This window comes from Myxocyprinus asiaticus, chromosome 27, assembly GCF_019703515.2.
Source record: "Myxocyprinus asiaticus isolate MX2 ecotype Aquarium Trade chromosome 27, UBuf_Myxa_2, whole genome shotgun sequence".
Classification (NCBI taxonomy): domain Eukaryota; kingdom Metazoa; phylum Chordata; class Actinopteri; order Cypriniformes; family Catostomidae; genus Myxocyprinus; species Myxocyprinus asiaticus.
Genome location: NC_059370.1, coordinates 3,235,749 through 3,524,106, shown reverse-complemented (window position 1 = coordinate 3,524,106; position 288,358 = coordinate 3,235,749). Strand labels below are relative to the sequence as shown.

Sequence of the window (288,358 nt, the reverse complement as noted above, 5' to 3'; positions counted from 1 at the left end):
TTCGGCTAGAAACTAGTTTAATGCACCTGTTGGGCGTCTGTTAGAAAGTGTTGCAAAACTCGAGAGCTTCTAGATTTTTATTTGAGAATGTGTACAATATTTGTACAAGCAAGTCATACATACAGTATATATATGTAAAGATGCCCCCTTCTCGGTTTGCTTAATATTATTTTCAGTTGCATTACGCTTACATGTCGTCAAAAGTCTGGCATGTAAAAACAAAAATGTGCCGATTCTTTCTTTAACCTGTCCATAGAGGGTATAATTAACTGTAATTTTATGTGGTTTTGTGCAAGATGTATACAAAGGGAGAATAATTAGTAGTATTTAGTGTTTTTTATGTTGAGATTTTGAAGAGTTTCTGTAATGTTGTCATTTTGGGGGATACCACTGTGGTGAGCATAGGTTTAATATTATTTTGTTCAGTGAGCTATTTTTATGCCACTCACAGCAGAGTGGTAAGAATCTACTTTGAGATTTGCGCCAATACATTTACCATGCCAATGCGAACTGTTGCTAGCCTATTGTTAATTAAAATAATAAATTGAAGTTATGCAAGTCCAACGCTTATCAAATTTTGTTATCAAAATAATAATAATAATACACAACACTAACAAATCCAAATGGTTTGCATTTACTCAAAAAGCTTTTGTCCAGTTTACTTGAATTTATTTAGTTCATACAACCAAAGTCTTTTTAACAATTCAGTTCACTGGCGGCCATCTTTGGAACGTTCCCGGGCTGAAATTTTCTATGTAAACAAGCGGCATACAAGTGCAGCTCCTATCTAATTACTTGAAAGGGGAAAGACCGAAATCTCCAAAAGGTTGGTCAAGATTACAATCAAAGAACATATTTCAAATCAGCAGTAAAATCTGACAACACTGGTATCATAAATTGTGCTTTTTTTGCCTCAGATCACGCTATAAAATGCAATTTTCCAGGCTTGTATAGGTAATGCATATGCGTGTTATCGAGTTGATTAACGTGATGTCTGTATGTAAATGGTGATTGGTTCTTTTACCTGTAAGGTGGGACTTAGAAGTGGCCCGTCTCTCCTAAATAGTCTCTGATACAACTGAACTATGACTTGTTGGAACTACTCAACACTGTTGCTTGGAACCACTTGACACTGCTTTTTAAGTTAAACCAACAGTTCATTTCTTTAGAGTAGTGCTGCATTTTTAATTTGGAAAACAATTGGAAAAACAACGTGTTCGATGTGAACGTCCCCTACCCTTGCAACGTCTATGAAAAATTCAGTTTGGTATCTATCCTGGCTAAGGTCTGTTTGTTAAGTTTGTGTTCTCTCTCTCTCTCTTTTGTATTGTCAGGCTGCAGAGATAGATCCAGTGATGTGCAAGGAGCTGCAAATGGACATTGTATATGACAGGATTTAAACAAAAACAGCAATCACACAATTTCTCTCATCAGTAAAGTTTATGATGGATACAGTCAGTGTTAAACTGAACTCACTAACAGGACGCAATGAGACTTTCAGTTAGGGTGATGTGTAATTACAATCGCTGTCCTGACTTTGATGCTAATGAATAAAAAGTTTATTTCATTTCATTGTAAATGTAATACATGGGTATGTGTTTGTCATCATTATATGAAATTTGAACATGTCAACTTCACTTCCCCTTGTGAGAATATCACAAACAAACTATAATGATGTGTCCAGGTCCTATCTCATCCCAAATTCAGAAGGAAAAAATAGAAATTACATTATGCATAAAGAAAATTAGCATTATAAAATAGCATTACCATAATGTGAAAAGATAGAGTAGCCCCAAAAGTATTTAGATACTTTAGCCACACTTAAAAATGTATTACATCATAGAGCAAATATAAAATGTAGTGAAAAATAAAAGCAAAGTAAAGCTTTAGCATTTTGTTTGCAGATGCCAGTTGTTTTTATATTTTATGTAATGCAATGCCATTCTATATAAATTGTAAATTATATTTGTAAAGTACAATTATAAATATATACTGTACAAGAATACTTATATTACACCATATTCACATGCATATTTTATTACAGTAATGAGTGAGATTTTTTTCATGAGAATTGTGTAATGTGATTGTCATGAAAATGTCACGAAACAAAACGATCTTAATGTTCCTAAAATAGGCTTTATTTTCTATATAATTAAAAATGTGTTTTCAAATCTTCACTCTGAAGGTAAAGACCATATTTTGTGGAAAAAGTGTTATTGGGATCATTTCCCAATTATTAGCACTCAAATCTTCACTGGTGTAACTACTCTCAGTGGAGTTTAAATACTCGTAATGTCAGTATATTGAAGACATGACACATGGCAAGTCGTCTTTTGCAATTTATTGCTTATAAATGCTCTAGTCTATTTTTGTTAAAAATAACAATAATATCACAAACAAAACCTTCACAATAACTGTACATGACATATTGCACGATTAAAAGCCTTCATAATGATCACAATAGGGAGATATTTTTTTACAGATATATAACACTCATTCCACTGTTCTTCACATTATAGAGCACACCAAGCAAAACAACCCTCAGAAGAAAGAAAATGAGAGAAAAAGAATCAGAGCATGGCAGCTGGCAGTGAGCTAGCCTGTTCTTCCCACGAGAGAAAAACACAAGAACAGATTAAAACACAAACATACTCATGTTGTTTCTAAAGCCATGGTGCTTCCTAGATCCAGCTCTACAAAGTGTTTCAGAAATAAAACAATGGGGGGAAAAAACCTCAAAAGCATCCGTCCAGCACGTTAAGAGAGACACGAGCCATCTTCTGCTGCGTGTGTGATGTTGTTCAGGCTTGTGTGGCCTCTACGCTCAGCTCAGGGTACAGTTCTTTAAGAAGCATCTCCAACAAAATCTGAAAAAAGAAATAAAACCGAAAGAGAGGTGAATTAACCCACATTTCATTTACAAGGATCAAATTATTTATTAGCTCCATCTTCTCCATTCCACCATAAGAGGGAGCAACAGTACAACCATTTCATGGAATAAGGATGTGCTCTTCAAAACAATTAACTGTGTACACAAAGGACAAATGTTAAAAGCAGCTAGAGTTGCATTTCCTAAAGGAAAAGATGTATATAAGTTTAGGTTGTAGGCTTTGATTCACTATCATCATGACACTCGGCACGTGTCTGGTGTATGAGAATCAAAATATAGTCAAAGTGTAGCTTAAAGACGGCTATAAATAGTTCAATGCATGCAAGGAAGACCAATCACGAATCATTATTATTTAAATAGATGCAAGAAGACTCAATTCCACAAAGTCCACAAATATTATCAGAGATGATGTTGTTAGCCCTGTTTGCACATGCAACCAGGTAAATTGCAGGAAAATCGTTGGGTTGCCTTTACTGGTAAATGTACCACAGGTGTTGTTCACACATCCCATCAGTATGGAAATGTATAGGTAATGATACAACTTCACATTAAGACCAATTGCCAGAGCAAAATTTACCAGTATTTTCAGGTCGTGTTCACGGTAAGATTTTTAATGGTAAACAAGCTTTCAATGTAAGCCAAGAGAGATTTTCAAAAAATGAAAATATCACGTCTGAGGCTGAAATGATCTACAAATAAAGTCTGAATGCAATCTATACGTTCAGCGCATTGCAGGAGTTTATTAGTTAGCGTTAGAGGTCTAGAACAAACCCTGACCAGAATGGGTTCGAATAAGGAACATCAATACAGTGCTGCCTTACATAATCACTAATAATATGATATTTTAATTGATTTCAGTTTTAAATATGAATTTATCAAGTATAAATGCAGCTTTAAAGTAAATCTAAAAAGGTCTTTGCAATGCATTTTACTTCCATAATGCGACACATTTCCGAGTAATACAGGACTAAAAGAAATTGTTGGGCGGGACTTGATTTTATCCATGGGAATTGATTAGATTGTGAAAAGAGTCAGACCTGAATATGAGTTCACTAAAACATTGTCTAAACAGATATATTGCTATAGGATAACGTTAACATTACACAACAGGCTGTGTGGCAGAAGAAAAAGTGATTCCATTTTAATGAAAGATAGAACAGACAAACATTTATTTATTTATGTGCACAATAAGACCAGGGACATTTATTAAGACAGTAAATAGGATCAATCTCGTATTCATATGAACTTGAGTAACAACCTGCCATTCACAGCTTCTGAACAGTAAAGTACCATCTCCTGTTTTCCAATTATCACTTTCCATTCAGGCATGACTGAGTGTGTGTTTACCTCGGAAAGCAGAAATGAGAACATCAGCTGACAGACAGTGAAAATAAACTCTGCTTTAACAGTCGCTCATGTCAGAGGAAAGAAAAAAACGCTACATATTCAAAACCACACACTGCCTTATTCATTTGTGATTCTGTCATCATTTTCTTACACGGGTGTTGTTCTGAACCCGTATGACTTTCTTCCATGGACATATGAGAGGAGAAATTTAGCTAAATGTTCCTTGTTCTCTGTCAAGCTCCCGAAAGGACAAAAGCACCACAGAAACAGAATTGAAGTACGAAATAACTCGAGCCCTCAATAACAAGTCTTCAGTAGGCATGTGACACATTTAAGACGTTCATTTTCAGAACAAATTTAAGGTGTTATTTTCAGAAATTCTTTGCCTCCATCATAGCTCTCAAAATCACCTTCGTACATGCACATTTCCAAGCGTCACTTGTAAAGACACGTTGCACTATTATTGGTTCTTGTGATTCTTGAAAATGAATGAGACGTGCCAAATTTAATACTGGCGAAAGAGATATGAGAGCTGCAGCACAGGGAAAGATTTTCAGTGAGTAATGACGTAATTTTGGGTCTGTTCCTCACGCAAGGCTATCTTATGGCTTCAGAAGTCTTGGAATACAGCGCAAAAGTAGTATGGACTACTTTTATGAGTTTTCTGGTCATTTTTAGACCCTTACAGCACATGTTTACTGAATAGGAATGGGATAGTACATTGAATTTCAATATATCATGAATTAAAAAAAAATTATGAACCATTGAGGCACAACTCGATATTTCAAAATTTGCAACACTGTTTTCTGTCCATGTGATCATAAATAAATTGAGCCGTCAGACATCATAATCTCTCTATTGCTTGAATTTACACCTACTATGCTTTTTTTCTACACTGTTTACAGGGTTCACACAAGGTCGTTAAAGTGCTTGAATTTAGCTCTTAGAAATGTAAGTACTGGAATACCTGGAAAATCGCCTTGTTTTGATGAAAAGTGCTTGAGATCAAATCTGACCATTTCTTCCACGTAATGTGTCTTCAAAGATCACATCCACGCACTCCACTTTCACTGAATAATGTGTCTTAATATCCTTCTGTTCTTTACCGTCAGATGAAAAAGTAAAAAGAAATATCAATTCTAATCTCAAATAGCACGAATGCGCTAAAAAAACATCTCTCTCCTTAATAAATGAACAGAAACATCTGTGCGAGTCTGTGAGATGCTCGTTGCTCTCTTAAAGTGACAGTACTGTTATAGCGCTTGTTATACAAATGAATGTAAACTTAATGTTATTACTTGTAAATTGAGCACACTATTTCAAACAGTGACAGCTCAAATCATTATTATATTCAGTATACAATTTCATGTTCTAAGATTATTTAAAGTCTTAAATTCAGATAGTGAATTGGTGGGTTTTTGTTAAATGTGAGCCAAAATCATCACAATTAAAAGAACCAAAGACTTAAACTACTTCAGTCTGTGTGCATTGAATTTATTTAATACACGAGTTTCACAATTTGAGTTGAATTACTGAAATAAATGAACTTTTCCACGACATTCTAATTTATTGAGATGCACCTGTATATGTATATATATATATATATGCAATTAGGGATAATTAGACATTCGCTTATGAAAATGAACCATGGTTTTACTACAGTAACCATATACAGATCACTTATTAGGAACACTATGGTCCTAATAAAGTGCCCGACGTGGTCTTCTGCTGTTGTAGCCCATCCGCCTCAAAGTTCAACATGTTGTGCATTCTGAGCTGCTATTCTGCTCATTACAATTGTACAGAGTGGTTGTCTGAGTTACCGTAGACTTTCTGTCAGCTCAAACCAGTCTGGCTAATCTCCGTCGACCTCTCTCATCAACAAGGTGATATAGTCCACAGAACTCCTGCTCGCTGGATGTTTTTTGTTTTTCGCACCATCTTTACACTCTAAAGCAGGGGTCACTGATTAGTGGACCATGGTCTGAGTCCGAACCCCGGCTTGGTTCCATCATACACTGTACACACCACAAACACTCGGGGGCGATCAGCGCTATATCATCTTTTTCTCAAGTGCCGAACACGCTTCATTTCCTGATCCGTGCATGTTGCCTCTCTCCCTCCCAATATACACAAGGTGTCACATAAAACCTGATTAGGCTAAGCAGAGTTCCAGTTGTGGTTATTTTAACAACAGCAGCGGTGACTTGGTGAGCAGCAATGTAGATGGAGACTGGCATCTTTCGCTAAAACACACTGCAGAAAATTAGAATAAAGCAAAGTGCAACTATCTTCATCTGTCTGATAAATGACTCGGACAGTTCAGCTAAAGCAGGTTTCTGACAGGACAAGTTCACGTGTCACCTTTTTAGACTAACGTCTTTTCCTGTCTAAATGTAGCTTTATTAATCAGCATGTTACCTGCCTTTCATGACAAACATTTTTTTTGTTTTCATTTTGTGAACACTAATCAGAGATGTCATCATCCCTGATTATTAGTTATAATTAATAGAAACTATAGTAGTTCTCTGCTTCTGATGAGAAAGTTCCCATTATTTCATAGTCAGCCCATTTATACTTAAATTTAAGCAAACAGTATATTTAAGATGTAAATTGTTAGTTTATTGTTATTAGATTCTCACTTTAGGAAAATATAAAAATGGCCCATTCAGACTTTTACATTTTCAAAATTTTCTCTCAGATGTTACCCCTGAACCCTCATGCAGTAACCTATATTTTCTCAGTCAAAAGTACTCCTATGTTCCATACACAGGTATCTGAATGTAAAAATAATTACAAATAAAATTTCAGAATGTAAAAATATTCGAACACAAAAACTGGGCTGCTGTCACCCAGCTTGAAAACAAATGTTGATATTGTAATATTAATATCCAAGTGCCCTCGACTAATGAAGTCTATGAAACATATTGGCCAAATCTTTTGGTAGAAAAGATCCCTCACTCGCCACTGCTTTGGCTTTGTCTCTGGGCTAGTGTCCTCATCTCTGCTTTGAAGAGACTATTTTGACTGTTTATTTATTATTTTTTTCCTTTTACAAAGTACAATTGCTGCCAACGTGGAAAATTATAATAACTATTCTTAAAAAATTTTTTTTTTAAAAAGTAGAGACCGGACCTCTTGAAACTTTAATTGAATACCCCTGCTCTAGAGACTGTTTTATGTAAAAATCCCAGGAGATCAGCAGTTACAGAAATACTCAAACCAGCCCATCTGGCACCAACAATCATGCCACGCTCCAAATTACTGAGATCACATTTTTTCCCATTCTGATGGTTGATGTGAACATTAACTGAAGCTCCTGACCCATATCTGCATGATTTTATGCACTGCTGCCACACGATTGATTAGATACTTGCATGATTATGTAGGTGTACAGGTGTACCTAATAAAGTGCTCGGTAACTGTAGTTCAACCATGGTATTTGTAATAAAACTACAGTAACCATAAAATAATCCAGTTACTCAAGTTGTGGTTACTGCAATATTACAATAGTAAAACCATGGTTACTATCTGGATACCACAATATTGATTATTATTTATTTATTTAAATTCATTGTATCAAAACCATCATTTCCACCAAAAAATACATGGTTACTAAAGTCACGGTTTCTACAATCATGGCTACTACAGTATTACTATAATAAAACCATGGTTGATTTTTGTAAGTGTTACACAAATAGTGTGACAACATTACACTTGATATACACTAATAAAACTAGAAAACATCCTATTTTATGTAACTGAATTGAAATACAGTGATTTGTGCTACAGTGCTACTTGTTGGAAAATGTAGCTTGTTTCTGGAAAAGCTACACTAGTGTGAAAATGGCAGAATGTAGTTAAATTTGTAGTGTCGCTACTTTCAGTTTACTACTCCACAACACTGCAAACAGTGTTTGTAATGAAACAAATTGTGACATACGTAGAGGAGATGTCTGTTGGCACTGGCCTCCTGAAGTGCATTGAAGATCTTGATGATCCCGTATCTCGCGTTCTGCTGCCCCACCAGATTCTGAAGTGCATCTGAATAACACAAACATCACGGCAATGAAGAGGACTGTGACCGAAACACTTTACACTGAAAAGTCCAGCATCAATTCGTATGTACCAACTCTCAAGAGTATAAAATCTGGCTAGTGACAGAACAAAAAAATAAATAATAATAATAATAAACATACAGCCACAGGGAAATAACATTAACTAACAGCATCAAAAAGTACAACAGTATTAACAAGTTTTTTAAACATGTACCATGGGTAAAGCACAAATAAGACTGAGATCATCAATTAAATGAGACAAGGCATCACAAAGCAGCTTTCACTGTGTTAAATGGAGCGTTGTGCTGTTGTAGTGTGTGCTTCTGAGAGCCCTGGACTTGAACTGTATTATCCAGCACTCTGTGAGCTCAGACAGGTATAACTGCTCTCTAAATACAATCACTGCAGTGTGTGTGTGTTTGTGTGTGTCCAGCTCTAATTAAAAAGCATCATGCAGGCAGCCATGAATCCTTTAACATGAACAGCTTTACAGTTCAGTGCACATCTACAATAATCTTTAACATTCACACAAGTTCTCAGGGTGACTGAATCAGCACAGTCCTTTATCATCTTCATTTAAGATAGAGCAAATTTGATTAAAAAAAATTGATATTTACAAAAGGTTCACTAGGTCCTACTGTAGATTTTTACACCAGAAGAAAATGTCAGTGGTGCTTTCCTGTCCAAAACTCACTGTCACAATGCCAGGGTGCTGTGGGTGGTTGCCAGGTGGTTGCTAAGGTGTTCTATGCGATTCTATTTGGATTGGATTGAAAACTGGATTGCTTGGAAAAGAAATATCACACCTAGCGCTGATTAATCAAAATAACATCAAAATCGCAATACAACCCAGTGTGATTATCAAACACGAGGGCATGATTTGATTAAACAAACACAGTCTGAACACACTGCCCGTTGAGCTGCACTTATGTGCACAGCTGTTTTGTCTGTAGCTCGATACACACACATTTTCTCCCTCTCGTTCCCTGAGACAATGATGTGCTCTATGTTCGGATCGGTGTGTTAACTTGCACAAATCACATTTTATTTAAAGCGCTCCAGATTCACTTTAATTGCAAATTTGTGTAATTTCACATTTTGGACACTACATTTTTCTATACAAATCTAAAATAACCCCATGACAGCGGGTTTTCTGTGGACAGAAATGGAAAGCATCTCACTGCATTAAAAGACTGTTGTCAACTCAACTACAAAAAAACTGTTATTATTGAATAATAATAATTATTATTATTGAATAATAATAATTATTATTATTATACACTAATAATGTTTAATAATAATTTCTTAACATTACTATTATTATTATGTTACAATAATACAATATTCAATTTAACTGGGTTTCAAAAGATCAAAAGTGAGCTGACCCTTTCACAAATTTGACCCCCCCCCCCCAAAAAAAAAACAAACAAAAAAAACTGTTGAAATCTGTTCACTTTAATCAAAATTAACCCCTGGGACATGAATATATATATACACAGTTGTGCTCAAAAGTTTGCAAACCCTGGCAGAAATTGTAAAATTTTGGCATTGATTTTGAAAATGACTGATCATGTCTTTTATTTAAGGATAGTGATCATATGAAGCCATTTATTATCACATAGTTGTTTGGCTCCTTTTTAAATCATAATGGTAACACAAATCACCCAAATGGCCCTGATCAAAAGTTTACATACCCTTGAATGTTTGGCCTTGTTACAGACACACAAGGTGACACACACAGGTTTAAATGGCAATTAAAGGTTAATTTCCCACACCTGTGGCTTTTTAAATTGCAATTAGTGTCTGTGTATAAATAGTCAATGACTTTGTTAGCTCTCACGAGGATGCACTGAGCAGGCTAGATACTGAGCCATGGGGAGCAGAAAAGAACTGTCAAAAGACCTGCATAACAAGGTAATGGAACTTTATAAAGATGGAAAAGTATATAAAAAGATATCCAAAGCCTTGAAAATGCCAGTCAGTACTGTACAATCACTTATTAAGAAGTGGAAAATTCGGGGATCTCTTGATACCAAGCCAAGGTCAGGTAGACCAAGAAAGATTTCAGCCACAACTGCCAGAAAAATTGTTCAGGATACAAAGAAAATCCCACAGGTAACCTCAGGAGAAATACAGGCTGCTCTGGAAAAAGACGGTGTGGCTGTTTCAAGGAGCACGATATGACGATACTTGAACAAAAATGAGCTGCATGGTCGAGTTGCCAGAAAGAAGCCTTTACTGTGCCAATGCCACAAAAAAGCCCGGTTACAATATGCCTGACAACACCTTGACACGCCTTTGGTGTGACGAGACCAAAATAGAGCTTTATGGTCACAACCATAAGCGCTATGTTTGGAAAGAGGTCAACAAGGCCTATAGTGAAAAGAATACCATCCCCACTGTGAAGCATGGTGGTGGCTCACTGATGTTTTGGGGGTGTGTGAGCTCTAAAGGCACGGAGAATCTTGTGAAAATTGATGGCAAGATGAATGCAGCATGTTATCAGAAAATACTGGCAGACAATTTGCATTCTTCTGCACGAAAGCTGAGCATGGGACGCTCTTGGACTTTCCAGCATGACAATGACCCTAAGCACAAGGACAAGTTGACCATCCAGTGGTTACAGCAGAAAAAGGTGAAGGTTCTGGAGTGGCCATCACAATCTCCTGAACTTAATATCATCGAGCCACTCTGGGGAGATCTCAAACGTGCGACTCATGCAAGACGACAAAAGACTTTGCATGACCTGGAGGCATTTTGCCAGACGAATGGGCAGCTATACCACCTGCAAGAATTTGGGCCTCATAGACAACTATTACAAAAGACTGCACGCTGTCATTGATGCTAAAGGGGGCAATACACAGTATTAAGAACTAAGGGTATGCAGACTTTTGAACAGGGGTCATTTCATTTTTTTCTTTGTTGCCATGTTTTGTTTTATGATTGTGCCATTCTGTTATAACCTACAGTTGAATATGAATCCCATAAGAAATAAAAGAAATGTGTTTTGCCTGCTCACTCATGTTTTCTTTAAAAATGGTACATATATTACCAATTATCCAAGGGTATGCAAACTTTTGAGCACAACTGTATATATACACTACCTGTCAAAAGTTTTGAAACACTTATTCTTTCTTTCTTTCTTTATTTATTTATTTTATTTGTTTTCACATTTTAGAATAATAGTAAAGTCATCAAAACTATGGAATAACATAAATGGAACTATGGGAATTATGTTGTGACTAAAAAAAAAATCCAAAATAAATCAAAACTGTGTTATATTTTAGCATCTTCAAAGTAGTCACCCTTTGCCTAGAATTTGTAGACATGTACTCTTGACATTTTCTCAACCAACTTCTTGAGGTATCACCCTGGGATACTTTTTAAACAGTATTGAAGGAGTTCCCATCTATGTTGGGCACTTATTGGCTGCTTTTCTTTATTATTTGATCCAAGTCATCAATGTGTTTTTAGGGTACATAAAATGTTAGCTACGAAATTAGCCTTAGCCTGTGACAGTTTGACCCAAGACAAAGGATTTGCAAAATCATTCAATCATTTGCAAAAAAAAAAAAAAAAAACCCCATCTACATACATTGTTGGACACTTTTAGTAGACAAATTAAACTAGGGAGAGTGTGAAAAGAAGTCCACAGTGCAAAAGTGCTTGAAGTTGCAGAAACATCCAGTTATGCAAAAAAAGTGTAATACTCGGAGATCTCGGTTTGTTCAAATCCATAACCCTCATCATGAGCAATAGTAATAGTGATGCTTGCCTTACCAATCAGTCCAAAAGCAGATCCTCTGATTACACCACATTTGAGGGTAGAATTGTTCATACTGTAGGTTTGCACATTAAACAATGTTATGTTGAGCATTCCCAATAAAATCTCATCCGTAAGGGAGTTTCCATAATGTCAAACCCCTGTAAAAGCTGTGTAATGTAGCTCGCTCACCTGGAATGTTATCTAGAAGCTTCTGTTGTGCCCTCTCCTTTGTTTCCTTGCGTTCAGTCTCTGAGCGGGTTTTGTTATGAGGTGCCAGTTTCCCGTTGGGCCAAAACGTGTCCCGGAATATATTAATGTAGTTAACCAACATCTGCTCACTGAAAATCCAGTTTACAGTGTCTCTGATTTGCCTGCAAAGAAAAAGAACAGAGACAGAGTTACCATGTACACTCACAGGCCACTCTATTGGGTCTGCACACCTGTACATCTACTTATTCATGCGATTATGTGATATCAGTGATTTCGACTGTGGCATGATTGTTGGTGCATGACGGGCTGGTTTGAGTATTTTCTTTTTCTCCCCAATTTTGGAACGCCCAATTCCCAATGCGCTCTAAGTCCTCGTGGTGGCGTAGTGACTCGCCTCAATCCGGGTGGCGGAGGACGAATCTCAGTTGCCTCCGCGTCTGAGACCGTCAATCCGTGCATCTTATCACGTGGCTTGTTGAGCGCGTTACCGCGGAGACTTAGTGCATGTGGAGGCCCACGCTATTCTCCGCAGCATCCACGCACAACTCACCACGCGCTCCACCGAGAGTGAGAACCACACATTATAGCGACCACGAGGAGGTCACTCCATGTGTCTCTACCCTCCCTAGCAACCGGGCCAATTTGGTTGCTTAGGAGACCTGGCTGGAGTCACTGAACACGCCCTGGATTCAAACTCGTGGCTCCGGGGTGACAGTCAGTGTCAATACTCGCTAAGCTACCCAGGCCCCCGGTTTGAGTATTTCTGTAACTGCTGATCTCCTGGGATTTTAACGCAAAACAGTCTCTAGAGTGTAAAGAGAATGGTGCGAAAAACAAAAAAACATCCAGCGAGTGGCAGTTCTGTGGGCGAAAATGGTTTGTTAATGACAGAGGTCAACGGAGAATGGCCAGACTGGTCCAAGATGACAGGAAGGTGACAGTAACCCAAATAACCACGTTACAACAGTGCTCTGCAGAAAAGCATTTCTGAACATACAACATGTCTAACATTGAGTAAACTCTAGAGACTGTTGTGCGTAAAAATCCCAGGAGATCAGCAGTTACAGAAATACTCACACCAGCTCATCTGGCACCAACAATCATGCCACGCTCCAAATCACTGAGATAACATTTTTTTCCCCATTATGATGGTTGATGTGAACATTAACTGAAGCTCCTGACCCATATCTGCATGATTTTATACATTACAATGCTGCCACATGATTGGCTGATTAGATAATCGCAAAAATAAGCAGATGTACAGGTGTACCTAATAAAGTGGTCGGTGAGAGTATATACACAGTATATGTTATGGCCAACACTGTTACTATCTTTGTTCCATATCAAAATACTGTACACTATTGCTTTAAAGAAATCTGTAAAAACGGCATAAACAATTGGTGCAATAGCTCACAGCGACGGCCACGGCATTATTTTAATAAATTGTTCCCACACCAGCCGTTTATTATGTTATATCTCCTGCCCTTAAACAGCACAAATCGATTGCAATTGGTCGTTTTACATGTCATTTACATGTCAAGGCTCATCCTGTCTAAGTGGGCGGTTCTTGGCCAGTTTGAGGTACAACAGTCTAGACGCATGCCATTTTAGTCAATGGTCTAACTACACAAGACTATACAGGACTTGATTTTATCCATCAGGAATTTAATGGATTGTGAAAGTGGGTGTTCTAAACTAGAACAGAGTCAGATCTGAATGTGAATTTGCAGTGAATAGTGTAGGACTACTCCCCTTCTTAAAGTATTTTACTATTGGTTAACATTATCCAATAGGACAATAACAATAATACAGAGAAACATTTTTTTTTCTTTTGCAATTACGTGCACTGAAGAACTGTGCGCAGTGTGACCAGTAAAATGTATAAAGCAAGTAAATTGTGTCAATTCTGATTTCATATTGACTTAGAGACTGTCTCTCTTTACCATGTGAAACAGGTTTGAAGTGTCCATGAGAAGCAGATAATTCATCTAAACTGAACTATGACACAAGCACATGATGGCCTTCTTCTATTACAGAACCAAACCCTGAAGACTGCAGTGACTGTCTGTATGTGCGTGTCCTCTAGACCCGTCACAATCTCACAATAAAAAATGAGCCATCTCTTCCACCAACCACTCTGTGTCTTGGCCTATTTCACCCAAGGAAACCTTCCCTCGACAATCTGACTGCAATAAATCATACATGTCTGTGTGAATTACAGCATGAAAATGAATCCAGTTCCAGACAGTGAAACTATGTCCTGCTTGAATTTCTGGTGTCTTGCCCAAAGTCAAGACCTTGTCAAAATCCTCCACTCCTCGGACAAATAAGCACTTCCGTTGATTGAAAGAACTTGTTTTGCTTACTCTTTTCAGAACTCGATTAGAAATCCAACAATATCACTAGTTGCTGTATGTGGTCTTCAAGTTAACAGTCAATCAAAACTGAACCCATTTACAGTACTACAATCATGTTCCTGATCTTATTGTGCATGATGTATCAGTGCAAAATTATTTTCACAATCATTCATCAAAATGTAATAACTTGCTCAATCTCTGCTCAAATGACTTTCCCTTATGGCATACGTCACCAAGCCATTGTGTCATATAGAATCCACTTTTCAATTACCATCCAATCAATTACCAATGGATAAAATCAAGTCCCATCTTACATCTTCACATTAAATATCAGGTTTTTCTTGGAAATATCTGGCACATTACAGAAGTAAAATGGTTGTGAGTGCCATTTCATAATGACGTCAACCATCAAAATACTATTTAAATGTCTTTTAAATTATATATCATATTTCAGATTATATTCCTGATGCTACATATGGTCTTACCTTTTTCTTACTGTGCGTTTTGAGTTAGCATGGCTAAACCCATAGTGATTAGCCTTCTAAGTTAGACATCACATAATCAGATCAAACCTAAAATTTAATTTCTATTTGTCAGATATCATAATACCTTTGAATCCTATGTGAAAGAGTAAACATTTTTATTATTATAAACAAAATTATAAGAGGAATAGGACAGTAAGGTCAATGTAACATCCACACAAACTGTGAAATATATCAGTTTTTCCTTGTGTGCCTGTTTATATATATACACAGTATATATAACACATTTTCCATAAAAAAATAACATACTTTAATAATAAAAAAATATATAATAATAATTTCTAGGCCTGTCAATCAATTACAATATATTTTTTATCAAATTAATGACATGACATGGCAATTAATCAAATTATTTGCAATTAATCTCATACATCATTATTTGCCGAGAAAGGCCCCCAAATAAATAGTTAATATAAATAATGCATAATATTTCAAATATTTATAAATATAATATGTAGGGACTGTAATAAATATATAATACAGATTGAAATTCAGATTGAAATAAATTGCATTATTGCGGCAGATGTATAAAGCATTGATTATAAGACATTAAAAAGTGTCTTAAGAAGTCAATATATTGTTTGTTTTATTCTCATATCATTGAACAAGCCTACAGTTGACAGCGATCAATTTTGCGCTGAGTTCGTCAATGTGTCCAGTTCCCTTACGACTCCGTACATTTGACATTGCATTACTAAGCTGATGCTATGGGGAGTGTCCTTCTATATGACCTAGTTGAAACCTTTCTACAATAACGGCAATCCTAAAATTGGCTATGGTATTTAAGCCCCGGCCTTTTAGGCGCAAAGCTGTCCGGTATAAAAGCGGGCGCACAAACACCATTCCTCAGAAATTTCGTCCTCCAAGACATCGATTCATCTCTCATCTAGTGGCTTTCTACTTCGCTGTCGACATACATGAGTCAGTGGGCAGGATCTTCATGGCAATGAGAAGACTCTCCGCCCCCTGCAGTGTTCCGGTGAACATTTACTCCACCTCGGCGCTTGACGCTTTGCTGGTAAACGGGCCACTTGAGCATCCTGATTCCCCGCAGTGCTTCGGCAGGAGTTTTGTGTCCTTATAAGCTATTGTGATATTCTGTGTGTGTGTGTGTGTGTGTGTGTGTGTGTGTGTATGTATGTATGTATATATATATATATAACTAAAAGAGCCACTTACATGTTCGCGTCTTTTTAAAGATGTCGTTCCGTAAGTGTTCATTTTGCGAGGGACACATTCCGCCATCAGATCAGTATGAGAGCTGCATTCACTGTCTGGGCCGCGCCCACGCAGAGACAGCTCTCGTAGAGACAGACTGCCCTCACTGTGAGGGCACGAGTCTCAAGACGCTTCACTCATGAATCGCCCTCGTTCTGAGGGACGATTCAGCCTCCCGTGCCCTCCCAGCCGCCTCTTCTGTGTCTCCCGAGGGATCACACGAGGAGGCACGGTGGGGTCGCAAGGCCAAGCAGGATGAATTTGAGGTGGATCATCAGCCCTCTGCAGGAGTGCACGACATTGTCACGTTCAGTGGTTCTGATGCTATGTCTCTCGCTGTATCTGGTGAGTGGTCAATGAATGATGTTGCTGCCCCTTCCCCCAGCGAGGGCGAGGAGCGTGCACGCGCCACTGACAAGGAGATGCTTCCTGTCCGTTCAAGAAGGGTTGAAGAGCTCGGTCTCGAGTGGTCTCCTCCAGAGGAACCTGAAAAATCTTGCCTTGATGAATAGTTCTTGCAGTCCGGACGCCGTCAAGCGACCGCGTTCTGCAGATCTGCCCTGTTCTTCCCTGAAATTCTTAAACTGACAAAATCCTGTCTTGCGCCCTATTGGACTCAAGATGGCGCCGAGTATGGCTGCTGCATTGCGAGCTCCGACACAACATAGTAGTGTTTTGTTTGTTTTGTTCACAATTCTTATGTTTTTTGTCTTGGATGTTGTCTGCCTTATTGTCTACGACAGACAAACACTTTTGGACATTGGTTCAGCAATCTCACACCGTAAACCGGACTTCACATTCCTCAATGCCGACCCGCTGTTTACAAACACACAAGCGGAGCCCTTTGTTTGGGCAGCACGGCCACAGAAACGCAGGAGGAAAAGGGGAAACAGAGCCGGCGTTCTCATCAGAGTAAGACGCCGCGCAAATCGACCCCCGCTACCCACTATTCTACTGACAAATGTTCAGTCTCTGGATAACAAGCTCTGCGAGCTGAAAGCACGGATCTCTTTCCAAGGGACTGCTGCATTATCTGCCTTACGGAAACTTGGATGTCTGCGGAGATTCCAGACTCAGCCATTGAACCCGTGGGGTTCTCCGTGCACCGAGCGGACAGAGCGAAAGACCTCTCAGGTAAAAGCAGAGGAGGTGGTGTATGTTTTATGATCAACAAATCCTGGTGTGATCAGAGGAACGTACATTCTGTCAAGTCTTTCTGCTCTCCTGATCTGGAATTTCTCATGCTTCCGTGTCGACCATTCTGGTTACCGAGGGAATTCACAGCGGTCATTATCACTGCTGTGTACATCCCCCCACAAGCCGACACAGACCGGGCACTCAAGGAACTGTATGGGATTATAAGTGAGCAGTAAACCGCGCACCCTGAGGCCGCGTTTGCTTACCGCAACAACCACTGATGATGCCATTGCATCTACAATACACACTGCTCTCTCCCACCTGGAAAAAAAAAACACTTATGTGAGAATGCTGTTTGTAGACTACAGCTCAGCATTCAACACCACAGTGCCCTCCAAGCTAGATGAGAAACTCCGGGCTCTGGGCTTAAACAGCTCGCTGTGCAGCTGGATCCTGGACTTCCTGTCAAGCAGATGCCAGGTGGTTAGAATAGGCAGCAACATCTCCTCATCACTGACCCTCAACACTGGAGCCCCACAGGGCTGTGTTCTCAGCCCACTCCTGTATTCCCTGTACACACATGACTGTGTGGCAACACATTTCTCCAATGCCATCATTAAGTTTGCTGATGACACGACGGTGGTAGGTCTGATCACTGACAATGATGAAACAGCCTACAGAGAGGAGGTGCACACTCTGACACACTGGTGTCAGGAGCACAACCTCTCCCTCAACATCAGTAAGACAAAGGAGCTTGTGGTGGACTTCAGAAGAAAAGACACAGTCCCATCACCATCAATGGAGCACCAGTGGAGAGAGTCAGCAGCTTCAAGTTCCTGGGTGTCCACATCACTGAGGAACTCACATGGTCCATCCACACTGAAGTCGTTGTGAAGAAGGCTCATCAGCGCCTCTTCTTCCTGAGACGGCTGAGGAAGTTTGGAATGAACCGCCACATCCTCACACAGTTCTACAACTGCACTGTAGAGAGCATCCTGACTGGCTGCATCTCCGCCTGGTACGGCAATAGCACAGCCCACGACCGCAAAGCACTGCAAAGGGTGGTGCGAACTGCCAGACACATCATCAGAGGTGAGCTTCCCTCCCTCCAGGAAATATATACAAGGCGGTGCGTGAAAAAAGCTCGGAGGATCATCAGAGACTCCAGCCACCCGAGCCATGGGCTGTTCTCACTGCTACCATCAGGTAGGCGGTATCGCAGCATCAGGACCCGCACCAGCCGACTCCATGATAGCTTCTTCCCCCAAGCAATCAGACTTTTGAACTCTTGATCTCCCACGATCAAATACATCAGCACCGCACTTTATTACCCTTACTCTTATATCTCACACCGGACTGTCATAAATTATATTATTATTATATTATATTCTCTCTTAACAACTGACTATCAACCGACAGCCTGAATGTCAATACAGTACAATACTGTACATTCTATATATATATATATATATATATATATATATATATATATATATATATACACACACACACACACACACATATATATATATATATATATATATATATATACACACACACATACATACATACTTTTTTTTTATATATTTTTATTTTTATTGACTAATGTGTATCTATATAGTGCGTATTGTATACTGTACAGTGCATGTTATTATTTGTATACTGTTGAGTGTAATTATGTGTATAACAGATGTTTAATTGCACTGTGTTAATTTGATGTTATTGTAAATTGGTATGTCTCATCACTGTCACGACTGCTATGTTGATCGGAACTGCACCCAAGAATTTCACACACCATTGCACTTGTGTACATGGCTGTGTGACAATAAAGTGATTTGATTTGTTTTGATTTGATTTGATTCAGCTCGCTAGCACAGTGATTCCACTCTCCTCACTAAACTGGACCATGGGGAAGACAAAGGTTATGCCCAACTACCCCCTGTGGAAGAGGTGGTAGTGGAGCATCTCTGCCCGGCGAGTAACAGGGCATGGAAATCACACCCCGTTCATCCTTCCAAGCCATGTCGACTGATGTCCGCACTGGCTGGGAAAGCATACTCAGTGGCAGGCCAAGCAGGTTCAGCACTCCACGTGATGGTTTTCAAAGCTAAGCTCCTCAAGCAAATGGACGAGCAAGGCTATGATCCAGAAATGTTCAAAGAGCTCCGCACCGTAACGGACTTAGCGTTGCGAGCCGCGAAAGTCACTGCACAGGCTATTGGCAAGTCAATGAGCAACCTTGTGGTTTTGGATTGTCACATTTGGCTGACCCTCACGGAAATGCATGACACAGAAAAAGCAGCTCTATTTGATGCTCCGACGTCTCCAGCCGGCCTTTTCGGCAGCTCTGTGGATAGATTTGCTGAGCACTACGTCACGACTCAGCAACACTACAAGCTATGAGACATTTTATGCCAAAACGGAGCAGTACTTCATTACAACCAGCTCGCTCCGGCTCTGTCTCGGGCCAGCAACCGGCTAAAAACCCCACGCCTGCTGCCTCAGCGCCGCCAAATGTCGCTGCCGAGCCACCGGTAAAGCCACATAAGCCATGCCCCAAACAAAGGCAGCCACCTCAGCGCAAGCCCCGCAAAAGCACAATGCTGTTCCCCTCTTCCCACTGCTGTTTGTCGGGAAAGGAATATTGTTGTTCAAAATGTTGTTCATTATGTGGTTTCTGTGTCTCATATTCAATCACATGCAATAAAGAATGCAAAAAAAAAGTTCAGTGCTAGTTGCACATGCTCACACTTTTTCAATAAAGAGCTTTCCCACTTCAAAGCCCACACATTATGCACAACCGCTTCCCAATGGTGAGTGGCACATTATATCATACAATGAACAAACCAAATTGCCCTCTGTCCAGTTATGCAGACACGTGGTGAGCCCTTACGGGCATTTCCAACTGGGTGCTAAAAATGACCGGACATGGTTATACGATCCAATTTGCATGTCGGCCGCCCCGTTTCAACGGTGTTCTGTCTTCCACGGTTCTGTCCGAAGACGCGCCGGTATTACGAGCCGAAATACACAATCTTTTCACAAAGAACGTGATAGAGGTTATTTCAGATTAATTAATAAGCCTGCTGTCCCGCTGCGCGAATGCGTGGCAAGTCTCACGGGCATGTCAGACTGGGTGTTTAAAACAATTGAGCGAGGTCATACGATTCAGTTTGTACACCGGCCACCTTGCTTCACCGGCGCTTTGCAATCTGTGGTCCAACTACAGGATGCGGCGGTGTTGCGCGCAGAGATTCACAGTCTCCTCGCAAAAAACGCAATAGAGACTGCCCCAGACTGTGACACACACAGCGGGATTTACAGCCGTTATTTCCTTGTTCTGGAGAAGGACAGCGTGCTTCGGCCCATTCTAGTTCTGAGACGCTTGAATCGTGTGCTCACGACGCACCCATTCAAAATGTTAATTCAGAAACAGATCTTATCACACATCCATCCTCAGGACTGGTTTGTATCAATAGATCTGAAGGACGGTTATGAACACCATTTTACAAGCTAGAGCACAGTCTATGAGACGCCTTTACACACTGAAATGGAATGTGTTCACTAATTGGTGCTTTTCACACAGCAAAGACCCAGGAACTGCCCCATACCTGAAATTTGTACATTTCTTTAAGAGCGATTGGACGCAGGGCTCACTCCTTTAATGCTCAAAGTTTGTGGCAACAATATCTGCATAACACGCACCTGAAGCCGGCACCTCTATAGGCAAACATGACTTAATCATAATTCCTCAAGGGAGCAGGACGGCTAAATCCCCCTCGCCCGGCTACAGTCCCGATTTGGGACCTAAGTTTGGTCCTAAAAGTGCTCGTGGGGCCTCCCTTCAAGCCCCTGGACTACGCTGAATTGTGAGTGCTTTCTCTTAAGCCCGCATTACTGCTGGCTTTGACCTCAGTAAAATGGGTTGGTGATTTGCAAGCACTGTCAGTTGACAATTCATGTCTGGAGTTTGGTCCGGGTCTTTTAAAAACCAATGTCAAACCCAGAAAAGGCTATGTGCCAAAGGTTCTAACCACACACTTCAGCCTTCAAGCCGTTTTCCCTCCTCAGTTTAATTTGGATGTGGAACAGTCCTTGCATTTGTTATGCCCTTTGTGAGCACTACACACATACGTTGAGTGCACCTGCCAATTCAGACTGTCTGACCAGCTCTTTGTGTGCTACGGAGGACGCACAAAAGGAATGTCTGTCTGCAAGCAAAGACTTTCTCACTGGATTGTTGATGCGATCGCCTTGGCTTAAGAGTCACTGGGTGCGAATTGCCCAGTTGGTGTTAAAGCACTCAACTAGAGGCGTAGCCTCTTCATGGGCGTGTCCTTACAAGACATGTTTTGGAGTAGGATGGTCTTATCAAAACACATTTGCAAGGTTTTACAACCAAGACGTAATGTCTATCTCATAGCAAGTCATTTGATTCTAGAGCGCTTGCTATTTAATTGGCCAAACATATACTTATGCCCCTATTTTTAAGTACGGGCTCCCTGACATTTTTCAACCGCCTGCATTCAGACCATTGTATTTCACAAAAGTCGCAGGCAATTTTATTACAAATAAACTTCCTTTCCAAAACTTCCTGGGTTTGTGAAGGGGTTAATTCATACTAGTTCATATATCCATTCTGTGTGTTCCCCTTCTGGCCCACCATGAGGGTCATTCACTTGTGGCATACTCATGTTGGTTACAGTCCCGCAGGACTGCAGCATCATGTTTCCTTTCTGGAAGGTTATGTCGTGTAGTGCAGCGTGTTGAGACTCTGTTTCCCATAGCGTCAGCTTAGTGATGCAATGTCAAATGTACTGAGTAGTAAAGGAACGTCTCGGTTACATATGTACACATGTACGTAGAGTGACAATTAAAAATAGCGCAGACAGAATGCAAGAACGCGTCCTGTGAGAACGTCTCTGTTACGTACTGTATGTAACCTCGGTTCCCTGAGACGAGGGGAACGAGACATTGCGTAAGCTGGCCGCACTACAGACTCAGAGTTCTTTGAGGTGCAAGTGATTTGCTCTTGTCCCTCAGTCAGAAAATTCTGAGGAATGGTGTTTGCATGCCCGCTTCTATACTGAACTGCTTCGCGCCTAAAAGGGCAGGGCTTAGACTCCACAGCCAATTTTAGAATTGCCATTATTGTAGAAAGGTTTCAACTAGGTCGTATAGAAGGACACTCCCCATAGTGTCAGCTTAGTGACGCAATGTCTCGTTCCCCTCATCTCAGGGAACCGAGGTTACATACAGTACGTAACAGAGACATTCTCACAGGTATTCAGCATCATGAACGGTGTACTTTTAGGATGCATGTCATGATAAAAGTAGCAGAAACTTGAAAAATCTTGTCTAAAGATTCTTGTATTCTGTTGAGCTTTCTCCTGAGTGAGCGGTTCTCATTCTGTGGCTGAGCTGCTTGAGAGGTTTGTTGAGGCATGCTGCCAGCTATTGACGCGGCTCATAAAAACAGATGTACTTCTAGCTTGAATTGCTCATACGGTAGGAAAATATGCACTTTTATTACGGAAATTACATATGTATGTACATATGTGTCGGGGGCAAGATTAGTTAGTTGCATTAATGCATTATTTTTTAATCGCACTAAATTAACACATTGAGTCGACAGCTCTACTAACTATATTACATATTGGTATCATATTTTAATGTTGAATGTTTTTATTTTGAGTCAGACATGACGGAAAGAAAAGACTTGTGTTTCAGTATCAAGTCGGATGTTAATTCAGTCCGCTCTGACTAAGATAGCACCCGCATATCTCCAAGATGTCTATATAAGAGTGTTTCATCTGGAAAGCATTGCATTCAGTTTACATCTGCTAAACATCTTAAAAAGATCAGATTAACAAGTATTCTAAATCATGAACTCTTTAAAGATTTCTGCTGAATGTCTTAATGACATCCGAGAGGAAACGTCTTATATATAGTACGTTTTGGAGATGAGCGAACAACCTAAAAACTACATCTTCCAGATGTAAACACACACATCAAATAGACGTCTGGGTGATGTACATGTGCTATCAAGGTACTGATTGAGTGAGTTCATTCAGTATGGCTGGTTATTGATACAGCTTTCCTGATTCAATTCGATTCACAAGCTCTCAATTCGATTGTGTTTTGATATTGATTCATATGGTTATATTTCAGTTATAATGTTCCTTTTGCTTACATATTACATACAACACGCAGTGAAAGGATCTTGCTGCTGAATACTCCACCACTATACTACTCAATCACTGGAGAGTGAAATCTGAACATTTATCAGGCAGTTGCCAAACTAGTCGTATAGCATGAAATTTGGTTGCAAAAATGAGTAATTTCCTCGCATTGTAGTGGAGGGTTGTGCATGGAGTAAAAGACTGATCTTGGGATTTAAGAATCGATATTAAGATCGTTCAAATTAAGATTGCGATGCATCGGAAAATCTATATTTTTTTCCCACCGCTATCATTCAGTGATTCAAACTGATAACAAATGAGTTGGTGAGTTGTTTTGATTGATTAAAAGAGCCAATTTGTAAGAGTCATTTGTTCACAAATCTGACAACACTAGTAGCACTTAGGTTTGTTTTGGAGTGCACCCAGCAAACACAATGCAAAAGAATAACATGTTGTTTTGCTGTTTATTCATGTTATACACCCTTTTTTTAATTTGTTACTTTCAAGTCAGATGGCAAGCTCTCAAAAGAAAAAATTATTTCTTTTGCTGTAGCCCTGGAGATAAAGTTGCGATGGAGCGCCACTGCTGAACACCTAAACAGAACGCACTGAAATATCCATATTATGCTATATTACCAGCTTTAAAGTACTGTTTAACTATGACTGTATTAACGTGAGCAGCTACAACAGGATAATGCAACAGACATTATCATGATTAGGACTTTGGGGTCCTAGGAGGTATTTTGTATACATTTTATTCATCCACTGATGCTTACTTGTTTATAGTCCGTCCAAATGTGACTTGAACTAGTGCAATTAGTGTCTTCCGCACCCATTTAAACACTGCAGAGATAAAAAGACAACAAAATCAGAAACATCACACACCGTTCACAGGACTGATGCATTTGAGAGTGTCCTGTGACTTGCAGTGCAATGAAACGCTTACATGCCAATTATGCATAGATGATGCTGTTTAAAGACACAATGAAATGGCTTGATGAGTGCAGTTTTCTTTCCTGTGTTGCCGTATTTCCTATTGAAACAGGAAGTTGGGATGGAACTTATCAAAGGCTCATCTCTTCCCTTCCTTTTAAATAGCCAATACTCTATCGTTTCCAACACAGCTGTGAACTATGATTTGCTACAGTATGTACATGCTAGCCAGTTTGAGGGACATTCTCATTGTAGAGAGCATTTGATATGTTTGGTCCATTTTTCTGGAAGAGAAAGAATGTACATTTTAAATGTGTTCATCTGCTTAAAGTTTCTTTTGTCAACCTGTAGGAGCACACTGGTTTGTAAATGGCCAATAAACATGGACTAAAGCCACAAAAGTCCCCATTTTGATTTCATGGTGTTTTTAAATGCACAGCATCTGGAGCACATCTGGTGTAAATTTCCACATCTCTCTAAGGTTTGAATTTGAAATGTACAAAAATGCATTAGAGAGTGTTAAAGAGTAGGTTTAACACAGCATGTGAGGTTTCCCCTTACGAGAAACAGTCACTGTGTGTTACATCAGTCACACTGTTACAAGGTTTTCACACCCACAGGCACAATCTCACTACACACATTCATCATTATGGGTTACAGTGTGACAGTTATGAGGACAGAATAAGAGCAATTTTATCACACACACACACACACACAGTGTTGTACTCACTGCCCCTGAGTTCAAATATCTCTCCGATCAGCATGAAGCAGGGCTCTGCCAGCGCGTCTTTTCTTCCGTCCGTCTCATCACCATAGTCTGAGAGATCACTGTCATCCTCAGCTTCATCCTGACACACACATTACACTGGTCATGTACAAAACTGACATTTGAAGTGCTCCTCGCTATTGAATAGCTCCTAAGTAAGCAAAATCATGTTTTGCTTCAAATAAATCATGTCAACAGAGTTCTGAGAGGGTTAGTTTTAAGGTTAGGGTATAATAAATATCATTAATCGTAGAATGAAAAACATGGTCAATGAGAGGACCCCACAATGATAGTAAAAACAGACATTAGCTACAATGCAGGTCCCCATGAGGAAAATGGCTAAATCATGTCTTAGTAAAAATCTAAAAATGCCAAAATGTATCTGTAAGGGTTAGGTTGAGAGGTGGGATATAGTAGAGCACATATAATGAGCTTAAAGGGATAGTTCACCCAAAAATGAAAATTATCTCATCATTTACTCACCCTCATGCCATCCCAGATGTGTGACTTTCTTTCTTCCACAGAACACAAATGAAGATATTTAGAAGAATATTTCAGCTCTGTAGGTCCATACAATGCAGGTGAAAGGTGACCAGAACTTTGAAGCTCCAAAAAGCACAAAGTCAGCATAAAAGTAATCCATATGACTCCAGTGGTTTAATCCATGTCTTCAGGAGCGATATGATAGGTGTGGGTGATAAACAGATCAATACTGAAGTCCTTTTTTACTATATATAAAAAATAAAAAAAATAAAAAAAAAGATTGTCCCTGCCTAGTAAGTGGGGATATGCACGAAAACTGTGAATCACGAAAACAAAGAAAAAGAATACTTTGGAGAGAAGAGTGTGTTGAACATGTAGATTGATAATAAAAAAGTCTTAAATACTGATCTGTTTCTCACCCACACCTATCATATCACCTCTGAAGATATGGATTAAACCACTGAAGTCATATGGATTACTATTATGATGCCCTTATGTGATATTTGGACCTTCAAAGTTCTGGTCACCATTCACTTGCATGTGAGGATCTACAGATCTGAAATATTCTTGTAAAAATCTTCATTTGTGTTCTGCAGAAGAAAGAAATTCATACATATCTGGGATGGCATGAGGGTGAGTAAATGGGTCAATGGAAAAGTCCCCATTATGATAAAAACTGTATGAGTGTGTGTGTGTGTGTGTGTACCTCCTGGTGTGAGAAGAAGTCTCCTGGCAGTCTCTCCAGGAAGGATGCGAGAGAAAATGAGGATTTCTTCTGGATGTCGATGACTTTCAGATGTTCTGGTGAAGAACTGAGAAACGCATACAGAGCCTCGCTCTGACACATGCGCTCGTCTGTCAGCACTTTCTATGGACAAAACACACGCAGATACAATAAAACTTCAAGAATGTTCTCAAAAACACAGTCCAGCATCAAATAAGACATTGATGGCAACACTTAGATACTAACAGAAATTGGTCTGTGATGTTTGTTAGGAAGGACTTCAGACCGATTTATACTTCTATGTTACTATGCAACGCATCTACACAGACCGCTTCAATTGGTATCGGTCTGTTTTGTATCCAGAGACCCTCCCCAAGATGATTAGAAAGAGATTTAACATAAAACAGAACACTTGTAATTTGTCTGCCAAAAAAAAAAAAAACACCTGTTAAAGAGTTGTTTACATATGCATTGAAAGAAGTCCAGCTTCTAAGCTTTAAAACAACACTCATTTTGTGTTGGTCAAGTGAGTAGTTATTAATTTGATGATTTTTATTTTTTTTGGTTTAGCATGGGCCGTCAAAGTATGGCAAAATATTTGTTTATAATTATTTAAGTGACTCAAGAGCAGGCATATAGTATTGGCCTGATTTATTTTCATGCACAGCAGGCAGCATGTATAATAACAATATGTACCTAAATCTCAAACATAATTGTATTAAATTGATTTTAGTGCAACAATAATTTAGTAAATACTTTTGAACCCAACAAAAGTCCTTGAATCTGCATGAAGGACTTTTGTTTTGAAGCACTTTGTGGTAGCAAGTAACTAGATATCCACAAGTAGTATACTCTGCTTTGTTTTCTAAATTACGTAGTAATATACACATACTGCTTTGGATGGACAAAAATTCTGATAGAAAAGTGATGACACAATTCAATTAATTTCTTAGTTTTTTTTCTGCACATCCGATCAGAAACTGACACAACTATGCTAGGTAGTGTAGCATTACATGTCACTTGGTACATGTATGTAACTAGATTACAAAAAAAAAAATCAAGCACTTGTACTTATAAAACATTCAAATTAGATTTTTTTTTATTTTTATTTTTTATTTTTTTATGGATTACATAATCAGGCAACGACTGTAAATTGTTCATAATTTCTTGATCCCCCTAATTCTTTTTTTAAATCTTGGGAAATCAAACACGTTAATTTCGGCGATTAATATTTTTGGTTTAACGCCTTTAAAAAATTACCGCAATTTATGCAGAATCTGTTAGTAGAATGTGCGTTAGTAGAAAGGTGTCCCGAGTTGTTCCTGCCATGAACAAACTCAGGCACCTTTGTACAATGTAGAGTTGAAGTCAGAAGTTTACATCCACCTTAGCCAAATACATTTAAACTCAGTTTTTCACAATTCCTGACATTTAATCATAGAAAACATTCCCTGTCTTATGTCAGTTAGGATCACTACTTTATTTTAAAATGTGAAATGTCAGAATAATAGTAGAGGGAATGATTTATTTCAGCTTTTATTTCTTTCATCACATTCCCAGTGGGTCAGAAGTTTACATACACTTTGTTAGTATTTGGTAGCATTGCCTTTAAATTGTTTAACTTGGGTCAAATGTTTTGGGTTGCCTTCCACAAGCTTCTCACAATAAGTTGCTGGAATTTTGGCCCATTCCTCCAGACAGAACTGGTGTAACCGAGTCAGGTTTGTAGGCCTCCTTGCTCGCACACGTTTTTTTTTTTTTTAGTTCTGCCCACACTTTTTCTATCAGATGGAGGTCAGGGCTTTTTTATGGCCAGTCCAATACCTTGACTTTGTTGTCCTTAAGCCATTTTGCCACAACTTTGGAGGTATGCTCGGGGTCATTGTCCATTTGAAAGACCCATTTGCGACTGAGCTTTAACTTTCTGGCCGGTGTCTTGAGATGTTGCTTCAATATATCCACATAATTTTCCTTCCTCATGATGCCATCTATTTTGTGAAGTGCACCAGTCCCTCCTGCAGCAAAGCATCCCCACAACATGATGCTGCTTGATGGCTGGGGTGGTGTTCTTCGGCTTGCAAGCCTCACCCTTTTTCCTCCATACATAACGATGGTCATTGTGGCCAAACAGTTCAATTTTTGTTTCATCAGACCAGAGGACATTTCTCCAAAAAGTAAGATCTTTGTCCCCACGTGCACTTGCAAACTGTAGTCTGGCTTTTTTATGGCAGTTTTGGAGCAGTGGCTTCTTCCTTGCGGAGCAGCCTTTCAGGTTATGTTGATATAGGACTCATTTTTACTGTGGATATAGATACTTGTCTACCTGTTTCTTCCAGCATCTTCACAAGGTCCTTTGCTGTTATTCTGGGATTGATTTGCACTTTTAGCACCAAACTACGTTCATCTCTAGGAGACAGAATGCGTCTCCTTCCTGAGCGGTATGATGGCTGCATGGTCCCATGGTGTTTATACTTGCGTACAATTGTTTGTACAGATGAACGTTGTACCTTCAGGCGCTTGGAAATTGCTCCCAAGGATGAATCAGACTTGTGGAGGTCCACACTTTTTTTTTATGAGGTCTTGGCTGATTTCTTTTGATTTTCCCATGATGTCAAGAAAAGAGGCTCTGAGTTTGAAGGTAGGCCTTAAAATACATCCACAGGTACACCTCCAATTCAGTACACCTCCTATCAGAAGCTAATTGGCTAATTGTCTAAAGGCTTCACATCATTTTCTGGAATTTTCCAAGCTGCTTAAAAGGCAGTTAACTTAGTGTATGTAAACTTCTGACCCACTGGAATTGTGATATAGTCAATTAAAAGTGAAACGTTCTGTCTGTAAACAGTTGTTGGAAAAAATTACTCATGTCATGCACAAAGTAGATGTCCTAAACAACTTGCTAAAAGTTTGCTAATATTAAATCTGTGGAGTAGTTAAAAAATGAGATTTAATGACTTCAACCAAAGTGTATTTATACTTCTGACTTCAGCTGTATATTTGTGCACATCATTCATTAAGCGCAAAGAATGTCCCGGGCATAATAAACACAGGAGTGGATTTAGCTGATTGTGTATACATTTACTTGCATCAAAGATTAATACCTGTAAAAATGTGTCTAATTAACTCTATCCACAAATAAAAGCTGAACACTTTAATGTACATATTTATATAAAGTAAATGATGACTAACCAATTTCTTGCAAGTTCTTTGAGACAAAGTAAATATATTTATGATGATTTTTAATGTTTGTTGTAATGTATCATGTACCATAATTTAATCGCGATTAATCACAGATAACTGATTCAGATTACATAGTTAATTTATTTTAAATGTTATTTTACAATTTTTCATTCTAAATCAGCCTAATGCTGATTTACATTTGGTAAGTCTTACCTATTTTCTTCCTCTTTGTATTTATTTATTTTCAAAGACTATTCTACTCAAAGTCATGTGACATCAAATAATTCAAAGGTAATCTGATTATATTACCTAAAACATGTAATCCAAGAAATTCCATTTATGATTAAAATTTTGGGCATGTAATTATAATCAGTACCAGATTACATTTCACAAGTAATCTACCCAGCACTGCTAAATCTGCAGTGCAATCGATTGAATTATTATTATTTTTTTCCATGCCCGCCTATTGACTGTTTCAGATAAACCTGCCCCGAAAGGGCACGTAAAAATTAAACAAACTGTGGTCGGTCGCTTTATATGTTGACCAGACAGACCTTTACTGTCTAAGTGAGCGGTTCTTGACAAGAACAAGCTGCACACAGACCAGAGTTTATAGTCTGTCTACATGAGATTAGGAAGGACTCACCTGTAAAAATGTGTTGAGTTGATTTTTGGATTTGTCAAGAAATTTTTGGTCAATAGATTTGAATGGCAGTTTACTCAGAGAGGGAAGCTGGACTTTCTTTAGTGATGGGAAGCACTGCAAAGAGGAAAGATGGAAAAAAGGGGGAGGAAATGAGACCAGATTCCCACACCTTTTGACAAATGAATTTCTATGACTTTTTCTGTTGGTCAAGATTGTTGGATGAAAAATATTTTAAATCAATAATTTTAAAGAAAAGAAACTCACAAAGAGCAATTTCTAGCTGTTAAAATTCTATAAAGCTTAGAAACATTTCCTATCACTGTATACATTTCCAAGACATTAAAATCCATTGTTATCCAATCCTGGAAATCATAACTTAAAAACCTGATATTTCCAGGTTTTCATGATGAGCGCGTAAAACCAGCGGTCATGCATAGTCTGGATCAGAACTAATAAATGTCCAGTGATGTGATGGGTCACTGCGTCACCACAGCAACACAGTGATGGCCGTGTCAGAGGGCGGCCGTCACATCTCACTGGTGTTTTAGACGGCGGAGGCGTAAATATCAGCCGTACCTCCAACAACTTCCTGTGCAGGGCCTGAAACTCGCTGAGTTTCCTGGTGACACTCCAACGGTTGTTCTTGCAATCGTCTGCTTCTGAAAGACTCACGGATACAGAGTAACATGCCATCTGCTCGCCGTTCTCCTCAGAGGCCTAGAGACACACACAAATGAAGAGGAACTCCAAACAACAGGTTTTGAAAATACTTGAATGTTTATCTGAAAATAAAATGGAAAGTTTCAACTGTGATTGGATGAGTTGGATTTAAAGACACTATAAAATTCACAAACACACACACACACACACACACACACACACACACACACACACACACACACACACACACACACACACACACCTGTTCGCATGCACAATCTATTTTAATGCTGTCATTGCTGTAGGTTGTGTTCGGCAAGTTAATGAACTACATTACATAGTGAAAGAATTGTTTACTTTGATTATAAAAGCTTAAAGCATTATAAGCTGATCTTTCTACACTGGAGTATTCAAGATGTTGCAAAGGATTTATTTCAAACCCTAAATATTTTGAAACTGTTACGCATATCCAAGCAGAATTTGGGGGTGTTAAATTAAATTTGCCACATGTATTCAACAGAACGTAATGGACTGATAGTTTTGCACAGAAGTTGCTTATAATATGACAATGAAAGCAATGACAATGCTCAAAAGGGTGATTCTCAGAAAGCCCGCCAAAAAATGTGCTGGTCCTATTTTACTCCAAAATCAAAAGAAACAAATAAGAAGTTCTATTTTGCATTTAGAAAATTAAGCCTATTTTAGGGCCATTAAGATATATTTTACATTGTGACATTATTTGCATGATAAATGATATAGTTTATTCATTAAAGCGGTCATGACAGGCGTTTTTTATTATTTTAATATGTTCCTTGAGGTTCATTTATAATATCAGTGAAGCTTTTTGCACAATAAACAGTCATGTATTTGTAAAACATGATCATTTTCCACCCTCATTCTGACCCTCTGTCAGAAACGCTCGGTTTTGGTGCTTATCCTTTAAGATTTGACAGTAAATGCCCACTGTTCTGATTGGCTCTCACTGCTCACAACTACTGGGGAGGGTTAATAAGGTTAAGTGGGCGTTGATGTGTTGTTGTGGAGGCGGTCCGTTGCAAATGTCTACCACTGTGTGGCATCACAATGTGAGTCGTTTTGGCAGCTTGGTTTCAACAAATGCTCTTTTTGCAGTGAGGACAATGACTTCTTATATGTGAAAAGATAAAAAAAAAATGTGATTCCTTATTTCATGTATTTCATTTCAGTATTTATACACTGTAGTAGTACCCCTTGGTACTCCCTTTCATTTTCTTTGATTTTAATTTTAAAAAGTCATTGTACAATAGCATATTTCTTACCGTAATATAGTAAAAAATGACTAATGATAACAATTGGAAATTTCATTACTGAAAACAATGGAGACAGTAAAACATTTAGACATGTCACGGTAATGAGAATTGGGGGGTAAAATGTGCTGTGTTACAATGCAAAAAATTTTTACGGTCCTATATGTAGGCTTCATTTTCTTTTCACTATATATATATATATATATATATATATATATATATATATATATATATATATATTATTGATTTGGGGTAAAATAAGACCAGGACACTTTCTTTGCAGGTTTCGTGAGAATCATCCACAAAGCAACCGATTTAAAAACCTATGTGTGTCTTTTTACAGCCAATTAACAGACAACTGGTTAATGAACGAATGACTCACTGCTCTGCATAAATATGCAAATACTATATTAATCCTCAGAGCTCCAGGAAAAGAAGATGTTAAACCCATTGATGAGGCTCTTCACAACCATCTGTTTACTTGCACAGAGCGGCGATGGATAATTAAAAAGATTTCAAAAGAATAACGAGTGATAAGCTTCTTTTAAAAGGCCACTGGTGCTTCACTGGCACTCACGTTTTATTTTTGTGAAGCTAGTGTATGCAGATGATCAGAACAATAGATTGAGATGAAAAAAGGGGAAAAGATACTGACATCTGTCTGTGTGGATGCAGCACTACATAAAGGCAAAAGTTTTCAGTTACAGTTTTTTTTATTTATTTTTTTTTAACTAAGGTATGAATCAAAATAATTTTTGTGGTATTGGACATTATGCCACAAATGCTGTTGATAGAGCATTCAGGACTGACCTCTGCATTGTTGATGACAGCTCTCCATGTGCCCAGATTCTCACACCAGCAGTCTGTTCGTGATATATGCAGCTGCAGGTCACTGTGCTCCTTCTCCATTGCTCCGATTTCCTCCTTCAGCAATGACACGATCTACAATAGACACTGCTATGAGCTCCAGACTCTCTGAATAAGTCTGTGAGTCTGACTAGAGCTTCATTTGACAGGAAACAGCAACAGCTGCTCTTGAGGAGACTGGAAACACATCCTGAGCTTTCGACACAGATAATCAACCACTCCCAATCTCCTCAAGGGCACGCCAGAGAAAAATCAGCTCTTGTCTCATCGAATGGATTAAATCAAGCCACACACACAATACAGAGCATTTAAATTGGTTGTCCAAAGAGGAAAAATTAGAAATCTAATAAAAAATCTAGTTTAAAACCCAGGTATCAAGTCCGTAGAAATGTAATCTTTGTGTCCAATTTGGTTTCATAATTTTTCTATTTTTTTTTTTTATAGCATTTTCTACAAAAAATAAATAAATTAAAATACAAAAAATAAATACAAATGATTTGACTTTAAAACAAAGTAAAAGCTATTGAAGAACTTTCCATGCACCTTGAACACAGGAGAGTGTATACAACTTTAAAGGGTTAGTTCACCCAAAAATGAAAATTCTCTCATCATTTACTCACTTTTTTTCTTCTGCAGAACACAAATGAAGATTTTTAGAAGAATATCTCAGCTCTGTAGGTCCATAAAATGCAAGTGAATGGGTGCCAAAATCTTGAAGCTCAAAAAGAACATATAGCCATCATAACAGTAATTATTCATAAAAGCCATTATAGTGGTTTAACTCATGTCTTCTGAAGTGATGTGATAGGTGTGGGTGAGAAACAAATCAATATTTAAGTCCTTTTTTACTATCAATCCACACTTTCACTTTCATATTGAGCCACCTAAAGGTTGGGGCTGGTCAAAGGTGGAGATTGATAGTTTTTGGACCTTCAAAGTTCTGGTCACCATTCACTTGCATTGAATGGACCTGCAGAGCTGAAATATTCTTCTAAAAATCTTAATTTGTGTTCTGCAGAAGAAAGAAAGTCATACACATCTGGGATGGCATGAGGGTGAGTAAATGATGAGAGAATTTTCATTTTTGGGTGAACTATCCTTTAATAATAAAATAAAAAATAATAAAGAAAAAATTAAAACACAAGGATTTCAGCTTTTAATGAGATTTAGATTATTATTATTATTATTTAGCTGTCTCCAGACAGTAACACCACATGACATATTTTACTTTAAACCCCAGAAAAAAAATATCAAAATGACTTTGCACCCAATAATAATAATACAAAAAAAATACATAAATAAAAAATAATAGTAGTGTTGTATTCAAGGTATTGTTTTGATTGAATTGCATTGTTAATGGTGCAATGACAAGAGCTTGATCGTGCATGTTTAGACTGTGGTTGGCTTGACTGCATTGGCAGCAATTAAGTATCCAATTGAGTTGGTACTATTGTTACTATAGTAAGACTAATATCATTATATGTTTTTATTTGAGTATTGACTTGAATATATTTTTGATATCCCTACTACAAAGAACATTATAGGCATCAGCTACTAGTTGGAAATGTTTGTTAACACTTTACAATAAGGCTCCATTTGTTAACATTAGTTAATGCATTAGGTATCATGAACAAACAATTAATATTTTTTTCTTCACAGAATGTATTAATCTTTGTTAATGTAAGTTAATAAAAATACAATTGCTCATTGTTAGTTCATAGTGCATTAACTGATGTTAACTAATACAACTTTAGATTTTAAAAATATATGTTGAAATTAACATTGTCTAAGATTAACAAATGCTGTAGAAGTATTGCTCTTTGTTAGTTCATGTTAACTTGTTGTTGGCTAATATTAACAAATGAAACCTTATGTAAAGTGTAGGCACATTTAGACTATAATCCTGGTCATCAAACCAAACACACACACACTCATACAGAGTACCTTTTTATCAGGTCGGGGTGCGTTCTGAATGGAGCCCAGGGCTTGCCGTTTGTACTCCAGTCTCTCGTAGAGTTGGTGTAGTTTAGTGGTGGCGTAACTGGCCTGTTCATTGATGCCCCTGCTACCTTCATCGAGAGCAACCTCACCTCCCTCCATCACCTGACCCTAGACACACAGATACACAGGGAAGATTCAGAACTGAAAGTCACAGAATCTTATGATCTGAACTACTGAAGAACCTGGGCTCTGAAGTTTGTTTGGAATGACATCCTAAAATTATTTTAATTTATTTTTTAATTTTACTCTGCATGAGGTGCAGACTTTCTGCATGCATGGAATACCTACTACATCAGCCAAAATACTGTACATCAGCAGGATACAACAGGACGTGAAGTAGGTGTGGGCGATATGACCAAAATCTTATGCCATGATATGAATAATTTTATATCGAGATAACAATGGTGCGTATGGTTTATTGATAATCACAGTAACAGGTTTAAATCCTGTAAATGCACAAGAGAAAAGACAGACAGAGGGAGTATGTTGATGTCCTGTTAAACTCACAGCATCATCTTTCTCCTCACTGCTGGACTGTGAGCTGCTCCTCTGCTCCTCTCGCTTCATGAGCCGCTCGTACAGGTCACTCACCAGGAACGAAGGGTAATATCGCTCCTTCATGGTCTCATAAACATCTCCCTGAATCCTGTGGAACACGTCTGTGCCCTTGTTCCCCACCAGAGTCTGCTGGATCTCTTTATAAAGAGCTTTCTCCACCGAGATCTCCCTACTCTCCACAAAGAAGTTCTGGTAGATCTCTCCCACCAGCTGTGGCACCTCATTCTGCAGGGAAACAATTAATATCTACATCTGACCGGTTTTGACCAGTTTTGCTTGGCTGGAAAATAACTCCACTGGCTTTGATTCTTAGTATCTGTGCCATATCATACCACACTTTCATAGCATATTATTATTTCCCTGAAGTCCACTTATAATGTCAGTCAAGGTTTTATAATTTTGCTTTCACTATCATTTTCCACCCTCTCTCTCTCTCTCTCTCTGAAACTTGGAATTAAACGGGCTGCTTTTGCCATTGTACCTTTAAAACTATTATATGTAAATGATCACTGATTTAATTGGCTAGTTCTCATGGCGTAGTTCATACTGTTGTTCATAAGGGCGGGCCAAGTAGTTAAATAATTAATAGGCATTGAACTACACTCACCGACCACTTTATTAGGTACACCTGTACATCTACTTATTCATACGATTATCTAACCCGCCAATCATGTGGCAGCAGTGCAATGTATAAAAACATGCAGATATGGGTCAGGACCTTCAGTTAATGTTCACATCAACCATCAGATTGGGGAGAAAATGTGATCTCAGTGATTTGGAGCGTGGCATGATTGTTGGTGCCAGATGGGCTGGTTTGAGTATTTCTGTAACTGCTGATCTCCTGGGATGTTCATGCACAACATTCTCTAGAGTGAATAGAGAATGGTTAAAGATTATGCTGCAGTGGGCACAGGCTCACTAAAACTGGATGGTAGATGATTGGAAAAACGTCGCCTGGTCTGACAAATCTTGATTTCTGCTGCGACATGCAGATGGTAGGGTCAGAATTTGGCATGAACAATATGAATCCATGGATCCATTCTGCCTTGTGCCAATGGTTCAAGCTGGAGGTGGTGGTGTAATGGTGTGGGGAATGTTATCTTGGCACACATTAGGCACCTTAATACTAGGGGTGTGACGATACACTTAGCTCACGAGACGAGACGATACACGATACTGGCTTCATGAGAAGGAGATGAGACGATATTTTAACACTATAAACACTACCAGTCAAAAGTTTTGAAACACTTACTCATTCTTTATTATAATTTTTTTTTTTTTTTTTTTTTTACCTTTTAGAATAATAGTAATGTCATCAAAACTATGGAATAACATAAATGGAACAATGGGAATTATGTTGTGACTAAACAAAATCCAAAATAAATCAAAACTGTGTTATATTTTAGCATCTTCAAAGTAGTCACCCTTTGTCTAGAATTTGTAGACATGTACTCTTGACATTTTCTCAACCAACTTCTTGAGGTATCACCCTGGGATGCTTTTTAAACAGTATTGAAGGAGTTCCCATCTATGTTGGGCACTTATTGGCTGCTTTTCTTTATTATTTGGTCCAAGTCATCAATTTCAAAAACTTTTTTTTTTTATTACATTTTAGTTTTATAATGAAATAAATTAATATGGTGGCACAATTATATTTTTGTCTACAAAACTAATTTCAAACATTTAAGCATACGCCTTCAAATCAAAAGATTTTTAAGATCATGAGAAACATTTCAGGCAAGTGTTTCAAAACTTTTGACCGGTAGTGTTTATGACTGGAAAAAGTATTTTATTCGACTGAAAGTCACAAAATGCAAAACAATGCAGGTGCATTTTGAAATGTTTTAACTAATCATCTTGTAATGAATGTCACTTCAGTTCTACTTTCTGAATATGAATTATCATATGCAGTAAAAGACAGAACAATTTGCAAGCACTGTAAAAGGTTTTGCCACAAACTCAACTGACTGGCTTCTCTCCTGTATGATTTCACATGAGTCTCTTCAGACCTGGTTGATTTTAGTTGAGAGCTGCGGTGATTCTGTAGGTGTCTTTGCATAGTGCTTGTGTTAGCCGCGGTGTACGGCACTATTTTCTTACAGTGCTTACATATTGGCTGTGTCTCGTTTGGAAGGCTGCGTCCTCTGGAGGTCGCATTTGTCGGCCGCATACGTCATCGAGGCTGTCTCATTTCATTTTTTTTATTTATTTTTTATTGGGAATGCAAAAAAGGTTAACAATTTTATAAATGTAAGTGCATATACATAAAAGGCATTGACAATAGATAAAAAATAATAAAAAAAAAAAAACAAAACAATAAAAAACAAATGAAAAGACAGCCTCGATGAAGTATGCGGCCCATAAATGCGACCTCCAGAGGACACAGCCTTCCAAACGAGACACAGCCTTTGTTCGTGTCTTGTCTGTCACTCTGTTGCCGTTTATTGTTTCCACCGGGTACCTAAAATGCTGCCACAGAAACGATTTAAAAGTGGCGGGGGCATCTTCTATGCTAATTTCACCCTCACACTCCGTCATGCTGATATCATGAGACAGCTTTTCACCTCAACGAGAAATATCATCACATTTTAATATCACGAGAAAGTGGTCACTGAGTGTATACACGTGTGAAGCCATATGTTAATTAGCTCATGGTTGTGACATAAACTCTCAAACACGGCACATAGTGAACCAACTGAAATTAAAATGTACAGTATATATATATATATATATATATATATATATATATATATATATATTTTTTTTTTTTTTTTTTTTTTTTTAAGCAATATCACACGAGCAAGAGTGCGATATGGCCCTATATCAGCACTGCTGTGATTCGGTCGCTGGCCGAGTGCCATAGGTAATCACAGCAGTGCTGATTTAGGGCCATATAGCACAATTGCGAGTGTGATATCGCTTATATACAACAGTTCAATGAGCAAGTAAATAAAAAAAAATTAGGAAAAACTGAGTACGGTCACAAAACAACGCATTCATGCATGGAACTACTTTCTCAAGCGACGGATCAGAATCTGCCATTGCTGGTTCAAACCAAATGATGCGTCCAAGCCTCTCAAAAATAGAACTACTAGAACTACTAGTATCACACCTTGGGCTGTTTCTAAAATGCTATTGGAGAAACAAGGATGTGTGTGTGTGTGTGTGAGTGTGTGTGTGTGTGAGAGAGAGAGAGAGAGAGAGAGAGATATGGAACATGTGCGATCACCTGTTGATGATGCTGTAGTCTGTTAGTCAGCTTTCTGAAGATAATGTCATTTTGGTAAAATGCATCCTATTTTCTCAGTGGAAAAATAGCAGTCCAAGCGGACTGTATTCCTCCCTATATAGCAGTAGCTGGTGCGCACGAGTCTTTCACTACAGAAAGCACAATCTCCTCCGCCATTTTCTCATCTCCAATGTGGAAAGTCCGGTAAGAGGTAAGCACCTTGAGTTTGTGTAATTAATCAGTCTGTTGTCTTTCAGCTGTGATAAGCCTTAATGCTGATGTTGTTAGTTTAAAGCCGTTTAAAGATATTTCATAGCTTTAGTAGTGTAGTAGTAATACGAGCGATCACGTAGTGCTGATGAATGAAAACACTGAGTGATGCTGACTCACTTCAGGTCACCAACTGGCTCATATTACACACAAAAATGGTCTTTTGCCTCCACCTACTGGCTAAAATATGTAATGTCACAAAATTAAATATAAAGAGACATATCTCTAAACACATCTGCACTGCTCTTACACTTTTGTTTAGAACGGCACGAACACAAGAGTTCACAAGAGTGATACACACAGTGAAGCATCCGAGTGGTGATATGATGTTAATTTCAATTGGTTGGCAATGTGCCGTGTTTGAATATTTATATATAATTTGCATGAAAGAAAACGGCCTTTTTTTAGTATGATGTGTATGACTTTCTTTCTTCTGCAGAACACAAATGAAGATTTTTAGAAGAATATGTTAGCTCTGTTGGTCCATACAATAAGTGAACTGTGACCAAAACTTTGAATCTCCAAAAAGCACACAAAGGCAGCATAAAAGTAATCCATACAACTCCAGTGTTTCAAGCCATGTCTTCATAAGTGATATGATAGGTGCAGGTAAAAAAAAAACAAGTCAATATTCAAGTCCTTTTTTTATTATAAATCTCCAATTTTACTTTCACTTCCACATTCTTCTTCTTTTGTTTTTTGCCAATTTGCATTCTTCGTGCATATTGCCACCTACTGGTCCTGATGGTCAAAGTTTAGATTTATAGTAAAAAAAAAAAAAAAAAAAAAAAAAAGAAAGGAACTTTTTCTCACCCACACCTATCATATCGTTTCTGAAAATATGGATTTCACCACTGAAGTTGTATGGATTACTTTTATGCTGCCTTTATGTGCTTTTGTGAACTATCCCTTTATTGGTCTGAAGATCAACACTATCTGTCACTCTAATGTTCTTCTAGCAGCAATGCTACACTGTGCCTGCAATGATTTAATGGTCTTGAAAAGGTCTTCAATGCTCAGCATTTGAAAAGGATTTTAGACAGTTTCATGTTTAGAACTGACTAGCAACATATGGATAATCTTAACCACTGGTTTGATTTTACACTGAACAGAGGCAAACCATTAATAAGGGGCAAAAACAACATTAAAACAGACAAGTTGCACATAAATGAACAAAACGTACCTCCTCGGATATTTAGAAGCCAATTACATTTTGGAGTACTAGTTTCTCCATGAATAGTCATGTTTTTACTCTACAACATTCCAGACTCAGAAAAAAAAAAAACAGTCATCTATGTTTACGCCATCTAAAATCCTCCAGAACCACAGAAAAAAATGATTAAATCAGTTCCGACACACTGATCTGTCTGCTACACAGCACTACTGATAATTGTTCATTTAATTTAATTTAATTTAATTTAATTGTATTTATTTATCACATGTTATACATTTGCACATATACAGTGAAATTCTGGGGTCAGAGTGCAGGGTCAGCCATGTTACAGCACCCCTGGAGCAGATAGGGTCAAGGGCCTTGCTCAAGGGCCCAACAGTGGCATCTTGGCGGTGCTGGGGCTTGAACCCCCGACCTTCTGATCAGTAACCCAGAGCCTTAACCGCTGAGCCACCAAAATTTACAATTTTGTAAAGCCGTACATAATGGGCCAGTCTGTTCTTCACATAAAGCTATAGTATGTCTTCAGAAGTCTTGAAATACAGCACATGTGTCATATGGACTACTTATTTGGGCTTTTTGGATCTTGACTGTAATAATCATCATCCTCTCCTCCATCTCATTTTGCGTTCTATGGATGAAAAAATTTCACACTGGTTTGGAGCAACATGAGTACTAATATGAAAATGTATGCAAAATAAAATGAATGAAAATGTTGTCATTGTTTACTCTGCAATAATGACAGAGGGCTCTATTTTCGTGAGCGCGCAAAGCCCATGTGCAACGTCTTATCCAATTTTTGTGTCAGCGTAAAGTGCAAGTGGGCGTGGGTTGGAGCGTTTGTGCTATTGTAAGTGTATGCATGCAAACTGAAGGTGTACTGTATGTTAATGAATTGGCACAAAGCGCAATTTGCTATTTTCTTAAGAAATAGGTCATTGCGCAAAGACGTCTGAAAACCACGTCTTAACTCAGCGCAAAGTTTAAACTCAGTTCCTACATTTGATTCCACCAACAGGTGGTAATAAAGTTAATGTCCAAACTTTGAAAATATAGTGCAACATGAAATTATGACCCTGACAATCAGCATTGTAGCCACCTTATATGAAACAATAAATTACGAGATTTGTGCTAAACCACTGTATCTATAGGTCATGGTTTATTTTTCAGTTATTATTATTATGCTTAAATTTACAATTGTATTCATAATATAAAAGAAGCGTGTCACTGTCGTAGACTATATGCCCGACAATCATCAAGGACGCAGTTAATGCACAAAAGAAAGTAACTTTCAATTTGTCTAATTCATTGCATACACTACCAACTTCTTATGAATGTGCTGTCTTTGTTTATATTGCTGGTGCTTGACAGGGAATGGACTATATAATAGGACAAAGTGCAATAACCGGAGAAGAACCTCAGAATTCAATTGCACTTGATCCAGCCAATTTGCGCGTTGTGCGGGCGATTTTGCCAAACCTATATGCACCTAGACTAGCTCATGCTTGCACAAAAATACCAAAACTTCATGGCCATGCCCACTGACTTTGCGCTTATGACTTATGGCACAGCGCTGCACTTAACGCTCATGCTCTTAAAATAGGGCCCACTATTTTCATTTTTGGGTGAACTATTCCTTTATTATTGCTTTTGCAAAGCATTTTTTATTTTTACGTATTTTAAAAGCCATTTTCTATAATTAAAATGGTTTATGTATTTTGGCAACACAATGCAGACCTACTGACAAAAAGTGAATTCAGTTTAATCTTTTCAAAGAAGGGTGTAACCTTTCAAAACAGTGAAAACAGTAAAAGAACCTAGTCTTTTTTCAATAAACATTTATGCTATTTAACAAAAGTTGAACAAAAATGTTTTTCATAGCAGTTTTTCCTAAAAGAAATTGAAATTAAATAAAAAAAATATAAAAACATTGGACAACTTTGTTTAGGTCCTTTATGTTACATTGCTTGTACATTTCCTAATGTGTAAAGTAGAGAAAAGTTTGTTTGTTTTCTTTCATTATTCTTTAAAATGCCAAAAAACCTTTGCCAACAATACTGATAGACAATCAGATAATAGAAGTACAGCTAAATCTCTGTTCAGACTTGACAGTGATAGCAGCTCTCAAATGATGTAAAGCTGGTGTGTTGAAGTGTGTGTTTGACCTTGTTGGCGCTCTTGAGCACCTCCACCAGCTCCCAGAAGCTGATCAGAGCTCTCTTATCCACACGCTCCATGTAGACACGGAAATGCTCCCGGTACACTGAGTTCGTCATGATCTCCTCAAACTGAAGGATCTGTGAGACACAAATGAAGCACACCATATTATTATAACAAACATTTTAGATTGCAAAAAACACTACACTGCAGAGAAGTTCATCTTGAAAAAGCTGTGTCATTAACCAGCACCACTGCTGTCAGATGAGTTTGTTCCTCATCTTTTGAAGTAAACAGGTTTCTGCACTTTTGCAGCATTTCAGGTCACTGATAATAACCGAGAGATCGTGCTGTTGAACTCTAAACACAGAGGGTTCTGTGCTGTAAGAATGCCTGCAGAGCAGGAGATATGGCCTGTTAGTGCTCACTGAGCTTCATGTCAGGGCACTGCTCTTCACCAGCCCCATTACAGTTCAGCCTGTGAAAACATTCAGAGACAAGCCTGACTGTGTGGAGCAGAACAGCCTAGAGCTACTGTGACAACAACAGCCTGTCATACGACCGACTGCAGGGTGAGTAGGACCCTCCCTATCAATACACATTTCTCCATTGAACAGAGAGAGAGAGAGAGAGAGAGACTCAATTTGGAGCTTTTAAACAATGCTAAATACACACACACATGTAATGGCATGAGTGATGGTCTTTAATGGCAGCTTAAATATCATCATGGCAGACCAGTAAAAGTCCAAAGTCCATGCCCTATGTGGACAAATATGAGCAGGCCGAAATGATAATGTTTTATTTGACCACTTCAGCTCCGCTGCATATTTTGGCTGCCACCTGCATTTTTCACAGCCAAATTGAAAAGCTCGTCTTACACACATACAGTGGACTAATTGCAAAATATTTGTCTCATTTTACAGAAAAGCCTTCAACTAATAATAATAAAAAAAGATTCCATTATTAATAATTAATATTGTATAGGTTTACAATCTTATTATAAAAAAATGTTATCCTGTGATTCAGGCTCTGTTTGCTCTATGTCCATGCTAAAAGAGTTCAATCCACTAGATAACATTTTCCCTCTACTTTTCCTCAGATCTGAAATGCAGGTGGTGCTCTGATGCAGCTGATCCCTCACCATAAACTCGTCCATAGACGTTCAGTATATTTTGTGATCACACATACCTTACCCACTGTTTTATTTTTTATTTTATTATTTTATTTATTTTTCCCCTTTTCTCCCCAATTTGGAATGCCCAATTCCCAATGTGCTCCAAGTCCTCGTGGTGGCATAGTGACTCTCCTGAATCCGGGTGAGGGAGGACGAATCTCAGAGACCGTCAATCCGCGCATTTTATCACGTGGCTTGTTGTGTACGTTACCGCGGAGATATAGCGCGTATGGAGGCTTCATGCTATTCTCCGCGGCATCCATGCACAACTCACCATGCACCCCACTGAGAGTGAGAACCACATTATAGTGACTACGAGGAGGTTACCCCATGTGACTCTACCCTCCCTAGCAACCGGGCCAATTTGGTTGCTTAGGAGACCTGGCTGGAGTCACACAGAACGCCCTGGGATTCGAACTCGCGACTCCAGGGGTGGTAGTCAGCATCTTTACTCGCTGAGCTACCCAGTCCCCCTTACCCACTGTTTTATTGAATATCTCGTCCTCTGAGTGGACTAGAAGTTTAATCTAGGTGTTGTTGGAAAGCTGAGATTCTCAGCTCTATTTTATCATCAGTAGTGGACTACATATTTTGCTGATGATTTGTTTATCATGCTTTTTCTGCTGGACCGCATATCTTGTTCTATACATCTGATACATAACATTGGATTATTTACCCAAGATATCTTACAGAAAAGTAGAAAATGGCTCATTTTGAAGAACACTCAAAGAGAGATATAGAGTTTGTGGCTACTTGGGGCTTACAGAAGCAGTGATCAGAACACACACATTTGTCTTTAGCTCTATTCGGACAGGATTAGTTTTATATGGGGACGTAGGGTAATATAATAAATACCAGAGCTTCTTAGTCATTTTAACCCAGTGTGAATTGTTCATGTCTGTAATTTTTTCTGGACTTTTGACGTTGTGCACGCTCCAGCTAAAGATCACAGAATGTTTTACCTACTAGAAAACACCCTGTAAAAATAATGTGAATTGAGATCCGATTGTAAATCTGCACTTTCCAGCCCTTGAGCCCTTTAAATATCACTGTTTTAATATGAGTGTCCGAAGTGGATGTTGGTCAAGAGAAGACGCCAGAAAATGTAAGACACACTTCACAATTTCAGATAATGCTGGCTGTTGAGTTTGAAGTGATGAAGGTTTTTCCTCAAGCATTTTAGGTTGTCGAGTGTTTATTTTTTCCATGTAAAAGAGAAAGAAACAAGCATGCTTTCTTTTGGTTAGGATAATAGATAGAGTCCCACGTTTCGGAAAATATATTCCGGAGGGACACATAAAATAATGTGAACGGATTGTCTATATTTTTAATTCAAGAGTGTAATGTAGGATTAGGCTTGTTAATGTTACCAGTTCTGTAGAATTAAGCCAGATATTCCAATCAATTTCTTCTTATAATCAATCCCATATACAGTAAACCCTTTTTTATCATGTTTAATATTTTCTTCATAATTAATCGGCACAGTATACATTTCAGTTACATGTGACAGCAGTGTGTAAATGCAGTAGACAAACCCATCTCGGTGATATTTCAGACAACGCTTATCCCGTGTAAATCGGCAGTAAACATTACAGATGTCCGCAGTAAATACTTTACAGACATACAGTATGTCCAGAAAACTAATCCTGTCCGAATAGGGTTTTAGTTGTCTTACATATTTTCATATGTAACAATTTCTTAATTGCAATATCTCTCATCTGTGATCAGATTTTTTTAAAGATATGGCCAGACGTGCAGTCAACCAATAACGTAGACAGCAGGGGTAACGCCCACCAGAGATTTCACAGTACAGATAGCGACTTCAAGCGATAAAGTCACTGCATGTGAGAACGGGGCTTTAGAGGAGAGAACAGAAGTTTTTCTTGGGTACAGTAAATCTAGTCTTTCTCTGTGGTTGTACATGGATTAAGAGTTGGATTGGTACTCTCTACATGTAAGAATCTGCACTTTACTTTCAGGGCTTTCAAATATTAATGTGAATGTAATTTCTTCTTGTACCCGTTGGCTCTGAGGACCGTCCACCTCATCCGGGGCTCCGTCCTCTTGCTGCTCATAGTTCGGTCCCCCCAGGAGCCGGATCCGTTTCTCACACCGTTTCTTTGCCACCGTGAGCTGGTTAATGTAACGCTTCATGTTTCTGGCACGTAACAGATCGGCCTTCAGTGCGGCAGCCTCTTTCCCTTTACTGTCTGCAGAGATAGAGAGAGATAAAGTCCACCCTGTGATTATACAGTATATACTAATATATATATATATATATATATATATATATATATATATATATATATATATATATATATATATATATATATATATAATCTTGCACAATAAAACCAGGAACACGTATTAAGAAAGTTAACAGGGTCAATTTTGATTTCATGAATTCCTGAATTCTATTCAAACCTCAATCCTGAATTCCCGATTTGAGAAGTTAACAAGCCGATTCATTGCATTCTGCTGCCCGCTGGACCAAACATCAACAAGAAATGAAATTTGAATTTGTGATCATAAATCAGCTTGTACAGGAATACGTTTTTTTTGTTTTTTTTTTCCAGCTGTTGACTTTTCATGTGATGTTTGAACGGACAGAGCCTTCTGTGGCATTCAGCTTGAATTCCCAACACACTGTGAGTCTGAAAATATGAGCAATCAACACAAACCGGCAGTTGTCTGCCAGTGGGAACACAGGAAACACATTCACAGCTGCTCTCCCTGCACTCCTGCCTGTGACAGCCGTGTCTTTGTGATGAAGCAGCGGCAGATTTATAGATTTACCTATTACTGGCCGACAGGAGACAGAAACATGACAAATAAACAGCCCCTTCCTGACCAACTGCTTCCCACCTTGTGCATTAAAGGGATAGTTCACTCGAAAATGAAAATTCTCTCATCATTTACTCACCCTCATGCCATCCCAGATGTGTATGACTTTCTTTCTTCTGCAGAACACAAATGAAGATTTTTAGAAGAATATTTCAGATCTGTAGGTCCACCAGAATGTGGAAGTGATAGTGAACGTGTAGATTTTCAGTAAAAAAAGGACTTAAGTATTGATCTGTTTCTCACCCACACCTATCAATCACTTCTAAAGACATAGATTAGACCACTGGAGTCGTATGGATTACTTTTATGCTGCCTTTATGTCCTGTTTTGGGACCTTCAAAGTTCTGGTCACCATTGACTTGCATTGTATGGACCTACAGAGATGAAATATTCTTCTAAAAATCTTCATTTGTGTTCTGCTGAAGAAAGAAAGTCATACACATCTGGGATGGCATGAGGGTGAGTAAATGATGAGATCATTTTCATCTTTGGGTGAACTATCCCTTTAAAAGCTTTAATTAATTCAACACCGAAACGAAGGCGTGATTAATTAGCTTTATCAATCTCCAATCAAAGATGTCTTGCTTTTGAAGAAACCACCTCATTTATATCCAGATACGGTTCATTAGCTGGCCATTGTAACATGTATTTGCCATATTTGTGAAGCTGACAAATTACAGCGACAGATTTGGTAACAGGTTTAACACTGACCACGTTTACAAGCACTTAAGAAAGCGGTTTATTTAAATGTTTTTGAAGAAAGCGGCATTCCGAAACATGTAAACGAGAACGGCGTTTTCCCTACACCACTGAATGGATTAAGAGAAAGCTGTTTAACACACCCAGGTTTCCCTTGGAGAACACATAAGCGATGTTCTTACAGGTTTTTGAAGAATGCGCATGTGCGTGGAACAGACCAGATAACTAACATCATAGGATGGAGCCATACATCATATCAACAAGTCAACACTGCAGAAAGAATGAAACATTTCTGGGAGTAGAGTGGGAAAAGTGAAAAGCACATATATTAAACACACAATTTAAAATATCGACGGTCTCTCATGTTCACGTATAAGCGCTCAAGTACATTCAGGGAATCCTGGAGTTTGACATAAGAGGGAAACCCCACTATTGCAGCGCAGTTCCGCTGCAGGTTGCGATGGTAAGTTAAGGAAATAAACAGCAATAATTCTGGAATATCTGGAAATAAAGCCAAGCAATGGAGAGGAAAAAAATAGCAAAGTCTTCCTCGGATCCCATGTTTGTTATTTACACAAGCGACGCTGGAAAATTACGTTGCTGTAGAAAGCTGCTTACTGACTGAGCCGCATGTATATGGGAATAAAAAGAAAGCCGATAACGCAGTGCATGTAAACGGGAATACCGCCTTCCAGTCTTAAGCAGCTTTCTCGCAATAAATGGCTTTCTGGTTGCTCACTGATTGGCTCTTAATAGTACCTTTCTGAATAAGAATTCTGGTGGTTTAAAAGGTACTATCCACAAATAGGCAACACATTTGTGTCCAATTACTCTCTTAAAGAAATGAATGCACAAATCCCATGTTTTTGTATTAAGATATAAAAGAATGAATACAAGTATTATCATGCAGCCCTACAGTTTGTAAGCCAAAAGATAGTCCCACTCCAAGCTCACCCTATTGTTTGTGTCAATATTGCTTTGTTTTGCTGGTCTGGACACTAGAACAATCAGAGCAATGTTTTGATAGTGCCACAGAGTTACACATTTCAGTGTGGAAGTTGACTACATATTAAGCTGAAATAAAAGAAAGCATTGTAACTTTGAAAAATTCTCAACCACATCAGCTTTATATAGTGTTTGGCGAGGATCATTTCTGTAGTTATTAGGTGCAGGCATGGATTAAGAACACACAGGGCACTGGGGCTACAGCAACCTCAAGGGCCTCCCTCATGGCCTATCTTGGTAGCCTATCTCACAATATAATATTTGCTACAGAGTTGTTTTTTTGTTTTGTTTTTTTACACAAAACTGCATTTCACACAAGCAGTGCTTGTCAAGCACACAACAGAGCAGCATTTACTGCTAACTACCTATTCCAGACACAGTAAGTACAACACAATTACAATAACCCCAGAAATTAAATAATTGCAAACAGGGTTCTAAAAACAACTCTTGCACACATGCTGCTTTAAAGAAATGTTCCAGGTTCAATACAAGTTAAGCTCAATCGACAGCATTTGTGGCATAATGTTGATAACCACAAAAATTCATTTTGACTCTCCCTTATCTTCTTTAAAACAAAAAAAGCAAAATCTGGGTTCCAGTGAGGCAGTTACAATGGAAGTGAACGGGGACCAGTTTCTGAACTTTAAAATACTCACTGATTCAAAAGCCACAAGACATAAAGGATATGAGTGTAAACATGGTTTTAGTGTGATAAAATCACTTATAAAAATTTTCTGTGTAAAGTTATAGCCCATTTTACAACTTCGTTACCATGACGATGTAATGTCAACAAACCTTAAAACCCTAAAATGACTGTAAAAATTATGATTTGAACAACTTTACAGCTCAAATAATATTTATGAACAGAATTAATGTAAGTGCTTTTATTAAATTATAAGCTTCACATTTCTGCTTTTAAACCTTCAAAAATTGGCCACATTCACTTCCTTTATAAGTGCCTCACTGGAACCTTGATTTTTGATCGAGGGATGAGTCAAATAAATGTTTGTGGTAATCATTATTATGCCACAAATGCTGTCGATTGAGCTGAACTTGTATTGAACCTGGAACATTCCTTTAAGAAGTGCAGAGGGGATCTTACCGTTACATAGTCTTTTCCCAAGTTTTAGAAGAGGAGAAATTGATTATATCATTAAAACCTATGGTTCAACAATGTCACATTCCAGGGACATCCGTGTCAGGTGGTTCAGTCTCTCCTGTACCATTGTTGACCACAATACATTTTTAATAACAGATAATTTTGAGAAGGAGCGGTCTCCTGAAGGGGCATGCTCCCCCGGTGAGATTGTTTTTTGCAAAAACAACACAAACCGTTAAATTCTGGTGACTTTGAAGCATTTTTTCTCGGGTATGTGTAGCATTCATGGAACTATTGGCTAAAGCATTTCTTAAAGACAGCAAATGATCAGAAGTGTTCTCGCGCTAAAAAACAACACGCAGCGCAACGAATAGAGCAGAATGCGGGTGTCTTGAGACGCATTTTTTTAAAAGTTGAAGTTCTTTTTTTTAACCTGACATGGCATCTAGAAATGACATGCTAAACACAGTGAAACGTGACGCAGTTGTCAAATGACATCCATCTAGCGAATGTTTACATGGAAAACGATTGAAAAACAGCGCGAGTGGACGCAAAAACAAATTCGGTGTGAACAACTCCTTGTTCACATGGTATAGCACTTGCTGAAGTTTTCAAAGTTACCTCTCAAAAATTCTGCTTTTTCTTTCAGTTGATTGTAGGTAAATATCCACTTTATCCAGCGCTATTTGTTCCCTGTATTCGTAAATATCCCGATATTGTAATAATGAGTGAGAAACCGCTCCAAAAGATCCCTTGAGAAAGCAGTCCGAACAAACTGGACTGAATCACTAATCAATTCAGACCGTTTTGCAAGCTCATTTGGCCAATTTACTGAAAAGAACAGACTCGAATGATTCATTCACGAATCGGGCTTAGCTAGTTATTTTAAACAGCCAACATAAAGACGGGACACATGTCATTATTGCTTAACTTTTCTGAGGGGCCGTTTACACGACAACGTTTTCAACTAAAAACGGAAAACTTTTTATGCGTTTTGGCTGTTCGTTTACACGACAATGCCGTTTTAGGGCCTGAAAACGCAAACGATGCCGTTATCGTCTTCGTGTAAACATACAAAAACGCGAACTTGTGAAAACGATGACGTCGTGCGCACGCGTATTACTTGTTATATAAAAATAATGGATTGATAGGCATCAATTTGAGATGTATAATTATCAATATGAATACTGGTGTCTGTGCAAATAACAATAATCAACAATTTATTCATTTGGAGTGTTTTGTATGGAGTGTGAACATTGTACAGTAGGCGGAACCTGCAGTTTGAAAATCTTGAAATTAATGTGTGGATTCAGATGGGAAAAATGTATTTGTATTTTAAATGTTATTTATTTATTTTCTTAATTTTATTTGATGTACCTTTACCCTGCAATTCATTCACCCACCACTTATGTATATAGCCTATAGACAGAGATGTGATGCAATGTACAGTATTCAATGATATGCTTAGAATATGAAAACATGAGGCAGTGAAAATGCATGTTAGATCCAGTGTACACAAGACCTCTCTCTCCATCAGAAGATATCCATATATCAGAGTTCTGTCTGATAGCCAAAACCAGTCAACATCAACAGCTTATGTTAACTTGCTCTCCTACCAGCCCAAGAGTCAGCAGGGGGAATACAGAAGAAGGCAGGAGACCAAGTGATGGTAAAAATGAGCAGAGTTTATTGAATAATCTTGAGAGTTCAGTCTACAGGCATGTGCGCGAGCACTTCAAAACAACGTGCGAGACATTCAAAACTACAATGGCGGACTACAGGACTGTGTTTGTGCTGCTCAAGATTTTTTGTTTATTGACGCTTCCCCAGCAAAGTAATTGTAGTAATAAAGCAAACTCATCATCCGTCCAGACAAAATTGCTTGATGCTTTCGCCATCTTCATTGTTTGTATACACCGCTCTGTGGAAGAATGCTTATGTACACAGGAGCATAGTGTTTCTTTACAAAGTGACATCTACAACTACTGGCCTGGCATGCATAATACAGCCTTTTTAGTCGTTTTCATGGATCCGTGTGAACAGGGATCGTTTTGACAATGTTGTTGTCTGTATGCGAAACTTTTCAAAAAGGCAAAGGAAAAACTTTTCCGTTTTTAGTACATCGTTGTCGTGTAAACGTACCCTGAGAGTAAATGTTTCTCAGGTCAGTCGCAGCGCTCATGGTATGCACGGACGTTCGGACGTTCGGAAATTTGAAAATTTTTGAACTCTGCTATTTCCACACATTCTAGCCTCATTTCCGACATACCAATGGATTAAAGAAAGAGACGATCCCCGACATAATTATGCAAACTGAAAAGTGATTTTCATTGGATAATGAATGAAAATGCCAAGGCAACTGTTCCAATCATCTCTTTTTATTTTTAACATTAAACACAGACAAACCACTTATGATTTTTCAGTCAAGAATGCAACCAACAGTAATGAGGGACGGACTCCTGCCCTCCACTATCGGGCCCTGGGGCTTCAGCCCCACCTAGCCCTTATGTTAATCTGGCCCTGATTAGGTGATCTGTTTTACGAGCTGCACAGTAAATGTCAACGCTGGCTACTGCCGCCCACAGTCTGAAACAAGAGCTCCTCTGCCATGCACACCCCACGCCCCCTTCACAGTAATTACCCAGCTGCCAATCACAGTGCGGGTACATGGCTACATTGAACTACTGACGCTCTTTTCAGAAAGAACAACTCCATAATAGAGCAGGAAAGATCAGAGCAAACAAGGTAATATATTTGTATGTGTGTTGTTGTGTTGCTATAAGAGCCTCAATTTAGCGTAATGCCCTTTCTTAGACAGTCCATCATGAAGATGTATTGACGGGATACGATATGTGGACTCCATTAGACTCCATTAAAAGGAAATTGGAAAACATGAGGGCAAATAAAAATGGAGCAGACAAATGGAGTTCAGAATTAGTCAAAAAGAAACTGTCTAGAACCTGAGAGAAGATATAGGAGCTTCCTTAAAAGCTCGTCATTACAGTCAACTGAAGAAACAGGGTAAAAAAGTGGTAACCCAGAGTTTGCAGCCCAAATAAAAGAGTGATGTGATTGGCAGGGCATCTTACCTTTCTGTCTCTTCAGCTGTGGAATACTGCTGATAGTGGTCGCCTGAATGATCTCCACAACTATCTGATACCTGCAGAGAGAAATAAAGAGCAATTACTTACTTGTGAATACTCACCGCAAAAACATACCTAAGATTTGGCCTGTGGGACAAACAGCCGTTTGTAAGGAATAGTGCAAGAAACAATGTCCATTTATCCATTCCAAGTCTGATTTCTTATTCCGTATTGTTTTTGTTGATTATTTTTTAATCAGACAACAAAGCAAACTCATTAACTAATTATTATGCCCTTAATGTGTCTGCACAAAACAGAGATCTACAGTATTATACTGTAAATCTGATCTACTATTCCTGTGCTATATGCAAATATAATAATCATGCTGGGCAGCAAAATTCTGTTGTACTTGATGTGGCTTATAAAAGCTGTGATAATATAGATGCAAAAAGCAATTATCAAGGTACAAAGTTTGTGGTCCCCGATCAAAATGAAAGAAAATAACCAAAATTGCCAAATTGGAAGGAACAGATCTGTCAGAGGCAATGTAATTTCATTACTAGGTACTCTAGTAACTTTGTAGCTATACTGTCCACCATTCTAAGTTTTCCGAAAAACCTAAGTTGCATCCCAAATCATGCACTATACTCTATGAACTTACAATATACACTAAACACTCAGCCATGTAGTGTATGCATTTTCAAAGTGTAGTATCATCCCAAATGGAACACTTAACGACTTTTTACTTCACATAAGCATTCAGCGTTTAACAGATGATGGAACTGACGTTTCAAACACATGCAATGTGTTGCCGCTAGCTTTAGCGCATTAGCCAAACCTCAGTTCAACAATTTTATCTCAAATAAAGTACAAATTCACACAGCGTGGTGTGATGGTAAAGCACTCAACTTACATTTGTAAGTTGTTGTCTTTACTGAAGTTTCGCTAGTTGCGTTATTTACAACCGTTTTGTCAGACCAGCAACGCAGCCAGGTAACTCCGGCCCTTCCGCTACGTACGGCAAGTGTGCATGAAGTGTCCAACATTCCACACTCCGTTTTGAAGGTTGAAGGAGTGCATCATCGGGTACTCATAGTACACTTCTTTTTGGAACACACTTCTGCTTTTCCAAGTCAGCTGGTTCGATTCGTGCAAAATACTGCATGTATCATCTAGAGACACTCATGACAAAAAGTTCTGAAAATAATTGTTTAACATGCTACATTTTGTGGGAATCAGACTAACGGTCAAGGAGTTGTTTGAAAAAGTAGGTTTTTCGGAAAACTAAAAATGGCAGATTTTTTTCTGATAGAAATAAAATCAGTGAAATATGTTTTGTTTCACTTAACTCCGGGAATCAGAGGAAAAAAAGGTTTCCCATAAGGTTGTGAAGATACTAGCGAAAGCGTAAAAGTGTATATTAAAGCACCACCTAGGTTCGGATGGGTGTGTGTGCACCTGAGTAGTGGGGGGGATTTGGGGCAATCCTGCCAAATTTGGTGTCTCTAGGAGGCTTTTTTTAAGACCCCTAAAAACTGGTAGGGTCCCATTTTCGTACCCGAGTTAGGCATAGGGTCATGCTCTATGACTGTGTGCTACATCTTATCCAAGCTTCTTTTGAAAATTAAGAGCGCTTAAGGCTAGAGTATGCTTTGTTTTCTATGTGCCGTTCCATCTCACGCACGGTCGTGCACTCAGCCTTTTAAAGTATACTCTTTTGACCACGAGCCTATATGGACGCGATTGACGCATATGCACTATGACTGATTTGTGATATTCTTCTAGTAAAGTCAACAACAAGTGCATGCACAAATGGCGTGCACAGTCATGGTCCACACGTCTAGAAAAAAATGGGTTGCACACAGACAGTATGTGCATACAGTGTGCGAGATGTAGTGGTACACGGAAAACCAATCGAACGCTAATTTTGCCAACCCATTTAAGCCTAAACTTAGCGCATAACATAGCACGAAAAAACCAACCTCCTTGGCCATCCCCACTGACTTTGCATGTATGGCGTATCACTTAGGGCCGTGCTTAAATAGGGCCCTTAATTTAAAAATCTAAAACTAATGTAAAAGTCGTCTCGTGTAAATAAATACCTCCTTAATGTTCAGATCACATTCAGAACCCTGTGTGAAAAAATAGACCCTCAATAAAGCTGTCAACCTATAGGGAGGAAAATCTCTTTTAATTTCATACTGTCTACACTTTAATATTGCTTCTACTAAAACATCTCATTCTAATGAAGAATGACACAATAAAGATTTCAAGGTTACTAATGTTTCATCGAGGAACTCCTAGGGGGAACAATATTCACTCGAATTTAATGAAATGGATCCTCTGATATTATGAAATGCTTAATTTTTTATTAAATATGTTCTATTCCCACAGGCCTTGACAAGGATAGCTGGTGAATGAAACTGCTTCATGAAAGTCAAACAGAGGTCATTTGAGAATATTATGTATCAACTAGTGTGGAATAAGCTCTAGTACTTCACGACAATATGAAGGGAAATCTTTGGAAATTACATGATGAGAAATGATGCATCTTTGTTTCAAAAAGTCTTACAGATGAGAAAATGTCATGCTGCCTTCAAGTCATGTAGGAATTATTGTTTTTATGAAATGAGCGCTCATGAAAAAAAAAAAATAATAAATTAATATATATATATTTATTAACTTCTACAGACACTTTTTGTATTGTCTAATCAATACTCATCTGCTATAATATTTTGATGTCTTTGAATTATCTTTATTTTGGTGCTTGATTAGCATCCTTTGCTTTTCATTTTGGTTGTACTCGCTAAAAAGCTCATCGGGAAAAGAAAAATATAAAATTGCTCAACAAGTCCATTTTATTCAAATTCAAAATCACACAAAGCAGATCATATCTTAATTACGATTTCTGAACTTTTAATCAGGACCTTCTCAGGAGGACTTGAAAGCAGCGTAAAGGGCCTCCTATTGACTGTCCGCATATTTTATGCCAATTCAATTTGCATAAAACTTCTTCTGAAACCTAATCTTTCTCTAGGCTTTCTTCCTTCCACTCTTCATGAAAAAACTCAAGCTGTTTTTTCATCTCTTTACAATCACTGCCATGGTCAAAAAGCTGTTTGTTTACCTGTGTCACCTAGTAACAGTCTCATTACCTGACCCCAGGTTTCCTACCGCTGTGAAATGAGATGTTGAATTATGGATGCTGAGTTCTCGGCACAATTAACAACCTTTTCCTTCTCTTGCTCCTTCAAAATTCAAACAAAGACAGTTTAACCCTTTCCGTTCATCTAATTGAGGCCCTTTTCCCAGAAACACCCTCTTTAGCTGATGAGATTCAATTTTAGACTTTAAGCGTCACCAAAGACTATTTAGCAGAGATGGGCCAATTCTATTCAATGAATGGGAGAAATTGGAATGCTCAACCAAGAAACTCTAATGCCCAACAGTCAATGGATGTAGAAAGGAAGTCCCGCCTTACAGGTAAAAGAGCCAATCACATTTCAGATACAGACATCACCTGTCAATCAAATCTAGAACACGCATTCACATTAGCTATACAAGATGGAAAAATTGCATGTTTTAGTGTAATATGAGGTAAAGAAGCACAATTTATGATTCCAATATTATCAAATTTTATTGCTGAATTTTATTGCTGAATTAAAATATGTTCTTTAATCGTAATCTTGACCAACCGTTTTTGAGATTTCGGTGTTACCCCATTCAAGTAGTTGGGAGCTGCACTGGCATAACTTGAAATAGTCTCCCGGGAGCATTCCAACGACAGTTGGACTGACTTGTCACTTATTGTTGGCTTATTGTTGTCATGGAAACAAAGGACTCACAGTTTGTGGCGGTTATGAAAAGTGAGAGAGCAGACATCATCACAATATCATATATCTCATCCAAGAGTCATTAAGCAATATTACAGATTAACAGTTAAGATGTTTAGGGTCATTCTACAAAACAGGTGCCTTTTATGTCCCACAATAAGATTACTTTAATAATGAATGGTTCACGCCAACTGTGTGTTATAAGTCTCCTTCGTGTGTTGAAATATGCACGTTTTTATTCAACAAATTTACACGTTGTGATTTTCGCGCAATCTGCGAGCTCCCAACCAGAATTGTTGGTGCTTGTGTGGTCACGGCTCGCATCATGTGAGGGGAATTACGAGCAGAGTCGAGCAGCTCATGAGCAGTGGCCATTGTCGGCTTGAATTCGTGAGGTGTGTGCGGTTGAACAAGCCGATTTGCCAATCAACCTGAAGCTGACCAATCAGAAGGCGTTCCAACTCACACGATCTATGAAAACTGAGTGTTCATGAAGCTTTTACACATTTGGAGAAAATGGGCATTACAACTGTACTTTTCCCATATTATTTACGACCACATCACTGAGGAGCACTAGACAGAAAGGCCATGCTGTTTTCTGCTCTTCAAACAAATCCTTTGCCATACCTAGAGGTTGCAGTATAGAAAAAAAAACAAAAAAAACATGTTCATCACTGATGGACTAAGTTGTAAAATTTCCATCACCTATTTTTATCCATCATACTTGTATTTATTTACGTTCTAGAGCTACATTCAGGGGTATGCAGCATTTGTTATAACTAGGGATGTCCCAATACAATTCTTTTGAGAACAAGTACGAGTCAGTACTCGCCGATACAATACCTGTTTTTATTTATTTATTTTTATGAATTACATATCAACAGTTTATTTCAATTTTATCATCAAAATGGTGTCTAAATAAATGAACCATTAAATCTTCAACCAAATGAAAACAGAACAATACATTTCAACATAATACTGTGGCTATTTTTGTCAAATAAAGTGCTGCATAACAGAGCATCACATACAATTACAATTGTTTTATTATTATTATTATTATTATTATTATGAGTAGTAGTAGTATTACAGTAAATATTACATAACTATATAGTATTGATATATTTCTGTCCATTTTCCATTACAAATGAGCTTTTATTAGGGGGCCTGGGTAGCTCAGTGGTAAAAGACGCTGGCTATCACCCCTGGAGTTCACTAGTTCAAATCCCAGGGTGTGCTGAGTGACTCCAGCCAGGTCTCCTAAGCAACCAAATTGGCCCGGTTGCTAGGGAGGGTAGAGTCACATGGTGGATCGAGTAACCTCCTCGTGGTCGCTATAATGTGGTTCGTTCTCAGTGGGGCACGTGGTGAGTTGAGCGCGCATGCTGCGGTGGATGGCGTGAAGCCTCCACACGCTATGTCTGTGGCAACGCGCTCAACAAGCCATGTGATAAGATGCGCAGGTTGATGGTCTCAGACGCGGAGGCAGCTGGGATTCATCCTCCACTACCCGGACTGAGGCGAATCACTACGCCACCACGAGGACTTAAAAGCGCACTGGGAATTGGGCATTCCAAATTGGGTGAAAAAAAAAAAAGAGCTTTTATTTTGTCGGAAGGTTTTATTTAGAAGCACTTTCCGTTGCTGTTTGTTTTTGATGGAAGTTTCTCACCTCTGGAAAAGCAAGTCGCTATGTGACCCAATGTAACTATTAAACTGCAAAAGACTGCTATTTAATTAAATAAATATGTAATCGGTATGTGTCCCACGCTACAAAGTGAATTAGTGCTCTGTTCGCTGTCATCTGCTACAAACAGAGTGCGATGCTCATGATGATATTTCCCATGTATGAGTCAAAGAGATGTAAAGGGATGAGCAGCCGGAGTAGTGTCGAATTTTGACTTCCTAGTATCCTTATATTTAGGGGTAGGTGTAGGGATGGGACCAATGAGGTTAGGGTTAGAGGTGGGTGTATGGGTGGGCTTTAGGGATAAAGGCCAATCAGGTAGAGGAGAGTCAGAATCTGGCGAGCAGTCAGATTTCGGAACAACACCGGTGCTCACATTTGAAGCATCCAGCACATACAAACAATATATTTTATATATATATATATATATATATATATATATATATATATATATATATATATATATATATATACATATATATATAGGGGCCGGATACACGAAATGTTCTTAAGAAGAAAATTATTCTTAAATAATTTTCTTGTTAATTTCCAACTTAAGAAAAAACATAAGAATTCAAATTCTCAAAAGAAATGTTCTAAAAAAAAAATCATAAATTACATCTTAAAGTTAGGATAACCTCACAGTTGTCTAAGATGTATTTACTGGGTTGTTTCAAATGTGACGCGATCTATCATGTTGAGTCGGAAGTCGCAATAGGCTTCTTTATGTAAAATGAGATTTTAGACCAAAACATGTTTTTGACTGTTTTGTGTTTTATGGTATTTTTATTTTCAGCTTTCAAACCATGTAAATGTTATTATGAAATTCAAACAAATGTTGTTTTGAAGCTTCTTAATGTGGTGACAATAATGTCAGTCAATTCAAACGGATGTGCTGCATAGTGCTTTCTCTCCGCGATATTTAGAGTCCATAGAAACATAATATTTATATCATTAGAAAGCTGAAACTGTCCTTTTTACCCTAGTGCATAAAACTATGCCGGTTAATGTCGTTAAACTAACACATCTCATGCACTTTACATTTAAATAAATGATCGCAAAGTTCTTGCTACTTAAATATCAATAGATACAATAATTGTTACGAATTACCAGTGTTGAAGTATTGCTCAACCTCATGAGCAGGCTGTGTCAATTGAGAACTTCTTAGGAATTATTCAAGAATTGCACTTAGGAACATTCTTATGAACTTCTTATAATTTATCCTAAGAACTTTCCAATTTTTTTTCTTAGGAACATCTTCGTGAATCCAGCCCCAGGTCGTAAAGTCATCTTGTGTACCACTGCATCTCTACGATTATCAGATAAACTGACTCGCAACAGGTGTTGGGGCTCACGGCCTCCTGAGTGTCAGAACTCGCACTGTGTATGCCCGGCCTAAGAGGGCCAATGTGAAGTTGACAGTTCAGGCACCATTTTCATTTACTAATTAAACTGCTATAAAGTAATTCATAAAAAGTTCTTAGTTTGTTTTGGATGTGTAGCCTACATAAAAAATATGGCATGCAGTTGATCTACTTAAAATGAGTATTTTAATGTAAACTGTATTAATCGAAATTAATCATAGATACAATATCAAGGATATTAACGACAATTGTTTTTTTGTCATAATTGTGCAGTCCTATTTGTAAGCAAGAATTAATTTGAGACAGACAGATCAATAAAGTGTCTGGAGTGACGGCACAAAGTATCAAAAATGGAAACGGTGTGTTCGTCAACAGAAGGCGCAGGGTGACGTAACATGCCGCAATGGATGCTTCCAGTATAAACAGCTCTATTGATGATAATGGCACTGATCTGTTTTTTCAGTGACACACGATTCTAAAAATTCTAAATCGTCGGCCTGTGGGGACATTAAAAAGCACTTAAGTTCTCATGTGTAGGAAGCCTCGCAGGATCTATATGGTAGAGGTCCAGTCAATAGTGAAGTAGGTCGGGATATCTCGAGCATCTATGCAGTGCTGAGAAAAATCTCAACCGACATGGAGGGCCTCGCAGAAATATGTTGAACGATCATATCTATGGAGGTCAAACTTTCCACCCTGATCACAAGAATGGACAATGTTGAAAAACAGTTGCTGGAGTCATCCGAAAGAGGGCTTCAGGATAACCCGCCTGCTACCAAGGCTGATGTGGAACAGGTGTGGGAAAAACTAGAGGATATGGAAAATCGGAGCAGGAATAATAATGTTCGTTTCATTGGAATCCCCGAGGGAAAGGAAGGTCAGGATATGGTGAAGTTTTTGGACAGGTTTATTCTGAATTTGATCGACACAGCGGGCCGCTGGCTCGAGATAGAGCACACGCACAGAGCTCTCGTGATAGACCCCTATCCATCCTGGCAAGATTCTTGTGGTCGGCTGACAGAGACTTTGTTCTATGAGCGGCAAGGAATAAAGGCAAGTTATGCTGGGAGGACAATATCATGGTTTTTACAGACTTTGCAAAAGCGACTCAAGCTAAGCGGGATGGATTCGAAGAGTGTAAAAACTGCTGCACCAACAGAAGGTAAGCTTCACACTGCTTTATCCGGCTAAGCTAAGAATTGACGGCAAGGATGGGCACAAGACTTTTACGACAAGTTATGGCCTTCATTACATCAATGGTATGAGTGGGTATTTTGCCTGCACTCGGTCAACAATACAGACTGCACATAGTGCATTTTACTGATGCAGCCTGAGAGAGTTAGTTATTCTGTTGGCTGCCCACTGACCCTTGACCTACTCTTTTTTTTTTTCTATTTTCTCTTTCTCCCTTTATTGACTTATTGTTGAGTTCATTTGTTCATTTTGCAGGTTCGATGTGATTATTTACTTAGGCTTATTTTATGGAATAAATTTATGTGCAATTTCATGGCAAGGTTTACATAAAAAAACACAAGGGGAAAAAAGGAAGGGGAAAAAAAAAACACTGGACTTGAGCAATCTGGTAGCAATAGTGTTGCGGAAAGTCTCATGAGTGTGCATGGACCGTCGGATTTCCGGGGGATGGATGCCAGTTGGGACTGTTGTGCGCGGGTTTGAAGCGCATTTTCTTCTGTTCTGTGGGTTGTTCAGGATTTGATGGTTACACCAATGTTGGAAAGTGGTCTATAATTTTACCCTGGGTACACAATTTATCTTTACATGTCAATATGTCACACTTTAATATAGGTAAAATGTTTCTCTCCACATGGATTGTTAATGGGCTGGGGCACCCAATAAAAAGAAGGAAGGTTGTATCTTTCCTTAAGATAAGTAAACATTTACAGTTTAAATGTCGAAACCAGATCAAAGATAACTTAGGAAGAGTCGTTATTATTTTGTCTAAAATACAGGGGCAAAATCTTATTTTGGCTAATATTTATGCACCCAACACTGATGATTAGAGCTATTTTATAGATCTTGAGGGAAAGCTACAAGTAGCTGGGATCCTTCATGATATGGTTTTGGGTGGGGACTTCAATCTTTTATTGGATCCAGTCCTTGATCATAGTGATGCAAAGGTGTGTAGAACCTTTAGAGCAACGTTGACGCTACAGAGGATGTGTAAAAATCTTGGTCTTACAGACATTTGGAGACTTCTGAATCCATCTGGGAGGGACTACAACTTTTTTTTCATCAGTTCATAAGATTTACTCTAGAATAGATTTTATTTATATTTAAGACACTTAAATTGCTCAATTGGGAACATTTTAGTTTTGAGATCATGCTTTGGTGTGTTTAGAGATGTTGCCGCATATAGAGAAAAGAAAATCATTTAGATGGTGCATTAATACATCCCTTCTACAAGACCCTGAATTTCAACAAATGTTAAATACAGAAGTCAATGTTTATGTAGAAACTAATTGGTCCTCAGTGTCCTCTGTGGGCGTGGCATGGGAGGCACTTAAGGTGGTCCATAGGGGGCGGATCATACAATATGCCTCACTCATTAAGAAGATCAAAGCACAGGAATTCATGGAATTGGAAAAGAGTACTAAAAGTGCTGAAACATAGCTGAAGCACCAGATGTCATCCAATGGTCTTAGAGAGCTGACTCAGCTAAAATATAGGTACATCACTATACTGTCACAGAAGGTAGGGTTTTGGTTATTCAGGGCAAGACAGACATACTTTGAGGTGGGGGGACAAGGCAGGGAAACCGCTTGCCAGATATCAAAACAGAGAGAGTTTTCTTCCACCATTCCTTCAGTGAAGTCTTCTGGGGGCAAGATATTTACTTCTGCCACAGATTTAAGGCCTTTATCAAATCAAAATCAAATCAAATCCCTTTATTGTCACTCAACCATATACACAAGTGCAACAGTGGGTGAAAATCTTGGGTGCAGTTCCGAGCAACATAGCAGTCATGACAGTGATGAGAAATATACCAATTTACAATAAACATCGGATTTACACAACACAATTTACATATCTAATATACACATTACACACAACACAATATACAAATAATAATATACAATGTACGGTATACAATACACACAATATAAAACACACATACACAATAAAAATAGAATAGCATATATACAATAAAAATAGTACATATAAAATATACAGTATGTTGTATTGTGCTGTATTGACATTCAGGCTGTCGGTTGATAATCAGTCGCCAGTGTGTTATTAACAGAAGTATAAAATGTGAGTCCAGCCTGAGGCTAATAAAGTGCGGTGCTGATATATGTATCGTGAGCGATCAAGACTTCAAAAGTCTGATTGATTGGGGGATGAAGCTGGTGCGGGTCCTGATGCTACGATACCGCCTGCCTGATGGTAGCAGTGAGAGCAGCCCATGGCTCGGGTGGCTGGAGTTTCTGATGATCCTTCAAGCTTTTTTCACACACCGCCTGGTATAGATGTCCTGGAGGGAGGGAAGCTCACCTCCGATGATGTGTCTGGCAGTTCGCACTACCCTTTGCAGGGTTTTGTGGTTGAGGGCGGTGCTGTTGCTGTACCAGGCAGTGATGCAGCCAGTCAGGATGCTCTCTACAGTGCTGGTGTTGAACCGTGTGAGGATGTGGTGGTTCATTCCAAACTTCCTCAGCCGTCTCAGGAAGAAGAATCACTGGTAAGCCTTCTTCACAATGGCCTCAGTGTGGACGGACCATGTGAGTTCCTCAGTGATGTGGACACCAAGGAACTTGATGCTGCTGACTCTCTCCACCGGTGATCCATTGATGGTGATGGGGCTGTGTTCTCTGTCTTTTCTCCTGAAGCCCACCACAAGCTCCTTGGTCTTACTGACACTGAGGGAGAGGTTGTGCTCCTGACACCAGCATGTCAGAGTGTGCACCTCCTCTCTGTAGGCGGTTTCATCACAGATTTCTATTTCAATAAAAATTTAAATAGATTTCTATTTCAATCTTTATAGTTCCACGTCCTCATCTACTGATAAGGATATTAGCAATTTCTTAGAGCCATTAGAACTTCTTAAATTGACGAATGATTAAAAAGACTTTCTTGACTCAGATATTACTTTGGAGGAGCTTGTTGAGGTAATTAAAGCCTTGCCAACAGGTAAGGCACTGGGGCCTGATGGTTTTGCCACAGAATTTTTGAGATCTTATACTACAGTACTGGCTCCACTTATGTTAGAAGTTTACACAGAGTCACTTAAGAAAGGTGAACTACCGGCAACCATGACGCAAACCATGATCAGTCTCATTCTTAAAAACGATAAAGACCCAAATTAATTTAAAAGTTATCATCCAATTTCGCTGATCCAGTTAGATTTTAAAATATTGTCTAAAATTTTAGCTAATCGTTTAAACAGAGTAATTACATCTCATACATATAGATCAAGTGGGGTTTATTCGTGTTCGTAGTTCTGATAATATTAGATGTTTTATAAATATTATGTGGTCAGTAGTGAATGATTAGACCCTGATCACTGCCATCTCACTTGTCGCCGAGAAGGCGTTTGATAGGGTGGAATGGGACTATCTTATTAAGATTTTGGAAATTTACAGGTTTGGGAAAACATTTATTGGATGGATTGTTACTTTATAAACAACTGTTAGTGGCAGTGCAAACAAATGGATTAATTCCAGATTATTTTTCTCTTGGTAGGCGAACCCGGAAAGGCTGTCCTCTCTCCCTTTCATTGTTCTGTCTTGCCCTGGAACCATTAGCAGCCGCAATAAGAAAAGATGATGATTTTCCTGGTGTTATTGCAGGAGGTGTTGTGCATAAACTTCTACTCTACGCATATATTATTATTTGTCTCCGACCCTGGAAGATCTATGCCTACCCTCCAAATTTTCAGGATACATGGTAAACTGGTCAAAATCGGAAGCTCTTGCTCTGACAGTATACCTCCCTGCCATAGCTTTCCAACCTGGCACCTTTCAGTGATCCAAGCAAGGCATTAGGTATTTAGGTGTTTTATTTCCAGCAAATTTGAGAGATTTAGTTGATTTTGACCCATTAATGAAAATGTTCTTGTGTGATGTGGATAGGTGGGCTTCCCTACATTTGTCTATAGCAGGGAAGGTCAATGTTGAACTGAAATAAAAAATGAACTATATTCCCAAATTCAATTATCTACTACAGTCTCTCCTTTTAGAAGTTCCTCTATCTTATTTTAAACAATTTGAAAAAATATCCAAGTCTTTTATTTGGAATGGTAAACGACCCCAGTTGCATTTCAGTAAGTTACATAGACCAATTGACAAAGGAAGTTTAGGCCTCCCCAAAATTTGTTTTATTACTATGCTTTTAATCTTAGACACCTGGCCCATTGGTCTCTTCCACCTGAGAGAGCCCCTCCCTGGTACAACATTGGGGCAAGAACCGCTTGTTCAATCTCACCACTGCAAAGTCATTCTATTAAATTGCCTAGAGAAGCAAAAATGCATCCTATTATTTCACATTTACATTCAGTATGGACAAAGGTTTCTTGCATGTTCAATTCTGATACTTACATAAATGTTTCCTCAAGTATATGGCTGAACCCCAAATTATGTATCAAGTCCCACTTTTGCTGGAAAGAATGGATCAAGTGGGGTGTTGCTACACTTGGTGACTTTTATGAAAATGGAGCTTTGAGATCATTTGAAAATATAACATTGCAGTTTGGGATTTCTAGGTCTCAATTTTTCAGGTATTTACAGCTGCACCATTTACTTTGTACTACTTTTGGTGGTAGTACACAGCCCCTTAAGGCTGCTGACACTCTTTGTATGGTGCTCACAGCCTTTGGAAAGGGTCATGAAGCATCAGTGTATTACTCCTCGTTGATTCAGAATCTGGGTGATGAAGCCTTAACAGCTCTTAGGAGGTTATGGGAAAGAGATCTGAACTTGGTATTGGAGGATGGAGAGTGGGAAAGAATTAAAATAAAAATGTTAGAACTATGTCTAGGATGCAAGGGTATGCTTTATTCAGTTTAAGCTTTTGCATTGTTTCTACTGGACTCCCTGTAGATTGTTTAGGCTTGGTTTAAAAGACACACCTACCTGCTGGCGATGTCAGTTGGAGGATGGAGACATAGCCCATGCTCTGTGGTTCTGCACTAAGATTCAAGAATTCTGGGTAAGAGTACAGAATTTTATCTGTGAGGCACTAGATATTCAAATTTCATTACACTACAGTATGTATATTGGGTGATGGGGCGGTTCTAATAGTAGGTGACAAATATATAAAATCTGGATTCAAACTAGTGTAATGATTGGCAGACAGATTACTCTTAGAGGATGGAAGTCAGATTACTCTTAGAGGATGGAAGTCGTTTCAAGGATGGTTCACCGAATTGGGCAGGGTGGCGGCATTTGAAAAGATATTGGGGGTTAAAAGGGGATAATTGTTTGATTCTGTTCATGTTTATTGTAATTTATTTTATGCAATATATTAAGAATCAAAACCTGTTGGAGGCCTGGGTAGCTCAACAAGTAAAGATGCTGACTACCACCCCTGGAGTCGCGAGTTCGAATCCAAGGCATGCTGTGTGACTCCAGCCAGGTCTCCTAAGCAACCAAATTGGCCTGGTTGCTAGGGAGGGTAGAGTCACATGAGGTAACCTCCTTGTAGTCGCTATAATGTGGTTAGCTCTCGGTGGGGTGCATGGTGAGTCGTTGCATGCCGCGGAGAATAGCGTGAAGCCTCCACACGCGCTATGTCTCCGCAGTAACGTTCTCAACAAGCCACGTGATAAGATGCACGGATTGACAGTCTCAGACACGGAGACAACTGAGATTTGTCCTCCGCCACCCGGATTGAGGCGAGTCACTATGCCACCACAAGGACCTAGAGCGCATTGGGAATTGGGCATTCCAAATTGGGGAGAAAGAAAAAAAATATATAAACTGTTGGGCCTGGGTAGCTCAGCGAGTAGTGACACTGACTACCAGCCCTGGAGTCGCGAGTTCGAATCCAGGGTGTGCTGAGTGACTCCAGCCAGGTCTCCTAAGCAACCAAATTGGCCCGGTTGCTAGGGAGGGTAAAGTCACATGGGGTTACCTCCTCATGGTCGTGATTAGTGGTTCTCACTCTCAATGGGGTGCGTGGTAAGTTGTGCGTGGATCGCGGAGAGTAGCATGAGCCTCCACATGCTGGGAGTCTCCACGATGTCATGCAAAACGAGCCACATGATAAGATGTGCGGATTGACTGTCTCAGAAGTGGAGGCGAGTACTGAGGTGAGTAACCGCGCCACTACGAGGACCTACTAAGTAATGGGAATTGGGCATTCCAAATTGGGGAGAAAAGGGGATAAATATATTTTATTTATTTATTTATTTATTTTTTAAAGAAAAAAAACCCTGAAATATCACATTGACATAAGGATTCATACCCTTTGCTATGACACTTGAAATTTAGCTCAGGTGCATCCCATTTCTCTGGATCATCTTTGAGTCCACCTGAGGCAAATTCAATTGATTGGAAATGATTTGGAAAGGCACACACCTGTCTATATAAGGTCTCACAGCTGAAAATGCATATCAGAGCAAAAACCAAGCCATGAGGTCAAAGGAACTGCCTGCAGAGCTCAGAGTCAGGATTGTGTCAAGGTACAGATCTGGGGAAGGCTATAAAACAAATGTGGCTGCATTGAAGGTTCCAAAAAGCACAGTGGCCTCCACAATTCTTAAATGGAAGAAGTTTGGAACAATCAGGACTCTTCCTAGAGTTGACTGCCTGGCCAAACTGAGCAATCGGGGGAGAAGGGCCTTGGTAAGACAGGTGACAGAGCTTGAGAGGATCTGCAGGGAAAAGAATGGCAGAAAATCCCCAAATCTAGGTGTGCAAAGCTTGTCGTATCATACCCAAAAAGACTTGAGGCTGTAATCGCTGCCAAAGGCGCTTCAACTAAGTACTGAGTTAAGTTTTGATGTTACGTTTTATTTTGATGAGTCTGCATATAGAAGGGAAGTTAAACAGCTGGCCGTCTGGTGCAGTTAAAACAACCTGGAGCTGAACATGCTCAAAACGGTGAAGATGATTGTGGACTTCAGGAGGAACACCCCAACATTGACCCCCCTCACCATTCTAAACAGCACTGTGGCAGCAGTGGAGTCATTCAGGTTCCTGGGCACTACCATCTCACAGGACCTGAAGTGGGAGACCCACATTGACTCCATTGTGAAAAAGGCCCAGCAGAGGTTGTACTTCCTTCGCCAGTTGAGGAAATTCAACCTGCCACAGGCACTGCTGATACAGTTCTACTCAGCAGTCATCTAGTCTGTCCTCTGCACTTCAGTAACTATCTGGTTTGGTGCAGCTATGAAATCGGATATCAGAAGACTACAAAAGGACAGTTTGGACTGCTGAGAGGATTATTGGTTGCCCCCTGCCCTCCCTTCAAGAACTGTACACTTCCAGAGTGAGGAAAAAGGCTGGAAAAAAAAATCACTCTGGACCCCACTCACCCTGCCCACTACCTTTTTGAACTGTTGCCTTCTGGCTGACATTACAGAGCTCTGAGCATCAGAACCGTCATGCACAGGAACAGTTTTTCCCTCAGGCTATCCATCTCATGAACAGTTAAAACTGCCCCATTGAGCAATAATTGTGTGCAATACAGTGTAGTCTTTTTATATTTATCCAACACATCCTACCTCTTCTGCCATTACATTATATATATATATATATATATATATATATATATATATATATATATATATATATATATATATATATATTTGCTCAAAATTATTGTCTTGTCAAAATTGCCATCTATGCCAAAAGCTTTTGAAAACCGATGGTCTTCAGACACGACTCTCATTAAAAAGCACTACAGAGGCCACTTGACAAACTACAACACTTGGCATCTAGCACAATATGATCACAATGCTTTTAATTCAGAACACTGAAGTCATTCCTGCCTGTCACCTCCAAATCCATCTCAATCCTTTACGCCTGCAGATCAGCTTTCTCCGAGCCTTCAAATGTCACAGTCGCATGATGATTCACACATAACACACTGAACTGCAGAATGAACTTCAAATGACAAATGTGCCCTGATCCGAGTGGATACCGCACACTGAATGCCAACAACAAAGTGTAGACTTCCAGTTCACCTATTTAAAGAGTGATTTGTCTGAAAGCAACAGAAATGGCTTTCAACAGAACTATTTTTATCGGGAGATAAATTGGTTTGGAAGTGGCGAGATGGCCAAGGTCCAGACAACAGTGAGTCATCCACTGACTCAAACATAAAAAAAAAAATAAAATAAAAACAATATGATAAATCAATAACCTATTTAAATCACTGGGCAACTGATGAAGTTCGTAGAGCAGTGGACAAAAGCTGACAGTAGTTTCAGACCAAAATTACAAGCCTGTGGAGGGGTGGGTATGTTTGGCCTGGAATACTATCTACTGTTTTTGAAAGAAATGTACAATTGCATTTTTTTTATGATTAGAATACCTGGATGATGTGCTACATTTGCCAAAATGTGTAGCATGCAATCAGAGCACTCTGCATAATATATACTTTAAAAATACCAGTCTTATTTTGAATGATAATTTTTAAACCTTTAAAGACAGACCTATTGTGAGCTCTGAGGTTATTAATCAATATTATTTTGCTTCTGTTTAAGCCATCAGTCAGTGTTATTTTAACGTCATTTAAAAAAAAAAAAAAAAAAAAAACCAACAACTTCTTTAATAGGTGCACCAAGTAACTTTTTCCTCATTTAAAAAGTTTTACTCCTAAAGAAATAAATTGTCATTTTGAAACATGTATAAAATCATAATCGCTCAAATGAGATGAAGACTCCAGTCATATCAGTAACCTTAAAAAAAAAAAAAAAAAAAGCTGTTTGAATCTACATGGAGAGGGTCTCTCCACATGGGGGCTGCCATGTTATGATCATATGACCCGCCGAATACTACTCGCTTAATCTCAGTAACCGCTCTGTTATTGAACACTTTCACTCAGGTTTTAAATTAATCCTGGCTGACTGTGAATAGTAGTATTTCTACAGTGGCACTGGTAGCTAGAAACTATTGCTGAGTGCACTTTAATAGCAGAATTTATATTTAAGAACTACACTTCCCATGATCTTTAGGAGAAAGATCCACCAATCAGAGAATCACGGCCAACAAAGTGCATCAAAAGAGTTCTGCAGAGATCGCCCACTCCCATTGTAAATGACGCAAACAAGTCGCACTCCCTACACTCTCAAACTACTTATATATTTGTATATATCTGCATATTTAGCAATAAACTTAAAATATATTGATTCTATACCTATAATCAACAACTTTAAATCAATAGTTCATCATTTTTAATTTGATTACGTCATTCGCAATGCTTAATGGGATTGAAAATTATTCCCTCATGAAAAATTTTGAGTACATAGTCTTGTACCTAGGGCTGGGTGATAAAACAACATCAATATATATTGGAAAATAAATCGATATCGATGATAAACTTGAGTAATTTTCGACATTTAGCCGATGTTCTACATCTAGATGATCAGATCAGGTACGTGTCGCTAAAAATGCAAGCAGTTTGGCAAAGTTATACACACAACTAGCTAACTGAATTAAAGTCATGAAATCAGACTGTTAGATAATATTAGCAGGCTAGCAGCTACCTTGCCCTCCTGTCATGGAAACCAGCAATGAGGCTTGGTGGCCGCTAGCTAGCTATTCGGCTAATATGATATCATTGTGTACCAAAAAAGACAGCACTGACAATGCAATACAGCTCTCGACTGAACACAACAACAACTCCGACATCAACACCATTGCTGTTTATTTATGTACTATTTAGTCAAATGTTTTTTTCATGATCCATAGCTCTGTCATAGGCAAGAAAGTGTTTCTTCTTGTGATGTTTATTGGCGGTTGGCAATCCAGTTTATGGTGCATTACCGCCACCTACTGAACTGGAGTGGAGCAACACAAGACAGTCATTTAGTGGAGTCAAACGTACACTGAACTGGCAAAATTTCATTGAAAATAGGTCACACACCTTATGTGGGATTAAATCCTAAACTGAGTATACTTTTAAATGAACTTACCCTCTGGAGTTTACTTGTAAACAAACAAGATATGTTTAAATCATTCTTTTTTTTTTCTCCCCTTTTCTCCCCAATTTGGAATGCCCAATTCCCAATACGCTCTAAGTCCTCATGGTGGCATTGTGACTCCAATTAATGGGGAATTTTTTTTTTCTGAAACCAAGACAACTGGACGAGTATGGCGCCGAGTATGGCTGCTGCACTGCGAGCTCCGACCCAATATTGCAGTTTTTTGTTTTTCTACAATTCTTGTGTTTTTCGTCTTGGATGTCGTCTGCCTTATTGTCTATGATAGACAAACACTTTTGGACACTGGTTCATCAATAGCACACCGAAAACCGGACTTTAAATACCTCAATGCAGACCTGCTGTTTTCAAACACGACAGCGGAGCCCTTTGTCTGGGCAGCCCGGCCACCGAAACGTAGCCAGAAAGGGGAAGGAGAGCCGGCATTCTCATCAGACTAAGATGTTGCGCAAATCAACCCCCGCTACCCAGCATTCTACTGCAAATGTTCAGTCTCTGGACAACAAGCTCTGCGAGCTGAGAGCGTGGATCTCTTTCTAACGAGAGACGAGGGACTGCTGCATTATCTGCCTTACAGAAACTTGGATGTCTGCGGAGGTTCCAGACTCAGCCATCGAACCCGTGGGGTTCTCAGTGCACCGAGCGGACAGAGTGAAAGACCGGGGGTGGGCCATTAAGGGGACCGGGTTTTGGACCATTGCTACTCTCCCTTCCGGGATGGCTACAAATCCCTCCCCCACCCACCATTTGGCAAATCGGACCACCCGCTTACAGGCAGAAACTGAAATAGGAAGCACCCGCCCTCAGAACGATCCAGTGCTGGTCGGACCAATCCGATTCTATGCTACAGGACTGTTTTGATCACGTGGACTGGGAGACGTTCCGGTTCGCCTATGATGACGACATTGAGGTCTACGCTGATACCGTAACATGTTTCATCAGGAAGTGCATAGATGTAGTGCCAACCAAAACAATATGGATCTACCCTAACCAGAAACTGTGGATTAATAGAGATGTTCTTGCAGCACTTAATGCACAGACCTCCGCTTTTAATTCCGGGAACGCGGAGGAGCATAAACAAGCCAGCAAAACTATCAGAGCAGCCAAACGCCAGTACAGTACTGCGGCCGAAGCTACAGTGGTTAGTTCACTCTCCATCTCTGTAGCGGACGTAACCCAATCCTTACGATGGGTGAATATCCGTAAAGCTGTGGGTCCAGATGGCATTCGGGACCGCATCATCAGAGCATGCGTGAACCAACTGGCTGGTGTTTTTACAGACATTTTCAACCTTTCCCTCTCCTTGACTGTGGTCCCCACATGCTTTAAAACGTCCAAGCAAATGCTTTGAGAGGCTAATCAGAGATTACATCTGCTAAGTGCTGCCTGCCTCACTGGACTCACTGCAGTTTGCTTACCCCAACAACCGCTCCACTGATGACTACACACTACACACTGCTCTCTTCCACCTGGAAAAAAGGAACACATATGTGAGAATGCTGTTTGTAGACTACAGCTCAGCATTCAGCATCATAGTGCCCTCCAAGCTTGATGTGAAACTTCAGGCTCTGAGCTTAAACAGCTCGCTCTGCAGCTGGATCCTGGACTTCCTGTTAAGCAGACGCCAGGTGGCCAGAATGGGCAACAACATCTCATCACTGACCCTCAACACTGGAGCCCCACAGGGCTGTGTTCTCAGCCCACTCCTGTATTCCCTGTACACACATGACTGTGTGGCAACACATAGCTCCAATGCCATCATTAAGTTTGCTGATGATACGACGGTGGTAGGTCTGATCGCTGACAATGATGAAACAGCCTACAGAGAGGAGATGCACACTCTGACATGCTGGTGTCAGGAGCACAACCTCTCCCTCAACGTCAGTAAGACCAAGGAGCTTGTGGTGGACTTCAGGAGAAAAGACAGAGAACACAGCCCCATCACCATCAATGGATCACCGGTGGAGAGAGCCAGCAGCATCAAGTTCCTTGGTGTCCACATCACTGAGGAACTCACATGGTCCGTCCACACTGAGGCCAATGTGAAGAAGGCTCACCAGTGCCTCTTCTTCCTGAGACGGCTGAGGAAGTTTGGAATGAACCACCACATCCTCACACTGTTCTACACCAGCAATGTAAAGAGCATCCTGACTGGCTGAATCACTGCCTGGTACGGAACCTCAACCGCAAAGCTCTGCAAAGGGTGGTGCGAACTGCCAGACACATCATTGGAGGTGAGCTTCCCTCCCTCCAGGACATCTATACCAGGCAGTGTGTGAAAAAAGCTCGGAGGATCATCAGAGACTCCAGCCACCCGTGCCATGGGCTGCTCTCACTGCTACCATCAGGCAGGTGGTATCGTAGCATCAGGACCTGCACCAGCCGACTTCATGACAGCTTCTTCCCCCAAGCAATCAGACTTTTGAACTCTTGATCGCTCACGATACATATCAGCACCACACTTTATTAGCCTCAGACTGGACTCACATTTTATACTTCTCTTAATAACACACTGGCAACTGACTCTCAACCGACAGCTGAATGTCAACACAACACTTCATATTTATTTCCACTGATTACATGGGATGGGGGGGGGGTTACAGTGTATTTTTATTGTATACAGTCTTCTTATTTTGTGTATACTGTATATTGTATATTATTAGGTGTATATTGTATATTGTGTTGTGTAACAACATGGGTAAACTTGTATGTGTAAATCAGATGTTTATTGTAATTGTCATACTGCTATGTTGCTTGGAACTGCACCCAAGACTTTCACCCACTGTTGCGCTTGTGTATATGGCGATAAAACCCTTTTTTTTTTTATAATAAAGGGATTTGATTTGAAAAAGTGAGGGGGTACTGTTGCGCTATACTGCTTCAGGTTCACTGCATCACACTGAAAATGTATGGAGGCAATATAAACCGCAATAGTAGCTCCTTCTCGACTTGTTTGATCAGACTGCCAAAAGAAAAGGTATTTTCACACAAAATAGGATTAAAAATGCAAAAATGAGCATATTTATTTAGGAGATGATAACTGGATGCCAATCGCTAAATTACACATGCAATGGAGTGAGTAGTATTCTTTTAGGCCACGTCCAAACTAATATGTTTTCGTTTGAAAACGCATTCATTTCGCTACATTTACGCCTCTCATCCACACTACGATGGCGTTTACCTCGCCTGAAATTGTTTAGAAAATGCTCTTTATTACGGTGTTTTATACTGAGTTTTGGAATAAAAACGGATTAGTGTGGACGTGGCCTTAGAATCCATTTCTACTGTCATATTCCATATCAAATGAAAGGAGACTAATCTTTCTTTAACACCTAATGGAACAATGTAGACAATGGGTCCAAATCAAATCTCAAAGCCACTTGACTTATCATCTCAAGTGTAAAACAGCTTACCAGAACTGCACAACAGTTTCAAAATAAACCAGTTGGACTGATGTGAACAAGTATTTCTCAACTGGTTGCTTACTGGACCAAGTCAGAAGAGCCCACCACAGTGGTCTCTATATATGGACTACTTCACTCATTTTAGCCTCTGAAAGGCAAAAAAAAAAAAAGTCTGCTCAACAAGCCGCATGATCATTCAAGTGTGTTACACAACTGGCATGGGACGAATAACACAACCAAGTTAAATACTCTAGGTAAGAGGTTTGTTCAAATCCATGAAGTATGAGCAATAGTGATGTTTGTCTAAGCAAGCAGAGGGTTTTGGTACCTGAGCTGTTTGAGGAACTGTATGTCTGAGCTGCTGCTGATGAGTTTGATGAACTCCTCGTAGGACGGTGCATATGTGTATGCTTTCTTATGATGCTCGTTCAACTGCTCTCTGTGTTCCAACTGAGCCAGCAGCATCCGGTTAATGTAGTCTGGATCACTCAACACATCCACCAGCGGCTTCAGCACTGCAGAGAGACAGAGATAAGGGCACAAAAAGTTCAGTTAATATAAACACTAAACGGCCCAACAGATCACTTCAAACTGCAAATTAAAAGGACAGTTCACCTAAAAATGAGATGATTCAGCTGATGAGGTCATGTGTTCAAATGCAGCAGCATGAGGTCGATCCCCATTACTGCCAGAGTTGGAAGCATTACAAATGTGTGTAAAGATGTACTCTAAATTTTCTGTTCCATTCAAATTGTTCTTAAAGTACAAGCTCCGCCCCTAATAGTGGGATGGATTAACAAGGGAGGAAGGGTAGTGTCATTTTTATCTTACAGATGTTACAGATGGACTATGTTATATAAATTTCAAGAAAGTGGAATTAAATTGCTAGATCATAATTATGTATTTGTTGCATTTATTGTGTTAAAATAATACAAGTAATTCTACAAGCACCTTGATGGATTGCTTAGTGGGCAGTTGTTTTGTTTTTCAGAGAGGACCATTGTCATGAATAGTCAGTCAGCACATTTTTTTCCTTCTTCCAAAATTTGAATTGTATAAGATGTCAGATTTCAGGAGATTCACAGCTATCAAATCTCACACGTGTGGATCACTCTTAGAAGAAAATACATTAATTCTGGGTAAAAATGTTAATCTAGCAACTGTATTGGGAATCAACAGAGTAGAAACAGACATACAAAAGACAATACAAGAATGAATCTTCCAACTGCACACATATTTTGTGGCCATGGCTAGTTAGGACATAGAGAGTTCATAATGTAAATATTTGGGACAAATATGGGGTTTCTTCAACTTTCATGCCAATTTCATGTCCAATGGTACAATATAGATTTGACTGTTTTAGCCTTGTCCCAGAACCTAACTTTCAATAATAAACTATGAAAATCCACTATAAAAACACATTTTTAACACAATGGTAATCTAAACAAGGAGTTAACTAAACAAACCATTTAGATATTTATTGTGTGAAAATTATCTATATAGTTTTTTCACAAATTACGAATATCCCACAGTTGCACCGCCATTTCCACCACACCGAACAATTTTGCCCCAAATTATAATTATTTTTTTCAAAAGTTGTTGTACTTGTTAACCAAGTCGACAAAAGTGTAGGTAAAGAGCATGCTTAAGATGAAAAATCAATGTAAATAACAATATTTTTATTGGGCATCATTACCAGTCAAGTGTGAAAATATTATTTAATTGTACGCATTGACACATAAAATGCTAGCAATGAAATTAACCTTAGCACAACAAAGAGTTGACCAGTTCATTAAAAAATGTAATTTCCATCAGCATTATTTACACCACAGAATTCCATTAAACACAATGTGTGGAAATTTTCACCACGCTGTGGTGGGAATTTTCAGAAGAAAAATAATTGACAAAAATGACAAATCTCAATGGGATGCATGTCCATAAACTGTTGGACAATGTTAGCAGACATGATGTTTTAAAGAGACATTACTTTCTAGAAGTTCACAGGGCTAAATGTGCCTGAAATTGTGGAAACACCCATATATAGTGTTGTACCTGTAGCACCCAACATTTCATTTTTGGGTAAAAAATGACATAAAAGCTAAAGTGTGTAATTTCTGCACCGCTAGCATTACCAAACAGAATTGCAGAACTAATATCTTGCTCAGAGAAACAAAGCAATATATACAGTTGAAGTCAGAAGTTTAAATACACATTAGCCAAATACTTTTAAATGCAGTTTTTCACAATTCCTGACATTTAATCATAGAAAACATTCCCTATCTTAGGTCAGTTAGGATCACTACTTTATTTTAAAATGTGAAATGTCAGAATAATAGTAGAGAGAATGATTTATTTCAGCTTTTATTTCTTTCATCACATTCCCAGTGGGTCAGAAGTTTACATACACTTTGTTAGTATTTGGTAGCATTGTCTTTAAATTGTTTAACTTGGGTCAAATGTTTTGGGTTGCCTTCCACAAGCTTCTCAAAATAAGTTGCTGGAATTTTGGCCCATTCCTCCAGACAGAACTGGTGTAACTGAGTCAGGTTTGTAGGCCTCCTTGCTCACACACGTTTTTTTTTTTTCAGTTCTGCCCACAGATTTTCTAATCGGATTGATGATTGATAGATGGCTTTATGATGGCCACTCCAATACCTTGACTTTGTTGTCCTTAAGCCTTTTTGCCACAACTTTGGAGGTATGCTTGGTGTCATTGTCCATTCGGAAGACCCATTTGTGACCGAGCTTTAACTTCATGGCTGATGTCTTGAGATGTTGCTTCAATATATCCACATAATTTTCCTTCCTCATGATGCCATCTATTTTGTGAAGTGCATCAGTCCCTCCTGCAGCAAAGCATCCCCACAACACGATGCTGCCACCCCCATGATTCAAGGTTGGGATGGTGTTCATCAGCTTGCAAGCCTCACCCTTTTTCCTCCAAACATAACGATGGTTATTGTGGCCAAACAGTTCAATTTTTGTTTCATCTGGCCAGAGGACATTTCTCCAAAAAGTAAGAACTTTGTCCCCATGTGCACCTGCAAACTGTAGTCTGGATTTTTTATGGCAGTTTTGGAGCAGTGGCTTCTTCCTTGCTAAGCAGCCTTCAGGTTATGTCGATATAGGACTTGTTTTACTGTAGATACAGATAATTGTCTACCTGCTTCCTCCAGCATCTTCACAAGGTGATTTGCACTTTTTGCACCAAACTACGTTCATCTCTAGGAGACAGAATGCGTCTCCTTCCTGAGCGGTATGATGGCTACGTGGTCCCATGGTGTTTATACTTGTGTACTATTGTTTGTACAGATGAACATGGTACCTTTAGGTGTTTGGAAATTGCTCCCAAGGATGAACTAGACTTGGAGGTCCACTTGGCTGATTTCTTTTGATCTTCCCATGATGTCAAGCAAAGAGGCACTGAGTTTGAAGGTAGGCCTTAAAATACATTCACAGGTACACCTTCATTTGACTCCAATTAGCCAACCAGAAGTTAATTGGCTAATTGCCTAAAGGCTTGACATCATTTTCTGGAATTTTCCAAGCTGCTTAAAGGCACAGTTAACTTAGTGTATGTAAACTTCTGACCCACTGGAATTGTGATATATAGTCAATTAAAAGTGAAACAATCTGTCTGTAAACAATTGTTGGAAAAATTACTCGTGTCATGCACAAAGTAGACTTGCCAAAACTATAGTCTGCTACTATGTAATCTGTGAAGTTGTTAAAAAATGAGTTTTAATGACTTTAACCTAAGTATATTTAAACTTCTGACTTCAACTAATATATATATATATATATATATATTTATACACACACACACACACACACACATATATACATACATACATACATACAGTGGTGTGAAAAAGTGTTTGCCCCCTTCCTGATTTCTTATTTTTTTGCATGTTTGTCACACTTAAATGTTTCAGATCATCAAACAAGTTTAAATATTAGTCAAAGATAACACAAGTAAACACAAAATGCAGTTTTTAAATGAAGGTTGTTATTATTAAGGGAAAACAAAATCCAAACCTACATGGCCCTGTGTGAAAAAGTGATTGCCCCCTAAACCTAATAACTGGTTGGGCCACCCTTAGCATACTTGTGTTATCTTTGACTAATATTTAAACTTGTTTGATGATCTGAAACATTTAAGTGTGACAAACATGCAAAAAAATAAGAAATCAGGAAGGGGGCAAACACTTTTTCACACCACTGTATATACACACACACACACAGTGTTTTGAACGTGATGTCTCTTTAGCTCCCGTGGCATTATGGCAGACTCAAGGGTCGAGGTAGTTCTAGGGTTCATGGGTAGGTAGTTCTAGCTTACTGTTTTATCAATACTGAGGATTCAGACACCCTACTCCATTGATATACATTTTGTATGTAGTAGGGAAGTATGCATATTCACACACAGTTGGAGTTGAGGAAATCAATCTGTGAATAGCTTACTTATAGTTGACTCTGCATATTTAACTGGAATAGAAGAATGTATATTAACATTGGGAAAATGAAAGAAGGTTCATTTCCTGTGGTAATCCATTTCTACCAGACATGAAAATGTCACAAACTGCAATCATCATGGCCACAATACAGCAGCCTGTCTAAATATCCAATGATAGATGTTATTAGTAATTTCACAGCAATTTTCAGACAATTACATTCACACATCTGGTGCTCATCAAAATAGATCCTGGAAACAAAAGAGAAGAGCATCATATGACAGTTGTTAAATGTTTTCACATTTTCAAATGGTCGAAAACCAAATATGTGACATGTTATGAAGCCAGTTTTTCTTGTCCAACAAAGCAAACATCTGAAATGAACCTTTATTTATTTACATAAAAACAATAATGTCAAAATCCTCATTTTCGAGATTGGCAATACCATGGTATTAAGATATATTGTTACATAGTTCTCCAAGGTATTTCAAAGAATACCATGAGACGGTCATGGTACTATTGTCTAAGAAAACATGGTCCCATGGTACTTCCGGTAATTTTTCCACATCACTAGACACACACACCACAAAAGTAAACATAAACCTGCAATTTATTTGGCTTTTTTAGACTTGCAGTTTGTCTAAGTATATTCATTTAGCAGACAGTTTTCCCCAGTACAATAACTACAGGCTCAGTCCTCCTGCAGTCATCTGAGTGTCTTCATCAAGGACACAAGAGTAAATGGCTTTCTGTGATCAGAACAATATGAGCTGATATGAATCCAGACAGACACAATATCAAATGAAAAAGTGAACTCTGTCTGGTCTGTCAAAAATCAAATCAAAATCAAATAACTTTTATTGTCACTCAACCATATACTCAAGTGCAATAGTGTGTGTAATTCTTGGGTGCATTTCCAAGCAACATAGTAGTAGTGACAGTGATGAGACATATACCAATTTACAATAAACATCAGTGAATGTGAATCAGTGGCTGTCATCAACGAAGCCGGTCTACCATCTATTTCCAGAAACGATTAATCTGTCCACAGCTAACGACAGTGTGAACTGAAGAGAACATTAAATGACAGAGCAGGAGATGTCTGGGGACAGAGTTCATTCAACACACCATTGGTGAGATTGAGTCTCTGTGAGTCTCTATGATATTCTGGTTAAAGGTCTGCAACCCGACCAGGGCCCGACAGGACCCGAGAAACCATTGGGTTCCGGGCCGGGTTTGGGTCCATTTTTCTAGTATGACATTAGGATTTGGTTTGTAATTAATGAAAAAATAAACAGGCCTACCTAACTTGTTTCGTGCACGTGCTATCACAAACACATGCAAAAGGATGAACGTCTGTTTTTCCATTGTTTTCCTTTGTATACACGTGCTGGATGGACATCTTTGACTGTTGCATCAAGTGATGCTGTTTCTTCAGCATCTTGTGCAAGAGCGGCACATTCTTTAGACACCGTGTTAAGTTCGAAGGAACTTTAAGTTTAAAAAACACATGCCAAGACACCTGTGCTCTGTTTCATTCGTTGTGCTGCATCTAGCTTGTTTTTAGTGCAGGTGTTACAAAGATTTAACATCCTGAACAAGTGCAGGCATAAAGTTTACAGCTCAAATAATACATGAGTTTAAACAGAAGAATTAATGCAAGTGATTTTATAATATTATAAGCTTCACATTTTTGTGTTAAAACCCTCCAAAAATTGACCCCGTTGACTTCCATTGTAAGTGCCTCACTGTAACCTCCATTTTTGTTTAAAGAAAAGGAAGGATGAGTTGAAATACATTTTTGTGGTAATCAACATTATGCCACAAATGGTGTCAACTGAACTTAACTTGTATTGAACCCAGAATATTCCTTTATGTAAAAAATAAATACTTAAAGGAAATTGTAAAGGATTGTGACGTTTTACCTTTAAAAACCCTTAAGTAACATTTAAGGGTTATTTTCTGCAACACCCTTAAGTGTAAGGAAACTTTAGGGTGATCATTAGTCTTTAGGGTGGTCTCTAGATATGGCTCATGTCCCATCTTCAATTCACAGCCCATTTTTCGATTGTTGCTTGACAGATTGTACAGTACTGTGCAATAAGATGTTTCACAGAAGCATTTGTCTTAAGATGGTTATTTATATCTTCAGCTTTAGTGTGTCAATAGGAAATATAAATGTTAGACTCGCAAACATTACCTTTTGCAAATAGAAAAGATTAGAATAGAAGAACAGGGAGCCCTGCAACAGATGTCATGGCCCCCACAGAGCCCCCCACTGAACATTGAGTCAATCTGGGATTACATGAAGAGACAGAAGCAATTGAGACAGACGAAATAGATAGAAGAACTTTGGGGAATTCTCCAAGAAGCTTGGAACATCCTATCTGCCAACAACCAAGAAAAACTGTGTCCAGGTGTACCTAGGAGAATTGGAGCTGTTTTAAATGCAAAGGTGGTCACACCAAATATTGATTTAGCTTTTTTATGTTTACTGGACTTGACATTACATAATGTATGACATTAATTGATAAATGAAAACTATTTATGGCATTATTTTTGAAGACATTCACTATGCAACATTTTTCACAAGTGCCTAAAACTTTTGCACAGTACTGTATGTGGGACGTTAATAGTCTTTTACATATAAATTACTGTATGATATCTTAGGACTTCAAACAAACAGAGCATTATTTTGAAAGTGTCACATGGCTGCAGTATTTACACTTTTGAGGGAATTAAGCGTACCATTGGCTTACTAATCATTTTCTCTGCATATTAAGGTGGAATAGGAGAAAGTATTTTAACACTGAAAGAATTATACACTTCATCTTAAAGGAAAGTATTAAGAACTTCCAGGTCACCTTTAGTAGCGATGACCTCCACCAGTAAGAGTCGCAGGCTGCGTGAGCGTGCATCCTTCACAGGCAGCAGACGCAGCAAGAGCAGACGAGCACAACAGCGCAGGAAACGCAGCTCCTCATCAGGACTGCGCAGACACGGATGCAACGGAAATGGACGTGGGACTTCCTCCAGCCTTGAGAGACAGAGAGCAATTAATATCTTTTAATGTCCCTGGGGAGTGAATGTTAGAGTATGTCTCCATAGTACAAGCAAATCTAATTTCAAAAGAGCAAGGAAAATCCTGTTTTCTACTATACGGTGCCTTAAAGTTTCCCCCTACACTGGTTTGGTCAATGAGAGCTGTACACTAAACAGTTTGGACCCCACGAATCTGAGATGACACCAAACATCTCAGTTTGACCCTGTGAAAGTGTTATACATTTCTCTCTCATGTTTTTAAAAGACATCTCTCCAAAATCTAGATCTGCCTCAGTATCATCTTCAGGGTATCGGCAGTGATTAAAGTTGATACACAGTGACTCTATACATGTCGCCTCTGGTCTCTGATTTCAGGAAGACAGACATAAACGAGGCCATGACACAGCGATTACATCGGACATATTTAAGGGCTCTCTACTGTCCAGTGCATTACGCAGGTTTCACATATCCTTCGTGAGCAAGCCCGTGAGCAAGCCCATGAGCAGGGCGTGTGCTGCACGGTTGGGCTTTCATATTGCCCGCGTCTCATCTGCGAGACACAGCTGCGGCTCTGCGCAGCAAATACAGTTATCTCTGGGTTCCCACACCAAACATTTTCTTTAATTAGGCCATAATGTAATTTTTTAGAGAGGGGGTAATTGATAAATATAACAAATTTGGTCTTCATGAAATCGTTTGTACATGAGGAGGAGGACAACAATTTACACCACAATGATAAATAATTTACAGATAGAACTCGGCCCACACAGTGTTGGGTCCTTAATCGTCTGCATTTAGTCAGAGAACAAAAATGGTGTTCCTGCATTGAGAGTTTGCATCCAGCCCAACAGCCCATAAATTATTAAATATGTAAAAATATTCAAATAACTGAATTTTTTTTTTCTGTTAAAACACCTGACAAAACCGTGCTAGGTAGACTGTATTGTACGACATGAAGGACATTACAGTAGCCTAAATTAAAACAATATTTTACCATCTGCACAACTCTGCTGAAGCTTGCATCCCCCACCTTTTCCTTTGCTAATAAATCCTTGTATAATAAATGCTGAGGGTTGTACAGCACTTTGTAATTCTTAACCTCCACAATCTGTTGAGTCTTGTCCATTGTTGTGGCCATATAAATCCAAATGAGATAAATTGTTGCTTCAACGAAACCGGCGGGCAGTTACGTGCATTTGTTTGTGTTTATCATGTATTACATACAACATGCAGTTTCCAAAAGATTATTTTAGATTTGAGCTTCTTCTTTAAACCCTAATGTTTTCATTACTGGAAAAATGAAGTTGTCTTAACTAAACATTATTTGCAATGTCAAGTTTTGTACACTCCATACCCCATAATGTCAAAGCAAAAACCAGGTTTTTGATAACTTGGCAAATTTATTTAAAAGAAAAAACTGAAATATGACATTGACATAAGTATTCAGACCCTTTGCTATGACACTTGAAATTTAGCTCAGGTGCATCCCACTTCTCTGTCCACCTGTGGCAAATTCAATAGATTGGACATGATTTGGAAAGGCACACACCTGTCTATATAATGTCTCACAGCTGAAAATGCATATCAGAGTAAAAACCCAAGCCATGAGGTCAAAGGAACTGCCTGCACAGGTCAGAGACAGGATTGTGTGGAGGCACAGATCTGGGGAAGGCCACAACAAAATTGCGGCTGCATTGAAGGTTCCAAGAGCACAGTGGCCTAAATAATTCTTAAATGGAAGAAGTTTGGAACAACCACAACTCTTCCTAGAGCTGGCCGCCCAGCCAAAGAGCAATCGGGGGATAAGGGCCTTGATAAGAGAGGTGACCAAGAACCCGATGGCAGAGATCATGTGTGGAGATGGAAGAAACTTGCAGAAGGACAACCATCACTGCAATATTCCACTGATCTGGGCTTTATGGTACAGTGGCCAGACGGAAGCCTCTCCTCAGTGCAAGACACATGAAAGCTCGCTTGGAATTTGCAAAAAAGCACCAAAAAGGACTCTCAGATGATGTCTGATATAACAAAGTTTGAATTGTTTGGCAAACCAGGCACCGCTCATCACCTGCGCAATATCATCCCAACGGTGAAGCATGGTGGTGGTAGCATCATGCTGTGGGGGTGTTTTTCAGCAGCAGGGACTGGAGGACTGGTCAGGGTTGAAGGAAAGCTGAACAAAATACGGAGATATCCTTAATGAAAACCTGGTCAAGAGCGCTCAGGACCTCAGACTGGGCTGAAGCTTCACCTTCCAACAAGACAATGAACCTAAGCACACAGCCAAGACAACGCAAGAGTGGCTTAGGTGACAACTCAGTGAATGTCCTTGAGTGGCCCAGACAGACCCCAGACTTGAACCCAATCGAACATCTCTGGAGAGACGTGAAAATGGCTGTCCACCAACGGTCCCCATCAAACATGACAGAGCTTGTGTTACGTCCCGAGGGACGTATATTATTATATCATTGTGATGGTGATATTTAAATGTGGTTTGATGTGTGTGTTGTGTCTCCCTGTGCTTTCGCTGTCCATTAAGCAGGATAATGAGAGCCACCTGCTGATCATTACCTATGATTGGCTCAGCCAAGGAATGAGTACAAGAGGCCCACAACTCTCTTCACCTTGGAGAGAGAGACACAGAGAATATTTTCTCCTGCAGGGTTACTCTATCTCTTGGTCCCAGCATTTGTGCAGATTGTGCTAGTTGTTGTGCTAAAGTGAGTAGTGTCACAATAATCATGTCATATTGCGGTTGTGTTTTGCTATACTTGTGTTGAAATACTTAACAGTTGTATGTGTATTTTCTACACTAGTTTTATTATACCAGCTTTACTTTGTGTAACGCATTTAAGTTGTTTATGTTGTGGGATTCTTTAGTAGGGAGGTGGACGCTATTTACTTTGAAAGATTCTGTTTTCTCCTGTTTATTTATAGAGAGGGAATTAGGGAAGTGATTGTGTTTTCTTGTCTTTTATTTTCGATAGGTAAGCTATTTTCTAAACCCTCTAGGAAGAATGTCTTTTGTTATTTTGGCCGGTTCCACTCCTGAAGTCTATGTTTGTTATCCCACTGTTTCTTTAATAAATTGTTATATTTTTGCCATATCACGTGTTGACGTAATTTGTGGTTGCTCTGGGACTTGGAGACAGGATCACTCTTGCACTCTCTCCAAACATTTGTTACCCACCTTCCCATACCCCCAGACCAAGGAAGTTGTGCTCGTAACAATTGACAGGATCTGCAGAGAAGAATGGCAGAAAATCCCCAAATCCAGGTGTACAAAGCTTGTCGCATCATACCCAAACTGACTTGAGGCTGTAATCACTGCCAAAGGTGCTTCAACTAAGTACTGAGTTAAGGGTCTGAATACTTATGTCAATGTGATATTTCAGTTTTTCTTTTTTAATACATTTGAAAAGTTATCAAAAATCTGTTTTTTGCTTGGACATTATGGGGTATGGAGTGTAGATTGATGTGAAAAAATAAGCATTTTAGCATAGGGCTGCAACATAAAATGTCCAAACAAAATGAAGGGGTGTGAATAGTTTATGAATGCACTGTGTTTATCTTAAAAATCCATAGACTTAAACGATTGAGTACAAAATGGACGATGTGGGGAATACCCATAAATACCTTTTACATAAATACCCCTTGCACTTGAATTATTTAATTATTTATTTTCCTTCAAAGGGAACATATGGGGGCATTTAAATAGTTGTTATAAATAATTAACAGATGTTTTAGTAGTAGTATTAAAACCTCTTTATCTTTTGTTGTATTATTTATGTTGTTTTGTTGCAAATAGTTTTTTTTGTGTGATGTCCCCATTAGGGTGATCTGTGACCCATTTGGTCAAGTTGGACCCTGTTAACACTATTTCAGTTCACCTTATGCATGTGCAACTGTAGTAAAGGTGTGTGTGTATATATATATATATATACAGGTGCATCTCAATAAATTAGAATGTCGTGGAAAAGTTCATTTATTTCAGTAATTCAACTCAAATTGTGAAACTCGTGTATTAAATAAATTCAATGCACACAGACTGAAGTAGTTTAAGTCTTTGGTTCTTTTAATTGTGATGATTTTGGCTCACATTTAACAAAAACCCACCAATTCACTATCTCAAAAAATTAGAATATGGTGACATGCCAATCAGCTAATCAACTCAAAACACCTGCAAAGGTTTCCTGAGCCTTCAAAATGGTCTCTCAGTTTGGTTCACTAGGCTACACAATCATGGGGAAGACTGCTGATCTGACAGTTGTCCAGAAGACAATCATTGACACCCTTCACAAGGAGGGTAAGCCACAAACATTCATTGCCAAAGAAGCTGGCTGTTCACAGAGTGCTGTATCCAAGCATGTTAACAGAAAGTTGAGTGGAAGGGAAAAGTGTGGAAGAAAAAGATGCACAACCAACCGAGAGAACCGCAGCCTTATGAGGATTGTCAAGCAAAATCGATTCAAGAATTTGGGTGAACTTCACAAGGAATGGACTGAGGCTGGGGTTAAGGCATCAACCACACACAGACGTGTCAAGGAATTTGGCTACAGTTGTCGTATTCCTCTTGTTAAGCCACTCCTGAACCACAGACAACATCAGAGGCATCTTACCTGGGCTAAGGAGAAGAAGAACTGGACTGCTGCCCAGTGGTCCAAAGTCCTCTTTTCAGATGAGAGCAAGTTTTGTATTTCATTTGGAAACCAAGGTCCTAGAGTCTGGAGGAAGGGTGGAGAAGCTCATAGCCCAAGTTGCTTGAAGTCCAGTGTTAAGTTTCCACAGTCTGTGATGATTTGGGGTGCAATGTCATCTGCTGGTGTTGGTCCATTGTGTCTTTTGAAAACCAAAGTCACTGCACCCGTTTACCAAGAAAGTTTGGAGCACTTCATGCTTCCTTCTGCTGACCAGCTTTTTAAAGATGCTGATTTCATTTTCCAGCAGGATCTGGCACCTGCCCACACTGACAAAAGCACCAAAAGTTGGTTAAATGACCATGGTGTTGGTGTGCTTGACTGGCCAGCAAACTCACCAGACCTGAACCCCATAGAGAATCTATGGGGTATTGTCAAGAGGAAAATGAGAAACAAGAGACCAAAAAATTCAGATGAGCTGAAGGCCACTGTCAAAGAAACCTGGGCTTCCATACCACCTCAGCAGTGCCACAAACTGATCACCTCCATGCCATGCCGAATTGAGGCAGTAATTAAAGCAAAAGGAGCCCCTACCAAGTATTGAGTACATATACAGTAAATGAACATACTTTCCAGAAGGCCAACAATTCACTAAAAATGTTTTTTTTATTGGTCTTATGATGTATTCTAATTTTTTGAGATAGTGAATTGGTGGGTTTTTGTTAAATGTGAGCTAAAATCATCACAATTAAAAGAACCAAAAGACTTAAACTACTTCAGTCTGTGTGCATTGAATTTATTTAATACACGAGTTTCACAATTTGAGTTGAATTACTGAAATAAATGAACTTTTCCACGACATTCTAATTTATTGAGATGCACCTGTATATATATATATATATATATATATATATACACACACACACACACACAGTATATGCATTTCAGTGGAGAATTTTATATAATGACTGACTTAGAATGGGTTATTACCTTCTTTGATTGAGCTGTTATTGCATGATCTAAATTTGAGTCAATCCAACTAAAATTATTTAGATGAAATGACAATATTTAAATAGCAGATCTAAGTCTACTTGCATCTAGCTACCTTAACTTAAATAGTTAAATTCATTCTAAATGAACATCAAGTTAAGTAAAATTAACTACACAATTTTGGAGACACCATTATTCAATTAAATTGAGGGAACGAGTTTACTTAACTAAAGTCAACTTATTAGGGTTTTCAGTGTAGATTTTCATTCGGATCGAACAAACTCCGATCGCAAACAGCTGTTTTAAATTTTCAAATTGCAATCGTTGTGACATATGAGGCCAAATATTATCCAACCATGATCTTATATGAGAAAACCTAGGGCTGCACGTTTATAACAAAAATCATAACTGTAAATTATTGCCCTTGATATTGTATTCCTGACTATTATGTCGACTGATAGTTACACTTGGGCTTATTTGTTCGGCTTCATGCTATATCCTCTATGTAATCTGAATGACTTTATTGTTGTTTTATACATCAGTAAATCAACTTTTCATTGGCCTACTAAGTGGTGGGCCGATGACAAAAATAAACTGTTTTTCAATTTTTGAAAACTTTGTAAACAAAAATTAAGAAACTCAACAATATTTGAACTTTCCATTAGAATCACTGAAGCTGTCGGTGAAAGAGATTGCAAGAGTTTTGTCTTACAAGTGATCGTTGCAAATTATCTCAGGAGGTGCTCCGAGTTTAGTTTGCTTTACGTCCACAGAGCAGTTCACGTTTTACATGCATTGTGCGGTTGTGCAGTACATTGCATGACAATTCCAAATCAACAACTTTTTGCTTTTGTTCTAAAGCTTCTTTATGAGTGTCAAGTGTTGTTTCTTCAGCACTCATTTTCATGCCACCGCAAACAGACGTTAAACATAAACCAAGTGTCTGTGCATCAGACTGCTGACAACTCCCTCATTAGGACTGGTTGTGATAAGCCCATACAGTATACTAATTTAAACGTGAAACGCTGCCTTACTCAGGATTAAAAGCAGGGTTTAAAAAGACTATAACTCAGGATTAAGCACAGTCTGAAAAGCCCTAGTCAGTCCATGTAGTTCATTAGTAGCCTATTACTCAGCACTTACGTATTTGAATACACAGCAGAATAAATGTTGTAAAATAAAGTAGGCTACAGCCTAAATTTAATTAATAACATTAAAACTAGGGCTGTCGATTTAACGCGTTAATTTAGTTCGATTTATGATATAAAAAACTAAAATGCATAAAAAAATCAATTAAAGGAATAGCTCTGTAAACAGTTACAGAGCTGAGATATTCTTCTAAAAATCTTCATTTGTGTTTTGCTGAAGAATGAATGTCATACCAGCAATGGCACGAGGGTGAGAAAACAAACCTAAACCAAGCGTCTGTGCATCAGAATACTTACAACTCCCCATTATGACTGGTCGTGATAAGCCAATACAGTATACTAATTTAAAAGTCTCTGATTCGCCATTGCTGTTGCAAAGCTAAATGGATACTCCTGCGATTGGTAAAAACTCAAAAAACATGTTCATGATTAATTGTAGTAGCCGTTATAATAATCTCGATAGTGTTTCAGATTAATTGTGCAGCCCTACTGCTCTCAGCCATTACAAATGTGAAGTGTTATGTGTAGTCTCACCTTGTGTTAGCAGCTTTGAGGTCACAGAAGTGTGTGTGGAGGGTCTTCACAGTGTCATTACAGACCAGGTTGACCACATCCACATCAGTCAAACGCATTCGCAGCTGTTTGGTCATCTCCCAGAAATCTTCTGATAGCATCTGATACAGCTGACCTTCATCTCGACTCAAGGGGACATACCATGACAGAATATAGTCCCTATAGCTGTAATCAAACACTGCACAGAGAGAGAGAGAGACACACACACACACACACACACAGAGAGAAATAATTTCAATTTAGTATCGATGAGTTATTGAGGAGTCTGACAGGATGAGTCTCAGTTTTACAATTGTGGTGTTTCTCAGAAATCCCACAACTGTTTCCTTCCTCACACTTAAAGGTACTGTTTTCAAAACAGCATGTTGCGAGTAGAGGTCAACCGATATATCGGTTTTGCTGATAAATCGGTGCCACTAGCTACTTTTGAAACAGAAATTTACACTGAAAAGTTAAAGTTTTAGGAATGTTAATGAATAATAGATTATTTATTCGTCGTCAATAATTTGATCGATTAAGCTTTCGATCGTCCATTAATACATTTCAGCCCAAATGCGATCAGTAATCATGCCAAAAGATAGAGAAAAGTCTATACAGTCATCCACCACTAGAGCGCTCACTGCCGACTGTACGCTGCATGTCACTTCTTGTTCAAAACAGAGAATAAAAAACACAGCCTAAAAGATGAATCAGACTCAATTTAATCATAGAGCATTTCTCTATGGACAAACATTACGTTTACTGCATAAACCTTGACAGTGTGTTAAAGTACAACAAGACAATAATCATTGTTCATCTGCCAGTCTCCCTGTATCCTCCACACCGTCAATCACGTCAGTTCTCACCGGGAGAGCATTCAGGTACAAAAAAAAAAGAAAAATTCACTGAAAATACTGAAATATATTAACTGAAAATATTTTAAAAGGAAATTACCAATACCAGATATTATTTAGCAGAGATGGGCCACTTCTATTCAAATGAATGGGAGAAATTAGAACGCTCAACCAAGGAGCTCTAGAGCCCAATGGATGTAGAAAGAATGTCCCGCCTTACAGTTAAAAGAGCCAATCACCTTTTAGATACAGACATTACCTGTCAATCAACTTAAGAACGTGCATGCGCATTACCTATACAAGCTGGGAAAATTGCATTTTTTAGCGTAATATGAGGTAAAAAATCACAACTGATTCCAGTATTGTCAGATTTTATTGCTGATTTGAAATATGTTCTTTGATCATAATCTTGACCAACCGTTTTTGAGATTTTGGTCTTTCTCCATTCAAGTAGATAGGAGCTGCACTGGCATGACTGGAAATAGCCTCCCGAGAGCGTTCCAAAGATGGCCGACAGTGGACTGACTTGCTAGAAAGACTTTGCCAATACTCACATTTGTAATTATTTGAATAATATTTCAACAGTAGGCTACATGCTCATGGACCTTCGCTTCACACAAACACCAACACCTCCTGCAACCCCCCTCCTCCCCCCTCCTGCTACTCAACCTGCACTTAAGATCTGTGTAGATGATGTGAGCTGCATCTTTCGGAAACAACAGACGAGGAAGGCTTCAGGACCAGATGGGGTCTCACCAGCGTATCTTCGATCCTGTGCTAACCAGCTGGCCCCCATCTTCACACAGATCTTCAATAGATCACTGGAGCAGTGTGAATCCCATGCTGCTTCAAACGCTCAATAATTATTCCTGTCCCAAAGAAACCAAAAATCACAGGACTTAATGACTACAGACCTGTCGCCCTGATGTCTGTGGTCATGAAATCATTTGAGAGACTGGTGTTGGCCCACCTGAAGAACATCACTGGACCCTTTCTAGATCCCCTTCAATTTGCTTATCGAGCAAACAGGTCTGTGGATGATGCAGTCAACATGGGATTGCATCATATCCTGCAACATCTGGACAGACCAGGGACATATGCAAGGATCCTTTTTGTGGACTTCAGTTCAGCTTTCAACACCATCATCCCAGCTATACTCCAGAAAAAATTAACTCTCTCACCAACTCTCTGTTCCCATGTCGGACAGGCAGCAACTTGTGAGACAGGGGAAACTCACTTCTAGCACCTGTACAATCAGCACTGGTGACCCCCGAGATGTGTGCTCTCCCCACTACTCTTCTCTCTCTACACCAATGACTGCATCGCCAAGGACCCCTCTGTCAAGCTCTTGAAGTTTGCAGACGACACCACTGTCATCGGCCTCATCGGAGATGACGATGATTCTGCATACAGAAGGGAGGTTGAACAGCTGGCTGTCTGGTGTAGTCAAAACAACCTTGAGCTGAACATGCTCAAAACGGTGGAGATCATTGTGGACTTTAGGAGAAACACCCCAACAATACACAGTTTAGTCTTTTTTTATATTTATCCAACACATCCAACCTCTTCTGCCATTTCATTCTCTGAAAAAAAAAAAAAAAAAAAAACACATTTGCACTGTACATAACAGATTTGTATTTGCACTACCCATGTGTATGCGTGTATGTATGCATGTATGTATGTGTGTGTCTGTACATATGTGTATAATTAGTTTTATTTTTTATCATTATCTATGTCTTGCTGCTGTTTTTGTATTGTTTTTGTATTGTTGTACTCTGGAAGCTCCTGTCACCAAGACAAATTCCTTGTAAACTAATCCTGTGAGAACTGGACACATTGACTAACTCAATTCAAAACAGTTCCCATATGTTTCAGTAACCACCAACATTGCGTCATGCTGGTACATAAGGGAAATTCCTTTTCCGACGACCTAGTCTTCTAACCCTTCTACAATAATGCCAATTCTAAGATTGGCTATGGTGTTTAATCCCTGCCCTTTTAGGTACCCATGCAGAGAGAGCTCTCATGGAGACAGATTGCCTTCACTGTTAGGGCATGTGTCTCAGGGCGCTTCGCTCGTGAATCGCCTCGTTCTGAGGGACGATTCAGCCTCCCATGCCCTCCCACCCATTTCTTCTGTGACTCCAGAGGGATCGCATGAAGGCAAGGTTGGGCCGCGAGGTCGAGCAGGATGAATGTGAGGATGGACCTCGTGCTGGCACACACCCTGAGAGCCCCTCAATCTCCATGCACTGTGTCTGTGCCGGTACAGTATATGCGTGACGAGCTTCGGCCCTGTGCACAAGCGCACGACCTCGTTACGTTTGGCGGTTCTGACATTGGGGATGATGTTATGTCTCTCACTGCATCTGACACTGGTGGGTGGTCAATGGAGGATGTTGCTGCCCCTTCCCACAGCAAGGGCGAGGAGCGTGCACGTGCCACAGACAAGGAGATGCTTCGAATCCTTTCAAGGGCGGTTGAAGAGCTCAGTCTCGAGTGGTCTCATCCAGTGGAATGGGAAAAATCTCACCTTGATGAGTGGTTCCTGTAGTCCGGACGTCGCCAAGCGACCGCGTTCCACAGATCTGCCCCATTCTTCCCGGAGGTTCATAAAAAACTGACAAAAACCTGCCGTGCGCCCTATTAAGCTCGCTCGCACAGCGATTTCACTCTCCTCACTAAAGTGGACCACAGGGAAGACAAAGGTTATGCCCAACTACCTCCTTTGGAAGAGGAGGTAGCAGCACATCTTTGCCCAGCGAGTAGCAGGGTGTGGAAATCACGCCCCACTCATCCTTCCAAGCTGTGTCAACTAACATCCGCACTGGCTGGAAAAGCATACTCAGCAGCGGGCCAAGCTGGTTCAGCGCTCCACGCAATGGTGGTGCTCCGAGTTTTCCAAGATAAGACCCTCAAACAAATAGACGAGCAAGACTACGATCCAGAAACGTTCAGAGAGCTCTGCACCACTATGGACTTAGCGCTGCGGGCCACTAAAGTCACTGCACAGGCCATTGGCAAATCAATGGGCAACCTGGTGGTCCTGGATCGTCACATTTTGCTGACCCTCAAAGAAATGTGTGACGCAGAAAAAGCCGCCCTCTTTGATGCTCCGGTGTCCATCTCTGTGGATGGGTTTGCTAGAGTGCTACATCATGGCTTCGCAACACTCGAAGGCTATGAGACATTTTATGCCGAACGGAGTAGTACATCAGCCCAACCGGCTCGCTCCCGCTTTGTCTCGGGCTAGCACCTGGCTAAAAACCCCACGCCTGCTGTCTCAGTGACGGCAAAAGTCGCCGTTGAAGCCGCACAAGTAGTGGCCCAAACGAAGGCAGCCGCCTCAGCACGAGTCCCGCTCCGAGGGGAAAAAAACCCCATGCAGCAAAAGCACAGCTCTATGAAACGGAATGCAGAGCTCGCCGTTTCTTCTGGACCTGTCCCGAAGAAGGCTCGATCATCTCGTGATCTCATGAGCGAGCACGTTCAGGCCATTTTCCAGTGTCTGTCTCAGTTCAAACTGGGGAGAACACTTCCAATGAAGCTGCTTCAAAAAGCTTTGGGGCTTATGGCGGCGGCATTCTCCATCATTCATTAGGTCTTTTACACATGAGACCTCTTCAGTACTAGCTCAAGCACCATGTGCCACGGCATGCCTGGCGCTAAGGACGCATGCACATCGCTATATCTCGCCGCTGTCTAGCTACTATAGAACCTTGGACAGCTCCTGCTTTCTACCAGCAAAGTGTCATGCTGGGGCAGGTTTTCAGCCGGAAAGCGGTGACCACGGATGCTTGCATCCTCAACCCAAGCTGTGGAACCTGCATGTGTGGCCCCTGAATGGAGCATGCTAAACGTGCCAGAACTGACTCAGTCGGTTATGAACACCATTTTACAGGCTAGAGTGCCATCTACGAGACGCCATTATGCACTGAAATGGAATGTGTTCACTACTTGGTTGATTTCCCGTTGCAAAAACACAGTGAACTGCCCCATACCTGAAATTCTTATATTTCTTCAAGAGCGACTGGACGCAGGGCTCACTCAGTCAACGCTCAAAGTTTATGTAGCGACTATCTCTGCATATCACATACCTGAAGCCGGCACCTCTATATGCAAACATGACTTGATCATAAAGTTCCTTAGGGAAGCGAGGTGGCTAAATCCCCCTCGCCCAGCTACAGTCCCAAATTGGGTCCTAATTTTGGTCCTAAAAGCACTTGCGGGGCCCCCCCTTCGAGCCTCTGGACTCTGCTGAATTACATGTGCTTTCTCTTAAGACTGCATTACTGCTGGCTCTGGCCTCAGTAAATGGGTCAGTGATTTGCAAGCGCTATCAGTCAACAATTCATGTCTGGAGTTTGGTCCGGGTCTTTCAAAAGCCACCGTCAAACCCAGAAAAGGCTATATTACAATCTAGATATAACGTCTCTCTCATCGCAAGACCTCTCGGTCTAGAGCGCTTGCTGTTTCGTTGGCCAAACATAAACTTGTGCCCTTTTTTAAGTACGGGCTCCCCTGTCATTTTACACAACTGCTTGCATTCAAACCGTTGTATTTCCCATTAAGTCACGAGCTCTTTCATTGTAAATAAAACTTCCTTCACGACTGGGTTCGTGGAGGGGTTAATAAATACTATATGACTATAGTTCATATATCCATTCTAAGTGCTCCCCTCCTGGCTCACCACGAGGGTTATTCACTTGCAGCATACTCATGACAGTCGCCATCCCACAGGACTGTGGAATCATGTTCTTTAGAGTATTATGCTTTGGTCTCCCTCTCTGGGAGGGTTATGTCAAGTAGTGTGGCATGATGGGACTTTGTTTTCCATATGTGTCAGCATGACGCAATGTCGAGTGAACTGAATCGTCAGGGAACGTCTCGGTTACATATGTAACCTCGGTTCCCTGAGATGAAGGGAACGAGACATGCGTAAGCTGGCCGCACTACAGACTCAGAAATTCTATGCATCAGCATGTTGTAATGTCTCTTTCCCTTCATCTCAGGGAACTGAGGTTACATACGTAACCGAGACGATTGCTGTCAACTGTAGGCTTGTTACAATGATACGAGAATAAAACAAACAAATATATTAAGTTATTAAACCACTTTTTTAGGTCTAAAAATCAATGCTTTATTCATCTGCCACAATAATGCTATTTATTTCAAACTGAATTTCAATCCATATTACATAATTTTTACAGGACCTATATTTTATATTTTGTAACGGGGTTCTTAAGATGGGCAAGGAGGAGCCGGGAACCGGCAGAATAGTCAACATAACTTTAATGACATAAATCAACTGAAACATAACATAAAACACACAGACATGCACACACACAGTGGCCATGTGTGTCTCTCTCTCTCGAACTGACACCTCCGGCTCGTCTTTATCCCCCTCCCAACTGATTAGGACAATTCATTGCCAGGCGTGCGTCCTCACAGCCCGGCCATGCCCTCCTCCTCATCACATATTCATAAATATTTGAATTATTATGCATCATTTATATGAATAATCTATATTTGGGGGCCTTTCTCAGCAAACAATGATGTATGAGATTAATTCAATAAAAAAAATTTAAACATCAACAAATAGTATTACCTTAACTTCTGCATTATAGATGTACCCCAATTATATAAAAAAAAGGTAAATAAATATATAAAACAGCAATACTTTCACAGGCACTGGTTGAAAACCCTTCTTATGATGACTCTTTTATATAGATGATAAAACGCACAGCTTCCCTGCTGAATGTGCTGCAATGACACCTTTTGTGCTATAATTCTTGAAATCTTGTTCTTGGGCACAGGCATTTTTCCCTCTGCTGAGGCGGCACTATTTATAGCCTCAGCCACCTCAAAAAATGTGCTGACTTTCCCCAGCGTAGCAACAGGAAGTCCAGCTGACATCGTTCCTATGTCATTTCCTCCAGACATCTTCCTTTTTTCAAGAGACACAACAGTAAATATGCTTGTCTGACCTCTCCTTCTCACATGTTTAAAGGGATAGTTCACCCAAAAATGAATTTACTCACCCTCATGCCATCCCATATGTGTATGACTTTCTTTCTTCAGCAGAACAAAAATGAAGAGTTTTTTAAGAATATTTGAGCTCTGTAGGTACAAACAAACAATGCAAGTGAATGGTGACCAGAACTTTGAAGCTCCAAAAAAAGCACAGAAAGGCAGCATAATAGTAATCCATATGACTCCAGTGGTTTATTCTATGTCTTTAGAAGCTATATGATAGGTGTGGGTAAAAAACAAAACAATTTTAAAGTCTTTTTTTACTATGAATTCTCCTCCCCTACCAGTAGGGGGCGATATGTACGAAGAATGCGAATCGCCAAAAACACAAGAAGAATGTAAAAGTGAAACTATAGATTGAAATTTTGTGCTATGCGACTACAAAATGTATTTTATTAGCCAAGATTGAGTTGTGTAGTGGTGAAGAACTTGAGTGCTGCGATCCTTTTACTGAATAAGAATCTAGCGATTAAGAAGCTGGATTCAGTCTGTCTGTTACTGCATGTTGTGTCTCATGAGCATGCGCCCTGAAGGAAATTGACCTTATTTGGCTGCAGAGGGTCCGGATCTGTTGTGAAAGTGCTGTCACCATCACTTTAGTTCAGCCGTGAAATGGCATTAACATTGCATTTAAGACATCAACTCTGACTTTGGTCAAACTTTTCCATGGACTGTTCACAACATTCTCCATTTTAAAGCATGGCTACAGACCAGTGACCTCAGTTAGAAAGTAAAAGTGTTGCAAAATTCGAGAGCTTGAAGATTTGAATTTGAGAACTTGTACAAATATTTATTGTACAAGCTAGTGAATACACATTATACAAGTAAAAGTTTCCTTTTGCTTCGTTCCATGTATTTTGTATCCAAAGATGAGACCAAGACACCCCATTTTCATTTCATTTCTTTTTAATATCCTTTCTGTTATTTACCGTCAGTTGGTGATCAAAAAGATTAAAATAAACATTATTTCTAATAATACATTGCACGGATGAGAGAAAAACAACCTCGCAACTTCTCTCTCATTAATGTGCACTGCGCTCATTCAACCATAAACACTTGCTCGCGGAGCAGCCATTCTCTTAAAGAGACAGTGCCAATTTAGCACTTGTTATTCATATCAATGTAACTAAGTAAATCGCACAAGTGCATATAAACAAACATGTTACAAAATTTAGTAATATAGTAGGTGTAATAAATGTGTAAATACATAAATATTTAAAAGGCACAATCATACAGTTTTGATATAGTAGCACAATTAATGTTGTTATAATATAATTATTAATTCTACTTTCATTAGGTTCCAACTCTGTGAATATTTTCACTGATATAAACTGACATTCACATCATATAAATTGATAGAATGTGAAATTTGTACATTTGTACACAAGCTAAAATGTTATTAAAATGATCAAAATCGAAATATGAAAATAAAATGTACAATTTTGCATACTATATTGCGTGATATATATATATATATATATATATATGATGCCCACTTCTTGGTTTTCTTAATATCTTTAGTTTTCAGTTGTATTATGCTTACACGTTGTCAAAAGTCTGGCGAGTAAAAACTAAAATTCACTAGCCAATCTTGATTTCTTTCTCCAATGTGTACATAGAGGGTTGTAATAATAATAATACTGAATATTACTTTTATTATTAACAGCCATATATTTCAGTCAGGCTTTTATTTTGTAGGAACACTCCAGGAAGACCTTTGAGTTTCTGTGTGAAGTTTGCAGTAGTTTTAATTTGAAATCTGATGAAATGCTCTTCCAGTGCTGTTCTCAACGCATGTTATAAGTGAACCAAACAATCGAGCATCTACATCTGAGATAAAGTTGTACTTGCATATTGAACGCCACTCTGAGAGCTAAGAAAGAGCAACGCATCATGAACCCCGCACGTGCTGTGTTTGTGAAGCAATAGAGCAGCGCTCGTTCACTATGAAACATGCAGTGCATTCAATATATTTATTTATTAAATGCAGGCTTTTGCAATTTAACAGAGTTGTATTATGTCTTCAAGAGACTTTGAATATAATGCTCTGTGGAGGATCATCAGTGAATGACTGAAATTTTGTTCTCTTCTGCACACAAAGTTATCATATGGCTTCAGAAGACTTGAAATGCAGCACAAGAGAGTCGCGTGGCGCCATGCGAGGGTTGGACGTGTGAACGGCGAACTCTGTGCACTTTGCTAGTTTTTAATACTTTTTGTGTCATAAACCGGTGAGATTCGAGACACCCTGTTCCATAACTGTTCTATGAAAACAATATGTAAAAGAATTCAAAATCCTCAGGCTCTGGAGACATTAAAAGACACTTACGTGCTCAAGCTGAAGCCCCTGAGCAGCAGGCCGCAAGCCCGGGACTCAATTTGGACGGTGCGATGGGAGCGATTCAGCGTCAACTGTCGGGCATGTCGGCAATGCTAGTGAAGGTCGTTGCTGACTTGGAGGATTTGCTGTAATATGTCGATCGATCACTGCCATGGAGACGAAGTTCTCTGAGTTGGTTACAAGAGTGGGGGACGTCAAGAAATGGATTGATTTTCTGGAGTCATTGGACAGGGAATTAGCTGCTAACCCACTATCGACCAAGACAGACTTGGAATGTGTTTGGGAAAAGCTGGAAGACCTTGAGAATCGTAACCGGCGAAACAACGTCCGAATTGTTGGAATTCCTGAGAATGAAGAAGGCCGAGATATGGTGAAATTCCTAGACAAGCTCTTCCCGAGTCTGCTTGACATAACAGCCCATAAGTTGGAAATCGAGCGAGCTCACAGAGTTCTGTCTCGGAGATCCGCTGAGAGAGACAGGCGGCAATCAATTCTGGCCAAATTTCTGAGATCATCCGATAAAGATCTTGTGTTACGTGAGGAGTAAATGAAGGCTTTCTTGGAAGAACCACAACATTTTCTTGTTCCCAGACTTTGCGGATTTGACAAGAGAGAAACGTGATCAATTCAAGGAATGCAAGAAACTCTCACATCAGCGGAAGGTCGCTTTTGTATTGATGTTCCCAGACAAATTGAGAATAGATGCTAAATGCCCAACAAGCTCCATTTACATACCCACAGCAAGCGATGTCCTTCATAAAGTCAATGAAATGAGTAGGTCATTGTGTGATGCTCTTGATGCAGCCAAGTGGACCTGAATCACTGAACATTCACTTGACCGTCTGAGGAAACTGTGTGCCTTTTTTGTTTCTTTTTGTGTTGGTTCCGCCTATCGGCTGGAGTTTGTTTTGTGAAATAACACTCCTTCGGGACAGTTTGTGGATGTACCTGCATGTTCTTTGTGCTTATACATCCTATTGGATGGAGTTTGTTTTGTGGAATATTTCTTGCAAATCATTAGGGCATGTGTTACTCTCATGTAACAGCCAGCTCACTGAACATTCATTTGACTGCCTGAGGAAACTGAACAGCCTTTTTTTTTTTTTTTTTTTTGCTGGTTTCGCTAATGGCTGGAGCTTGTTTTGTGGAGGAACACACCTTCAGGACAGTTATGTGGATGAATCTACACATTTTATGTGCTTATGCCTCATATTGGCTGGAGTTTGTTTTATAGATTATTTTCTGTTGTGTAACTCTGTCTCACAAAATTTGTATAGAAGCACCGGACTTGAGCAATCCGACGGCAAAAAAGTTGTGGGGGCTCTCGTAGGCATTCATGGACTGTTTGAGTTTAGAGCGATGGACGCCAGCTGGCGGTGTCGTGCGCGGGGTTAATGAGCACGAGTTCGGGGTTGGTTTGTTGCTCTAATTTTGGAATGTGGTCTTTATAAAAAAAAAAAAATAGATTGTCAAATTTTTTTATAATATGTCAAGATGTCAGATGTTAATATGAGTGGATTGTCTCTCTCCACGTGGAATGTGAATGGGTTGGGGCACCCCATAAAAAGAAGGAAGGTAATTTATTTTATTAAACGTAAGAAATATGATATAGTGTTTCTTCAAGAAACGCATCTTTCCCCGCAGGAAGCTGAAAAATTTGGGAAGATATGGGATGGACATGTTTTCTTTAATGCTGGCTCAAGTAAGAGCAGGGGAGTCATTACATTGATAAGTAAACATCTACAATTAAAATGTCTCAAATAGATTAAAAGATAAATTAGGAAGAGTCATTATTGTTTTAACAGAAATTCAGGGGCAAAGGTTGATTCTGGCTAATATTTACGCACCTAACGCTGATGATCAGGGCTTTTTTATAGATCTTGAAGGGATGTTGCAAGCCGCTGGCACCCCTCATGATATAATATTGGGAGGAGACTTTAATCTTTTGATGGACTCAGTCCTTGATCGTAGTGAAGCAAAAGTGTGTAAGCCCCCTAGAGCAACAGTGATGCTTTACAGGATGTATAAAAATATTGGTCTTGAAGATATTTGGAGACTTTTGAACCCATCTGGTAGGGACTATAAATGTTTTTTCCATCAGTCCATAAGATTTATTCTAGTTTTTTATTAGTTATATAGTTTTTTTATTTAAATTTTTTATGTAAGTCCCTCATTTCATCTGTTGTTGATTGTTCAATTGGAAAAAAAATTGTCTCAGATCTGCCCTGGTGAGTTTAGAGGTGTTGCCATATATGGAGAAAAATAAATCATATGGTTGGCACTTTAATGTATCCCTTTTGCAAAATCCTGAATTCCAACAAATGCTAAAGGCTGAAATCAATGTCAATATGGAGACCAACTGGACCTCAGTATCTTCTGTGGGTGTGGCTTGGGAGGCACTTAAGGTGGTTCTTAGGGGTCGGATCATACAGTATGCCTCATTCATCAAAAAACCCAAAGCACGGGAACTCGTGGAGTTGAAAGGGAATATTAAAAGTGCCGAGGCAGAGCTGAAGCAGCGAATGTCGTCTGATGGCCTCAGAGAATTGACCCGATTGAAAGTCACGGAAGGTTTAGTTTTGGCTATTCAGGGCAAGAGTCATACTTTGAGTCGGGGGACAAAGCAGGGAAGATTTTGGCTAGATGTATAAAGCAGGGAGAGTCTTTTTCTACCATTCCCTCAGTGAAATCTGCTGGTGGTGAAATATTTACCTTGACCACTGATATTAATAATGCTTTTAAAGAATTATATCTTGATCTCTACAGTTCCACATCATCGTCTACTGATGAAAACATCAGAACCATTAGAACTCGCTAAATTGACGAATGAGCAAAAAAAATATCTTGATTCTGTGATAACCTTGGAGGAGTTTGGCGAGGTAATTAAGGCCTTGCCTACAGGCATGGCTCCAGGGCCAGATGGTTTTACCGCTGAATTTTTTAGATCTTATGCTACAGAACTGGCTCCACTTTTGTTAGAAGTTTATACAGAATCATTAAAGAATGGAAAGCTTCCTCCAACCATGACACAAGCCCGGATCAGTCTGATTCTTAAAAAGGACAAAGATCCAAGCAAGTGTAAGAGTTACCGTCCGTCCAATTTCCCTGATCCAGCTAGATGTAAAAATATTGTCAAAAATTCTGGCTAACCGATTAAGTAAAGTTATGACATCTCTTATTCACATAGATCAGGTGGGGTTTATTCGGGGCCGCAACTCTTCTGATAACATTAGGCGTTTCATCAATATTATGTGGTCAGTGGCGAACGATCAGACTCCTGTCGCGGCCATCTCTCTTGATGCCAAAAAGGCATTTGATATGGTAGAATGGGATTGTCTTTTTAAGATTTTGGAAATATATGGGTTCGGGAACACTTTTATTGGATGGATTAAGTTACTTTATAGACACACTGTAGCGGCGGTACAAACAAATTGATTAATTTCAAATTACTTTACTCTGGATAGGGGCACTCAGCATGGTTGTCCTCTTTCCCCATTATTGTTCTGTCTTGCCCTGGAACCATTAGCAGCCACGATAAGAAGGGAAGATGATTTTCCAGGGGTGGTGGTGGGAGGTGTGGCGCATAAGCTTTTGCTTTATGCAGATTATATTTTATTATTTGTCTCCGACCCCATTAGATCTATGCCTTGCCTCCATAAAATTATTAATTCCTTTACCAAGTTCTCGGGATACAGAGTCAATTGGTCTAAATCCAAAGCTTTGGCTCTGACAGCGTACTGCCCAGTAACGGCTTTCCAGCCGGGTGCCTTCCAGTGGCCAAACAGGGCATTCAGTATTAGGGCATTTTATTCCCAGCAAATTTGTGTGATCTAGTTAGAGTTAATTGACCCCTTAATAAAAAGGCTTTCGAGCGAAGTGGGCAGGTGTGCTTCATTACATTGATTTATCTATGATTGAGAAGGTTAATGTTATTAAAATGAATTGTATTCGAAAATGTAACTACTTGTTACAATCTCTCCCTGTAGATGTCCCCCTCTCTTATTTCAAGCAATTTGATAGCATAGCAGTCCTTCATTTGGAATGGTAAGCGTCCTAGATTACATTTTAATAAGTTACATAGGCCGATTGACAAAAGGTGGGCTAGGCCTACCCAAAATTTTGTTTTATTATTATGAATTCGGTCTCAGACATTTGGCTCATTTGTCGCTTGCACCTGAGAGAGCCCCTCCCTGGTTTTGTATTGAACAGGAAGTTCTTGCCCCTATTTCACCATTGAAAAGCCTATCAAACTAATCAGAGAAGTTAAGTTACACCCCGTTATCTCGCATTTGCACTCCGTATGGACAAAAGTGTCCAGTGTGTTTAATTTGGATATTTATTTAAATGTTGCCTCAAGCATATGGCTGAACCCTAAATTATGTATTAATAAATCCTCTTTCTACTGGTCAGAGTGGATTGTGAGGGGGGTTACTACACTTGGTGACCTATGTGAGAGTGGAGTGTTGAGATCTTTTGAAAATTTGGTTCAACATTTTGGGATTCCCAGATCTCAGTTCTATAGGTATTTACAGCTGCGCCACCTGCTCTGTATTGTTTTTGGGAGTAGCATACACCCCCCTAAAGCGGCAGATACTCTGGGAGAGGTGATTACTGCTTTTGAAAAAGGTCATGAGGCATCAGTGTATTACTCCCTGCTAATTCAGAGTCTGGGGGACAGAGCTTCAACTTCTCTCAAGAGATTATGGGAGAAAGAATTAAATTTGGTATTGGTGGAGGGAGTGTGGGCTAGGATTCTTAAAAATGTCAAGTCTGCATCTAGAGATGCAAGGGTTTGCCTTATGCAATTTAAGATTTTACATAGATTCTATTGGACCCCCTCTAGATTGTATAGGCTTGGTCTTAAAGACACACCCACCTGCTGGCAATGCCAATCAGAAGATGGAGACAAAACCCATGTTTTTTGGGGGATGTTAAGATCCAGGAAATCTCGTTGAAGGTTCAGAGCTTTTTGTGTGACATTTTGGGCACTCTAATTTCACTCTGCCCCAGACTCTGTATTTTGGGTGATGGGGAGGTCATACATTTTGGGGTTAAACAAAAAATTGGGTTCTGACCATCATTATGGTTGGCAGGCAAATTATTTTAAGGGGATGGAAATGGGATAGAGTGCCCTCATTTCCAGAGTGGTGTGCGGAGATGGGTAGGGTGGCTGCTTTTCAGGACATGTCAAGCAGAAGGCTGGGGGTTCAGAATTTGTTTGACAGGAAGTGGGGCAATTACTTGGTGTTTTTGGGGGACTCTCAGGGAGGGGGTGTGAAGAGAGATGTTTAGTTTTAATTATATATGATTATTATGGGGGGGGGGGGGGTTCTGTTTTTTTGTGTGTATTTGTGCCCACAGGGGTGTTCGTTGGGGGGTTAGGGTGGGGTTGGTGATTGGGGAGGGGTATTGGGGGGTTAAATGTTAAATGTTGATTCAATATACACTATATTGCCAAAAGTATTCGCTCACCCATCCAAATAATTTAATTCAGGTGTTCCAATCACTTCCATGGCCACAGGTGTATAAAATGAAGCACCTAGGCATGCAGACTGCTTCTACAAACATTTGTGAAAGAATGGGCCGCTCTCAGGGGCTCAGTGAATTCCAGCGTGGTACTGTGATAGGATGCCACCTGTGCAACAAGTCCAGTCGTGAAATTTCCTCGCTACTAAATATTCCACAGTCAACTGACAGTGGTATTATAACAAAGTGGAAGCGATTGGGAATGACAGCAACTCAGCCACGAAGTGGTAGACCACGTAAAATGACAGAGCGGGGTCAGCGGATGCTGATGCGCATAGTGCGCAGAGGTCGCCAACTTTCTGCAGAGTCAATCGCTACAGACCTCCAAAGTTCATGTGGCCTTCAGATTAGCTCAAGAACAGTGCGTAGACAGCTTCATGGAGTGGGTTTCCATGGCCGAGCAGCTGCATCCAAGCCATACATCACCAAGTGCAATGCAAAGCGTCGGATGCAGTGGTGTAAAGCACGCCGCCACTGGATTCTAGAGCAGTGGAGACGCATTCTCTGGAGTGACGAATCACGCTTCTCCATCTGGCAATCTAATGGACGAGTCTGGGTTTGGCGGTTGCCAGGAGAACGGTACTTGTCTGACTGCATTGTGCCAACTGTGAAGTTTGGAGGAGGAGGAATTATGGTGTGGGGTTGTTTTTCAGGAGCTGGGCTTGGCCCCTTAGTTCCAGTTAAAGGAATTCTAAATGCTTCAGCATACCAAGAGATTTTGGACAATTCCATGCTCCCAACTTTGTGGGAACAGTTTGGGGATGGCCCCTTCCTGTTCCAACATGACTGCACACCAGTGCACAAAGCAAGGTCCATAAAGACATGGATGAGCGAGTTTGGTGTGGAAGAACTTGACTGGCCTTCACAGAGTCCTGACCTCAACCCGATAGAGCACCTTTGGGATGAATTTGAGCGAAGACTGTGAGCCAGGCCTTCTCGTCCAACATCAGTGTCTGACCTCACAAATGCGCTTCTGGAAGAATGGTCAAAAATTCCCATAAACACACTCCTAAACCTTGTGGAAAGCCTTCCCAGAATAGGTGAAGCTGTTATAGCTGCAAAGGGTGGGCCGACGTCATATTAAACCCTATGGATTACGAATGGGATGTCACTTAAGTTCATATGCGTCTAAAGGCAGGTGAGCGAATACTTTTGGCAATATAGTGTATATATGTTGCGTTTTTTTTATTTTGTTATATGTTTATGAATCAATAAAAATGTTAATAAAAAATTAAAAATAAAATACAGCACAAGAGTCATATGGGTTAATTTTGTGGGATTTATTTATTTTTTTGTCATTTTGGAGCTCGACAGATCCACTCCCCATTCACGCTCATTACATGTTAAAGAGCGACAAGAACATTCTTCAAAAATTCACCTATTCGAAGAACTGGAATAAAGTCAGACAGCTTTGAAACAACATGTGTGTGTGTGGGGGGGGGGGGTGGTCCAGAATACAGTTATACCTATAAAACATCTCCCCGCTTTCTCTTTTCAATATTTATTTCGGTCAGTCAATCAGATTCTAACAGCACACAAGTCAAACTGGGTGACAAACAACTGCACTCTCCAATAATTCATGGCGTATGATGTTTGTGCTAATGGGTTTTAGTCATTAGTCCATTTGAAAACACCCAGCATGGGGTGCAATAACAACCGCTGCCATTTACGCTGCAGACGTTATCTATCGTAGACGTAAGCCATCTGATTGCATCATAACCAAAACACACTTTGAAGTCTACATAATCATTGAGTAAAATGTATAACTGAGAGATGGGCTATGTTTGGACTAGCGTAGTAACATACTGCTATTACTACTTTTGTATTGTACAGTATGTACACTGCGCATAGTGTGCACATTTTCTGTTATTCTGGAATAACTGGATGTTTGGCAAAATGTGCAATATACAACTGTGCTGCATCTACAATGAAATACGCTTGACTTGATCTTCCATTTCATGTGTGACAGATGAACCAGACATAATATTCCTGTGATGTTCAACATCTTTTTAGACTCATTTATTTGAACGGGCTACAAAAAGTTCAAACACTGATTACTGCACATTATACACTGTATACTGCCCATAATTAATAAAAACAGTTGACATTCTTCCACATTTTAAACAGTAGTATGCTACACTGTTGTCACAACATGTTGCATTTGAGTGCCGTCCAGTTATCACCTTGCAATATTTTGTATTTTTAATTCAGTATTCATAATGCATTTTAGTTTTGGCATAAAATAAGTTTACAAAATCTAATCAAATAATTAGTCAAAAAAGATGTTATGGATGTTAAAATGATAGATGTTCAAAAATATCACAGCTGTAATTATTTCCAGTTCTTTGCATTAAGGGATACTGTATTACACACAGTGTGACATTTGGTCATCGGGGTATTCCATGCATGCCTGCATACACAAAGTTTGGCTGACGATGAATTGTCAAACAAATAATTGCAATTATGACGATTGTCTGTTTTAGGGCTTTCACGATTAATTGTCATATAAATTGTCATATTTCTTTAGGTGTATGTGTGCTTCGTACACCTTAAGAAGTCATTTTTACATATTTAACTTCAAATCTATAAATCAGATAATAAAATAGGGAAATTTGATTTAATTTTAAGGCTTTAAAAGCCTATGAATGACATGGAAAAATATTTCTATATCCTTAAAAAATGTCTCTCTTTTTGGTCAACTTTAGTTTTGGTCAATTTTACATTTACACTGTTGTATGTGTGAATGAACCTACAATGACCAAGAACATTTGCCATTACAGGATCGTTAAATTAAAGTGAAGTCAAAGCGTTTGCATTCACTATCAAAGTTATATTTGTTCACTTATATTTCGAATTTGGCGCGAGCCTCTGCTGATGCCGCTCACATCAGAGCACTTGCTCTGGTTGACGTCTGCTGTACAGCTCAGTGATGCTCAGAGTTCAACTGAATGACATACAAGCGTGACGTTGATGTCATTTATATATTCGCTTTAAAATTCCCTTGTTTGGGCATTAAAATGTGATTGGAATTTGAAGTGTAAAATAATTGCAGTTCTCTCAAATAACCGCAATTAGACGACTATTAAATAACTGCGACAGACCTATACACAAAATTAACATACAGTGTACAGTATACATACTTTATACTTTAATAGTAAGAGAAAACGGTTACATTTGCATAATGAGTTGTTTTTGTTAAATAGTAGGTGGTTTACAGTATACTGTGCAGTACACTAGTATTCCATTTTGAACACAGACCATTATACTGTCCCTGCCCATCACCTGCTTGATAGAAAATTTCACTAAGGGATTAGTCATTCAAGTTTCTATTCTCTATAATGGAGTAGGTTTGGCCCATCAGGCTAACCTACAGGAAGTATGCATCATTTAAATTATATTTTCGCAATCTCTGACACCTGATCCTCAGTCAATAATGTGGTTAAGCAGCTAATGGTTCAGGTACAGTGCTTGAGTGGAACAGATTTTGAAACATCTAACCGATAGTGGAGTTTGCCAAGGCAAGCATTACTATTTCTATTGCCCATACATGAGGTTAGGAAACTGAACAAACCCCTTAACCTAAGGGAACCTACACACTAGTCAAGCAGAAAATTACAGTCTGTGTATGTGTGTATTGGTGATCTATGTCGGCCTCCAGTCTGAATAAACACCCCTCTGTTACTGCGAGTGCTCAGCAGCACTCTGTGTTGGTAAGAAAGTCTCCTGTGTACCAGACTCACAAGGGATCAGAGCGTGTCAGCAAACTCATTATTACAATCATACATCTCATTCCCTCCTGTCTCGTTCATTAGTGAGCTTGAATTCCTCATTCACATTAATGCTATTAGCTGTCATGCAGTTAGTAGCAGCTGTTTCAGGTCATGTGGTCAGATGCAGCTGCAAGAAACGAGTTAAGAGAGAGTGAGAAACATGTGACATCACACAGCGTGTCAACTGGTTAGATTAATTTTCAGTATGGACTCAAGTGGAGGTCGACCAATAGTGGATTTTGCCAATACGATAACTATACGATAAGGTCGGCAGATAACAGATTAATCGGCCGATAGATTTTAAAAATCAATCTATAGAAGAATAAAAAAAAAATCGTATTCGTTCCTTACTATGAAGGGCAAAGACATTGAGGTTGAAAAGCAGTTTATTGTGCAACCAAAGACCCAATAATAACCAGAGAAATTAAGATTTGGTGCATAACGCTGGACTTTTCACTTGAAACAAGCCCAAAATACACCAGTTACAATGCTCTATATGTATGTATTTACCAAATGAAGCTTTTCATTGCCAATAGATTCACCAGATGAAGAGTTTTATATGAATATATTTCACCAGATTAGGTTTATTGATTAGGAATAAAAATAAATAAAAAATGAGGGGGAAAAAATTAATCAGATGATCAGCAGGAGAGCGAGATAAAGGGGGCCGGAGACACCAGTTCTCTCTCACGCGGCCACGCTGCATGTGTGTGTGTGTGTTTGTTTATGTTTGTTTTATGTTGAGTTTTATATTAAACTTTACGTTTACTGTTCAGTCAGTTCCTGCCTCCTCCTTGCCAATCCTTGAACTGTTACAGTGGCGCTGAAATGGGAGGGAGGAGGGATGCGGTGTCGCAAGTCTATGGGCAAATTATTTGTAATATTAAATTGATCATAATAATAACAACAACAATAATAATAATAATAATAATAATAATAATAATAATTTAATAGGAAATGAGCCAAATATCATCGATCACTCTGACCATCGTCGATCCCCGAGATCATCGTCTGTCGGCGCAACCCTAATGTGCATTTCTGTCTATAAATGAACAATATGTTCACACAGTCTCCTTGCTGGTTTTGCCGGTGTCGCTGCGGCTCGCTTTGTGCGTGCGCTTGTGAAATGTATATTTTAAAGGCTCATTATTACGGTTTACTATTTCACAGTAATGTAGAACAGTGTTAGCAATATTACTTATAACATTCTTTCTCAGCCCTGGAACTCAAAACATTTTCTGATGCCCCCCAATATATATATATATATATAATTAATTAAATGAATATCATAAACGTGCGACTAGTTGACTAATGGCTTAAATGAACGCCTACTAGTCGACTAGGAAAATCTTTGGTCGGGGGCAGACCTAGAACTCACCTCTCCACCTATGACATCATATTCTGTAAAAGCAAGACTGCAACAGTGCCTGTCCACTTTTTCAGCCACCTTGGTCCTGGAGGTATTTTTCCTATTCATTCTTTCCATATTTCATAAAGAGTTCTAAGCCAAGAACAAAACCAACCAGCTCCGATGTCACTTGCATAATTACAAACTTTGATTTGAAGCAAAAAAAACTTTGAAAATCAGACAAAGGTACAAGACTGTGTACTTTATGTCTTTCATGAGGAAATTAACTACAATCCCATGAAGCATTGCGAATGACGGAATCAAATTATAAATGAAGGAACAATATAAAAGTATTGATATAAAATTGATTTTAAGTATAGAAAGAATACAGTATATTTGGAGTTTATTGCAAATAATCATTTATATAAGCAGTTTAAAGGTGCAGGGAGAGCGACTTGATTGTGTCATGTGGATTTTCCCCTCAGGATCATGGGTAGTGTAGTTCTTCATCTGAAATTCCACAATAAATCAAGACTTTTTTTAGTGGAAATAATGTGGACTGATGGCTTCATCAGAAGCATACAGTATACCATCTGTTAACAACCTCGCAGCTCACGATAGGTCTGTCTTTACAGGTTTATAAGTTATCATTAAAAATCAATTTGTGAAAATGAATGGGACTTTTACTTCCGCAACCAGACTGTGATGCTCTATTCTGAGAAAAGAGAAACTAGTTTATTCAGCAGTTATATTCAGTCGAAGAGTTGTACAACAAAGCAGTTTGTGTAAAACAATGATTAAGAAAGCAAATGAAAAGACAATATGATGTGAAGCTACAGTGACAGGAAGCTTTGCAGCACTTTTTACAGCACTTCTGGAATCAAATTCACTAGTTGAAGGATGCATTCTGAAAGTCTGCAGAGCACAGACAAAAAGCTTTGTGAGGTGCAAAAAGAAAAAATATACAGAAGAATCAATAGTGTGTGTGCGTCCTGAAGTGAAAGAGACATTTAATGTATGCAGACAGTGGTTTGTGCTATAATGTGATTCCACCCACACAGCTCCAAACGAGACAGAAAGAGGCAGACGGAGAGAGAGAGAATAGAGAGACAGGGGAAAAAACAGCTTTGTCAGAGTCAGCAACTGTTTTCTCAAGCACTTCCAAAAATACAACAGCAACACAGTCCTCAAGAGACAGAATGAAGATAGAGAGAGACGAGAGTTTATAACCCTTCAGGCCCAATACTGTCTACAGCGACCTGAAACTGTGTTCTAAAAATACCCGTGTCACAGAGCTGTTCCTGAAACAGTTTTTATTTCCAGCATATACAGTTGCCCCAAAAGGTATTTGGACACCTAAGTCACATAAAATAGGTTCTCAAAATTCAAATTGCAGTGACAACACAATACGTTTCATAAATTCATTTTTTTAAAGGAACTTAAATTTGGTGACTGAGTGACACTGGCAGAGTAGATCCTCATTTTCACCTCACAATAATGCTAAAATATAATTCTTCTTATGACTGTTGGCACACCTAAATTACTAACATTAAATCATCTTTTAACTTAGAACTAAACCATCGCTGAGGTTAATTAATATTCAAGTTCAATGTTAGCTCTGACTCAATTCAAACACTGCATAAAAGAACCAAAAAAGCACAAAGTAGTCCATATAACTCATACATATTATTTAAAGTCTCTTGAAGACATACCATAGCTTAGTGAACCAGAAAAGGCTTTGTTTAATAAATATATAGTCTTCTTGAGCAGCATCTTCAGTAAATGAGCAGTGCTCTGTTGTCACACACACAGACACCATGCGCGGGCTGATGACGCGCTACTGTTTTCTGCTCTCAAAGCGGAGCGCAATACAGTATGTGAGCACGACACACGAAGAACATCTCGGATATAGATACACGATAGTTCAGTTCGCTTATAACATGCATTGAGATCGGAACCGGAGAAGCTATTTACCAGATTTTTAATAAAAAGCATGTTAAACTACTGTGAACTAGCCCACAAACAGACTCACCGTCTTCCTGGAATATTCCGTCAAAATAAAAGCCTGAGGGGTTTAAAGTAAAGCAATGACAACTGAAATACATTACTATTGCATAATTAAATTCTAATATTTTTTAATATTTTTACTATTATTATTAATGCTATTGCTGTTGTTATTATTAATAACAATAAATAATATATATTTTTTATTTTACTGTTATTATTTTTATGTTAAATTACAATAAAACTTAACTTGACTGGGTTCCAAAAAATAACTCCAGCATTTGACTGAAAAGTGGACTGATTTCATATTATAAATGAAGTGAAAAAAGAAAAAGATACAGTGCATCCAAAAAGTATTCACAGCGCTTCACTTTTTCCACATTTTGTTATGTTACAGCCTTATTCCAAAATGGATTAAATTCATTATTTTCCTCAAAATTCTACAAACAATACCCCATAATGACAACGTGAAAGAAGTTTCTGTGAAGCGCTGTGAATACTTTCCGGATGCACTGTATATAAATCCATTCAAGTCCAGATACTGGACGTGTTAAAAACATGGGTTTAGAGAACTGACTTCTTTTCTACTGAAGACTTTCACTGGATTTACTGTTATTTTTACTACTGCAAAAGACCATTTAAAAATCAAGCTTTTCATAATAGGCTACACATGTTTTTTATTTTTTCTTCTCTATTTTATAAAGAAATAATGTGTAGTTAGAGATTTGTGTTTCTTTCTATATAAAAGAGTACCCCCAATCAGTTTCACACAGTGAGGTATAGATATTCTAAACTGATTAAATAAAAAACAACATTGGTATCGGATTGGGATCGCTATCGGCCGATACTGAGATTTCAGGTATCAGAAGAGAAATGTTTTTTTTTTGTGAATCCCTAATTCATATCAAAATATGAAACCAAGTGCATTTATTTTAAAGAAAGATAGCACAAGTACACTTTTCATGCAAAATATTTCACAAAAAGTTTAATTGATAAAACAATTAGGAATGTCACAAAATATTTCTAATTGCCACGTTATTTTCTTGATATGTTTTTGAGGCAACTATATGTTAGCATTAGCTGACATTTAAATTAGAAGCCTAATTTGTGTGCTTTCCAATTCACTGTCAGTTGTTCTTCTGTTTAATGTAGTCTGGTTTAATAGTTTGAGATACCACAAGGGGGTGATATAACATTTACTAAATACTAAAGAACGCGTCGATGCGGTGCAGGTGGCAGTACAAAATTGTGAATCTAGTCACCAAACATAAAAATTATGAAGGTTTTTGTACTTCAAGCATGAACAAACTGACGTTGTTGAGTTTGCAGGTTTGTGGGATGGGCATTTTGTCTACTCGAGTACTCGATGGGCAATGACATGTACATAACTGAATATTTAATAACATGTCTGACAAACGTCTTTGGCTGCTGCATTGTGTCTTGTTGTTCTATTGTATCATCTATTCATTTTTATAGGCTGTTATAAAATAATCTGTTACAAAATGTACAAAAGATTGCGTAATCAAACTATAATGCATCAGATTTTGTCATTATGTGAAGATTCGCTGCCCAACTCAATGAAAGAATGTGCACAACGCGCATCTGTCTGTTCCTCCTTCAGGTTACTGTAGTAATCTTAGTAAGCATGCACCAGTATTTTTTTGTGACATCTGAAATGTCCATTTTCAAATCACAGTTGGCTTAACAGGAGATGCCATAACATAGCATTTTTAATATGCGTGTTAAATTGAAGTTCAGTTTTGAAGATGCTGCATTCTGTTTCATTTAGCTGTCTCTCTGTCTAGCTGTTTGAAACACTCGACTGCTGTATATGCGCTGCTTCAGCGCAGTGGATCCACTGCCACATGCCTGGTGTATGTGTGTGTGTGCCCCCAAGTGTTCTCTACTGTGGGGAAAGCCACGATGCTCCATATTGTTGTTGCTGTGATGATTCATGAAGCGTTCCATTCAACTCGGAGAGTCCACCTTTCAACTGGGGAAAGTGCAATGGAATGACACTTTATGTTGGACTTCTAACTTTGAAACTCGTGCGGAAATCTTCAACTCCTATTTCGTCGAGATGCAGGCGTGTGTTACATCATGCAAACACGTCGGCACCCAGTGCAGGGAGGTTTACGGTCAGTGACAAACATTCACTTTTATTAAATAATGTCCATTAACGAGTCAAGTTCTTTCAAGTTATAAATGATAATAAAACGTGTTGTAGAGACAGGTGTTTAAAATGGTTAATTACACTCTCTTTTGATTATCGTAATGATAGCATTGCAGCATCATATATCAGTTTGGTTGCTATGAGACATCTCTGACAATCAATGTACCCCTCAAAATCACAACGTAATCAAACTCAAAATTAGAAATAAGCTCCCTTTTTGACACGTAAGTTAGTTCATTCTAAGCATAATTTCTTTGCAGATCACTTGCTTTGACATTTTGTTTTCTAATGCAATGACATTCAGACATTTGTAAGTGTGCAAATGTAAGGGACTCTTCCCGAGATGCTTTTTGAAACTGTTCGGTGATCTGCTCTGGACCCTAAAGCTCTGAGATATTCCAGAAAAATCCAATCAGTCTGAGTCTGAGCTCAGGGACAGAGCACCGATCTTGTGACTGACAGAGGTCAAAGGTGAAAATACCTCAAGGGTTGCTGTGTGCTGGGAAAAAGGATTTCCTATTTTGTTCAACATTCACATCTGAGCATGAATTGTTTCAAAGGAACTCTGTTAACTTTAGAGACTCTTCGGCCATGTTCACACAGCAGCAGAATACGGTTGTCAGTCCTGTATTGGCACAGCAAACCCGTGCTGTGTGAATGGAACCGCACTGGACAACTAGTTGTCGCTCACGTTATACAATGCGAGAGGCATGTGTGTTGTGTTTTATCATGTTGGGGTTTTGGTAACACACAGACACGGAGATATGAGCCATGTGTCATATCCAAAATCCAGATGCTGTCTTAGTTTTATTGCGCAGGCGTGACTCAAATGTTGCGATCTGCACTTACAAATCATTCAAAGCCACTGTCTGTTAAATAAGATTTAAACTTGAGCCTCAATTAGACTTGTTTTACTTAACGCGCCATCAGCTGTGATAAGACTAGCCCGTTTTATGGGGGCCGCCATCTTTTCAATAATTAAAGATAAAGTATTTCTACTCATCCCTCATTTTTTTTTAAATAGTAAAAATCATGGTTACAGTCGTGCACTTGCAATTGAAGTAAATAGGGCAACGTTCTAAACATTAAGATACAGCATTTTGAAATAACAGATTGAAACATTATGCGTGTAACCATGAAACTAGTGTGTCAACAACATTTACTGACTTTGTCTATGTAAAGTTTTAACTTATTTCAACTTCAGTGACCGTGACCATGTAAGGCTGGTAAATCTGGTTAACTCTTGGCATGATACATGAAAGTATTCCCGTTTACATGGACAAACTCCACTCACAGGAATGATACATTTCAGTCCATCCACCTAAAAATGTAGTCCCACTTCAAAACTTCACTGCTCAAACACCACACAAATTTTACTGACTATTTTTTTCAGTAAATCCCACCAGCCTTTTAACCCATCAGAACATTGGCCAGACTCTCAATCCAAGTAATTACTGTAACTGCAAATCTTGCTTAAAAACTTACTTGGAATAGTTGAAATTAAATAATAATTCAATTAAACTGGGGAGGAATAATTTGAGATTGAAATACATTTTTGTGGTAAATGACATTATGCCACAAATGCTGGCAATTACATTATGAGACAATGGCATTTCCCTTATTCTGTTTGTTTCATGAGGCAATAAACGAAAGGCGACAAACATGTGTTACATGGGGGCTATCATTTTCGCTCATTACTTTATGAAATATAAACAGAATGTGGGAAATAGCACATCGTTACTTATATCGCAGCACTGTGATTAAAACAAGTCCAAACACAACCTAAAATGGCACATTTAATAAATTATACACAGTGCTGTGTAATAACGCATTACATGTAATATGGATTACATAATCAGATTACTAAACCAAGTGCTTGTAATTGGATTAGATTACATTTTAAAATACTCATAATCAGACTACAGTTACTTTTTATAGATTATATGATTACATATTAACAAGGCAACAGCAGTAAATTGTTAATTTATTAATCATTACATTTTTTCAGTCTTTTACATTTTTCATTCTAAATCAGCACATGGCTGATATACGTTTGGTAAGTTTTCGAGTGTTTTCTGAAGAGAGGGGGAGGTCAAGGGTTGTGTGTATTGCACTTAGAACTGATACTTGCTACTAGCCAGTCAGGTAAGGATGAAGCAGCCTATCTCAGCATTTAACCACTGGATCTATAGAGATCATTTCATTTTTAAGGAGTCACGGGGCAAAAACATTACTGTGCAGTGTAAACTCTGCCTTCCAAAAGTGAATATCCTGTTCAGGGACTAAAAAACTGTTCAAGGAATGAAAACAAAAACCGAAAACAAACTAAATTTTTAGCAGATCGTAACTGAAAACCAGAACAAAGTGATTTTCAATTGTTCCGGAGTGAAAATGTTATTTTTAAATGATGGTAACCAGTTATTACCGGTTAATTTCATTCTGATAATTCTTTAATGAAACCAAAGGCCAAAGGGTTTATTACAGTACATTTTTGTAATTACACCACTTCATGTTGCCCGACAAAATGAAACGTGCTTTGATCCTGATGGAAACTGCTGCATCACACATTTCTTTGCCTAATTGCCTGTTGTGGATGTCACATTCTGTGAAAGAAGAACTTTTTAACAACTATGTATAATTACTACTTATACATGCACAAGTAATCCAGATACAAGGAAAATATTATTAATTGTAAAAAAAAGTACATTTCTCAGTTGTTTCCAAGTCTTCACTGAATTATTGTTAGATATGATGCATTAATACAGACTTGATGCTGCCGGGTTTTGACTGAGAAACAGATCTGTAAATACAATTATACTTAACTGTTCATTAACTTCTTGTTATTATTTCTATGCCAATAAATACACCACACAGGGAAAAAACTCATTGTTTATTTTCGTTTATTTTGAAGAGGCAAGTAACTTATTTTGGGCTTGTTTGTCCAGATTGCTTGTTTCTCTTGCGAGATCTGGCAACACTGCAATTGGTATTTCACCCAGCCCTTAGCACAGAGTACTGTCATTTTAAAAAGAACGTTATTAACCATTCTTTTATTTTGTTCTAACCGTTACCATTTGGAAAGGAGACTGTGGAACTTCTGAACCGGAACGAGAAAATACAGTTTTTGCTCAGAACGAACCGAAATGAAAAACATTTTGTTTTTAGTCCCTGATCCTGTTAACTGTGAAGGACTCTACTGCAAATCTAAAGAAGCATTTGGATGTGTGTTTGCTAGGGCTGAAACGATTAGTCGACTTCATCAACAATGTTGAAAATACAACAAAGTGAATCATAATACATATGTGTTGCGGTGTGTATCTTATCGTGAAGAAAAATCGGTGATATGCAGCTCTATTAAGAAGAGATAGTTTGTTTTTTGAGAGTTAAAGATGGATCGAAGCGAACACAAAGGTGAGAGAGGGTAGTCTTGGCCCATTAAATACACTGCAACAAAATACTTTTTTGATTTGTTTTTGTTTTGGCTTCTTTTCCAATATAAATGTCTAAAACTCCATTAAAATAAAGTACATTTACTTCAGCAGCTATACTGCAGAAGAAAAATTAGATGTCTGAGAATGTTGAATACATTAAATATTTAAATATTTTTAAATATCTAAAAATCCTTAAAACAAGATTAATTTACCTGAAGCAACATATAAGATATTTAGACTTGCTTTTAGAGAATAGATCTCATATTAATTTATATTCAAGATACATTCTCTGAAAGCAAGTCTAAATATATGTATATGTTTTTTTTGTTTTTTTTTTCCTCAGGTAAATGTATCTTGTTTTAAGAATTTGTAGATATTTTTAAAAAGAAAAAAAGACATAACACTTGATAACAATAGGATTTTTTGCAGTTAAATTTTTTACTGAATTAAACTTAAAAGTATTTTTTTTTTTTCCTTTAATTCAGTAAATATCATATAGAGGTATTTTTAAAAGATGATTTTGTCCTCATTGTTAGTAAGCACGTTTAACTCAACCTTTTATGTTAAGGTACAAGCTGAATAGTCTGTTAAGAGCTAATGATTAATCGTTGCAATAATCAACCGAATAGTCAGATAATCATTCTAATAATCGTTAGATTAATCGATAATCAAAATAACTGTTAGTTGCAGCCCTAATGTTTGCATGTTTTTATAACTTTACATTGCAAATCACAAGTCTGTCATTGATGAAGGTCCTAGACCTCTATCAGCATCACAGGGGAAAACATGAAAATCTGAAAACGTCCTTTGTATTTTTACAGTTCCGATAATCTTTCTGAATTTGTGGACGTAAGCACCACTCAAATGATTAAACCATGCAGAATTAGGCTGAAAGTAGGGCTGCAACTAACGATTATTTTGATAATTGTCTAATCTAATGATTATTAGAATGATTATTCATCTATTCGGCGATTATTGCAGCAATTAATCACCAGCTCTTAACCGATTATTCAGCTTGTGCCCTAACTGAAAAGGTTGTATTAAACATGCTTACTAACAATAAAGAGGACAAAATCATCTTTTAAAAATACCTCTAAATGACATTCACTGAATTAAAGGGAAATATAATTCTTTTTATTAAGTTTAATTTAGTAAAAATTTCACTGCAATAAAATCCTATTGTTATCAAGTGTTTTTGTCTTGTTTTCTATTTAAAATGGTCTAAAAATCCTTAAAACAAGATACATTAACTTGAGAAGCAACAGATATTTAAACTTGCTTTAAGAGAATGTATCTTAAGCATAAGTGTATTTTGTATATATGTGTATTTTTTCACTTCACTATAAAAAAACCCAACTTGAAAAGTTTAAATGACTGTTTTTGTTGTGTTTGCTGAGCAAAAAAAAAAAAAAATGAAAAAGTCAGTATAACTACTTTTAATACATTATACAATCTAACCAAAGATTTTCATCATAAAATTAAAAAGATGAGTTTTGTGAACAATGCTTTTTATTTTCATTCAACAAGACCTCTGCAAACTTAAGTCAATCTTATTGACTATTCCTGCAAATAGTTCCAGTAAGGGAGGAACTGCCATCCCGTTGGAGAAAGAAAATCCCAGTTTTGGATGAAAATCTAACCACTTATTTACCAGGACAATGAAGATAAACTTTGTGTTGTTTGGGAATTTTTAGACTTTAAAAATGTGCCTACTGTGCATAAGACATTTCCAACAGAATTCATCTTTTGCTGCAATTGTATAATTGTTAATTGCTTTATAACTGTTATACAATTGAAAAATCTTACAACTGTATAATAATAATAATAATAACAACAACAATATGATGATGATGATGATTATAAAAGTAATATTTCAGTAGTCCTGATAATTTCTTAACTTGTACACAGCATTGCTACGGGGTCCGGTTAAACCATCAAACCTTTATTTTGGTGTTAACCTGCAGGAAGACCTTTACTGTGAAGTTGCGTTAACAGCCTCGGAATGAACTTTCATCAATTCACAGTACAAACAGAATAGAGCTGCTGCGCAAGGGAATTGAATTGTTATATTTAAATAAATCATACTTTTCTCCCCAATTTGGCATGCCCAATTCCCATTGCAGTCTAAGTCCTCGTGGTGTAGTGACTCGCCTCAATCCGGGTGCCGGAGGACGAATCTCAGATGCCTCCACATCTGAGACTGTCAATCCGCGCATCTTATCACATGGCTTGTTGAGCGCGTTACTACGGAGACGTAGCACGTGTGGAGGCTTCACGCTATTCTCCACGGCATCCACACACAACTCACCACGCACCCCACCGAGAGCGAGAACCACATTATAGCGACCACGAGGAGGTTATCCCATGTGACTCTACCCTCCCTAGCAACCGGGCCAATTTGGTTGCTTAGGAGACCTGGCTGGAGTCACTCAGCACAACCTGGATTCAAACTCACGACTCCAGGGGTGGTGGTTAGCGTCAATACTCGCTGAGCTACCCAGGCCCCCTAAATCATAATTTTTTTTAAAACAAATACACAATCAGCATATTTTTATATTCTGGTGAGGACATAATTTTCTTTCTCGCTAAACCACGCCCCCAGTCTTGAGTCTGGGCGGTTGCGAATGCTTGGAGTTCAATCTCAACTTCAAATTTGTAAAGTGGGAGAAAGAACTGGAAGTTTTCAGCAAAGAAGAGACAGCACATGAACAAGAATCCAGAGGAATATTTATGGTGAGTGTGTTTGATCATTGCTCTTTCTTTAAGTGACAATTTTTCTTAATACAGTGCATCCGGAAAGTATTCACAGTGCTTCACTTTTTCCACATTTTGTTATGTTACAGCCTTATTCCAAAATGGATTAAATTCATTATTTTTCTCAAAATTCTACAAACAATACCCCATAATGACAACGTGAAAGATGTTTGTTTGAAATCTTTGCAAATTTATAAAAAATAAAAAATTAAAAAAAAAATCACATGTACATAAGTATTCACAGCCTTTGCCATGACTCTCAAAATTGAGCTCAGGTGCATCCTGTTTCCACTGATCATCCTTGAGATGTTTCTACAACTTGATTGGAGTCCACCTGTGGTAAATTCAGTTGATTGGACATGATTTGGAAAGGCACACACCTGTCTATATAAGGTCCCACAGTTAACAGTGCATGTCAGAGCACAAACCAAGCCATGAAGTCCAAGGAATTGTCTGTAGACCTCTGAGACAGGATTGTATCGAGGCACAGATCTGGGGAAGGGTACAGAAAAATTTCTGCAGCATTGAAGGTCCCAATAAGCACAGTGGCCTCCATCATCCGTAAATGGAAGAAGTTTGGAACCACCAGGACTCTTCCTAGATCTGGCCGCCCAGCCAAACTGAGCGATCGGGGGAGAAGGGCCTTAGTCAGGGAGGTGACCAAGAACCCAATGGTCACTATGACAGAGCTCCAGCATTTCTCTGTGGAGAGAGGAGTACCTTCCAGAAGAACAACCATCTCTGCAGCACTCCACCAATCAGGCCTGTATGGTAGAGTGGCCAGACGGAAGCCACTCCTCGGTAAAAGGCACATGACAGCCCACCTGGAGTTTGCCAAAAGGCACCTGAAGGACTCCCAGACCATGAGAAACAAAGATTGAACTCTTTGGCCTGAATGGCAAGCATGATGTCTGGAGGAAACCAGGCACCGCTTATCATCTGGCCAATACCATCCCTACAGTGAAGCATGGTGGTGGCAGCATCATGCAGTGGGGATGCTTTTCAGCGGCAGGAACTGGGAGACTAGTCAGGATCGAGGGAAAGATGAATGCAGCAATGTACAGAGACATCCTTGATGAAAACCTGCTCCAGAGCGCTCTGGACCTCAGACTGGGGCGAAGGTTCATCTTCCAACAGGACAACGACCCTAAGCACACAGCCAAGATAACAAAGGTGTGGCTCCGGGACAACTCTGTGAATGTCCTTGAGTGGCCCAGCCAGAGCCCAGACTTGAACCCGATTGAACATCTCTGGAGAGATCTGAAAATGGCTGTGCACCGACGCTCCCCATCCAACCTGATGGAGCTTGAGAGGTCCTGCAAAGAAGAATGGGAGAAACTGCCCAAAAATAGGTGTGCCAAGCTTGTAGCATCATACTCAAAAAGACTTGAGGCTGTAACTGGTGCCAAAGGTGCTTCAACAAAGTATTGAGCAAAGGCTGTGAATACTTATGTACATGTGATTTTTTGTTTTTTCATTTTTTATTTAATAATTTTGCAAAGATTTCAAACAAACTTCTTTCACGTTGTCATTATGAGGTATTGATTGTAGAATTTTGAGGAAAATATTGAATTTAATCCATTTTGGAATAAGGCTGTAACATAACAAAATGTGGAAAAAGTGAAGCGCTGTGAATACTTTCCGGATGCACTGTATGTTGGTTATTTAGAAAACTACAGACACCATTGCATTTTTATGGAAGTTATCCACATTCCTAAATGTTTAAATCGAGCTTCACTGTTCTGGAGTTTTTTTTGTTTTTTTTTCGTTTTTTTTTTATATTGTGGTATTTGTCTTATCTGGTTTGGATTTCTTGTGTTGCATCGAAAACCAGATTGCCCGGATCTCTATATGTATACTGCACTGAGTGCTTTACTTTGTTTGCCTTGAATTTATGGGTTAGCTGTTTAAAAATTGCTTCTTTGTCCTTTTTAAGATCATAATTGGGATCTCGAAAAACAGTGCAGTATAAGAGCAGTTGGTCGACAGTGTGGCCTACTGATTGCCAAGTATTAAACATTAATTAGTTAAAACATTAGTGGATATAAAATGTTGAATTTTAATGAATTACCCAACCATTGCTGGAATGCTTTATTTGAAAGGGCTAAGAAGATACAGATCAATGATAATATTGTGGCATTTTGGAACTGTGCATCAGTTTTTCTTTTAAATGTAGGAATTAAAGTCATTGTCTATTTAATGTTCATTAATTTTTGGCCTTTGATGAACCTGACCATTCACATTTGTGTATTTTCTCCTTCAGATCTAGCTTGAGAGCATTTTTCATGCAGTGTACTGTAGGTACTGAAAATCAGCTGCTGAGACACTACAGGCTCAAGCTCTGGCACCTAGGCCGGCGTGTACCATTGCTGTGTCTGTACCCTGAGTGTGTCTGCACTTAACATATACCAGGTGCGTTGAAAACTCATCTGCATAGGGCCCACAATCAATTTTCTTCCAGACCATCGTGTTGGTGTGGATGCTGCTGCACTGGAGCATGAAAGGGACCAGATTGAGCTTGAAGTCAGGAAAAGGAACATGGATCTGACAACAGAGATGTTCAGCTTGTAGGCCAAAAAAACCCAGAAGAGAATTTGCCATGGGTTTCCTCTGGATTTTCCTATGGGCTTTTATCATTTTTGAACTTGTTAGTAAAATAAGGTCTGTGGTAAACATTACTTGATGAAACGTGGATGTTTAGCTCTACAACATAAATTACACATCGTCATACCACAAATGTAAATTGTTAAGTCTTATTGAATTGCACACTTTAAATAAAAAAATAAAAAATAAAAAAAAATAAAAAAAACAACACTGCGGCTTTAAAATTCACATTTAAGGTATGATAGTGTGTAATTTTTGTTGTAAAATAAAAACGTCCATGTACCATCAAGTAATGTTTACCACAGACCTTATTTTACTCTAGTTTAAAAACTCCATTATAAAAACCCATAGGAAAATCCAGAGGGAACCCATGGCAAATTAGACTTCCGGGTTTGCCTACAAACTGACGTCATGGCTGAACAGTTCTATACTGAACACACACACAAAACATTCTCTCTCAGGAGAAAATAAATTGTCAATGAGCAGCCCTTGGTCTCTGTCATCAAAGAAATGTGACCTGACCTCTTTTTGGAGGAGCAAGCTACATGAATCATCTATACATGCTTTGTCCTGATTGTTTATAGGCTTGTAAGTTTATAGACTTAATTCATTTCTCTTTCACTCCCTCAGGTCTGTGCTGAGTTCAAAAGAGCCTTTATGACATCTCTTAATGAACATAGCAACATCCTCATCAAAATGTATCGTGCAAAGAGTACAGACCTTGTACTGTAGATGAGATGAAACTTATCTGGGACAAACTTGATGGGTATGGTTCCTAAACTTATGAATACTATAGAATGAGTTGTTATCTGTAAAAAAATTAATAAGTTGTCTGAGAATATATTACCTCTTACCTATAAAATGAAATCAACATAATCTCAACATCAATAACTGCCTTGAATAAAATATGAACTACATTAGATATTACAAATAAGAAAAGCAAAGGAATTCATTCATTCCACATTTTGAATTTTACGGTAATTTTTTTTGTCACCTTTGGTGGCATTTTTGCCTTGAGCTGCCCTTAATTTCTGACCTTTTGCACATCACTAATATATTTAAAATGAGACTTTGTTATGATTTGTGAGGAATCATACAGAAGTCAACGATGACTGAAATGATTTATTTTCTTCTGCTACAGACACCATACATCCTATCTCAAAGATTCACTACAGCTCTACAGGGACTCCCCTTTTACCTCAGGGATCGTGAAGCAACATCAAACACCTGTCTGGAGAGATTTTAACTTTATTTTGAAAGCCCTTTAATGCTTGTTAATTCAGGAAACCTATAGATGTCTACAAACTCACAGGTTAGTTTATTGAAAGACATTGACCTCTTCTATATATTTTTGTAATATTTATTTTTGTCTACAAAATGTGTTTACCTGTTTGAAAGTTCATGCCAATTTTTCGTTGACCACCACTCAACAAATGTGTGGTTCTGTTTAGTAAGCGCTCTGACTTGGCTTCCATGTGGCTATTTTTCTTGAGTGTTTAGGATGGGTAAGCTTCAGTTTAGCACACAATGTCAGGCCATGTTTTGTTTGCATGAGTGTATTTGAGTTTTGATTTTACATTTACATAACCACGCACAATCATTTCTCATTAAATGATATAATTCTTAGGAAACAAATTTAGAGGAGAGCTAAAGCAGAGGATGAAAACTAAACATCTTGGCGTGATGATGATGAAGTTGTTTGAGAAAATGTCAAGAGTACATGTCTGCAAATTCTAGACAAAGGGTGACTACTTTGAAGATGCTAAAATATAACACAGTTTTGATTTATTTTGGATTTTGTTTAATCACAACATAATTCCCATAGTTCCATTTATGTTATTCCATAGTTTTGATGACTTTACTATTATTCTAAAATGTGAAGAAAATAAATAAAATTATAATAAAGAATGAGTGAGTGTTTCAAAATATTTGACCTGTAGTGTATATAGTGTTAAAATATCATCTCATCTCCTCGTGAACCCAGTATCTCGTGAGCTAAGTGTATCGTCACACCCCTAGTTAGCAGTATCGGCCACAGTGAGCTGCGAGTTATCGTATCGGGCCAGAAATTCCATATCGGTGCATCCCTACTCTATATTTTTTGCCACAAAAACAAAAAGAGTTACTCTCTTTTGCTTGGCTGTGTGACAATGCAGCAGAAATATATTAATTATTTACTTATGAATGATTTACTTATTGTTGTCTCTGCATATTAAACTGGGATAGGATAGAGTATTTTAACATCATTTTTTTAAAATCACACTTCATCTTTAATGAATATTCCGGGTTCAATACAAGTTAAGCTCAATCGACAGCATTTGTGGCATAATATTGATTACCACAAAAATTAATTTTGACTTGTCTCTCCTTTTCTTTAAAAAAAGCTAAATCTGGGTTCCAGTGAGGCACTTACAGTGGAAGTGAATGGGGACCAGTTCCTGCATGTTAAAATACTCACTGATTCAAACGTATCACCACAAGACATAAAGGATATGAGTGTAAACATGATTTAGTGTGATAAAATCACTTACAAACCTTTTCTGTGTAAAGTTATACATAATTTTACAACTTTTTGTCATGATGATGTAATGTCAACAAACTCTAAAACCCTAAAATGACTATTTCAACAACTTTACAGCAGAATTAATGTAAGTGCTTTTATAAAATTATAAGCTTCACATTTCTGCTTTTAAACCCTCCAAAAATTGGCCACATTCACTTCCACTGTGAAGCACTAACATTAAACTTGTTTTTTGCTTTTTTTAAAGAAAAGGAGGGACGAGTCAGAATAAATTTTTGTGGTAATCAACATTATGCCACAAATGCTGCCGATTGAGCTTAACTTGTATTGAACCCAGAATATTCCTTAAAGGGATATCTTGCTGTGAATATAGAGTCTATATATGTTTGTATAAATGTATGTATTTATATATGTATACTGTGATGTCATTTAGTTGTAAATGGGGAAAGAAAGCAGCTGAGCATTCCATCACAAACAAAGACAACATGCTTTTGTGTTTTTCAGTCCAGTGTCATTGCGACAGACAGCACTGACTGCTCCCGTATTCTATCTCTGATAGGCTGACATGCTTCACATGAGTCCTGCACTCATTACATTGATTGCCATCAATGGAAAACCTAAAACATGAAATTTGCTCACAGAGACATCAGCAACAGGAGGATCTGTAAGATGTTCTGGCTTGTAACAAATCATTTTCCTCAGTCTGAATTAATTTCAGAGTAATCATTTAACAAACAAGGACTAGTCATGAGTCACCCCGTCTAAACTCACAGGGTGCCGATTTTACTGCAAAACCGTTTCCTGTTAACATGACACATCATGTCACAGGCTCACATGAGCATCATTCACAAAGCAGAAGAGTGAAAAGTTCAATCCACTAAAGACCATGTTGGCTGTCGGCAGGACCACTCACCTTCTTTAAGGGCCTTATCCACATTGAGAGACACCACCACCCTCCTGGTTTGGGCTAAATCCAGCAGTGGCACACAGAACCGGCCCTACAGATCACAGAGTGAGAAGGTCAACCATCAGACATAACATATATTAAATATATAAGGATATTCCTAGTCCAACAACAGAAATTTTGATTATTTTAATATTATCATCATCAATTAATAATCTTGCCCACTGGGCCAATTATAGTATTCCCACTCTTTCGGCCAATGAATTTCCATGACTTTTCCAGTTGTTTAAGATTTCTGAAAACCAAAGTTTATAAATCATTTTGATTCAGACTGATTCACTAATTAATCATTTGAATCATTCTGTGAACAATTTCAATCAAATAACTGCAAATTACCAACTCAAAAGAAGGATTCGCTCAAAAATCGGACGTTACAAGCAAGTTCTTCTCAACACGAACTCTAATTAAGAGTAATATTTAAGGGATAACTTACTGTACATTAGAACACAGCATTTCAAAAAATATACACTCACAGAGCACTTTATTAGGTACACCTGTACATCTACTTATTCATGCAATTATCTAATCAGCCAATCGTGTGGCAGCAGTGCAGTGCATAAAATCATGCAGATACGGGTCAGGAGCTTCAGTTAATGTTCACATCAACCATCAGAATGGGGAGAAAATGTGATCTCAGTGATTTGGAGCGTGGCATGATTGTTGGTGCCAGATGGGCTGGTTTGAGTATTTCAGTAATTCCTGATCTCCTGGGATTTTTACACAAAACAGTCCCTAGAATTTACTCAGAATGGTGCCAAAAACAAAAAACATCCAGCAAGCGGCAGTTCTGTGGACTAAATCACCTTGTTGATGAGAGAGGTCAGAGGAGAATGGCCAGACTGATTTGAGCTGACAAAGTCTACGGTAACTCAGATAACCACACTGTACAATTGTAGTGAGCAGAATAGCATCTCAGAATGCATAACATGTTGGCAGATGGGCTACAACAGCAGAAGACCAAGTCCCACTTTATTAGGACCATAATGTTCTGGGTGCTGGGTGAGTGTATATTCACTACAGAAATTTCCATGACTTTTTTTGGGGGGGGGATTTTTCTCCCCAATTTGGAATGCCCAATTCCCAGTGCGCTCTAAGTCCTCGTGGTGGCGTAGTGACTCGCCTCTGCATCCGAGACAGTTAATACACGCATCTTATCACGTGGCTTGCTGAGCGCGTTACCGCGGAGAATAGCGTGGGCCTCCACACGCGCATCCACGCACAACTCACTACGCGCCCCACCGAGAGCGAAAAACACATTATAGTGACCATGAGGAGGTTACCCCATGTGACTCTACCCTCCCTAGCAACCGGGCCAATTTGGTTGCTTAGGAGACCTGGCTGGAGTCACTCAACACGCCCTGGATTCGAACTCACGACTCCATGGGTGGTAGTCAGTGTCAATACTCGCTGAGCTACCCAGGCCCCTAATTTCCATGACTTCTAAGATTTTATTAATTTCCTTGACTTTTTTTAGGCTTAGAAAAAATAATTTTAACATTTCCTGATATTTCCAGGATTTCCATGACCGTGGGAACCCTGTGCAAATATTCTTCTAAAAATCTGAAAAGGTGAGTAAATGATAAGAGAATTTCTTTTAATTTTTGGTTGAACCATTCCTTTATGCTCAGTCGACAGAATTTGTGGCAAGATTACCACAAAAATAATTTTGACTGGTTCCTCCTTTTCTTTAAAAAAAAAAAAAGCAACAATCAAGATTCCAGTGAGGCACTTACAATGGAAGTGAATGAGGGCCAATTTTTGGAGGGTTTAAAGGCCGAAATGTGAAGCTTATAATTTTATAATACAAAATCTGTTAAGCCTTTAAGCTATGAAGGTATTTATTTCATCATTTACGGTTGTTTTCGGGTTTACAGTGTAACATAGTAATGAAGTTGTAAAATTGCCTATATATACACTTTGCACGGAAAAGGTTACCAATTTTATCACAGTAAAATCATGTTAACACAAATAAAGTTTATGTCTTGTAACTATACTTTTGAAACAGTGAGTATTTTAACATTTACAGGTCAGCCCCTTTCACTTTCATTGTAAGCATCTCACTTTAACCCAGATTTTTTTTTTTAAAGAAAATAAATTATTTTTTTGTAGTAATTAACATTATGCCACAAATGCTGTCGATTGAGCTTAACTTGTATTGAACCCGGAACATTCCTTTAATATGAGGTCATAAAAATTACATAATTTCACAAGAATTAGAAAAAAATCATTACTTTTTCCTGCTGATGTTTGTACAATTTATATTTGTTCAATAAAAAAAAATAATTAGACATTTTTTGTTTGTTTTTTTGTTTAAAAGCCACTTGCTCACTGCTTGACATGTCAACTACACCCATCCATCTATCTATCTGTTTCTGTTGCATCCACCAATCCTCTACTAATAATTAAAAAAAAAACACACATTCCATCAAACAAATGAAAACACAGTCGGGCTTTGAAGTGTGTGCGTTTGTATAGTCGTGTCTTTCTTACCATTAGCTTATGAAATAAATCCACCAGCTTCGACGACTGTCTCTTGGTCGTGTCAAACCTGCTGATCTTCGGTGGACTTTTCCTCACCAGCAGCCCGAAACTCCCCAGCAGAAAACAAAACAACGCGAAGGACACATAAAGAAAGAGTTTGAGGAAAAACGAGGTGAGGGTGAGTCCTCCAGAGCCGAGCTGAGATAGCAGCACCGCCGCCGCGATGCCGACGACCAGAGACGGGTAGACGGCGCTGGGCATGAGGGTGCTGCTGATGCTGCTTCGGCCATCAAGGGGATGCATGGCGATGCTGCTGACATTGACATGTCCTCACATGTGCACAACAACAGAGAAGAACCAGCATGTCTCTTGAGTTCACAGTCCAGATGTCACTCATCACCATGTGTTCATCAAATTTACAAAGTATCCACAGCTGATCCAGACTTGAAGAGCCACTTCAGATAGAAAATTCACCAACAACTCTTCTTTTAGATGGCTGCATTTATAATGTGACAGATAATCCAGGTTTGGAGCTCCACTTTGCCACATGAAAGACAAGAAACGCACATGCTACTATTGCATTTACATGTTACACTGTTGCAGTTTAGGCGGCAACATCTGTTACAATGTTTCACCTGGTTGGTTACATTTGTAGCTCGTTACGCTGTTGCACTTAAGCGGTTACTTCTGTAGCAAAAGGACACCAGTAAAAGTGAAAATGACGTTCAGAGATGACCTGGCTGGCTCTAGGAGCTTAGAGGGTTGCTCGTTTAAATCCTCCAACCAAATGCATAAGTAGCGTCTAGTGCACACCAGGGGCATCAAGTTATAGAAAACAGCTCTGATGCCTTACATAAGACCGGTGCGTTCATCCAAATAAATAAAATCACCTACAGTTGACTGGCTGGCAGCGTTCAGCTCCGTTAGAATAGCGCCCCAGCGAATACAAACAACAAAGGCGTATCTCCCGATGAATTTAACTTTCCGACGGACAGCATGTGATATAAAGACGCAAATACACCGTTGTCACATCTCGATATCTACTGTAATCCATAACGGATCCAAAACGGGTCAAAAAAACAAACTTATTCACAATCCGTCGCGTTGACAAGCGCTCTAGGTTCTGCCTAGATCTCCTACTCTCTACTGGAGGCGAATATGCGAATCCTACTATGAAAAAGGAACTGTTCATTAATATTAACAAGCTAACGTGACGTTCGCTAGCTAGGTCTAACTGATTGGCTGAGAGGCTTACGTTGATGAGTGGGCTGTAGACTGCTGGCGAATGAGCGGCACCGACTGTGACGTATTTAATGCTTATGAATATTAATTAGTCATGTGACCAGACGCCAGTGGAAGGTTACCAAGCAACGTCAGCATTATCTTGTTAATATTCATAAGGTACTTCTTTGCCGTAGTAGGATTGGGAAGCATGTTGGGAAGTTCCCGCGAGGAAGAAGGGAAGCGGGTATGGAGAGGCGTTTAGGTCATAAATCATTCACACATTGGATCAGACGAACAAATAAATGTTTGGTAGAATGCCTGACCCAGATTGCTTTAAGAGAACAGACTTTCTCTCTAAAATTGTTTGTTTTGTTTTTGAAGGGGGAAAACGATTGTTCTGGGGAAGTATACAGGTCGGAGAGAGGTCATGCAAACGTCATTTAGGATTTATTTTTAACATGAGATTTTAAATGATGTTATAAAGGTGACAAAAGTAATTGGACTGTGTCTTTTCCATTGATGTATTTGGGATATTTGTAACGTAGACAATAACGTTAACAATGAATGGCTAAGTCAAGTCATTTTTGTTTGTATAGCGCCTTTCACAACACACATCGTTTCAAAGCAGCTTTACAGAAGATCAGGCATTAGCAGAAAATTAAACTGTAATATCTATAATGTCTTAGAGTCATCATTGTGTAGTTTGATAAAATACGATTGTGAATTGTGTTTAAAAATAAGTAATTAGATAATAATTGTATTTATAACCCCAGTGAGCAAGCCAAAGGCGACTGTGGCAAGGAACACAAAACTCCATAAGATGTTTGTTAATGGAGAAAAATAACCTTGGGAGAAACCAGGCTCACTGTGGGGCCAGTTCCCCTCTAACTAACATCATGAATACAATGCCAAGATTACTTAGTTATGTATAGTGCAAGTCATGGTTTAAAATTATTAAACTAAGTGTTAAGGGTCAGTGTTTAAACAAAGATTTTGTATGAACTGTAAGATTAATGGCTAAAGTCTTTGAAGTCCATCCTGGATTAACTGCAGAAGTTCACATAGATGCAATTGTCCTTGTTAGTTGGATGATGAAGGGTTTTGTTTGCAATTTATTGATAGTCAGTGTATTCCATTTCAAGAGTGTAGTCCATCATTAGACCGAGGTGATGCAGGCAGAGATCAGTGAGGTGCATCGCAGTTCAATCGGCCGGTAATTTCGGTGAGGTCTATCCTAAGTCCAAGGTTCAGGCAATGGCATATGATGTATCCCATGTCATATGGTTGGAGTTGGCATCAGTTCATCCTCTGAAGTCCATCGTAATAGACTGAAGTGATGTTTGGCTGGCACCGGCTGCTATTAGTCATCATCACTCAGAGACACATAGCAGTGGAGTCCAAGACGAAGCAGGAATAGAGCTGGATCCAGCCGGTTCTGGTGACCTCAGGATAGGAGTCCCGAGGTTGAGACAAGGAAACAAATAGAATTATATTAGCATAGATGCCATTCAATTTATTGCAGTTATAGATCATGATCAATGTTTCTGGTTTCTGGTTCAGGCAGACCTAACTAAAGCAGCCTAACTGTGCGTTGAAGGATAAATTAGGTGTATGCCTGGCTAAATAGATGAGTCTTTAGTCTAGACTTAAACTGCGTGAGTGTGTCTGCATCTCGTGTTAGGGAGACTATTCCATAGTTAGGAGCCAAATATGAAAAGGATCTACCTCCTTTTGTGGATTTTGATATTCTAGGAACTATTAACAGGCCAGAATTTTGAGATCGTAATGAACATGATGGAATATAGCGTGGTAGAAGGTCACTTATGTACTGCTGAGCTAGACCATTCAAAGTACGTAGTTAACAGAATTTTAAAATTAATACGAAATTTAACAGGTAGCCAATGTAACGACAATAAAATGGGGCTAATATGATCATATTTCTTGGTTCTAGTCAGCACTCTGGCTGCTGCATTTGGAACCAATTGAAGTTTATTTATTGATCTTGCTGGACATCCTCCCAGTAATGCATTACAATAATCTAGTCTTGAGGAACGCATTAATTAGTTTTTCGGCATCAGCAGCAGAGAGCATGTGTCGTAATTTAGCAATATTTCTTAGGTGGAAGAATGCTGTTCTACAGACACTTGTAATTTGATTTTCAAAGGACAGATTGGTATCAAATATGACACCTAAGTTCTTCGCTGTTGAAGACGATGTAACAGTACATTCATCAGCTTGTTTTTAGAAGTTTTTGGTCCAATAATTAGTACCTCTGTTTTGTCAAAATTGAGTAGAAGGAAATTTCTGGCCATTCAATCTTTGATTTCATTGATACACTCTGCTAATTTGGAGAATTGTGAAATTTCGTCAGGTTTTGAAGAAATATAAAGTTGGGTATCGTCGGCATAACAGTGGAAACTTATTCCACGATTCCTGATAATATCTCCCAGGGGAAGCATATACAAGGAGAAAAGCAGAGGCCCTAAAACTGATCCCTGTGGCACGCCATACTTTTGTTTGGTTTGACGATTCTTCGTTTACATAGACAATGTGGTAGCGGTCTGCTAAATAGAACCTAAATCATGCTAATGCAAGTCCACAAATGCCAACATAATTCTCTAGCCTATTCAAGAGAATGTCATGATCTATCGTGTCGAATACTAAGATCTAAAAGCACTAGAAGTGAAATGCTGCTGCTGGCACAGTCTGTCTCCCTCGTGTTTCCTAGGACTCTTATTTTGAAGTGTTCCCCTGGACTACGTTTCCAGCATGCACTGCCCTCATCACTGCCATCTGTTCCACATTGTTCTCACCTGTTTTCCATTCCCTCGTTAGCCCTTGTGTGTGTGTATATATGTATATATATATATATATATATATATATATATATATATATATATATATATATATATATATATATACTATTTCTCTGTAGAAATTAACATAGTTGGGATGATACTACATTTTCTAGTATTTTTTACTTAAACGGGAGATTTGAAATTGATCTATAATTAGCCAATTCTCCAGGATCAAGTTGTGGCTTCTTAATAAGCGGTTTGATAACTACCATTTTAAAGTCTCTTGGGACATGTCCTAAGGATAGTGAGGAGTTAATAATATTAAGAAGAGGTTCTAAGATTACAGGGAATACCTCTTTTAAGAGCTTAGTTGGTATTGGATCTAACATACATGTTGTGGCTTTTGATGTTTCGATAAGTTTTGTTAGCTCTTCATGACCTATGACAGCGAAGGATTGAAGTTGCACGTGAGGAAAATTATGAGACACTGTTTTCTGAGGTACTGTGAAAGATGATTGCATAATTCCAATTTTATTTCAGATTATTTCAATTTTACCAGTAAAGAAATTCATGAAGTCATTACTCTTGTGCTGCGATGGAATGTCTGGTTCAGTTGAGGCTTTATTCCTAACAAATTTAGCCACAGTACTGAATAAACACCTAGGATTGTTGTGGTTATTTTCTATGAGTTTACTAAAATAGTAAACTGCTGACCTGGCAGCTTTTAGTGCCTGTCTGTAGCTACAGACACTATCCTTCCATGCACCACGAGATACCTCTAATTTTGTATTCTTCCACTTGCACTCCATTTTCCGAGATGCTCTCTTGAGAGCATGAGTGTGATCTTGTACAATGGTGCAGGGAATTTTTCATTAATTTATTTAATCGAAGGGGGCGACACCATCAAGAGTGCTAGAGAAGACTGTATTTATATTTTCTATTATTTCATCAAGTTCTTCTAGACTTTGGGGTTTACTGAGTGTATGAGATAGATCTGGAAGATTATTAGTGAAGCTATCTTTAGTGGTCGAAAGAATAGTTCTACCTAAACAATAGTGTGGTCTACATTGAGTAACATTAGCTGATCGCAGCATACAAGAAATGAGGTAATGATCTGAGATGTCATCACTCTGCAGTATAATTTCTATAGTATCAACATCAACTCTATGTGACAGAATTAAATCTAGCATATGATTATGGTAATGAGTTGGTCCTGTTACATTTTGTCTGACTCCAAGAGAGTTGAGAATATTGATAAATGCTAATCCCAATGTGTCATTTTCATTATCTACGTGAATGTTGAAGTTACCAACAATTAAAGCTCTATCCACAGTAACTACTAGATCTGATAGAAAATGTGCAAATTCTCCAAGGAAATCAGAATAAGGCCCGGGTGATCTATATACTGTAGCAAGGCTAAAAGATGACAGAGTTTTTTATTTTATTTATATCTGACGGTGTCATATTAAGCATTATTAGTTCAAAAGACTTAAACTTGTATCCTGTCCTCTGAGTAACACCAGAAACTTCACTATAAATTGCAGCAACACCTCTTCCTCGACCCTTCAGACGAGGCTCATGTTTCTAACAATAACCTGGGGGAGTAGACTCATTTAAACTAATATATTAATCCGGTTTAAACCAGGTTTCAGTCAAACAGAGTGCATCCAAACTATGATCTGTAATAATTTCATTTACAATTAGTGCTTTTGTAGAAAGAGATCTAATGTTTAGTAGTCCTACCTTTATATGATTTTTATCTTCAAGTTTTTTTCTCAAGTTTGACCTTAATCAATTTTTTTCTAAATGATTTAGTGAGAGTTTTGTGTTTGGTAGTTTGGGGAACAGACACAGTCTATATGTGATATCTAGGTGATACAGTCTCTATGTGTTGTAGTTTATGTGACCTGTGTGACGTCTCAAGACAGCTAGCAGACGTTCAGATTAACCAGTTTGTCTGCTTCCTGACCTGGGCCCCAGTTACTCAAATACTATCACTATTAAGACTATGAGCCAAATTACTAGAGAGGAGAGCAGCACCTTCCCTGGAGGGAGGGAGTCCGTCTCTTTTAGCAGGTCAGGTCTACCCCAAAAACACCTCCCAACTTTAACTTTAGGCAATTTTCTTGACACATTAGTAAAAATCAGTTACTTTGTTTAATTGTGTGTAGAATACATCATATTTTTTATGAGGATGCCTTTTAGAGTTTAGCCTGTCCACAGCCATGTGCCGCCAACTTCTCTTTATGTATTGGCAAATATGCAATATAAAGAGTCTCCCCATTTTTTCAGTTGATTTTATATTTCACCAGGTTTGTCAGTAGGGGGCGATCTTAAATGGTCATCCCTGTTACCGTGATTTTGGACAGAAACAACTTAAAAAAGTGGATATTTGTAGAAATACCAGCATTAAATTCTCTTTCTTAAGCACCACGTATTGTCATGACCTTGAGCATTAATGTTGTTATGGCTAAATTGCCTGGTAAACTGTCAACCCTGTTACTTTTCTAAAGGCATAGCTATATTGCGACATATATATAAAAAAATAAAATTTAGCTGGAGATGGCACAGTGCAATTTATTAACACCTAAATACATACTTTGTCTTTAACACAAAGGATGGATTAATGCGTTATTATATAGCAGGTGTCCAACATTTTCTCACATTAGTTGTCTATTTGTGCTATCTTGTGGTCATAATTTTAAACATTGAACTTAACTGTTAACTAAACATATGGGGCCATTTACATAAAAGGGCTGATTTGACCAGAAATAGAAGTGAAGACAAAGCTATATTTTAAAATATTTTAAAATCAGAAGACACTATGCATGATCTCAAAGCATTATTATATGGATGACAAAACCTGCAAAATTGATAAATAAATAATACACAAATACATACATATATATATATATAAGTAAATAAATACATATGTTTGTGCATAAATAAATATATAAATAATTAAATGTGCGAGGAGATATACAAATAAATAAATGCACCCATGAATGCAAAATAATACAATATAAAACGGTTGGGGAAATGTTGATTGTGCAGTTGAAATGTAGTCTATTTTTTATTCTATATTTCATATTTAATTCGATATTCCTTTAATCATTCATTTATTTCTGTATATAGTTCCGCATTTTTTTCTTTCGTGCAACATGCTAATGAGAGGATGATATCCATAGTTTGACTGTGATGGCTGTTGACATCCTCTCATTAGTATTTTGCACAAAGGAAAAATAAATACGCATACAGAAATAAATGAATAGTTAAAGAAAGACAGAAATTTGGAATTCAAAATCAACTTTAAATTTAGCATTTCCTTTAACAATTAGCATTTCCCCAAACATTTATTTATGCTTTATATCCAATTATTTTTGCATTAATCAGTGTGTTTATTTATTTATTTGAATATCTCCTCACATATGTTATTATTTCTATATGTATTAATGCATGAACATGCAGATTTACTTATGTATTTGTGTATTTATTTATTATTTTTGCAGGTTTCCATATTAAAGAAAAGAGAAAAATAGATAAGGAAAGCAACAGAGACAAACGTAGATCTGGAGGTGCACAGTTAAACCAGCAGGTGGCGCTAGAGCTCATTAAATTGCCGTCTGCAGTAATATGGAGGATTAAACCTTCAAAAATAATGAGTAAATAAATACAAATATATATACACATATTCATACATAAATAAACATATAAATACTTAAATGTGCGAGGAGATTTATCAAACATTTATAACACCATTGTTGATCATTGTTAAACTGCTGCGCATTAAGATCCTAAAATGTAAAGAGAGAAGATATGGACAGAGTCAGACTAGCAATAGCCAGAGACCCGCAAAGGTTCGTCGACATAGTTGAGAATAGAACTACCTGCTGACTATATACTCTTCAGAGTGGATGCATGCAGAGGTGATTTAGGGCTAGCAGCTACATTTTACATGGATCACTCCATAGTTCGACTGTGATGCCTGAACGGCTGTCTCATTAACATGTTGAACAAAGGAAAAATAAATCCAGATCTACATACAGAAATATTTGAACGATTAAAGAAATATAGAATTCAGTTTTGCATTTCCCCAGTCATTTCTTTGTTTTCTATATTGTTTTATTTCTGCATTGATGGTTTTGTTTATTTAGGTGTGTAGCTCCTCACACATTTAATTATTTCTGTATTTATTTATGCACAAGTATGTATATTTATTTGTTTATTTATTTATTCCATACTGAAAGAGAATAGGAGTACCACTGTAAATAAAAATATAAATACAATAGCACACTGAACATGAACCTGTAATCAATCAATCAATCAATGAATGATGAAACTATAAAAACAGACGGAAAAATGAGTCTTACTCAACTGTCCTGGAGATAGTATGAGGAAAAGTCTCTTTTATTTAGAAAAAATTAGTGCAAGCCCTGTACTAAAGGAAGGTATTATTGTTATAGAAATAAAAACTGTAATAATCAAATAACACATGTAATGCCTTACAAAAATCTTGACAGAGAGGCTAAACTGGTGAAACAATTTGATTTTACAGTATCAGAAAAAGATAAAAGAAAGGTTTTCTCTGTGTTATAAAAACCAACACAGACAGATTAACTGGGTGTACAGAGACAAAATCAAAACAATAGAAAGAAATGAATGAACAGATGAAGTACATGGAGAATATTATAGAATAAAAGATCTTATCTTTCTAAAATATACACTGGCGGCCAAAAGTTTGGAATAATGTACAGATTTTGCTGTTTCAGAAGGAAACTGGTACTTTAATTCACCAAAGTGGCATTCAGCTAATCACAAAGTATAGTCAGGACATTACTGATGTAAAAAACACCATCACTATTTGAAAAAATGTCATTTTTGATCAAATCTAGACAGACCCCATTTCCAAAAGCCATCACTCCTAACAAGGACAGAAAGAGATGTGGAAGGCCCAGATGTACAACTAAACAAGAGGATAAGTACATCAGAGTCTCTAGTTTGAGAAATAGACACCTCACATGTCCTCAGCTGACAGCTTCATTGAATTCTACCCGCTCAACACCAGTTTCATGTACAACAGTACAGAGAAGACTCAGGGGTGCAGGCCTTATGGGAAGAATTGCAAAGAAAAAGCCACTTTTGAAACAGAAAAACAAAAAGAAAAGGTTAGAGTGGGAAAAGAAACACAGATATCAGACAACAGATAATTGGAAAAGAGTGTTACTGTGGAGATATAGCGTGTGTGGAGGCTTCATGCCATCCACCACAGCATCCACACACAACTCACTATGCGCCCCACTGAGAGTAAACCACATTATAGTGATCACGAGGAGGATATCCCGTATGACTCTACCCTCCCTAGCAACCGGGCCAATTTGGTTGCTTAGGAGACCTGGCTGGAGTCACTCAGCACACCCTGGGATTCGAACTAGTGAAATCCAGGGGTGGTAGCCAGTGTCTTTACCACTGAGCTACCCAGGCCCCAGTGTGTTATGGATCTTAACTACATTGAGCTTTTGTAGGATCAGCTAGACTGTAAGGTGTGTGAGAAGTGCCCGACAAGACAGCCACATCTATGACAAGTGCTATAGGAAGTGTGGGTTGAAATGTCACCTGAGTATCTGGACAAACTGACAGCTACAATGCCAAGGATCTGCAAAGCTCTCATTGCTGCACGTGGAGGATTTTTTGATGAGAACTTGTTGAAGTAGTTTAAGTTTTTTTTTTTTCAAACTGTAATAGTAATTTTTCACATTATTAATGTCCTGACTATACATTGTGATCAGTTGAATGTAACTTTGGTGAATAAAAGTACCAATTTCTTTCCATAAGAGCAAAAACTGTACATTATTCCAAACTTTTGGCCACCAGTGTTAATCTCAGTATATTGAACGTGCAAGTTGGTTCATCCAATGTCATCACAATCAATTCTTCTATTGCGCCAGCATTCAGTGACATTAACAACTCGAAAATAGAGGCAGTGCAGCAAAAAGCTGATGAAAAGAAAGTATCCGGTGCTATGGTACACACTCTAACACCCTATAACGTGTTTCAGATATTCTCTTTTGCAATCTTCTCTTCAGCCTGATATGATTTGTGCAGTGCTTCAGTGTGAAAATGCAGTCATAGAGAGTTCTAGAGCAGCATAGACAGGGTCAGCAGCATCAGCATCCAGCTGTAGATCAGAGCGGGTCGTACAGTGGCCGCCGAGTTCTTCAGCATACACTCCACTCGAGACCACGAGCCGTTGTTGGGCAGAGGTTCGATCCCCAACGTCCTGCACAAAACATTATACACATCCACTGTTCGAATGGGAGCAGCGCGGTAGTTCGTCTTGAAGTCTGGAAAGAAATGACACAGAAAGAACCCTTAACACCATAAATATAGTTTGATAACTAGCCCCTTTCTTTTTCGATGCTTCAAAAGTAGTTTCTTTTCAGCATACTTTGTATTTTTTAGATACTGTCTTTTTACAATGATACCGATTATTTTCTGTAATAAGGGTGTGGTCTGTTCAAATTTACCTGGTCCTTGTGCCAGAAAAATTCCCCTCATGTCCAAAAACTCATTATCGTAACCGTGCCAACCGTGCTGCCAACCCTCTGCCTCTTTGGTGCTGTTTTTCCAGAAGGGCAATTTGGCTTTATTCTGTAAACAAAGGCAGAAGTGCAGGAGTTAGCAATTGGCCTGTAATGTTAAAATTACACTAATTTGTTGCTGTATTGAAAGGCAACCTTTTAAACAGGCAATAGAAGTGTGGAAGATGTGGAAAATACCACATTTCATGTTAAGCTCAACCATAGGCATCAGTGATGGTCAGATATATACAATTTCCATATTTGATAATGTATAGTCAGTCTGTTGTTATCGCAAAATAAACTGGCCATGTATCACCCTGAAGAGGTTTATTTTGTGATAACAACCGGCTGACTGTTCATTATTGAACAGGTTGATTTGCATTGAAATTATGTGATGGTTTATTTTGTAAATAATGACCAAATGACTGCTCATTATTCAGCTTATTACAAGACTAATTGCCAAATAAAAAAATAAATGGACATGAAGCATTGTTTTAATAAGATTACTTTTAAAGATCGCACAGTGATTCAAGAAAGCAGAAAAGATGACTCGCAATACCTGGATGACTGGTCTGATATGTCTTAATTCCCGGATGTTTGGTTGTTATAAAGCGCAAAAGTTTGGTTCCAGAAGTAAAAATCCCATTCATTTTTCCACAGAAAAATTGATTTTCACGCTAAAGCTCTGAGATTATTCATCGATGGTATATGCTTCTGTTGAAGCCACCAGTCTACGTTATTTCAACTTTACTGTTTAAAAATCGTATTCAAAAGCCGAATTCCTGGTGAACAACTACAGTATCCATTGTCTAGCAGAGAAAGGTTCACCAATCAAAGAACCGCAGCCAACAAAGCCAGCGAAACGAGCCCAGGAGGGACCGCCCACTCCCATGACTGTAAATGACGTAACTGAGTCAGTCTCCCTTCACCCTTAACCTAAACATATATTTGTACATATCAGAATATTTGGCAATAGACGTCCACAATATTGTTTCTATTTGCTGAAATAGAACCAGTTAGTGGTGTTTACTCTGAGGAAGCACCTCCTCAAACAAATTTGGGTGAGAAAAATAATCAACTGTACATAAATAAAATAAATTAAATATCATGAAATGTGAGCTCAAATCACGTGTATAACAGTCATATTTGTAACTCTGTGTAACAGCGACACCAGCAGATAAAGTTTCAGTCTCTCATGCCTCCCTTGAGCACATCGCGATCTCACTGAGCTCCTAAATGTGGCCATCTTTGATTTTTAATGGGAATGACAATGAGGCTGTGAGGGATAGACTTAGTCTCTTCAATTGACTGAACTGCGGTTTAAAGTGTTTTTGGATCGTTCCGTGGACAAAACATTGATAAAATATCTGTCCAAGAACATTCAGTACACAAAGAACTCCAGACAACATGAATTGTGGAAAATCAGATGTGATCTAGGAGCTTTCTACAGCTTTATACCATCTGTGCCATTGAAGAGATGGTAAGTCTATCCCTCACAGCTTCGCTGTCGTTCCCATTAAAAATCAAGGATGGCACTAGCGTGAATAAGATCTATATACCAAATACGAAATTGCCTCAACTTTGCACTGATTCGTTAAATACGCTGTCAGTCAATCAATGCAATATCACCCACCTTTTATGCTCTTGCACCTTCGCAGAGCGCTATGAATGGGAAGAGCTGATAGAAGTGGAGAGATGTTTACAGAGTAAGCAACTAACCGACTCAGTCAACTCCCCTTTTGGACATGTCCAAATTTAAAATGAACTTGAAATGACTTAAAGGTGCTATATGTAATATTTTTACTGTACTAAATCATAAAATGACCATAATATGTCATTAGAGAATTAGGAAACATGTTAAGTTGAAATACTGGCTTCTCTGATAACAATGCTACAGCCAGTATATTCTACTTTGAAGTTTCCATTCTGGGCTGGAATTTCTGTTTTGGCCTGTGTGATCCCGCCCACTGCCCAGTCACCAATAGTATTTCGACACCACCGGGTTGCCAAATATGAACAAGTTTGCAGGCAAACAACACTGCTTGCTGCAGCCATGGAAGCCAGCAAACGAACGGGATCAGAGATAACAGATTCCACCCGACCTAAAAAGCCTCGCCATCCATCTAAAAACCACCATGACCAGAGGTGTAGTAAAACAAGGATAAATATTGGAGATGCCTTTGGAAGATGGAGACAGCTTAAAGCCCAAAAATCCTTTAAAACATTCTGGCAACCCGCATGAGCTTCGAGTCTGGGGCGGGGCAGACAACTCTCCAATATTTTGAATTTGGACTGCAGTATTATTTCCAATGCTTGCTGTCAATCTTACAGCACCTTTAAAACATTGTGTCAGTGAGACGTTTTTTTGGTTGTTTTTTTTTGTGAGCACTCGCTCTTAAAGATACAGCTCCGTGCCATCATGCCATCATTACAGAGGAGTAGATACTGATTCAAAAATAAGGTGACTATAAAAAATAATAAGCAAACAGATAAAAGATACATGAAAAATGTTGCTGTATTATTATAGGTATTATTTTACTATGTAAAAAATTTAATGCAAAAACTTGATGAGTCTTTGATTTGACTTAAATAATTTGTTAATATGAACATTAGGAATGTACTATATTTTATAGTATGCTTATAAACAGTGTTTAAGGTATTTCATATACCTTTCCATGCAAAAATCTGACATGGCTATGATTATAAATGTAAAACTATAGTTCATATATTTGGACAGATGTAGGCTACATATTCAAATTCCACTTTTGTTCAGGAAAATATACAGTATGTGAGACACATGAAAGCAGCCATTCTTGTACTGTAGTATTTTGAAAAATATGCTGTTACATACATATGCAAGTATGTGACTTTTTTATCAGTGAAAACCATACATGAACACAAACTATAGGCCTATGTTTTTTATTTTATTTTACATATTGTGATATATCAGATGTATGAATGAATTTAACCTGAAAACGAAGCAACCGTAAAACGTAACTGAAATGTGGATTTACATTCGACACAAAAAAAAAAACTCTGCCTCCTCATTTCAAAAGTCCACAACATGCTGTAAATAAGCAAATTAATAGCATTCATATGTAGATCAAGATTTGCTTTGGTTGCCATGATCCTAAAACAACTTCTAAAACACCGATGAAGACATTCTGGAGAGATTCTGAAGAGACTCACCTCAGTGATAAACCATCCGGGCTCTGCGACAAGTGTTAGCGTAGAGACAAACCTCCCATTCTTATAGTGGTAGCGGTCTGGGATTTCTTGCCTCTTGTAAACATTCATGTTGTCCACTGTGCTCAAGTTTTGATATATCTAAATTACACATTCACATGTAATTAGAATATACTCATATACACATATAAACGGTAAGCTTTAGCCACTGAGATGTTATTTTTGCGTATAAAGATTGCACAGTGATGCATGGTTGAAGCTAATATTAGCATTAGCACATCTGGTAAAACTGCAAAGAGTGATTTGAGGACAGGCAAAATTACTATCAGGTATTGGTCACAATGTTACAATTGTTTGAATGTGAAATAATTGCTTGTAAATTGGTAGGTGTAAAACTACGACACAATCCAGTGTTTCGGTTACTATTGGGGGAATTTAACGAAAACAAATCAGTGACCCCAAATATATAAATATATATATATATTTATTATTTTTATTTATTTATTTTTTCATTGTAATATCATTTTCAATATCATTTTCAAGATAATTAAGCAATTTTCCCCAAAATTCTCATTACTGCAATGTGCCCAGGCAGTTTACGTTTGATGTTTTTAATGTGTTCTCAAGTGAATCTCTTCGGATTTTCATTACTGTAAAATGGTAATTTGTCTGTATTACTGTAATACAATTATTTGGTTTAATTAACATAAATGTAAGCATACAGCAAATACTACCATAATGTATAAATGGGTCATTGACAAAAAAGGTTTTCAGAGGTGATAATAATGAATAATCTTTTTAAAACCCTCGTCAAATTCGTAGAAATGTTATTGTTGTGTCTTATTTTGTTTCATACATTTAAAAAAAAAAAAACATTTATAGCATTTTCAAAAAAAAAGAATCAAGTAAAAGGTATTAAAATACTTGCACCTTGAATACAGGGAAGTGTAAACAACTTAATCATTCATTTCAAATTACGTTTTTTGTCTTTTGATAAAAATGTCAAAATATCTGATTTTTTTTTTAAACTTCACACACAATCTTCAGGGTTTAAAGGCATCCTCTCTGTTTAACATACTGTTTTTTTTAATTTTATTTAAAAAAAAATTTGTCATTTGACAACCAAATGGCAATATTTTTTAAGAAATAATAATAAAAGATTATTCTGCACTACTCATGCCAACATTTCTTTTTTCAAGAATTTCAGTTTTTAATGGGACTTATATTTTTTCTTTTTTTTTTTCTGTCTCTGGTCGGTTATCCCACATGACATATTTTACTTCAAGAAAAAAAATATCAAAATGAATTTGAACTTAGTTATTGAAAACTTGTTCATAATAGAATAGGTGTATTTGAGTGAATGCAAAAATACAAAAAAATTAGCGTCACAAATACTATACAAATTATAAAATATATCATCTTAATCTTAATGGTCCTAATATAGACTTCATTTTCTTTAAAAAAAAAAAAAATGTAATTTCTACTTTCTTTCTTGTGATTTTGTGTTAAACTATGACCTGGACATGTTCTTGGCAGGTTTTGGGAGATTCATCCACTAGCGGTAAATATCTAAGCCTACTCTTTGTAGTTGTTTCTGCAGGAAAATAAATTGATAATGCTTACTTGTTATAAGCTACATTAAATACCACTAAAGCTGCTAAAGTCCACTGAAGTCATAAATGTATCACAAACTAGGTACAAAGTCTGAATGTGGCCTGCAAGTCAAAGTGCAAGGCTGCTTTTTTCACATTTATGAATTCTGTTTATGAGTGTTTGTTTTTCCACAAAACGACAGATGGAATATAAGAGGCTTGTTTTTGGACCTGTGGTCTTGGTGTCATGAGTAAACACACGTTGCATGGAAAACTGACAGAAATGGTCAGCTCACCTCCTCAAACTTGTCCTGTTTGGGCCACAGACTGACCACTGGCCCTCTGTCCATCATCTTGATGATGTTGGACATGTCAATGTATTTTTCCAGTTCAATGACTTTCTCCATCCACTTGAGCTCGGTCATCCCATGATCAGAGAACAGGACAACATTTAACTCATCTCTCATATTCTTCTCCTGAAAAAAATTAAACCAGTTTCTTTCTTTCTTTCTGTATTTCTTTCTTTCACTCTTTTGTGAAGAAACAAACCTTGATTTTGCGGTTGAGGGTTTGGAAAGCCTGGTCCAGTGAATGTACGGCACGCTGTATTTGAATAGATTGAGGCCCGTAATGATGTCCTTCCACATCTATCTTCTCGTAATAAATCGCAGCCATGTCTGCTTTATTGCTCCTGTTTAAAACATATCACACCAGAGATATACACTGAATAACAACTACTCACAAAAAGTACCCATAATGCACTTGTGTTATACACATACTGACAACACTTTGATCAAGAATCTTTGAACTGAATATACACAAAAATAAGCAAGTTAAGCTTTAAAGTCTACAAGAAATGGTTACTGCATCCCTGTTTACTTTCTTACAGTAACACACTTTCATGGTATTATTGTGCATGATTCATCAGTTCACATAATCCCACTTTTTAATGTAATCTTTCATCAAAACATCTGAACGTCTGAAACAACTTTCCTTTTCTACTGATGTCACCAAGGCCACGTGGACTGTTGGACATTGTTAACCAATTTAATTTTTTTTAATAATGTCAACCAATAACTGTTTAGGCATTGTTTTAGAAAACTCAGATTCAGGCCTGGCTCCATTCTGATATTTTTATGATCCAATCACTTCTTGATGGATAAAATCAAGATCTGCCTACATTTTTTCCCCTTGTGGTTTATGTTTCACTCGGCAATACATCATATTATGGAGCTGCAATGGGTTGCAAATACCATTTCATGTTGACTTTAACCATTATCGAGCCTGGTCTCATGAACATTACGTGACCGTGGCAACATTTTTGCAATACGAAATGATTTGCCTTATTACAAATTTGGCTGCAGTTTCCCAGTGAAATGTCCACGGTTGATGCCAAAAGCGAGTGAAATGGTGTCGTTAATTAGACGAGAATTTTAAGGTGAATATTAGATGGTAGTTTTAATGAGTAAGACATACATCCCTAACCTAAAACTTTAACCTAACCCTAAACAATAGTGATCTAAAAATCAAATGAGGGGCAGAAACTAAACAGACATCCTTACCCTAAACCAACACATAAACCTAACCAAAAGAGTTCTAAAGGGAAATGCAACATAAAAAGAACATTTTCTGAAGCAAAGACCACAGTTCAAAACCAGTCAAGCATGCAAGCTGATATGTGAGATTAAAGTGTCATAGAAGCGACATGAAATGATGTGCACTCTATCAGGTGAGCTACCGTGGAATTAATCACATTGGAATAAGTGTGTAAATATAGGTAGGTCCACATATACAAGTGTTGAAATGTACTGTTTTTCAAATTATGCGTTATAGTAAAAGTGTGTCGATATTATAACGTAAACGTGTGTGAGTAATAGTGTGAAAAATACGTATTTATAAAGTCATAACCCACCGTTGTGGTTGTGATTTGTGTGAATGAAACACACAGATGTTGTAGCATCTTTAGTGTACATTTCACCAGGAAACTGCGACGAAACGTAGAATTTGGCACATAAACGTCAGTTTGCAAAAATGTCGTTATAGTAACGTTCCTCCTATGAGACTTGGTTGCCATGAACCCAATAATAAAATAACAAAAATAAATAACAAAAATTATGGCAGAAAAATAAGAAAGATTTGTCTGCATTAATGGTTCGCTGAGGAGGTTTGTGTTTATCGTACTTTAACATGCTGAGAGCGCTCTCCATAGAGTCAGTCAGGTTCTTCTCTGAAGGATTGTAGACATATTCCTCACAGAATGTAGGTCTCACCCCAAGAATTGACACTTCACAACCTGAATGAACAGAAAAAACTAATTACAGCAGGTGACTTGGGTTTATATGCACTTGCAAGAGATCAAAAATTCTTTTGAAAGCTTGAAAACTTTCCGTGGAGGAACACGTCAATCACAAACACTCTTAAAGCTAATAATCTGCCTGCCAATCATAACACTGGTCAGAACCCAATTTTTTATATGTTTATCCCCCATATTAATGACCACCTCATTACCCAAAATACAGAGTCTGGGGCAAAAAGAAATTTGAGTACCCAATACATCACATATAAAACTCTGAACCTTCAACCAAAATTCTTGGATCTTAACATACCACCAAAAAACATGGGTTGTGTCTCCATCTTCTGATTAGCATCTCCAGCAGGTGGGTGTGTCTTTAAGACCAAGCCTATACGATCTAGAGTGGGTCCAGTAGAATCTATGTAAAATCTTGAATTGCATAAGGCGCACCCTTGCATCTCTAGATACAGACTTGACCTTTTTAAGAATCCTGGCCCACACTCCCCCCTCCAATACCAAGTTTAAATCTTTCTCCCATAATCTCATGATAGAAGTTAAAGCTCCATCCCCCAGACTCTGAATTAGCAGGGAGTAATACACTGAATGCCTCATGACCTTTTCCAAAAGCAGTAATCACCTCTCCCAGAGGATCTGCCGCTTTAGGAGGGTGTATGCTACTCCCAAAAACATTACAGAGCAGGTGGCGCAGCTGTAAATACCTAAAGAACTGAGATCTGTGAATCCCAAAATGTTGAACCAAATTTTCAAAGGATCTCAACACTCCACTCTCTTATAGGTCACCGAGTGTAGTAACTCCCCTCACAATCCACTCTGACTAGCAGAAAGGGGACTTATCAATACATAATTTGGGGTTCAACCATATGCTCGAGGCAACATTTAAATAAATGTCCCAGTTAAACACTCTGGACACTTTTGTCCATACCAAGTGCAAATGCGAGATAACGGGGTGTAACTTAACTTCTCCGGTTAGTTTGATAGAAAGGATTTGCAATGGCGAAATAGGGGCAAGAGTTTCCTGTTCAATACAAAACCAGGGAGGGGCTTTCTCAGGTGGAAGCGACAAATGAGCCAAATGTCTGAGACTGAATGCATAATAATAGGCCTAGCCCACCTTTGTCAATCGGCCTATGTAACTTATTGAGCGAAATATAAACTAGGATGCTTACCATTCCAAATGAAGTACTTCGCTATGCAATCAAACTGCTTGAAATAAGAGAGGGGGACATCTATAGGGAGAGACTGTAGTTAAAGTGCAGGTAGTTAAATTCTGGAATACGATTAATTTTAATAACATTAACCTTCTCAATCATAGATAAATGTAATGAAGCCCACCTGCCCACATCGCTCGAAAACCTTTTTATTAAGGGGTCAAAATTAACTCTTAACTATATCAGACAAATTTGCTGGGAATAAAATGCCTAAATACTTAATGCCGTTTGGGCCACCGGAAGGTTTAGACCAATTGACTCTATATCCTGAAAACTTAGAAAAGGAATTAATAATTCTGTGGAGGCAAGGCATAGATCTAATGGGGTCAGAGATGATTAGTAAAATATCATCAGCGTAAAGCAAAAGCTTATGCACCACACCTCCTTCCACCACCCCTGGAAAATCATCTTCCCTTCTTATTGCGGCTGCTAATGGTTCCAGGGCAAGACAGAACAATAATGAGGAAAGAGGGCAACAATGCCGGGTGCCCCTATCCAGAGTAAAATAATCTGAAATTAATCCATTTGCTTGTACCGCCGCTACCAGGTGTCTATAAAGTAACTTAATCCAACCAATAAAAGTATTCCCGAACCCGTACATTTCCAGAATCTTAAAAAGATAATCCCATTCTACCATATCAAACGCCTTTTCGGCGACAAATGAGATGGCAGTGACCTTGATGGCGTGAGTCTGATCATTCGCCACTGACCACATAATATTGATGAAACGCCTAATGTTATCAGAAGAGCTGCGGCCCCGAATAAACCCCACCTGATCTATATGAATAAGAGATGTCATAACTTTATTTAATCGGTTAGCCAAAAATTTTGACAATATTTTAACATCTAGCTGGATCAGGGAGATTGGACGGTAACTCTTACCCTCACTTGGATCTTTGTCCTTTTTAAAAATCAGACTGATCCGGGCTTGTGTCATGGTTGGCGGAAGCGTTCCATTCTTTAATGATTCCGTATAAACTTCTAACAAAAGTGGAACCAATTCTGTAGCATAACTCCGCAGCAAAGCCATATGGCCCCGGAGCCATGCCTATAGGTAATTTTTACATGTTTTTACAAATACATTAAAATTTTAAAGCAAAATTGACTGGTAGACGTGAAGTGGATGCAAAAAAAAAAAAGATCCTGCGATCCTGAGCCTAACCTAGAAGGCCAATACAATTACTGATAACACTATAGTTCACAATAGTTCAATTAATTCAAAGAAAGATTAATAATACTTACATTGTCTATAATTTAATGGAGTGTAAACTGAAGTCCTGATGAGAATCAAATTTTCCATGTGGATAAAAGGAGTGTGTCACTAGAAATATTTCTGACATTCAACTAGGACGCAGTTAATGCACAAAAGAATGCAAGTCCATATTTCTGTTCTTCTAATTTATTGCATACAGTCTCATTTACACTGCCAACATATGATTGTGCTGTCTTTGTTTATATCGCTGGTGCTTGACAGGGAATGGACTATATAATAGGACGCAGACGGTGCAATAACCGGAGAAGAACCTCAGAATTAAATTGAATTTGACTCAGCCCAATAGCGCTTTGCGCACACAAATTCACCAAACCCACTTGCACCTAGACTTTCCTGAAAATAACAAAACTTCATGGCCATGGCCACTGACCTTGCACTTATGACATATCGCATAATGCTGCACTTAGTGCTTAGCGCTCAGTGCTCTTAAAATAGGGCCCCAAGTCATTATTATTTCAAGTGTTAAAATTGCTGTTCAATGTTTGTAATTGTAACGCTCTAATTTCATAGTTGATATCATGATCTTAAATTTTATATTATGATCTAATCTTTCTTAGTGTAAATATTTTAATGACACTATTACTGTTGGCACATGAATATGATTCTTATACCAAAACATGGCAGGTAGATTTGCTGTAGTCTGTGAATGAAGGAAAGTGTAAAAATGTGTTACATTTTAAAATGTGACAAAAATTCCATACAGGAGTACCTTGTAAATGCATTAATATTGTGGACCTGTTTTCAGAATAACTCTAAATGGGCTTGGCATCCTTAATTGGTGGATTTACTTAATACTTTTGAATATATTTTTGAGCTACAACCAGATGAGAAACCATTTTATTCCCTCAAAGTAATCACTGCATGATATACTGCAATCTCATACATGTTCACATGGCAAGTGGTATTGTGACACCAAAGAAGTGACATTTTGACCCTTTTACAGCATGGCGGGAAGTATAAATACAAATATAGACTACTATAAATAATTTCACTCCATTTTCTTAATTTTAACATAGCTTTGACAGCGTTGGTCAAGTTCAATTCAACCCTGTAAGTCACTGAAAGGAAAATTAGCAAACAAATAATTTTTCTTTAATGCATGAGAAATAAATGTACATGTTTAAACAACAACAAGCCAACATTTGGTCACATCACACAGTAAGCTATTTTATTTATTTATTTATTTTTACAGTACGCTATTTTCAGGCATATATCCTAACTTTAGTAGCGGAACTGTGAAAATTGTAAACCTCACATAAAATAAATGTCCAAAAATCAGTTCATGTGATATTTAGTTTGATCTCCTTAGGAGGAAAAATGGCATTTTCTGAAGGATAAGTGCCTTCTCTCACTATGGAGCCCCTAAGAGTACAGCGAGGGAATTCATTTTCTGAAACTGTTTTACGTTCACTCACAAAAAGTTTTGCATTCCCTCGCAATACCTTAACCCATCCCTTACAAACATTAACCATGGTTTTACTACTCTAGTTCAACTATGGTATTTGTAGTAAAACCATAACCACAAAATATACAATGTAAACTAATGATATTTAACCATGATATTCATGGTACCCTATTCAAGGAAAGCACCATAGCATAAAGTCATACATGACATCCACTCACCAGGCCAGAAATACATGTAAACTCTCTTTCCAAGTTTCTGCATGGTCACCCACAGTGGCTCTGAGCCATCCCACCAAAGGGGCAGACGGCTGTCCGGATTCGTTCCGATCAGGAATTCCTTCATGGAGTCCTTATCCCACATGTAATTTCCAGTCATCTGATGCACCTCACAATAGCGTCCTGCAACATGAGGAGGAGTGGAAAATCACTTCATGAGTATTTAAAGCAGGGAGGATTTTAATCAGCACTCCACTGAGTTTTAAATGGATCATTTGTGTTTACAGAGTTTCATTCACTCCTGTACAGTCATCCCATTAAACACTCTCTATACTCTTTATTCAACTTAAAGATCCCATGAAATGGCTTGACGAGTGCAGTTTTCATTCCTGTATTGATGTATTTCATTTTGAAGCAGGAAGTTGGGGCAGGACATAACAAAGGGCTTGTCCATTTTTCTAAAATGTAATTTATGTCACAGCCATCAACCATGATTTGCTACTCTCTATTGGTAGTCGAAGGGAGGTGGAATGAGGGGGAAAGAAATTCTCATTCAAGAGAGCATTTGATTTAACAAAAATTTGGATATGCTTTTGAGAGCAAGATGAGTCATCAGTGTTTTTGGTACATTTACCCAGCTAGATTTGTCACATATTGTGAAAGCAGCAAGACGATGGAGAAATCAAACACACTCACCAAAGCCATCTTCTCTCTCTCTCATGAAGAAATCAGTTCTTTTGGACAGTTCATGAAAATGAACCAGTTAAAATAAACTATGCCTTTATATTTAGGGTCAGGAACTTCTTAAGGGACTTCGCCTCCTTTTTGAAGCAAAATATTTGGTATTTGCTGCTGCTTATCACTATACTACTCGATTCAGTTATATAAAATAGGGTGTTTTGTAGTTTTTAGTATATATTAAGTATAATTTACATTCAATTTAATGTTGTCACCCTATCTGTTTAACCCTTACAAAAATTAACCATGGTTTTCCTATTGTAATATTGTAGTAACCATGGTTTTAATACAATTAACCATGATTTTACTACAGTAATACTGCAGTATCTATACAGGGACTATACTAATATTGTAGTAACCATGACTGTAGTGGTACCATGGTACATTCTGTGGTTTCTATGGTTTTACTACAAATACCATGTTTAAACTATAGTTACTGTATTAAAACCATGGTAATTTTCATAGTGGAATGTCACCTTTATTACACATACAACTATCCGGTGATATTATTGAATTCTGCAATAAGAATTGATTGCAGAATTAAACAATATCATCAGATTGTTATATTTCTACAAATCTGTTCTTCTTTAAATAGCTTTAATGTAGTAAGCTATTTTTTTTTTTTTTTTTTTTACTGTAGCTTATAGTTTAAATACTTTTTTTTTTTTAAAGGGACTATAGTTTTACTACTTCAAGTTATGAGTAGTTTGTAGCTTGAGAAGCTACAGTTTCAAAAGAGCTTCTCCAATACTGATATACAGAACTAAAAGATAATTGTCAACTTTTAGGAGTACACAAGCATATTACCTTAAAGTTAATTGACATGAACTAAGAGCCACAAAACTTCAATTTTGATTCCAAACATACTTGAATATACAAAGAAGACAATTTTATTGGTCAGAGGTTGCTTTTTATTAGTAAATGTGGCAACTTTGTCTCAAAGTTTTCTCCTAAATATAAATAGACACAAATGAGACAGTTGTTGACATACAATTAAAATATACTGTAGAGCTATAAAATGAATGTGGATAGCATAGCTCAGATCATTTGGTCTTAGATGAATGTGATGAGAAGTGTTGGAGTTCATATTAAAATCTCTGACGTTTGCAGACTGTGGTATTTGGGCAAATGATCTTTTAAATTAATACATTGAAATGCACATGTTGTTATCTATGTAACTCTCTCAAAACATGCCGTTTTGGAGAATAAATAAACATAAGGAATTGTTATATTCTTGTTTTGAAGCTAAAAGACACATTAAGATTGTTTATTGTACTGAGTAAAATTAGTAAATCCATGTTCATTCTACTTAATTAAAATATGTGCGTGAGGCCTCTGATAATGTTTGCAAGTTCACACAGTAAATTCCAACTTCAGTCCAATATATACTGCTACAGCATGGCATGAACCTTACTTCAGTTGTCTTGAATTCCCTTCTTTCTGATATTTACAGACCTGACGCATCTGCCCTTCTATGCTAATCACAGAATATTATATTAGATTCTTATATTATTACAATGTTATAGAGATGAATGAAGCGAATAAGGTTTACCTTAATTAAAGGAACACTTTTGGTGACTTCAAATAAATAATCATCATTTCACACAAAACAGAATGGGTAACACTAATACAAGCCTTATTAATTACCAACAACAACTATTTACGCTACACATAAGCCCTTATACCTATTAACTATTCAGGTGCAAGAGACTATGGACACACAGCTCAGCTGAAACAACTCATTTCTTCTAATTGACTTTAAATAATTGAAATAAGTTTGTTCAATCACAGAGAATGCATTTAAAAACAACATGTAAATAAAATAAACAATATAATTAAAATGGATTAAAAAAAAGAACAACATTAAATAACACAATTTACTAATAGCCAATTTCATTTTTTGAATGACTGTGTTTTTCTAATCCAATTTATTCAGTACTGAACTAGTCTGGATCATTTATTGTTTGCACTGCCTGTGCTAAAGGTTCAAATGAAACCTCTCACATATTCAGTTAAGCGTCCACCAATCAAAAGCACTTTCTCTGTTTACACGTATCACATTTAGACCATGTGGTGTAAAATCAGCACGACTAAAATTAACTAATGCCAGCAGTGTTTTGAGTCTGAATGTATTCTGGTTTCAACGTTTGCAAAACTGACAACTAAAGTCTGCTGTGTGTTTGAGGGAGCAGAGGACGGTCATTTAGTATGGTAATTCCACTATAGTTTATCATCAGCTGTTGCCTGTTATGACGATGAATCACACATGTAAGCATAATGAGCAAATCATTAATGTGGAGACAAGGATCGATGGACATTATTAATTGTATTTAAACAGAACACACTTACTTGGGACTTGCTGTGTTTGCAAAGTTAACATGACAAGCTCTCTTTTGTCCAACGATTCTTCTGGTTGAGAGCGGCAGAGCACTGTGGCGATCTCTCTCGTCCACACACATACAGCATGCACGCAGTGTGAGAGTAAAAAACTACTTTAAAAGAGTGCGCGCTCTGCCGCTCTCAGCCAGAATAATAACATAAGCACATGTATGAAAACTGATGTGCAGTATCAAATACACAGAATGTATGATAGTCCTAATTCTTGACAGCATATCAATATGCGGACAAAGCCAAATCCCGGACATATTTTTCGAACCAATTTTGAAATCCCTTCGGATGCTTCTTTTCAGGTCTGAAAAAGAGGGCATGTCATGATCAGTGGTCACCTTAGCTAACTTTTTGAAGAGATTTGCTATTACTTTTCTAAACGACTGGCGCCTGGTGCACAAACATGTTCCTAGAATAGTGTTCACACATGGTTACATTTTACTTGTTTAGCAACACCAAAATTAATAGTTTGTGTGATTATTGTGTTAGAACGTAACTGGTTAATGAACATACAGGCCAAAGGACGATATGCCAACGGCGAATGTAGTAATATTTAAACGACATACTTCATCAATGATTAAGAAGTAAGTTCTTCTTCAAATTCAGAACATTCAGGAATTTGGATGCAGCTATACTTACTTCAGTGTAATGTATACTGTAAATAAATATGCAAGGAAGACCAAACTGATCACAAACCACTCTGCACATATTTTAATTAATAGCAGTTTATTAGTAGAAGTTATTACTTAGATATTGTGTTTTATAACAAAACCCTTATCAGAATGTTTGAGGATGATCAATAAAATTGCAGCTTTACAAGCAATGTAATTATAGATATGACAAGGTTGCGTCAGCATCATGTTGTTACAATAAAATCATGTGCTCTGTTAGTGTCTGAGAACTGGAAACAGTAAAAGCTGTTTCAAATATCTGACTCTAATATCTCAGGCAAAAAAAAAAAAAAAAGAAAGAAAATTAAATGTCTTTCAATGCAATGTTTGCATTGATGACATTGAAGTAAAATAATCTGAACAGATTCAAGCCTGGCAATGACTTTTAGCATCAAAGGGAGTGGAGATCATTCATTTTTAATGAGAGCTGGCATCATGAGCATTGGCAACAGGATGTGGGCAAGTCTGCCAACATGACAAAGTTGAAAAAAGTTTACTCTGCAAAAGGAGAGCAACACGATGTGGCCCTTAACACTGTCCTCCTCTCCAGCCTCTCCCCCCGTCTGGCAGCTCTCTGCCTTTACTTCCCCTGTGTTAATTTGTGCTCTAAGGCGGTGTTTCTCAACTGGTGGGTCGTGACTAAAAAGTGGGTCGCAGGTCTGTTTGGAATGGGTCGCAGACAGCAGGGAAAGAAAGATTTTTCGGCGGCCGCCCAAGTGACAGAGATTATTTAATGATAATATAATATATAATGAAGAGATTTAATGATAAGCTTGCATTCAGCTAAAGGCTTTTCATTTCCACTGCTCTCTGACGCGCGCGCGCAATAGCCGGCCTTCCCTCGATATTGTGGCACGCAGACCTTAAAACTGATGTGACCCATTTCAGTTCTAGTAAGACTTTTCTAGTTTAAAGCATCACAGAGGAAGTCAAGTCAAACCCATCAAACAGGCAGCCCAGACATGCCAAACAGCACTGATGAGGAAAAGAGCAACACTGTGTTATGCGCTAAAAAATAAAATCATTACACATCATCACCTTTACAAAGATTCACGATTTTACATTAAAATGTTATAGTTTCATATGAAATAATCTATATGAAGAATCTATTAGACCTCATTTTTATATCAGCAGTGGCAGTTGTAGTTAAAGTTTCAAAATGTGTTTCGGCTAGTATTTTTTTCATCAATAGGCTACTATAATTTGTTATTATTATTACTATTGTTTAAGACTAGCTACACTGACTTAACCATGGTTATGAGGAGCCTTTCCTCCTGTGTAATATGTGTGTTCTGTTTGAATGATGTTTGAAATTAGGAAACAAACTTGATAATAATGGGCTCATAACCTATAAATAAATATGCTCTTCAATTTTTTAAAAGGGGGGAGAGAAACTTTCCTGTAGATTTTGTTGTTGACATCAACAACAAAAATAATGTCACTTGATGCATGCCCTTATACTTGAAAACCATGAACAAAACTATGCAAGATAAAAGGAAATGCGACCCAGGATACATAAAATACAGGTTACGTTTTTACTATAGTGGGTCACCACTTGACTTCCTGTGTAAAATCTGGGTCCCGAAGCAAAACCAGTTGAGAACCACTGCTCTGAGGAATCAGACTGATCTCACCGTGAAATCGGAAATCGGTCACGCCACAGGTGAAAGGTAAACATGCTGGAGCCGATGCAAACATGTCTGATAGGAGATGGCGCTTGTCAGTCAGTGGGCATAATGTGGATGATCCTAGGATACCAGAACCATCGAAAACAACATGCTAACTTCCCATGTTATCAAGTTGAAGGAACATATCGCAAGTCTATCCTAAAAAAAATTGCAACATTATACTGTGTTTCAATATAATTCTGCTAGATCTTTTCTGCTTCCCCTGGGGGGTTTGATTAAACCACACTGCCAACACCAACAGATTGCTTCATATCGTCTGCAAGTGTTCATTTCACAGAAGAGGTCCTGACTGAATTCAAGTTTTTGTTTGGACTATGACAACAAGTATAACTTTTGACACATAACTCATTCCGCACAGATTGTGCAATGGATATAAATGAAACCTCAAATTATACTTTTTTTGCATGCCTAACCAATGTCTAGTTTAAATTTAAAATTAAGTCTAAGTGTACAGTATGTGCTGACTGTGCAGACTTACACTGTATGAAGACCAGGGTCAGTGTTTATTGGAAATGCAAACATTCAACTAGCAAACACACTTAAATTGCACCTATTATGGTTTTTAAACATGCCTAATTTTTTAAAGGTGTCATATAATAGATTTACATGCATCCAAGGTCAAAAACACTTTTTTTTCCCAGTGTCTCAAACGACTCGTTCAATGATCCGTTCTAAAGGATTCATTCTAAACTCCTCCTTTCAGAGAGCCTACTCTGCTCTGATTGGTCTGATGTCCCAGTCTGTTGTGATTGGTCTACCACTTACAGCGTGTGTCGGAAAGGAAATGCCCACTACCATATCCGAGTTTCAGCTCCGTCTGAAAAAATGTCTGTTTTACCTTACCAATTTGAGCCCGAGTCTGATAGTGATACATCGGAAGATCAACCCGAACCACCATCGCAAGCACGACGAGAACAGGACATTTCTCAGTGGTAAGTTTATATGTAGTTTGACAATAACGTGAGTAATAACAGCTAACAGGCTAACAGCATGCACTGGCTGGTCTGTACATGTAAACAGACCAGAGGCGGGTTTTTTGTTACCAAATTACGTAGGTTAGTACAGGAAGTAAGTCTGGAATTACTAACGACTCGTTTCAGGTGTTCAGAATCGGTTCTTTTTTTTGGGAGTCAATAACTCCATTTGTCGTGCACTTTGATTTTTGAAACTTTGCAGAATTATTTACATCCACAAACAGCTATATAACACACTACATGAAAGGTAATATTTGAAAAACCATAATAGCTGCTCTTTAACACTTAAGTCTTAATAACACAAAACCTGCTATAAAACAGCTTGACAAGAACCTTTGGCCATCACCTAAATCCACCTGGCAAGTTACAACTTAGACCACACTTTTATATATATATATATATATATATATATATATAATATATAATTATATATATTACACTTTTTTTTTTTTTTACATAAACCGTGCCATTAAACTGTACATATATATGTTCAATAAAATAAAAAATGAAACAGGCCCCAGTCAACAATAACATCGAACCCACAAAGTGAATGAATGAGCTCAACAGCAAGTCAACAAAGGAAGAAAAACAAAAGAAAAGAAAAAAAAAGTCAACAACAGAACAACAAACCCTCTCAGGCTGCATCAGTAAAATACACGAAGTATAGTCTGTATTGTTGATCGAGTGCAGGCAAAATTACCCACTCACACCATTGATTTAATGAAGGCCATAACTTGACCTGGGCATGTAAAAGTCTTACTCCCATCCTTGCCATTAATTCTCAGCTTTGCAGGAAAAAACAGTGTGAAGCTTACCTTCTGTTGGTGCAGTAATTTTTTACACTCTCTGAATCCGTCCTGCTTCGCTTGTGTAGCTCTAGAAAAGTCCAGAAACACCATGATATTGTGGTCCTCCCAGCACAACATGCCTTTATTCCTCGCTGCTCATAGAACAAAGTCTCTGTCAGCAACCACAAAAATCTTGCCAGGATAGATCAGGGTCTGTCACCTGCCCCGGGAAGCTGACCGAGACCTCTGTACGATCGCTCTCTCGAGCCGGCAGCCACTGTGTCAATCAAATTTGGAATGAGCCCCTCCAGAAATGTCACCATATCTTGACCTTCCTTTCCCTCTGGGATTCCAAAGAAACAAACATTATTACGCCTGCTCCAATTTTTCATATCCTTTAGTTTTTCCCACACCCGTTCCACATCAGCTTTGGTGGATGGCGGGTTAGCCTGTAGCTCTCTTTTGGCCAACTCCAGAAACTCGACCCATTTTTCAACATCGTCCATTCTTGTGATCAGGGTGGAAAGTTTCACCTCCATAGATATGATCCCTCTAAGTATTTCTGCGAGGCCTTCCATGTCAGTGGAGATTTTCGTTAGTGCTACATAAATGTTCAAGATATCCCGACCTACGTCATGAAACTTGCTGTCACTATCAACTGGACCTCTGCCATCTTGATCCTGCGAGGCCTTCGACATGTTAGAACGTAATTGCTTTTTAATGTCCCCACAAACCGACGATTTCAAATTTTTCGACGTCCTGCCCTCCCAGCACAGTTTAAAAAACAAAACTATTACAGTTCTCACCGGTTAATATTGCTTAAAGGATAACTGTAACAGTTTAAGCAAAGTTCGCCTCTAAGTGACCAACCCTCGTATAGCGTCAAGTGACTCTGTCAAAATGTTGTTTAATTGTGTGTATACAACCCCAATTTTATAAAAGTTGGGACAATAAGGAAAATGCTAATAAAAACAAAAAGGAGAGATATGTAAATTCAATTCACCCTGTGCTACATTAAAAGCACTACAACAACACATTATTTGATGTTTAACCTAGTGAATTTATTATTCTTATTATTTAATTTGCACTCATTTTAAATCGGATGATTGCAACACTCTTCAAAAAAGTTGTGACAGTCGAGTGTCTACCACTGTGTAACATCACCAAGTTTAGCAAGCTGAATTTTCCCCATCCCTCTATTATGTAGATCTTCAGCTGCACAACTGTAAGGGCCTTCATTGCCGTATTTTGCGTTTCATAATGTGCCACACACTCTCAATTAAAGACAAGTCAGGACTGCAGGAATCAGGAATTGGGTTTGAAAAACAAAAGGCAAATTTATTTAAAATAAATAAATAAATAAATAAATAATAATATTTGTCATCAGCATCATTTCCAGCACAGAATTCTATTAAACACAACACAGAATTTGAGATGTGCTGGAAATGACACTGTGGTGGGAATTTTCCTGACTTTCAGGAAAAAAATGACAAAGTGACAAAAATCGTATGGGTTGCATGTACATACACTGTTGAACAGTGTTAGTAGAAAAATAAAAAAAAAAATTGTGGAAAATGTTTTAACAAGGCTTTACTTTCTAAAATTTCACAGTCGCCAAACCCATGCCATTGGTTGACCGAGTACTGTTGTGTCTGATTGGTTGGATCTCTCAAACAAACAGAGGAATGCTTCCATAGCACCACAGAGTCAGTGTTACACTGATTTAAATGAAGTTAAATGCTTAAATTGAGTTAAGACATTTTTTTCTGATGCTGTGGTTAAGAGGCTGGGCAGATGGCTCCTATGGTTTCCCCGCTTTGCCCTGATTGTTTGATTTGTTTTGAAAGCCTGAGCCCAATTGTCACAACACAATCACTGCAGACAATCTTCTTCTGCAGCGGCCCAAGCTTTGTTAAGAGGGGAATGTGCCCAAATAAAACAACTGCCATCAGCAAAGCATTAAAGCATTGGTGTGAACAGCAGTGATTGGTAGACTCTAGGTCAAAGCACCGTGTGTTCGGGCTCAGCAGCGGCCTTTGTTACTGTGAAGGCTGCAGTCCAGAGAACACACATACACAACAGCATGGCAATGAAACACTCTGACTGGCTTTTACCCAAGTTATAAACAACAGTTTACAAACTTGAATATAACAAAAAATATTTGTTCAAAACAATTATTGACAACGCAACATGAAGAAACTGAAAAAAGTTCTGAGGTTTTCACATTGAATCTCAAGAAGTTTTTGACTTTTTTTGTCTTTATGTTTGATAACTAATACAACTTCTCGCCACATTTGTTTTCTCTTCATTTGCTATGCTTAGGTGAAATACATTTCTAATAAAATGTCTAATATGTCCAGATGATTAAACCCTCATTTTGTGTTTACCCAAGGCCCGTTTGCTAGCTCATTAGACAAGAAATATAAGGCTGAAAGTATATGACTTTTCCTAATTTCAGGAGAAATAATTATAAACAGATTTTAACAAAACATCGTCCTCCATGAAAAAGGTTGCATAACTTATGTAACTATATAATATCACCTTTCTGAAAAAGTACATGCCTACTTTGTGGAAAAGATGGTTTTAACTTTAACAATATCTGTCTATTAGTTTTCCCACACAGAAATCTGATATATGGCTATTTAGAAACATATACAGTATATATAGTTTAGTATAGTTCATATCTTTGAGCATACATATTCACATTCCATAGTATATGCGAATATATATGTTACATACATGGAAACAGCCATTTTGAAAGTATTTTGAAATATATGTTGCATATAAGCACGTATAATATGTACATTTATATATTAGTTAAAACAATAAATGTGCATATACTGTATATTGTATCTACTGTATGTGTTCTGCATGTATTGCCATATATCATTTTTCTGTGTGAATTTGATCAGGTCATTAACATATTTGAATTTTAAGGTGGAATGGGACAGTTTCAAAATTACAGTTATTGTTTTTACACAGCATCGGGGCCTCTGAGACAACAAATGATTATTGTTGAATAATCATTCATTAAAATAAAAAAAATAAAAAATGATCAAACACTTCTATCTACTTGTTTTCTGATGATGATAAGTGTTTTTCAGTTGTCATTGTGGAGAGAGGAAAGAGGACTCATCACTTGTGCCTGGCCCCTGTAACCAATGGCCCTATTCACACAATAATGAACGAGCACATCTCACAACTAACATCCTTATTGTTCCTACAGTAAGAGTACATTTAATGACCGTTATATCCTTTTTGAACTTGGCATTGAAATCTCACACAAGGTATGTAATATGTGATAAAAACCTGTTTAAGCTTTACAGGCAAATGGAAATAATTAAAGACCCCAGGAGTTCATAACCTCTCAAATTCCACAACTTCTCACAGCTCATTAAAACAAAATGCAACTACTCCCTTTACAAGACCTAAAATAATGACTTTACTCAAAAAAATCCTGGCAAAAAAAACTTGAAAGATAGCAGTATGATGTGATATCAAATAAAACATGATTACATTCCATTTGAAGTTTATTAACTTGGAGGTAGGCATGAGAAAATGGACTGAAGTATATTTATAATATTGAGCTATACCAGTATGTATATCTCAATATGTAGGGTACAACGGGATAAAAGGCTCCATTGATTTTTTCTCTCAAAACACCTGTTTGTCACTATAAACTGCAAAAAATTTCCTGTTCCATGAGATCTTTGTGTGTAATGTCTAAAGGATGATTTTGAGGCAATTTGATCTAATTTTTATTATTATTTTTTTTAAATGTTGCAAATTTATGTAGTTAATGAAAATCCCTGAAATTAACATTTCTTTTGAGACAAAATACTTATAATTTTCCATTATTTTTTTTTTTTTTAAGGTCATTAACTCAAGGGCCTGGGTAGCTCAGTGAGTAAAGATGCTGACTACCACCACTGGAGTTCGCTAGTTTGAATCCAGGGTGTGCTGAGTGACTCCAGCCAGGTCTCCTAAGCAACCAATTGGCCCGGTGGCTAAGGAGGGTAGAGTCACGCTGGGTTAACCTACTCGTGGTCGTTATAATGTGGTTCTCCCTCTCGGTGGGGCGCGTGGTGAATTGTGCGTGGATGCCGCGGAGAATAGCGTGAAGCCTCCACACACCCTATGTCTCCGCGGTAACGCGCTCAACAAGCCACTTGATAAGATGCGCGGATTGACAGTCTCAGACGCGGAGGCAACTGAGATTCGTCCTCCGCCACCCGGATTGACGCGAATCACTACGCCACCACAAGGACTTAGAGTGGATTGGGAATGGGGCATTCCAAATTGGGGAAAAAAAGGGGAGGAAAAAAATAAAAAAAAAAAGGTAATGACTTGAATTTTTCAATGACTGTCCAATAAGTGTAAGTATAGTATTTGGGGTAAAAAGCCCCCCTGTTTCAGGGACTAAAGGCCCCTATTAAAGACTGTTTTTCTTGAGTGGGGGGAATAGATTTATTATGAAAAATGTTCATAGTGGGCTCATATTAACTGATCCAAATACAATGGATATTGATTTTTTTTTATAGAATACTTGACATGTAATACATTTTTTTGAAATTAACAGTAAATGGTTGTCTTTTTCTGATGTAGTTATTTTGAGTTAGCATCATGTCAATTTGTTACTCAAAAAAGCATCTTGCTGTGTCAAAATTATTTGCATTAGTTGACAAATTGTGCCTTATAACTATTGCCCCGGTGGGGTAAAAGGCTCCCTCGCCACCTTTTTTTTTTTTTTTTTTTTTACTTGATTTTAATCGAAACAACCTTCCATTATTATTTCTTTTCACACATATGATGTTGCTCCATCAAAATCCAAATACTTTTTTTTTTTTTTTTTTTTGCCTTGATACATTTTGTAACCAGAAAAAAGCAACATTTCCTTAAGGGGTCCCTTTAGCCCCGTTTTACCCTATGCAATCCTTACAAAAAATACTGTGGCAGGTATCAGATTGAAGTGCCAAAGATCAAAATGTTACAATGGTACCATGTCGAGAGAAAAAAACGTGTAACACTATGGTACGTTTTGTTAATTAATTATGGCACAAATAAAAACAAATATCAGGACACTGTGATAAAGTTTGCATATGAAAAACTTGAATGACAGAAGATAAAAAGTGAATAACATTGAAAACAACTGAAAAGTGAATTAAGGTGATTTTTTTTGTTGTTGTTTGTAAATCTTACCTGTCATGAGAGAGTAATAGTTTGGATAGGACAGACTGGGGAAATCTGGAGTCATGTAATCCACTTTCACACCGTTTTCCACGATCGCTCTAAATCCGGCCATGTTTTGTAAATCGTCCATGTAATCATAACGGAATCCATCGATCAGAAAGAGCAGGAGTTTGCTGTTTGCGTTGCAGGATCGGGAGAGAATGAGGATTACAGCGGTGATGATGTTGAGTTTGTCTCGGCTCATGGTGACTGACTGACTGATGAACGGACTCATCGTGCTGATTAATGAAAAACTCACTCTCCGTCCCGATGGGCGTGTGCAGGGGAAACTCCACAACCACTGACATCCCGCACATCCAGCAAGGTTTGGAGCGGGGGAGGAGAATCGATAGATTAAAAAAAAAAAAAAAATTATGACACTTAGTGATTTTTCTTTTTCTTTTTTTCTTTAAATCTTGGCTAACAGAGTTGAAGTCAGAAGTTTACATACACGTTTAAACTCAGTTTTTCACAATTCCTGACATTTAATCATAGAAAATATTCCCTGTCTTTGGTCAGTTGGGATCACTACTTTATTTTAAGAATGTGAAATGTCAGAATAATAGTAGAGAGAATGATTTATTTCAGCTTTTATTTCTTTCATCACATTCCCAGTGGGTCAGAAGTTTACATACACTTTGTTAGTATTTGGTAGCATTGCCTTTAAATTGTTTAACTTGGGACAAACATTTTGGGTAGCCTTCCACAAGCTTCTCACAATAAGTTGCTGGAATTTTGGCCCATTCCTCCAGACAGAACTGGTGTAACTGAGTCAGGTCTGGAGGTCAGGGCTTTGTGATGGCCACTCCAATTGTTGTCCTTAAGCCATTTTGCCACAACTTTGGAGGTATGCTTGGGGTCACTGTCCATTTGGAAGACCAACTTGTGACCAAGCTTTAACTTCATGGCTGATGTCTTGAGACGTTGCTTCAATATATCCACATAATTTTCCTTCCTCATGTTGCCATAAATTTTGTGAAGTGCACCAGTCCCTCCTGCAGCAAAGCACCCCCACAACATGATGCTGCCACCCCCATGATTCACGGTTGGGATGGTGTTCTTCGGCTTGCAAGCCTCACCCTTTTTCCTCCAAACATAACGATGGTCATTATGGCCAAAAAGTTCCATTTTTGTTTCATCAGACCAGAGGACATTTCTCCAAAAAGTAAGATCTTTGTCCCTATGTGCACTTGCAAACTGTGGTCTGGCTTTTTTATGGCGGTTTTGGAGCAGTGGCTTCTTCCTTGCTGAGTAGCCTTTCAGGTTATGTCGATATAGGACTCGTTTTACTGTGGATATAGATACTTGTCTACCTGTTTCCTCCAGAATCTTCACAAGGTCCTTTGCTGTTGTTCTGGGATTGATTTGCACTTTTCACACCAAATTACATTCATCTCTAGGAGACAGAATGTGTCTCCTTCCTGAGTGGTATGATGGCTGCGTGGTCCCATGGTGATAATACTTGCGTACTATAGTTTGTACAGATGAACGTGGTTCTCACTCTTGGTGGGGCACGTGGTGAGTTGTGCGTGGATGCCGTGGAGAATAGCATGAGCCTCCACACGCGCTAGGCCTCTGTGGTAGGCTCTCTGCTAGGTCTCAACAAGCCACGTGATAAGATGCATGGATTGAGAGTCCTCCTCCGCCACCTGGATTGAGGCGAGTCACTATGTCACCACGAGGTCAAGGGGCAGAAAAAAAAAATTACTGATGAGTTTATCATTAACTTACATAGCTATAATTAATAATGGTATGATTAATAATAATGATTAAATAGCTTCGACAATACAGATGTCTCGCTTTGCCAGTACAGGAGATATCCTAAGCTTTCTATAAAGGTATAATGTCAGGTTAAGTAAAGGTGAAAAAGTGCCACAGATGCTCTCTCTGCAGCCATCAACAATTGTATTTCGGCTGCCTGTAGTCCCTCCACGCCTTTGTTTTGTCAACCTGATGCTCTGAACAACATGTTTTCAATACTGACCTCTTGTGTCTGAAAACCTTTACAACAGCACTAATAGAAATGTCAATGGAAGTATCTTTATTCTGTCACTAGGTTGTGCAATAGCCTCAGTTTTATGACTTCATAAAAACCACAGAAAAACAACAAATATGGCAGGTCAACAGAGCTGCCAAATAAATCAACAAAAGACTCTATTACAGTAATTCAGACCTTTTGTTATATTGAACCCTGCGCCAATGTATGTATGTTGTACATTGAGAATGGTATAAATATTCCCCCCTGGAATCTACACTCCTGGGTCAATATTTCCTTTAATGTCCAAGAATAAACATTAAACACCACAAGGGGATTTCAAAAGATGAGATGTCTTATTTGTGTTTATGAGTACAATCTCATATTCGGTTGCAATGCAACACATAATGGTTTGGTTTTTATGGCAGGAGGTTGTGTTCTGCAAAGCAGGCAATTTATCAAACGGAGATCCGGCAATTCATTAGTATCCTTCAGAGGATATTTATGGGTTATTATAAAAATATATAATATAATATAATATAACATTACATTATATTATACAGTAATTTAATACATTATATATTTTAATATCAAATGTTGAAGAACTGTCAATGACATCTTCCTCTCCTTAATCATTAAAAATGCCCTGACATAATATAGGCCTATTATACTTATGTATATTATGAAGGTAAAACATTTTGTAATATATTTCATAGCATAGCTAAACTATGGTTCATGCACCTTTATTAAATGTAGAATAATTTGTATAAATACTGTGTGCATAAAAAATTATTTTTAGCTCAAAATATGCCATTTTGATTATAGTAAATTGCGCAGAGGACATACAATAAAATATGAATAAAGCAAACAAACAAAAAGTCATATGTTTCTTATGCTATATATATAACAGTTAGTTCCTCTAACTCACACTATCAGCACTCGGACGCTTCACTGTGTGTATCACTCCGCTTGTGTTCGTGCCATTCTAAACTAAAATGTAAGAGCAGTGCAGATGTGTTAAGAGCTATGTGTCTCTTAACATTTAAAGCCGGTGGCGACAAAAGACTATTTCTGTGTATAATATGAGCCAGTTGGTCACTCAGTGTTTTCATTCATCAGCACTACATGATCGCTCGAATTACTACAACACTAATAAAGCTAGGAAATAGCTTTAACAACATCAGCATTAAGGCTCATCACAGCTGAAAGACAACAGACTGATTAATTACACAAACTCAAGGCGCTTACCTCTTACCGGACTTTCCACATTGGAGAGAAAATACTGTTAAAAATTGTGGTTTCTATAGTGAAAGACTCGTGCGCACCAGCTACCGCTATATATGGAGGAATACCCCCGCTTGGACTGCTATTTTTCCACTGAGAAAATAGGATGCATTTCACCAAAATGACATTATCTTCAGAAAGCTGACTAACAGACTACAGCATCATCAACAGGTGATCGCACATGTTCCATATCTCTCTCTCTCTCTCTCTCTCACACACACACACACACACACACACACACACACACATCCTTGTTTCTCCAATAACATGTTAGAAACAGTCCAAGCTGATATTAGTAGTTCTGAAGTGATGTTTTTGAGAGGCTTGGACGCATCATTTGGTTTGAACCAGCAACAGCAACTTCTTTTCCGTGGCGTAAGAAAGTAGTTCCATGCACGAATGCGTTTTTATGACCGTACTCAGTTTTTTTCTAACATTTTAAAATGTACTTGTTCATTGAACTGTTGTATATAAGCGATATCACACTCGCAATTGTGCTATATGACCCTAAATCAGCACTGCTGTGATTGCCTACGGCCTCGTGTCTGTGGCTGAATCAGGGCTCTTGCTCATGTGATATTGCTTAAATACATATAAAGGTTTTTGAATTCCAAAAACTGTTTTTGCTGGGTCCCAGGAGAGACACAAGAAAGAGATGAACGTGGGGGTAAACTTGCCAGTCGCATTTCGTGTAACATACTACTGCAGCGATGACTGTTTTGATCTTCTTTGTTGTTGTCATAGTGACCCAGATGTCATTACGGATGAGTTGAGAACTGAAACCAAAAGACAGACAGACAGACACACACACACACAGATGCAAGATCACTTCACAGACAACACAGCCAGAATGTGTCTATGTACAGGATCTATCTATCATCTTTCTGTCTGTCTGTCTGTCTATCACTCTTTCTGTCTTTTTTTCTATCAAAAATCAATATATAGAATTTATTCTCCACTTTTGAGAGGACAGATAATACAGTAATGATCCAAATGTGACTTAAGCAGAGTTTGTCGTTTATTCTTATGATCACATGATTTTTATATACCACAATCTTGGGGAAATCTGTTTATGTTCAGTGATCCACAGGATTAAAAAGAAGCCCTTGTATGTGTATAAAGATAATATAGGCACAAACACATATAACTGGGACTTGTATATACAGCCATAGACACAGACAAGCAAAACATATACATCTTTATGTTCACATATACAGTAGAAAGAGGCATACAATTATCTAACCTATGTTTTTTTTTTATATATATAAAAATCATAAAACAAGTGTTTGTTTTTTTTATGTAAAAACCACAAACGAACACAAATTCACACCTGATTTCTTACATCATAGTAATGTAAAATAGCGGATATTTCATATACTGTATTATCCATTGCATAAAGATTCCTAAGGTATTAAAATTGGCTCACGATAAAGGTCTCAAGATAAGTTAAGATGATGCCATTAAGTGCATTTTTTTCTGGTTTTGTTGGAGCCACGTATAGGTTCATAAAACTATTCTTCTCGAATGCGAGCTACAAAAGTCACCGATTATCACAGCCAGTGCTTATCCAAGGTGCTCGGGTGGCTAAAGGCAGTTAGGCAATGATTCCTTTATATACACATTCACTATGGCTTTTAACCTTGACACCCATCACTATGGCAAGTTATCGATATACAGTGGTCCCATAAAGTATTTGGAAACTGAAGCCACACTTATGTATGACTTTTATTGCACATATGAAACCAGTGGCATCTGCAAACAAATGATGCTGCAGCTTTTCTCAGGACTAACTGAAAGTCTCAGGTTAAATACAAGTAGCTGAAGTCTAACTTTTTCGATGTTGAAATACTTTCCGCATTTCCAGCTTAGTATGCATAACTTTAAGTAAGCCATTCATTCATACTTTTCTCGAAATCTGTAAATACTGTGTCTCTGTAGCGCTATCAAAATTCCTGTTTGTTTTGAGCGGCCCGTACAGCATGACACAAAAACATTGACTCAACCAATGGCATGAGTTGGGGGGTGGGACTATCTGTTTGTTCGATCAATAGAAGACCGGAGTGTATTTGGAAGGCAGTTTGAGAAAAAAATAAATTTTTTTGCAATTCTGTTCGGTGGCGTTAGAGGCACAGAAATGACAGACTTTAGCTTTAAGCTCAATTAACAGCATTTATGGCATAATTTATTGCCACAAAAAATAATTTCAAACATAATGGTCTGGTCACTCTCCAATACGCATTAATGAGTTCACACAGCCTTTCGTGTGATGTAAGCGCACTGGCCTGTTCACGCGAGAACTGACAACCAGCTTGCGCTGTTCGCAAGCTTTAATGGTTTTGCTTTAATTTGAACATGCCAACGCAATTATGTCACGCGAGAGGCTGCATGAACTTGGTCCTGTCATGAATGCGCACTGGTGAGTAACCGGAAGTAAACCATTAAACTAAAAAAAGACTTAAATATCAATCTGTTTCACATCTGGAATGGCATGAGGTTGAGTAAATGAGAGAATTTTAATTTGTCGGTGAACTACCCCTTTAATAAAGCTTAACTTGTATTGAACCTGGAACATTTCTTTAACTTTTCTAATCCGTTTTTGCAAAGAAAGCCATTTTCTGAAGTCAGGTCCCCTTATGTTCACACAGGTTTCCAAGGAGAGTAACCACAGGTGTAATACATCACATTCACTACAGACCTGTTCCACTAAAGTTTGACAACCAGAAAATGTCCAAATGCAATTTATCTTCACTTGGAACAGTAAATCTATTGTTTCATAATTTCAAACCTACCAAACCTTTTTTTGTGAAATGTTTTGCTTGACAAGTGTGCATGTGCTATCTTTCTTTAGTTATTTTTGTTATCTGATGCAATGACACTTGTACATTTCAAAGTGTGGCATAAGTGTCCAAACAAATTTTGTGGCCACTGCATGTCACTTTGCTCAAAATCTCCCTGAATTTAAGCTCATGGATCATTTCCCATCTGGGACTACATTAACCACCACTTGGTAGGATGCTTTACTCATCCAGAAAGCTGTCTTTAAAGCCAAAGCAGTCCCGTGAACTCTTATAGGTCCTTTATCAAAGGCAACAATAGTGTTCTTCACGCCTTGGTCAAGTCCAGCAAGACAGTGTGTCACAATGCAGATATCATCAGCAGCTTTTAACAGAGGATTTGGAAACATCTGAGGTCTTCATGATCACACTGGCTCGTTTCTCATGGACAGGGGCCTGACCAGATGGTCCTGGGCTGTGGGATGGGGGGAAAGATGAGTTTAGGATGTTCCATGGAGTCCCACCTGTGAAAGCGGGGTGTAAAGATGAAGGCACTTGGTCTCGGACAGTGGTTATCTTGAAGTTGGGTTTGTCAGAGGAGATGAAAGAGGACATGCTGGGCAGAGGCATCCTCATCATTGGCGGCTTCTTGTCTTCAAGTCCAAACAGTAAGGTCTGAACGTGCTGCAGGAAAGAATAGAGCCACAGTGATTATCACATGCAAAAGGACACAATAAACATCAGATGTCACCACTAATTCTGAAATCATCATTTAACATTTTTATCTTAAGCAGAATTCAGTTCCCTTGGACTAATGTTGGAGATTTTGTCTTGAACAAGAGTACAATGTGGAGGAAATCTGAACCTGCAACTTTTCAGTTTCCAACCTCGCTCATTAAAGTCAACATAAATGTGTAACACAGAGAAACCAATTTATTCCTCCGCCTTTTTCTCCTTAAGCCATGCTTATACTTTCACCTGGTAGTGATGTCCAGGTCGTGAACGAATCGTACTTTTGAACTGGTTCTTTTCAGTGAACCAGTTGAAGCAGTTAACCAAATCGGACTGAATCGTTTGAAACAGTTCACGTCTTGAGTCAACACTGATCCACAAGTTACTCAATCATAACTCACTCTCGGATGAGCCTAAAAGCTCCTTCTCGAACTGAGCCGAAAACCGGGAGTAATATGATCCTAGAACTGGTATTATCCGCTTTTCCTAACTATTCTTTGCAATGAACCGCTCCAACTTGTTCACAAATCGGACTGAATGCTCCGGATGCAACAGTTCTCAAGTCAACAGTACACTGAACAGAGAATCGCCTTTTTATCGGAGGTGTGCGACACACTGAGAACTGACGAGCTGCTGATACTGAGCATGCGTGGGCCATATGATAAAGGTGGGGTGAAATGTTTGTTTCTGGCGTATTTTGCTGAACAGCAAAACGTATAACAAATAAAACATGCTGGAAATATGTGTATGACTTCATTGTATGACCGTCTTATCGATGTATGATGATCGCAGCAGTTCTCATCTCAACAGTACGCTGACTCAGTTGCGACACCTCTCGAAACAGTACACTGAACTGAGAACAGTCTCTTACGGACATGTCTGAAGAACCAGTGAGTGAGCTGCTGATGTGAGCATGCGTGTCCCGAGGGTTTGATGAAATGTAAGTTTCTTTAATAACAAATAAAACGTACTGGAAATATGCTTACGTCTTGATTTTGTTTTATAAATAGCATTTAATGAAAGCATGCTAAAACTTCAGCTGATAAATGAAAATGAATTTTACTACGCATTGAGCTGGATCATGGTTTCTATATAAAAAGGGGGAGTTTAGATTAGTTTATTTTCTTTGTATGCTGTGAACACAGAAAATCTCCGCGTTTGTGCATCACTGACTGTATTGGGTGCTTTACGTGCAAAATAGAGTAAACATATTCAAAACCTAATAAATATTGGTCAGTCGTTTTCAATGGACAGGATTGCTGAAGGAATTACTGATTACAAATAAACATCCTTATTAATAACTCAAAAGAAAAAGAGTAATATTCCGCAATATGTGCCCACTTTATTTGAGTGTTTAAGCGTCTATTCCACAATGCCGGGTTGATAGCGTTACATTCTAGTGACGTCATTATGCGATGACGTAAAAGAATGGTTGAATCGTTTCATTGAAACGAACCGTCCGAAAGAACCGCTTCGCAGAAAAGAATCAGACTTCCCATCGCTATTACCTGGCATAGCAACGCATGCGTCCTGTGCGCGCGCAGCTCTCGGCGGCCCGAGGCGTTTATACTTACAGTATGTGCTGTCAGGTGCTCACTGCACTGCACTTATGTAAACAAAGACTTTTTTAAGCACACACCAGATTCGAATGGGTGAAGAGGTACATTAACACTTAAAATTCGTTCTGTTACTCACACAACACTATCGCATGGCTTCAGATGAATTGAAATAAAGTGCATGAGTTGAATGGTGCTTTTATAGCTTGACAAGTCACAATCACGATCCTCTCAATCCTTTAATTTTGTGTTTCACATATTAAAAAACACTAGTTTTGTACGAGGAGGGTGAGTAAATGATGGCAGAAATTCTTTTTTTTTTTTTTTTTTTGGTGAGCTACAGTATTATGTATTAACATTGCTCTTGCAGCAGTATCACTTATTATTTGTTCTATTTTTTCAGATGTTTTAAAAGCATATAGGCATTATTAAAAATTGTTTGTATTTATGTAACACAGAAAGCATACAGAAAATAACAACAATTTAGTCCTATTGACAAAGTTGATTTAGATAATTTTTTTTTAATGAAGAGTGTATCTCTGCATTGTTCAGCAAAAAAGTGAAAACTGAAAGAGTGCATTTTATTGTAATTTTTTTAATAAAACTTTTTTCGTGACAAAGTTACAAAAATATTGCATTTACTTTTTTAAAAGTATTTTTTTATAATAAAAAATTTGAAATGTGACCTTTTTTTTCCCTGATGACTTTTTGATCAAATTACGGGGTGGGGATTATTTTTTGTCTAGTTTCTAGAGGGTTGTGTGACAAAACAATAATTGAGAACTACTGGCCTAAATTATGAAAATAATTGATAAATCAGATTAAAAAGCCTTATTTTATTTCCTATATTTTATTAAAATCAATTTACTTAAAAAAAAAAATTCAAATGAGTTTTATTATGTAAATGCATGAAATTAATTGTCGATTATTTCCATTATCGATTTTAGCGATTAGTTGTTGCAGCATTAATTCTTATAAAAATAATGTCATAAAATTAAGTTTCAATTACATGACAACTGTAAATAGAGACCATAATTCCATGTGTGCAACCTGTCATCCAACACCAAATGAGAAATAGTGCTAAAACAGTTGCATGTATTGGATTGAAGCATAATGTAGATCTGTTAGAAAACTGAATACTGATAGAATCTGGGAACATATCTCAGAAATATACACTTCCTTCTGTTTAAATAATGATTAATCTGTTTTCTGAAAGCAAAAAAAAAAAAAAAAAACTCAGTCTATCACCCACATCTACATACATATTGATATTATACACTTATACTCTCATTCACAGACCAACAGGGGCTCCACCGCACAAGTGTGCACATTCACCACGCTCGGCTGCATTTCCTCTCTGACACTAAACTTCATGCCTTTTGTAATTGTTTTCTCCCAAAAGAACTAAAGTTCCTGTAAAAAGCTCACTACACACCTCTTTATTGTGTTTAGACTGATAACTGACACATAATCCAGTCTGTCAAACAGCACTTAAAATCAATGAATATTTATAGCTTCTATTGTTTACACTGACAGAATTATGGCGACCATCAGATTATCATCAAACTACACGGTCCGCTGGCTTCCTGACGCCACATGAGGACAAAAACTAAAGACACAAACAGAGGGGGCAAGAGTTATAGAGCTTCATTTAAAGTTTAATGAGTGTCTCCATCTAAAATCGCATGTTCACTTATTAGGTAAACACTAAGAAAAAAGTATGTTTTAAAATCCTGCCATGAAGTTTGTTTTTTGCTGATCTGGTGGACAAAAGTTTTCCTCCCTCAAAGCAATAAATGACCTTTTAATCAACCCATCAAAGCCAAGGGTCCTCCAGAGCTGCAGCAATTCTACAGTTGAATCAGACATTCAGTCTTAATAGTTTTCTAACAAGCTGCAACACATTTGCTGGAATTTAGCGAGATGGCTCACGTCACTGCGTGTTCTTTCTCTTGTTTTTCCTGTCTTGTTTTGCATCAGAGCTCTGAGGTACAGGAACTGAAAATAGGGGGTTGAGAGTGTCTACGGTTTAAGATTTACCCAGACACACACTGGAACTCGCATATGTGGACACACATTGTGCGCTTGCAAATGGGAACTGGGAAAAACCAAACATTACAAACATAAAACATTAAATCACAAGACCTGGTGATTTCAAGACCCCATGAAATCAAAATTGGAGTCTTGAGGCTTTTAGTTCATATCTATTATCTTTGTGGCCATTTATATACTAATGTCCTCCTGAATGTTCACAACATTATATTTTTGCAGATATATACACATTTACAATTAACCGTCTTTCTTTTACAGGAAAACAGACCAAAATATTGATGACTCATCTTGCACTCAGGGGTGTATCCAAATTTTTGTCTTAATACCACCTGGCACCAACTACCCACTGAGCGAACAGTCTGATTCTGGAAGTAAAAACTGCATAATTGTTTTCCCCATGGTGAATTGAAATAACTATATTTTTTTAAAGACAGACCTACGGTGAGCTCCGAGGTTGTTAATCAATAGTATATATGTCTATTGAAGCCATCAGTCCACGTTATTTCGAACATTTTTCAACAATCGTGTTTAATACAGCAATTTCTGGTGAAGAACTACACTACACAGCATCCTGAAGAGAAAGATCCTCCAATCAGAAAATTGCGGCCATTGAAGCGCATCTAAAGTGCTCTGCAGTGACTGCCCACTACTATAATGCAATCTAGCTTTCCTACAAGCTTAAACAACTTGTATGTTTGCAAATATCTGAATTCATATATCTCAATATATTGTTTCTACACTTATAATCAACAACTTTAAATCAATAGTTTGAAATATTTCCATAGTTTTTCATTTGATTACATCATTCGCAATGCTTCATGGGATTGTAGTCCATGCCCTCATGAAAGACGTTAAGTACACAGTCTTGTACTATTCAGATTCAAGTTTGTATGTTGTTCACCTTGAAGCTGGTCGGTTCGGCTCATGGTTTAGAACTCTTCTATGAAGAATTCTATAAATCCCTATAGAAAGAATGGACAGGAAAAAGAATTCTGGTACCAAGATGGATGGAAAAAAAGACAGGCAGTACCAAAAGTACTTATCATGTAAAAAGTAAGAACTTGTGCAGCTTTGTTAAACCTGTCTGGCACATTCCAGCCTGTGACTGTATTTCTTCAATTGCATACGTGTTAACATTAGAACAAGCACTGACAGCTTTTGATAAATTTGACCCTCAGACTAGCAGTGAAAAAAGCTTGCTCTGCAAAATTCGAAAGATGGCACAGAAAAACTGTTACTGACTCGCGCTCAACAAGATTCTTTTCAAATTGTTGCTGCAAATTACTGCCAGTAATGACAGTAGTTGACCTGAAAGAGAAAAGTGACTGTAGAAGAAGACAGTTTACACTGTCTGCCGAGTGCCTTGCGACAATGATGACAGTGCAATGCTGAGAGAAAATGGTTTGGATATTAGTGTGAGTTCAGTTCAGTTGTTCTGATTGAAGAACTTAAACAAGTCTGAAGCATTGCAGTAAATGGACAAATGAACAAAAGAATTCTGTGTATTGCTTTGAAACACCTGTTGAAAGCACCTGGTCTCAGACTCGTGTCAGTATACCTAAATTTTTGCAAAATGATTTTTACGTGTTTTGTTGTATGTATCACAGCTGATTCATGGTGAAATGAACACTAGAGGCACTACAACAACAATGATTTTTATTCACTTTCACACAAATCACACTTAAAACAGCAGATTATCTGGTCATAAGCACTTACTTTTCACCCTGTTCCTCACACAATGCTATCTTTTGACATCTAAACACTTTTACTATAGCGCATGACTTGTAAGGCGATATATTTTAAAGTTTACATTGCAGAACTAACTACATTTACAAGCTTGTTTGAGTGTGTTCAAATTGTGTTGTAGCTCAACTGATAGAGTGTTGCACTAGCAGCGTAAAGGATCAGGGTACGGATACCGAAGAGCATATGCGAGTCAAAAGTCTCACAGAAACACCAAAAATGACATATTTGCTTCAGCACATTTGCTTTTTCTGACACTATTGGTTAGGTTTAGGTTTAAGGTAGGGAGTAAGTTTTGTTGATTTAAAACTCAATAGAGCATTAATCTTAAAAACATCATCTGCTTGGGAGAACACTAAACTCACTTTTAGCACCACACAGTGGACATTTCTCCTCAAAACTGCCATGATACGTGTTACAAACCACGTTATGTCATTTTGCAAAAATTATGCCACAGTCACATAATTTTCATGAGATCAGGCTGGTTTTATTTGTTCCTTAATGCGTTCCTTAAAAATTACTATCACTCATCAATTGTAGTGTGCAATAATTTGCAATGCAAGTATCACTATTACATTCGCACAAGCTTATATTGAGGGATTACCCCAAGTACTAAACTTCCTGCATCATTTGTGCTGTGGATAACACCTTAAACCATGCCACTTGTTGAGGAGAGGTGTACTATTGTGTCTTTTAATTGACTGTCCACAGGTGGGTGATAAAACAGGCTAAAAAATCATTCCAGAGGTCCAGAATACCACAGAGACTTGGAGTAGGCTCTTTTGACATTGAATCAGTAAGAAACGACCCAGAGCAGCCTAACAACCACCTAGCAACCATCCAGAGCATCTTAGAAACCACAGCACAACGTGCCAAAAAACACTTGGAACAATTTAAAAACTATACAGTAACAGCACGAGCAACCACTCAACCCTTCTTCAAACAAGGTAAAAATCGAGTTTCATTGTCAAGACTGCTTCTTTTTTCACAGGAAATAGTTTGGATGAGTTTGACATGTACCTCTTTGGAGTCTTCCTCACTTTGGACGCTGTCTGTATCGCTCTCTGCTGGAAAGTAAGAGAGAAAACAAAGTGGTCAGACTGATTCATCAGGGATTTCCTGACAGACAGGTTGTCGAACGAAATAATAAGTTCAACCGGTGCGCTGTTAAAGGGATAGTTCACCCAAAAATGAAAATTCTCTCCTCATGCTGTTACTCTTTTAGTGTTTGAATAAAGAAAATAATTTACTTTGGGGGTATTAAACCCTTACATGTTTGGAGTTGACTGACTGAAGTTCCCTGCCAAATATAAATGATAAAAATCCGCAGCATTGTGTTTGTGATTGCCATGAATGACTCGAAACTTGAGCAAGACATTTCATGCACACACTTTCACCCCCAGGGACTTCAGGGAAAAAGAAGATTGTTGTTGACTGAAAAACATGGAACAAAAGGACATGAGTCAACATTCCAGTCTGCGTACAAACAGACTGACAAGTGCTATGTAACCATGATTTGGTTTGGATCCTATCCCATAAGACCCGTTTCTGTTCACAAGACTCCATAAGAACCGTAGCGCTACCAAAACCAGTTTTAAGAAGCCATGCCCACAATTAAAAAAATAAATGCTCAAAGTTCACCTTAACTATATTAGTTTACATGAACTAACAATACTTTTGCAGCATTTATTAAACCTGTATGGTACAGTATAGTGTTACAGCCCTGGGCGTGATGCTATTTTGTCCACCAGATGGTGTAGTCATCCAAAAGCTTTGTGAATTGCAGAAGGCTGGGTTTAATACTAAATATACAGTCAGCATGCACAGCTAAGTAGTCTCTGGCACCAAGTTTTACTGAAGGAGCGCCACTCTGCTGACATGCACATAAAAGCGCGCAGAGGCTCGTGGTGCGCTGCTCAGCGCAATATGTGGTCGCACCACACAAACTCCATCTCAGATGTAGATGATCAATAGTTCGGTCTGCCTATAACATGCATTGAGAACGGCTCCGGACAAGCATTTTACCAGATGTTGAATGAGAAGCGTATTACACTACTGTGAATTAGCCTACAAACAAACACTCAAACACAAAATTCCTGGAGTGCTCAGTACCGGACTTTCAAAATAAAAGCCTTAAGAAATTACAACTGAAATGTATTACCAATGTATAGTAATATTATTATTATTATTATTATTATTATTATTATTACAAATTACAATAAAAACAAATTGGGTTCCAAAAGTTACTGTGTGATTGAAAAGTGGATTGATATACTAATAAAACTAAAATAACATAGAGAAAGAGAGAGAGCGAGAGGGAGATCTGAAACCATTTACAAGTCCAGATACAAGTTAAAATGTGTAAAGAGAACTGGCTTCTTTTCTACTGAAGACTTTCACTGGAATTACTGTTATTTTTGCTGCTGCATCTTGCAGACTAGTTAAAGTTTTGCACATGCACTTATGTCATTGTTTTTTGTTTTCCTATTTTAAATGAAATAATGTATTGTTCGAGGTTTTTGTTTATTTACACAAAGAGTACACCCAATCAGTTCCACACAGTGAATTCTAGATGTCCTAAACTCGTTAATAAAAAAACAACACTGGTATCGGATCAGGATCAGTATCAGAGGATACTGATAGTTCAGGTATCGGAATCGGATCAGAAGAGGAAAAAATGGTATCGTTCCATCCCTAGTTGTGTGTTAATCATCAGAAGAGTAGCGCATATAATCCACAAAGTCAAGGAGTCCTTGAGCGTTTTTACCAAACCCTGAAGCAGTTATTGCGGGTGTACTGCACTGAGCTTAACAAAGACTGGGAAGAGGGACTTCCGTGGTTAATGTTAGCCGCGCAAGAAGGCTTTAGCCCCAATGACTTGGTGTTTGGGCATAAGGTGAAGGGTCCGTTGACTGTTCTGCTAGATGACTTAGTAAAACCTGAATCGCCTGTGAACCTGTTGGAATATGTTAATGGATATTGATGCAAATTTTAGCAAAGCCCAATCAAAAATGAAAGCCTGGTAAGATCATTGGACTGAGTGCAGGGAATTTAGCCCTGGTGATCAAGTGCTTGCTTTGTGCCCTGTTACAGGTTTACCCATTTTAGCACAGTTCGCGGGTCCATACAACAATGTTCGTTAGGTCTCCGAACAAGATTATGTAGTTTTGATCCCTGACCGTAAAAAGTCTACGCAACTCTGTCTTGTAAATCTGTTGAAACCTTATTACAGCCGTGTGTCCAGGTCAGATGCCACTGTCCATAGTGCTGAAGTGAAGTCTGTTGTGTTGGTCACAGGGATTGAGTCCATTTCTTTTTCACCTATGGTGGCAGCTTGTGTTGAGGAGGAGAGTGTTCCTGATAACGGCGTTCAACCTTGGCTTCATAGTTAAGAGAAAATGGAAGAGATGGAAACTATGTTTGGGCATTTGCCGGAGGAAAATCTCATTCAATTAAAATCTCTTATGTCTGAGTTTCCATCACTCTTTTCAGATATGCCCTCGCGTACTGCTTTATTAGAGCATGGTATAGATGTGGGAGATTCTCAGCCTGTCCGGCAGAGATTTTATTGCGAAAAAAAAAAAAAATCCTGGAGACTGAAGGCAAATATCTTTTGGATAATGGCTTGGTGAAACCTTCCCATTCAAATTGGGCATCACCTTGTCTGTTAGTTATTAAACCGGATAATACCTTTTAGATTTTGTACAGACAACAGAAAGGTGAACGATGTTACAAAGACTGATTCTTTTCCACTTCCACGCATGGAAGATTGTATGGATCACGTAGGTTCATCTAGGTTTGTAACAAAGACGAGCTCCTCAAAAGATATTATCAGGTTCCTTTAACCTCGCGTGCTCAGAAGATTAACGCCTTTATAACACCGTCAGGATTATATTCCTATACCATGATGAGTTTCGGTCTTCGGGACGCGCCTGCAACCTTCCAGTGCCTGATGAACAGGGTAGTCACAGGGCTGGAAGGATGTGCTGTTTATCTGGACGACATTGTAGTGTAGAGTCAAACATGTGAGGAATATCTTTGCCGTTTACGTGCACTGTGCGAGTCTGGCAGAAGCAAACCTGATGGTTAACCTGGCGAAGTGCGAGTTTGCAAGTGTCATAGTAACCTTTTTGGGGAAGGTAGTAGGTTAAGGGGAATTTGCGTCCTGTGTGTGCCAAAGTTTTGGCCATTGACAGATTTACTACTACTACTGAAAAAGAACAAATGCGATTTTTAGGAATGGTAGGTTACTATCGCAATTTTTGTGCTAACTCTTCAACAGTGGTAACTCCGTTAACTGATCTTCTGAAAGCCAAAAACTAATTTGAGTGGTCTCAAAATTGTTAGTGCGCATTTGAAAGTGCAAAACTTCTGTTAAGCACTGCACCTGTTCTGGCTGCGCCTCAGTGGGATCGGCCCTTTCAAATTCAATTAGATGCCAGCCAGGTGGGTGCAGGTGCATTGTTACAACAGAAAGAGGACAATGGGATTGAGAAACCAGTAAGTTTCTTTTCAAAGAAATTTAATTAAACTACTCAACTACTGTTGGCATTGATTTGGGCACTTCAGCATTCTGACGTGTGTGTGGGTGGAGGTTCTGTGCCTGTTGTGGTGTTTTCTGACCACAATCCACTCCCATTCTTACATTCTTTGCAAAGCCCAAATCAGCGCCTTATTCTTTGGGCTTTGTTCATATGGCCGTATAGTTTAGAGATCCGTCATATTCGGGGGATGGACAATGTTATTGCAGATACGTTGTCCCGTTCCCTGACTAAATGATGTTTCCAGTTTGTCTGTCTTCTCTCTCTTCTCTCCTTGCTTTCCTATGTCCTATTTGTTCAGCTTTTTTTTCAAGGTGCCAGAAATTGCTAAGGATGGGGTTGTGGATTGGCGATTGGTTGGAGTGGACTGTGTTGACGTCAGCTGATTGAGAGAGTGTTCCGGCGACTGCAAAAACGGCTTAAATTTTCATTGGATGAATGGTCGTATTAAAAAAATTAGTAGATTTATGTTTGTGGATTTAAGTATGGTTTTTTTTTTGTTGTTTTTTTTTTGGTAGGTATCCTTTTTGAGGAGCCTCTGTTTTAAGGGAGAAGGTGTTACACACCTGGCACCAGCACCTGGATCTGCTTTTTGGATTTATGTTTTTTTTTAATTTATTTTTTTTATAATTAATAAACATTTATATTTTGTTAAATTGTATCCACATGTGGCCTCCCCTTCATGTTACTCTGAGCCGGGTGGTTTGTAACAATAGCCATATGGCAACAATTTATTTTTCTTTCGCTTTCAGGAAAAACTATAACATCATGCATTGTTGGAAATAAAACAGCAGGTCTTTAAAGTAACAATAATATGCTGTTTTTAAGCCACATGACATTTTATTTTGTCTACCCTGTGCTGAAGTGCTCCATAAATTGATTGCTCTATGAAACACATTTCGGTATATTTCTTCTACATCATGATTTTCTTGCTGCATCTCTGAGAAGTTAATTAGATGTTGTTGTTAACTGGTCACCTTAATCTAAGTTTTACAGAAAATTGAGAAATTATGAATGTTGCCATTTGGCAATGCTGTACCACAATGAATGAATTTTGACTTTTTTATTTATTTTTTTATTTTTTTATTGTGGCATTAATTATATTATTACCTTTATTTATTTGGAAGTGTTTCCCATAATATAATTGCATGTGTGCATACATAACAAAACAAATAAGAATAGCAATTTATATGGAAAGAAGAAGAATGCACAGTTAGCTCGTCCGAATGACAACAGTGAGGGTGAGCTAGGCTTTAGTGACACTAAAAATGACATCAATAATCAACAATATCAAAGAACGCATGATAATTATTCATAGTTATAGAAGTTCCAAGTGTATAAATACATTCAATGAGAAATTTAATTAATTGTTTTAATGAAAAACTAGTATTTGGACCAAAAGTTATTTTTATTTTTGTTATTAGATCTGTTATGTCAGAAAATCTAATTAGACATTTTTTCAGCTGTTGGAACACAATGCATCCCATACAGGGTTTAATCTTAATTACTGTTAATTTCTAGAAAACATTAAAAGTTGCATATGTGAACATTAGTTAATGCATTATGAACTAACATTGGCTAATAATGAACAATAGTCTTTTTATACAATAAAATTAACCAAGATATTATAATATTCTTGTAAATATTGTAAAAATGTATTGTTCGTTGTTAGTTCATGACACCACATTCATTAACTAATGTTAACAAAAGAACCTTGTGTGTAAAGTATTTATTTAATGAACATTAAGTGATGATCTGATAAACATTATACAATTTAATAATGTTTGACGAGTTCACTGATTCATATAGTCCTGGAGCGCATCAAGGTAAATGTATTTGGAGAACTGTGATTATCCATAACAGAAGGGCTCGAGCACAGGACAGGGCATGAGCTCTGAGATTGGCCCCCTGCTCTAGGTTGAAAAGACTTGCTCTAAGCAGAGAAGAATAACTATGTTACAATGAGCACTGTTGGTAAACTGTATCATTTTGTACTTTCCAAGGAAGTCATTTGCAATCCTTGCTCGTAACTTTCTCCCACAGGGGACGGAGTACAACAGCAACACTTGTAAGGAAATGCCCCAGCTGGAATATAATCTCAGATCTTGTTGTTTACCACTTCATGCTTTATACAGTGAGCCGAACGAATTCTTATCGTATCATGTAGTTATGATATTTGTGGACCCGTAACTAGCAACCACCCAGGACACCTTAGCAACTGCACAGCAATGCATTAAAAACGAGAAAGAACACTGTGGCAACTGCATCGCAATGCCCTGACAACCACCCAGAACACCCTAGTACCATCGTGACTGAGAGCTTTGAGTTTTCTTCGTAAAATGTCAAAATTTAGTAACTCAAAATGAGAAGCTATGCTACAAATTTCACCCATTATACCATAAAATACACAACTATGTCAGGCTTCCAAAACATTACGAAGGCTCATTTTTACTTTATGAGGACAAGCATACGCAGGTGTGAAAGTGAACTGTGTTCGCACCTCACCATTACTCATTAACAGAGGTACGGCTGCCATGACACACAGAGAGCGTGTCCGTGAGACGCGTACAGCTGGATGGGCTGATCACTAATGGACATTGAACAACTCAGTGAACGAACACGGTCTACATAGTTCTCACTGTTTCAAGCATTCACGATCTGAGATGAATGTGAAATTGTCTTGAGAGTGAATTGAGTCAAGAGTCAATTGGCTTGAAGATCTCAAAAAAGGGGAACAGTTAGGAGCTATGTGCACTAAAATGACGTTGTCTAGATCAAGTCATGCTTTTTTTTTGCAGACAAGGAAGATAAAATCTGCCAACTCTGGCCAATGAAAACCAAACAACAGAGCTTCAAACTTAAGCAAAAAAGCCCAATTTTATTTTTTTATTTATTGAGCTTTGCCTTTTATTGTAGCAAATGTGGAGAGATTTCAGCAATTGACAAGGGGAGGAATGGGATCAGAACATGACGTGGGCCGAATTCAAACCAACAGATTCTGCATAGGGCCGGGCAATAGGATGATGTAATCAGACAATAATGAAGACTGACAAGTACCCTAACGATGACTGCAACAGGAGTGTAGGCATGAAAGGGCCCACTCAGTATCTTTGACTTTAAATTTATACACTGAAAAAATTATTTTGTGGTGAAGTCAATACTGCTGAAAAGATTAAGTACATTCTACACTGAAAAATTTGTTTAAAAATAATTACAAATATTTAGTAAATTCTACATTTGTACTCAATTCAAACATGCAAAAATTAATGCTCTAGCTTATACTGTAAGTAAATATTATTTATGAGTGTTTGTCATCTTTACAATGCTTCATCATCATGTATCAGTCCTAAAGTAGAAAACCTTATTATATTAATTTGCTAATTTGAGTAAATTTCAGAGGCAAATAAAATAAGTATATTTTACTTAAAGGTGCAATATGTAACAATTTTCATGAAATATTCACCTTTTTTTTGCCAATGTGTGAACGGCTTGTAACGCAACTTAAAAAATGAGCCCTTCCCGGACTTCCTAGGTTGCCTATTAAAGCCTGTAGACTAATTTTCATTCGAAGGGAGCGGGTCGCTTTTGCTGGGAAAATCCAAAGGATGTGATGTTTATGCGCACTCCCGAGAGCCTTGTCTCAGACAGTAATAGCTTCTCTTCCACTATTCAACAGCGACAACAAACTGCAACACTAGGTAACGTTATCTTAGAGATGGAATCCAGTAAACGTGCGGCTCCCAGCACAAGCAAAAAAAAAACAAACAAAAAAAAACATTTATCTACTGAATCCCGTCTGGCTAAGCGGGAACATGATCGTGGTCGAGTGAAAACTAGAGTGAACATCGGCAGGACATTTGATTCCTGGAGGGACCTTTGTTTGATTTTGGGGATCAAAACCAACCCTGAATTGGCATTCTTCTTATTGGACAGGTAAGCTTACATAACTGCAAAGCATGTGAAATATAGTGCCATAAGGACTGATCTGTGTAATTTTAGCTGAACTACAATAACACATGAAATGAATGCTAGACAATGTTCAAGATAATGCAAAAAGACCCATTCATTAGTGTAACGTAACTTGGTTATACAGAAAATATATACAATCTATTATTATAAAATAATAGCGCATCGATATATCAAAATGACAGTTGTGATGGAATCACATCAATACTGAATTGTGTCAACATATTTATAATGTACAGTCTATTTTATACACAGCTACTGTCATCATCCACCAGATTTAGCTAACAGCTATTGATAAAGCTGGCTAGCTAGCTAATGCCGACATAGGCTATCGTATAAATGCAGTCAATGTATCATGCAAAGAAAAGTGATTACTTTAAACTACAGTCTCGCATAGTCAGACCTATATCCACACTTTGTTTTAGCCCTGTTCCAGCACTGGAGAGTCAAATATAATATACAGTCTCAAAGTTTGTAGTAAAACAATCATAACTGTGTAATTTTAATTATGCTACCTCATCTGTCATCATGATGCCGGTGAATCACGTTCAGTCTCTTTATACGTTACGTCATTGTTTTGGCCGATGCTCGCTCGCGTCCCTATGGAGTGTGTGCGCGAGCATGAGCAACAGGTAGCTGACTGCAGTTCACTTAACGGCCACAGGTGTCATTAATAACAAGGGTTTCTGAATCTTACATACTACACCTTTTACTTAACTTTTTGAAGCTGATATTCCCAGAATGCACCTGGGTTGAGTAATTAATGCGCTTGCATGGTTTCACTGTTTGCAAGTATATTTACACAAGTATTATTATGGGTGATTTTGTTGTTGCATTTGGGAACTTCTTGTTGTTGTGAAGTCTGAAGTTCATTTTCTATTTTAAATTACCCGTTCATGATCCCAAAATATTATCTGTTGATTTTTACTCTCTTCGTGTTTTGCGCACAAAGTGTTGAGGTCTGCGTGCGCAGCTCTGCATTCAGTTTCTATTGCCAGTAAAACAAGGTGATGTTGTCTAATAGACTACATGGCATGCATTAAATTTATTTTATATATCATGTGGTACATGATTACATGTGTTTACAAGGATAGTTTAAAATATGAAGTGTTCTAATAAACTGTTTGTTTCAATTTTATTCAAGTACCATGTACATCAGATTTATAAGTAAAAGTACAATTACATTTATGCATTTGGAAGACGCTTTTATCCAAAGCGACTAGTGCCCTTATTACAGGGACAATCCCCCCGGAGCAACCTGGAGTTAAGTGCCTTGCTCAAGGACACAATGGTGGTGGCTGTGGGGATCGAACCAGCAACCTTGTGCTTACCAGCTCTGTGCTTTAGCTCGCTACACCCACTAGATTTTACTTATTTAAAATTTACTTCAAAAATACTGTGCACAAAAAAATTGCTAAATAAAAATGAAGTAAATCTTACAAGAGTATCTTTTCATGTATTTACAAAATAGTTAAAAAAAAAAAAAAAAGCATAAATTCTGATTTCTGACAGTCTGTTCTCAAACAAGTTTGTGAAACTGAGAAAATAAATGAATAAATGGCAGTCAATTGACAGTGCAAGCATGGCAAAGAAAACAATAGCTTTGAGCTTTTTTTTTAATTTAAATTTTTTTATAAATGACAATTGGACAAAAGAATTGGTAAAATCATTCATGAACATTGTCATGAGGTGTGCAAAACAGGACATCTCCCTTCGAGAGCACAGAGCGACTGATGAGGAACAAAAGACAACTCAACGGACTACTCAAACTCATTGCAAGATACTGTATAACCCCAGCTTTAAAAACAGACTACAGACAACTCGTGAAAATGCAAACAAACAATTCACTTTTGATTTAAAAAAAAAATCTATTTTGTGCAAGATGCATTTTTTATGTGATATGATTTTTGTGTTTCTGTTTTTGTTTTTTTAGTTTTTTTTTGATTGTTTAAATTGTGTAGTTTAGTGCTTTTCACATGCTGCAAAAAAATTGCTCAACCATTTTTTTAGGCCCACCCAAAACTCATTTTCTGGCTACGCCACTGTTTCAATGGTATCCGCAAACAGTCACTGACTGACGTAAATCTCTAAAAGTGATTCAATGACGTCAGGGCCATTTCATGACTGGCTTATGAGGCGCATGTTATTGTTGACGTTACCAAGGTCGCCATTTCCTCCTCTGATAAGAGAATCTCTGACACCATTACTGTAAACAAAAATATATTTGACCGCTCAATGCTGCGATTGACCAGTCAGATTCAAGAATTACAGAGAGCCGTGTAATAATGTTGTATTGCTCATAGAACTATGTGCCAAAGTGTGTGTGTGTGTGTGTGTGTGTGTGTGTCAAACCAACCTCCATATGAGGAGACAGGGGAGATCTGTAAGGGGTAAGGGTCGCTGGAGGTCACGGCCTGCTCCTCGTTTTCCGTCACCACCTCAATGGTCTGACACACATCGGGCAGATCGTTGATGATCAGGTTATCGTCTGCAGGGCTCTGCCCACCAATGTCTGAGGAACACAAACAGGGAAGAGAGAGTGAATATGGAGAACACTGAAGTGGGAAGTGAATGTTTCTTAAGGGGATGTACCATTTTTCACTGAAAATCAAAATTCTGTCATTATTTATGTGCACCCTCATGTCGTTCCAAACCCGTATGATTGACTTGCTTCCATACAACACAAAAACAGACATTTTGAAGAATGTACCGGTCGCTCTTTTCAATGCGATTACACTGAATTGAGCTTTCGAACTTCAAGTATGCAGAAGCACCATAAAAGTGGTCCATCAAATCTTCCCCTCCATTGAGCTGAGAATCTCTGTGAAAGGATGAGCTTGTGAACAAATCATTCAGACCAGTTTTGTGAACCAGATCAATGATTAATTGAAAAGATTCAACTCAAACAAGCAATTTGTTTATTAATTGGACAATGCTCTCTCATGACTGTTCATGAATGCGCCAAAGAGAGCTAGGAGAGTAAGTTACGATTTTCAGTTTAGAAAATAGTGCATAAGTCATATGGACTACTTTGTATGTTACTTTTGTGTCCTTTATGAGGCTTAAAGTCTTCAATCCTCATTCATTGTAATGAAATGGAAATGAGTGACCAAGTACATTCTTAAAAAATTCTCCTTCTGTTATACATGTAAGAATTACAGTTATACAGGTTAAATAGTTATATAGGTTTGGAATTACATGAGTAAAAACTTTCTCCGCAAACTCAACTGCCAGAGGGCTAAGGAGGAAAGTCATCCAGGGATCACAGTCTGTGAACATGACTGGGAGTCAAGAGCGCACGTCTTCACCTCAAGGGAGGGGAAAGGAGCTATGCGCAAGCGGTACACCTGGCCAGCTGTCCTGGAACTTACCTGCTCGTGCCTGCCAATACACAGGACGAGACCGGCTCAACCCGGAGATTGTAGAACCTCGCAAAGGTGTTGGGTGCTGCCCAGCCTGCTGCTCTGCGGATGTCTGCCAAAGAGGCACCACTGGCCAGGGCCCAGGAGGCCGCCACACTCCTAGTAGAGTGGGCTCGTAACCCCGCAGGGGGTGGCACGTCCTGAGCCTGATATGCCATCGCGATGTTGTCAATGACCCAGTGGGCGATCCTGTGTTTGGAGACAGCGCTTCCTTTCCGCTGTCCACCAAAGCAGACAAAGAGCTGCTTGAAGCTTCTAAAGCTCTGCGTGTGATCCAAATAGATGCATAAAGCTCGCACCGGACACAGCAACGTCAAGGATGGGTCTGCCTCCTCATGGGGCAGCATTTGCAGGTTTACCACCTGATCCCTAAAAGGGGTCGTGGGAACCTTGGGCACATAGCCCGGTCGGGGTTTCAGGATCACGTGAGAGTAACTTGGACCAAACTCCAGGCACAATTCGCTGACAGAGAATGCCTGCAGGTCCCCTACCCTCTTGATGTGAGTGCAGTCAGGAGGGCAGTCTTCAAAGAGAGTGCCTTAAGCTCAGCTGACTCCAAGGGCTCAAAGGGAGCTCCCTGTAGACCCCGAAGGACTAGAGAGAGGTCCCACGAGGGGATGAGGCACGGTCTGAAGGGATTCAACCTCCTAGCGCCTCTTAGGAGCCTGATAATCAAGTCGTGCTTCCCCAAGTACTTACCATCTACTGCATCATGATGAGCCGAAATAGCAGCTACATACACCTTCAAAGTGGAGGGGGACAGCCGCCCCTCCAGCCTCTCCTGCAGGAAGGAAAGCACCGATCCGATTGCACATCTCTGGGGGTCTTCGCGTCGGGAAGAACACCACTTAGTGAACAGATGCCACTTCAAGGCATACAGGCGCCTCGTAGAGGAAGCCCTAGACTGAGTGATCGTGTCTACCAACGCAGGTGGTAGGCCACTTAGGTCTGCCGCGTCCCGTCCAGGGGCCAGATGTGGAGATTCCAGAGGTCTGGTCATGGGTGCCAGATGGTGCCCCGTCCCTGAGAAAGATGGTCCTTCCTCAGGGGAATTCGTCGGGGGGGCTGTCGCGAGGAGCGTGAGATCCGAGAACCACATCTGGGTGGGCTAGTAGGTTGCTACTAGGACGACCTGCTCCTCGTCCTCCCTGACCGCAGGAAGGGTCTGTGTCGAGGTAAGACCGAGACGTGGAAGTATGCATCCTTCAGGTCTACCGCCGCAAACCAATCTTGATGCCGGATGCTCGCTAGAATGCGTTTTTGCATCAGCATCATGAACGGGAGTCTGTGCAAAGCCCGGTTCAGTACTCGCAGGTCCAGGATTGGTCGCAACCCACCACCTTTCTTCGGTACGATAAAGTAAGGGCTATAGAACCCTTTCTTCATCTCGGCTGGAGGGACAGGCTCTATCGCGCAGAAGGGTAGCGATCTCCGCACGCAAGGTAGCAGCATTCTCGCCCTTCACCGAGGTGAAGCGGACGCTGCTGAACCTGGGCGGGCGCCTGGCGAACTGAATCGCGTAGCTGAGTCGGACGGTCCGGGTCAGCCATCACGACAGACGTAGGGAATGATCATGTCGGATGTACCGGTGGGTGGGGCCTCGCGGCAGGGCAGAGCTCGAGGTGCCACGTCGAGGAGACTCAAGCCCCGTGGCCATGCTGAGTCCAGGGACATCGAAGCACTTACCAGGCTCCTGCCACCCACCATAAGATTGGCCGAGGAGGGGGGAGGAAGAATCTTGTCCCCGTAGTCCACCGGAACCAATCCCGTATGGGCATGTTTGTGCCACAGCTGGGCGCACAGGGGCAGGGGGTCCATCGCTGGAGCGCCATACCTGCCAAAATGGGATGGTGGATGTGACAACGGCTGTGCGCACCGGACATGTGACCCAGGAGACGAGGAAACCATTCTTTTGTCAGGCTTTGGTGCCCCCCGACGAATTCCCCTGAGGAAGGACCTTCTTTCTCAGGGACGGGGCACCATCTCTCCAGAGAGGCGGGTCTCCTCGCCCCTGGGTCGCCCGTCTCAGGAGGCTTCGAAGCCTTCCTCGGGTTATTAGTGGCCAGCCGCAAGATGGGTAGGTCTGCTTCCTGTGGAGGGCTCCGGGCCGGGCCATGGGGGCAGGCTGCGGTGGAGCCTGTGTTGTTGCCCAATTCCCAATGTGCTTTTAAGTCCTTGTGGTGGTGTAGTGACTCGCCTCAATCCGGGTGGCGGAGGACAAATCCCAGCAGCCTCCATGTCTGAGACCGTCAACCCGCGCATCTTATCATGTGGCTTGTTGAGCGCATTGCCACGGAGACATAGCGCATGTGGAGACTTCGCCATCCACCGCGGCATCCGCACTCAACTCCCCACCGAGAACGAACCACATTATAACGATCATGAGGAGGTTACCCCATATGACTCTACCCTCCCTAGCAACCGGGCCAATTTGGTTGTCACTCCAGGGGCTAGATTCGAACTAGCGAACTCCAGGGGTGGTAGCCATCGTCTTTACCACTGAGCTACCCAGGCCCCCTTCTCCCATAATCTCTTGATAGAAGTTAAAGCTCCATCCCCCAGACTCTGAATTAGCAGGGAGTAATACACTGATGCCTCATGACCTTTTCCAAAAGCAGTAATCACCACTCCCAGACTATCTGCCGCTTTAGGGGGGTGTATGCTACCCCAAGAATAGTACAGACAGGTGGCACAGCTGTAAATACCTATAAAACTGAGATCTGGGAATCCCAAAATGTTGAACCAAATTTTCAAAAGATCTCAGCACTCCAATCTCAAATATGTCACCGAGTGTAGTAACCCAAACATTCCAAATGAAGGACTTCACTATGCTATCAAATTGCTTGAAATAAGAGAGGGGGACATCTACAGGGAGAGACTGTAGCAGGTAGTTAAATTTTGGAATACAATTCATTTTAATAACATTAACCTTCCCAATAATAGATAAATGTAATGAAGCCCACCTGCATCTCGAAAAACTTTTTATTAAAGGGTCCAAATTAACTCAAACTATATCAGACAAATTTGTTGTGAATAAAATACTTAATGCCCTGTTTGGGCCACTGGAAGGCGCCCGGCTGAAAAGCCATTACTGGGCAGTACGCTGTCAGAGCCAAAGCTTCGGACTTAGACCAATTGACTCTAGAATTTAGAAAAGGAATTAATAATTCTGTGGAGGCAAGGCATAGATCTAATGGTGTCGGAGACGAATAACAAAATATAATCTGCATAAAGCAAAAGCTTATGCACCATACCTCCCGCTACCACCCCTGGAAAAATCATCTTCCCTTCTTATCGTGGCTGCTAAGGGTTCCAGAGCAAGACAAAACAACAATGGGGAAAGAGGGCAACCCTGTCCGGTGCCCCTGTCCAGAGTAAAATAATCTGAAATTAATCCATTGTTTGTACCGCCGCTACCGGGTGTCTATAAAGTAATTTAATCCATCCAATAAAAGTATTCCAGAACCCGTATATTTCCAAAATCTTAAAAAGATAATCCCATTCTACCATATCAAATGCCTTTTCGGCGTCAAGTGTGATGGCAGCGACCGGAGTCTGATCGTTCGCCACTGACCACATGATATTGATGAAATGCCAAATGTTATCAGAAGGCCCCGGATAAACCCCACCTGATCTATATGTATAAGTGATGTCATAACTTTATGTAATCGATTAGCCAGAATTTTTGACAATATTTTAACGTCTAGCTGGATCAGGGAAATTGGATGGTAACTCTTACACTCGCTTGGATCTTTGTCCTTTTTAAGGATCAGACTGATCCGGGCTTGTGTCATGGTAGGCAGAAGCTTTCTATTCTTTAATGATTCCATATAAACTTCCAGAAAAAGTGGAGCCAGTTCCGTAGCATAAGATCTAAAAAATTCAGCGGCAGAGCCATCTGGCCCCGGAGCCTTGCCTGTAGGCAAGACCTTAATTACCTCACCAAGTTCCTCCAAGGTTATCTCAGAATCAAGAGAATTTTTTTTGCTCAGCCGTCAGTTTAGGAAGTTCTGATGGTTCCACAAAGTTTCTAATATCCTCATCAGTGGACGAAGACATGGAATTATAGAGATCAATATAGAATTCTTTAAAAGCATTATTAATATCAATGGCTGAGGTAAATATTTCACCACCAGCAGATTTCACTGAGGGAATGGTAGAAAAACACTCTCTCTGTTTTATATATCTAGCCTGAGGTTTTCCTGCCTTTCCCCCCCCGACTCAATGTATGACTGTCTTGCCCTGAATAAACAAAACTCCACCTTCCGTGACAAAATAGTATTATATCTGTATTTCAGTTGGGTCAATTCTCTGAGGCCATCAGATGACATTCACCGTTTCAGCTCTGCCTCTGCACTTTTAATATTCCCATCCAACACCATGAGTTCTCGTGCTTTGGATTTTTTGATGAATGAGGCATACTGTATGATCCGACCCCTAAGAACCGCCTTAAGTGCCTCCCAAGCCATACCCACAGAGGATACTGAGGACCAGTTGGTCTCACTTTATAAAAGACATTGCTTGCTGTGGGCATGTAAATATTTTGCGGCCATCCTTAGTATCTATTCTTAACTTGGCTGGGAACATCGGTGCAAAAGCGACCTTCCATTGATGTAAGAGTTTCTTGCATTCCTTGAATCGATCACGTTTCTCTCTTATCGAATTCACAAAGTCTGGAAACAAGAAAATGCTGTGGTTCTTCCAAGAAAGCCTTCCTTTACTCCTCGCCTTGTGTAACACAAGATCATTATCGGATGATCTCAGACATTTGGCCAAAATTGATCGGGGCCTGTCTCCATCCATGGATCTCCGAGCCGGGACTCTGTGAGCTCGCTCAATTTCCAGCTTATGGCCTGTTATGTCAAGCAGACTCGGGAAGTGCTTGTCTAGGAATTTCACTATATCTCAGCCTTCTTAGTCTTCAGGAATTCCAACAATTCGGACGTTGTTTCGCCGGTTATGATTCTCAAGGTCTTCCAACTTTTCCCAAATGAGCTCCAAGTCCGTCTTGGTCGCTAGCGGGTTAGCAGCTAATTCCCTCTCCGATGACTCCAGATAATCGATACAGGAAGTGTCTCATATCTTCTGTGTGCAATGTGTGATTTAGATCAAAATTGAGATGTATGTTTAGTCTTGGGGCTAATCACATGTATGTGGCTATTTTGGGTCACGGTCATAGCACCACCACCTAGCAGCAAGAAGTGTGGCTCTTAAAACAGACTTTAAAATAGTCCTCTTATATTTACCTAAATTGCTTCAGAATTGTTTAGAATAATGTAAAATGCCAAATGCATGTGTCCATCTTGCATTGTTTTCCGAAAGCCACTGTGTGGAAATGGAAAGGTGTTTATATATTGACTTGCTGTGTGTATTTTCTGAAAGTACTGTTTGATTTTGATTAAATGGTTTTGAGGTGATTTTTTGATTTTGCCAGAAGAGTCAGGGGTTTTGTGAATTTAGTTTGGTTCTGTGTTTAAAGTTGTGAGAAAATTGTTGAAGAAATGTGTCTTAGCAATTGTGAAAAACTGTAATTATAGTTGTCTCTGCATTGTCTCTTACAGTAAGCTGGGAAAGGAAAAAGTGTTTTAACATAGAAAAAGTTATACTTAAATATGTCCAGGACATTTTCTTAAAAGGTTTTGCGAGAATCGCCTGACTTATTCGCCTATCCCATGTCTGAGAATTAAGTTTAATTAATTATGTCACATTGAGATGAGTGTGTTTGTACAGAAATGTATCAACCCACAGACTGGTTCAAATCTTAACTCTAGTTATGTGAATTACTGTGCCCGCAAGGAACAGGTTCCACCTGAATTAACACACATGACCTGAGCGCAGGTGTGCAGGGCGGAGCAGGAAGTTCAGTACCTGTACCAGAGTTATCTGCCTCCTGTTTGACTGTCACTGGGATTTTACAGGCTGAAGAGTCATTACTGTTTTCCCAACCTGAAGGCGCAGGGCACAGTCGCTCTGCCTGCAATGAACACACAAACACACTGCAGCTCAGTTACATACGGCTGTTGTACTGTATCAGTTAATCTGCTTTAATCTGTTATTTATCTGTATCAATTGACCCTTCGCTAAGCCCTGCCTTAAATATGCTTCTGACCAATCCTGTCTTAGCAACTGTTGCCCTGCCGCCATTACTCTGACATGTGTTTGCTATTTTCCAATAACAGCCCATGGTAGTAACGTGTGTTTGAGCACTTTTAAGCGGGATTTTATCAAAATAATCAAAAAAATGTAAAACTTGTTTATGCCAGGTAATTTGCAATAGTGACACGACTTTTTTTAAATAATCTTTAAATAAATCTGTAGAAGAGCATGTTATGGATTAAACTGTGTCAGCCCTCATTTCCAAATGAACATATAACATCTGCAATGACACCTACATTTACTCCAAGATAAATTAAAGCTAAGAACTGAACATTAATTCATTTTTGTATTGATTCAAGTCATAGTAAAAGCGAATAAACGGTTCACAGCATCAAAATGATTGTGTTATGAGACGTTACAAACAGCTCTGTTCACTTTCGCTAATGTTATTAGATGTGTAATCGCTATTAAATGAAGTTTTTATTTTTTCAAGTGACTGAAATAATTGTTTAATGAACAATTTATTTTACAAAACAATTCAGATAAATATGCATTACAATATCACTCTTCATACCAGTCCACGTAAAAATATTATCCATTCCATTTATGAGAATATTTTAAAAACCGGGTAGTTCACGGCAATCTCCAATTCATTCCAATGGGGAGTTCTACAGAGCTTGTCAGAGTGAGCGACCGTAACCGGCTTTAAATGTGAGAGTACTTAAACCGGAATCTCAATTACCTTTATCTTTTCTTCTTTTTCAAACGCCCTCTTTTTACCTTTGAAAGACACACACATCTAGATCAATACATGCTATAGTTTAAATAAACAAATAAAGACCAAAAGGGTAAATCTCATAAAACCTGTCAAGAACATTTTCGGGTCAAATTTCACCCCAAAAATAAATCTTTTTTTAGATTTGTAATTTTTTGCATTGTAACTTTTGTTTTTATGACAATTAAGGACATCCTCCATTAAGTTTATTTTTGTAACTCTCATTATTTTCCAATTATGAAATGTTTTTATTCTCACTGTAATACAAAGTTTTTTTTTTTTGTTTTTTTGCCTAAACGAATGTGATTTTTTTCACATTACAACAATAAGCATTGGGGTAAAAGTGTGCTTAATTGTCGTGAATATAACATCACGATGCCAAAAATGTAATATAATTGATTGATTTATTGAATTTTGGGGTGAAATATAACCCAAATATGTTTCTGACAGGTTTAATGAGATTCTTCTCCAAACTACCCATTTATTTGAATGTATTTAGACACATTGATTTAGGCACATTGACATGTACATTAAAACATCATATCACTCTTAGTATTGATTAAACAAACAGGTCTTTTTATGTATCATTTAACAAACTCTGTACTATAATGTCCAGACATGTCAGCGTGTGATGTTGTGAAAGATAAAAGTTGACTGACCTCTCTTTGTGTGTCTCTCTGATGCTGACAGCATCTTATACACCCTGAAAGCATTTGTTCCCTTTTTGATACTTTTGTCTTTCACCTCCTCAATGTCAGGCAGAGAGTTCATAGCACAGCGGAAGTTCGCCTTCCATGTTTTGGGGTCCGGTTTGTCACCTGGTTGGTATTTCCCTAAAATGTTGTAGTCGAAGGCCAAAAACACTTAAAATGCAGAAGGAAACTCACACTATCCACTTCAACTTTTTATATTTGCATTGCTTTTTTGCAGTCTAAATATATAATTGCACGTTTAACAAAGGTGTTATTTAATAATTCCTAAAGTGGTTTTCATGTGATCACTTCTCTCTTTTGGCTAGCGCCAGACACGGTTGGATGACGTTAGCAACGTTTTGACAGTTAAAGCAAAACAAGAAATAAAACCATTTAGGAAGCATGAAAATGAACTAATGCATCAGTTTTCATTTTAACCATCTTTACGTTCATGGCATCACTCTCTCTGTGAATGTGTCTGCTCTGTGCATATTTGTGTGTGTGTGTGTGTGTGTGTGTGTGTGTGTGTGAGAGAGAGAGAGCACTCTCTGTTACCATGAGAACAGGCACTTTTCAGTGCAGATGTAATGCAAGTAATGACAGATAAAAATAACCAAATTTACAACTTATTTCCATCCGAGTGACAGATAATGTTTATTTGTAGCGCAACCTCCACTTGGCATGCTCATTCTGTGCAATGTGGCAATTTTTGCATAACCGTGACATAAACAATACTCTAACATTTGTACCGGTTGATGCTTTTTTATAGGTGTATTGTTTTTAGTATATCGATGTATGAGCTAAATCCCGGAATAGCACACACATATGTTTGACACATTCCGACCAATAAGGGGATAGTTTGCTCACATGTCACTTTTATTAATACAATTTTGGGCCATTTTGAAATGTTGCCTAGTGAAAGCAAACCAAAGTGAGAAAAAAAAAATGCAACATTGTGACAATTTTGATGCTCCGATCGGTATCGGCCGATATTGACATCCTATGACTCGATCAGTGATCGGTAATTTGGCCGATGGCATAAGCCGATCGCTCATGTCGCAAAGACTCCTTAAGACTTCAGCAGCACTGTCATGGCATCACGGAGTGTGGGGAATACTGGCATAGTGTTATAAGACAACAAACTTGATTCAGCAGTTAAGAATGATACAGTGGGAGAGGTATGGTGAATTTGAAAATGTTGTGTGCTGTGCTGTTAATGTGATGTTTCACACTTGAAAAGGCAAAGGGAAACCAGCACAAGCTGTGAAACGGTCCTTAATATCGTTCATGGTGGCAGCTTCTCAGTCTCCATCGGGCATAGATATCTCAGTAATAACGCCAGTTACAAGATGTGGTGTAATTCTAACATCTTTATTAAATATCTCCCAATTAAACGACATTCACAATAATAGCACCTGTACAGTCCTCTTTCTCTGCTTTCATCTCTTGCCCTCATGAGACAGTGTGTGTTCCACTCATTAAAGTCATAAAATAAATTATATGGCACCCCTGGAGCAGATAGGTCAAGGGCCTTGCTCAAGGGCCCAACAATGGCATTTTGGCAGTGTTGGGGCTTGAACCCCAAACCTTCTGATTAGTAACCCAAAGCCTTAACTGCTGAGCCACCACTGCCCTAAAATATAATTTTCCAACTAAATGAAAAGGCAGGGAAGAAATGTATACATTTATTTAGAAAGAATTTAGAAATTTATATTTTATACACTATTAAGATATCATAATATAATATATTAAATATAATTCAAAAATAAACTCAAAATAAAATAAGGAATAATAATAATTATATGAAATAATGACAATGAACCAATAACCAACAATGTCACATTAAGTTTAATTACACCTATGGAATATAAGATACCTACCTTTTGGGACAGCCTTCGCGTCGGGAGTGCGCCTATGATGTGTTAAAATGCTGCCTCCGGAGGACGCTTACTAGGTTTTGGAACAGACCCGAATGACTGCCACGCATAACATCAGCTTTACTCAGATATTCTTTGTTGTTTAAAGGGATAGTTCACTCAAAAATGAAAATTCTCTCATTATTTACTCACCCTCATGCCATTCCAGATGTGTATGACTTTCTTTCTTCTGCAGAACACAAATTAAGATTTTTAGAAGAATATCTCAGCTCTGTAGGTCAGTTCAATGCAAGTGAATGGTGGCCAGAACTTTGAAGCTCCAAAAAGCACATGAAGTCAGCATAATAGTAATCCATAAAACTCCAGTGGTTTAATCCATGTAAAGGGCAGTGGTGGCTCAGCGGTTACTGATCAGAAGGTCAGGGGTTCAAGCCCCAGCACCGCCAAGATGCCACTGTTGGGCCCTTGAGCAAGGCCCTTGACTCTATCTGCTCCAGGGGCGCCATATCATGGCTGACCCTGCACTCTGACCGCAGTTTAGCTGGGATATGTGAAAAAAAAGAATTTCCCTATATATGTGCAAATGTGTGATAATTAAATTATTAATAAATTATTATTCTGGAGCGATCCAGTCAAACTATTCCTTTAAATGTTTTGTTTCATCCTTTTGCGGTTTCTTTCCATTTGGGTGAGAACAGACCAAAATATAACTCCTTTTCACTATAAATACTGACAGCAGTCTCCTTAAAGATCATGATTTCAAGCTTGATTACACTCCTGTAGCACCATACGAAGTGTAATCAAGCTTGAAATCATGATCGTGCCTAGAGACAGCAATGGCAAGATGTTTAATGAAAAAAAAGTTACATTTTGGTTTGTTTCTCACCCAAAACTGATTGGATCGCTTCAGAAGACATTGATTAAACCACTGGAGTTTGATGGATTGCGTTTATTCTGCCTTTATGTGATTTTTAGAGCTTCAAAGTTTTGGTCACCATTTGCTTGCATTGTATGGACCTACAGTGCTGAAATATTCTTCTAAAAATCTTTATTTGTGTTCATCAGTAGAAATAAAGTCATACACATCTGGGACATCATGAGGGTGATTAAACGAGATGAAAGAATTTGAATTTTTAGGAGAACTATCCCTTTAAATGTTTCGTTACATCCTTTTGCGGTTTGTATCCTTTTCTAACTGTGCTGTGATTCAGCGATACAGATAATTACCATAAACACTCATGAAAATGGACACCTCACAGTTCACTTAAATTTGATATTGTTGACTATATTTTTGATGATGACAACAGAACGCGGGGTGCAAAAACATGGCATGTTGAGTAGCCTGATATGTCCTGTAGCTGAAATTGTGCACGGTACTAACAACGCCTCATGGGTTTGATTCCCAGGGAACACACAAACTGATATATGTCTTGAATGCAAAACAAGTTGCTTTGGATAAAAGCCTCTGCCAAGAAGAGAATACAGTTTTGAGTGTGTATATGACTGCACCTGTATGTATGGCCCAGTTTCGGAAGAGAGGAGCATCTTTCTCCACGTCCCAGCCATGTCGTGCGGCATGCATCCATGGAATCTGGAATATTCTCTTCTCCTGTACGCAGAGAACATGCAAAACATGTCACAAGCTTTGACACACCCCAAATGCACCGTGCATGTACATTTAAATGAGGGAGGACAACTACTGCTTTTGCAAAAAGTAGAGTTTTGAGTTTTGTACAATACTGTACAAAGACAAGTTTTGAACTACCATAGCCACATGTATAGTCACAGCTGACCGAAATACACTGTATGTACCTTGTTGACCCATTTGAGCCCAGGAACTGTACACGAGTTTATCTGCTCTTCCAACCATGGTCTCATACGCATTCTCTCCACCGGCATGCTGGTCTAGAGAGAGAAAGACAGAGGGAGACATCTGGAATGTGTCATATTTTGACAGCTACTTTTCCTTTTTGAACAGATTGTACATTCCTCCATGACTGTGCGGGAAGCATGTTGACCAATTTAACCTTATCTATAAAAATAAACCAGGGGAAACCACGTGAATCACAATTTACTGAAAAAGACTATAAAGAAAAAAGAAAGAATTATGAGTTATCATGGTATAAAAAAAAATAAAAAAAAAAGCGTCTGCCAAATGAATAAACTTACTGTCTTTTCATCAATTAAAACACAAACGGTGTGTGAGTAAAGCCGTGAATTACATGACATGCAGTATAAATAGAGGATGTTAAAGTGTGTTTACTGTAAAAAAAAATGAAATTGCATTTTATCCAGCTTAAGGGATTTTTTGAGTCACAGATACTACAAAATGTGAATTATTTTGCATAAAAACACATGTTAGTCCAACAACATTCCCCCAAATGTTGTCTAACATAGTTGTTTGAACAAACAATTTAATATTGAACAATGCTGCTGATTTGTGAGTTCCCAGCATGCATTGCAACATGAATAAATGGTGTGGTTAGTGTTACAGGCTTATTTATGCTGTTAAGAGCTCATCTTTTAACTTAATGAGATTTGTTGACAGTCACTGTTAATGAGGTTTGTGTGATAAGGGGTTGAGGTCTATTATTTGTCTGTCAAACAACTGATCGCACAACATACCTCTATTCAGAGGCTAAGAGTGCAGTTAACTTCATGCATAAGTAATTGAAATGGTGATAAAATAAAAGTTCTTTTTTTGTGAATTGATCGTTTGCTGAACAAGAAATTAGTAGTTTTCCCAACAAGAATGTTTGCATTTAGTGAACAAATTTACATTGACTGAACAAGTAATGTTACTGAGGACAAAAATTAAGACAGATGTTGAGAGAACTCAAAAATCGTACTGCATCATGTTGCCTTGATTTTTTAAGTTTGCTCAACAATTGTATTTTACAGAGAGTTTATCTTAGAAAGAGAGCGCATGTGGTCAAACCTGTATGCATGATGACAAACATCAAAAGTTCTCGCTGTTTGTTGATCCTTTTTGTAATTTCACAAAGTGCAAATCCCAGGTTACTAATTAACCAATTCAGGCTCATAAAAAGGTTTATAGTTAATCACAATAAAAACTCACACTTTCAAATCACCCATTTGTCACACTGAACTTTGAACTTTTATGGTCTAGAATGAACAAAGACAATCAAAATACACACCAGCAATATATCACACACTCTACACACACACATCAACAATCATAAAAAAAAAAAAAAAAACTGTGCCAGTGTAACATAAGCACACGCAGGCACACTATGAACCCAAAACGAGAGAAGGAAGAAATAAAGGAAAAACAACAGAAAGCTATGACATTATAACAAAGCTTCGCAAAAGCATGACTCAATTTCCAGTCATTAAGAGTCTTGCGGATCCAAAAAGCTCATTCTACGTAAGCCATTTATTACACTGCCCATATTACATGTTCATATAGGCCTAAATTATAACGGCAGCAGCAACAATGTCCATTATGTCCTTCCAAACAACATCATTCCTTATTTAACACGTAATTCATTAGCCATTGCTCTATACTTACTGTGTAGTTACACTGTAACGGCCAGTGCGTCCCAATCATTTTTACAGCAAACTAAATCAGATGAGTTCAGCCTCTTTAAATGTGTGTGTTAATGTTGTCAAGTCAATCCAAAAGTGAAAATAAGCATCCCTTGATTCCCATTGGATCCAAACAGCCCATGACTTTCGCTTTTAAACTCCCTCCAGCAACTCTACGTGGCCTACAGCATAAACATCCACTTATATGTATATGAGCCCCATAAATAAATGCGGAAATGCGCTGTATTACCTGCAGTGCGTGCAAATCACTTTGGGAACAACAGCAAAAGAGTCTTTGAAGTTTCTTTACAATTTGTAGTCCTCGATATCAAAAGGAAAAGTCAAATGGGTTTGATTTCGCTCTTCAGATCGAAAGCAAAACAAGTGAAGGAAACAAGCGCTTGGGTGGAAATCCCCAGCCGGACTGTGCGAGTGTGTGCGTGTGCGTGTGTTTGCGCGATCTGGAGGGCGTGTATGTGCACTCACTTTGCGTGTTTACAAATCCTACTACGATGAAGGCGCAGCTAATTAATATTAAAGATGTACCGATAAGTTCGCGCACTGATTGGCTAACGCGCATAAGCTTTCGCAAGTGGGCGGTAGTCAGCGAGCGAATGAGCGAATCGTATTATGGTGCATGCTTAGCTTATGAATGTTAATTAGGCTGCGATACGGGACGCTCCTCAGAGGTAATCAATTAACGTCACCAGGACTTCTTTAATATTCATAAGCTATGGCTTTAGCATAGTATAGTGAAAGCTGGTCTACTTATCATTTCATTTCATTTTCACTTCCTCGTTGTTTCGCTATTGCTTCTTAATGGCGAAGCAGACAGAAAGGAACTGTACTGACCGTCTTTCTGAATAGAAAATGAGCATAAAAACAAAAGTGTCATGTTTCTGAGCTAATGTCTGCTGTAATCCATAGATTTGTACGAATATGTTGTCTGTGCTGTATTAAATTGTATTAAAACAGCCTAAACGCATTTTTTGAGTATGTGTTGTATAATATTGCATGATGATTAACAACCTCTATCATGCTATCAATACAAAATATTTGAGTATTTAAATTGTAATTAATGCAAAGAGCAAAAGGATGATATAGGTATCCCATATAATCTGTTTTTATTGTTGTGAAGTGCACCCCTGGTTTGTATATTATTTCAGTGCGACTGTAGTTGGAATGACATTTCCAGAATGCTCTTGTTCTTGTGAGATGAGACAGACAATGCAAGTTGTTAAATGTATTATAGCTGTGCAATCCATACCCTCATTTTGTCTCTCCAGAGACTCTCTCTCTCTCTCTCTCTCTCTCTCTCTCTCACACACACACACACACACACACACACACACACACACACACACACACACACACATCTTATCTATGCTGCCATGTCCAACTACTCCCAATGTATGATGAAACACATCGACTTCTAACAACACACACCCACAAAACTCGAAATAATACATTGGACTCAAATGGCTTTAGAGTGGTGTAATTGTGAAATGAACTTACAACAAATCTTCTTTTCTCAAACACTTCCAAGTTTGATTGTTTTTTTTTTTTTTTTTTTTTTTGTGTTTTTTTACCCTTGAGATATATGAATGTATCTAATTAAACAAAAAGGAAACAGCTGAACAGTTGGTTAAAGAAACGAGACTGAAAGAGAATTAAGTTTCAAAGAGTTGTTCTGCTTTCTGTTCCATTTCTCAGGAACACACCTTGTTTTTAAGCACTCGGCTGGATCTTAAATAACAGCAACACGTAGTGGTTATGTTAGGTGTTATCTCAGTTTCGAAGTTATCACAGCAGCACTAGCAGAAATGTACTGAGGCCCTAAAGGGTCAAGATAGTGGGGAAAAATTAGTTGGGTGGGGGAAATAAATAAGCAAATGCTTTTGCGTTCTCTCGCAAAACTTTGCGTTCCCCCAAGAATTTTTGCGTCATCTGCTAGCTCTCCTATGTGTATTCCAGCATTATTCCAGCTTTTGAGTTCAATAAAAAGAGAAAGCCAATGCAATGAAAGAGTGAAGCCCAAAAGACAGTACTTAAAATAAAAACAACACAGTTAAAATGACATTAAATGCGAGTGGTCTAACTGAAATGGAATGCTGTGGTGCACAACTGAATCGCATATTATTATTTTTGTATTTATTTTTTGGGATGGTGATTCCCTCTCCATTAATAAAGCAATACATGCTTCTTTATATGTGGTGGCTGAAGGTTTTGAGCTTTAAAATAACTGCAATTTGGAACTCACTTTTAAAATAATATTTGTGTTTGGAACAACCCTTTAGTTTAGCCACTCTCCCTTCGGAGTGCCCTGTGGAGGCATCATTTATGCAGTTTGGTAGGTGTCATTGTTGAATGATTGACTCAGTCAGAACATAATTGTCGCCATCTGCTGGCGTATGATAAATGGCCACATAAACATACATACATATAAAATAATAGTTGATATTTGAGCATATGATATTCAAATTCCATTAGGCCTGTAGTTTGGGAAAACATGCTACATATATAAAAACGGTCATTTGCATAGGCCATATATCAGATTTATGTACAGTATGATGTAATGTAATGATGCAATACAGAAAGGAGTCGCTGTATCTTCTCACTCTTTACACGTTTACAGGATACAGTTTTCCACAAAAAGTAGGCACCAGCACCTATCATCTTGACTTATCTCTCATAAATGCAATAGTCTGCAGAGTATTCAGGAGCGGGAATGTATATACGAGAGCACAAGTTTCGCGAGAGCACCCAGAAGCATTTGTTTATTTTTTCCCACGCCCCTAATTTTTTCCCCACTACATTGGCCCTTTAGAGGCTCCGTAGTAATGTACAAAACTCACCAGTTCATCAAACAGTGTTGAGTGTATTCTAATTACAAAGTAATCAATAATTGTAATCTAATATCTTCTTTAGAGTAAAATTCCCAACATTGTTAACAAATTCAAGAAAAATGCAGTTAAAAAACATAAATAAATACTGAGTTGAGTTTAAATAGTCTAATTAAGTATTGGTCAGTAAAGCCCTATGATTAGATAAAATATCAAACCAAGTGGCATTTATTTAAAAGAAATAAACATAGCACAAGTACACCTGTAAAGTAAAATATTTCACAACAAAGAAGTTTGCTTGCTTTTAAATTCTAAAAAAATGCATATAAATTACTAGTTTAAACACTTGGTTGTCAAACGTTAATGGAACACGTCCACAGTTAATGCAATGAACTACATCTGTGTTTACACTGATATGACACCTGTGCGAACGTCATACATCAACTAAAGTGGTCACACTTTATATTAGGTGGCCTTAACTACTATGTACTAACATTAAATACATATAAGACTATGTATTTACTGTGTAACTACATGTTGTTCTGAAAAATTCCCACATTTGCTGCTACTGAGGCTGAGGTACGGGTAGGTTTAGGAATAAGGGTAGGGTTAGGATTAGGGTTATAGTTAGGTTTTGGGGTAAGGGTTGGGTTGGGGTAAAATTAACAGTGTAACTACAAATGGTTGAGTACATAGGGCCACCTGATATAAAGTGGGTCCATTAAAGTTACCTTGGGATCAGCTGGTTAAAATTAGTTAGTAATTAAAATAATTAGTAATTAAATTAATCGAAATAAAACCGAAATCGCAACATGACCTTGTACAATTATTAAACCACAAAGGGCTGTGATTACAGTGAAGTGAGGTTTTTTTTAGGTTTTTTTTAATCTACCCTCATATGCCTAAAATTGTTTGCAGATGCCACTTGATCTAACACACTGAAATTCATGCATATTTTGGGCTCTTTGAGGTTTCTTAGTTATATTAAAAATGAGTTTATATTAGTGATCAAACCAATATTTAATACTGTATGTACTGAATCCAATAGTAAAGTAAAGCACATGAATGACAAAGTAAAAGTTTATTTATCATGATAAAAATCTTGCAAATCCCACAAAGACTGGCCTCTTTTAAAATAATATTTAATGCATCCCGATTACCCAGTTAAAATCAAAGTTCACCTTAGGTCACCCAAATGACACATGCCTATTTCTTGCCTTGGGTCATCCTGAAAATGTCTGTGCGTGTACAAGAGAATGCAAACAATGCAAGAAAAAATATTCTGGTAAGACTCAAATGATGACACCATTCACAGCTTGAATGTGAATATACATATAAAAGATCTGAATATCTGTCAAGTTCAGCTTTGTAAACGTATCACACACCATAAGAATGGACTTTCATTCTTTAGTTTTGATTATACTCTTTAAATTGTTACATAACATGATTTTAAAATGATTCAAAAAGTGATCTTAATCCATTGCTACTTGATCACTAATACAGACAATGAATCATTTAGGGAAATAGAGTTCTTTGGTCAACATAGATACAATGCATGGTATCTGTTTCATGCCGCTGAATCCAGGCAGATTGGAGGAGGATTTGAAGTCCAGCGCCACCTTGCGGTTGACACGCGTCATGATCTGCATGATCTCCAGTTGCCTGCCGTATGTCCTCAGCATCTCACATAGAGAGGAGATGAACCAGGAGCCGTTACTGCAGTTCCTCCAGGAGTAATAACCTGAGAGAGGACACCCAATCTGTGAACTTTTCTGATAATTCAGTGGAATGGATTTAAACAAAGTGAAATGTTGAAACTCACTGTTTGATTAATTTTAAACAAAAGCAAAAAATAAACTTTGAATTGCCTCCAATCTATTCAGTTTAAAACAACGAATAAAGGACACTGCAAATATGCTGTGGAAATCTACTGTCTTCATAACATCCTTTTAATTTACGGAGTGTCTATTTGCACCCCTGTGTAAATAGCATCTGCCACACAGTGCAGCTATTTTCACCCCAATAGTCTGGTGGAACCACAGAAATATATGACAAACTCAACAATAGATGTTGCTGCAGTGGCGTGAGGTGTAAAGATGGTGTGTGAATGTGAACTGTTGCCAGTGACCGCGGTTCAAATCTGCATTTTGTCCCACTCTTTTTCCCATCAGATTTTCTGTTTCTACTCTTAATATTTCCTTTAATACTACTTAAAATAATAAATAAAAATTAATATAAATGTTGATTTCATCGCAATGATTTGGTCACAGTGACTGTTGAGGAGTGCAGAGAAGGGTTTGATCCGGAGGCGGGGTCTGTCGATCACACTCGTTCCCGTGGCACAGCATCGCTTATGTGTAGATTACATCACTGTGTTACTAATATTGTAGTAACCATGTTTTTTTTGGCAGAAACCATAGTTTTAATGCAATTAACCATTATGTTACTACAGTAATATGGTGGTAATATAGTGGTTAATTTTGTGGTCACTGTAAATGTACAGGACATACCATGGTGAAACTGTGGTTACTGTAGTAAAACCAACGTTATTTTTTCTAAGGTATGGTTAAGGTTAGGTTTAGGGGTAGGGGTTAATGTAGTGTGTCTGTGGGACTCTAAATAAAAACAATAAACACACTGCAGTGATGCACATACTGTATGTTAGTAATTAAATATGGGTGCAGTTAGTATCTACCATTATTTGCACCAGGGTTGGGGTGCAAACAATATCTGCTAATATTTGCACTGGCGTGTAAATAGCTTATACCATTATTTGCACCAGGGTGAAAATAGCATCTGCCTTTTATTTCTTGTAAATCTTCTTCTATCAAAGCCTAAAGACTGATTGTACATATCATTGTCAAATTCATGAAGAACAGTGGTGGATGAAGTACACACATCCTGTACTTAAAGTCTTAATGTCAAGGCCGTAACCAGGGTTTGAAAATTGGTGAGGTCCAGGGTGGTCCGTAAAGTGCATGTTTATATAAACCAACTATATACACACACACACATATATATATATATATATATATATATATATATATATATATATATATATAAAATCACGCAGACCGTGTTCTACTAATAATCATATATAAAGTGCATTGACACTGTGGATAAAAAGCGTCTGCAAAATGAATATATGCAAATGAATTACTTTGTCCAGAGGGGCACGGTGTTATGGAAGGGAGATTCTGCCAGTTTTAAATCAATTAATAAAAGGATAAAAATGAAAATGAAAACCTGATTAACCATATCATTATTAAAAAAGTGGCCGCAAAATATGTGCCAAAATTAAATTATTTGATTTTCATTTTCACTATAACAATGCATCACCCCTGTCAAATTAAAAAATATAATAAAATGGATGATTTGACATTTCATTTTCACTACAATCTCAAGGCAAGGCTGTTCCATTATTTTAAATGTGTAAATAGGACACTGCAAATCCATTTTTAAAAATCTGTTTTCTTAATATAAACTGTACATTTATTTAAAATTGGCAGAATCTCCCTTCCATAGGCCAACAAAGGGCAAAGGCGCAGTCTCCCCTATGTGCATGTCCCTAATGTGCTACTGTTTCTGGAACGTTACTTACAGATAATGATGATCATTGCTTTTGTTTTACCGAATGCGGTATGCTGCCAGCAATAATCTGCCCACTGTCCATGTGTGTCTTTTTGATTACTGTCAGTTGTCGATGATGCAAAGTATTGTGTGGGAGGGGCTGCACCCACGCCCTCATTCACAACTCACACACACTGCGGACACAAAACAATCTAGCCCACTGTCTAAACAGAATTATACACGCAGACATGCAAATAAGACATTTCCAACCGCTGATTTTTCATTCAGTTGTATATATAGCTTCAAATTGTATTGTCCGAACCTCATAGCTGGTTACGGCCATGCTTAAGGTACCTTAAAAGTCTTAAGATAAGGATACCCTGATTACGCCAATAAAAGTATATGTTTAAAATTTTCACTTGAGTAAAAGTACAAAGGTACCGTATTTTCCGGAAATAAAGTTGCACCTGAATATAAGTCGCACCTGGTCAAAATCGCATCTCTGTTAAAGTCGCACTGATGGAGATTATATCCAGTAGGCACTAGCATCCGGGAGCAGTCACCCGTGTCCCGACTTCCCTTTGCTCAACACGCCAGACGCGCTCCACTGTGAAGATTACCTCAGGAAATATGCATCTCTATGCTTTGTAACTCTACGCTGTATACAAATAAACAGCTTTTAGTCTGTGAGTAAAACAGTATGCCTGTTGTATTCTATTTCATTCATTAATATTAGCAAATCTCTATCTGTGGATATTTCTGACATTACCCTCTTTGCTACGCATAATTATCCTGTTCCCTGACTGAATGTTTTTACTACAAGTGTGATGTCATGTCTCTTGTGAGGAGTGAGCGTTTCACAGAGTTTGTTAGAACAGTAATGTACATTTTGATCTGTTTTTTTTCACCCAAAACAATGATATTGCTTCAGAAGACAGGAGTTAAATATAGATTACTTCTTTTTGGAGCTTGACAGATTTGGATCCCATACATTGTTTGGACAAAATCACCTCATACTGTACATCCTTCAAAATGTCTTTGTTTGTGTTCCACAGTCGCAGAAGAAAGAACATCATAAGAGTTTGAGAATGCATAACATGAGATAATTTTTTAAGGGTGCATACATTTTTGGGTAAACTATCCTTTTAACTAAAGTAACAGAGTACAAAAACTTTGTTAGTATCCACCATTGATGATGAACAGTAACCAGGCATATGTTTTGATACAGCACCTGGAGCAGTGGAGTATGCATACAGGAAGTCTGCCTCGACAGGAATTCTCTGTGTTCCCTCCGAGTCACTCACACTGTCACACTCAACGCCAGAGTCCAGCTCTGAGCCTCGACAAGCCTAGACACACACATACACAAAAACATCTCTGTACTCAGAGCAATTTAGCATGTGGCCTGACCTGAAGATTTTTTTAAAAAATAACACACGGATAACCTTACGGCTTCAAGGAAAACTGGAGTTTTGTGTTTTTTAGTCCAGAGCTATGTCCAACATGACACACTATGCACTTACAAAATATACTATGCACTCAGCTATGTAGTGTATGAATTTAAAAGTGTAGTATCGTCCAAATTTTACACAGAAGCGTTCGCTGTTTAACAGCTGATGGAAGTGACGTTTCAAACCCAAGCGTTGTGTTGCCGCTAGCTTTAGCGCGTTTGCCAACCTCAGCACTTATATCTTAATAATATGCATATTCACACAGCTTTGTATGATGGTAAAGCGTTTAACTCACTTTTGTAAGGTGCTGTCTTCACAGAGTTTTCGCTAGTTGTCATATTCTCCATTATTTACAATTGTTTTGCCAAATCACCATCGCTGCCAGTAACTCTGACCTTCCACTAGGTATGGCAAGCCGCATGCGCTGAGTGCACGAAGTGTCCAACATTCCACACTCAGTTTTGACGGTTGAAAAAGTGCATCATCCGGGTACTCATAGTACACTTCTTTTTGTTGCATTTTCAGTGGAAACATACTACTCGCACTGCTTACACTTCAAAAGGATGTAAAATAGTGCGGAAATGTGCGGTTTGGGACGCACCTCTTGTCTGCTAGCTTTGAAGCCATCGATATGCATTTGTATTTACAAAAGTAAAAGCATTTACAGTCTTTCTCTTGCAGTAAAACAAACCAAAAAAAAAATTACAAAGTAAGAAATCATAGTTTATTGGACGTGACGCAAACCAGACACCATGTTTTATTGACAATGTAATAGACATGGCAGTGCTATTAGTCCTAATGCACAGATTCAATATTTTTCCACATACCAGATTTATTTTTTTATTTTTTTTATCAGGCCTGTTCAGATTCACATAGGACATAACTGACTGTATTTACATTTATACTGTCTCTCAGCAAGAAATGCATTTGACATGCGCAGCAGCATTACTAGTATGTGCAAAAACTCTTTAAAGAGCATGTGCGTGAAAAGCATTAGAAAAAGCATTTGAAAGCAGTTGCCAGTCAGTCAGAAAGTGGGCGGGTACCGAACTGAGTAGGAAATCAGTACTATATTTACTGTTTTCATTTCATTTTTTTTTTTTTTTCATTTTAGTATTGACCTGATTCCTATTCTATCTATCTATCTAACGGTATATTTGACTGTCTGTCTGTAAGTTTTGTAAAACCCGTGAACCAAAATATTTTTTAATGTTTGGAGGTGTGCGCAAATGTAAAAAGTTTGGAAACCACAAATGAAGAAAAATCTGTGCTAAATGTTCAGATACATTTGAATGTGTGATAATGATTATATAGCTCACCTGTATGAAGAAAAGCTTGGGTTTTCCCACAAGTGTAGGGCAGCGGTCTCCTCTGAAGAGTACAGTGAATTCTTTCAGATCTATACAGCCATCTGTACCGAATATCTTACCATCATCTCCATGACTCAACAACACACACACAAACATGGCCGAATGACTGTGGTCCAACTGAGACACTAAGAGCAAAAGAGTTAATGAAAGATTCCTATAATAAATGATTGTAACAATTACTGTTCAGCTTAAGCAGCTCAACACTGTGTGAGACATACCTTTAGTTAACAAATCTCTCATCTGTGAGACAGTTTGATCATTGAAAAAACTGATTTTGAAACCCAGCTTTGAGAAAACCGCCATTACATTATTTGCATCCACGTCTGTCCCGTTACGAACTCCCATTCCTGTAACATAAAAACACAAAAATATGAGAATAAACGTCAAGAGTTACTCCAGCTGTTTAACCTGTCAGTGTTTTCCCCAACTTTATTGTCAAGGGGTTAATGTTTGGATGGTTAGCTTCAAAAGTTCTTCCCTGCTGGTAGATTTCATAGTTATACCATTCTGTGAGCAAAAAGCATTTTTCATCTATGTATTCTCATGAAATTATATATATATATTTAATTTTTTTTTGCAAAGTATTTAATTTGACTATAGTAGATGTTTTACAAGTGGATGATATTTGAGGGCTCTTAAAAGTGTGAAATGGACTTTAACATCACAGTTCTGGATAGTAGCAAGTAAAAGGGCTTGGGACAGTGTTTGTTCTTGTGGTGAGAATGAGTCAATCAGTGTTGTCAAGAAGTCATTTTCCTGAGGCTACAGAGTGAATAGTCCCATGGTTTTTAAGGCTCAAGTGATTGGGCATCCTTGCTCTTACCTGTGCTTCTATGGAAATTCTTATTGTTGATGATGACACATTGTCCTAGGCTAGGGAACTTCATGTTGTATTGATAAGAGTCTGACGGTGTATTGGCATCTGCTTGATCTCTTCCATTGTCTGTGAGATGTGAACTGAGAAAAGAAGAAGAAAACGGTTTATTCATAATTAATATGTAAAGCATTTACAGTTATTTAAGGAAGTGGTCACTACAATACATATTTTCATCCAAACAGTACAAGTATAACCGGTTCAGTCCCTATAGGAACCTGAAGTTATGTGTTTTGAACAAGGGCACAAAGCTCACAGCTTATCTTGTCACTTGTGGGTCTTAAACTAATAAACTTCCAGTTACCAGCCCAGATCTTCATTCACTAGTGGATCATAACTGGTGGGTTGTGCTGTTAGGGTCATAAACAGCAGGCATAAAATAATACTAAATGAAAAATAATAATGAAACTAACAGTTAGGACAACAAAAATAAACAGGTAACGACAACAGGTGTAAATGCATCGCATATCTTTTGTTGTAGATGTCAAAGTCTTCCAGTCAAACTCTATGGTATTTTGAAGCACATTCATCTGTCACTTCATAAAAGCTAGCCAGAATATAAGCAAACATAGACAGATCATCCTTGAAAATGAACAAATTGACAAAAAATAAAATAATCTTAATTAATCGTTTGTTGTAGAGCACTTGTTTACTCTTGGTTCTGTGTTGGGTCGCCAGTTGATGACCAAAGTAAAATCAGGGCCCATCACCCACCACCCCACTGGGTATACACCAGTTCAAAAACAAAGCTGCAAAGACTACACCACTCAGAAAGAACTGAACGAAATGTTTCGAGAGTTTCTGCCATTTCCCAGTTTCTTCTGAATAGATTGATAGTAGATTTGCATTAGTGTGTCAAACTATTTAGATCCTGTTCTAATTTTAGCCTTAGTTGTCTCTCCGGTTCATCAAGATGCAGTTCTAATGAAGTCTTAACTAAGGCCAATGTATTTTGTTTTTGTTAAGTCTTAAACAGAACATTTTTGTGCTAGAATGCAGCCAATTTGCATTTTTTGTATTTATGTGCAATTTGCATGTCTATGTTTCAGCATTCAATGCAGTCTTCTGTTCATGACAATGAACAGAAATTTTAGTCAGGTATTTACTTAAGGTAATTAGTAATTCTCCTCTTTAAATCACTTCTGGTTTTGACAAACAAACCCACATACATCTATTGCTGTTTATTGTTATTAAATTAATATTCAAGGTTCAATACAAGTTGAGCTCAATCGACAGCATTTGAGGCATCATTTTTAGCTCCACAAAAAATTCATCTCATCTCTCCTTTTCTATTCTACATATAATTCTACACAGAATAGGTTAGTAAGCGATTTTATCACGCTAACATCACACATATTGATTACGTCTTGTGGCTATACTTTAGTAACAGTGAGTATTTTAATGTTTCCAGATTGGCCACATTTACTTTCATTCCAGATTTTTTTTTTTTGGGGGGGGAAATGGAAATGAATTTTTTGGTAATCAACATTATGCCACAAATGCTGATGATTGAGCTTAACGTGTACTGAACCCAGAATATTCCTTTAAAATAAAATGTTTATTATTAACAAATTCATCAATGGTTAAATTATTCAAATAAGCATTTCCATTAAAAATCACACATACTCTTGGTCATCCTTTGGTCTGGCATCCACACAGTCCTCTCCCTTTGGTCTTCCGTTCGACATGACTTCTACAGACATACAAACAAAATAGATCAACAATATACATCTATTAGTTTTTACATATATATTTTTATATATGTGGCTCAGTGGGTAGCACTGTTGCCTCATGGCAAGAAGGTCCCAGGTTTGAGTCCTGACTCAGCTGGGCCTTTCTGTGTAGAGTTTGCATGTTCTCCCTGTGTTTGTGTGGGTGTGCTCTGCTTTCCACCACAGTCCAAAATGACATGCAGGTTAAATTAATTGAAGACTCTAAATTGCCTGTAGATGAATGTGTGTGTTGCCCTGTGATAAACTGGCCACCTGTCCAGGGTGTTTCACTGCATTTGGCTTTTTGCCAAGAGAGCTGGGCTAGGCTCCAGCACTACCCATGACCCTGCATAGGACAAGTGGCTGTAGAAGATGAATGGATGGATGTTTTTTCTCAATGCTGAAAATCTCCAACAGGACAGTTACAATAGACAACAATGTACAATCTTTGAGAGACATCTTTGAGGTTTCTGAGTTCAGCTGCAAAATGAAACTCAATTAATCAACTAAATATTTTACCTTTCAAAGCATCCTACTCTATATCCTTAATATATCAGAATGTTTTTTTTCAATAGAATTGTTTTCCCCCCATAAATTCAGCTATAGGCCTTTTTGTTTCTCATATACCACTTCAAAAGATCCCGGATGCTTTTCTACACCCACAATGATTACAGTAAATAGCCTGCCTGAACAACAGAAGCTGGATCTATCAGTGTGAAGTTGGGTAACACTTAATCATGAAAGACAGGAACTTTTGCTGAGTAACTGCAAGTGTTTTTCTCGTGATAATTGCTAGTAGTATGCCAACTACCTCCTATTTCCCTTTCAAAATACTTATGCAAGCATTAATTTGATTCAATTCCTTGATTGTTTCTTTCTTTCATCACACCGTAAAAAAGCTGAAAATGTGCATTCAGTTGTTAAGGAATGATTTCTGCTTGACCTGACCAGTTGTGTCGGTCATATTAAATAAAATTTTTTACATAAATAAAACCAGTACATTTAGATGTTATCAAATGATGTAGATTACTTAACTATGCATAAGATGACTCACACAATCCATTGCTCTTTATGGTATTGTTCTTGTTAGGGATTTACCCAGAGTGTCAAGGAAATGTGGTCTCAATGAAACTGTTCATTTAGGCTGAAACAGGAGTTACAAGTTCCCTTTAAGTGCCAAAGTTTACTTGATCGTTTTTCATTACTTAAATATTATAAAGCTCAAACATTTGGATTTAACAAAACATCTCACAAACTGATAACTTAGACTGCGCCTCTCACACTCTTCAAAAAGTAGGTCACTCCCTAGTGGGACAAGTACATCACTTTAAACTGTGACAAAAACAAGAGTTTATGCGTACATGAAAGACTCTTTTTAGTGACAGTGGCATTTACACACACTGACATAGTTACACCTAAACAATAAGACACTCATAACCTAGTTCTCTAAATGCATGTCTCTTAAATATTCTAAATAATTCATAATCAAATAATTCATTTCCCTACATGAACATTTCCTTCTGATCTTTAAAGAAAAAAAACATCGCCAGCAAATACGCAATTATGCTAAACAATTGTTGGAATAAAGCTTGGGAATGAACTTACAAGTGCGTTGTCAGATGTACTCTTGAAAGAGAAAATGAAATACAGCTAGTTTTAAAGACGCTGGTCTTTGAACTCTTGGTACAAGCCCAGAGGAAGTTTGTCTTCTTCAACGGGTAGGGAGCGCTATTATGAATCCTACTACGGCGAAGCATTTGCTCATGTATATTAATGAAGTAATACTGACGTTTTGGGTAATGTATATTAATTTGCTTACGCAGACGTGCGTTTTACTTATCAATTGGAGACTTGTTTCATGAATATTAAGCACCAAACACTGTCGCTCCTTGCTCATTGCCGTAAACAGCCCCAAATTTTCCGTATGCGCGTGAGATTTGACTACATTTTTCTAACGATCAACAAGTTATCAGGGCACACGTACAGGGTAAAAGCATTATGCCTACGTACTGTGGATATGTACCGTAAGAAAAGGCAATACAGGAGAAAATAATAAACACAGGCTACAACAAAGAGCAATGTACAATCAAACAGTAAACTGCCAAAGTGTTCAAACTTAACGTTCGAAACTACATAAAAATACTGTTTCGTTAGTAATTTGTTGACAATCGCTGAAATCAGTCGGCTTTTCTCCACATTTCCAGATCACTGCAACTACCTTTACCCCTCAGCGACCCAGCGGAGTAGAATTGACCCTTCGCTAAGCCCCGCCTTAAATGCGCTCTGACCAATCCTGTTTTAGCAACTGTTGCTCTTCCGCCATTACTCTGACACGCGTATGCTATTTTCCAAAAACGGACTATGGAGGTCGTGTGTGTTTGAGCACTTTTGAACGGGATTTGATCAAAAACCCAGAGAGGATAGGACCTTTTTTTTTTTTTTTCTATAATCTTTAAATAAATCTGGAGAAGAGCATTTCCAAATGAACATATAACACCTGCAATGACACCTACATTTACTCCAAGATAAATGAAAGCTAATAACTGAACATTAATTCATTTATGTCTTGATTCAAGTCATAGTAAAAGCGATAGTAAATAAACAGTTCACAGCATCAAAATGATTGTGTTATGAGACTTTAGAAACTGTTCACTTACGCTAATGTTATCAGATGTGTAATCGCTGGAGATACTTTTCAAACAGCACACATTTCATATTCTAGACTAAAATGCATTTATATTCTAATGTTCATATACGATATCTTCTTTATATTGATTTATTTTTCATAACATTAAACACTTGTGGATTGTTTTGTGGAGTTATTCTGACCGATTTTATTATTGATTTTTATATGATCAATTATTATTATTTATTATTATTATTATTGTAGTATCAATAATCTGAAGAAGAGAATTAGAAAGTTGATTCATTTTGAATCGCAATATGAAATAACAATTGTGAGAAATTGTTTGTAGAGCTATTCAAATCATGATGCAGTTGTATAAAGAATAAAAATAAGCATTCCTCTTCTCTTTGCTTTGTCATTTTGATTTTGGCCATGCTCTGGGGTTGAGGCAAACATGTGGGTGGTGTGAATATTCTGTCAAACCATCTATGATGTCACATTGTAATACTGTACCTCTGTGCTTCTACCCCATGCAGGGCAGTTTCTGAGCACGAAATTCTACTTGGAGGCCCCTGTCACATCTAGCTACAACTCTCCTTGCAGTTACATTTTCCCTTCCCCCTCGGGCCACAAGGGGGCCCCCTGTAACTGTCTATATGAGCTATAACAGCTGCCTGGGTCTTACTTGCAGCTTTTAGTATAAAAAAGAATAAAAACTTGCTTTGAGGGGCTGTTTCCGCTAATAGCTAGAAACAGCCATGATCCCAGGCATGTTTTGCAACAAGCATTTTTAGTAACTGCAAAATGGGTGTATTTAGCCCTATAATTTCTGAGACAGTGAATTGATCTCTACAGACATCTTGTGCTCAAAAACATTTTTCGTTTTGTTTACAAGTGAATCCACCGCAAGAGACATGAGGGGATGGAGTTCGGGGAGTAAATTTAGAGGGACGATGCAGTTCCAATTCTAACCATCATGATCACACGGGAAGTCAACATGTTGATACCAAATTTTCGAGTACTTTATATTGACCCCATTCTGCCGAATTACCAACAAATGCCTTCTCCCCTCAGACATTTGCACCAGTTCAAGTACGTTTAACTTTTCCTGTTGTGCATATTCAGTTGGATACCATGTTTAAACCAGGAAGTAATCACATTCACTTAATCCATTTGGAGTTTCCATTTTCTCTCTAAGATTACATTTTTACTTTACTGATGGTAAGGCTGAGTGTATGGGTTTGGGGGTAGAGTTTGTGAAACATACATTCCTCTTCACTGTATTACATCACTGACAACTAAAAATAACTCACTTTTGTCACCCCTCTGCGGACATATCACCCAGAAACTGGAGCTCACCCGTGCCCTTACGTTCAAAAACACTTCCTGCTTTGGCCACTGGGGGCAGTAGTTAGAATTTAGGTAAGCACACAGACCAATTTTAAACAAAGATGTTAAAACCTATTGTACAGTCGCCAAATTCACAGTGAGATTAGTCTAAATCTACTACAACAGGATCCACCTCTACATGTGTTTATCGTTTCCTGATTTTCAGAGCACTAAACTGAGAGTTAGCCATCCAAAACATCCTGCAGTTTTCTCTAATCTGTTCTTCAAATGCTCCCTGACTCCCCAGCTAGGGTCCTCCAAATGAATCTCGACCATTTCTACCACTGCCTAACAACATGTATATGCATCCAAAACACAAGAAAATTAATTAGACTATGGCCTCTATTTTCGTGACCGCGCTAAATGCAGTGCAACGTGCAACGACGTACACAACGCCTTATCTAATTTTTGTGAGAGTGCTAATTCTAAGCAAAATTTTTGTGCTAGCGCTAAGCACAAGTGGGCGTGGGTGGGAGTGTTTGCGCAAACTGGGGGTGTATTGTATGTTTAATGATGTGGCGCACAATTTGCTAATTTCCTGAGAAATAGGTCATTGCGCTAAGATGTTTCAGAACCACGTCTGTTTTCAGCGCAAAGTCTAAAATAAGAGCCTACATTTGTAGTTTGGATATTCCACCAGCAGGTGGTAATAAAGTTCATGTCCAAACTCTGAAAATATTGTGGAACAAAAAAATTGTGTCCCTGACGAACACAGTCGTAGCTGTTTTATGAAACAAAACTTTATAAGATTTGTGTAAAACCTTCTAGAAGTCATGGTTTATTTTAAAAATTTTATTATTATGTTTAAATTTACAATTATGTTTATGATATAATTTATATTTTTTTAATCTTGATTTGTGTGATTTTTACATCACTGTAAAAGGGGCTGGTGGAAGAAGTTGGAGAGGGTAAAATGTTTGGATTTTACATGAGGTGGTTATATAGACTTTTTTTGACCACTTCATTATTTTGATTATATTTTTATTTCATTTTAATTGTAAATCAAATTTTGATATATTTTTGGTTGAAATTTTTGTGTGTTTTATGTACATCCAAATCCTGATGAGAATCACATTTTCCATGCGTATAAAAGGAGCATGTCACAGTCATAGAAATATGCCTGACATTTGCACAACAAAAATGCAGTTGCACAAAAGAAGGCAAGTCCATTTTTCTATTTTTCTAATTTTCTAATTCATTGCATACAGCCCATTTACACAACCAATTTCTTATGAATGTGCTGTCATTGTTTATATCACTGGTGCTTGACACAGAATGAACTATATAATAGGACACAGATGGTGCTATCACCGGAGAAGTACCTCAGAATTAAACTGCACTTGACCCAGCCCATTAGGGCTTTCCACATGCAATTTCGCCTAAACCCACTTGTGCCTAGACTTAGCGCATGCTTGCACGAAAATACCAATACTTCATGGCCATGCCCATTGACTTTGTCCATATGAATTTTCGCAAAGCTCTTTTAATGAATTATTGCACTTAAAATAGGGTCCAATATGTTGCACTTGTGTATGCAACAACAATGATTGAGAAATTAGGGGGGCCTGGGTAGCTCAGCGAGTAAAGACACTGACTACCACCCCTGGAGTTGGCGAGTTTGAAACCCAGGGCAAGCTGAGTGGCTCTAGCCAGGTCTCCTAAGCAACCAAATTGGCCCGGTTGCTAGGGAGGGTAGAGTCACATGGGGTAACCTCCTCGTGGTCACTATAATGTGGTTCTTGTTCTCAGTGGGGCGCATAGTGAGTTGTGCGTGAATGCCACGGTGGATGGCGTGAAGCCTCCACACGCGCTATGTCTCAGCAGTAATGCGCTCAACAAGCCATGAGATAAGATGCAGGGGTTGATGGTCTCAGATGCGGAGGCAACTGAGATTCATCCTCCGCCACCTGGATTGAGTCACTACGCCACCACGAGGACTTAGAGTGCATTGGGAATTGGGCATTCCAAATTGGGGAGAAACAAAAAACAATGAATGAGAAATTAAGCTTTCAAACTTTAAAAAAGGACACAAAACACGACTCATGTTCTATATTCCAAGTCTTCTGAAGAAATTTGACAGCTTTAAGTGAGAAACAGACCAACAGATTTTAGTTGGTTGATTGGTTGGTTAAGCCAGTTGAACATTTCAAGACTGAGGGTCATCACACTGTGCACACTTACAGACTCGCTGTCTCTTGTTTGGTGCACACACTAGTACGCAAGTGATTGCAAACTGGGTTCATCAATTACAAGATCACCTCAGCAGAGTCAGAGAGTCAGATATAGATGTAATTATTTGCAATCTGTTGTAACACATTTACTTTAACTTTCATAATTCTATCTTTTGACATTTTTAATTCAAAAGATATGAACTCAAACAAGCTTGAAACTGTAGTTGGTTTTGCAATGCAGACATTAAAATGTACCACCTTACAATTTATGTGCTATAGTAAAAGGGTTTAGATATCATATAATAACATTGTGTGAGGAACAGGCTGAAAAGTATTTATAAACTTTCTGCCTTTTTACTTGTGCTAGGTGTGAAAGTGAATAAAAGTCATTGTTGTAGCGTCTCTTGTGTTCAGTTCACCAGATAACTGCCATGATACGTAGAGCAAGCCACTTAAAATTCATTTTGCAAAGATGTTGTATAGTAACATGATGCAATGAGACCAGGTTTAATTTTTTACTTTGTTTCTTTCTTCTGTGTAAAGTAAAAGGAGATATTAGGCAGAATTAAATCTGCAGTCACCATTCATTTTCTTTGTATGGAAAAACAGATGCAATGAAAGAGAATGGTGACTTAAGGCCCAGGTGTACTTCATTTTTCTGCATTCCGAATCAGATCGCGCTGCTTTTGCTTTTTTAAATAATTTTTTTTTTGCTTTTTAAAATAAAATCTTTTGACCGCAAGTGAATACGAAAGCTTTTGACACATTCACAGTATGACTGCTTTGTGATACTCTTTTTTGTACAGTCAATGTCAGGTGCATGCACCAACAATACCCTTACAAAAATCGAGAGTTTGTCGCAAATATGACGCAAATTCACCTTTGTTGCCAAAGGTTTGCTGCAGGTTCACCACTACTAATTAAGAGCTGCAAACTTCTGACATTTGCGGTGAATCACAAGCTCATTTGCATATTAAAATAACGAGTGCCAAATTTGTGGCAATGTTGCGTCACATTTGCCAGAACTCTAGAATTTTTGTAAGGGTGCGTAGACGAGGCAAATTTTCTCAGCACGCATACAGTCCATGCAGACTGTGCTGATGACAAAATTTGCATCATGCATACTGTGCGCAAACCGATCACCAACGCGGACAGCTGAAGAATACATTGGTCCCAAGGCTGTCAGTCTGCAACATTCTGCCTACCATCTCTTTTTTTCTGAAGCCATACAATACTTTTGTGTGAGAAACAGATTTTCCACTCCACTGGACTAAATCACTGAATCAGTATAACTGGAAAAAAGTTCACAAATCAGACATTTCCACCTCTACCATGAATTCTTGTAAGTGTGCCAAGCTAGGGAGGATGTCAAACCAACCAACCAACCAACCAACCAACCCATTCTCCCTGGAAGTGGGATAGACAGAACAATGTTTAATAGGAGAGATATCTTTGCTGCATGTTAGCTTCTTGCATATGCTATTTCGATCCCTGAGGTTGAGAGCATGAGTGTGGTCTATATTTGACACCCAAGTGTTTGGTTCACCCGTTTACTGTGGAGTCAGCTGTGCCAGATGAACAGACTGAAATCTGAGATGGCTTTGAACTTACTTCCTCACTTTACTCTGCACCTTATACCTTCCCAGACAACCTGCAGTCAGGCTGGACTGCCATCAGTCTACCTAAAGCCTGGACTGAGTGCTTGTCCCACCTCCTTCATTTCTCTCTCTGTGTAGAAGAAAACCTGTAAAAGAGGGGGTGAGAAAGACATTCTGCACTCTTTTTGAGAGGGCAACAAGGTGTGCAGATTCTTCATGACGTCCTTTAGTCTTGGTGTTGTCAGCTCAGTGGAATTTTTACTGGCCCCTCAGCACTAACAGGATACAAGGGTAAGGCTCTGTTTTTTTTAAACAGGTGCATTGTTTTTCTTTGCCTGAGAGTTGGCAACTTGGAAGAATGGATACGCGTTGTGTTCTGGCTATAGGGTGTCCTATTGATTTAACTTATGATATTGAGTCGCTCCATGCAAATGGACTTTGCATTTCTATAAACATGTGGACCTTTTATTCTTGCTCATGTTTAATGGACAGACATTAGATGGTTGTGCTAAAAATACAACTGGCTGCAATGCCGTTATTGAGACATCTTGTTGTTCATGGGTGCTGCAGTCTATGGGTGCTAGCACTCCACTCTCAGGTCAAACATTTCTTCCTTGTGAAGGCAGAGAATATTTGGAAAATGTTAGATTTATCCTTTATAGAGGTCATGACATGCATTTTTTATTATTTTAATATGTTCTTTGAGGTTCACTTATAATTTTAGTAAAGTTTTTGCACAATAAACAGTCTTATATATTTGTAAAACATTATCATTTTCCACCCTCATTCTGACCCTCTGTCAGAAACACTCGGTTTTGGCATTGCTTCTCCTTTAAGACTTGACAGTAAATGCCCACTGTTCTGAATGGCTCTCTGCTCTTGACTGACCTACCATATCACTGCTTGACGCTAATGGGCGGGGCTACAGAAGTGATAAGGTAAAGTAGGCTTTGTTGTGTTGTTGTGGAGGCAGTCAGATTCAAATGTCTACCACAGTGTGACATAATAATGTGGAGCAAGTCGAGAACGAGTGGTTTCGGTGGCTTGGTTTCAACAAATGCTCTTTTTGCAGTGAGGAGGATGTTTTGAATTCTGAAACTTCAAGTATGTTTTTATAGTACAATGAACTCTTATATGTTAAAAGATCTATGAAAAGTGGATTCCTCATGTCATGACCCCTTTAAGAATTGACCCCCACAAAAAGTTTTATTGTAAAACTAGTTATTAAATAGAGTATGTCCAACTTTATGCTTATTCCCATAATCAGATCACCTCAAATTTAGCATTCATGTGTAAAAAACACAAGCAGGAAAAACAAAGAAACAAAATTGTTATGGAACTAAATAGATAAAAGTGAGTTAATTCTTGTGAATAAGTCTTTTCAATTTATTGAGCCCCCTGCAATATGTTTAGCATTCCCTTGCAATTATTTTGTGTTCCCTCACAATAAATTAACCATGATTTACTATAGTAATATTGAAGTAACATGACTGTAGTAACCTTTTTTTTTTTTTTTTTTTTGCACAAACAATGGTTTGGATACAATTAACAATGATTTACTGTAGAAATATTGTAGTAAATACGACTAATAACCTTAGTTAATCTTGTGGTTACTATAGTTTTTCAACAAAAACCATGGTTAAAATATAGCTACTGTAGTAAAACCACTGTTAATTTTACCACAGTAACCATAGTTGAACTATTACTATAGTAAAACCATGGTAAATTTTGTGGTTACTGTAGTTTTACTACAAATACCATACTTCAAATATGGTTACTGTAGTTAAAGTTAATTTATTGTGAGGGAACTCAAAATAATTATGAGGGAAAGCTAAACGAAGAAAATAAATTCCCTCCCTGTCCTCTAATGGGCTCTGAACCATATGAACCTTTTTTTCTTTTCTTTTTTTTTTAAAGTGTTCCTCACTATGCCTAAATGCTACCTTGATAGACAACTTAATGACAGTCCACTCACTGTTCAGTATATATATATATATATATATATATATAATGAATCTATAGAGTGAAGGCACTATAATCACATTCACAAAAGTTGGATTAATCCTTCAGGTGATCGGCTGTCAGTACCACCTAATGCTGACTCATATAGGATTATTGGAAACACTTTACAGTAAGGCTGCATTGGTTAACATTAGTAAATGCATTAGTTATCATAAACTAATAAATATATATTTTTTTACAGCATTTATTTATCTTAGTTAATGTTCATTTATGAAAATACAATTATAAATTACTAGCTCATGTTAGTTTGTAATGGATTAAAAAATGTAATTACTGCTGTAAATTTTGTTCATTGTTAGTTCATGTTTTGTTGTTAACCAAAGTTAACAAATACAACCTTATTGTAAAGTGTTATTGCACGATTTTTTGTGATTAAAACTGTTGTGAATACAAACCTCTTTTCTTTGAGACTTTGTTGATGCATTCTAAGCAGGGTGAAAGATTTATCATGCACCACGTGTTTCTAAATCCAACACAGAAGGCACAACCAAATTAGCTCAGAGCTCCGCTCAGGTTTTGTTGCCTCTCTCAGTGAAAGCACAGAACAGGGACCCATAGACAGGGTTACACTTATGACACTGGATAAAGTCATTTGAATCAACAGCCTGTTTACAATTTTGCATTTAGTAGGACAGAATACAATGAGAATATGGAGAAGATAAAGAGAGTTATAAGTTTCAGTGTTTGTTTGTTTATGGTTGTCAATGTCACCTTTCTTATCATTATTGTTTACATTTTATCATACAGTGGGGATCAAAAGTCTGCACAGTCTGCAGGTGTTTCAACCATAATCTGAAATAACATGTGTGGTGATGTGGGCGTGGCCGAGCAACATCTGTGGAGAGTGAGTCCAGGAGAGGAAGAATGGTAAGGACTGACACCTGTGGGAAATTATCTCTAACAGCTGTTCTGTGTTACAGTGAGAGCTGGAGAGGGATAAAAAGGGAGTCCAGACCTCCAGAGAAGAGAGAGAGAGAGAGAGTGACACACGAAGCTGTGTGTGTATGCATTTATGTTGATCTGAAAAGCTACCAGTTTGTGTTATACTGAAAAGTATCAAAAATAAAAGGCTTACGTTGGATTGTTCACCTGGCCTCTGCTTCCTCTTAATTCCCGGGTTTCGGCACCACTTTGACAGATCACTAGCTCTCTACTGAAGGAGGAAGCGGGGGCCAGGTGAACAATCCAACGTAAGCCTTTTATTTTTGATACTTTTCAGTATAACACAAACTGGTAGCTTTTCAGATCAACATAAATGCATACACACACAGCTTTGTGTATCGCTCTCTCTCTCTCTCTTCTCTGGAGGTCTGGACTCCCTTTTTATCCCTCTCCAGCTCTCACTGTAACACAGAACAGCTGTTAGAGATATTTTCCCACAGGTGTCAATCCTTACCGTTCTTCCTCTCTGGGCCTTGCTCTCCACAGACGTCGCTCAGCCACACCCACATCACCACAACATGTTTAAATAATAATTTCAAATAGTATGTCAACACTGTATGTTGAAATGACATGTTTAAGATGTATAAAATTAAAATGCATGTTTTGACTCTTAATAAAATTTTTTTTTTAAAAATTAGTAAACAATAAATATTTTTTGTGACTGTAAATAGAAATAACATTTTTAGACCATTAATTAAAAAAAATAAAACAAACACGTTTTACTGTAATTACTGTACCACACCAACAAATTCATTTAAGTTTTTTAACTTTAAGAGTCTAGGTTGACCACACTATGCACTTTAAACTAATTTAGACTTATTCTTTTAAGTGCTAGAAATGACTTGGTTATGTATGTAACCTCGCTATGGGGAGTGTCCTTCTGCACAACCTAGTAAAAACCCTTCTACAATAACGTCAATTCTTAGAATGGCTATGGCGTTTAAGCCCCGCCCTTTTAGGTGCGAAGTTGTCTGGTATAAAAGCAGGCATGCAAACACAATTCCTCAGAATTTTCTGACTGAGGGACAGAGAGGGACAAAAAACTCTGGGTCTATAGTGCTGCCAGCTTACGCAGTGTCTCGTTCCCTTCATCTCAGGGAACCGAGGTTACATTCATAACCAAGACATTCCCTTACGATTCAGTTCACTTGACATTGCATCACTAAACTGACACTATGGTGAACAGAGTCCCATCACGCCGCACTACATGACATAACCCTCCCAGAGCGGAAACATGATGCCGCAGTCCTACGGGATGACAACCGACATGAATATGCCGCAAGTGAATGACCCTCATGGTGAGCCATAAGGGGAACACTCAGAATGGATATATGAACTATAGTCATATAGTATGAATTAATGTCTTCACAAACCCAGTCGGGAAGAAGGTTATATTTATAATGAAAGTGCTTGTGACTTTTGGGAAATACAACGGTCTGAATGCAGGCGGTTGTGTAAAACAGGGAGCCCTTTTAAAAAAAAGGTGCATAAATGTATGTTTGGCCAACAAAATAGCAAGCGCCCTAGACAGAGAGGACTTGTGATGAGAGAGATGTTACATCTAGGTTGTAAAAACTTGCAAATGTGTTTTGAGAAGACCATCATGCTGCAAACATATGTCTTGTAAGGACACACCGTTCGTCCATGCCCATGAAGAGGCCATGCCTCTAGTTGAGTGTGCTTTAACACCAATTGTGCAATTTGCTCCCTGCGACTCGTAAGCCAGGGCGATTCCATCAACAATCCAGTGAGAAAGTCTTTGGTTGGAGATGGACATTCCTTTCGTGCATCCTCCATAGCACAAAGAGCTGGTCATGCTGGGGCAGATTTTTGCAGTGCTTGCAAATCACCGAACTGTTTTACTGAGGTCAGAGCCAGCAGTAATGTGGTCTTAATAGAAAGCACACGCAATTCAACAGAGTCTGGAGACTCGAAGGTGGGCCCCGTGAGCACATTTAGGACCAAAGTTAGGTCCCAATTCGGAACTGTAGCCGGGCGAGGGGGATTTAACCACCTCACTCCCCTTAGGAACTTTATGATTAAATCATGTTTGCCTACAGAGGTGCCGGCTTCAGGTGCGTAATACGCAGCTATAGTTGCCACATAAACTTTGAGCGTTGATGGCATGAGCCCTGCATCCAATCGCTCTTGAAGAAATGTAAGAATTTCAGGTATGGGGCAGTTCACTGGGTCTTTGCCATGTGAAAAGCACCAATTAGTGAAGTCATTCCATTTCAGTTCGTAAAGGTGTCTCGTAGACGGCGCTCTAGCCTGTAAAATGGTGTTCATTACCAACCGAGTCAGGTCTGGCCTGTTTAGCGCGCTCCGTTCACACATGCAGGTTCCACAGCTTGGGCTGGGGATGCCAGATTGTGCCCTGCGCTTGAGAGAGGATATCCCTCCTCAGCTGTATTTTCCATGGAGGTCCGTCCAAAATCTCATTTCGGGAAACCAGGACTGATTGGGCCACTTCGGCGCAACCAATAGAATTGTTTCCTTGTTCTCTCAGACTTATTGACAGCTTGACAGCATACGACGAAGTGAAGGAGGCACATTTGGGGAAACACGTACTTGCATTTCAAAGGCCATTTCCTAGCGGAGCTTGGGGCTTGGAGTACCAGAGAGGACAGTGGGCATTCTCCGCTGAGGCAAAATTTTTCCTAAATCCTCAGGACAGTCTGAGGATGAATTCTTCATTCACCCGGCATCACCACTTGGCATGACAATAGGTCCGCACCGTAATTCAGACAGCCTGGGACATATGTCGCCCGCAGGGAGAGGAGATGACGCTCGCTACATAGGAGGAGGTGACACGTCAGTCTCTTCATTGGCAGGGAACGTATTCTGCCTTGGCAGTTTATGTATGCCATAACTGTCATGTTGTCTGAGCAAATCAGAACATGATAATTCGCTATTTTGGGCTGAAAAGCCTTCAAGGCTAGGAAAACAGCCGACAGCTCCAGGCAGTTGATGTGCCATACCCTCTTCACACATGTTCATGTGCTGAAAGTCAGACATCCACTGCACACCACCCCCCAACCTGTGTTGAAAACAGTGTCTGTGGTCACCACTTTCCACCTGAAAATCTGCCCCAGCATGATACCTTGCTGGTAGAAGGCAGGAGCTGTCCAAGGTGCTAGAGCAGCTAGACAGTGGCGCGATATAATGATGCGCATGCGCCCTTGGTGCCAAACATGTCATGGCACACGGCGCTTGAGCAGTACTGAAGAGGTCTCATGTGTAAGAGACCTAATGGAATGATGGCGGATGCTGCCGCCATAAGTCCCAATGCTTTTTGAAACAGCTTCAATGCAAGTGTCCTCCCCAATATGAACTGAGACAAACACTGAAGAATGGCCTGAACACGCTCATTCGTGAGATGCGTACGCTTGCTCACGGAGCCGAGATGGACTCCCAAAAAGGAGATTTGTTGGCTGAGGGAGAACGTGCTCTTCGCCCAGTTGACATTGAGGCCCAAGCTGTTTAGATGTTGGAGCAATAGGTCCCGGTGCTAGCATAATAGAGCCTCTGATTGAGCTAGTAATAGCCAATTGTCGAGTCAGTTCAAAATGTGCTCAGTTTCAGAGGGGCGAGTACCGCATGGATGCACTTTGTGAACGTGTGAGGAGCCAGGGACAATCCGAAGGGCAGGACTTTGAACTGATACGCAGTTCCCTCAAACGCAAATCTAAAACATCCTGTGATGTTGTACAATTTGAACATGACAGTACGCGTCTTTCAGATCTATCGAAGCAAACCAATCGTGTAGGCGGACGTGCGATAAGATCCGCAAGTGCACGATTCAAATGTCTCAGATATAAAATTGGCCGAAGCCCGCCGTCTTTCTTTGGGAAAAGAAAATAGCGGTGTGACACCACGCCAGAGTTCGTGTGTGGAAATGAGGAGATGGGGAGCAGTGACGCTTCAGGTAGGCTTTTATTTCCTTTGCCTCTGTGCACAGCATATGCACTCTTTCTGTGCTTTTACTCAGTTCAATAACACTCTCAAAATAAACAAACTTCTTCACAACACTCAGTAGAATAAACACTCAGTATCAACAGACGCCAACACTGTACACTCGACTCGTTCTCTCTCTATGTTTAAAGGTGTCTCTCTGCTATCACTGTAATGAGAAACAGCTCTTAGAAATCATGTCAACCAGCTTGACGAGCCACACCACTCCCTCTCTCCCTCAGACAGACACAACGACCATGCCCCCATCACCACAAGCAGCTGTAAAACCCTTTGTGGGCTTGACAATTTGGAACAACCTCTATCGTGTTATTTGCAAGAAGATTATGTATTTCGGCTCGTAACACTGACGCATCTTCAAACGGGACCGTGGAAGACAGAACACCATTAAAACGGGGCGGCCGACGTGCAAATTGGATCATATAACCATGTTCGATCATTTCTAGCACCCAGTCGGAAATGCTTGTAAGGACTCGCCATGTGTCCACATAATAAGACAATTTGGTTTGTTGATTGTATGATATAATGCACCGCTCACCATTGGGAAGAGGTTGTGCATAATGTGTGGGCTTTGAAGTGGAAAAGATCTCTTTATTGAAAAAATGTGAGCGTCTCGTGCATGTGCAACACAGAAACAACATTTTGAACACTATTTTGAACAACAATATTCTTTCCCGACAAACAGCAGTGGGGAAGAGGGCAACAGCATTCTTCGTGATGGGCCCAGGAGGAACGGCGAGCTCTGCTTTCCACTTCATAGGGCTGTGCCTGTCATGGTTCCCTCGGCACGGGGCTCACGCTGAGGTGGCTACCTTTGTTTGGGCCACGGCTTGCGTGGCTTTACTGGTGGCTCAGGAGCTGTGGGGTTTTTAGCTGGGTCAGTCGGGACAGTGCTGGAACGAGCCAGTTGTGATGAAGTACTGCTCCGTTTTGGCATAAAATGTCTCATAGCCTGTGAGTGTTGCTGAGTCTTGATGTAGCGCTCAGCAAATCTATCCACAGAGCTTCTGAAAAGGCCAGCTGTAGCCACCGGAGCATCAAATAGAGCGGCTTTTTCCGCGTTACACATTTCTGTGAGGATCAGCCAGATGTGATGATCCACATCCACCAGGTTGCCCATTGACTTGTCAACAGCCTGTGCAGTGACTTTTGTGGCTCCAAGTTTGTAGTAGTGCGGAGCTCTTTGAATGTTTCTGGATCATAACCTTGCTCATCCATTTGCTTGAGGAGCTTAGCTTGGAAAACTTGGAGCACCGCCATCGCATGGAGTACATGGAGATTGAGGGGCTTGCGGGGCATGTGCCGGCACAAGGTCCAACTCAAATTCATCCTGCTCGACCTCGCGGCTCCGCTGTGCCTCCTGGTGTGATCCCTCTGGAGTCACAGAAGAGGTGGGTGGGAGGGCGCGGGAGACTCAGAACGAGGGCGATTTGCGAGCAAACCATCTTGAGACTCATGCCCTCACAGTGAGGGCAGTCTGTCTCCATGTGAGCTGTCTCTTCATGGGTGTGGCCCAGACAGCGAATGTAGCTCTCATGCTGATCTGACGGCGGGATGTGTCCCTTGTATAAGGAACACTTACAGAATGACATCTTTAAAAAGACGCAAACACGTAAGCGGCTCTTTTAGGTATGTATATATATATATATATATATATATATATATATATATATATATATATATATATATATATACAATATCAACATTAGCTTATAAGGATACAAAACTCCTTCCGAAGCTCTGCGGAGAATCAGGATGCTGAAGCAGCCAGCGTAGCGTCAAGCGGCGAGGCTGAATAAATGTTTGCCGGAACACTGCAGGGGAGTGGAAAGTCTTCTCGTTGCCGTGAAGATCCCACCTGCTGACTTGTGTATGTCGACGGTGAAGTAGTAGAGGGCTCCTAGACAAGAGATGAACTGCTGTCTTGAAAGAAGAAAATTGTAAGGAATGGTATTTACTCGCCCGCTTTTATACCGGACATCTTCGCGCCTAAAAGAGCAGGGCTTAAACACCATAGCCAGTCTTAGAATTGCTATTATTGTAGATGGGTTTCAACTAGGTTGTGTAGAAGATCGTTCCCCATAGGGTCAGCTTAGTGACGCAATGTCAAGAGAACTGAATCTTAAGGGAGCTTTAAATTTCAGGAGCTTTTAAGCTCAAGCTCAACTTTTCACTGCAGTGGTAACTCCCAAAACTCCCAAAACCTTTCAGAAACTCTTCTAAATCTCATCATAACAGAACAATAAATATTTAAAAATCTCCCACTTTATTCATCTTGCACAAAAACACATAATTGCTCTTAATTTTAACATTTACTGCCATTTATTTTATTAAATGATATAAAATGAATATACCAGCCTTATGGAACTACAAAAATTAAAATGTATTGTTAAACAACCTTAGTAACAACAGAAGGCCACATGATGAGTGTCTCTTCCAGGAGCAATAATTAATAAACATGTAGAGACAGGTTAACACATGATAATAATTTAATTTATAATTTTCTTTATCACACATTATACATTTGCACATATACAGTGAAATTCTTCTTTTTCACATATCCCAGCTAGGCTGGGGTCAGAGTGCAGGGTCAGCCATGATGTGGCACTCCTGGAGCAGATAGGGTCAAGGGCCTTGCTCAAGGGCCCAATGGTGGCATCTTGGTGGTGCTGGGGCTTGAACCCCTGACCTTCTGATCAGTAACCCAGAGCCTTAACTGCCCCTTAAAGCTTACAGCACCTGGTATTCCCAGGCGGCCTCCCATCCAAGTACTAACCAGGCCCAACCCTGCTTAGCTTCCGAGATCGGATGAGATCGGGCGTGGTCAGGGTGGTATGGCCGTAATGACACTAATATAATGCAATAAACATAAACTGAACACCCAAATGTACATTACGGAAATTAAAAAATACAAAGAAACATCTATTTCCATTAAATATAATGAAATGTGATGGGTCATGCATGGACTTCTGGGAACACTCAATTACTGTTTTTCATTGTAATTTTAACAACAGTTTACCCCAAAAGTACATGTATTCTCTGTTTAAATGTAATATAAATTTCTACCATTAATTAAATGGTAAAAACATACTTTTTACATCAAAAACTTTTATTTATTATATTACAATATTTTACTGTTAAATTGCATGTATTGTCTGTTAAAATTATGGACATTTTTTACAGAAATTGCTCATCAATTTCAGTAATGCAAAATAAAAAAAGAATAATTATGTTATCCAAACACAAATGCATTAGGTACACATACAAAACTAAGAATGAAAATGCATTGCTTTCATTTTAGCTACGTAAATTGAAGGAACAGCAAAAATAATGTTGGGGTTACTTAACTCCAGATTAATGTTGACTTCACTAAAAATTATTTGTTGAATTTCTTCATTATAATGAGTACAACATAAACTCAATATCTTGTGTCGCAAATGTAGCATCAAATTAATATGATTTCCCTAATGATATTTCCCTAAAATACATTTATTAATTCCAAATTGACATTTTTCAGCAAATATTGCTCATTGAAATATTAAAATTTTCTCTGTAAAAAGATGTTTGTTTGTTTTACACTGCAAGAAACTTTTTTACCGACAGATTTTTGCAGATGTCCCAGGTTAAAATGACACTTTTACATGTGAAAATTATGACATTTACTTTTATTTAAAGGAAAATGCCTGTTTTTTTCAGTAACACATATTATCAGTTACTTAAATGGTCAAATGTAAATTTGGTGTGAATAAATGCATTTTAGAGAAATTTGACACAAAAATTGTGAAATGAATGTAAAATTATACTGTAGTTTCTCTGTAAAAAAATACTTTCTTTTTTTACAGTGTGGGCCACATTGAAAATTTGTCATTCAAAATATTATGATGCACTCTTTGTAGGTAACTAATCAAATAAAAAATTCTGACATTGAGCATGTTAACTTCTTTTTACATAAAGTTAATGGCTTTTCTTGCTCCCATTGAAGCACACAAGATGCTCTTTGGAACATTCTCAAATCATGCTGGATAACATGATCAAGTTTTGTTCATGCCAGCTTGTGTGCAAGAGATGGACATTTCATATACTAAGAAATTCTGAAATTTGTGTCTATTTTTTAATTGTACTTTTCACTCAAATTGTTTTGCTGATAAAATCGCAATAATAATCTGTAATGATTTATTATTATTTATTTTTTATAATAATAATAAAAAAGGAAAATGGAAACATTTGTACTCCACCATACAGTATGTCAGATTTCTTTTTTGCTCTGTGCTGGAAATGTAAAACATCTATCACTTGCCTCAGATTTGTTAGGTAATAATTGTGCTTTAAATGGTAATGTGTGCCATTTTCAAAGTTCAAATTATTTTTCTACCCCATTTTAATATGCAAAGACAACTATAAGCCATTCTTAAGTTGATTGCCCTAAAACTTGTTAACACTGTTAGTTTAATCATCCTGACCTGCCTGACACAGCAACATTATCTCAACCAGTGATGTGAATTTGGGGCCTGACTACCTGTTTAACCAATGACAAGGATTGGGAGGGTTACTTTTGAAATGTATTCCACTACAGATTACAGAATACATGCTGTAAAATGTAATTTGTAACGTATTCCGTTAGATTACTCAAGGTCAGTAACGTATTCTAAATACTTTGGATTAGTTCTTCAGCACTGGTAGATTTTTTCACTTGTTTTGACTATAAAAACTCTGCCAGTACAGTAAGACAAAATACACGTTAAAAATACATTCTCTGAAAAACCTAAATATCTTATGCAGTGTTGTTTCTAAAACAAGATGAATCAAATTGATCTTTGTAAGGGGGTTTAGTGGAAAGGAGGAGGCGAGAACCGGCTTGACAACTTAAATAACAATTTATTAACCAAAAAACACAACCAAAACACACAACTGAAAACACACAGTACAGCTGCATGCAATTCACTCTCTCTCTCTCGAACTGTCGTCCCCGGCCGCCTTTATCCCTCGCGCGCCCCATCAGGCTAATTGGGGACCGGGTGTGTCTCATTCCAGCCCGGCCCCGCCCTCCTCGGCTCTACAATCTTGTTTTAAGGATTTTTAGATATTTTTACAGGAAAACAATAAAAAAATTATCAAGAATATGATTTTTGCCGTAATATTAAAGGTCATACTAGAAAAAAAGAAATTATGATCCAACATGAATTTTCTTGATAAAAAAATATGATTGTGACTGGTAACATGCATGTAAAAAGGCTAGAAATAGCATTTTAGCTTAGCGTAAAGCTGACAATTTACACAAGGTTTATTTCTATTTCTTCTGCTCCAAACTTACTTCAAACTTACTTCTCTGTCTGCTCATATGAATGTAACACATCATAAGAAAGTGTTTCACCGCTGTTCAAATGCACTTTGGATCACATCATTTATATGTATAAATGTTTTCCATCTGAAAGGAATAAATATTAAATGAAACAAATGACAATAAAATGCAAAGTAATCTCTTCAGTAATCAAAATACTTTTTGAATGTAACTGTATTCTAATTACCAATGATTTAAATTGTAACTGTAGTGGAATACAGTTACTTATATTTTGTATTTTAAATACACATTCCCGTTACATGTATTCCGTTACTCCCCAACCATGCCAATGACAGATGGGAAGTGTTTGTGAAACTTGTGACAAGAACAGAAATTACACACTTCAGATAAAGACTGTGCATTTGTTGTTAATAGTGCATTAAGTCAAACCCTTCCTTTAGCTATTTAAACACAAAAACCATATGAACTCAATATTTCTTTTTTCTCATTTTATGTTAAAGTGTCTCCTGCTGGGCTCATCAACACTCTCTGGAGATACTGGAAACATGGCACAGTAAGAGACAGAAACAGAAACACTATAGCTTTAAGGGGATAGTTCACCCCAAAATTAATATTCTGTCATTATTTACTCACCCTGATGTCATTCCAAACCTATGATTTTCTTTCTTCCATGGAGAAGCAACTGAAGCCTGTGCCAGACGCTCTTTTTCATGCTATTAATTTAATGTGGATGGAAGCTTTCAAGCTTAAAAAAAAACACAAAAGCACCATAAAAGCATAAAAGTGGTCAATATGACTTGCACTATACTGTATTCCAAGACTTCTTAAGCCACATGACAGCTTTATGTAAGCTACAGACCATAATGCACATATGGACTAGACTACTAGCCTTTTATGGTGCTTTTGTCTTTTTAAAAGCTTTAAATCTTCAGTCCCAATCATTGTTATTGCATTGGAAAAGAGCACTGAAAGACTCCAAAATGTGTGTTCCATGGAGGAAAGAAAGTCATACAGGTTTACAACGATATGAGGGTGAGTTAATGATGACAGCATTTTTATTTGGCTAAACTATACCTTTAAATATTTCCTCAGTATGCAGCCCCATAAATTACTAATTTGATTAGCGATTCCTACATTATTTTGTGAATCTTTACCCTTAAATCACTTTAATTGATCCTATGTTCATTATAAATGTTTATATACTGTCTAGAACCATTATGTTAATATGGTGTCATGATGTGGTATACTTGTTTTGACATAATCTTTATGCTCTTACATTCTTACTTTTCTAGGGTCCAGAAAAAAACCTCCACTATGTCCCTGACTATCTCATCATGCTCACGAGAGACATCCTCCTCCTCTTCTTCTTCATCTTCCTCTTCTACAATGCTTCAGCAGAGACACTCCAGTTTAATTCAGCCTCTCTGCATTAGTCCTCAGATGGTAAGAAAATATGAGGTGACATTGGTTTCTACATTTTCAATACAATTAAAGTGCAATCGACAGCATTTGTGGCATAATGTTGATTACCACAAAAATGTATTTCGACTCATCCTACCTTAATTAAAAAACAAAAGAAAAAGAAACAAATCTGGGTTACAGTGAGACACTTAAATTGGAAGTCAATGGGGCCAATCCGTAATTGTTAAAATACTTTTTCAAAAATATAGCCACAAGATGTAAACAATATGTGTGTTAACATGATTTTAGTGTGATAAATCATTTAATAACCTTTTCTGTGTGAAGTTATCCAATTTTATAACTTTGTTGTCATGACGACACAATGCTGTAAACCCTAAAACGACCTCAGAAATTATGATTTAACCATTTAAGCTCAGATGGGCCAGTCAATAACAGTCTTGACCAACACAAAATAGGGATCGTTTAAAACTAAGAAGCTCTACAATGCATGTCGGCATTATGTCCATAACTGAACAAGTGCTTTGAAATTTGCAGACAAATCCATTTTGATAATTTATTAATAATTTTGCACTGTATATATTATTGTAATTGGTAAAAAAATCAAACTCATCAAATAGCCATGTGTCATATGTTGTTGGAAAGCTCTCAAAGAGTAGAATACAGCCAGCCTATTTGTTTTACTCAAATGCCAAGCTAAAAAAAAAATAGCGAGTAATAGCTAAATATACACTACCGGTCAAATGTTTTGAAACACTTGACTGAAATGTTTCTCATGATCTTAAAAATCTTTTGATTTGAAGGCGTATGCTTAAATGTTTGAAATTAGTTTTGTAGACAAAAATATAATTGTGCCAACATATTAATTTATTTCATTATAAAACTAAAATTTAATAAAAAAAGAAAAGTTTTTGAAATTGATGACTTGGACCGAATAATTAAGAAAAGCAGCCAATAAGTGCCCAACATAGATGGAAACTCCTTCAATACTGTTTAAAAAGTATCCCAGGGTGATACCTCAAGAAGTTGGTTGAGAAAATGTCAAGAGTACATGTCTGCAAATTCTAGGCAAAGGGTGACTACTTTGAAGATGCTAAAATATAACACAGTTTTGATTTATTTTGGATTTTATTTAGTCACAACATAATTCCCATAGTTCCATTTATGTTATTCCATAGTTTTGATGACTTTACTATTATTCTAAAATGTGAAGAAAAAAATATAATAAAGAAAGAGTGAGTGTTTCAAAACTTTTGACCGGTAGTGTGTGTATTTGACATACATGATCATTAGATAACCCAAACTAAGCACAATGTACACACAGCATCTAGCTATCTTGCTTCAAACACTTTAGGTTTCCTGGATCAGATGAAGTCATTGGAAATGCTGTAGTGCCATGGAACGCTAAACCAATCAGACTGGGTTCAGATCTCTCCAACCAGTGGTGATAATCCTCCATATTTGGACACTGTTTAAAAAAAAAAAAAAAGATGCTTTATTATAACAGTTCACATAAAAGAAGTAGTAAAGGAAAAAAAGAAACAAGCAAAGAAATAGAAAAACAAAAACATATAAATAACTATGTACAAAGGGGTATTAGAATATTCAAGAGCCGTAGATGTAGGGGTGTCTAAGATGGGTAAAAGTTCAAGAATCTACAGCAGTCCAGAGTCTTTTTTGCCTTGGTGTTCCTTACACCCTCCAATGTTTCAAGATACTGATAGAGCTCAAACTAAAATTTCCAAAATGTGGTATCTTCTTTGACCATCTACATAAATAGGTTAAGGACATAACAGATTTTCTTTTCTTAGGGATATTTGGACACTGTCCTCCCTGCGGACTGTAGCACGATGATGTAGTGGATATAATCCACTGGATGTTTTAATGCTTCATATTATATTCGATTCTCTTTACAATATTATATTATTTAGTGTTGTCAGTGTGGCATATAGCCTATATGCAATTTTGTTTGACAGGTTATATTAGCCTAGTGGCTAACTGAAAGTTAGTAGTTTAACTAATGCCAGTAGACATCTGTGTCTGTATAAGCTTTAATGTTTAAATTCATCCATATAACAAATGTTTATTTTTTCTCTGGCAGCTTCAAAGTTAGATGTTTATTTGAAATACTGGATATATGCATTGTTTTGTATTTTATCTTCACAAAACTAATTGTGCCGTATTGTAATCGACCACTGCAGGATGCATAAAGATAAACGTTTTCTTCTTTTTTATTCTTGTCAATATAAGACATGTTATACTAAAATAAGATTTTAATGCCAAATCAAATTAAAGAAGAAATATGACTGTATATGTTCTCGAAACAGAATCAAACAAATACAAAAAATTAAAAAAAATATAAAAATAATAATAATTATCATCCATACCAAACAAATTCACTCCAAATAGTCAGCAAACTCTCATATTCTTTAGAAGTCTGAAATCCCCGAAGCTCAAAAGTTATTAATACGCTATACTATACTATTAACATAAAATAGTCATTATTGCACTCTCTTTTTTGTATTTACACATAATGCTGCATACTGTACATGCTGAATAAAATGTTTGCATTCAAAACATCCAGTATATCACAGCTCTGAATGTTTTAAATCCATTAAAAATTGTATCCACTACGTAATCGATGTCCGTGACGTAGTAGATAAAATCCACTACGTCATCGCGCTACAGTCCGCAGTGAGGACTAAAGAAATTTAAATCCGATATTAACACAATGTGTAACTTCTGTAATATGCAAGACAAGACTGCTGTACATCTATTTTAGCACTGTCATTTCACCAAAATATTTTGGGAGAGGATTTGCACATTTGTGATTGATTATGTGTAGGCTCCTTGTAAAATGCATGGGCGCCTGCAGGATTTAATCTGAGGGTACACACAGAAGTCTGCTGTAGAGGTCTGCACAGGTCTTAAAATGAAACCCGATCCTTACCCGAGACCATGTGGCCCGAATGAAAGGCTACCGTCAGATTTTAAGCCCAAACCCGACCCGAAATCGCTTCCTACCTAATTTCTTCTCCTAACAAGTACTGTTGTAATTGGCTATATTTTATGTAGCATATAGGCAACATTCGTAACAGTACTGAAACAGTAAACATACACAGTTTTAACAAGGCACAGCAGCCCCTTAGTACACTAGAGCAGAAGGGGGAAAAAACATTGACTTACCGTTTATTTGCTGAAACTTCACTTGGTGCAGAACAATCTGGAATAATATGAAACAATGTAACAGTCCCCTCTGTGCAGCCTGAACTTGTTTAGAATGTTGAATCTTTGTGATACCTGCGCTAAAAACAATCTAGACGCAACGCAAAGAATGAAACAGAGCGCAGGTGTCTTTCTTATTGTGCCGGTCCTGCTTGAGAGGCTGAAGAAAAAGCAAATGTCAAAGACATTCATCCAGCATGTGATTAAACAATGGGAAAAAAGAACAGATGTGCTAAATAACACGTTCGGTGTGAACGGCCCCTAAGTCATCCGTTAGCGCGTGTCTGTGAGTGAGAGCGCATGCGCAAAACAAGTTCTGAAGGCCTGTTGAAAAACCCTAAGTCCTACTTGAAAAAATGACCAGAACCCGACCTGAAACCCGTCGGGTTTTCGGGTCCCGTCGTATTGGGGTCGGGTTGCAGACCTCTAAATCTGCCTAATAAACCTTATATCATGCTCCCCCATGAGATTTGTTGTTGTTGTTATTGTTGCAAAAAAAAAAACAAAGAAACAAAAAAAAAAACAACAACAACAACAACAACATCAAAGTGTTCAATTCTGGAGACTTTGAGATAAGCATTTGCTTTATTTTCTCGAGTATGAGTAACATTCATGTAACTCTTGACTAAAGCATTTCTTCCATTAACCGTTCAGACGGACGCATTCACGCTAAAAAGCAAATAGAACAGAACGCAGATGCCTGGAGACTCGTTATTTTCATTTGAAGACATTTTTTTTACTTGACACAGCGTCTACAAATGCAGCGCTCCCATGAGAGATGCTAAGACAAGGAAAATGTAAATGTAAAAAAATGTTTTTTTTTTTTTTACAAGGAAAACGATTGAAAAACAGCGCGAGCGGACGCAAAAACACATTCAGTTTGAACAGCCCCTTGTTCACATGACACAGCACTAGCTAAAGTTTCTAAAAGTTACCTCTGTTTCAGTTGACTGTAGATAAGTTTCCACTGTATTCAGCGCTAAATAAAATAAAATAAAATAAAATAAACCTCTTGGACGCAGAGAGTCATGTGATCAATCACTGTAATTAGCTACAGGAGATGGCGCCAAGTATATGACACAGGTTTTGTCTCGTTTGGAAGGCTGCATGCTAGGTAGTACGCGACCTTTGAAGGCTGCAGTATGCCGAGTGTCCTCCTTTAAACAAGCCTTATTTAAACGAGACGGCCTTCGTAGGACAAACGGAAACAGAATGTAACATGGTTGCTATGACAGCGTGCGACTCTTTAACAAGCGCGAGCGCTTTGAGTGAGAAGGGAACAAAGTCCCTCTGGAAGGGAATGTATGAGGTACATTTTAGGAGAGTTATAAAGATGTAAAGAGAAAAGAAAATAGATTTTACAGGTGTACTTTTAGTCTAATTCTTTATTTTAATTATATATTAATATAATTATACATATTATATACTCTGCACCCATCTACTGAGGTACTTCAACTTGGGAATTAACATTACTTGTGTTTGAACATCATATTTACGGGCAAATTGGCATAATTTTTTTTAGACATTTCCGTTGAAGCAAATAATTGTGGGTTGTGAGTGCCCACGAAGGATACACCTCATGCATCCTCAGAATTCCCGTGAAAGAAGGTCGCATTCGAAGGCTGCATTCGAAGTGTTCTACTCACTTTTCTGAAACGAGACAGCCTCGATGATGTATGCGGCCGACAAACGTGACTTCTGGAGGACGCAGCCTTCCAAATTAATTGAATCTCATTACTAATGATACTCATTACTAAAATCATAAAGTCTCAGAATTGATCATAATCTATATCAATAAAATTTTGTAAATTTGTCTTTAAAATTACACCAAACACTTGACCCTCCTTGGTTTTTTTGTTTTGTTTTCTGTTTTGTCCAGTTATAAGCCTTTCATTTTGGGTATGCCACTTTCAACATGGCACTGATATAGTGTGCCACCAGTTAAATGATTTACTCAGTCTGGTGTGGAAGAACCTCACTGGCTACCATAAAAGGCCACACTTGAACCCGATTGACCGCCTTTGTGATGAATTGTAACGCTGACTGTGAGTCAGGCATCGTCCAACATCAGTGCCTGACCTCAGTGATGCTCTTGTGTCTGAATGGGAGCAAATACTTGCAGCCATGTTCATGATCTAGTCTAATGGAAAGATTTCCCAGAAGAGTTAAAGCTGTTACTGCAGCAAAGGGAGGACCAACTCCCCATTCATTCCCAAAGACATTACTTTACAAATACATAATGCAATCCAAACATACATCTAATCTGAATGCAGATTCAAGTGTTAACCTGTTGTTGTTGTTTCACTGTCTAGGTTCAGAGCCCAACACAGTGTTCAGGGAGTGCTGGAGCATCTCCAACATTTGTCAAGGTAATACAGTACTTTAACTTTAAAGAGTTGTGAGTTATTGAGTTTGAGCTCTTGTGGAGTGTTATGTGGTTCTGTCTCTGCAGTGTCTTCAAGATGTGAGCACAGTGAAGGGGCAACTGGTGGTTCTGGAGTGTAGAATCAGAGGAACTCCTCCACTGCAGGTCTCCTGGTACAGAGAGCACGAGCAAATCATTGACTCGGCAGACTTTCGCATTCTTAGAAAGAGTGAGTTAAAGTTGCACACAGCTGAAATGTATTATATCTCATGCGTAATTTTATACATTCCTTGATTAAAGGAATAGTTAAAAAAAATTAACATTTATTTTGTTATGCTCATGTCTTTCCAAACCCATATGCTGTTACTTTTTCCATGGAACACAAAAATGGAAATTGTAGAAGAATCTAGCTCATGCTACACCACAACTCCAAAGCTCCAAATCAGGCTCCAAATCAGGAACAGACACAAAGTAGTTATTCACTGAAAATCTAAACCTAAACAATGGACCCTGTTCCAGGAATGCAGAAGAGTTTGTTCTGAAAAACTGTTCTGAATGCTCTGTAGTGCCGGCCAGAGGGTAACAGATCAAAAACATTTCCTCACTCTGGAGACATACAGGTCTTGGAGGGTGGGTAGGGGGGCACCAATAATCCTGAACCAAACCACACAGTTATAGATGAACTCAGGACAGACTCAATGATGGCTGAGTAGAACTGAGTCAGCAGCTCCAGTGGCAGATTGAACTTCCTCAGCTGGTGAATAAATTACAACCTCTGCTGAGTCTTCTTCACAGTGGAGTCTATGTGAGTGTCCCACTTCAGGTCCTGAGAGATGGTAGAGCCCAGGAACCCGAACAACTCCACTGCTGCCACAGTGCTATTCAGGATGGTGAGGGGTTGATCTTACTTTTAAGATCATTTTTATGGTGCTTTTCTCATTTTTTGAACCACATCTCAGACATTTTGAAAACTCCCTTTTGTTCCACGTTAAACATAATAAAAATAAAACGATAAAGCAATGAGTAAATGATGACAGAATTTTCAAATCATTTAATTTGAATGTGTATGTGACGAGGAGGAGGGCGTGGCCAGGTCTTAAGGATGGACGCCTGGCGCTGAGTTACCACAATCAGCCGGCAGGGGGAATAAAGAGGAGCCGGAGATGCCAGTTCGCGAGCGAGCGAGAGATATATATATACACATATACACATATATATATATATACACACACACATATATATATATATATATACACATATATATATATATATATATACACACACATATACATGCATGCATGCAGCGGAATATCGTGTGCATTCTGCATTGAGCCGGGAAGGCCAACAGTGTAAGCAGCAACTCTGTGCTGGAAAGCATTTTTATATTGTGTTTCAGTTAGAAGTGTGTGTGCTATTAAAGTCTTCATGATTGTTCACCTGGTTCCCACTTTCTCCTTCAATAGGGAAGGCAGTGATCTGTCACAGTGTATTTTAAATACATTTTAATTACTTGAATACGGCATCAGAGTAACATTTAATACAGATCAACAACCACTTTTGGTGGTGCAGGAAAAAAAGTCTCCCTAGTGACGTTTTGTCATGAGAGTTGACATAATGGTTTGGAATGAGTTGGGTAAATAATGACTTAATTTTCATTTTAGGCTATTACTATTACAGGTGCATCTCAATTAATTAGAATGTCGTGGAAAAGTTCATTTATTTCAGTAATTCAACTCAAATTGTGAAACTCGTGTATTAAATAAATTCAATGCACACAGACTGAAGTAGTTTAAGTCTTTGGTTCTTTTAATTGTGATGATTTTGGCTCACATTTAACAAAAACTCACAAATTCACTATCTCAAAAAATTAGAATACATCATAAGACCAATAAAAAAAACATTTTTAGTGAATTGTTGGCCTTCTGGAAAGTATGTTCATTTACTGTATATGTACTCAATACTTGGTATGGGCTCCTTTTTGCTTTAATTACTGCCTCAATTTGGCGTGGCATGGAGGTGATCAGTTTGTGGCACTGCTGAGGTGGTATGGAAGCCCAGGTTTCTTTGACAGTAGCCTTCAGCTCATCTTCATTTTTTGGTCTCTTGTTTCTCATTTTCCTCTTGACAATACCCCATAGATTCTCTATGGGGTTAAGGTCTGGTGAGTTTGCTGGCCAGTCAAGCACACCAACACCATGGTCATTTAACCAACTTTTGGTGCTTTTGGCAGTGTGGGCAGGTGCCAAATCCTGCTGGAAAATGAAATCAGCATCTTTAAAAAGCTGGTCAGCAGAAGGAAGCATGAAGTGCTCCAAAATTTCTTGGTAAACGGGTGCAGTGACTTTGGTTTTCAAAAAACACAATGGATCAACACCAGCAGATGACATTGCACCCCAAATCATCACAGACTGTGGAAACATAACACTGGACTTCATGCACCTTGGGCTATGAGCTTCTCCACCCTTCCTCCAGACTCTAGGACCTTGGTTTCCAAATGAAATATAAAACTTGCTCTCATCTGAAGAGAGGACTTTGGACCACTGGGCAACAGTCCAGTTCTTCTTCTTAGCCCAGGTAAGACGCCTCTGACGTTGTCTATGGTTCAGGAGTGGCTTAACAAGAGGAATACGACAACTGTAGCCAAATTCCTTGACACGTCTGTGTGTGGTGGCTCTTGATACCTTGACCCCAGCCTCAGTCCATTCCTTGTGAAGTTCACCCAAATTCTTGAATTGATTTTGCTTGACAATCCTCATAAGGCTGCGGTTCTCTCGGTTGGTTGTGCATCTTTTTCTTCCACACTTTTTCCTTCCACTCAACTTTCTGTTAATATGCTTGGATACAGCACTCTGTGAACAGCCAGCTTCTTTGGCAATGAATGTTTGTGGCTTACCCTCCTTGTGAAGGGTGCCAATGATTGTCTTCTGGACAACTGTCAGATCAGCAGTCTTCCCCATGATTGTGTAGCCTAGTGAACCAAACTGAGAGACCATTTTGAAGGCTCAGGAAACCTTTGCAGGTGTTTTGAGTTGATTAGCTGATTGGCATGTCACCATATTCTAATTTTTTGAGATAGTGAATTGGTGGGTTTTTGTTAAATGTGACCAAAATCATCACAATTAAAAGAACCAAAGACTTAAACTACTTCAGTCTGTGTGCATTGAATTTATTTAATACACAAGTTTCACAATTTGAGTTGAATTACTGAAATAAATGAACTTTTCCACAACATTCTAATTAATTGAGATGCACCTGTATATACAGTATTCTATACTATTATATTTTTATTATATTATAACTATTAAAGGTGCTGTAAGCGATTTTAGCCGTTCTGGAACTTCCACAAGACTACCCCCTCTCCAAAACACTGCCCTCAAAAGCATTGAGACGGTCACAGCGGCAGTGCTTCTTCTCACAGTTGTCAAACAAATTAGTAGCAAAATAGCACCCTCAGCTGACAACTGAATCTGAATATGGCATTACACCTGAATGTTCCGCTTCAACTACTACACTATGAATGCACAAAATGATTGACAGGTAGGAAGCACATCAAAGTCTTCTGATTAATTCAGTCTGACTGATCAAAGAATGGCCTGCAGTCACATTTTTGTGTGCTGTTGTTTACACAGTCTTGTGCTGTCACAGAGATTTCTCAAGACACTTTTTTCTGTGCTATCTTTCAGGGAGTTGGAACTTTTTTTGCTTACCATTCCATTAAAAAATCACTTACAGCACCTTTAAGAGAGTATCATATTACTGTACAGGCCAGTAATCTTATTGTTTTTGTCCTTTTCAGAGGCAAGTTCAGCTTCTGTTCCTGGTAAGTATACTGTAGACTTTTGTCACAAGTGAGTGGTGCATAAATGGATGGACCTTTTTGTCTTTTGAGTGATAAATGTATGTATATTGAGTTTCAGACTTTAGACTTTTCTGCGTTTTGTTGCAGAGGAATTATGCACCCTAGTGATTACAGAGGCTTATCCAGAAGATTCTGGAATTTTTAAATGTACGGCATCAAATCAGTTTGGGACAGTGTCCTGCAGTGCCATGCTTGAAGTTTATACAGGTAATTTCTTGAAAGACTCCATGTATGTTTCATTGTACAAATCCATTTAAATTAAGTTCAGTCAGAACAACACTCAGAATAAAATTTAAAGCATTATAATGAATAAGACAAGTTAATAATAATAATAATAACAATAATTATAATTATTATTATTATCAACAACAACAATACAATAATAATAATAATTATTATTATTATTGATAAGACAATTTAGTACTGTAGTTTTGGTCTTAGTTGACTAGATAAATTCACAGTTTGCCCACCTCTTCACTCACCACACCACTGTTTAAATGCTAGACAAAGAGAGAGTATGCTAGTTGATTGGCTAACAGATTACATGTTCAAAAGACCTATCAGCTTGTGCCATGTAGCATTTCATGTCTGAACTTAGTCATGTTTGCATATTAATCTTAACATTGTCGCTATCATTCATTCATTCAAAATTATAACATAAACAAATAATATAACAGAGAAAGGGCTCAAAGCTTTATTTACTTGACACAACATGTAATGTGCACAAAGACATTGACCAATGAACAGGGTGTGCTTATTTCAGTTGCTCTCTAGTGAAAATGTACCATTTATAAATTTGTTAGACTTCTGCAAACAAATCAGAAAAGAAAATCAATGGAAAAAACTAAAAAAAGCAATGTTTAATTATATAATTATTATGTTCTTTTAAGATTTAGAGGAGGTTTTGGGAGATGAGGATGAGCCTTCTTCTATAAGCTCAGCTGGACTAGAGCAGGATGACCTTCCATTGATAATGCAGGACACACTCATTCCCCCTCCAGAGTGGCCTGACAGTTCTGAGGAAGAGACCGCCACACCTTTAGCAGGGTAGGATGTCTTGCAGTTTGTCAGAATTTTAAAATGTAGTAGTCAATAATATGTAATCCAAAGCAGAGAGTTGAAATTTAAGCTGTTATTCAAAATACACAAACACTCAGGTTACAACTGTAAAGGAAAAGTTGCTGACGCTATGGGGAGCTACTCTCAGGAGTGATGATCTCTGAAGCACTTTACAATCATGGCGATTTTTTGCATAACAAATCCCACCTAAGGTGCCGAAGATCAGACGACCGTTGCACTGGGCTTTATGGACTGTGTTGGACGTGTCCGTCATGACAAATGAACATCTAGAGACTCGGCAGAGCGCAACGCCTTTCCGAAGTATAAATTAAGCATAATCGTCATCGCCAAGAAGGAAACTTGTCAATTAAGCGCCACCAGGCTTTTCACCCAGTCGACTTTTTAGATCCCTGTGCTTTCACGCTTTTTCCTCGGATTGCTAAAAGCAACTTATCATTGAGGTAGTTAAATACACGGGCACCACATCAACACATTTCATATCACATCTTTGGCGAGGAGGCATTGTACCTCTGAGCGTAGAATCGACATGTCTTGCAGCGTGACGGGGGAGGAGAAGATGCCGTTAAAGTGCCTTGTGTAACCACAACGGGGCTTGAAAACTTTGTTGGAATGTGACAATCATGGCACGGAGCCAACAGCAACACATTGAACACACTGTGCCTTTGCCCTCATTCCCGGCACGCCACCGGCTGGGAAGCAAGACGGCTACTAGGCAATATAAAAGCTGCTTATAAAAATGGCACTCGTGCCCATCAGACAGAGGGATATATCACTCGTCTTCTCATGTGCTTGTGGAACAACTTCTTTATAAAGACGGTATTAAGCAAAAGGCTCTTCATGTTTCATTTCACTGAAAGAAACACAATACAACACAATGCTCAGCTATAATATGCAAACACAGATGTGTTTAAAGGATACGCTGTTCGTCGGAGCACAGGCAGGGAGGTAGAAGTAATCCACTCTGTGTAAAGGTGTACAGAGCACGAGAGATGTTATCATGACCCTGAAGAATAAAATTCTGACGAGATGGTGGTGTGCTCCCTTTTATGACTCTGTCTGGTGGCTGTGACTCACACAATTAATTGCCGTGATTGAAAAAGGCTCCTGAGAGGAGCTCCCCATAGTGTCAGCAACAGATGCAGTGTTGAAGTGACTGACTTGAAAGGGAACACAAGCACACAAACATCACATTTGGAAAGGTATGGTTATGCTAAATACACATTTAGCGAACTAAGGATTAAGGTTGGTTGTTTAACCAGTCACAGTCACCACAATAAAGCATGTTGTGTTCTACAGTGCAAGTGCAAGTTAAAGGAATAGTTCACACAAAAAATATAATTCTCTTATAATTTACCTACATTTATGCCTTCTTACAGTGCTGGTCCCAGTCTTTTGGGGGCCCTAAGCAAAACTTTGTGTGGGGGCCACTGTCAGTGTGTTTGTAACCCCCAAAACTATCCCCCCACCCCTTAAGCTTTTTGCACTGAGCAGTTTTGTGGTAAACAAACAACATATAGTTTGTTAATTTTGAGGAACATTTGTAATGGTAAGATGGCAGGGCACTTGCTAGCTTTACATTACTGGGGTCTGCTCTGGTCTTTCTGATGAACTTGAGAACTATCCCTGAGGGCAGAAAAAAACAAAACAATTTTCATACAGTGCAAGATAATGATATCAGCTAAGTGTTGGGTGCTTTGTTCAGGAGCGGGTTTGTTTATTAGCAATAATTAATAATTATCAAAGATAATTATTAATTATTAAAATCAATAGAACATTGATTAGAATCAACATAAGCTTATTAATCCTTCAGATCAACAATCATCAAAGATAACTATCAATTATCAAAATCAATAGAATATTAATAAGGATTCATATTGCCGTGGCACCACCCTGGAATCAGGGACTAATAACCAGACAGTATAGCAGTCTCAATATAGGATTGTTCTCTTAGGAAAGTTGATGTCCGGAGAACATCTACATTCAAAAGGTAAACAATGAAGTATTGAATCCGAGCACTGACATCCCCTGCCAGCCCTTGGCACAGGTGCATGCAGAACAATTCCTAAACACTTCTCTTTAAAGTATAACAAAGTTTATTGATGCAGTAATATCAATTAATAATCAATACAATGCAGTCGATAAACTTCCAACTTCCAAATACAAACTAAACAGTAATATGATTAGATATGGTAACAGATAAGCCTATAATACATGAGATGAAGGTATGTGTGTGTGTGTGTGTGTGTATATGTGAATATGTGTGTCTGTGTGTGTGTGTGTGTAAGGAGAGAAGGAGGGCACAAAATGACAGACATGGCTTTCGTGGAGAGTACGTCATGCGAGGTTTCCGGCCAGAGAATGTGGCCGCGAATGTGGGCGGAGAGACTGGTTAATGGCGTCTGCCCGTTTAACGCGTGTCTCTTCTGGTTCAATAACTTAGGGACAAAGCTGGGCTCTATCACCAAGTTATCTGCTCGCCAAATGTGTGTGTGGGTATGTTTGTGAGGGGTTGTGTGTGTGAGTGCAGTTAGTACGAGAGAGAGAACAGAGTGATGGTACCGAAGCCGGTTTAGCGATCGTAGGAGAGAAGGCGACTGTTAGTTTTATCACTCAGACGCGGTGAATGGCTCGTAATCCGTCCGCCGTGGTGGTTGGTTCCTTAATGGATAAACTCAGTGTGCCAGTCTCACCCGCGATGGCGGAAATGCACAAACAGCCCAACGTGGTTGGACAACTCATTCGTGGTAACAGAAAGTTACATTAATACCTTGAGTATTATTAGCAGCAATGAGCGGAATCAGCGGTCCATAAACTGTACAAGCAATAGCCTTGATACACAAGAATAACACACTATAATAATCTATCTCTGCCCAGACGTAAACCTCTTACTTGAGTATGTGAGGACGTGGGTAGAATGTGTGTTTGTCCGTCGTTTGACTCCGACTCAGTTCCTCAAAACTCGGGTGATGACAGGAGGCCATTTCCTCGCTCTGTCGGCAGGCGGTACGGCGGCTGATTCTCGGTGGGTTGGCGGGGATATCAGCAATGTCGACTCGGTTGAAGAAGGAAGAGAAATCTTCTTTCTTCACTTCTGCAGGCAAATGGGTGAGACGCAGATTGCTCAGCGGTCTCCTTCGGATCCTTTAGCGTGCTCGGTGGAACACGGAGAAATCTCGGCTCATCCAGTGAGATGGAGAATGTATGGCCAAAGTTCAGGTACGTACGTTACTTCCTTGGGCAACGAGGCTACACCTGGGAGCAGCAGGGCTGCAACTAGACACGGCTCATACTGTTGCTGGAAGAAAAGCTTAGAAGGATCTCAGAGGTTTTTATACTCTCGATGACATCATGGTTGAATGATGCGTTCTGTCGTGCATTTTATCCAATAGGAGTTGTGAGTTCGATCCTTCAGAATTTCACACATAGGTGTAAAGTGAGCAAGGCTTGATGGGATCTGTAGTCTGTTTTGGACTCCCTTTGTTTGATTTTGGACCTGTTGTTGTGGCTATCAGGCTTTGAGTGTTCCTACAGGTGCAGTCAGGCTTTATGACTGTATGTAGGCCTGCCTTTGTCTCCTATTTGATTACATGAGGCCCAACATAAGTGTACATTAATGGCAAAGTTTTTGCTTTTTATTTGGACTTTTTAAGTCAAGTTTTTAGCACATTAAAAACAACAAAAGCTGTGCCAAAGTTGAAGTACAGTTTAAACAAGAACTATATATAAAATTATCTATAAACTATAAGAACTAAAACATAAAACAGATCAAGCATAATAAAAAAATGATCAAGAGTAAATGAATGCAGACTGAAAGACAGATAAAAATGACATGGCAGTAACACAAATGAACAATGAAATAAATGAAATAAAATTGACAGCTAAATGCTCACTGAAAATAACGCTCTAACATCATCTGACTTTCTGACAAATGATTACACACATATGAGAGAGTTTCACAGGTGAATGCTTTTCCGACTGCATAATACCGGAAATATAAAAGAGATTTTTTTCTCAAGAAATCTGAAGTAAATAAACAAGAACCCATCAATATTTCTCTAAATGTGCAAAATTTGGACTAAAAGTTTTAATGGATATTGTTTATTGATGCATTGACATTAAGAATTAATTATAATAGTTATAATTTGTAGTCCCCACTGATGCTACAATTGACATTACATTTATATTTACATGTTATATAAAAATGTTATCGTTATGGTTATGTTTAAGTACTAGGCTACTTATAATGTCTAAGACAGCATGGGTGCCCTCTGATGGTTCGGGGCCCCTATGCAACTTGTGTAGTTTGCATATTGGGAGAATACGTCCCTGTCCTCAAGGATACGTCCCTGCCGTCTTGTATGATGTTCTTTTCTGCAGAGCACTAACAAAGATTTTTTTTTATTAATATGATGTGTGATTTTAGGCATCATATAGGCAAAGAAAATGTAAACATTTAAATTTACTTATTAATAATTTCAGCCCTTTTTGGACTGGGAAGGATGTTTTGAGTTCTGAAAATTAAAGTGTTTTATAGTGCAGTGAACTCTTATCTTAACTGATTAGAGAAAATTGTATTCCTTATGATCTGAACCCTTTATGGAACTATTTTTCTTAGTCTACAGATTTTTTGAAGTTCTGTTAAAGCTGAAGTATGTATCTTTTTGTGTGTTAAAATACTTTCTCTTTCCCAGCTTAGTATGCAGAGACAACTGTTAGTAAGCTATTTGTTGGTTATTTTTTTTTCTCAAAAACTGTAAACATTGCGTATCTGTGAATATATAAAAAATTCTTCCATACTGATGCAATAGCATTGACTCAACCAATGGTGTGAGTTGGGGGTGGGACTATCTGTTTGTTCGATCAACAGGAGACGGGGGGCATTTTTAGAAAGCTGTTTGAAAACAAACATTTATTATTTTAGCAATTTACTTCAATTTCAAAATTACACACTAGCCTTAAGTGTACAGTATATATGGCAACAGACTGATCTCACAGTGAAACAGAGAACAGTAGGTTGACTTTTCTTCAGCTGAAATCGGTCTGTGCTTACCGAAATGCGAAACACTGCCCCCAGTGGCCAAAGCAGTAAGTGTTGTTGGGCGTATGGGCAAGTGTCAGCTCCATTTTCTGGGTGAAATGTCCACAGAGGGGTGCCAAAAGCGAGTTGTGAAGTGAGTTGCTTTCAGCTGTACAAGTTGTATTACAGTAAAGAGGAATGCATATTTTATTAAATGTACCCCCCCCCCACCACCCAAACCTAAACCTAACCATCAGTGTAGTATAAATTTAATTTTAGAGAGGAAAATGTAACCTCCAAATCGCGCTCGTCACTGATTATGCAAACTTGATCATTTCCTGGTTTCAACGCAGGATCCAAACCCGGGTTTCCCGCAGATGATGCATCATTGCATCACACTTCTGGTCGTGCCACAGGGGAAGGTAAATATGCTGGAGCTGATGCAAAAATGTCTGATAGGAGATGGCGCTTTTCAATGAGTAGGCATAATTGATTTATAAACAATCAAAGCAAAATCAAAATCTTGCCAAGTACCCTGTAAAACCGGCTTAAGTACACTTCTGTTTGGGAATCACTGAGCCAGACAAATTAGTCTCCTATTTCAATGTATTCTGTGTTTCGCCTAATCTTCACTGGAAATGATTGATCAACATAATTGGAACATGACATTTATATATAGCCTATGTTTTGTAAAATAAAAAAAAATAAAAATACATGCACAAAGTATAAAATGCATTTAGCAAAATGCATTTAGTAAAATAATTTCTTATTATAACTGTGCCATAATTTAGGAAAACAACAAGTGCGGCAGAGAATTATTACACCTGTTACAAAAGATTTCAACCCCATTTAGGTTTCAAAATCAAAGGGCGGTATTCTAAAATTATACCCGCTTAATCTACATGCATTATCCTTAGGTGTTTGTTCAAGAATGGTGGAGTATTTTGGGGGCGTGTGACTCTTGCACTCATGACTGATATAGTTTTCTATAGCCAAGCAGTTTCCATCATTGAGCAGCAGGATTTCATTGAGTGAACGGATGCCAGAGGATAGCACTAAACAAATCATACAAATCAGCTTGATACACAGTTAAACTGCCTGACAAGAGAAGTCATTTTAAAGAACAGGTAAGCACATCAGTTACTGTAGAATCTTAATCAATATTCTAATATTTTCTTACACTTTCTTATAATCAGAAAGACCTAAAAGTCAATACGTCTTTTCCAAAGACTCTTTTAATTATTGCTGTTTTATTATTCTATTAAAGATTAACCAGTCATTCTGTTCCCTTGCTTTGTTTAATTATTCAAATGTGTTTGTTGCTTACAAAGATCTATGCTCTGTAGGATTGTCCTCTGGAGGTCATACAGTTTGACTTCACTATTTGCTATATTCAGTGATATATGTCACTGAAAATGCAGATCCAAAGTTAGAGTCCACATTGAAAATCTGGAATTAAAAGAAAATGTTAAGACCTTGAAAACTAGTTATGTGAAATGAATAAGATATATTTAAGATTCTGCACTATTTCTACAGTAGGTCACTCATTTGTGACATTAGCCATGTTCACTTCCTTTTGTCAGATTTCTTTGCATTTCACACTGTTTCCTTTACGTTTCTCATGTGTGTGTTCTGTGTGTGTTTTATTCCATTACCAGAGGTGCTAACTTTGTGTATAATAAGCACAGTTGATCAATTTCAATAGATAGCAACTGAGACTTGTCCTCCGCCACCCAAATTGAGGTGAGTAACCGCGCCACCATGAGGACCTACTAAGTAGTGGGAATTGGGCATTCCAAATTGGGGAGAAAAGGGGATAAAAAAAATAAATAAAATAGTTGTTATTAAGAATTCATAAGGGGGGCCTGGGTAGCTCAGTGGTAAAAGATACTGGCTACCACCCCTGGGGTTCACTAGCTCGCTAGTTCAAATCCCAGGGTGTGCTGAGTGACTCCAGCCAGGTCTCCTAAGCAACCAAATTGGCCCAGTTGCTAGGGAGGGTAGAGTCACATGGGGTAACCTCCTCGTGGTCACTATAATGTGGTTCATTCTCAGTGGGGCACACGGACTTCATGGTAATCTCCCAATCACTCACATTTTTGTTTTGGTCTTTTTATTCATATGCGAGTTTCAAGAACAGAAGAGAAGATGTCTGTCAAACCTTAGCTCTCCTCCTATAGGCTTGTCAATTGTTTTCATAAACTGCTCAGATCATTGTGAGATCATCCAGTGGGATGATATTTGATGAAGAAAAAATTGTAGAAATCATTATAACACGTCTTACATGCTTCAATGAATCTGTGTTTTTTCTGAAGTCCTCGGAAGTCTCTTATGATTGCTTTGTATTGTTCTTGAACAGTTGTTGTTGTTGTTGTTGTTGTTGTTGTTGTTGAGAAGAACAACTGAAAATTTGAATAATATATGTTCTAACCTTTCTTGTTTCCATATTTTTGTCTCTATACTCATTCCATTATCAACTGATTGTTTCAATTGTGTTCACTAAAGATGGAAATGTGAGATATTGTATTCATAGGTTGTTTGTTAAATAAGACCATTTTATTTATTAAATAACTTTTAAATCCAGATCAGCAATCAAATTCTTAAAGGTGCACTCAGTATTTTTTTCCCCATTAAAAACATTTTACTCCTTATGAAATTAATAGTAATTTTGAAACATATGTATAAAATCATGAGCACACACATGAGATGAGGACTCTAGTCATATCAGTAACCTTATAAAAGCTGTTTTATTCTACATGGGGCAGGGGCGCCCTCATGGGGGCTGCCATTTAGAATCACATGACCAGCTGATACTACTCGCTTAACCTCAGTAACCATATTGTTATTGGACACTTTCACTCTTGGATTAAATTAATCATGGCTGATTGTGAATAGTGAATTTCTACAATGGCATCTGTGACTGAAAACTATTGATTTTGAGTGATGCTGCATCCACACCACTAAGTGTCACTGTAAGTCCAAGATGACACAAACAAAAAGTTACTGAGTGCACCTTTAAGTGCTCTAAATGATCTAGAATGTTTTTTTAGATGATGTAAACAGGGTAATTATCACTTACAACTGAGTATGTTTCTGCAAGTTATTGAACTGTTACAGAGAAGTGAATGACATTTAGTTTGCTTGGAGCTTTTTTCACAATGACCTCTAAACAGTGAAACTGAGAGCCAGTGTTGCTGAAAATGAACTGCACCTGCCATGTCTGTCAGCCGCTGCCTCATGACACTTTATTTAGCTGCATTGCTGTCTAACAGTGACACACCAGCACCAATAGTATACAGTGTTATTATGAACCTGCTACCAAAATATTTTGAGTAAAGGAAATCATTGTCACCAGTAGATTAAATATTGCATATCACAATTATTGTATGCATTGTATTTATTTATTTGAGATAATTTGTTGTATTTTTTTCTCAAAAATTGTTAAGTCAGTAATCATTTATGAAATTTAAGCTGGCTCAGTGTTTGCTTGTGTATGTGGGGTGCTATATAAATTTTCAGTAGGCCGTTACATAACATACATACAGTATGTAATCGCAGACAGTGACTGAGTGGCTATACTTTAGTGTCATTAGAGCTCCCATGTATTGAGCTAAAAATACTACATAGTACAGTTGCAATTGAAATTATTCAACCCCCCTGACCAGCAATACATTCTGGTGATGTGAATTAAAACACATCAACTAAAACCTCAGTAAACAGTCAAAGTAAGTTTTTAATTCACATTTGAGTGATTTTGAGAACAAAGAGTTCAGTTTACCCAAATTTTAAAATAAAAAATAACTAATTCTCTCCACAAATGTCATGTCAAAAATATTCAACCTCCAAAGTCAGTCATTTGTGGAGCATCCTTTATCCTTAATAACAGCAAATAAATGTTTCAGGTAAGTGTTCTCAGGCTTCGGACACCTCTCTATTAGAAGTTTTACACATTTCTCATGAGCAAAAGCTTCCAGCTCATTGACATTCTTTGGTTTCTGTGCTGCCACTGCTTCCTTGAAATCCCAACAAAGGTTTGCAATGGGATTTTAATGATGGACTGAAAGGGCCATTTAAGGACATTCCACGACCTATCCCTGAACCAGATTTTGGACAACTTGGATGTATCCTTGGTGTTACTGTCTTGCTAGAAAGTCCAGTGATCACCGAGCTTCAATTTACACACTGAAGGCATCACATTTTTCATACCAAAATGGCCTGATACCTGAAAGAATCCATGGTGTCAGTCACATAGTCAGGATAGCCGTTTCCTGCAGCTACAAAACACCCCCATAACAGGACTGACCCACCTCCATGCTTGACTGTGGGGATGGTGTCGTTCTTTTCATCACCTTGTCATCTTACTCCAGACGTACTGCTGACCCATGGGTCTAAAACTCATTTTCAGTTTAGTGTCATAAAACCTTCTTCCAGGACTCCACAGGTCTTTCCTAATTACTTCTTGAATGTTCAAGTCAAAATTTCCCTTGGTGAAGTTTTGCTTTCTTCCACACCCCAAGAAGGTTGCTGTTGTTCCATATTAAAAAAAAATTATGAATGGTGCTGCCAACTTTGTCTATTGGAAATTGAAGTGCCTTGGAAATGTACTTTTAGCCATGACCTTTCTTGTGTAATGAAATAATCTCCTCTATTAGATTTTGAGACAGCTATATACTATAGCTATTACTATAGACATTAATATGTTTTTAATTAATCAAAAAAATATAGTAATTAGATAAATTTTTGTAATAATTTTTTTTCTAAACTGTAACAGTTAAAAAGCTATAGTTTTCAGACAGTGATAGTGGAGAGATGGTTGACAGCCTAATCCAGGAGAAAACGGTGGCACACATCTTTAGGGAACTTTGAAATACAAGAAATGTTGTAAAATACTAAAAACTTTTTTAAACACCGCCAAATGGTACACACAAGCAATTCCAGCAGCTAGACCAGCAATAAAGCACAACTAACCAGCCGGGGCAAGCATGGAAATTCTTGCTGATCTAAACTGGTGTTTTCAGGACCTGCTCAGTTGCTGTACCCAACTGTATCAGGCGTTGGATCACGCAAGCTTTACTGTGTGCACTTCCATTGGTACAGTAGTTGCCCCATAGCAATGTTGCTCATTTGCATTATAGTTCAGCGCTGCTCAATTTGCATTGCCAGTGGTCTCTGTCACTCACGTCGCCTCAGATGGCCAACTCTCAATGAGCATGTTTCCATCCACAATCCTACACCAATTATGTTTAACAAGCCAACAATGAGTAAGGTCATTTAAACGCCTTAACGGTTTTCCTTCATCAGGGTAAGGTCATAAGCAGTTTAAGCAAAAAAACTATTGGCACACAAAGATTTTTGCCCATAACCCCGATTCCACATTATATGTTAACACCTTTACAGCCATTTTTACCAGCTTAACCAATGTGCACAAGTGTTGTGCACGTGCCTGTTTACATTTTGAAGTCAAAAGCAGAGAGTAACCTGATAATTTCAAGCCATGGCATTCTTGCGTTATCAGATTTTTTGAATAAGCAGATTTTTGGTATTTATCAGCATATTGGTGTGCATGTAAACACGCTCAGTGAAAATTACCACCCGTCACTTTGTCGCTGCATATCGCTGTATATGTTAACATACCTTAAGTGTGAGCTTTTTTTTTTTCTTACCAGCCTTAACTGAAACTAGTGACTGGGTATTTTATCACTCCCTTGGTTTCTATAGAGCGTGAGAGTCGACGGTGCCTGTCCACTTTTTCAGCCAAACTGGTTACGGAAGTATTTTTCCTATATATTTTTTCCATAGGGATTTAATAAAATCCTTCATAAAGGAGTTCTAAGCTATGAACCAAACTGACCAGCACCAAGGTTAATCACAACATTACAAACTTTGATTGGAAGCAAAAGAGTATTTGAAAATCGAACAAAAAGACAAAGGTACAAGACGTACTTAACGTTTTTTATGAGTGAATGAACTACAGTCCCATGAAGCATTGTGAATGACCTAATTGAATTAAAATAATGGAAAAATATTAAACTATTCATTAAAAGTAGTTGATTATAGGTATTGAAACATTTTTATGTTTATTGCAAAATATTCAGATATTTTAAAATGTATAGTTTGAGAGTGTAGGGAGACCGTCTCGATTGCGTCATTCACTGTGTGTCATGCAAGTTGCTTTGACTCTATGATTGGTGGATCTTTCTTTCCAGGATTCATGGGTAGTGTAGTTCTTCACCAGGAATTCTGCAGTTAAACACAATTTTTAAAATATGAAGTTGAAATAATGTAAACTGATGGCTTCAACCGAAGCATATAACAACCTCGGAGCTCACGGTATGTCTGTTTTTAAAAGATTATAAGTTATCATTACAAACCAATTCCCCTATGGAAAAATTAATGGGATTTTTACTTCCAGACCCCAACTGTTGTGCTCTATTTCTGTGGAGTTGCACTGGGTAGTCCCCACCCACAGTGTGATATCATTGGTCCAAACTTTCCTTCCACATAATGTTAGTTGTATCAAAGACCTTTCAACTTGAGTAATATTAGTCCATTTTTTTCTACAGGGTGCTAGAGCCTGGCATCAAAAAAGTTACAAAGTCTCTTGCAGTCACAGATAGCAAACACAGTTCTTCCAGTCAATCCACTATAGAAGCAACAGATGTCTCCTCAACTTCCAAACCTTCACCTCCATCAAAAGAAGTAAAAAATATTGCTCCAAATCCATTCTCTCTGACCAGCAAGCTTAATAAATCAGTGGAACTGCGGGACAGCACCATGAATGTGGCTGACCTGCCCACCTTCTCGCCATCACTTTACCCCCCCAGTGCCTTTAATTACGAGCGCCCCCGCCATTTCATCCAGTCCCAGCCCAGTTTCAATACGCCCAACAATGAGAACAATAAGCCAAACAATCTCAACTCACCAGCTTCAACTTCCACACCATCGGTGACCCCTGCTCAACCTGCACCCACCCGAACGTCAATGTGTTCTAGCGTTACTTTGATTCCCAGAGTACGAAGTACTCCAAACAGCGATAAACTATCACCGGCTGCGTTCCTGTCATCTGTTCTGCCTTCACTACCAAGCTCCCAGTCAAAATGCATTTCCATACCTCAGTCACCATCTCCCAGGTGCTCCCCCCGATCGCCCAGTCCACCGCCAAAGTCACAAGAACAACCACTGCATCCTCAAAGTCAGTCAGTGAATCATAAACCTTCAGCTGCTCCATCCCGGATATCTCCAGATATGCAGAAAACATCTATTCCACCTCTACAGTCCCCACCTGTGTCCCATATTACCTACACGCCCAATACGTAAGTGTATTACCATTAAACACATACACCATATTTTTCCAGCTTAGAATACTGTTATATATGGCTATGTTCTCCTATAGGAAAGAAAAATCACAAAGGAGAACTCTTCGTGGCATTGATAACTGACAACAGTTGTTTTGCATGATCTTGCATATATTGTATGACGCTAGGTGTCAGTGTCAGTATACTTAAAGTCCAAAATGTCGGCATGATCGGCCAGCGAAACAAACAAAAAATGACTGAGTGCACCTTTAAAATCTCCTGAGAAAAAGACTCCTCTAGAGTTTCTTCTAAAGTTTCTGTCGAGATCTCAACAATGTTTCAAACTTTGCTCAGTTTTTTCAAGACACCACAGTCTTTGATTAAAAGTCATAAATCTCAATATGAACTCAAACATTTCTCATCAAATTCTTACAAGTGATCTGAGCTTTGCAAATCACATTTGTTTGTAGCTCTATACTTTAACTGTGTGTCAAATGTCTCATTTTTTACTACTTTATATTTCTTCTAAAAAGTTTTTTGAGAAACATCTGAGACAAACTTGATACTTAAATGAAACAAAACTGAGATTCCAGCATGTCTTCTGGGCATAAAAGAGCATCCTCTGAGCATTAAAATTTTCCTCTGGGCTGTTCCATAGTTTGCCAAAGCCAATCTTGAAGAAGACTGTTTCCCGCCCAGCGTCTCGCACCACAGATAAAGAGATTCAGGGCTCAAAAGATGCTCTTATCCAAGACCTGGAGAAGAAGCTACGAAACAAAGCTCCTCAACAAAGGAACAGTCAGGTGTCTGAACATTTTTCTGAGTTCCTTACACCTCCATTTGTTATTGGTACCAAACAAATTAACCTTACAGTAACCTTTCCACCCATAGCAGAAGATGTCTTATGAGGAGCGGATGGCTAGAAGGTTGCTGGGTCCAGATAATGCTGCCTCAGTCTTTGATCTTGAAGATTCCTTCAGTTCACTACCTGCACAGGTATTGTCTTAAATAACATTTTCAATTATCTGAGGTTTAATGTCACACTTGAACATGTTTCAAAGATTGCAGGCAATCCATATTGACTACTCAGTGAGTTCACTGATCATATCGATATTATATCAATAGCAGAGCACAGTAGAGGTTATGGGTTCAATTCCCAGGGAAGACACATACTGGCAAAATATATTTGGAATCTACTGTAGGTCGCATTATAATTATTCTATATGAAATATTAATGTAATATATATATATATATATATATATATATATATATATATATATATATATATATCATATAAACATTGTTTCAACAAAAACATTTAAGGCAGATCTGAAATATTGCAGTGCACCTGTCTTAAATTCTGCAACCAATTCACCTTTCACATTTAAAAGGGACTTGGGGTTATTAAACTATTTCAGTAGCACAACTGAAATAATATATGGTTGTAAAATCTACTATATAATTCTATGGATGTATTTAATAGAATTAAACATAAATATGATATAAACAATGGAATATAGCAATAAATAAAAAATAATACTGGAAATGTATTCATCTATATCGAATAAAAAACAACATTATGCCTTTAAAGCAGAAGTGGATAACTTTTTCAGTGTTAAAAAACATTTTCTTATTCCTGCTTAATATGCAGAGAAATATGTAAGCAATTTGTAGGTTAATTTTCTTGAAACTGTAAACATTGTTTGTTTGTGGAACTATAAATATTCCTCTGTTAGCAACCCATCCAGCCTGACCCAAAAACATTGACTCAATCAATGGCGTGAGTTGGGTGCATCTTCAATTTAATTCACTCACCTTTAAAAGTATCTCAGGACAACTTTTTTGGTTTATTCATTTTAACCAGTGTTGGTTGGGATGTATGATGCATTGTTTTTCATTTCCAGGGGTATTTCATGTTAAATAAATAAATACATTTTGCTTCTAATCAGTGCTCGCATTTCATGATATTTCATGATATTGTCAAAAGCCTCAGGAGTGGCAGTTTAAGTTCATCTGCTCCCATCACTCTAGTTATGTTAAACAGGAATCTTCAAAAGCCAGACCCAGTAGATAACAGCCCCTCCAAGAGCCCAAAATAGCATGTGTGAAATCCATGTGTGCTTAAGCTATCCATCATAATTTTATGATTATTATACTCCATGTATACACTCAGGTCTCAATATGTCCCAGTCTGTCTGTCTGTCTGTCTCTCTAATCTGTCTGTCTACGCAAATATTTTTTCAGTGGATATTTAAGTTAATTGTCTGCACTATTCTAACAGCCAGGCTCTCCAGAAGCTCATCACCCTGGAGGAATATGGTAAATGTTCTTTTGCATTAGGAGTATCAAGTTTGGAGTTTGCATCTGATGTGCCTTCATCTTATTATTGTGCATGTAGTCCTAACACACCTAACACCTTTAAGGGTGAATGTACGAGAACACTGGCTGGCATTTGTAATGGTGTCAAACACTGAATGACTTTTCTGGCAAAAGCTGAGTCTTACATCAGTCTTTCATCAGTACTTGAGTTTTGTGATTGACATCACTGTGAAAAATGCACTCACCCCTGCCTGTCTCGACTACCACTGTTATCCTGGAATATAAATGTGTAATAAATGTAACTTTACAATGTGTGTCACTTTCATTTTTATAATTTAAAAGGGTTTTATAAAAGTAAAAAAAATAAAACAAATAATCATACAGTATTATCAAGATAATATCATGTTGTTCTTGTGTTTGAATTGTGACCTATATGGAAACCCAAGCAGGAATGTTGTTTGTATACTGTAGGGGAAGCTGGGGCTTGATGTCACACATTTTACTCCAGTGAATATATCTCAAGATGGGTTTTTATCACAAAAAATCAATACACCATTTTTTGCTCAGGAAAAAAGATACAGTTCAATGATCACACACTGACGTATTATTTCAAAATTCCCCAGTAGTTGTCACACTTTATGAAAAAAGTTGTTATATAAGTTGACACTTAAATGTATCTGTGTGGTTCTATTGTGTTCAATTGTTTACTCAACAGCTATAGCAAAGATGTGAAATTAGAATTTTGCTTTGGAAGACAGAATTGACATAAATTGTGATTCAAATTTAAGAGGGATTTAAACTTGAAATCAACATACAAAACTTCTGTAAGAGAATAATCATTTGTGTAATTGGACATTTGACTCAAAACCTTACAATTACTGAGATATAACCCTTGTGACAACTAGCCCCGGTCTCCTCTATCTGTTTTTTCTTGCTCAGCTGATTTTTGAATAGTTTATCTTGTTTTCATCATGCAGGTCTAGGAAGAATCATTCTGGAAGAGACGGTACAGAGGCGTCCACAATCCAGGAGAAATGTTTTGCCCCCCGTTTTGTCCAAGTGCCTCAAGATCTTACTGTCGAAGAAGGACGATTCTGCAGAATTGATTTCAAGGCAAACAGTTTATATGTTTTCATTTATTGACTTAATTAAATATTCTGTATGACTTTATTTCACCAGAACATCTAACAACAATGTTTCTGGCCTTCTGAAGAAAGGAAATAGAAGTTAGAAAATATTAATGTGGCTGGGCATTAATTATAGTGTTAAACAAACAAAAAAATATAAAACCTTCCACAATAAAGCAAGATTTATAAACTCATGCAGATAATCACTATATACCACAAAAGGACAGCAAGGTTACAACCTGATAAGAAGAGTCTAAACAAGTCTATCTGAACAAGATTTATCTCATTACATCTTTGGGTTAATGACGTGACCACTGATATGCTATATTATAGATCACTGGACGTGACACTCTTTTTTTTTTTTTTTTTTGTCTGAATCTTTTAAGTTATTCAAAAATACACAAAAAATGCAATTCACACAAAACAATCACTTGAATACACGGTAAAACTTTTTAATAATGGTCCGTCATTAATTGGTAACTATGCAGGAATTAATACAGGATTAATGAGTAGTACTACATACACTTTAGTTACTACTATTAACTAATATGGAAACATAATTAATTAATCAGTAAGTAATAGCGAACTGATGACTGAGGTAGTTCACTGTTAGGTAATCAGTAATTACTGAATTTGATTTTCCAAATTGAGAACTATCAAATAACTATGGCTAATATAAAATAACTACTAATTAATTACTAATCAAAACATTAACGTGTCTAAAATGTGAATGATTATGTTTTTATTGTGAGCATGATCATGAAATGCACCTTCAGAGAAACATGAGCCTCACGTGTGTTCTTTGCTGGAATTAATTTATGAACGTAACAGCTCACTAAATCAAGGCTACAGTGTCTGGCAGAGTATCATAGTTAGCTTACAGATGTATGTGCCCAACATGTGTATTTCTTGGGATATCTCTTCTGTTCATTACAAATTATTATTTGTGGGAATATCTCCCCCTCAATGTCTATGGTGGTTACGGCCATGATCATAGTTAGCTTACCTTACAGAAATATAGGGATGTATATGCCCAACATGTGTATTCCTTGGGATATCTCTTCTGTTCATTACAAATTATTATTTGTGGGAATATCTCCCCCTCAATGTCTATGGTGGTTATGGCCATGATCATAGTTAGCTTACCTTACAGAAATATAAGAATGTATATGCCCAACATGTGTATTCCTTGGAATATCTCTTCTGCTCATTCAAAAATGATTAACTTCGGCAGGTTTGATATTGCTGGAGGTCTTTTTAAAATAATTTTGGTAACCCATAAGTAATGAGTCAAGTGGTTACTACATAAACATAAAGAAATTACTAATTATTTTAAAGTGAGGGTCATGGTAACACATTATTAATTAATGAATACACACTTGAATATACACAATTTGTTTTTTTTTGTTTTTTTACAAAACATTTTTAAAATGAAATTTTTATTCATAGATACTGTAGGTTAATCTTACAAGAAGTGTTTAATATTATGTGAAGTGCATTTTTTTTTCTGAGTAACTTAATGGATCCAGTGAAAAAAAGAATGAGTATCTGGTCCATCAAGCTTCTAATCCAATCATGGTTCGCCACATTCAGTGCTCGCACTGAAACTGAAAGAAGAGCGAGTGCGATTTTGCTCTGCCCTCCCGTCGCTCCGCCTGCACGTGGTAAATTTTAACATTCATTCTGTTCTGTTCAGACCGAACATAGCCAAAGGAGGAAACATGACAAATTAACTTTATAAAACTGTACGTATTTACAGAGTGGGCTGTCTAGGACGGAAGTACACATGTGGTATCGGCCTCATGCTGCACGCCGGTTTTCTCTCCGTTTCTGTTGAAGTCTTGTGGAGATCAACACATTTGACCTTTAGACACATGATTTTATTATTTTACTTTATGTTAAGAGATAAGACTTTTAAAACATGTAGTAACCATGAGCACCAGCAATTAAAAGCATTATCCTGCTAAAGGTTTGCAATTCTGTTCAATTATTTCAATGATTCATAATTTTTGAATGTCTGTGAATGTTTGTTAAGTATCTGTTTGATTAAATGAATAAAATGTAGGAACAAACACTTGAGTATTCATTACTAATTGACAAGGAACTACTGTTAATTACTATTAATGGTTTATAATGTGTTTTCACTTTAGAATAATGGTCCAAATAACCTTTAATTCCCAAGGTCGAAAACAGTAAGATCTCATTAATTAATAATGCGTTACTATGACCCTCACTTTAGAATAATGGTCCAAATAACCTTTAACTCCCAAGGAAGGAAACAGTAAGATCTCATTAATTAATAATGCGTTACCATGACCCTCACTTTAGAATAATGGTCCAGATCATTAGCAATTCCTTCATATTTATGTGGTAACACTTGACTCATTACTTATGGGTTACCAGAATTGTTTAAAAAAGACCTTCAGCAATATCAAACATGCAGAAGTTAATCATTTTTTAATGAACTGAAGAGATATTCCAAGGAATACACATGTTGGGCACATACATCCCTATATTTCTGTAAGGTAAGCTAACTATGATCATGGCCGTAACCACCATAGACATTGAGGGGGAGATATTCCCACAAAGAACCCATGCGTGATCTTGTTTACTATAAAAACATAATCATTCACATTTTAGACACATGTTAATGTTTTGATTAGTAATTAATTAGTAGTTATTTTAAATTAGCTATAGTTGATAGTTCTCAATGAGGCAGATCAAATTCAGTAACTATTGTTTACCTAACAATGAACTACCTCAGTCATCAGTTCACTATTACTTACTGATTGGTTAATCATGTTTCCATATTAGTAAATTGTAGTAACTAAAGTGTTAATGTAGTACTACTCATTAATCCTGCATTAATTCCTGCATAGTTACCTATTAATGATGGACCATTATTATAAAGTGTTACTGAATACACCTCTTCTATGATGAACATGTTTTCAATTACTGAGTTCAAAGTCATTTTGATATTTTGCTCTTGGGCTTAAAGTGAAAAATGTCATGTGGTGTTCTCATCAGTAAAAATAGAAGCAGTAAAAACAAAAAATGTAAGGCGCATTAAATATTTGCATGAGTAGTGCACAATAATCTTTATTATTATTTCTTTAAAAAAATAAGCAGTTGTTTTAAAATATTAATATTTGAAAAACTTTCATCAACCAAATCAAAGTCATGTGGTGTAACCAACATCCAGCTAACCATTTTGTTGTCATGTGAAGAAAAAAAAAGAAAAAAACAAGAGGACCACTTTAGACCGTCATGACTGTGTGAATATTTTGACATTTATTATGAAAAGGCACATTTTGTTAAGGTCAGATGGGGTCACCCAAAGAAAAATTCTTGATCTTGACTTTTAAAAAGGTTTTTGAAATTAAAGTTGTCTACACTCTCATGCATTTAAAAGTATTTTAATACGGGGGGCCTGGGTAGCTCAGTGGTAAAAGACGCTGGCTACCACCCCTGGAGTTCGCTAGCTTGCTAGTTTGAATCCCAGGGTGTGCTGAGTGACTCCAGCCAGGTCTCCTATGCAACCAAATTGGCCCAGTTGCTAGGAAGGGTAGAGTCACATGGGGTAACCTCCTCGTGATCGCTATAATGTGGTTCGTTCTTGGTGGGGTGCGTGGTGAGCTGAGCGCAGATGCCGCAGTGGATGGCGTGAAGCCTCCACATGCGCTATGTCTCCGTGGCAACCCGCTCAACAAGCCACGTGATAAGATGCGTGAGTTGATGGTCTCAGACGCAGAGGCAACTGGGATTCGTCCTCCGCCACCCAGATTGAGGCGAATCACTACGCGACCACAAGGACTTAAAAGCACATTGGGAATTGGGCATTCCAAACTGGGTGAAAAAGGGGAAAAATCCACACACAAAAAAAGGATTTTAATACATTTTACTTGATGGTTACACCACATGACATTTTTAAAGTCATTAAATACATTTTTCTTTTGCAAAAATGCTAGCTTTTTTCCCCAAAGCTTTATGAAACCAACATAGACACAAAGATTACATTTCTACAGACTTGACACATGTATTTAAGAATGTATTTTAAAAAGATTTCAAAATTTTATCACCATGGGCAATTTTATTTGTCAGTGACCCCTGTATCTCATAAAACTGATAATTGAAACAACTGTAGACAATTGTGAAAGACAGGTGCAACATAGATTAATAATTACACATTACACTGAAAAAGTATATAAAAACCTTTTTTTTTTACATTTTCTGAAAAATCTAAGTGGAGCTTGCCTGTGAAAACTTGCTTCCATGATGTTCAATTTGGCCTGAAAATGTAAATTAAAATAAATTAGACACAACAGTGAAAGACATTAGCTGTCCAAAATTGCATACTGTCAGTGTATGTACTGCTTTTGATAAAGGACGCACTCCTCAGCCGGTAAAACAGTACGCTCTTTAAGTATGTATGCCAGTAGTATGCATAGATTCTGGTCATACTTCGTCCTGGAACGTGCATGGGGATTGTCCTGTGACTGGAATATATGTAAAGGATAATGTACTCTCAGGTGGTTGTTATCACACAATAAATTTGTAACAAAATAAAATGATTTGCATTGAAATCGCTGAACAGCTGAAATCCACCTCTGTTTTGTAACGGCGTTCTGTTGGTGTTTATTTTGTGACAGTGTGACTCATTATGCATCTTATTACAAGACTACTTGCCAAATAAATAAATAAATAAACATAGATTTGAGCTGAAATAATTGTATTAACTTACTGGTAAAAATCCCACAGTGATCCGGGAGAAGTAGGAAAGATGACTTGCGATACCTGGGTGAGCCGCCTGATATGTGAATGTGTGGTTGTTACTGAGAGATATCACAACGCTAAATGGCACCATTGACCAATCAGAATCAAATATTCCAGAGAGCCGTGTAATGAGAGACGTAATAACAACAATAACCGTGAAATAATCTACTTTAGTTTTGTTAAACAACCACAATTTAAGCACAAGGAACAACTTTCTTGGTATGTACTGTATATACTGTAGTGCTTGCGGTCTTCTGCCATTTTTGTTTAAATTCAGCGTTTTCAGTGTGACGTCTCCTCAGTTTCCAAGGCATTATGGGATAGTAAAGTCTCCAGTCGATCCGCACGATCGAATCTCGCTGGAAATAGTAGGTCATCTGGGTTTTTCTCACTTTCTGTTTTATGAAAACTGTGGATTTGGGCATACTACTCGATTGGCATACTGTTTTTGGCATACTACATAGTAGGGAAGTATAAACATTCGAAAGCATTGATAGTTACCAATGAGTCTACAATTTTGGTCCTGCAGGTCGTAGGTTTGCCGACCCCAGATATTTCTTGGTATCTGGATGGGAAACCCATCCTGCCTGATGATTATCATAAGATGCTGGTGTGTGAGAAGAGTGTCCACTCCTTCATCATTGAGATAGTGACCATTCACCATGCAGGAGTTTATGAATGTGTAGCAAAGAACCGTGCTGGAGAGAGCCACTTCTCCTTGTGCTTGGATGTAATTGGTAAGCAGCCTCTTATAATTTGTGTGAAATGAAGGACCATGTTATAGTCTTTGTAATCTCCCCTTTGTGGGGAATCATTCCTGTTAATTAGTACCTTTTGAACTTTGTGACTTTTATAAAATACGCTTGTGTTTATTTAAGGAGGTATTTCTATAAGAGTATTGCAGACTTTCATTGATTGAGAGTTTGCTTACATGAGGGAGTCAACATGCAGTTAGCTTTTACTTATTTAATTTTTTTTTATCAAACTGATTTCTGTAATTATAAAGAGCAAGACGACCAAACTAATATCACAAATTATTAGTGAATTTATCAAATCCATAGCTAATACTTAGGGTACAACAGGGCTGAAGGCACATCTTAAGGAAAATAAGCTTTTTACTGGTCACAAAGTTTATCAAGATTCAATTCATACATTATGTTTTATTGAATATTGACGGAGCAACATAATTTGCATGAAAATAAATAAGGGTTGTTTTGAATAATAATAATTAAAAAAAAGGTGGTGAGGGGGCTTTTTACCCCACACCTGGGGTAAAAGACTCCCTTACTTGGGGTAAAAGGCCCCTAGGGGGTTATGTTGAAATAGTGTATATACCAGGGCAATAGTTAAAGGGCACAATTTGTCAATCTTATGCAAATCATTTTAAGACAGCAAGATGCTTTTTTGAGTAAAAAATTAAGATAATGCTTATTCAAAATAACCACTTCAGAATGGGGTGCATATTTTCTTGTTCATTTCAGTCACATTTGACATTTCATGACATCTCAAGCATTAAAAAAAATCAATATCCAGTGTGTTTGGATCAGTTAATGTGAGCCCATTTTGAACATTCTTCAAATAAAATCTATTCCCCCCACTTAAGAAAAACAGTGTTTAATAGGGGCCTTTAGTCCCTGCAACAGGGGGGCTTTTTACCCCAAATACTATACTTACACTTATTGGGCAGGTTTTGAAAATGTATTGATATAATCACTTTTAACAAAATTGAAAATGATAAATGACTATTTTGTCTCAAAATTAATTTAATAATTTCAAGGATATTCATTAGCTATATACATTTACAACAATTTAAAAATGATTAAATATTTGATCAAATGATCTTAAAATCAAACTTTAAACATTACACTCAACGATCTCATGGAAGAGGAATATTTTGCAGTTCATAATGACAAACAGGTGTTTAGGAAACTGCTGTGGTAGTTTTTGATGCTATTTAGTGTTTTGGGAGAAAATAAAATAAAAGGAGCCTTTTACCCCGGGGAGCCTTTAGCCCTGATGTTTGTGCTGTTGTTCTCCCATCAAAAATAATGTCACTTCCTGGATGATGAAATCATTAAGGAATGATTTTTGGTTTTTATTTGTTAAAAGGACATTACTAAAAAGTTTCAGGATGTTATGCAAATATTATTCAGTAAGAGACTATTTGGTTTATTCACTTTGTTGTTATATTGTGATAAGTATAGGGTAAGTTACTCAAAAAAACTAATCCACTACATAAGACTAATTACTTCTTTAAAATTCTAATCAGATTTCAGTAACACTTTCTATGAAGTCAATGTTTATAATGCATTATAATGCATTAATAATGTCTCATAATACACCTTATAATATGCCATAAATTCTTAGAAATAATTGTAACTACAGTTGCAATACATTATTATACATAACATCAACACACACACACACACACACACACACATATATATATATATATATATATATATACACATACCGATCAGCCACAACATTGAAATCACCTGCCTAATATTGTGTAGGTCCCCCTCGTGCCATCAAAACAGCATCAACCCGCATCTCTGAATAGCATTCTGAGATTATATTCTTTTTGCCACAATTGTACAGAGCAGTTATCTGAGTTAACGTAGACTTTGTCAGTTCGAACCAGTCAGGCCATTCTCTGTTGACCAATTTACTCTGAATGGTGCCAAAAACAAAAAACATCCAGTGAGCGGCAGTTCTGCGGATAGAAAGCCTTGTTGACGAGAGAGGTCAACAGAGAATGGTCAGACTGGTTCGAACTGACAAAGTCTACTGTAACTCAGATAACCACTCTGTACAATTGTGGTGAGAAGAATATAATCTCAGAATGCTATTCAGAGATGAGGGATGGCGCTGTTTAGCGGCACGAGAGGGACCTACACAATATTTGGCAGGTGGTTTTAATGTTGTGGCTGATCGGTGTAAATACATTTATTTATTTTTCTGAAATGAGAACTACTGTTATGTTTTAACCTAGTAGCTTTATGAGTGTTTTTCTTAATGTCTCAAAATGTACATTGAATGTGTGCTCCTTTCTGTTCTATACTATGCCCATTTTATATGCTTGACTTGTAAAGTCTTATAATTAAAATGGATGTTTATGCAATGATTTAATGATTAAAAAAAGCTGTGAAATGTTTTTTGTAGACCACAATATGTGTACTTTGCTATCAATATAAAATACTGCTTCAAGTCATATTTGTTATGTGATTGTGAACAAGATGTTTTGCCATTTTTTGTGTGCTTAGCTCAGGAGCAGTTGTGTCCTCCCTCATTCATGGTGAAGATGAGGAATTTTCGAGCTCTGGAGGGAGATACAGTGAAGTTAGAGTGTAAAGTGGCTGCATCTCCAACACCACAGATATACTGGAAGAAAGATAAAGAGATGCTGTGTATTGACCCAATGAGAATGAGGTCTGTCATTTACCACCATAAAACCATGATCAGTTTTATGTGCAAATATTCCAAACATATACAGTATAATATTATAAATATTAGATATTTTTATAGTTTTTGATGACAGTTGCCACTTGGGTGAAATGAACATTTCATCTCCATTTACTGAGCCTCATGTCCCTCATATTATTTTCTTCTGTGAAACAAAAAAGAAGTAATTTTGCTGAATGTCCTGGCTGCTCTTTGCCATACAATTAATGACAATGGGTATCCAGGCTGTTAAAATCCAATAATGAAAAAAATGTACCATATTCCAAGTCTTCTAAAATCATATAATAGCTTTGTGTGAGGAAAAGACCAAATTTTAAATCATTATTAGTTTAAAATCTACCCCTCCACCGCAGCTCTCAAATATTATTTGCACTAATTTGTGTCTATTCAAATATACCACATCAGACGCATTGCACAAGTTTGACATGAAAAGTGTGCCATAACGTAATATGTTTTTGTGATCCATGGAATAAAGTCAAACAGGTTTTAAACAAAATAAATGTGAGTAAATGATGATAAAAGTTTCAGTTTGGGGTTAAGTATCCTGTACTTACACATCATTATACCATTTCACATAAAACAATTTATTGTTCAGACTTCACAGACTACAAATGTAAACCACCAGATCAACCCTTTGTGCACTAAAACAATTAAGACCTTTCCTGAATTGTCCTCCAGAGCACCAACATTTTTTCCTGCATGGTTTTGATTTAATGATGGTTACAGAATATGGTCCTAATGCAAAAGACTTTCATGCACTTTTTAAAAATAAATTTACCCATACATTTTTTGGAGTATCTTTATGCCACAATTCTTAAAAAGATTCAGCAAATATTTATTCATCTGGTCTTTTTAGAAGTACAAAATGTCTAATGTTTGTGTGTTTGTGTGTGTCAGTCTTTCTCAGGACAGTTCAGGGAAGCAGTGTCTGATCATTGATTCAGTGATGAAATCTGACGCCGGCTGGTACACTGTATCTGCCATTAATGAAGCGGGCATGTCCAACTGCAATGCCAGACTAGATGTGGGCAGTAAGTGTTGCTGTATTGGTTCGAGGTTAAAGCTGATGTGTGTAATTTCTATCAGGGATTAAAAACGAAATGTTTTTCATTTCGGTTTGTTCTGGTCTCCTTTTCAAATGGTAACAGGAAAGAACGAAATAAAAGAACGATTAATAATGTTTTAAAATCAGGGACTAAAAACGACTCAAGGAATGAAAACGAACAAACATTTTTGCAGAACGTAACCGAAAATAGGAATGAAATCCCTTTTATTTGTTCCAGAGTGAAAACAGTATTTTTAAATGCTGGTAACTGGTTCGGCTATAACCAGTTAATTTTGCTCTGATCATTTTTTTCATGAATCCAAATACCTAAAGGTTTATCACAGTACATTTTTGGAACTACACCACTTCCTGTTGCCTGAGAAAATAAGGCTTCTCTCTTTTTAGTAGAACATAAGCATGCACTTTGATTCTGAAGGACAAGAAGTTTAAAAATCAAGGTTAAAAAAATGAAAATCATTCCGCCCGCATAAGATGATGTTTAGTCTAAATGCGCCCACACAGCGTATGCATGCTTGCAGGAGATAGAGATTTAGGCTAATAATTGATTTTAGCTGGCCAAATTAATATTTCAAATGTTTTATATAGTTTTGGGCATACGTTTAATACTTTGAATGGATTTATTGAAAAGACGTTACTTTATATAGGCTACGGTATACAATGCTTGTTTTGATTTCTATCCTGAAAAATCTCCCACATGGGGAAAAAAATTAATCGCTCATTTTGGGTGAGGCAAGTCCCTTATTTTGTGTTATAACAGGTGCCTTGTTTCGCTTGTGAGATCTGGATACACTGCAACTGGTATATCACCCACCCTTAGCAGAGTACTGTCATTTTAAAAAGAACGTTAATAACCATTCTAACCGTTTACCATTTGGAAAAGAGGCTGCGGAATGCCGGAAAATACTGTTTCTGCTCAGAACAAACCAAAATGTAAAACATTTCATTTTAGTCCCTATTTAAAATGACAGTATCCTGTGCTAAAGTTGGGTGACATCAAATTAAAAATAAATAAATAAATAAATAAAAAAAACTGGTTTGGAAAAGCAAACCCAAAATAACCAACATGCCTCAACAAAAGAAGAGAAAACAATCAATCCAACTTTTTCCTGTGTGGGGGAGATATATCGTCTATATAAAATAATGTCTTTTCAATAAATGTATTTTCCATGTAAAACAGCTTTTATAAGGTTACTGATATGACTTCATCTCATGTGAGTGTACATGATTTTATATATATGTGTGTTTCAAAATTATTATTCATTTCTTTTGAAGAGATTTTTCTTGGTTATATTCTACACATCATTTCCTTCCTTTTATGATTTTGTTTTCACTCTTTGAACCATTTCTAGTCCCTGATTCCTATTAAAAATAAATAATTATTTTTGCAATTCCATTTGGTGCCGCTTGTGGCACAGAAATTACACAAAACACCTTTAAATGTATAATTCACCCCAAAATTAAAACTCATCATTTACTCACCCTTTTGCCATCTCAGATGTGAATGACTTTCTTTCTTCTGCTGAACACAAATAAAGATTTTGAGAAGAATATCTCAGCTCTGTAGGTCCATACAATGCAAATGAATAGTGACAAGAACTTTGAAGCTCCAAAAATCACATAAAGCATACACAAAAAGGAAACATAAAAGTAATTCATATGACTCCAGTGGTTAAATCCATATCTTCAGAAGTAATATGACATGTGCAAAAATATTGATCTGTTTCTCACCCTCACCTATCATATCACTTCTGAAGACATGGATTACTTTTATGCTGCCTTTATGTGCTTTTTCACTTGCATTTTATGGACCTACAGAACTGAGATATTCTTTTAAAAATCTTCATTTGTGCTCTGCAGATGAAAGACAGTCAAACACATCTGGGATGGCATGAGGGTGAGTAAATGAAGAGAGAATTTTCATTTTTTGAGTGAACTATCCTTTTATAGAGTTGTACCAAAAATTGGATTATATTTAATATTCATTAATAATTGTATATATATTTATTTTACAAACATTTATTATTTAATCAACATAAATATTTATATTAAATATATGTATCTTATTTATTAGAATGTTTTATTATTTTCGTATTATTTATTATTACGGAATGATATTTTATGCTTAATTCATATTTTACTTAAGTAGTTAAGGTAATGTGTAATTGGACTTTTTATTTTATTTTATTCAAGATCAAGATTTTAGGTTAAAATGTATATGAATGCTTAAGGGCAAGTGTATGTTTTAGCTGCTGTTACTGGTCACCATTGATTTAGTTTAAGTTTTCACCATTTATTTTTAAACACCATGTAGCTTTTTTGCAGTTTACATAAAAGGTCCTACGGTGTGACATTTTCTATCTAGTCCAAATTACCCATTAAAATGAGCTCATGAAAATGGCACATAAAATCATTAAACAGCATTTTCAAATAGTTATATAAAGTAGTTTTAGATAAAGTAAAAATGTCACACTACAGGACTACTGTTCTAACCAAATCTAGAATTCTATGTGAACTTAAATGTTCCTTTTTATTGCCTTTTACACTCCCTCCCCCTTTAATAATGGTGCATCTTTTCTTCCAGCTCGCTTGAACAAGACTGCCCCTCCCGCCAAGCCACTGAAAACGCTTCCTCCGGTCAGTCAGTTCTCCACTTTGAGTAAAGAGCCTCTTCCTCGGCATACTGCCCCTCTATATGAGAGTGAAGAACTATAGGCGCTCGTGTCACGCATATGTTCATGAGTGTGAGATCTGACATTATGTGGTTGTATTTCTCTGTAAAGGAGTTGGTTCTATAGTTTAGTTGCTCAATTTGCCCCCTCCTAGTCTTTCATTTATTTGTGAAATGCACTTTAGCCGGTGCCTCTGGTGTTTTCCCAAGGAATGACTGGAAATAAATGTACCATTCCAGTGAAATCAATGGTCTCACCTTGGCACATGACTTTGCTGGAACACAATTTCTCATGTTGGTTTGGTTGGAAAATAATTACTAGTCTCTTGGAAAGGAGGGAGGGGGGTACTCGCTTGTTTTGATTATTGGGGGGGGGGGGGGGGTTACCTCCCCCCATCCCTCCTGGAATCTACACCCCTGCACTCAATACAAATAAAAATGTTATGTTTTTTGCTTGTTTGGCTATGCATAAATTAGAGTTTAATAACGCTTTGGTCATAATTGGTCTTGGTGGAACTGCTATTGGGGAAGCTGAATATAATGTGTGCAATGTTATTGACTGATACACTCTGAGGTACATTATGATCACGATGTTTTACATTTAAAAATTGTTGGAATTATCCCTGGAGTTGCCACTAGAATAAAGGTTCAGCCCAAAACATACAGAAACTGTTTGTGTATTATATATGATGTGACAAGAATATTTGTTTTGTGACAATACTGCACATTTAACTCTGTAGTGCCTTTTCCTGACTGACTGCCTACTTGTGTTGTCCAAGCTAAATTTCAAATGTGCGTTCAAATGTATCTATGATTAGATGAGAAGCAAAATAATTTGGCTAAGATATTTTCAACAGATTTATTACAGAAACATTCCATAAACAATGACATTATGAAAAATCTGAGGCAAAAATACTTGGATATTAGGCATAGTACATCAACGAAATGCCATTATTCCATGATTGTTCGTTAACCTTTTTTTTTTTTTTTTTTTTTTTTTTTTTTAGTAGTACACAGGAATCAGTGTGAAATTCCCTTTTGTTTGGGTTTTTATAAGAGGTGTAAAATGTTTCATGACTGTGAAAACTCCTAAACATTGCCAACTATACAGTTACAGTGTGGGTAAAAAAAAACACATAAAAAAAATTAAATCAAACTAGCTTTCACCCAGCCATCACAATGCAGTTAAGTACTATAGATGAAGGGAATGGTTGCCTTTGTGGCAGTGTACAGAAAACCACACACAAGAAATGGGACACTAGATGATCTTCAGATTTCCACATCACTTTCTTTATCATTATCATGGTCACCATCATAAAATTCATTTGCAGCTTCAGGCCTGTGATGAATCAAAAGTAGTTGGTCAGAAAAAGCTTCAAAAACGAGGTCGGGATATTCAACACAAATACATTTAGACAAGTAACAGTTATTTGTTATTTATTTATCAATCTGAAATTTAAAATCCTATTTAAAAAAGGGAAAAAAATAAGCTTTTTTAAAATAGAATAAAATGTAATAAAAAGCGGGACATACCAAATACTAAGAAATTCTGAAATGTATAAAACAACTTTTCACTCTTATAGTTACGCTGATAATTTGTAATGACATGAAGCATTTTCTCTAGTGGTTTTAAACACATGGACATACATGCATCATGTAATGATATACTGTATGTAATTTAACCCAAAAAATCAAGCTGCCCAGACAAAGGATGTAAGTGCTGGATATCCAGCTCACCTGGAAAAGTTTTCATCTGATCCCCTTTCATCAGGATCAGCCTCGTCTGGACGCTCATAACTCAGTAAATCAGAGGGAACGTCGTGGATCTGAACACTCGGTGCATGATTCAACATTTTCAAGTTTTCAAACACAGTTTGGCGAATCTGCTCCAAATACTGCAGACCAAAAGGAAGCGATCACACTAAAGTCAACTGCTGACAAACATTTGTGCTGCAACAATATGCAATTAAACTCAGGTATTCAGTTCAATGCTAACTATCAATTGAATCAATTCATTAAAAGGTAAAGATCCATCCTATAGTCAGTGTGCTGTATTTGACAAATGAATGACAAAAACTACTCTAGAAACAAAATATTGCCTGAGAACAGGGTTTCTAATGTTCAGTTAAGTGAAACATTTTCAGTGTTTTAAATGATTAACTGAAACAAACTTCGAAAGAGGGGAGACAGAGATGCCATTATCTGTTTTAACACTGTCCACCTTGCATGTTGCAACAAGTCATGTTAGGAAACATAACTGGCTAAATAAAAAGCACCTTAAAGGAATAGTAAACTTCATGCCGGCTCTAAACAAATTCTTACTGCCAGTGATCCATGTCATCGGTGGGCGTGACCGGGAAATCCACCTACTTTGAGGTCAACAGTTGATTCCAGTTACATTGTTCAGTCAGTTTAGATCAGTCAACATGAAAACACCAGCGTGCAGAGTTATTAGCGAGCTGGTGCAAACTTACCTACATATGCACAATCGTTCACACAGATACATTTTCCAAAGAATATGTCAAGCGATTGTTTTGTTTGTTTAATAATTCTACAAAAGGAATCAAATCTTCACCGTACTCTTAAGTGCCCATTCACTCTGTTGTTTGATATGCTGCTTCACTCACGTGCCGTCTGCAGCGAAAGCCATTCACACATCTGCCCAAAGTGAGATATGCCTATCATCTTTCTTTTGTCTGTATTCTGCCCATTAATACTCTTATTCACCCATCTTTGCAGTAGTATCGGCGTCATCATAAACTACAATAACAGAGTGTAACCGACGCATATTATGGACGCGTTTAGCGCGTTAGCACATTAGCAGCATGAATGCAAAAGGTAAACATTACAAATTACACATTATCTACTGCATATATAGCACTTTAAATAATTATCAGGTGGATGATTCAGCTTCTTTTACTAATCACGTGTGAATTCTACTCATAGGATGAGGCATGCAGTCATTGACAACACATTTTAATGTCTTATTAGTTGATGTTTTAACACGTAGTCTTGAGCGTCTTCATATTTAAATGCTCCTCTAAACGCCTCACACAGCAGCATGGCCAGTGTCTGAATGTTCACAAACAGCATGTCACTGTTCAGCTGTTTCAAAATTCTTTTTGGCTCTGAGCTAAGAACGAAGTAGTAGTTCTCTGAGTATACCGGGCTTTTTAAACTAAGTGAAGTATCCCTTCAAAATCCCTGTTTTTCATGATGTTGCATTTTATATTGTCAACAAAATCTTCACGAATATATTGTAAATATTCTATATATTACCAAACCCCATTAAATAATCCCTAATATATTTGACTCATTTTCAGATCAGAGTAGTGATATTTTTTAGATTTTTCACATTATGCAAATTCTAATTTATATTTAATTTAATTTGCATTTCTAGAAAATATTCTTGTGGTAAATTCATTTGAAGCAACTCCTAAGAACATATGTAAATACGCTAAATAAGGCACAAAAACAAACAACATCTTTTAGAAGAATACAGCATACTTGTCTAGAATTTTGGTTTTCTATCCTTGTGCTGACATCTGGGTGAAGTGTGAAGTCTGGAGCAAAATATTCAAAGTATTCTGTGTAGAGGACAAATATAGAGGTAAATTAATCATATTTTCAAAACAAAACATCTCTGAAAAGAAAATTTTTAATTTGGTTAAGTTTAACAGTGCATTGTGACCAGGGTGGGATATTTGTGAATTCAGAATTTTACCAGCCACTATTTTTTTAATTCCGACATAAAATACCTCATTCTGTATATGTGAAATTGAACAAATGCACAAAGTAGCAATTCCTGATAGGTGTGATCTCTTCACAGTTACATGTATTCATTTAGCAGATGCTTAACTAAGTGAAAGGAAACCCAGTTGTCTTTGCATTCAACTGTCCATGGCCTTGTTAATGGGCACAGACCTATTGTGAGTCACTATTGTTTGGGTTGCCCTTGAAGTTGGTGTGGTAGGCTTCCTGTCCTGCTTCTTTTTGAACAAAGAATATACCCAAATAAAATATGTGATAATTAACAACAAAATTAATGACAACATCACACATGCAAAATAAATATAAGGGATTTTGCTGTAAGCCATAGCAGTGTGTGGAACTTTTCCTCTTTTCTGTACTACTGACTCCGTTCAACATCTGCCTGCAACAATTTTTTTTTTGTAGGAAGCTTTCACACTAGCACTTTTGGTGTGCACCCGGGTTCATTTGACATCAAAGTTTGGTTTATCTGGATGATGTGATTGCTGTTTTCCGAACTCGGGTGCTTGAAAAGGTGGTCTGTGGTACGGTTCATGTGAACTCCAGTATGGTTTGCTGCTGATATGAACACAATCGTATGATATGAATGCAAAGACTCCTGAATGCAATTATGGTATAATGCCTTTCTCATACCTGCTTGTCTCCAAATAAATCGCCTTTAGAGAGCAGCTCACATTCTTCACATCTCTTGCAACTCATCCGCAGGCTCGCAGTAAACAAACGCTAACATTCACATTCAGTGCATTCAATGCATCCGTGGCAGACAAACTCAAGTGTCTTTCTGTGCATGTAAAGTTTTGGTGGTAAATCTAAAGAGATGAATACTTTAATAACACAGCAAAGCTGATGTCTTCTTGAGTTGTTACCTAGTTCCAGTGGTAAACAGCTGCTGCTTGTACACATTTCGATGATGCAATCGGACCATGGTCCGGAACCAAATAATATGATGTGAACAGAGACCAGTAGGGGCAGTTGGGATGAAACGAACTCGGGTTCAGACCAAGCAATCGAATCAAGTGTGAAAGCACCCTTAATGCACTATTTGCACCGTTGCATTGACCTGGAAAAATATACTCGATTTGGTTGGTAGTGGGTGTAAATTTCCCACTTTGATTGTAACCCAGAAGACACCAATTCTGTAAATAAACACTCATTAATAGCACAGTAATGGCCCTTTTTTAAAAACACGGTGGAATAATTCATGATGTCTGCAGTCTCAAGTAAGCTTATAGAGTTGTAATGTGTTGACTTACCACTATAAGGCAGCTCATCGCTAATGGACTCCTCAACGAGCAGAGATGTTTCAAAAGTCCTAAAAATGAGAAAGAGGACAGTCACACATACTACAAATGCTTCAAATCTTACTTGCTTATATACTGTAATATCAATATGATTTATAATGGACGCACCAACATCTCGCAACATTTCGCACCGTGTACCCTCCTCCCCCAAGAACAAGCAGAGGAATCTTGAAGCTCTTCACAAACTCCACACATTCCCTAGAATACAAGGGTTTCACGCAGATTGTAAAGGAGTTTCACAAGCAAGATTTCTAAAATACTATGTGAAGTTAAAGAATACTTACCCATGGCCACGTATGCTGAGGTTGAAGCATCCTAATCGATCACAACCCAATGAATCTGCACCACACTGCCGACAAAATCACACATGTGAGCAACAACACAAACACAATATTCAGATTGATTGTGAGAATGTGCTCTCACCTGAAGAACGATACACGTTGGCTGATAGAAATCCACCACCTGCTTGATAACTGGCTGAAACAGCTGTCTGTAGCCTGCCAAAATACAAGTAAAACGTAAAGCAAGATGTATTAACAGCAAGTCTCAAATGTCTGAGAAAACTAGCATGTTTTTCCATGATCACAGGCGATTTACTGGATACAGATTTTTTAAAATCTAAAAATCTGAATTTTAAGAAGCTTGATTTAGACCAATTCCTTAATGAATCATTCAGACTGATTAGTGCGCGATGGGAGAAAGGGGCCCCGAGTTGTTCCTGGCAGGCTACTAAGCCTTACAGGCCTAGGTTGGTTAGGATTATAGATGCAGGCAGGTTAGGGCCTCTACTGCCTACCAGGAACAACTGCAGGCACTTTTGAACAATGGACTGATTTGTGAGCCATATTAACCCATCACTGACCCAAAAGAACGGTTTTGAGGTCATTCACACCGAATGCATTTTTCCATCTTTACGGACATCTTTGACCGTTGCGGCACATCTCGTGCAGCAGCACCACATTTTTGTGTATGACGAATGTTAACTTTGAAAAACACGTCTTGAGACGCCTGCGTTCTGTTCCATTAATTGCGCCAAGCTTTTTTAGCGTTTGAATGCATTCAATCTGAACTCAATGTGTTACTCTTCACAAGGCAATACCAAGCGGATTAGATATTTTTACAGCAGAGGAAAACAAAAAAATATATATATATTCACTACAGAAACATGACTTTTCAGATTTTAACTGGCTTTTCCAAGCCTGGAAATAACAATTTTAAAATTCCCTGATATTTCCAGGTTTTCCATGACCATGGTAACCTTGTTTATTTTGCAAATTGCACTACACAGGTCACACTGTATGTCTGTTTTTGTGTGAAGCCAGCGAGGACATCACAACGCTGTCTATTTATTATCTTTGAGTCCAGCGTTTCTCTCTCTCATCGCATTCAATTCACACTGCAAACTCACAACTTGCATAAAACATTATTTATTCTGCCGTGCCATGTAGATTTAGTAGTGCTGCAGGAAATAATGTGAGAGTTTTGTTGAATAATATTAAGCTGTTAAAATGATATCTTTTGCTTATAATATCACACAATGAAACAGTAACCTTGGCTTTACCATTACAATTACATGATTGGAATGTGCAAAAACAAAGACTTTGATATCGATCAAATATCAAGATCGGACCATAAATCAACTCACTCTGGTCATCAATGCCATCACGCAGTGGGACATTCAGACAATAGTAGCGGCCGCTCTCTGCTCCAACCTCATACATATCACCTTAACACATACAACACAACATTTACGGTTAGTTACAAGACTGTAACACAAAACCTAACCTAATACATAATGCTAATAAAACCTTTTGTTTGGTTTTGTAAAGTTCATTAGAGGTTCTTTTTATTAGTTTAATCAAAAATAACCAGAAACTGAATTTCTCCTCTCAGCGCTCAGTGTAGTGGTCATATTAACAGTACAATGGATAAAAACAATGTGGATGACATTTAAAAAAATGATTTAAACTTCTATAAGGCAGCGAAAGTATAACCTACCTGTTCCTGGGAAAAAGTAGTTCCCATATTTGTGGAAGGATACAGTCATGACCCTGTCTGTCAGATAAAATGCTTCCTGTACACCATCACCATGATGAATGTCAATATCAATGTAAAGCACACGTGGATGATACCTATAAAGAAACAGAAAGTTACAGTAAAGATATCTTCATGTTGACATTAAGAGCTTAGACATATATATGGGTAGCTGATGTGACAGTTGACATCTAAATCTAATTAAATTAGCATTTTGCTAATTCTTTTATAATTATGCATGCAGCATTCATGATCTATAATGAAAAATGTATCTGTTACACTGCACTACTATTTGAGTAAATTGCAAAAAAGTGAAAACGTAATCAAATATGGTAGAAAACCAGTTACAGCACTAAGACATACACTTTCCCTCGGGACCATTTCTAAGCATATTATTTTTTCTGCTCCCGACTTATAGGTGTGCTTCATGATGATGAAAAACCCTTTGGCCGTGAGCATGCCTGTCACATCTAGCTACAACTCTCTCCTTGCAGTTACATTCTCCCTTCCCTCTCAGGCCACAAGGGGGCTCCCTATTGACCTGTTTCAGAGACGTCACTTTTCCCCGCAGCCGCTATATTTGTGACCATCAGCGGGAGGAACAAATGGCAGTGAATGGAAAAACACCCCAAAATTTATTTTGATCCATACCAAGTCCCAGGAAAAGTTCATACAGGTCTGAAGACATTTTAAAATATTTCACCCATGATTCCTCCACAGACACAGGAATATTGGTCACAAACATGGCAGCCAGGTCATACAGTAACAGCACATGAAACAGGTCAAAAACTAATTGAGCCATTACAGCTGCCCGAATCTTAATTGCAGCTTTAAGTATATTTAAAAATAAAATTATTAAATAAAACCTTGCTTTTCGGGGCCCCCTGGTGGCTCACGGGCCCTTAACATCTGCTTATACTCCTTATAACTAAAAACAGCCCTTCTTTCCCTTATACATTCATATCAATTTTGACCTTAAATATTGATGTTGATAAAACAAATGTCCATGGACACTTCATCTCCATCTCTCATGCTACTTACTTCAGCAGTTCAAGAATACTGATGACAATGTCATTCACGTAACAAAATCCAGATGCCTGTGAATGGAAAATAATTTTATATTTCATGTTTAACTTATTAAACATAACATGCTTGCCGAAGTGCAGGTGATTGTTAATATGAAAATCATGTTTTTTTTAATTATTATTATTATTTTTAATCCGTGAAGAGAGAGCAGACGCTTACCTCAAACTTTTTTGCGTGATGTAGTCCTCCAGCCCAGTTTATGGCAATATCACATAACTACATAAAGAACAGTGTATATTATTATTATTATTAGTCTAGAACAATGCAGGAGTTCAAGCAGAGTAGACACAACAACTGTACCAATATGCTACTGACAGCTGTGATTTGCTGAAAACTGAAAATATCCATCTGATGTTACTCCAGATAAAATGAAACAACATTTGTAACTAGATAGGTTAAGTTTGTAGGTAAACCTTTGTCTGAAAGTTTTAAAAAGATGGAGATAGTAGGGCTGCATCGGTGCAAGTATCCGCGCTGAACCGAATGGGTACAGGGCCTTCGGTACGGTACACGCAGTCTCACGAATGAGTACATATCTTAGCATGCGTGAGACCAATATTAAATCAACATATAATGAACCACACACACTCGCTTAGAACTAATATGAAAAAAGATTGAGGTGCAACACGGAATCACACAGAAACAAAACTTAAAAGAACAGAGCGTCACATGGTACACTAGAAACTGCGCTGCAAGCTCAGACAGGGTTAAAGCAATACTGAACACCACAGGAGTATTTATTGCTGCAGATATGCGAACATACTCAGTCGTCGAGAACACAGGATTTAAGCATCTGCTTAAAGAGATTCAGCCCCATTATAAAGTTCCTACAAGAATGCATTTCAGCAATTCTGTAGTGCCCGCTCTACATAAACAAGCACACGCTGTTACTGTCCACGAATTGTCCTCTCCACTGATAATGTGGATATTCTGATTTTCCTGTAAAAAAAAAAAAACAAAAAAAACAAAAAAAAAAACAAAAGTGTAAATTGAGTGATAAATACAAGCGGTGGGCTGAAAGGCAAAAGACACAGAAATCTGCACTACTAATGTCTTAATTTTGTTACAAATATTATAATTGCACTTTTTTTGTTTTTTTTACTTTTATTATGTTTTTATACAATGTGCATATAAGAGGCTCTTTTTTGTTTGTTTTTTAATCCCCTTTTCTCCCAATTTGGAATGCCCAATTCCCACTACTTAGTAGGTTCTCATGGTGGCGCGGTTACTCACCTCAATCCTGGTGGCGGAGGACAAGTCTCAGTTGCCTCCACTTCTGAGACCGCCAATCCGCACATCTTATCACATGGCTCGCTGTGCATGACACCGCGGAGACTCACAGCATGTGGAGGCTCATGCTACTCTCCGCGATCCACACACAACTTACCACGTGCCCCATTGAGAGCGAGAACCACTAATCGCGACCACGAGGATGTTACCCCATGTGACTCTACACTGGCAACCGGGCCAATTTGGTTGCTTAGGAGACCTGGCTGGATTCACTCAGCACACCCTGGATTCGAACTTGCGACTCCAGGGGTGGCAGTCAGCGTCAATACTCGCTGAGCCACCCAGGCCCCCTATAAGAGGCTCTTAAGTTTTGTATTGCAATTTCATTGAAGAAATATGCATAGAGCAGTTATGTATAAATGAGCCTTCACAATAAGAATTATTGCCCATCAGCCACTGTGTTTTCAAAATAAATAATTTAAAGATTCTTTGTTTTCCCTGCTGTACTGAATCCATACCGAATCGTGACCCCCAAAACCGAGGTACGTACCAAACCGTGAATTTTGTCTACCGTTGCAGCCCTAAGAGATTGTCAAGTAGCTCTTTAGATAAAACCTTCAGAAAGATAGATACATTTCATGGATATATATTGTAACCTAAACGCAGGCCTTGTGTGTGTTTGTTTACATATGAATTTTTTGGCAGTTGGAGTTAGAATTAATGAACATTCCGTCGGCCCATTTGAACATTCTGTCATTGCAAGTCTATGGGATTGTTCGGATATTTGATCATTCACTGTGTGAAAACCGTTTTTCCATAAGAAAAGATATCCAGCTTTTTCCTGGGGGTCTTACTGGGAAAACGAATGTGGGTGTGACTTCCGCCGGAGGCCATTCTATAGCATTCCCTAGCTCTGGCTGCAGTCATTTTAAGCTGGTAATAAGATGTGTATCGGATGATCCGATCACAAATGGTCAGCGCTAAATATAGCTGTAAACGGGGTGCAAAATGTTTTGTGATTGGATCACAAAAAACACAGAGGTAGTCAAAAACCACATCGCATTAGAGGTTTAAAAAGCCATCCTGATGCGTCCCAGACAGCAGTGAAGCATCACCTCTCACCAGTCAATCACCCACCGAACAGAAGTTTAAATTTACGTGCAGATTTAAAAGGAAAAAAAACATCTGATGGGACAACTTGAAAAAGCGATTACATACAGCGCACCGGTTTTGTTTGCGCTTTCTTTGTCTTTATGACTTATTTGCAGTTAATTATCATTCAGTAACACACTGATATAGTGATTGATGTATGTCATCATGAAATCAGACACCCTCTCCTCAAAATCCCAACACAAATTAATAGATGTACGCCGCAACAACAGCTGTTTACTTTACAATGGAAGTAACGCCCACAATTCGCGCTAAGCATCATGGGACGCAGGAAAAAGGTGGATAACAATGCCAGTAAGAACAGTCTGAAGGTTTGTTCAGTGGATGTATCTTGAATGCTCCAGAAAGTTACAATTGATAATTATGGTCTTGGTTTTGGAAAAACCCTAAACAAAATCAGTAAAATAACAGTGTGTTGGCTTCATCAAGCCAACATATTTATCCATAAAAAATCATGGAGAACTGACAAGCGCAAGTGTGTGCACAGAAGCCGCATTTTAATCATGTAAAAATGGAGAAAATAAAAACTGATATGCTAGGTTTAAATGGTTTAAACACCCAAATCATCAACATGTATTCAAACTGGTCTTAGAAGTGCCAAGAACAGCAGGTGCAGATATGAGAAACACATGTCAATGTACTTGTGCTCGGACACATAAAATGAGGATACGATACAAAGTACGAGAGTATACCCCCGGTATCAGCCCGATACGAGTACTAATGAGTAGTATCGGTGCATCCCTATAACTTAACGTTAATTCATTTACGTATTGAATCAGGTCATAGTAGAGGCAACAGTAACAAGTACAAAGTATCGTAGTATGTTGTAGAAAGTTAGGAACAGCTGTGTTCACTTACACTAATGTTTTCACTTTCAGTTGGGCTTTTTTCTTTTCAGTTTACTGTGAGAAGCTTTTGCCTCGATTCTGATTAAGTCTCAACAGTTTTAAAACACTGTGATGAGGAGGGCGTGGCCGGGCTGTAAGGATGGACGCCTGGTGCTGAATTACCCCAATCAGCCGGGAGGGGGATAAAGAGAAGCCGGAGACGCCAATTAGTGGGGGAGAGAGAGAGAGATGCATGCAGCCGACGAATGTGTGCATTCTGCGTTGGGTCGGGAAGGCCAACAGTGTGAGCGTGTGTGTGTGCCGGCAAGTGTGTGCTGAAAAGCAGTTTTATGTTGTGTCCAAGTGAAAGTGCGTCCAATTAAAGTCTTCCGTGAACTGTTCACCCGGCTCCCGCTTCCTCCTCCGTAGGGAAGGCAGAGATCTGCCACAAACACGTTACTGTGTAATTTAACAATTGCTTTCAATTCATGCCTTCAATCCATGAAGAAGTGCAAAAACATTCCCACCATCTCACCTTGTGGTTTAACTGAGTTGCTCCTTGCAAGGAGGCACCGGTGTATCTCGAACAAAACTCAAACAGACCTGGAAAAACGGGACTAAAAACAAACATACAAAAAAAAACAAAAAACGAATAGATTATACAGAGAGCTAAGGCTTCAATATATGTAAAAAAAAATAGACAAGCTGGATGACCCATTACAATCAACTGAACCGCAGTATTTTACCATGCGTACTACTCTTACGGTAGGTACTACTGCTAATTAAAGGGATAGTTCACCCGGTCCCAAAAATGAAAAAATGTCATCATTTACTCACCCTCATGTTGTTCCAAACCCATATGACTTTCTACCACGCAACACAAAAGGAAATGTGAAGCAGGATGATAGCCTCACCATTCACTTTTATTATATGGAAAAAAGATACAATCAAAGTAAATGATGACACAGGCAAACATTCAGCCAAACATCTCCTTGGAACAAAGAAAGTCATACAGGTTTTGAACAACATGAGGATAAAGTAAATTACACCAGAATTTTCATTTTTACTGTCATTAACTATCCCTTTAACACAATTAATGACAGCTACTAATGAATACAGGTACAACACGAGAGATGCCCCTTTTGAAAATATGAGGCTATTTACCAGTCGTCTCCTACGTTGAAGGCATTGAGACTCTTAGTGAAGCCCTGCATGTTGTTTGGGCTGACCTTCTGCAGGAAGTCTATGTAATCCTCAGAGTGGAACCTGCACATGTCATGCTGGGATGCCTTGTATGGTTTGAAAACCTGCGTGCAGAGCTATGCTCATGAGGATCTGACGTGAATGACTGCGTTACATATTTTCAAAGAAATGCGATTGGTCTAGAGCAGTGATTCTCAACCTTATGACTCAAAAGCCACCCACTGACCACAAGAACATTTGCAGGCCCCCTCCCAAGCCAACCCAATGCCCACCCTCACCCCACTCAGTCAATATTTTCAAATTACAATTCTTAATTCCAGAAGTCTCAAGAATTTCCAAGATTGGTCCATTTTGTGTGCCAAGGTTGCAAGCTTTTTTTTTTTTTAAACTTCTTTTAAATCATTTATTTAAAAAAAATTATTTCATTTTGCAGCACCACTGGAAGTTTGCCGAGGCCTGGTTGAGAGGCACTGGTCTAGAGAAGTGCTGAAAAGATTGCTCATACCATCATCTTCTTATACAGTCCATAATGCAGCACTAGACTGTGTGTGAGAGACAGTCGGTGGGGTTTCATTGGGTGTCCTGCGCCTGGAGTGAAAACCACAAATATAAAATTAGTAAAGACGTCCTATATGATTCTGGAGTAGTGTTTTAAACCTCAGAGAGACACGAAACATCTTTTAATAGTTAAAGGGATAGTTTAACCAAAAATTACATTTCTGACATCATTTACTCATATCGGGAAAAACCTGCATCCATTTTTTTGTTCCATGGAACACAAAAGGAGAAATTCAGAAGAATGTTAACGCAGCTCTTTCCCATATAATAAAAGTGAATGGTGACTGAGGCTGTCATTCTGCCTAACATCGTATTTTGTGTTTCACAGAAGACAGACACATGGGTTTGAAGCAACAAGAGGGCGAGTACTCGATAATGACTGAATTGTAATTTTCCATTGAACATCGAGGTATTACATTCTTAATTTACAACTTTTCCTCATTTTGGTTGACAATTAGGATTTGCTCTCATGTATTTTACTATGGTATCAAATTCTCTGATAAAGATTGCAGAGTTATTGAGTCTTACACACACATAATGTTTCTTTACAAACCTTAAATTACATTTACTAGACACTGTCTGAAGTCACAGGTTTACTCGTATACATACTGGAATACAGAGCATTTTTTACAAAATGTCATTGTTGATGTTAAGGCGAAACTGAGGGATATGCATTCAAGATCACTCCTTTTATTACTTTAATAAGAATATTTGTGCCATGCTCTGCTATTCATGATATAATCTCTGGATTTCTGTATTCATATACAGTTTTGTACAGGCTTTAGAAGTCCTCTATGAAGACTGTTACAGGTCTGTTTGGAAATAAAACATTACGAAATGCAATAAAATGACATGACAAAATGATCTGTCATTGTTTTATTTTTCAATAACATCAAAAAGATCTCAAACAATGTTATTACCTGTACTCTGGTTTAAAATCACATTTCTGAAAAGTGCATGCCTACTTCAGGATAATATCTACTGGGATTAAATTTTAAGGAAAAAATAAGATATTTGTTATTTTAAAATTGGTTTATTTTAAAATTAATATTATTACTTTGCATGCACATTATTGGGGTCTACACGAGCTTAGATAGCTAGGCGCTTAATCTGCATACACTGGTGGCCAAAAGTTTGGAATAATGTACAGATTTTGCTGTTTCAGAAGGAAATTGTTACTTTAATTCAGCAAAGTGGCATTCAACTGATCAAAGTATAGTCAGGACATTACTGATGTAAAAAAACAGCACCATCACTATTTGAAAAAAGTCATTTTTGATCAAATCTAAACAGCAGCCATCACTCCAACACCTTATCCTTGAGGAATCATGATAAATTGATCATTTGGTACTAGAAAATCACTTGCCATTATATCAAACACTGCTGAAAGATATTTGGCTCGTTAAATGAAGCTTAACATTGTCTTTGTGTTTGTTTTTGAGTTTCCACAGTATACAATAGACTGGCATGTCTTAAGGTCAATATTAGGTCAAAAATGGCAAAAAAAAAAAAAAAGCAGCAGCTTTCTCTAGAAACTCGTCAGTCAATCATTGTTTTGAGGAATGAAGGCTATACAATGCTTGAAATTGCCAAAAAACTGAAGATTCCATACAAAGGTGTACACTACAGTCTTCAAAGACAAAGGATAACTGGCTCTAACAAGGACAGAAAGAGATGTGGAAGGCCAGATGTACAACTAAACAAGAGGATAAGTACATCAGAGTCTCTAGTTTGAGAAATAGACACCTCACATGTTCTCAGCTGACAGCTTCATTGAATTCTACCCGCTCATCACCAGTTTCATGTACAACAGTAAAGAGAAGACTCAGGGGTACAGGCCTTATGGGAAGAATTGCAAAGAAAAAGCCACTTTTGAAACAGAAAAACAAAAAGAAAAGGTTATAGTGGGCAAAGAAACACAGACATTGGACAACAGATAATTGGAAAAGAGTGTTATGGATCTTAACCCCGTTGAGTTTTTGTGGGATCAGCTAGACTGTAAGGTGTGTGAGAAATGCCCGACAAGACAGCCACATCTATGGCAAGTGCTACAGGAAGAGTTGGGTGAAATGTCACCTGAGTATCTGGACAAACTGACAGTTGGAATGCCAAGGATCTGCAAAGCTGTCATTGCTGCACGTGGAGGATTTTTTGATGAGAACTATTTGAAGTAGTTTAAGAAGTTCTGATTGTAATATTAATTTTTCACATTATTAATGTCCTGACTATACATTGTGATCCGCTGAATGCCACTTTGGTGAATAAAAGTACCAATTTCTTTCCATAAGAGCAAAATCTGTACATTATTCCAAACTTTTGGCTGCCACTGTAGATCATGAGGGTCAATGCAATCTACTGTACATCTGAAGCCAATCATCAGTTTGTTAGAAGAGTTTGTGAATAAATGACATATGCAGAATAAATCCAGACTATCAATCTGGCATACATGTTACAGTGGGGTCTGAAAGTCTGAAACCAGGTTGAAAATCTGAGATTAAAAATCCAATTCAAGAAAAAATAGGAATTATGGTTAAATGAATAAATAGTCTGCACTATTTTTATATCATTAATCAAATGAAAGCATATTTGTGACATTGACCAAAAGAAAAGAAAAAAGATTTGTACAAAAATCCATTGAAGCACACAAGTTTCTCATTCTTCCAAGATGATTTTTCAATTGAACTTTTCACTCATATACTGATATTATAAATCGTAATGAAAAATCTTGTATTTAAAAAAAACAAAAAAAAAAAAAAAAAAAAAATCACTTTATCACTTAGTGCTCTCAGAATTTTGGACTCAAATGTGCAGTCAATATAAGCCTGCGGTCCAGACCACACAGTTCAAGATAAAATATATCCTGTGTATAGATATACTTATTTATGCAGAAATACTCCAGTTATATTTAATCAATTACAAAAGTAAATACTGAACATTCTGAGGGTACTAATGTATTAGCCACATCTGCTAACACACACAGTATGATGTGATCTCACCATAGTGAAAGTTCCCCACGTCTGGATCGTAGAAATACGCCGTTCGGTTCGTCATTATGTCGCTATGTGAATGTACTCAATGTAACAGTTTATTTCGGTCACAATGAATTTTAATTTTATTTATATATTTTCTCTCGTCACCTCACTGTCGCCATCTTCATTGCATTACCGGAAGAACATGTCACTTCCTCTCCATCTATGGCTGCTGTTGTGGTCGACGGATTAAATAATGTACACAGCGCCATCAACAGGTCGAGACGGAGAATCAACACCAAAGTGCTGCAAAAACTGATTTTTAATTTCATTACAGTGATTGGTCTATGATAAACACATTTTTAGATATTGCATTAATATTTTACCATTTTATAATATGTATATATAATGTATATATATATATACAGGGTTGGGGAGTAACGGAATAAATGTTAGCGGTGAAACACTTTCTTATGATGTGTTACATTTATACGAGCAGACAGAGAAGTAAGTTTGAAGTAAGTTTGGAGCAGAAGAAATAGAAATAAACCTTGTGTAAATTGTCAGCTTTACGCTAAGCTAAAATGCTATTTCTAGCCATTTTACATGCATGTTACCAGGCACGATCATATTTTTTTATCAAGAAAATTCACGTTGGATCATAATTTCTTTTTTTCAAGTAAGACCTTTGATATTAGGGCAAAAATCTTATTCTTGATAATAATTTTTGTATTGTTTTCCTGTAAAAATATCTAAAAATCCTTAAAACAAGATCAATTAGATTAATCTTGTTTTAGAAACAACTCTGCATAAGATATTTAGGTTTTTCAGAGAATGTATTTTTAACGTGTATTTTGTCTTACTGTACTAGCAGAGTTTTTATAGTCAAAACAAGTGAAAAAATCTACCAGTGCTGAAGAACTAATCCAAAGTATTTAGAATACGTTACTGACCTTGAGTAATCTAACGGAATATGTTACAAATTACATTTTACAGCATGTATTCTGTAATCTGTAGTGGAATACATTTCAAAAGTAACCCTCCCAACCCTGCTGACAGGTGAAGTGAATAACATTTATTATCTCATTACAATGGCACCTGTCAAGGGGTGGGATATATTAGGCAGTAAGTGAACAGTCAGTTCTTGAATTTCATGTGTTGGAAGCAGGAAAAATGGGCAAGTGTAAGGATCTGAGTGACTTTGACAAGGGCCAAATTGTGATGGCTAGACGACTGGGTCAGAGCATCTCCAAAATGTCAGGTCTTATGGGGTGATCTCGGTATGCAGTGGTTAGTACCTACCAAAAGTGGTCCAAGGAAGGACAACTGGTGAACCGGCGACAGGGTCATGGGCACCCAAGGCTCATTGATGCGCGTGGGGAGCGAAGGCTAGCCCGTCTGGTCTGATCCCACCGAAGAGCTACTGTAGCACAAATTGCTGAAAAAACGTAATGGTGGCAATGATAGAAAGGTGTCAGAACACACAGTGCATCGCAGCTTGCTGCATATGGGGCTACGTATCCACAGACTGGTCAGAGTGCCCATGCTGACCCCTGTCCACCGCTGGCCTGGTCTGATGAATCACATTTTCTTTTAGATCATGTGGACGGCCGGGTGCTTGTGCACTGTTTACCTGGGGAAGAGATGGCAGTGTGATGCTCTGGGCAATGTTCTGCTGGGAAACCTTGGGTCCTGGCATTCAGTGGCGCCTGCAGCTGTATGGCCATTCATACTGTGCGTACCATGAGCGCTCCAATTGACCTGAGAAATATTTATTACAGAATATTTCACCAATCATGAAAT

At 38.1% G+C, this 288,358-nt stretch overlaps 7 protein-coding genes and 1 non-coding gene across 15 annotated transcripts in view; 2 read left to right on the top strand and 6 right to left on the bottom strand.

Annotated features, from left to right (window-relative positions):
* lrp2bp (LRP2 binding protein) overlaps positions 1 to 1,584 on the top strand; it is a 10,456-nt gene extending 8,872 nt beyond the window's left edge. For both annotated transcript variants that reach the window (XM_051658593.1, XM_051658592.1), the window contains exon 8: positions 1,335 to 1,584. In XM_051658593.1, the coding sequence (XP_051514553.1) occupies positions 1,335 to 1,400 (66 nt within the window). In that variant the 3' untranslated portion in view covers positions 1,401 to 1,584. The remainder of the gene's footprint in view (positions 1 to 1,334) is intronic.
* Positions 1,585 to 2,326: 742 nt separating this feature from the next.
* On the bottom strand, positions 2,327 to 128,737 carry snx25 (sorting nexin 25). The gene is made up of 19 exons (XM_051658544.1): positions 127,595 to 128,737; positions 125,054 to 125,138; positions 88,764 to 88,980; positions 81,277 to 81,449; positions 74,287 to 74,473; positions 52,552 to 52,622; positions 45,835 to 46,025; positions 42,650 to 42,781; positions 35,761 to 36,036; positions 35,197 to 35,361; positions 33,196 to 33,327; positions 31,016 to 31,156; positions 30,440 to 30,553; positions 26,596 to 26,757; positions 25,371 to 25,488; positions 24,484 to 24,550; positions 12,251 to 12,432; positions 8,181 to 8,281; positions 2,327 to 2,867 (listed from the first exon to the last, which is right to left on the bottom strand). Exons 1-19 carry the CDS (start codon positions 127,886 to 127,888, stop codon positions 2,802 to 2,804), a joined length of 2,874 nt encoding a protein of 957 aa, XP_051514504.1. The 5' UTR covers positions 127,889 to 128,737; the 3' UTR covers positions 2,327 to 2,801.
* Positions 128,738 to 135,816: 7,079 nt separating this feature from the next.
* Positions 135,817 to 162,174, bottom strand: enpp6 (ectonucleotide pyrophosphatase/phosphodiesterase 6). The gene is made up of 8 exons (XM_051658570.1): positions 161,825 to 162,174; positions 149,382 to 149,561; positions 145,145 to 145,256; positions 143,513 to 143,654; positions 143,260 to 143,439; positions 141,375 to 141,512; positions 138,132 to 138,255; positions 135,817 to 137,948 (listed from the first exon to the last, which is right to left on the bottom strand). The coding sequence occupies exons 1-8, from the start codon at positions 162,087 to 162,089 to the stop codon at positions 137,743 to 137,745; spliced, it is 1,347 nt and encodes a 448-aa protein (XP_051514530.1). The 5' UTR covers positions 162,090 to 162,174; the 3' UTR covers positions 135,817 to 137,742.
* A 3,935-nt stretch (positions 162,175 to 166,109) lies between these two features.
* irf2b (interferon regulatory factor 2b) lies at positions 166,110 to 199,356 on the bottom strand. 4 transcript variants are annotated; one of them, XM_051658590.1, is made up of 9 exons: positions 199,139 to 199,356; positions 197,152 to 197,244; positions 196,849 to 196,948; positions 193,430 to 193,603; positions 192,738 to 192,775; positions 191,768 to 191,873; positions 184,834 to 184,989; positions 174,991 to 175,037; positions 166,110 to 168,571 (listed from the first exon to the last, which is right to left on the bottom strand). In XM_051658590.1, exons 2-9 carry the CDS (start codon positions 197,236 to 197,238, stop codon positions 168,266 to 168,268), a joined length of 1,014 nt encoding a protein of 337 aa, XP_051514550.1. In that variant the 5' UTR covers positions 197,239 to 197,244; positions 199,139 to 199,356; the 3' UTR covers positions 166,110 to 168,265. The 4 variants fall into 4 exon arrangements, with proteins under 4 accessions (XP_051514550.1, XP_051514549.1, XP_051514548.1 ...); XM_051658589.1 differs by lacking the exon at positions 199,139 to 199,356 and adding an exon at positions 198,872 to 199,094 and having other exon boundaries at positions 174,991 to 175,034; XM_051658588.1 differs by lacking the exon at positions 199,139 to 199,356 and adding an exon at positions 198,872 to 199,088.
* Positions 199,357 to 200,434: 1,078 nt separating this feature from the next.
* casp3b (caspase 3, apoptosis-related cysteine peptidase b) lies at positions 200,435 to 212,925 on the bottom strand. Of its 4 annotated transcripts, XR_007893375.1 has the most exons (9): positions 212,314 to 212,925; positions 211,744 to 211,852; positions 210,623 to 210,689; positions 208,946 to 209,079; positions 208,341 to 208,469; positions 208,072 to 208,247; positions 206,533 to 206,650; positions 205,786 to 205,959; positions 203,328 to 203,472 (listed from the first exon to the last, which is right to left on the bottom strand). XR_007893375.1 is itself a non-coding variant. In XM_051658618.1 (7 exons), the coding sequence occupies exons 2-7, from the start codon at positions 210,682 to 210,684 to the stop codon at positions 203,243 to 203,245; spliced, it is 849 nt and encodes a 282-aa protein (XP_051514578.1). In that variant the 5' UTR covers positions 210,685 to 210,689; positions 212,314 to 212,917; the 3' UTR covers positions 200,435 to 203,242. The 4 variants fall into 4 exon arrangements, 3 of the variants coding, with proteins under 3 accessions (XP_051514578.1, XP_051514579.1, XP_051514577.1); XM_051658618.1 differs by lacking the exons at positions 205,786 to 205,959; positions 211,744 to 211,852 and having other exon boundaries at positions 200,435 to 203,472; positions 212,314 to 212,917; XM_051658619.1 differs by lacking the exons at positions 205,786 to 205,959; positions 212,314 to 212,925 and having other exon boundaries at positions 200,435 to 203,472; positions 211,763 to 211,844.
* Positions 212,926 to 218,511: 5,586 nt separating this feature from the next.
* LOC127418143 (myotilin-like) lies at positions 218,512 to 271,411 on the top strand. The gene is made up of 17 exons (XM_051658549.1): positions 218,512 to 218,783; positions 231,228 to 231,280; positions 232,020 to 232,170; positions 237,684 to 237,740; positions 237,824 to 237,965; positions 241,533 to 241,556; positions 241,683 to 241,802; positions 242,486 to 242,642; positions 254,256 to 255,005; positions 255,646 to 255,790; positions 255,879 to 255,983; positions 257,270 to 257,307; positions 258,285 to 258,420; positions 263,737 to 263,944; positions 266,474 to 266,639; positions 267,570 to 267,703; positions 270,320 to 271,411. Exons 2-17 carry the CDS (start codon positions 231,273 to 231,275, stop codon positions 270,448 to 270,450), a joined length of 2,472 nt encoding a protein of 823 aa, XP_051514509.1. The 5' UTR covers positions 218,512 to 218,783; positions 231,228 to 231,272; the 3' UTR covers positions 270,451 to 271,411.
* LOC127418413 (5S ribosomal RNA) lies at positions 228,156 to 228,274 on the bottom strand. The gene has a single exon (XR_007893424.1). It is a non-coding gene; the product is annotated as a 5S ribosomal RNA (ribosomal RNA).
* Positions 271,252 to 286,773, bottom strand: LOC127418152 (histone deacetylase 3). Its single transcript, XM_051658571.1, has 15 exons — positions 286,583 to 286,773; positions 283,534 to 283,616; positions 282,990 to 283,132; positions 282,361 to 282,442; positions 278,758 to 278,814; positions 278,554 to 278,609; positions 277,477 to 277,610; positions 277,124 to 277,204; positions 275,902 to 275,975; positions 275,763 to 275,827; positions 275,587 to 275,676; positions 275,431 to 275,489; positions 273,914 to 273,993; positions 272,144 to 272,301; positions 271,252 to 271,745 (listed from the first exon to the last, which is right to left on the bottom strand). The coding sequence occupies exons 1-15, from the start codon at positions 286,635 to 286,637 to the stop codon at positions 271,676 to 271,678; spliced, it is 1,287 nt and encodes a 428-aa protein (XP_051514531.1). The 5' UTR covers positions 286,638 to 286,773; the 3' UTR covers positions 271,252 to 271,675.
* Positions 286,774 to 288,358: the final 1,585 nt, after the last annotated feature.

Excerpts from the sequence above, each read along its gene's own strand:
- LOC127418152 (XM_051658571.1), bottom strand. The coding sequence starts at position 286,637 with ATGACGAACCGAACGGCGTATTTCTACGATCCAGACGTGGGGAACTTT. Across the intron at positions 272,302-273,913 it reads AAAACCAAAATTCTAGACAA|TATTTGGAGCAGATTCGCCA; the intron begins GTATGCTGTATT and ends TTTGGTCTGCAG. Across the intron at positions 271,746-272,143 it reads TCAGATGAAAACTTTTCCAG|GCCTGAAGCTGCAAATGAAT; the intron begins GTGAGCTGGATA and ends GATTCATCACAG.
- casp3b (XM_051658617.1), bottom strand. The coding sequence starts at position 211,771 with ATGGATTGTGTGAGTCATCTTATGCATA. Across the intron at positions 210,690-211,743 it reads TGTGAGTCATCTTATGCATA|AAGTCATGTCGAACGGAAGA; the intron begins GTTAAGTAATCT and ends GTATGTCTGTAG. Across the intron at positions 209,080-210,622 it reads AGACCAAAGGATGACCAAGA|TTCACATCTCACAGACAATG; the intron begins GTATGTGTGATT and ends TTCTTTTCTCAG.
- enpp6 (XM_051658570.1), bottom strand. The coding sequence starts at position 162,089 with ATGAGTCCGTTCATCAGTCAGTCAGTCACCATGAGCCGAGACAAACTC. Across the intron at positions 138,256-141,374 it reads CCGGATGGTTTATCACTGAG|AATAAAGCCAAATTGCCCTT; the intron begins GTGAGTCTCTTC and ends CTTTGTTTACAG. Across the intron at positions 137,949-138,131 it reads TTTTCTGGCACAAGGACCAG|ACTTCAAGACGAACTACCGC; the intron begins GTAAATTTGAAC and ends ATTTCTTTCCAG.
- irf2b (XM_051658588.1), bottom strand. The coding sequence starts at position 198,910 with ATGATTGGGACGCACTGGCCGTTACAGTGTAACTACACA. Across the intron at positions 196,949-197,151 it reads GGCTCAAATGGGTCAACAAG|GAGAAGAGAATATTCCAGAT; the intron begins GTACATACAGTG and ends CTCTGCGTACAG. Across the intron at positions 184,990-191,767 it reads GGCAGATAACTCTGGTACAG|ACATTGGTGGGCAGAGCCCT; the intron begins GTACTGAACTTC and ends TGTGTTCCTCAG.
- LOC127418143 (XM_051658549.1), top strand. Across the intron at positions 263,945-266,473 it reads CTTGTGCTTGGATGTAATTG|CTCAGGAGCAGTTGTGTCCT; the intron begins GTAAGCAGCCTC and ends TTGTGTGCTTAG. Across the intron at positions 267,704-270,319 it reads TGCCAGACTAGATGTGGGCA|CTCGCTTGAACAAGACTGCC; the intron begins GTAAGTGTTGCT and ends CTTTTCTTCCAG.
- snx25 (XM_051658544.1), bottom strand. The coding sequence starts at position 127,888 with ATGCATCCCCTTGATGGCCGAAGCAGCATCAGCAGCACCCTCATGCCC. Across the intron at positions 74,474-81,276 it reads GGAGGTCATCGCTACTAAAG|TGCTGAAGCCGCTGGTGGAT; the intron begins GTGACCTGGAAG and ends GTCTCTCTGCAG. Across the intron at positions 25,489-26,595 it reads ACTTCTTCTCACACCAGGAG|GATGAAGCTGAGGATGACAG; the intron begins GTACACACACAC and ends TGTGTGTGTCAG.